At 39.2% G+C, this 288,358-nt stretch overlaps 2 protein-coding genes across 15 annotated transcripts; both read right to left on the bottom strand.

Moving 5' to 3' along the window:
• Positions 1-142,173: 142,173 nt before the first annotated feature.
• IPO8 (importin 8) lies at positions 142,174-229,986 on the bottom strand. The gene is made up of 25 exons (XM_046012904.1): positions 229,624-229,986; positions 223,242-223,323; positions 215,874-216,030; positions 213,117-213,275; positions 211,956-212,112; positions 208,289-208,378; positions 206,799-206,893; positions 206,055-206,139; positions 203,667-203,801; positions 201,953-202,052; positions 198,367-198,443; positions 197,965-198,081; positions 197,257-197,346; positions 195,672-195,837; positions 194,541-194,701; positions 193,574-193,699; positions 178,664-178,730; positions 174,976-175,101; positions 174,216-174,313; positions 170,351-170,446; positions 156,600-156,820; positions 154,930-155,135; positions 152,240-152,443; positions 151,539-151,655; positions 142,174-144,160 (listed from the first exon to the last, which is right to left on the bottom strand). The coding sequence occupies exons 1-25, from the start codon at positions 229,705-229,707 to the stop codon at positions 144,063-144,065; spliced, it is 3,114 nt and encodes a 1,037-aa protein (XP_045868860.1). The 5' UTR covers positions 229,708-229,986; the 3' UTR covers positions 142,174-144,062.
• Positions 229,987-240,100: 10,114 nt separating this feature from the next.
• Positions 240,101-288,099, bottom strand: CAPRIN2 (caprin family member 2). 14 transcript variants are annotated; one of them, XM_046012489.1, is made up of 19 exons: positions 287,915-288,099; positions 286,522-286,787; positions 284,498-284,560; positions 272,792-272,878; positions 266,878-267,116; positions 265,251-265,333; positions 263,354-263,521; positions 262,178-262,221; positions 260,607-261,281; positions 258,047-258,169; positions 256,775-256,856; positions 255,522-255,577; positions 252,860-252,964; positions 250,649-250,795; positions 247,186-247,354; positions 245,631-245,813; positions 244,814-244,914; positions 242,361-242,424; positions 240,101-241,019 (listed from the first exon to the last, which is right to left on the bottom strand). In XM_046012489.1, the coding sequence occupies exons 2-19, from the start codon at positions 286,771-286,773 to the stop codon at positions 240,451-240,453; spliced, it is 3,210 nt and encodes a 1,069-aa protein (XP_045868445.1). In that variant the 5' UTR covers positions 286,774-286,787; positions 287,915-288,099; the 3' UTR covers positions 240,101-240,450. The 14 variants fall into 14 exon arrangements, with proteins under 14 accessions (XP_045868445.1, XP_045868446.1, XP_045868439.1 ...); XM_046012490.1 differs by having other exon boundaries at positions 245,631-245,753; XM_046012483.1 differs by having other exon boundaries at positions 287,843-287,920.
• Positions 288,100-288,358: the final 259 nt, after the last annotated feature.

Here is a 288,358-nt window from a genome sequence, read left to right as displayed (position 1 = left end):
CTCTCTCACTTGCTTTCTCTAATAAATAAATACAATATCTAAGGAAAAAACAGTTACTGAGATAACTTCCAAATGGATCAATTTTTCCTCCAGATTCTTCCAAATACCAAGAAAGACACAAATGAAATGTATTCTTCAAAGTCCAGTTGGTGGACTCTCTGGAACTTGCTTAGGAGTGTCCATGGACCAAAGGTTAGGAATCATGGTATCCATCAGGAGAATGGACCAGGATTAGGGCCAGATGGACGGCCACATAAAACACCCAGTTGTCCACCTGCTCAGAGAAAGTTGATTAGCTCCTGAGGGGGCTTATCTTACCATAATTTAAGGACAAAAATGAACACTTCAGACCAGGGGGAGCAAACTATAGCTTTTGGGTCTAATCCAGTCCTCCACCAGTATTTCTGGGGTTTTATGGGACTTAGCCACATCCACTTGTTTTTGTATTCTCTATGGCTGCTTTCAGGCTACAAGGGCAGAGCTGGAGCCTCAGAGAGCATATGGTCTGCAGAGCCAAAAAATATTCACTCTCTGACCCTTTATAGAAGTTTTCCAACGCCTAGCCAAAACTATCTTCTCCCTCCACTAGAAGCACGTTCCTCTGTGTCATTCAGCTCTGAATTCCTGAGACACAAAAAGCAGAGACCCCTCCTGCAGTGAACATAAACTCTTGAGTGTGAAATCCTAATGCTGCTGGTTTCCCTGTAGTGATTTTCGGTTTCACATTGCACACTGGGTCAACCTCAGGACTGATTTTGATCGTGGACAGGAGATAAATGCAATGGCTAAGAGCCTGAAGCTTTGTTCAAATTCCTACTCAGCCACTTCCTAGCTTTGTGATCTTGGAAAACTAACAACCTCAGGGCGCCTGGGTGGTTTAGTGAGTTAAGCATCCAACTCTTGATTTCACTGAGGTCATGATCTCAGGGTCTTGAGATCAAGCCCCAGGTCGAGCGCCATGCTCAGCGGGTGGTCTGCTTGAGATTCTCTCTCCCTCTGCCCCTCCCCCTGCTCTTGTGCTCTCTCTCTCTCTCCCAAATAAATAAATAAAATCTTTAAAAATAATAACCTCTCTGTGTTTCCAATTCCTCTTAAAATGGAGATGACAATAATACTCCCTGGCTGATACGTGATAGAATGAAATGCATAGTCCACCCAAATATTATACTTAGACTAGAGCTTAATTTATAGTAAGTATCTTATAAGAACTAGCTCTTAGACATGTAGATTTTGTTGAAACTAGGAGTCAGGTCAAAGGAGGGCCCAAAAATTTAAAGAGAAATGAATTGTCCCTTTCTGCTCCTCCTGGCCACTGGCTGAACATTACTTTTTTCTTTCTTAATTTCTGTTTGCTTTCTTGCCTAGATTTGAAGATGTCCTCCTGTTCTGCTGTTCAGTAATGTCAAAAGAATGACTTAGTATTCTTAAAACTTAAAGATACAATTGGCAGAACTTGTTTTTCTGCCACTATTATAGTTCTACAACAAAGTGGTGTAAGACATGGGACTTTAGATTCTAAACTGAAGAGAGGGTTTTAATTGAAATCTTAATTGATAATAACAATTTTGGATCTACTAAAATAATTTCTGACCTTTACATTTGCCTGTGAAGAAAATATGCCAGCAGTGGCATTTTTCAATTAAAACCCTTAGAAGTCCTAACCTAGGGCCCCAAGGAAGCAAACACAGAAGCCTGACTCTGGAGAGTAAAGGAATCTCAGAAGTTACAGATACATAAGATGCTTTCCATTTATCTCATTTTTATTTTCTTTTTGCTCATTGCAAAATGAAAGACGGGAAATATGACAGGGGAGCTTACAGTAGGATACGATCAGAAAGCAGTGTGTTCTTGGAATTTCAGTTACCCCACCCACACCTGCTTTGCTATTATGAATATTATTATTTCCTCTTGCCATCACAGAATAGTGCTCTGGTTTTCTCACACTTCCTCAGGACCATTTGTGTTTTCGTCATCTGAAACATAAATTAGAGTGACTATGTTAACTGAATGTTATGTTAGCGAGAAATAGAGGTTCGATAGAAACAGAAATGCTTAAACGCATTAAGGTGATGATGATCTTCTAGCCTAAGATGTCTTGGCAACCTACATCCTACCAAGCACTCTTACATTTAGATGGAATTTTTTCTAGGTAGAAATCAGAATTTTTTTAAACCATTACTACCACTGTCACGCAGATCCAGCTCCAGCTCCAGTGACTTGATTCCTAATTCGTCCCGGGAACCGTAACTATTTTTAAGTTATATCAGCAATGCTAGCTAATTCGCATATGTCAAACATCAGCGAAGCCACCATTTGTAAGTTCAGCATTGGCTGCTCTCGGGCGCTCTGTTTTCCCCAGCACTGGTCTCTCCCTTCCACGCTTCCACGTTCCCTTTCAGTTCTCACTTCTCTGAGATTTTTCTCAACCTCCCAGTTAGTATATTCTAACTGCAGCAGCGTTGGCTGAGTTCTTAAGTGCAAAGGAGCCCTTATGTGTAAAACTGTCAACCAATTTCCAATAAATGTTTGCATCGTCCAAATACATTTCCCCAGTAAGCTCTACCACTTGGTATGAAATTTCCCTATCTACCTTACCTTTACATTAAGTATTATATTAGTTTCCTAGGGCTGCAGTAAAATTACGCTAAATGTGATAGCTAAAACCCACAAAAATGTTTTCTCTCACAGTTTTGGAGGCCAGCAGTCTGAAATCAAGGCATCAGCAGGGTTGATTCTTTCTGGAGGCTCTGATGGACAATCGATTCCATGCCTTTTCCTAGCTTCTGATGGCCACTCGGATCCTTGGTGTTCATTGGTTTGCGGCTGCATCACTCCATATTCACCTCCAGCTTCACATGGCCCCCTCTGTCTCTTCTCTTACTCTTATAAGGACGCTGTCATTGGATTACGACTTACTCAGATAATCCAAGCCTCATCTCAAGATAACCTAATTACGTCTACAAAGACTCTTTTTTCCAAATAAGGCCACGTTCCCAATGGGCATATCTTTTGGGGGGCCACCAACCAATTCACTACGAATATGAAATTACACGAGGTTATCTTGATGGGGTATGGCTGCCTAGAAATTAGACTATCAGCAGTAACTTCTTCTAGCCACTCCCAGCTTCCCATTTGAATTTTCACCTCCCATCCAATCAGTAAGATGTCCAGGCAATTTTTTCCCAAACAGATAATTGCCACTTCCTAAAGTGAAGGAGAAGCAACTGAACCAAAGTACCAAGTTGAAAACCCAGTTTTGACATTTACCAGCTGTGTTACGCTAGGCAAGTTACTCAACCTCTCTGTTTATCAGCTGCCCATCCATAATTTCTGATGATAAGATTATAAAGACTAAAGGAATTAATAGAAGTAAAGTGCTTAGAACAGTATCTAGCACATAGTAGGCATTCATGAATGCTAGCTGCTATTCTCATTCAGATTACTTTATCACTGACTTTAAAAAAAATTTTAAGGGGGCGCCTGGGTGGCTCAGTGGGTTAAACCTCTGCCTTCAGCTCAGGTCATGATCTCAGGGTCCTGGGATCGAGCCCCGCATCGAGCTCTCTGCTCAGCAGGGAGCCTGCTTCCCTCTCTCTCTCTACTTGCCTCTCTATCTACTTGTGATCTATCTCTATATATCAAATAAATAAAATCTTAAAAAAAATTTTAAGCATTTTATTTATTTATTTGAGAGAGGAGGGGTGGTGCAAAGGAAGAGGGACAAGAAGACTCCCTGCTGAGCAGGGACCCCAGCTTGGGGCTCAGTCCCAAGGCCCTGAGATCTTGACCCAAGCCAAAGTCAGACACTTAACCAAACTAAACTACCCAGGCACCCCACTTTATCACCAACTTTAAAGTCCAAGCTTAAGTTTAATAAGAAATAACAAAACATAAATACTGCTATGACCCCTTTGAGAAAAAAGATCAACAAAATCATTTTCAGAATTCCAAAACGTTCTATAGTGTTAACTGTTGTATTTTATTTGGCTTAAGAACTCTAAAGTAGGGGCACCTGGGTGGTTCAGTGGGTTAAAGCCTCTGCTTCAGTTCAGGTCATGATCCCAGGGTTCTGGGATTGAGCCCCGCATTGGGCTCTCTGCTCAGCAGGAGCCTGCTTCCCCCTCTCTCGCTGCCTGCCTCTCTGCCTACTTGTGATCTCTGTCTGTTAAGTAAATAAATAAAATTCTTTAAAAAAGAACTCTGAAGTAAACTAAGTATAACTATAGTTAGAGCTGTAAAGTGAACGAAATGTAAAGTGAACATTAACAATCAAAACTTTCAAATTGAATGAGGTGCTAAAAAGAAGTTCAGAAGATGAAAAATTCATGTCCTTATTAAAGTATGATATGACTTATTAACAAATACAAACTTTAAAACCAATAGCATTCATTTCTCTATTATGTTTTTCATACATGAAAATTAAAAGAAAGATCAATGTTCTATCAGTGCCATAAAAGGTAGAAGTAAATAAGAATACCAATTAGTTAAGAGTAGTCTTCATGAAAAATGTTTCTTAGGTAATAATCAGGGATTTGGGGAGATGAAGTAATGCTCACGCATTCTCAGGAAGTTGCATTTAAAAAGGGACAGGAAGGGAGCAGGGTGGGGAGAACTAGCCGAGTATACAAGATTGTCCTCTAAGGAATCATCTGTCACCAAGTCTTGTCATTTCTGCTTCCCGAAAGTTTCCTGAATCCTTTGTCTTCTCTCTATACCCAATGTTGTGGTTCTGGCTCTTAGCTCTCTCTCTCTTCCCTGACTGCAACAACTTCCTGAGAAACTGTTCCAAAATGTTACACAGTTGCTCTCACTTCTTAGTTTAGAACATTCTGTTCACTTCCATTGTGCTTCAAATAAAACCCAATGTCTCTGATGTGATCCCTAAGCCTCTCAAGGCCCCCCCACTCCCAGACTCAGCCTTCTGGGATCCAGCTACCCTGAATTTCTTGCAGTCTCTCAAAAGCCCCGTGCCCTCTTCTTTCTAGGTCCTCTGTTTAGGGATTCTGCCCCACCCCAGATCCCCAATCCGGTCTAGAAGTTAACTTCTGTCATTCTCGAAGACTCAGAGGTCACTGACCTCTGGGAGATCTCCTTGACCCCCATGTTTGAGATAAGCCTCCTTTTCTCTGCTCTCATGACACCTGGTCCCCACCGTAACAAACACATTTTGTATTGCCCATATTCCCTGGCCTCCTACAAGCTCCCCAAGGACTGGGAGGTTGACTGTCCCCGGTACCAGGCACAGTGCTTGGCATACAGTGGGCCCCGAGTACATACTGAATTACTCAGATTTTCAAATGTTTGAAAATTAATTTTTCCAGAATCTTCTCACTTCTGGAATGTCCCCCTTCTAAATAATTCCACTCTGGTTTGTACAGATCTTCATCTTTCCTTTCCTTTTATTCACTTGGACTCCACCATTTGCTCTGTTAGCCCAGCCAGGCATGTGATAATTATTTCAAACAAGGCCAACTTTATTACCCACCATTACTGAGTTATTAAGGAACTTTTTGAGTCCCAGTGCACACGCCTAGGTCTGAAAAGCCTTTTCCTTCCAAAACGCACCATCGATCTGTGCACACAAAGGAGCAGTGACTTTGCAGGCTGGGAGAGAGCAGGACAGAGTCTCACACACAGAGCTGCATGGTTTCCTACACGGAAGGAAACCAGAATGGTGGGAATAAAGGGAAAGAAGGTGGAGAATAAAGGGACACCTCACATTACAACTCATTTCAAGCTTTGTTGAGAAGGTTGTGGTTATGGGTTAATCTCTTTTAGGAAAACCATTTAATCTTGTTATTTCTCGTGCTCACAAAGATCGCCTGTGTCTACTTCCTCAACTCTCCATGATTAAAGAGGCTGTCCTTTCAGAAGGGTAGACAAAGGGAAGCAAGGGTCTTCCTAATTCCAGGCTCCTCTCACAGGGGTCAGTGCCTATAGTCACCCTCGCCAGGGTCTAGCCTCACTGGGGTGTAGCTCGGGTCCTCTCCCCATGCACCCACTGCACTCCATGTTGGGAAAGTCAGACCAGCTTGCTAAGTGAGTTACATGCCTCCCTTGGTATGTGCTTGGCCTCCAGTCTGCGACGGGGCCCAGCAGTGCTCGGAGATTCCCCCGGTGAGATGACCCGCCTGGGCTCCAGATGTGTCTCTAGCACGCACAAGCCTTTGTTTCCGTGCAGGGGAGCATTTTGTTCATGTGCAGGTAGCGACCTTGCTCAGATATGCACACCTGCCTCCTTCACCATTTCCATAGAGGCATGTACTAGTAGCTCAGATAACTCACAGATTTTGAAGGCCCTGATTTAAATAGAAAAAAAAATTTCAAATACAGATTCATGAGTAAACGTATAGGAAACCGACAACATTCTTAAGCACTACTCTTTACTGCTTTTTAAAAAATGTTTTAATTGTAGGTCTGGAGTTCAGACTGTGCCCACAATGCCAAGGATCACTATAACTACGCCAGTTTCCTAAGGACCAGGGTCGGAACCAGAAAGCGATCCACCACTGCAAAACCACCCTCAGTAAGCCCCCACACGATTGTCCGCTGCTCTGCTTCTCAAGCCCTTGTTCATTCATTTGACCTCCCAATGTGCGCTGACAGGGTGGGGCTGGACAGTGGACATCCCCTTCGGGGTGGTAAGGATCCCAGACTCTCCATCTTTTGGCTCAGTGTTCAAGTCTGTTGTGAATGTGGTAATTCTGCCTCGCTTCTAATTCTTGGTGTTTTCCTGCAAAAGTTTCCATTGCTACTCACTACTCAATGAAGTGACGCTCGGTTGAACACACACGGAGGCAAACAGCAGTTGGTTGTCAAAAATACACTCCCAGATTCTCTGAGCATGTATTTCAATGAATGATTAATGGAAAATCTAGGTCTTTCACTACTTGAAGATCGTTATGTCATCATTCGAAAGCAATTAAGGTGCCCTACCATGTGACATTGATTAAGAGTAAAATGAGAAGAGATTTTATTACCATGTTTGGAACTTAAGGGTTTTTAGAACATGTATGTATTTATATTTTCCACGGGTACAGAGTTCTGATGCTCTCCTCACACCTTTCATCAGCATGCAGTAAATCAAATATGCTTATAGCTGTGGCTTTACTTCATTCTTAGGAAAAGCCCATTGCTGTGGGGCTCTCAGACACTCTTTCTCAATGATGACTTCTCATGGTGGTCATCTCTCAAGATTTCAGTAAAGAATATATTTGACCTTGAACATATAGAGACTTGACATATAAAATACATGAAGAGTGCAATCAAGCTGAATTCTCTCCTCTATTACATACCAGGAGAATCATAGAAGACTTTTTGGCAGGATTCTGGACCCCACAGATTGGCCACAGTTGATTGAGTTCTCCAGTTCAGTTCCACTCTTAAAGACGCCTGAAGCATATATACTTATAGGTCTATATAATAGAATTATGTATTTAACTTACAATACTGAGGCTCTATTTTCTAAAGTTCCTACCAGGATGTTTTCAAAGATTGGTTTTAAAAATTATCATTCTTACAGTCACTGGAATTTTTTAAAATTATTCTTTGGGACAGTATTCTGCACCAGTGAATTATTCATCAGTTAGTTATTATTCAGCATGACTGACAACTTAAAACAGTACACAGAAAATTCTCCACCATGAGCTTTCCTAAGGATCACAAAAAGCGGAAGTTTCAAAGGGAAAGTCAAAAGAGCTTCATATTTGTATCAAGGAATAAAAGACATGTGGAAAGTCTTATTAAGTAGTCACATTCTTTTGCTGGGAGGCGGTTTAGCAGAAGTTTATAGCTATGTCTTACACTGGTAGAATTATGTTGATTTTTATATTCTTAAAATGCTATGCCTTGGCAATCAAAATATAATTTAAGCTTTAAGGGTATATTCTGGTTGAACAGTGAACTAACATTTAACAATTTTCCACAGCCTTCTTATGGGGAAAAAAATGGGCATGCTAAGTTTACCTGAAAAAATATAGGATGAAAGGAAATGCATTAGGACTTTTATTTTTCTTTCTTAAAACCTATTTCTGCCAGAGTTATTATCAACAGTTATATGCCAATAAGTTAAGCAACCTAGATGAAAAGAAAGCATTCCTGGAAAACTATAAACTCCCAAAATTGAACCAGGAAGAAATTGACAACCTGAATAGACCGATATCTAGTAACGAGATTGAAGCAGTGATCAAAAACCTCCCAAAAAACAAGAGCCCAGGACCTGAAGGATTCCCTGGGGAATTCTACCAAACTTTCAAAGAAGAAATAACACCTATTCTCCTGAAGCTGTTTCAAAAAATTGAAGCAGAAGGGAAACTTCCAGACACTTTTTATGAAGCCTGCATTACCCTGATCCCCAAACCAGGCAAAGACCCCACCAAAAAGGAGAAGTTCAGACCAATATCACTGATGAATAGGGATGCAAAGATTCTCAACAAGATCCTAGCAAACAGGATCCAACAGCACATTAAAAAGATTATCCACCATGACGAGTGGGATTCACCCCTGGGTTGCAAGGTTGGTTCAACATTCGCAAATCAATCAATGTGATAGAACAAATCAATAAGAGAAGAGAGAAGAACAGCATGGTCCTCTCAATTGACGCAGAAAAAGCATTTGACAAAATCCAGCATCCGTTCCTGATTAAAATGCTTCAAAGTATACGGATAGAGGGAACATTACTGAACTTCATAAAATCTATCTATGAAAGACCCACAGCAAATATCATCCTCAATGGGGAAAAGCTCATAGCCTTCCTGTTGAGATCAGGAACATGACAAGGATGCCCACTCTCACCACTCTTGTTCAACATAGTACTAGAATTTCTAGCAACAGCAATGAGACAACAAAGAGAAATAAAATGTATCCAAATTGGCAATAAAGAAGTCAAACTCTCTCTCTTCGCAAATGACATGATACTTTATATGGAAAACCCCAAAGACTCCACCCCCAAACTACCAGAACTCATACAGCAATTCAGTAATATGACAGGATACAAAGTCAATGTACAGAAATCAGTGGCTTTCTTATACACTAACAATGAAAATACAGAAAGGGAAATTAGAGAATTGATTCCATTTACTATGGCACCAAGAACCATAAGATACCTGGGAATAAACCTAACTGAAGAGGTAAAGGATCTGTACTCGAGGAACTACAGAACACTCATGAAAGAAATTGAAGAAGACACAAAAGGATGGAAGACCATTCCATGCTCTTGGATCAGAAGAATAAACATTGTTAAAATGTCCATACTGCCTATAGCAATCTATACCTTTAATGCCATTCAGATCAAAATTCCACCGGTATTTTTCAAAGAGCTGGAGCAAATCCTAAAATGTGTATGGAATCAGAAGGGACCCCGAATTGCTAAGGAAATGTTGAAAAACAAAAACAAAATTGGGGGCATCATGTCACCTGACTTCAAGCTTTACTACAAAGCTGTGATCATCAAGACAGCATGGTACTGGCATAAAAACAGACACATAGACCAGTGGAACAGAGTAGAGAGCCCAGATATGGACCCTCAACTCTATGGTCAAATAATCTTCGACAAAACAGGAAAAAATATACAGTGGAAAAAAGACAGTCTCTTCAATAAGTGGTGCTGGGAAAACTGGACAGCTATATGTGGAAGAATGAAACTTGACCATTCTCTTACACCGTACACAAAGATAAATTGAAATGAATAAAAGACCTCAACGTGAGACAGGAATCCATCAAAATCCTAGAGGAGAACATAGGCAGTAACCTCTTCGATATCAGCCACAGCAACTTCTTTCAAGATAGGTCTCCAGGGGCGCCTGGAGGCTCAGTGGATTAAGCCACTGCCTTTGGCTCAGGTCATGATCTCAGGGTCCTGGGATCAAGCCCCACATCTGCCTCAGCATCCCTGCTGAGCAGAGAGCATGCTTCCCCCCCTCTCTCTGCCTGACCTTCTGCCTACTTGTGATCTCTCTCTCTGTCAAATAAACAAATAAAATCTTAAAAAAAAAAAGATAGGTTTCCAAAGGCAAAGGAAACAAAAGTGAAAATTAACTTTTGGGACTTCATCAAGATCAAAACCTTCTGCACAGCAAAGGAAACAGTCAACAAAACAAAGAGGCAACCCATGGAATGGGAGAAGATATTTGCAAATGACAGTACAGACAAAAGTTTGATATCCAGGATCTATAAAGAACTTCTCAAACTCAACACACACAAAACAGACAATCATGTCAAGAAATGGGCAGAAGACATAAACAGACACTTCTCCAATGAAGACATACAAATGGCTACCAGACACATGAAAAAATGTTCATCATCACTAGCCATCAGGGAAATTCAAATTAAAACCACAATGAGATACCACCTTACACCAGTTAGAATGGTCAAAATTAGCAAGACAGGAAACAACGTGTGTTGGAGAGGATGTGGAGAAAGGGGAACCCTCTTACACTGTTGGTGGGAATGCAAGTTGGTGCAGCCACTTTGGAGAACAGTGTGGAGATTCCTCAAGAAATTAAAAATAGAGCTTCCCTATGACCATACAATTGCACTACTGGATATTCACCCCAAAGATACAGATGTAGTGAAAAGAAGGGCCATCTGTACCCCAATGTTTATAGCAGCAATGGCTACGGTCGCTGTGGAAAGAACCAAGATGCCCTTCAACGGATGAATGGATAAGGAAGATGTGGTCCATATACACGATGGAGTATTATGCCTCCATCAGAAAGGATGAATACCCAACTTTTGTAGCAACATGGACGGGACTGGAAGAGATTATGCTGAGTGAAATAAGTCAAGCAGAGAGAGTCAATTATCATATGGTTTCACTTATTTGTGGAGCATAACAAATAACATGAAGGACATGAGGAGATGGAGAAGAGAAGGGAGATGAGGGAAATTGGAAGGGGAGAGGAACCATGAGAGACTATGGACTCTGAAAAACAATCTGAGGGTTTTGAAGAGGGGAGGGTGGGAGGTTGGGGGAACCAGGTGGTGGGTAATAGGGAGGGCACGTATTGCATGGAGCACTGGGTGTGGTGCATAAACAATGAATACTGTTACGCTGAAAATAAATAAATAAATAAATAAAATTTTTAATAAACCTATTTCTCCCAGGAAAACAAGGCAGATATTAAGTCACTTGGACATAAACTGAGTGTGATTCACTGACGGTTGATTTTAGAGGATTATAGTAGGCATGGGACACCTTGAGCTTATCTCCAGTAAAAATAAAAATAAATATTACTCTATTAGCTGTGCTTCTGTGAGACACATTATCTCTTGAGAGATGAAAAACAAAACAATTAAAGCTACAAACAGACCACACAGTGATTGATGACATATTTGCTCCTCTCAGACCAGGCTCAAAACTCTGACTGGTTCGAAAGTACCCTCCTTGTTATCTGGAAGTTCCTGTTGTGAATTTTCATCAGATGTTGGCGTCTTTTGAAATTATTACAATTTATATAAGTGTTGCTGAGGGAGGAATTCCTTTCCCTTCCAAGTGCCTATCCTAATTCACTACTTCAGTGTATTTAATATTTTCCACATCTGCTCACAGCAAACAAGAGAATAGGGAAATGTAGGGTAAAGTACCCAAAGTCACTTCCAACAGTCATCTACACAGCTATAATGCATATGCAGATTCCAAGAGCAATAACGAACGAAGTTAGTCACCTGAACTGCATTTATTGTGAGCTAATTACTTTTTGGCTAGCTTGAATTTCTCAAACTAGCCTAATATTAAACTGACAATTATATATAACATGACCATTCTGCTTCTTTTACATTTTTATTCTATTTTTGCATTATTAAAGAACTACCTTTTCTCCCTTCCCTCTGGTCATGATCCATTTAAATATATTTGTATAAGATGGGAAAACTTCCCCTGGAAAAATACTACATTTAAAATCATAGTTTCAGGGATGCCTGGGTGGCTCAGTGGGTTAAAGCCTCCGCCTTCAGCTCAGGTCATGATCCCAGGGTCCTGGGATAGAGCCCCACATTGAGACCCACATCGGGCTCTCTGCTCAGCAGGGAGCCTGCTTCCCCCAGGGGGCCTCCCCTCCCCTCCCCATCTGCCTCTCTACCTACTTGTGATCTCTCTCTCTCTGTCAAATAAATAAATAAAATCTTTTAAAAAAATAAAATTATAGTTTCAGTTTAAAACCTAAAAAAAAAAGTCAAAACACTCAGTGCAAACATGAATGTTAGCTTTGCTTTGCTGGGAGGGGCAACTCTCCTGTTATACCTCTTCCAGGTTCCGTAAAGTTTGGGGTTCCAAATGCTGGAGAATCAGAACACCACTGGCAGATCTGCCATGGGCCTCCAAAAGTTTTCTGACCACTGGTCTACCCTGGGGAAGGTTTCTGCCATCCCACCTCACATGGTGGGAGTATAAACTCCAGAGACCACCCCGTATCTCAGTTCTCCCTGAACAAGCACTGACACAAAGTGCCTCACCCAATAAATCCAAAAGGAGACACAGTGACCCAGTCTGGATAAGGTGCAGAAAATGTCCTTCCATGAGCTTCTCACTAGCCAATAGCTGAGTAATTTTAATTGTTAATCTAAAGTGGAGATTCATAAAGCAAATAATATTTAATTTTACCATTTTATTTTAACCTAAAACATGCGTGTGTACCTTTGCTCATATTTTAAAGTCTGGCCCAGGTGTTTTAATAAGAGCTAAATCGGTATCAACACCTAATCACACAGTGGTTCCAGATTTTTTAGGAACTTGACATTTTTAGTCTTCCCAGAGCACATACTTCCTTGGTTTTCATAGAAATGACAGCTTCTTTCACACTCAGATTTTTTCCATTTCTACAATGCTTTACTAAATTATACAATTACAATAAAAAAATGCAACTGAAGAAACTTGGGAATAAACACTAACTCTTAGAGATCAACACCTTGGTCAGTATGAGCAAAGGCTACAGGTACACTAAGAGGGGGGGTGACTGGGGGGGCAGGGCTGACGCTTCTCTGAGCACTTATCAGGGCCTCACTTAGTAAAATCACAAAAGGACTGGAGAAGGGCTGCTGACCTTGTGACTCTGATGTGGAGATTCTTTACAGTGGAATATACCTAAACTGGTAAAAACAACAACAACCATAGTTTCTACTATTGTTCAGACCGCTAGATAACAATTACTGGTTCTTTTCATCTGGCTCTCAAAACCTGGCATCTTGGAATGCAAAATAAGGTATGCTGTTGCCTAGGGAGTCAGGCCGGCTTCACCAATGTCACTCGAATATTGCCTCCGTGCCTCCAGACATTTGTTCTCCTGGCTGTCCTTCCTACCTCTCCGGCCCCTTTGCACACCGCACCCCCCCCCAAAGACTTGCTGACGCGCCCCAGGTGTTTGGATTATCAGTGCAGGATTTAATCCAGATGAGAGAGGGCTGAGATCCTCAGTCCCCAGACATCCACTTTCTTCTTCACATGTACAATTTCAACACAAAATAAACAGAAAATTAAGTCAGATTGGTGTTCTTCTCCAATGTTTTGGTGAGCCAGAAGATACATTACCTGGCTCTGGCAGGGGACTCCAGTGTGGCCTGGAGAATGGCCTTGATGTTCCTAATATGCCTACCATTGATATTTTAAGGAGTACTTCTGAAAGGAAAGAAAACTGTGCAAACGGGAATATAATTCCCCATCATGTTGTTTAACATTCTTATTACTAAAAAGGAAGGACTAGGCTTTTAATAATTCTGTACAAAACAGAACTGAAAACAAAAACTCTGTCCCACTTTTTTTTATTTTATTTTATTTATTTGAGAGAGACAGTGAGAGAGAGCATGAACGACGAGAGGGTCAGAGAGAGAAGCAGACTCCCTGTGGAGCTGGGAGCCCGATGCGGGACTCGATCCCGGCACTCCGGGATCATGACCTGAGCCGAAGGCAGTGGTCCAACCAACTGAGCCACCCAGGCGTCCCCCCCTTTTTTTTTAAAGATTTTATTTATTTATTTGACAGAGAGAGAGGGATCACAAGTAGGCAGAGAGGCAGGCATAGAGAGAAGGAGGGAAGCAGGCTCCCCGCTGAGCAGAGAGACTGACCTGGGGCTCGATCCCAGGACCCTGGGATCATGACGTGAGCCGAATCTGTCCCACTTTTTAACTTGCTTAAATGTTATAAAGGAAAGGACAACTTTTTTTTTGGTTAAAATTCATTTAATCATATTTTCTACAGTACTGTCCCTTAGCATAATACTTAATCATCTTTCCTGTGTAGACAGTTGGAACTCCTCAGGAAAATTACATAAGACTTGAATGTATATTTTTTCAATTAGAAGAAACAATTATTTTTAAAAAAAGAATTAAGTAGGTGAATAGTAAAGAAACATCATTAGAGCTATCCTGAAATATAAGAAAAGCTAATTGCAGGTGCAAATTAACCTAATTTTTAAGGGTATCCTAAGTGTATTCAATAAGATTATTATATTACATGTCTTATAAAAAGTGTGTCCAGGGGTGCCTGGGTGGCTCAGTGGGTTAAAGCCTCTGCCTTCGGTTCAGGTCATGATCCCACGGTCCTGGAATTGAGCCCCACATCGGGCTCTCTGCTCAGCAGGGAGCCTGCTTCTCCTCTCTCTCTGCCTGCCTCTCTGCCTATTTGTGATCTCTGCCTGTCAAATAAATAAATAAATAAAATCTTAAAAAAAAATGTGTCCAAAAAACATGTGAGGTTTGAAAGTTGTAAGATTTAGGACCCATGGAATAGGAAAACATACCACCTTTTTTTACACAGCTAATTTTGAATGAAGTTTAAAATAACACACAACTACAGATGGCCTCAGATGCCAACTGGCATATGTTTCTGGAAGGAATAAAATTCCAGCACTTGTTGCTTGGATTTAACAAATGAAGTTTCCTCCTTTGGAGGGGGGTTATTAATATATTGGTGCTCACATTTACAGACCTGAATTTCCCTTGGGATAGCTCATTTGGAAGCTTAGCATTATTTTTGTATCTGCTGATGAAATTACATTCTCACAATACATGTTGTGTTAAGTTTGGCCATCTTGATCATTAAATTTAAAAAGTATTAGTTTATTTTTAAAAATAAGCTGGAGTAATTTTAGACACATAGTGGTCAAATGCATAGATACATCTTAAATCAAAACACTATTGTCTTCATTTGAAACAGCTCGAAATGTGCCTAGATGTTGATCTACTCATAATTGTATTTATAACAGCTTTGTGTGTGATTTGCCCTTGAGGCTATCATGCTGCTCATATTTCTATTAAACTAAATTTTCTGAATTAGTTTTAAAAGAACAAGGCACAGTTCCAGATAGCTTTTCTAACTGCACAGAGCTCTCTGTGGCTTTTGTGTAGGGTCCTAAGATTTCCTGCCTCCTCTCCCTTGCTCTGGATCTTCTCTTTCCATGGCCTTTTATGTCCCTGTGGTGACAAGCTTTGCCTCTACTTGCAGCATTGTCGCCTCAGGGTGGGGCCCTGTCCTAGGAAAGTTAGTGGTGGGGGCTCCTGGGACATCACTGCTGCAGCCCCTTTTCATTTGTACAGATGGAATTGCATTGGATGTTGAGTCCCACAAAGAGAGATGGAAAAATATTTGGCTTGGTGTCTCTGAGGATCACCTGTTTTGGAGGATGAAGGGTGGATCCCTTCGGAAGGCACTCCCAACTGTGCTGAGCTCATCCTTCACACCCATGAGCAAAAAGGGTGATAGAAACAGATGGATGCTCAAAGATGCAAGTTCTCACTCTGTTAGTGATGAAGAAATAACAGAGGATAGTTTCACCGAAGGGAACAAGTCCAGAGCTATTTGGTGGGGGGCGGGGAGGGGGGGGTGTGGAAGATGAGAATGCCGTGGGAGAAAGGGAGAGCTGGATGTTTCAGCCTACCACAGATTCGTGAGACTTCTGGAGACCACTGAGTCAACTCAGAGGTTCTGCACCATGGACTCCTTCCACCTCTACATGAAAGGTCTAAGAACCCTAGAACAAGCTGGCTATTAAAAGAGCAGGTTCAGAAAAGAAACAAGCACAGTTGTTAGAATGTAGCTGGTGTGGCCATGACAACTTATACACAAATGACTTCAGTGGTTCCTCAATAGCCTAGTGAAATGTGCTCTTGGCTCTTGGCTTTCACAGGGAAAGGAACTGGGGCACAGACACAGACCCAACCCACATAACTGGAAAGTGTCACAGGCATAAAGGAGCTCAGGGCTTCTCATGCCCACACCAGTTCTCTTTCCATTTCACCAAAGCAGCTTCCCATCCATCCTGCTCCCAGAACAAGAAAAGGTTAGATTATATTCACAACATTTTGTTTACAGGAACAGAGAAGTAGGGTAGTGCTTTAAAAAAAAAAATATATATATATATATATATACATATATATGTATATATATATATATATATGTATGTATATTAGCAAAATGTCCTACTTTCTGGCACTTCCAAGATTAAGCCTCAATTATCAGAATAGTCAGCTCTTTAGAGGACTCAGTTTCGGACTCTTCATCCTTGGTTTTACTTTAAATCCTGTTGGTAAATAAGCAGAAGGGAGCTTGTCTCGATCACCCTTGTTACACCAAAAGCTGAGTTTTGGTTAGCTTGACTGATTATTCCTTTCTGGGCATAAACGAGGAACCCAGCACAGAGCAGGGGTAAGACTGACCTGAAACTGAGTTTATGGGGAGTAGTTTTGAGTCCTGAAAAATCCAGAATTCATGGTTGATTTTTTTAAAATATTTCTCTCTTTGATTTATTTTTCTCACCAGAGAATAGAAAATAAATATCTGACCTTATGCATACTTAATCTTCAATACGTAAAATCTGGGAATGGAAATCAAGCAAATGAATCTGGGTGTGTACACACAGAAAGGAAATTACAAACTAGAGCACATGATGCCATTTTACTGGAACTGAGGGATTACTTTCAAGTCACTTGAACAATGAAAAATTGATGGCATCCAGAACTACTTAACAGACTGTGCCAACTATAAAGGCAATTCTTGAAGTAAAAAGTAAATCTCATCTTTTAGTTGTATAAATTTCACCCATTGCTAATGTCTGTATGCCCTGGTGTAGAGTCCTTTCTCTCTTTGTGAGATTCAAGCCTCTAGAACTTTGGTCAAAGATAGAGCTTAAAGGGCACCTGGGTGTCTCAGTAGGTTGGGCATCTGCCTTCAGCTGGGGTCATGTTCCCAGGATCCTGGGATGGAGTCCTGTGCCCCTCCCTGCTGCTGCTTATGCACTCTTTCTCTTTCTCTCTCTCTCTCTCTCTCACACACACACACACACACACACACACACACGTTCTGTCTCATGCTCTCTCTCATTCTTAAAAATAAAAGAGCTTAAAAACAGTTGAGCATATTTTAATTTCTTTAACATTGTACTTTTATAAAATACCAGGTGAACTGAATCTTGTTCATTTATTGCATGTTATTGATTTTGATAGGCCTTCAATTATGCCATAGTTTTTAGAGATGTTCATTTTGTGTGATAGGATGCACATTTTTCCAGTTGAAGAAGTAATCTTAGTGGCCTGGGTGACTTAGAAATATTTCACTTCTGGGCGCCTGGGTGGCTCAGTGGTTTAAGCCACTGCCTTCGGCTCAGGTCATGATCTTAGGGTCCTGGGATCGAGTCCCGCATCGGGCTCTCTGCTCAGCAGGGAGCCTGCTTCCCTCTCACTCTCTGCCTGTCTCTCTGCCTACTTGTGATCTCTCTCTCTGTCAAATAAATAAAAATAAATCTTTAAAAAAAAAGAAATATTTCACTTCTGTTTAAGTACTTCTTGCCAAAATAATATAGTTCAGTGAGCCAGTCGAGGGGGAAAAGCAGCAGTTTTTCACATTGATATCAACTGGCAGCAGCACATTTATATACGGCATATGCTACCTGACTCTTGACCCAAATGACCATCGCTCAAAAGACTCTAGTCACTATTGTACTGAAAACTGAGTCATTGCTCAGGTGATGTCGGAAAACAAATATTTTTATCAAAAATATATGTCTCAAAAAAATAAAAGAAATATATGCCTCTTAACACCTCAAGAACACAAGTGCTTTTTTCTTTTTTTGTTAGCATAGACAATTATTTGTTTCAGGGGTACAGGTCTGTGAATTGTCAGTCTTACATGATTCACAGCACTCACCACAGCACATATCCTCCCCAATGTCCATCACCCAGACACCCCATCCCTCCCCCCTCCTCTCCTCCTAAAACCCTCAGTTAAAAACACAAGTGCTTCGGAGGTACTGATTATTTTGTTTGTATGTTTATTATAATTTTTCAGTTTCTCCTAGAATCGGTTTCTTCAACTATAAAATACCAAAAAATTGTTTTTCCTGAAAAAAATTGCAAAAATTAAATGAGATAATAAATGGGGAAAGTACCCTATAAGCTGCAAAGTACAAGACAAATGTAAAATGTCATTATCACTATTTTAGATCATTTGGATTTTTTCCCTTTTATTCCTGAATTCCATTTTTACCTTAAGCAAATACAATGGCTAGGAGGAAAGGAAATGATTTTCTTGCCTACCTACTTAACTACTTCTGCTTAATGAGATGCTGGTAGATGTAAATTAGATTTTCTTAAATATGTTGTGTTTATTAAACATTTAAGTTTTTCAATACCAGAATAAAATTCTCATAGATTATATTTCATGACAACTAATATCTTCCTATATATCTTCCTTTCCTGTGTATCTAATCAAACTATATGTCTCTGTACCTATATATTGTCTTTTTATCTATCTATTTATTTATTGAGGAGGAGAGAGAGCGAGAGCACACAAGCAGGGGTTGGGGAGGGGTGGAGAGAGAAGGAGAGAGAGAATCTTGAGCAAGCTCACACTCAGCACAGAGCCAACATAGGGCTCCATCTCAGGACTCTGAGATCATGACTTGAGCCCAAATTAAGAGTCAGAAGCCTAACCGACTGAGCCACCCAAGCATCCCTATTTCTATTCATTTCTTTTTTTTTCATTTTCATGAAAAATTTTTTATCATTTTTTTCATTTCATCTATTTTTTCATTTCCTTTGAAATGAAATAATGAAGTTTATTACTTGGGTATATTATATGTGCTTTTCTAACAAAATTTTTAAATTCATCTCATAAGAAAAAATGGTTTTTAAAAGTGGTGAGAGCAGCTAAATGCAGAGTCTGTTCACACCAGGACTAAAATTCACCAGTCTTTTCCAATTCAGTGAAGTATTTATTTTTATACCAAGGGGACTCTGTGAGTTTCTTTTGATGGGGTAAGGAATAACTATCAACAGAACTTGCATAACATACCTACAAAATCAGAGTCTAGATATGTTTAAGTTTATTCTGATGTTTGATGCAGAAAATAGACAACTCCTAAATTATTTATCTTCCAGTGGAAATAATCCCCACTTGATTTTTCCAAAGATCTCAAGCTGCAATATAATTCAAACACATATTTAGTTAAAGAGAAAAATGCAAAGTAGGTTTTATAATTGCATAGGTCTGCAGCAAATAGAAAAACATCTTTCATAAAACTAAATTTAAAAAAATCAAAAGTGATATATTTTATTTGGTTGTTGAAGAATATTTTAAATAAAATTCAGCTTTGTTTCATAAATCATATAGTGCTCACTTGTTGAGTGAAGCCACAGAAATTTGTACCAATCAGATCCCTAGAGAGAGAGAGAAAGAGACTTTTACTTGCAGATCTTTGTTATTACCAGAAACAGAAAATGTCTCCACATTATCCAGATGGAGGACTGCAGTGTGTGGTAATAGAATCAGTAAATTATAATAAATGCCACCAAGCCAATTCTAGTTCAGGGCTATTTGTTAAAACAAAGTCTCTACTCTGAGTGTAAAGGCCTTCTCTGCTTACAGAGTTCATATTCTTTTTGTTTCTCCTTCTTTATATTTGTTTCTGGTTTTGAGAGGCAAACTTATTTCCTATTTCAGATCAAAAAGAAAAAGAGAAAAGCATTTCTGTAGTCAGTGAACATGGCTATTAAATGGCAGTGGGATCCTGAGTGAATACAAGTCCAGAAAGCAGCTGCGTGACTGTGGACAGGTGTCTTGACATGTAGGAGAGCCCATCGTGAAAGCCCTTGTTGAGTTGGGTCTGGCCTTTCCCATAGTTCATGCTCTCACCTCAGAAATTTATTCCAAGATCCCCAACCCCAAGAAATAAGGAAAAGATCAAGTTATAAAAGATCACCTCTTCTGTGATAAAAAGGAGGCAGATGTCCCAGGTATGCTTTCTCTGACAGCTTGTCATCATAGAACCAACCTCCACCATGTTCACTGTACACTCCTAACCTAGTAGAGATCACAGAACTTTACGTGAGCAATGAATCCCAGCTGAGCTACACTTTTTGTAATCACTTCCAGGGAGCAACAAAGAAGTTCTCCCATCCAAGGTAACCAGATCTTTCTTGGACATGGAGCACGGGACTATTTTTCTCCCTGTCATAGTTACAGGATCCTCAAGCTCTTTTCACAGATAGCATTTGGGATTTGCTGTCCCTCAGTTCCTGCTCACAGTGTGCTTGGGTATAGAAGAGGCCCTAGAACTGCCAACCAATTAAAGGTGTGCTATGGAGTGCCTGGGTGGTGCAGTGAGTTAAGCATCCAGCTCTCGGTTTGGGCTGGGGTTGTGATCTCAGGGTCCTGATCTCTGGACAATGACATGGAGCCCAGGATGGAGCTCACACCCAGCGCGGAGTCTGTTTAAGACTCTCTCCCCTCTTCAAATTAAAAAAACTTTGAGATACCACCTGACACCAGTTAGAATGGCCAAAATTAGCAAGACAGGAAACAACGTGTGTTGGAGAGGATGTGGAGAAAGGGGAACCCTCTTACACTGTTGGTGGGAATGCAAGTTAGTGCAGCCACTTTGGAGAACAGTGTGGAGTTTCCTGAAGAAATTAAGAATAGAGCTTCCCTATGACCCTGCAATTGCACTGCTGGGTATTTACCCCAAAGATACAGATGTAGTGAAAAGAAGGGCCATCTGTACCCCAATGTTTATTGCAGCAATGGCTACGGTCGCCAAACTGTGGAAAGAACCAAGATGCCCTTCAACGGACGAATGGATAAGGAAGATGTGGTCCATATACACAATGGAGTATTATGCCTCCATCAGAAAGGATGAATACCCAACTTTTGTAGCAACATGGATGGGACTGGAAGAGATTATGCTGAGCGAAATAAGTCAAGCAGAGAGAGTCAAATATCATATAGTCTCACTTATTTGTGGAGCATAACAAATAACATGGAGGACATGGGGAGACGGAGAGGAGAGGGAGTTGAGGGAAACTGGAAGGGGAGATGAACCATGAAAGACTATGGACTCTGGGAAGCAACCAGAGGGTTTTGAAGGGGCGGGGGGGGGGAGGTTGAGGAACCAGGTGGTGGGTAATAGGGAGGGCACGTACTGCATGGAGCACTGGGTGTGATGCCAAAACAATGAACACTGTTATGCTGTAAATAAACAAATTAAAAAAAATGGGCAAAAAAAAAAAAAGACTCTCTCTCCCTCTGCCCCTCCCCATCCCCTCTGTCTAAAATAAATTTTAAAATCTTTTTTAAAAAAAGAAAGAAAGAAAAGAAAGTGTGCAAAAAGAAGTGGCAGGACACGCTCCAGCTCAGCATGTTTCCTCTGCCCAGCTGCCTCCAATGGCATGTGTCACCAAGCAGCTTCCCAAGCTCTCGTGCGGGCGCTGTAAGCTATCACAACATGTCTTCCTTAGCCAATCAATAGGAACTCCTTCTGCTCTGGAATTAAACTGATCTTCTTAAATAGGGCAGAATAGGGGGCGAGTAGGGCATTTGATTGTCAAAGGATCTGACAAGTGTAGACCCTGTTTCTATTGCTTGGACATTATCTTGGCTTCTCTACATTGAAGCTGGCTCCACAGTTCTGTTCCTTGGGTGACAGAGATGGAGAGAGCCTATTAAATTGACAAATATGTCCACTCTAAATGTAGCAGAAAGGTCTAAATTACATAGCTGTGATCATTTGGCTTCTTTATCATTTAGGAAGTAAGCTATTCCCTTGCTTTCTACGTCAGCCCAAATTTTTTTTATTTGCTTGGAAGGTTAGGAGGACTGACCCTTTTTTTAATATGATTGTGCATTATTTAATATTTTTATTTTTATGGATTTTTGCCAGGATTTTCATGCTGTAAACTAGGCCAGAGAAGATAGAATCTCGTGGCATAAGGAGAGGGAAAGAGACAAATGGTGGATGCAGATGAAGAACCATCTTAGGGCTATGATTTATTTTTATGTGCATAAGTTTTGTGTGTCTATCCTTCTTCATAATGCTCACTTTACTGATGCCCTGATCCAGAGACATTTATGTAACTCCCCTGTGTACAAACCAAAGAATTCCCACCATCTTGTGCAAATAGAGGGCCCTATATGGACAGATGGTCAGCAATCCCAGCAGGCTAGAAACTCAGCACCTTATGAGAACTTTCTACCAAAAGAACTTGCAACTAACTGTTAAGCCATAAAAGGTTGTAACTGTTCAATAATGCTAGCTTTGTATATTTCTAAACTTTGTATTACTTAGAGGTTGTATTTATACTACTGTGTGTCAGATCTACCCTCTGCATACCTCCAACAACAAAATTTTATAAGACTTTAAATTGCCTTTTTGTCTTTTCTCTTTCTTTTTCTTTTTTCCTTCTTTTCTTTCTTTCTTTCTTTTTTTTTTTTTTTACAAAATAGAAGTTGGCCGTAATGAAATAGTTGAGAGACAGCCATACCCTTTCAAAAGAGAAAGTAAAGGAAGATTTCAGTGTTTTATTTTGGTTATGGAATACATGCATTTTAAAAAATAAGGAAATTGTTTCAAATTTGGAGGTGTCTAACAATCAGGTCTTAGCATTCACACTACTTCAATTTGTATCCATACCTGTGAGACGGCCTGAATCTCTCAGCACTGACCAGACGCACTGCAGAGGCAAAGACAAACTATGAGAGGGGCTTGCCAGCCATATCTCAGCACAACCAGGCTCTTTTAAATCTCAGGAATCTCTGAAGCATATGGAGTCTACCATTGACCAGATAGCCTTGTGATTCCTAGGAATCCTTCCCTTCTCAACTCAAGTTGTGGTGCTGTGGCCTCTTCCTAAAGCTTATTAGGGTTCTCAAGCTTTGGGACATTTTAACATTCATCTGAGTGTATTCTTTCCCTTGTCCCTCAAGAAGAGTGATTACCAGAGTGTCTTCCTGGAAACGCACGTTCTGAGGGAAGTTCAAAGCTGCCAATTAAATATGGGTGAGGGAGAGTCCAGTGGTCAAATAAACTTAGCATATGCTTAGTTAAGCAAAGATAAACAGGTTCCCCTGTTAGGAGAGTTAAGAATATATTAACTCATCTTGTGAATTTTCAAGAAGGGAATATGGTATTCAGAACTTCCCAAGAAACTCTTTTTTGGCAGAATTTTCTCAAGATAAAGCATTCCATAGATACTTTTGGGAAAAGATGGGCCTAGAAAAAGTAAAAAAACAAAACAAAACAAAACTTTAGAGAGTTGTAACCAAAATAGCCTGACTACAACAATTTTTATTAGAAATTGGAGACAAAGTGAAATTTACCTGCAGCTAGTAGTGGTAACGTTTGACCTTATGAATACCTCATATACATAATCAGTGATGTTTGCTTTTCATTCATGGCTTTCTTAAGGGGTGACAATACAATCAGGGTCATTAAAGTCTGGGTGGCAGGTGGAGTTCTGCATATTGTATTCCTGTTTGTATTAACACGAATACTGGACATGATGGTAAAGGCGGCAATGATTTGGGATAGGGGGTAGTGATTTTGGACGAGTAGTGGTAGGACTAGGGGTTGAACTTGAACTTAAAAGTCATGTTGGAAACAATATAAAAGACAAAACAAAAGAAATAAATGGTTGTAATGAGAAAGTAGTAATATGTTTGTCTGGGCTGTTAGGACATTAACAATCAACATGCATACTGAAACAGTTTCCATGTTGTAAACTTCTGGAGGACAACATAGATGATTGTCCACTCTTGTACATCTTAAGGCACCCATCATGGATCCATCATGATCAAAATAAGTCATCAGAAGTGTGGTCGTGACACATCATACGATTGTAAGATCCCATTTTATCTACAAAGATGAAAAACTAAAATTACCATTATGCTTTCCTTTTAAAGATAATGCAAAACCCAAGGACCAACCATGAGTGTAACTACCACTCTCTACTTCCTCCCTGTGGCCACCTCAGGGCAGAAATACTGCAGGTGATTCTTTATTAATGACGTGGACATTGACAGAAATGTGAGGCTCTGTCTGGCCTAAAAACTCTAAACAAGACGTCATTCTTCCAAAATACCCCACTCCGTGGAACTATATTATAGCATTGGAATTACATTTTATTTGTATCCTTGGAAACATATGGCAGGTCAGTTTTGGGCCTTTTCACAGTAGTAGACCACACTGAGAATCAGCTAGATACTTCGTTAGGCTTCTTCCATTGCACTACACCTTGAAAGTAACTGTTATGATTCTTGCAGCACAGCTCTGGTGTGAGGGATTGATAAGGAACAGCTCTCCATGATGGCACCCTTAATTTATATGAATTCCTGCTTGTTATGCTTGGAAACTAAAATGTGAAAAAGGTCTGTGTCCTGAAAATTGGCAAGATGAGAACAAACATCTTGCGTCCCTACAGGATCAGAATATTATAATAGGATATTTAAATTTGGGGTGCCTAAGTACCTATAAGTGCCTAGGTAAAATATTTGTTGATAGTTACTACTGAAACTGAAGATAAAAAGAATTTCCTGTACATAATATACCAGCCTTCGTTCCCTAATCCTGCTCTCAGTCACATCCTAAGTGGCTTTTAGAATAAACTTCTTAAGCAATATTCTCTAAACTGTATGAAAGATTATTTTGGTAAGAGCACATATTTAATGGGTAGTGTTTATTCTGACTCTTCATAAAATTGAATTTCAAGAAAATAAAGAGACAAGATTGTTTTAATAACTGTTATCTCTGAAATACATTTACGTATTGGGGATAGACTTTATTCTATCGGCTTTCAACCAGATATGCCACCTTTTATTTCATTCCTGTAGTGTCAAGATAATAATTCAAGCCTTTCCCCCTCTCTACTGAAGAGCCATTGACTTCATAATGCCAGGATCACTTGTCAATGAATAGGAAATACAATATCACCCAAACACATTTGATGGTGTTGAGAAACTGATAATAATTTCATGTTCCACATAGGGTTTTTGGAACAAGAATGACTGGCAAACTGGGTTAAAGGATGACTGATAGTAATCATGCCTTAAAAGTTAGAAATAGTGAATTGCTCCTGATAGATTTACAGATTTCTCTCCCCAGATGCCATTTATTTATATTTCACAAGGTAATAAAGTCCTGATCCATACATTTATATTCCATTAAATTCCATTTTTTAAAAAGTAAGTTCTCCTCCCTCTCCCTGGCGAGGAGAAGGCTCTTGTGCAGCAGTCCCTGTAGAAGCTCCCAGTGTCATCATTTCAGTGGTCCTCAGGGTATGAGGAACCCTAGTACAAGCAGGGGGACATCTGTCCTCATAACACATGGGGAACCAACACTGAGATGTTCAGTAAGTAAATAACATCTCTCTCTGATCTGGAAACCTCATGTTTGCTGTCAGGAGAGAATAAATACATATAGATATTTAAAACATCAAATAAAACATTATAAAGAAATTCATTGAAGGACTTTTTGAAAAGGGAACACTTCTTCATTTAGAATGTGTTTCATTTGCATTTTCATTTATTTATACTCACCTTTTTTCAAAAGATTTTATTTATTTATTTGAGAAAACGTGAGGGAGAGGGAGAGAGAATCTGAAGCAGACTCCGCACTGAGCACAGATCCCGAGGCAGGGCTCGATCCCACGACTGCGAGATCATGACCTGAGCTGAAACCAAGAGTCAGATGCTTGACCAACTGAGCCACCCAGGCACCCTATACTCACCTTTTTATATAAAACCGAGTTATCCAGGTGCCTGGGTGGCTCAGTGGGTTAAGCCTCTGCCTTCGGCTCAGGTCGTGATCTCAGGGTCCTGGGATCAAGCCCCGCATCAGGTTCTCTGCTCAGTGGGAAGCCTGCTTCCCCTCTCTCTCTGCCTGCCTCTCTGTCTACCTGCGATCTCTGTCTGTCAAATAAATAAATAAAATCTTTTTAATATTTTTAAAAAATAAATAAATAAAACCAAGTTATCAGTAAAATGGTGACAAAGATACTTATCTGGTCTCTCAAGATTTTGGAGTTATTGCTACATAAACAGAATTCTAATTGTTAAAATGGTTTTGTGAGTGTTTCTGCAACCCCTCCCCCCACTAAAATCTGTCCATTCAAAGTGTGGTTTCTGCTGAACACACCAGCTAAAGATTGTTAAGAAATCCATAGCAAGGGTGGCTCAGTGGGTTAAGCCGCTGCCTTCGGCTCAGGTCATGATCTCAGGGTCCTGGGATCAAGTCCCGCATCGGGCTCTCTGCTCAGCAGGGAGCCTGCTTCCCTCTCTCTCTCTCTCTGCGTGCCTCTGTATCTACTTGTGATCTCTCTCTGTCAAATAAATAAATAAATAATCTTAAAAAAAAAAACAAAAAAAAAAAGAAATCCATAGCAGGGATTCTCCTGGTTTGCAAGGGACTGTCTTCCTCCCATCCTTTCTTTGTCATGACAACTGCAACAGACACTGTTGGGGCCAGAAGACAAATCTGCTCAGGAAGCACCATGGGCAGGAGCTAGGCTGTGAGGAGCCTCCTGCTTTTGTTTTCATCCTCCTAGAGAAATAAAGATGTCATCGCTCTCTTCCCTTGCAAAAACACTTCTAACAGAGGCTACACTGCTTTGTCAATCATCAGAGCTATCAGTCTTCTCCCCTGTTGGTAAGATATTTTTCCCACTCTTCAGGTTCATAGACTTTCCTGGATGTTTTGAAATCCAGTCTCTATAAGTCTCTATCTTGAGTGATGACTTGTATCAGGATGTGGGTCCAGGAAGAAATGAGTCACATGAAAGAACCAGATAAATGAGGCATATTCACTGGACATCACCTCTCTCCTCGTGCACCCACTATCTCATTCTCAAATACCAGGCATGAAGCCCACGTCTGCTTCAACTGCCTTTGTGTCCTCAGTTACCTATCTTAAACTAGACTGGGTTCCATCTTACCCTGCCCTACAGGTTGAGGTTTTGTATCAAAGACTTTTGAGAAGATCAAAAGACTTCCCGGTCTAAAAGTGTTCCATGTAAGCCAGGAAAGGAAACATAAATAATTTCAGATTAATAGCAATGAGAAACACACACACACATACACACACACACACACACGGAAGGGTGACACTCTAAGTTCCATGTCCCACACCTGCCCTTGTGGGGAGCTGTTTGCCCATATGGTTCCCTCCTTTTGTGATGATGCCTCATGATTTTTTGGTAGCCATCTTGGGCGGGTCCTACCAACCCCCTATTCATCACCTCAACCAGGGCCCATCCTCCCAGCCTGGTGCCTCCTGCTGTACCACCTGTCTGCTGGGCAATGTTGCAGAGCTCTCTGTTCCTCACCCCTCCTGCTCCCTTCCTTCTCCCAGTGAAAAGAGGAACACTGCTGGATACTTGAAAGTCAACTTACAAGACATTTTCCCTTCCCCTGTGAACACTAAGTGTTTGGTAGGACAGGGATCATCACTGTCATTTTTTAGAAAGAAATCGGGCTGAAGAAAGTCATCCATATCCCCCCAGTGCAGTCCATCACCTTGGGGAATTGACAACCTCTTTGACACTCGGTTATCATGTTTGTGAAAGTGTTGACTGGCTGCTCTTATCGATTGCTCTGGTTCTAAGAACCTGTGGTTGTGTCTATTAAGTCCAAGATCCCTGATGCTTAAACCCAAGTATCAACTAAGGAAACCCAAAGAAGAAACGACAGTCTCTTTTTTCTTCAGGGACAATTTCCACTTGAAAAATTTCCATTTTAACAATTCCTTCTGGAAACAATTCCCCCAACCTTTGTAGGAATCCGTTCGTAATATTTTAGGTGGAAATTTTAGGTGAGGTAGGAAGTTGGCTAGTCAGTGGGGATCTAGAGTGATGGTTTTAACATTTATTGAATCTCATCATGGGCAGACCCTCTGCCAAGAACAGTACCCCTGTTAGCTTATTAAACCTTTCAAAATACTGGAGAGGTAGAGGTTAACCTTCACTTTATAGATTAGGACCCTGAGGCTCACAGAGGTAATGCAGGTAACCCAAGTCACAGTGGGTGAGTAGAACAGCCAGGATTGAAGTAGCAGTTGGTCTGTCCCTCTCGCCAATAACACACATTAAATTCCATGGTCAAAACTGCCCCTTATCATTAGGGTTCCAGACTCCCTACTTTGCTTTAGGCAGAACAGCCTGGCTTGTATCTGCTTATCTGTTAGACTTCTGGATATGATTCCCCTGGGATCAAGCCCTGCACCAGGCTCTCTGCTCAGAAGGGAGATTGCTTCCCCCTTTCTCTCTACCTGCCTCTCTGCCTGCTTGTCATTTCTCTGTGTCGAATAAATTAAAAAAAAAATCTGGATATGATTCCTTTGAAAAATGGGTTCCAGAGCTGAAAGGTTTTTAATACCACTGGCCCACACCATTCAAGGACACTCTGCATTTCCAAGCCCTCTGTGGCAGGCTCAGTCTCAGGGGCTGTTCCTTGAGGCCCAATAAACCCTCTCCATCCTGAACCCCTCCCCCAAGGATTTGTCCTCATGGAAATCCCAGAGGATGAGAAAGTGTGGAAAGGAATTCTCTGTCTTCAAAACTTGGATTAATTTCTTCTGGCTCCTCAAAGGTTTTCCATAAATTAAATCTGGGGGAAAAATAATAAAAGGCACCATACCCTTAGCATATGAATATTACTTTTAAAAATAGTTTTTCAATGCCCTAGAAATCAAGGTGTGCCTTGCTTTAAAAAGCCCTAACATACATAATTACAAATGGAGAAAGTGATTAACTGGGGATTGATTTTCCTTTTTAAAAGGAATTCTCTGATGTACTTAAAATGGTTTCAAATGTCCCATTTACGTGCCGCTTTCCAGAAGAATATCTAATAATAAGGGGAGGATTTGTACAATCTCCCTTTTTCTCAAACTCCTAAGGGAAGGCAATCATAGGGTTTTTTGTCTGTGCAAAATTATTCTAACAAGTACTCCGTGCCATTCTGATACACTGACCTCAGTTGGTCCAAGAACAGGATTTAGAACAAGCTTCTTACCTGACCATGCAGAGGAAGAACTCCAGAGAGCAGCTCCCCAATGCAGACCCAAGGGCAAAGAGGCAGAAGGGAGGGCAGGATGCTTCTTCCTTGCAGTGTTACAACGTGAACTGGGCACTGATAACTAGAGTTAGAAATGAGAAAGTGTATCATCAATGAAAAGGAGAGCAACATGTTACATAAAAAGTAGAAAACTAAGGAAGAGAAAAAAGAGAAACTGGACTTCATTAAAATTAAGACCTTGTGGGTGCCTGGGTGGCTCGGTGGGTTAGGCCTCTACCTTTGGCTTGGGTCATGATCTTGGGGTCCTGGGATCGAGTCCCGCATTGGGCTCTCTGCTTGGCAGGGAGCCTGCTTCCTCTTCTCTCTCTGCCTACTTGTGATCTCTGTCTGTCAAATAAATAAATAAAATCTTTTTTAAAATTTTTTTAAAAAATTAAGACCTTGTGTTCTATGAAAAACAGTGTCAAGAGAATGACCAGAGAAGCCACAGACTGGGAGAAAACATTTGCAAAAGGTGCATCCGATAAAGGACTGTTACCTAAAATAGACAGGCAACCCTTAAAACTCAGCAGTAAGAAAACAACCCAATGAAAAGATCAGCCAGAGATTCTGACAGACACCTCGTCAAAGAAAATATACAGATGGCAAATGAGCAAACAAAAAGATGCTCCACATCACGTCATCAGGGCAATGCGACACCAACAATGAGACACCAGCACACACTTCTGAGTGCCCCAGATCTGAACACTGACAACAGCAACTGCTGGCAAAGATGTAGAGCAACAGGAACCTTCCTACCTTTCTGTTGGGATGCAAAATTGTACCGCCACTCTGGAAGACAGTTTGGCAGTTTCTTACAAAACTAAATATACTCTCACAATGTGATCCAGCAATGGCACTCCTTGGTGTTTGCCCAAAGGAGTTGAAAACTGGTGTCCATATAAATACCTGCCCACAGATGTTTATAGCAGCTTTATTCATAACTGCCAAATGTGGAATCTTGATCTTTCTCGGGGGGTAACGGATAAACATATTATGCTACATCAGACAATGGAATAGTATTCAGAGCTAAAAGGAAACAAGCTCTCAGGCCGTGAAAATACATGGAGGAAATTTAAATGCATATTACAAGTGAAAGAATGAATCTGAAAAGGCTATATACTGTATGATTCTGATTATATGACATTCTGGAGAAGGGAAACTATACACAAAGTAAAGATCATTGGGGGGTAGGGGGTTGGGGATAAATAGGCCAAGCACAGAGGATTTTTTAGGGCAGTGAAAGTACTCTGTATGATACTACAGTGAAGAAATTTCTGACAAATTATTCATGTGTCAAAACCCATAGGATATAAACACTGAGAATGAATTGTAAAGTAAACTGGACTTTGGGTGACAATGACAAACTGGGACTTTCGGTCAATGTAAGTTTGTCCCAGGTTTAAAAAAAAAAAAAAGTACCATCCTGGTGAGTGAAATTGATAATGGGGGAGGATGTGCATGTGTGGGGGCGAGTGGTATATGGGACATCGCTATACTTCCCTCCCAATTTGGTTGTAAACCCCACCTGCTCTAAAAAATAAAGTCTTGGGAGGCAGGGGGAAGGCAAAGGAAATTCACAGAAGGGTGTTCTGATTAAAGGACTGACTTAACTTTCATGGTCATTGTGTGGCTTATATGTGCCAAAAATATATGACATTTCTATGCTTTTATTAGGGATATTTATAAATAATTTAAAATATTCTGGTGCCCAGATAGTCAGCAATTCTTACAAATGGAATACAAAGTCAGCTGAAACCAAAATGAAAATCTAATGTCGTAACTGAAATAAACTATCCTTTCTATGGTTAATATTAGCAAAATTAGATTTATTCTGATATCAAGTAAGTTTTGCACAGACACAGAAGAAACATATATCCCAGAATAAATACCCCTGATGTCCCTCCCACAAGAGCTCCAGACATTCTGAGAGCTGCCACAGCAAAACCCCAGCAGTAGGGGCACCTGGGTGGCTCAGTCGGTTAAGCATCTGCCTTGGGATCAGGTCATGATCCCAGGGTCCTGGGATCAAGCCCTGTATCGGGCTCCCTGCTAGGTGGGGAGCCTACTTCTCCCTCTCCCACTCCCCCTGCTTGTGTTCCCTCTCTCGTTGTGTTCTCTCTCTGTCAAATAAATAAATAAAATCTTAAAAAAAAAACCCACAGTATTCACTGCCTCACAAAGGCCATTAGGAGGAGAACTGAAATTATATTATCACTGTACTGATGTACAGCAGAAATTACACCTCGAATATATATAGCAAACATTGCAGGGCCCCGGTAATAATACAACCTGCAGTGGTAAACACTAAATAGAGTGACGGTAAATGGTAAATATCAGAGAGCAAGCATTATGGACCCAGAGCTAAAGCTCTTTTACACAATTACCTTCTGGGCTTGAAAGCAAGCCTCAATTTTTTTACTAGCGAATGATTTTCTACTAGTAAATGATTATATTACAGCCTAATACTGGAAACATTCTAAAGCAGCTTCTAATGTCAAAGAAGTCAATATCTTTATATGTGAAAAGGAAAATAATATGTAGTGTTCATCTATGTCTGAAATAATGCCTATAAAAGCCCGAGCAATATTGATGCATCACATCTTAAACTGAAAAATAACCAACAAATTGATTAATGCATGACTTAATAATACTAAAAGCAGATCAAGGGAGGTTGTTCGCATAGAGATGAGTAACATTGGCGCTTTATGAACAAATGGAGACAGTTTAAAATAATAAACATAAAAACACAGGTGCCTCAGTATACTTGTTTAAATTTTGCATTCAGTAAAAAAATAACTTGTTCTCTTGGTGTGCAGTTCTACAAGTTTTAGATTTGTGAAACTAACACAACAATTCAGATACAGAACAATTCCATCACTACCCAAAAGATCCCTTCATCCTATGTGGTCCATATACACTATGGAGTATTATTCCTCTATCAGAAAAGATGAATACCCAACTTTTGTAGCAACATGGGCGGGACTGGGAGAGATTATGCTGAGTGAAATAAGTCAAGCAGAGAGAGTCAAGTATCATATGGTTTCACTTATTTGTGGAGCATAACAATGAACATGGAGGACATGGGGAGATGGAGAGGAGAAGGGAGTTGAGGGAAATTGGAAGGGGAGGTGAACCATGAGAGACTATGGACTCTGAAAAACAACCTGAGGGTCTACAAGGGGCGGGGGGTGGGAGGTTGGGGGAACAAGGTGGTGGGTATTAGTGAGGGCACGTGTTGCATGGAGCACTGGGTGTGGTGCAAAAACAATGAACACTGTTATGCTGAAAAGAAATTAAAAAAAAAAAAAGATCCCTTCATCCTGACCTTTTGTAGTTAAATTCTGAAGCCCCTCCCCCAACCCTTGCCAACCACTGATATATTCTCTGTCTCTGGAGGGTTTTTTGTTTGTTTGGGTTTTTTGGGGGGGAACGTGGGGGTTCTGTTCCTGCTATATTTTATTTTATCCTCCCCCTCTACCCTAAGAACTCTCCTAATATGTTTAAGTGTGTCTTTAGATATGCAAGTATCCTTGAAAGCTACATGGTGTTTTGTGCGTATGTGATTTTTATTTATGTTTTTAAAGGGTATAATTCAGCGGATTTTAATATATTTATAAAATTGTGCAACTACTGGCAATATCTAATTCTAGAACATTTAATCACCCAACCTCCAAATCCTGTACCCATTAACAGTCACTTCCCATTGTCCCCTCTGCCCAGCCTCTGGCACCTAATAATCCACTTTCTGCCTCCAGTGCTGCTCCAGGCTGAAACTTTCCTGTAAGCAGCATCATACAATATGCCTGGCTTTCTTTCACTCCGCATGATGTGTTCTAAGTCCATCCATGTTGTAGCATGGATTACTGCTTCACTCCTTTTTATGAACAAATACTATTCCACTGTATGGATACACTGTATTTTTTAGCCATTAATCCATTAATGGACACTGGCTTTTTCATGACAGCCATCCTAGGGAATGTGAAGTGGTATATTTTTGTGGTTTATATTGGCATTTCCCTAATAAGTAGTGATGTCGATCATCTTCTCATGTGCTTATTTGCCATCCATACTTCTCTAATGAGGCATCTGTTCACATCTGTTGCCCCTTCTTTAACTGGTTTATTTATCTTTCTATTGTTGTGTTTTCAGAGTTCTTTATGTGTTCTAGATTCGAGGTCCTTGGCAGATACATGATTTGAAAATATTTTCTCCCACAGATTCTGTAGGTCGTTCTTTCACTTTCTTGATGGTGTTCTTTGAAGCAGAAAAGCTTTAAATTTTGATGAAGTCCATTTTTTTTCAAATGTTTCTCTTACAGGTTACACTTTTTGGTGTCACATTTAGAAAATTTTTTGCCTAGTCCCTGATGAGGAAGACTTTTCCATACATTTTCTGCTACATCTTTTCTAGTTTTGCATTTTCTGTGTAGATCTCTGATCCATTTTCAGTTAATTTTAATCTAAGGGGTGAGGTCTAGGTTGACTTATTTAGTCTTTTAAGTATTGATATCTGGTTGTTCCCACACTGTTGAAAAGATTATCCTTAATCTGCTGAGTTGCCTTTGCACTTTTGTCAAAAATCAGTTGCATATATATGTGATTCTGTTTCTGGACTCTATTCTGCTTATTGATCTAGAAGTTTATCTTTATATGATGTCACACAGTCTTGATTACAGGAGCTTTCTATTAAGGCTCAAAATCTAATAGTTAAGTCCTTCAGGATTGTTTTGGCCATTCTACATATTTTGTATTTTTATATGTATTTTATAGTCAATTTGTCAGTTCTACAGAAAACCTCCTAAGATTTTGTTCGGGATTTCATTGAATCTGTAGATCATTTGGGGATAGCAATGTATTAACAATATAAGCTTTCCAACTCATGCATGTGATTAATTTAGCACTTCTTGAAGTTCTCTTGGTAATGTTTTATAGTTTCAACAGAAATGTGTTACATTTTCATTAAAATATCCCCTAAATAGTTTTATGCTTTTGTGATACTACCATAAATGGTATCTTCTAAATGCCATATTCTAATTGCTTGTTGCTAGTAAGTAGGAAGACAACAAATCTTTATATATTGATCTTTTATCTGGCAGGATAGCTAAATTGACTTACTAGTTTTAATAAGCTTTATTACATTTTTGATAGAATACTTGGGGTTTTCTGCATATATAATCATGCCACCTGTGAATAAAGACCATTCATTTCTTCTTGTCCATTCTGTGTACCTTTCTTTTTCTTTATTCTAGTGTCTAGGACCTCCAGTATAATGTTGAGTGAAAGTGACAAGAATAGACATTCTTCCCTTGCTCCTGACTTTAGACTTTGACCATTAAACTTAATTTTAGTTGTAGGTTTTCTGTTGATAAGCATTGTTTTTCATGCTCTCCTTCCAATCATGGAATGGTTTAACATAAATATTGGCATACACTTTGAAGGAGTTTAGATTTGGGACTAACTTCCCATCTTGCCAGGTAAGTCAGTCAGTCAAGTCAAGTCAGTTCCTAAGAGGGAACTGGCTTCGAATACGCAGAAGCAAGACCACACTGTGGCAAGCAACTGCCCACTGGGGTTGAGGAGCAGTGGCCTCAAAGAACTAGTGAATACCCAGGAGTAGTAAAGGAAGAGTTGGAACTAAAATGACTGACTGTCTCCTCTCTGTCAGACCCTGTGTGTTGCCTCTTATGTGACTCATCTCCGTTTCTGCTCTTCTCATCTCCGCAGAGTCAGAATTTCTAAATAATTCTATTCCTCCATCCTCAGCATGGTAAGAGCAAAGTGCTGCAAGGCAACCAAAGCTTTTCTAATCTCACGGTGCAGGATGGGCTCCCAGGCTGCCTTTCACTGTTGCTGCAATGACGGGTATATGATACAGCAAGCTCGTTCTCCACGCCAGAGGAAAACAACTGACTTCCTCTCTTTCTGAGATTTTTGACCTAAAGAAAAGTTTCATTTGTTACCACCACATAATATGAATTTATATTCTCCAGGAAGTATTTCTATATAGCTTGTATATAGTCTACTCCCAAGATTCTCCCTAAACTAGTTGTTAGATTTCCATTGTATTTCCCAGGGATGCACTTAGAAAACTTATAATTTATATACATTTTGGGGTGGGGGGAAGGCCCTAGGCTCTTTCTGCCCAACCTAATCATTTTCAGGTGAGGAGCTGGGGTTCAGGGAGATTAAGTGGCCTTTCCAGGATTGCACAGCTAGTTACTGACAAACCCTATACTAGAATTGTTCTAAAAACTCACATGACTGGCATTTTCACCAGGACTGGCATAAGTACTAAATCCACTCACATCATAATGAACTGGGCTATGATGCTTTTTCTTTTTCTTTTTTCTTTTTAAGATTTTATTTATTTATTTAACAGAGAGAGACACAACAAGAGAGGGAATACAAGCAGTGGGAGTGGGAGAGGGAGAAGCAGGCTTCCCTCGGAGCAGGGAGCCGGATATGGGGCTCAATCCCAGGACGCTGGGATCATGACCTGAGCAGAAGGCAGAGGCCCAACCCACTAAGCCACCCAGGCACCCCAATCATGCTTTTTCATTGGGACTCAATTTCTTAGTTCCAAATACAATGACATCTCATCTAGTTATTCACAATTATTATTAAATTACATTATTATTAGATTACATAATTATTATTAAATTACAGTCCTTTCCCCTTACATGCATAAAAGATGAAGATTCTGTGGCAAATTTTGTGGAGAAAATGGAAAGGCATTCATGCAGAACAAAAGATCTTTTTGAAAGGCATTGTGACATTTTGAACAGATCCGCTACATGGGATGTAATGCAACTTTCTTCTTTCTGTACATAAGCATTCATTCAGACTGGATATTGAAGCCATAGAAAAATGGGTGCTTCACCAAGATTCTCTCCTTTGCGCTTTTAATAATAGGTCTCTCAAATTTCAGTTATTTTAGAGGAGGTCACAGTGTTTAATCTTTACATATAATTCAGTCTGTTAGGGAAAAGAAAAAGAAGAAACCACACCTTTTTCCATTTGAGGGAGACGATGTTTGGAGCTCAAAAATTAATAATAAAGAAAAAAAAAGATGCCCAGCAAGGAATAGAAATTAAGAGTCCATCCAGTGGGTCAGAGTCATACTGTGGGTAACATGGTGTTTACTGCCACCAAGTGGTGGCATAAATCCATTGCTAAATCCATTGAATTCTACAACTGTTGTTCCTTAAATTCTCTCCCGATATCAATATGTTTCAAAGTATATCTGTTTTCATTTCAAATGAAAATATGAAACCTCAGACAGAGACAACTGAAAGCTTTTCCTAATTGGAAACCTAGTAAGTCTTTGATTTCCAAGAGAAACCCCGGTGAATATTTGCATTTGCTAAACTTCTATCATTGAAACAGGCAGAAAACAAGTGATGTAAATGCATGTACTCAACACACGGAAAGGCTGACATGCATTGCTACTCATAACCAAACAGGAAATTCTTTGAAAAAAAAAACAATGCTTAATGAGAAATTTCACATTCTCTGAATGGGGTCTAATTTCTAATAAACATACGATGAAGTTGGTTCTGGTCCCAGGCACACCATCCCCCCTCCACAGCCCTCCACTTTCTGGTGAGTTCTGAGGACTCTTCAGGGACTGAGGCTTGCAAGAAAGAAGGAAATTTTATTCATATCATAGTGCCTATTTGGATACCACAGAAACTTGTTAAAGCGGACATCGAAAACAGAACTCTTATAAAAGAAAGCATCCTCCTTCTGTTGTATTTCCCATCACCATACCCAAATATCAACAGATAGCTGATATCAGGGTCAAGTACAGCACTGGGTGGGCATTTGGTAGAGTAAATACTAAAGGTGAATATTTAAGGAAGAAATAACTCCAGCTTCCTCGCATCACCATGGCAACGAGAAGTATCTTGTTCAAGCAAGTCAGCCAGCCATTGTGATCTTTGGCCTTGGCTCACAATATCCTAGGAAGTCTTCTCTAATCTCTTTTTTTAGCTTTTAGCATCTTGTTCAATGTAGCCTGATATCAAGCACTAATCGTTGGGCAAATGCTGGCTCAGCATCATTGACTAAGGCAGTGCTTCTCAGTGAGACAAAGGACCACCACATCAAAATCAGCAGGGATGCTTATTAATGCCAATTCTAGCCCCCAACCCCACCCCCCAGGCCTACAGAAACTCTTCCAGACTCTGCATTTTAGCAACCACTTAACGTGATTCTTGTGCCCTCAAATTTGGGGATTACTGACCTAGAAGAAAGGTCATAAAGCAGTGGTTCCCAGACTTTGCTACACAATAGGATAATCTGGAGGTCCCTTTAAAAATATCAGTGCTTGGGGCGCCTGGGTGGCTCAGTGGGTTAAGCCTCTGCCTTCAGCTCAGGTCATGATCTCAGGGTCCTGGGATTGAGCCCCGCATCGGGCTCTCTGCTCAGCGGGGAGCCTGCTTCCTCGTCTCTCTATGCCTGCCTCTCTGCCTACTTGTGATCTCTCTCTGTCAAATAAATAAATAAAATCTCTTTTAAAAAAATATCAATGCTTATCTCCTACTCCAGCTCTTCCAGTTAATTGGTAGGGGTGTGGTTTGGGTATTAAGGGCTTTAAAAGCTCTCCAGGTGATTCTAATATATAAGAACACTGGGGAACCTGTTGGAACGAATTCTAGATCATCACCTGATAACTATTTAACAGACACGGTAATAGAAGATGCCAAATGGTACTAATATTGCCTAATCCTGGAGTTGTTTTCTCTCTAAGCTGCTTATGCCATTCCACCAGGAGCCCCTGATAGTTCCATCACCCTTCACAGAAGTTTTGAAACTTTTAGTGTGTTGCCCTTAGTTTGGAACATTCTTCTCTGAGACTCCCGTGGGCCAACATGGGCCCATGGCTAATTGAACCAGGTGTGCGCTGAGGTGGTCTCTGCTGTTCAACTGTTTGATTTTAGCCATTCATTTAACAAATATTGGCTAATTAATTCAGACTTTGCTTATTAATGTGAAAAAAACCACCTGTGGACTTGATAACCTTTATCATGTGATTGTCAGCCCAGAGGATGTTGTTTCACTAATTTTTCTCTTTTCGAATTAATCTGTCAACTCACCCAAAATGTCAAACAGAATAATCCTCTATAGGTGGGACTTAGATTCGTAATTTTCTGGTCTCCCAAGATTACTTATTACATGGTCCAAATAAATGCAGTGGGGTGTCTTAACAGTGCCTCATGCTTTCTCTGGGTGATCTGTACTCTCAGGTGGCTAGACTGTCTGCATTGTTAAGAAACCACAGAGTGCTCTTCTGAACTCTCCTGAACATCTCCCCCCTTTTAACACTTAAATAACTCTGAAAAAACTACTCGCCCAGGAATCTCGTCTCGTCTCCCTAAAATGGATATTTCAAATGGCTCCTATTATTTCTTACCTAAATATTCCCCTTTAGTAATTACTCTTCAAAATGCATACCCAGTCCCATACTTGGCCTTCAGGTCAGCTGAGTGGATTCTGGACTAATATAATAGTCTGCCTTGTAGGCCTCCTCACCTCGACTTTTGTATAAATGAGATTTCTTCCCAGGGTAGTGACACTATTTGTTACTGACTCTATTTAACATTTAGGGCAGCACTATTATGATTCATGCTCAATGGCGATTATTATATTAAAAATCTATTATGGTATCAGATATAAGGGAAAAACATTCTGATGTCTAACCTCAATTCTTTTGGTAGAACAGTTTGAATTGTGAAAGGTTATTACCTATTTGGTTTTCAAAACACAGTATATTCTCATTTTAGAAAATAAAGGGGGGAAAAGGAGACAACATTTAGTTTTAAGTGGTTCTTTAAAAATTAAATGAGATAGTAATAGCCAAACAAAAATTTTGCCTTCTGTGTGCCAGCACTTACAAGATCACCTAAAATTATCTAATTTCACTATTTTGTTATTATAATATTATAGTATTACAAGAGGGTCAAAGTAAGAAGAGCAACATTCTGCCCTCTGTGCAGATTAGCACTGATCATACCTAAGCACATAAAACTGTAAGCAAGACACTGGAGGGAGGAGGAGTCCCTGGCAGTGGGACTGACCGGAGTCATGGTTGCAACTTTTTTTTCTTTATTTATTTTAGAGAGAGTTGGCAGAAGGGTGAAGGAGAAGAAGAGGGAGGGAATCTCCAGCAGACTCCCTGCTGAGCACAGAGCCTGATGCCGATGCCGGGCTCAGTGGGTGGGGTGGGGGTGGACGCTTGATCCCACGACCCTGAGATCATGACCTAAACTGAAACCAAGAGTCAAACGCTCAACTGACTGAGCCACCCAGGCGCTCCTGCAATTTTTAATCCCGGTGTTTGGGTATCTGGGGCATGGGTGCAGGCAGTGGTTAAGAGCGTGGAGTTGAAGCCCAACACACCTAGATCCACACATGGATCTAACCCATGCCCAGTCACCGAGGATCCAGGGGACTGTGGGCAAATCCTATGATACCCTAAGTCTCGTTTTGTTTTGTTTGTAGTTGTTAAAAGGTCAAGCTAACGCTCATGTATTTGTTTCCCGGGGCGCCCATAACAAAATACCGCAGACTGGGTGACCTCCCAGAAATTTATCTTCTCACCATTCTGAAGCCTAGAAGTCCATGATCAAGGTTAGTTTCTCCTGAGACCTCTCTTCTTGGCTTGCAGGGGGCCACTTTCTCACTGTGTCCACACATGGTCTTTCCTGTGCATGGGCATCCCCACTGTCTCTCTGCATGTCCAAATTTCCTCTCCATATAAGGGCTCCTCCAGTCATGTTGGATTAGGGCCCACTTTAACAGCTCATTTCAACTTCACCTCCTCTTAAAGACCCTCTCTCCAAATATGGTAACATTCTGAGGTACTGGGGATAAAGGCTTTAACGTATAAATTTGGGGGAGAAACACTTCAGCCCATAACAACCTGTTCCATAATAGTGAGAATTTAAAGAAATTATGCACACAAATCACTTAGCAAGATACGTAGACATAAATGAGGAAGCATCCTGGGACAATGGAAATGTTTTATGTCTTCACTTGGTGGTATTACATGGGTCAAAACTCACTGAATTGTGCACTTAAAATGTACATTTGAGTGCTTGTATATTATACCCCAATAAAGCTAATTTTAAACTATTAAATTGTGAGGCACCTGGGTGGCTCAGTTAGTTAGGCGGCTGCCTTCAGCTCAGGTCATGATCCCAGGGTCCCAGGATGAAGCCCCACATAGGGCTCTTTGCTTAGTGGAGAGTCTGCTTTTCCCTCTCCCTCTGCCCCTCCCCACCACTTGTTCTTTCTCTCTTTTTCTCTCTCAAATAAATATATAAAAATTTCCAAAAAAATATTAAATTGCTACCTACCAATTTCTCCACCTCACTGACGTCCTTTGAAGACATTTTAAAAACTTAAACATCATTCAAGGTATAACAAACCCATTAGCCTGAACCGTCGGTGACTAATTACCCCCAAAATATCCCCAAGCCAAAATAGAACTATCCTAGAGTCTGGAGCTAAAAAGAAGGTCTGTGCCTGAAGTGTTGGCATCTGTCAATACTCCAATACAAAACTAAATTACCCAACAAGGCATTTTTTCCTGGGAGTATACCCTCCCCTCAAGGGAGTTTTAGAACTATAGTTTTCCATAAGGGAGCCGAGGTCCCAGCATGTGACTGATGTTAATGGCAGACCTCAAGTATTTAAATTCACTCACTGTCTCAAGTGCCAGTTACTCTACCAGAGTTGGTATGAAGAGTCTTCAGAAGCTTCATTCAAAATGAAAGTGAAAAATATTGAAATTTTCCCCTGCAGATTTTGAATAGCATCCAAGTTAAATGATCATGAAGACGACAACAACATGTCCTGAGGGACTTCATTTTCAGCCTTGGCTTCCTAGTGCATTTTTCCTTGGGACGGGGGAGAATTTCAGAGTTGATGTCAGTAAAGACTTATGAAACTTTGGAGGTGGAGTTCTGCTAACCATAAAATCATTTGTCAAATGACCAGGATTTTTAAAAATCTTCCTTTCGAAAGCATGTCCCCAGTGAAGAATTGCTTCAGGATAGAATTTGGTGTGGAAACACAAATATATATTCTTATAAATACCATAGACTTCCACAGTACTTTGCACATCACCAAAAGGTGTTTGTTGTCCAAATGAATGAACACGTTGTTTGCCTACATGAATGAATCTGCAAGAAAGCAGCGTTAAGAGAAGTACAGATGCCATTTTATTATAAACATGCAACTTTAAACCAGGAAATGGCTGATATGCAGGGAGTAACCTCCCATGGGAAACCACGAAGACCTGCACGGCACACAGGGCTTGGCAAATAACACATGGTGGTAAATGTTTGCTAACTGAATGATTTACTGTAAGGTCTGTGTAGGGAAACATACATATTTTTTCAGTGTCTGATAGAAAACTGCCTTCTAGTTGAAATCGCCTTGTGATAAGCTACTTCCGGCACAGAAGAACTAACACTTAGAGTCCAGTTAGAGTTCGCTCTACAGAGCTGCGTCCTGCAAAGACAGGAGCCGGAGGGCTTGTGTAGCAGAGCTCCTTCGGGCGTTCAGCGGGCTGCGCAGCCCAGATCTCCGCCCTGTTAAATACAGGGTCAGGTTCAGTAGGTCTGGGTGGGCCGGAGACTCTGCAGGTCCAGCAAGCTCCCGGGTGATGCCCAGATGGGGTCCATAGAACACACTTGTATTCCCAGATAAACGGAGCAGATGGGTGATGGGAAACACTGGAGAAGACCAGTCATTTAACTTTTCTGACTCCAGATAGTCTCATGGGAAAAATGGGGGTGATGATGATGATGATGATGACGACGACGACGACGATGACGATGACGATGATGATGACGATGATGATAGGAGGATAACAACACGTCATGGGCTCCTTAGAATTAATGCACAACTTAATGTAAAAATCGAGGCGCATGCTCCGCTGTGGCCTTTGCTCCTCAGATGCTCGCTGACCCAACGCTAAGCACAGGTCACGTGCTCCCTGCAGGTCCGAGGAGTCCACTCCTGGTCCCTCTTCGTGCCAAAGACAGCACTTCCCACTGGGCAGGGGTTCAGGCTGCGTTTGCTCAGTGCAGTCAGAGCAGAGCAATCGATGCCTGTAGAGACAGGGACACATGGAGGATGGCTCCAGAGGCCCCAACAGGAGAGAATCGTCTCAAGAAAGCGATAAATCTGAGGCCTTGGGGAGCTTTCAGGTCCCTCTGAGCCAGCAGTGGGAGACAGAACCAGCGCCTCCCAGGAAAGGACGGTGTTGGGATAGCTGATCTATGATTTTCATACATTGTGTCCAAAATCACCTACCTTCGATACAAGGCCAGCCCCGTCCACGTGGGCGGCTCAGCCTTTCAGCCCACGGAGGTGTGATTAGTTCCCAGGAGACCCATAGCATCCTTCCGGTTCTTTGACTCCCGCCCCGGCCACCCGTGCTATCCTGGACAGTGCTCTGCTGAAGGTGAGGTGAGGGTCTCCTGAACAACTTGGAGAGTCCCCAGCAAAACATCCCAAGCAGGAATGCGGGTAGAGGACCCTGGGAATGACGGGCTTCTTCTCTTAAATCAAGGTATCTTTCCAGTGAGCGTGAGACATGGACTCTGGCAGCATCTTGAGAAGGCCTGGTTTCATCAACTTACAGCGAAAATCCAGAATAAGTCTTCACTAAAACAAATTATGTTTTCAAAATCTTCTCAAAGTGTTCAAACAAAGGGTTAATAAATATGTTCCCTCCCGAATACCCACCCTGTTATCTGTGGGTCCCAAGAGAGAAATGAAGAAGCCATCCTCTTACTGAAGGATTCTGTCAACCTAAATGGGCATTGTTTCCATTCAATTCCTCACAATAGTTTATAAATTAATATCGTATGGATTTTCATACTACAGGCTTTAATTCATTGCTGATATTTTGTCAGTTTTCTTCTTGACAAAAATCGCAAGCCTGGATTTCTCACACAATTCAGTATTCCAGTGGGTAGTTTTAGGCCAGGATCATCCGTTATTGGTCATTGATATATTCTCTATCACCTTGGGACAAACTATATCAGGAAAACAAAAGAATTGTAGGTGTTACCACTTTTTACTCTCCAGCCTTTGTTGGGGAATTGGTCGTGATCTGAAATGTCTGAATTTAGTATAAGCTCAATCACTGACAGGCGGACACAACTGTCTCTTAATACCTTTAGAAGACTGTGTAGTGTTGGGCGGATATGATCCTGAGACAGCATTTCTGGGAACATGAAACAGATTATTTTGAACACTTCTTTTTTTTTTTAAGTTGTTTCTAATGATTTAATACTACTTTTACACTGGATCCACGCCCTCCTGCCAAGATTTTGAGACTTTTTTTTCCAAGTAAATTGTTTTCTCAAAGGGTGTGGCTGGCTCAGTCGGAGTATGAGACTCTTTATCTCGAGGTTGTGGATATGAGGCCCATGTTGGGTGCAGAAATCACTTAAAAACAAAATCTTTAAAAAAGAGAGAGAGAGAAGGGGAAAAAAAGCAAGTTTTCTTCCTTAACTTGCTGATAGAGCTCTAGAGAGACACAGAAGTGCCCTTAACACACAAATTTCTTTGTTTTTGCCAGATAGAACGTCTTTAAAATCAGATTCATTGCCTTTGCCAAATGTCCTACAGCTTATATGTAATAGCTTCTGTCTAATTCATCAATTGGCTCATAGCAAGTAAATGATTCTGTGCAGCAAGTCAGCTACCTAGAGGTACAATTTGCATTGATTAATCATGGAGGATTCACCAGGAAATAGATTTTTTCCAACTTTACTGAGATATAGTGGACATATAACATTGTGTAAGTTTAAAGTGTACAATGTATTGATTTGATACACTCATATATTGCAAAATGATTAGCACCATAGAGTTATCTAACACCTCCATCACGTCACATAATTACCATTTCTTTTCTGTAAGAAAACTTAAGATCTAGTCTGTTATAAACTTTCAAGTATCTAATACATTATTGTTAACTATATTCACAATGCTATGCATTAGATCCCCAGAACTTACTCATCTCCTAACTAGAAGACCAACATCTTCCCATTTCTTCCACCACCCCAAGCTCCTGGTATCCACCTTCTACACTCAGTTTCTAGAAGTTCAGCTTTTTAGATTCCACATATAAGTGATATCACACAGTATTTGTCTCTCTCTGTCTTATGTATTTCACTTCTCATAATGCCATTGAGTTCCATCTGTGTTGTCACAAATGGCAGGATGTCCTTCTTTCCCATAGATGAATCATATTCCATATATATATGTACACACATATATATATCACATTATATACATATATACGGTATGTATATCATGTCATCTTTATCCATGATGGACACTTGGGTTCTTTCCATATCTTGGCTGCAATGAACGTGGGGGTACACGTGTCTCCTCAAGAGCCTGGTTCCTTTTCCTTGGATATACACCCAGAAGCAGGATTGCTGGGTCATATGGGTTCTAACAGATAGAATTTTTAGTGAATTTTTCTATTTCTGTGATGAATGAATTTAATCCTTGTTTTAATACTTTAAAATAGTGCCAGCCTGGGGCGCCTGGGTGGCTCAGTGGTTTAAGCCTCTGCCTTCAGCTCAGGTCATGATCTCAGGGTCCTGGGATCGAGACTCACATCGGACTCTCTGCTCAACAGGGAGCCTGCTTCCCCCACCACCCCGCCTGCCTCTCTGCCTGCTTGTGATCTCTGTCAAATAAATAAAATAAAAATCTTTATTTAAAAAAAAAGTGCTAGCCATGCTTTATGATATATACTGTCATTCCTCACAAACCCGTTTGTGTGTTGAAGCAGAAATAGGTTTTCTGAAGAAAATATGGTATCTACTATGCATATCTCTTAGCCCTCCTAGCTTTGGCTCCTTTGTTGTTGCAAGAGGACCCTCCCTCTGCCTTGTCTGGCTGGTCATCAAGCATGTAGAACTCCTGTTCACTTGCAACCAAGCACAGATCCCCATATATCCTCACCAGAGAACTGAACCCGGGAACTCTCTGCTGCCCAATTCTCATACAAGTCCAGTCTTACGAAATAAAGACTATGAAGATGATGCTATCCACTGTTCCTGCATGTATTCTAAATCTTACTCCTTTTTCAAAGCAGATGGCTAGCAAACTGCGCATAGGAACTCTCTGCTTTTGTCCTTTGTAGATCTGCTCTTACTGGACTTCGCCTTGTTTGGACTATGAGGCCCTCAGGCTTGTCTTGTAGCCAAGATGATCAGTTTCTTTGAGAATAGGGCTAGGTCCTCTTTGGATACCAAATCATCCTTCTAGGGCTTAGCACAGCACATTGCATAAACCGAGTGCTCCATGCAGTATCTCAACTTAATTCGTTTTGCATTTCAGTTCTCTGTGGTGTGATATAAAGAGGACTTGACCGTGAACTGAGAGACCTTGGTTTTAGACCTCAGCCTCCAGGATCCAGCAGCATGGGCCTGGGTGAGGACTTGTCTGTCCTTTCCTGGATCTCTTTCCAAATCTGAAAAATGAACATTATACTAAATGATCTTTAATGTCTTTTTTAGTTTAGTATTTTTGAGCATCTCCAATATCAACTAACCACCATTCAGTATTTTAATAATTTAAATATCTGTTGTAATTAGTATTATGATTTCTCTACAAATAAAAATGTTAATATTATTTTTTGGAAAAGCAGTTTGCTTTCTTAATGAAACTGGGTAGTTTCAATTGTATTTGTTTTATAGAGGACAGGGCTGAATTTTAGTCTTGTAATATCAGCAATTCAAAATTAATGAGCTCCAAGTTCATAAGAAGTTATTATTTGAAAATAATTGAGATGTTTAATGACCCTGATATTGACTTTCATCCATTTTTTCTGTGTTTTTACATTCATTCTTCCTCTTGGTAATTTTTTTTTCCATTTTATTTATTTTTTCAGCGTAACAGTATTCATTCTTTTTGCACAACACCCAGTGCTCCATGCAAAACGTGCCCTCCCCATTACCCACCACCTGTTCCCCCAACCTCCCACCCCTGACCCCTCAAAACCCTCAGGTTGTTTTTCAGAGTCCATAGTCTCTTATAGTTCGCCTCCCCTTCCAAATTTTTTTTTTTAATAAACATATAATGTATTTTTATCCCCAGGGGTACAGGTCTGTGAATCGCCAGGTTTACACACTTCACAGCACTCACGATAGCACTTACCCTCCCCAATGTCCATAGCCCCCTCCCCCTCTCCCAATCCCACCTCCCCCCAGCAACCCCCAGTTTGTTTTGTGAGATTAAGAGTCATTTATGGTTTGTCTCCCTCCCAATCCCATCTTGTTTCATTTATTCTTCTCCTATCCCCCTACCCCCCCATGTTGCTTCTCCATGTCCTCATATCAGGGAGATCATATGATAGTTGTCTTTCTCCGATTGACTTATTTCACTAAGCATGATACGCTCTAGTTCCATCCACGTCGTCGCAAATGGCATGATTTCATTTCTTTTGATGGCTGCATAGTATTCCATTGTGTATATATACCACATCTTCTTTATCCATTCATCTGTTGATGGACATCTAGGTTCTTTCCATAGTTTGGCTATTGTAGACATTGCTGCTATAAACATTCGGGTACACGTGCCCCTTCAGATCACTACGTTTGTATCTTTAGGGTAAATACCCAGTAGTGCAATTGCTGGGTCATAGGGTAGTTCTATTTTCAACATTTTGAGGAACCTCCATGCTGTTTTCCAGAGTGGTTGCACCAGCTTGCATTCCCACCAACAGTGTAGGAGGGTTCCCCTTTCTCCACATCCTCTCCAGCATCTGTCATTTCCTGACTTGTTAATTTTAGCCATTCTGACTGGTGTGAGGTGATATCTCATTGTGGTTTTGATTTGTATTTCCCTGATGCCAAGTGATGTGGAGCACTTTTTCATGTGTCTGTTGGCCATCTGGATGTCTTCTTTGCAGAAATGTCTGTTCATGTCCTCTGCCCATTTCTTGATTGGATTGTTTGTTCTTTGGGTGTTGAGTTTGCTAAGTTCCTTATAGATTTTGGATACTAGCCCTTTATCTGATATGTCGTTTGCAAATATCTTCTCCCATTCTGTCAGTTGTCTTTTGGTTTTGTTAACTGTTTCCTTTGCTGTGCAAAAGCTTTTGATCTTGATGAAATCCCAATAGTTCATTTTTGCCCTTGCTTCCCTTGCCTTTGCCGTTGTTCCTAGGAAGATGTTGCTACGGCTGAGGTCGGAGAGGTTGCTGCCTGCATTCTCCTCAAGGATTTGGATGGATTCCTTTCTCACATTGAGGTCCTTCATCCATTTGGAGTCTATTTTCGTGTGTGGTGTAAGGAAGTGGTCCAATTTCATTTTTCTGCATGTGGCTGTCCAATTTTCCCAGCACCATTTATTGAAGAGGCTGTCTTTTTTCCATTGGACATTCTTTCCTGCTTTGTCGAAGATTAGTTGACCATAGAGTTGAGGGTCGATTTCTGGGCTCTCTATTCTGTTCCACTGATCTATGTGTCTGTTTTTGTGCCAGTACCATGCTGTCTTGATGATGACAGCTTTGTAATAGAGCTTGAAGTCCGGAATTGTGATGCCACCAACTGAAGAAAGAGAAATTAAGGAGTCAATCCCATTTACAATTGTACCCAAAACTATAAGATACCTAGGAATAAACCTAACCAAAGAGACTAAGAATCTATACACAGAAAATTATAAAGTACTCATGAAAGAAATTGAGGAAGACACAAAGAAATGGAAAAATGTTCCATGCTCCTGGATTGGAAGAATAAATATTGTGAAAATGTCTATGCTACCTAAAGCAATCTACACATTTAATGCAATCCCTATCAAAATACCATCCATTTTTTTTCAAAGAAATGGAACAAATAATCCTAAAATTTATATGGAACCAGAAAAGACCTCGAATAGCCAAAGGAATATTGAGAAAGAAAGCCAAAGCTCTTGGTAATTTTTTTAAAGATTTTTTTTAAGATTATTTATTTATTTGACAAAGAGAGAGAGATCACAAGTAGGCAGAGAGCCAGGCAGAGAGAGAGGGAGAAGCAGGCTCCCCACTGAGCAGAGAGCCTGATGCGGGGCTCAATCCCAGGACCCTGAGATCATGACCTGAGTGGAAGGCAGACAATTAATGACTGAGCCACCCAGGCTTCCTTCCTCCTTTTGGTAATTTTATATTGGTAATAGAAGTTGAAAATTGGCCAAAAATGCATTTTTTTGCCTCATTTATGTTTAAACAATAGGTGCCTTATTTTTGAATAAATAATAAGGTCGTTTCCATCTGAAAAAACCACAGGGGTAAATCATTGAGTTTTGCATTGAAATGGTTGATATCATAAAGAATTTTCAAGAAAGACAGCATATTTTTTTTATTTTATTTTATTTTAAATATTTTATTTATTTGATAGAGAGAGACATCACAAGTAGGCAGAGAGGCAGGCAGAGAGAGAGAGAAGAAGCAGGCTCCCTGATGAGCAGAGAGCCCAATGCGGGGCTCGATTCCAGGACCCTGAGATCATGACCTGAGCCGAAGGCAGAGGCTTTAACCTACTGAGCCACCCAGGCACCCCTATTTTTTATTTTTTTTATAAACATATAATGAATTTTTATCCCCAGGGGTACAGGTCTGTGAATCGCCAGGTTTACACACTTCACAGCACTCACCATAGCACATACCCTCCCCAGTGTCCATAACCCCACCACCCATTCCCTCCTCCCCTCCCCCCCCCCGCCCCCCTCAGTTTGTTTTGTGACATTAAGGTCTCTTATGGTTTGGAAAGACAGCATATTAATACAACTAAATCTGTTCCTAAATCCAAAGTTCACACCTCCTTTGCCAATCTTTCATATCTTGACTGTGACTCCAGTATGCTATGAGATCTGTGAAGTAGTTGAAAGATTGAAATGTTCTCATTCACCTCCCCAGAAGATTTATTCTGGCATCAACAACACAGAGCAGCCTCCCCCCACCGACTTTCATTATTTTGTATTTATGTGTCAACTTCTGTAGAAGGCTGTAGATACACATGCCAGGCGCAGAGATGCTATTAAAGAAAACCTGACTTGACTCATCCTTTGGTGGAAAAAGAAGCAATTTCATGGTGATACCACTTGTTTAGCACCCCAGCTTTCTAGGCTCCTACAGTACATTACAGACTTCTTTTCCAATGGGGCCCATCTGTGGGCCTCTGCCTCCTTTTGCTTGAGAGCCCATTATGCATATGAGCATAGCTGTCATGGTACTCCTTGTAGGATCTTTTTTTTTTAATGTTATGTTAGTCACCATACAGTACATTTTTGACGTAACGTTCCATGATTCATTGTTTGTGTGTAACTGTAACCCAGTGCTCCATGCAATCTGTGCCCTCCTTACTACCCATCATCCAGATACCCCAACCCCCACACCCCTCCCATCTAAAACCCTCAGTTTGTTTCCCATAGTCTCTCATGGTTCAACTCTCCCTCCAATTTCCCCCCCTTCATTTTCCCCTTCCTTCTCCTAATGTCCTCCATTCTATTTCTTATGCTCTACAAATAAGTAAAACCATATGATGATTGACTGTCTCTGCTTGGCTTATTTCTCTCAGCATAATCTCCTCCAGTTCCATCCATGTCCATGCAAAAGTTAGGTATGCATCCTTTCTGACGGCTAGGTTTTTATTAAGCTAAGCACCCCATTTCTTTTTAACTCTCCCTCACTTACCTGCATTTCCCTACATTTCTCCCTCTACTCACAGTGTTTGTGTTGCTTCTGGATTGTCCAATTTCTCCATTAAAATAAGGCATCTCGAATTAAACTATTTTCTCAAGCTCTGGTTCAGTAATTTCAGGGTGAAGTGAAATATCCACTTCCCTGGCTCTAAACCCTGTATTATTATTCTATCCCAAAATGCCTTTTGGAGGGGCTCATATTGGAGATGCAGTCAACCGCCACCTCTGGTGATTTTTTTCTTTTCATAAGCTTTTGTTAAACCACATCTCACTCCTCTGGCAGTTGTGTAGCCAATTTCTTAAACCTACATTGAGGGATTCCTCTTTATCTGCATTTTATTTCATCTTCTTGACACTAGTCTGAAATTTTAAACTCTGGGGGACTTTTTTTCTGATATTCCTTGTATAAAAACCCTTTCTAGCTATTTTAGTTGGGAAAATTTGATGTCAATAGTTTCTGATTATATAAGTCATTGATAAAAGTGCTGAAGAGATCAATACTAGATAGTTCAGTGCACTGTTACCAAGTTCATCTTGATCTTAATTGAGATTCTTGGTAAAATTTCTCAGCCAGCTATGAATTTGCCCAAGTAATTAACACCCAGCTCACATTTCTTGTCTTGTCTACAAGATTATCAGCAATACTTTGTCAAATACTGTGCCAAAAGCATTCCCCTGATCAAGGCTAATGAACTCTATCAAAATGAGTCTGGAATGCCCTATTCTAATTGTTCATACTGATGGTCATTTCTTGTCCCCATTGACAACAAAATTATGGGTGTCAGAATCCATCCCAGTATTTTGTCTGTGACTGATATTATGTACACTAGTCTGTTATTTCTAGATCCATTTTTTCCAAACTTATTAAAATTAGAAAAAATATTGGCCATTAACAATTCTTTAAGAATTATGCTACTTTGTAACAACATATTATCTAATATCTTTATACCACTTTTTAAATATTTTATCACATTTAAATCTCACTAACATGCTTAGAAAGTTCATGTTAATAAGGTTTGAGGATACATGGATTAAAACATCCCAAAGATGATAGATTATACAGACTGAAAGTGGATTTTGAGGGAAGATGAAAAAGGAAGGACTGATGGGTGCAAAACATGAAAGTGGAACTCAGCAGAGTATTCTGGCCAAATCAGAGAATTTGAGATGAGGTCATTTAAAGATTGATTTATTGGTTAGAGAGAGAAAAGAAGTGTGAGCAGGGGGAGGGACCCTGGGAAAGGGAGAGAACCTCAAGCAGACTCCCCACTGAGCATGGAGCCTGACTGGGAGCTTGATCCCAGGACCCTGAGATCGTGACCTGAGACAAAACCAAGGATCAGACACTCAGGGAAGCCTGGGTGGTTCAGTTGGTTAAGCATCTGCCTTCGGCTCAGGTCCTGATCCCAGCGTAAATCCTAAGATTTAGCCCTGAGTCAGACTCCACACTCAGGAGGAAGCCTGCTTCTTCCTCTCTCCCTGCCACTTCCCCTGCTTATGCTCTCTCTCTCAAAATAAATAAACAAAATCTTTAGGACAACAAGCAAACAAAAAAGAATCCAACACCCAGGTAGCCACCCAGGTAGCCCGAGATGGGATATTTATAAAATAAGGTAAGAAGCTGAATAGAAATTATGCAGAAAAATGGTAGTAAATCACTGGAGTCTAAATTTGACATTGATAGGTAAAAAGGGGCAATGGTAGGTTTTGAGGAGGGGAATTATGTAGGGAATCCAGGACTGTTAAATACATTCTGGGTATAGTAGCTATGTGTTTGAATTTGAGAAGAGGGTGGTAATGAATAAAATCTGTTGTAGACAAAGATTCAACTTCACTTGGGAATGGTTTGAGAATGTGAGGTAGAAGGAAAAGAGAATTCAAAAATTAAGAAGTCTAGGACACAGCACTCAGAGGACTGAGAAGACACAGAGCCAATTAGAGTCATGGGAGAGCCAGGGAAAAGCAAGATTTTAGGAAGAGAGGAAATGAGATTAGCTTTCAACATTGGTTGTTTTTTTCAATTTCACAAGTGGTATAAAAAATCTAATTTCAAGCTTAGAAAAAAAGAAAATAAAATAGGGGTGCCTAGGTGGCTCAGTGGGTTAAGCCCCTGTCTTTGGCTCAGGCCATGATCCCAGGGTCCTAGGATGGAGCCCCTGATTGGGCTCTCTGCTCAGCGGGGAGCCTGCTTCCCCCTCTCTCTGCCTGCATCTCTGCCTACTTATGATCTCTGTCAAATAAGTAAATAAAATCTTTAAAAAAAAAAAAGAAAAACTGACACCTGATCTGCTACCATTTTAAACCATTTTAAAAGATTTTTAGTACTTATCAAATTCATTTATCATAAGTTACTTAATTCCTTTGCTATTGGTCATTTAGATTCCTTTCAATGCGGGAAAAAGGAAGCAATGAACATACTGCCTATGGCTTTTCAAAAATATATCTTGAATTATTCCTTTTTTTAATATGTCTTATTTATTCATTTGAGAGAGAGAGAGGCAGAAGGAGAGGGAGAAGCAGACTCCCCACTGAGCAGGGAACCCGATGCAGGGTTTGATCCCAGGATTCTGAGATGGTGACCTGAGCTGAACAAAGGCAGATGCTTAACCAACTGAGCTACCCAGGCACCCCTTGAATTATTTCTTATGGTGGATTCCTAGAAGTAGAATTCGTGGGTCAACATGTATGAGTATATTTCATGTTTCTTAAGACATTTATTATTTTACTTCAAAAAGAGGGTCCCAATTTCTATTTCTGTCACCTGTGTTCAACATTTAAGTCTTGAATGTGAATGAGATATCTACATCTAATGCCGTATGGGCCATTGATAGTAAAGGAAATTGAGACTAGAAATACAGATTTAGGACTTTTCAAATACAAATAATAAATAAAATCTAACAGGCAACTTTTCCAGGGGATTGAATAAAAATGGAGAGTTTTGGAAGATGAACCTTAGAACAGTTTTTTTTTAACTTCCCATTTTACAGATGAGGTGCTTAGAATGAAATGGCTTATCCAAGGTCGAACATATAACAGGTGATGAAGGGAAAGGAAGGTCATGAAAGAGAACGAAAGTATATTGCAGCTTAAAGACTAAAGTTAGGGATGTCTGAGTAGCTCAGTTGGTTAAGTGTCTGCCTTCGGCTCAGGTTATGATTCCAGGATCCTGGGATCAAGCCTTGCGTCAGGGAGCCTGCTTCTCCCTCTCTTTCTGCTGCTCCCCCTGCTTGTGTGCTCTCTCTCTCTGAAAAATAAATAAGTAAATAAAAATTTTATTTTATTTTAACTAAGTTAAAGACTTTAGTTTTATTATTGTATAACTTTATATAAAAATTTATATATTTATATATATTTATATAAAAATATACATATAGGAATATATAAATTTTATCATTGTTATTATTATATAACTTTATTTTAACTAAGTTAAAGACGAACTTTAACTAAGTTAAAGACCAAAACTTTGTCAAATGGAAGGTGACCACACCAACTGTGTGCAGAAGCAGCAAAAACAACCAAAAAAAAAAAAGAAGAAGAAGAAGAAGCAGCAGAAGAGAGATAAATTCTTGGATTTGGAAAGGGGGTAGTCCCTGACTTTCTGGTTCTCCTCTGATCATCCTCTAACACGGAGAACAGTTGCTACCCAGCTCCACAGACTCTTAAATAAGCATTTACAAGCACACAAACATTACCAATTGCTTAGTTCTGTCTCAGGTAATAGTCACCAGCAGTAAAAGAGAAAAAAACCAACATTTCTTTATGACTCTGGCCACCTATAACTTATTAGTAGCCTCAGATTTGCGAACTATTAGAAAACGAAAAATCAGTCTAGTTAACTACATCCAATCAGATATTTTCCTTTTGTGCATTTTGGTATATGCCTTCACCCAGCAGCATAGCAAAAAGAAAATTGGGCCAATAAAATCTTAGTTTGCAGTATAGACCTAAAGGATCCAGGGTCAATTTCTCTTCTACCAGAGTGATCCTTTAGATATTTTCAGACACTTAGGTCCCTTCAGGAGTAGGCAAGTCAAAGTAAGCTGCACACTGCCTTCAGGACTCCAGGCACAGGAAGAAGGTCAGTGTTGCCGGGAGTGTAGAAAATGAAAGCAAATGCATCTGAGATGATTGGGGTCTAGGGAGCTGTAGTTACCTACCACATGGTTCCCTTTCATGTCTCTTGTCACCCCCAAGCCCCCCAATTTTGTGGGCCCTTGACAGCACTAAACCTCTGTGTTCGTAGCTCAGGGCTCATGTCACACTTCTCATTAACTTTTACAATTCTTGGCATTTCCTCTTTAAAGTGATATTTCTCCCTTGCTTAAATTGTCACTGTGTTGTGTTGATCACACTCTGCTGGGTGCTGAGAAAACCTCAGATTAGAAGAAAAAAAAAAACATTTGCTGGGTGGGTGGGGAGAATGCCAGATTAAATTATTCATTTCAGCTGTATGTGCAAGATACAGGAGTGAGCAAATACTGAAAAATGTTTCTCATGAAATTCTCATATTGATGACAGATGAGGGGGAGGGGCTGTTTTGTAGAGAGCATAAAAGAAAAGGTCTCTCTGCTTTATTTTTTAAATTACTTTTAATTTAATGATTAATTTTAATTTTTTGTGGTTTTAAATTGCATGTTTCTTAGAAAAATAATTAACATTTGGACTTAGCATAACCCCAAATTCCTGTTGGTCTTCAGCTTCGTAGAGATGCAGTAACTTAGAAAGCCAAATTGCTGTTAGGAAGATAACTTGGGATCCTGTGTCCTTACATCAGGGTCTGGAGAGAAAGAATTTCCAGAAGGTGCTTCAGATACATGACAGCAATCTCAGGACACTGGGCAAGTTTCCAGTGGTAGCAGCCAACAAACCTGTCTCCCTTCATCCTTCCTTGGGATACCACACCCTGTCCATCTGTAGAGTGGGTATGCCTTAGTACACACTCTCCATTAAGTCAGTGCCCATTTCTCCAAGCTCTTGCTATCTGAGTCACAAGGAAAGTTTTCCAATTGTATCAGTTGTGGCAAGAGTAAAAATAACTTTTACGAATCCTTTACCTCCTTGGGAACTTTCATGGATCTCTCTTTTCCTGGTGATAGAAAGCACGCCAAGCTGGGTGATTATAACCCACAAGAAGGAAGAGTTTTCTATTCTCTATTTCCTCCCCATGGCTCACTTCAAAGGTTTCTGATCCCCAGCAAGGAGCACCCCCCCCCCCCCCGCAATGCTGCCCCTCCATTTGCAGGGCTGACTCTGTGAGGGCACAACTAGCCAGAGACTCTGGGTTGCAGATAGAATGGCTGGCAGGACTATCCCCCAGGTCACATGCGTTCCTAATTAAAGACGTGCTATATGTGCTTTATCTTCTTTTTGTCCTGAATTCACAATGTCAGTAGAGAACCCTAATGACCAGGCATGGTTCAGAACCCTCTAATTTGATTAATTAAATGGAAGATCACCTGCTTGATATTGACAACTTAAAAATTACTCAACTGTTCAAGTTACTTAAAATCGGACCACTGGGGGCGCCTGGGTGGCTCAGTGGGTTAAAGCCTCTGCCTTCAGCTCAGGTCATGATCCCAGTGATGGAGCCCCGCATCCGGCCCTCTGCTCAGCAGGGAGCCTGCTTTCTCCTCTCTCTCTGCCTGCCTCTCTGCCTAGTTATGATCTCTGTCAAATAAATAAATAAAATATTTTTTTTAAAAATCGGACCACTGTGGGGTGCCTGGGTGGCTCAGTGGGTTAAGCCTCTGCCTTCTGCTCAGGTCATGATCTCAGGGTCCTGGGATCAAGTCCCACATTGGGCTCTCTGCTCATCAGGGAGTCTGCTCCCCTCCCCCCAAATGTCTCTTTGCCTCTCTGCCTACTTGTGATCTCTCTCTGTCAAATAAATAAAAATCGGACTACTGAGACTTTTTTTTTTAAAGACTTTATTTATTTATTTGACAGAGAGAGAGAGAGCACAAGCAGGCAGAGAGGCAGGCAGAGGCAGAGAGAGAAGCAGGCTCCCCACTGAGCAAGGAGCCCGTGGGGCTCAATCCCAGGACCCTGAGATCATGACCTGAGCTGAAGGCAGTGGCTTAACCCACTGAGCCACCCAGGCGCCCCATACTGAGACTTCTTAAAAATCATGCATTGCTTCTCCAGAGAATATAGAAATAAACATTTTAAAAATAAGATACACATAAGGTATTTCCCTCCTACAGTGACTCCTTTTCCTATATTTTGTAAGTAGAGCTTTAATCACTCCTTGAAATTTAGAATCACAAGAGCAAGGAGAGAAAGCTGGCTCCTGAGAATACTTTCATCGAATGAGAGTTTTGAGACTGAAGAGATCATTTGTTCTTACCGCAAATGATCAGTGAGAATTCCTTGTTACCTTTAAGGACTTCAGAATTGAAATCTGGCTCGGAAATAGAGAAACAGGAGCAAAACACTTTAAGTGAAAAAATATGATGTCTTTGACTATTTTATCAGCAAGAAAGTGGAGGAAGGTAAAATTAAAGGCCAGTAATTGGACTTGGAAACTGTTATCTAGTGTTATATTTTGCTTCTGAAAGTTACAATATGAGGAAATTGTTTAGTATATCTTTTCAGGAAGCAGTTTAGTTAAAGTTAAAATAATGCTTTTGAAATCTAAAGGTATCCAGATTTTTTTTTTAAAGCACACGTTATCTGTGTTGAGAGCGCTAGCGATAATAGGTGTAGTAAGATAGGATGACATTTGGATCATGACAGAGCTGAATGCAATTTCTAACACATTTTTATTCACAAGCTAAAGGTGTTATTTCTGAGAAAATGTTAATTTAATTATCACACTACATTCCGTTTTCATTTTTCTGCTTGCATACTCAGTAGTAGCAAGTTGGCATAAAGTTATGAAAAATGTCCATACTCAGAGCATCTTTTAAAAAAAATATATCGCTGTTGGCTTTGTGTTGGATCACTTGCTTTGTTTAACCTTCAAAATCGAGTTAGGAAGTCAACAAAATTATTTGATCATGGTTGAATCTCTGTAGTTTAATTCATCCAGTACTAACAGCTATCACGAAGAAGGGAATAAAATCTGATGGCATGATGTAAGTTGTGGAAAATGTATCACCTGAAATCTAAAAGTTTAAGAAATCAGGGTTGTTATGGCTATTGAACCAGTGGGTATGGGTGGGACACCGCTCAGTGTGAGAAGCGGTACCCCCACAGGGCATAATTATCTTTTGGGGAAAAAATTAAAATAGAACTCTCCAGGACACCTGACTTGGGTTGTAGGAGCATGGTGTAAGTGGTGTCAGTGGTGGTCGCAGGCAGCTCTAGGTCACTGCTTGGGGCTGTGGCTGACTGCCTCCGGTCTGCCGCTGGTGCCTGACTCTGTCTTGCCGCGGGGTAATGGGAGACCCAGTGGGCAGAGCTGTGTGGATGGGATTGCCAGGCGCCTGGTTAAATCAAGGTTATTAAACATGCCTCACTTTAATGGTCTGGCAACTTCCCCTCAAAAGTGAATTAATGAACAGAGAAACCCGAAGGATGTGGTTAAAAACGACTATGAAAGTTAATAGGCTGCTGTTGATCCCAGCAGGACTGGAACCACAAATGAATTAGCAGCAGGGGACCTGTTCCCGGATATGCGAAGGTCTGCACAAAAGAATCAAACGATGAGTGAAAGAGATAAAGCGTTGTCAAGTGCTTACTCGGGCTGTTCAAAAGCCCTAGAGAGTGGTGTAGGTCTTGGAGATAAACGTGGTGAATTGGTAGACGAGAAAATAAGCTTGCTCTGTCGTTTGTGCGGTCCACACAGCGAGCATGGGGCATCTTGTGCCAAAAAAACGCCTAAGCAAGGAGTCACATATCCTAGTGGCTACAAGCAGGTAATTTGAAACAAACGAAGAGCATGCCCTTCATTTAAGTGATTAAGTGATTTTCTACTCGTTGTGGCTATGAAAGGGTGTGAGTCTTGAGAGGTCAGATATTCCAGTTTTTCAAGATAAATCAAAAGGCTGGAATTTTATGTAAAGTGTCTCAATGGTTGCCACTAATGAAAAAAGTTTACTTTGTTTTGGGAGCCAAACTAACCTGCTCTTTTTGGCCGTGTGCACTCTTGGGCTAGGCGGTGTGGGCATGATTCTGTCCTCCGTGGAGAGACAACAGCAGCACTAGAAAGTTGACAGCCTGGAGCGCAGGGACGTGCAGCCGTTCTTCAGGGACGCGGAGCAAGAGTGCAGAGAGAAAGTGGCGTTGATCTGGGGCCTGAAGCACAGGTGGGATTTAGAGGGGGGTCAGTGAGGGGCATGCGTCCTGCCCAGAGAGGGAAAGCACCGGCCGATTTTTAGGAGTAAGCAGTTGGTTCAGTGACCTCCAGCCTTCTGCTCTGGAGATGACCCCAGGAAAGAATCTGTCTGAGCATCCGTCTGCTTGCAAAACCTCCCCAGGTGAATGGTGCAGTGTAGACTAAAAGAAATCATGAAAATTTGCAACTGTGAAAAAGCAGCTTTAAATACTGCTGATCCTATGGACCCTAGTGGAGCTGCCACTGTTACAAAAATCGTCACCCATTCTCATCTGGAGAGTCCCTGGGCTGAAAATAAAAGCCCCTCCAATAATAAAAAGCCCCTCCAAAAATAAAAGCCTTTCCAATACATGGAGCTCTTTCCTACTAAAGGTGTACTTGTTTAGGTCCAAATGCTTCCAGACAGCCAGAGGTCCCGTTTCAGCACACCCAGCTTGTTGGTCCTACCCTCTGAGCACATTACTCTGAGCACTGCCTTAGGACACATGAACCAGGTCCTCTCTAGGACTTCAGATGTGTATTTTCCAAGCCAGGTAAATCTTCATGATACAAAGTATGGACGTGAATTTCTTTCTATAGAGTTCACAAGGAAATATGGCTTCCTATGGGGAGGGAGCTGCTTTCCTGGATGCCTTAGGCCTGATCTGAGCATCACAATCTCTTTCCTTTTTCCTTCCTGAAACCTTAGCGTTGCCTTAGCAGGAAGGTCATGACCTTCAGAGGTTGGACCAAGACCATTGATTTCAACATTAGCTCTTCTTCTAGTTGAACAATAAAAGATACACATGTGGGGGGAGGGGGTGGGTGATAACCAATATGCATTTTCCATGTGCAGTAAGTTATCCATTCTTAAGATATTTGTCTGAAAATAAAACTCCAAGAATTTTAATAACTGAGTTTAAAGTTGGTAAACATGGATAGGAACCATAGGTGTTTTCCACGGTTGATGTTCACATAAATAAAACCAAAGCATGTGAAATGTTTTGCACATTTAGCACAGTGCCTGGTATACAGTAGGTGCTCAGTAAATAGTTCTCCCATTGTCCTCCCTCTCCCATTAGAGTAGATTTTAGTCTTGGGTTTTTTAGGCCCTCGTGCATTTTCTGGTTATTCTCTTCAAAAAGCAATTTGAGGAAGCTGAGGAAATCTATCGGGTAGGAGTAAGGAAGTGTCTAGAAAGCTCAGACTTACACAATAGCTGCAGAGTTTTCTTAGTCAAGCCTGGCAAGTGAGACTAAAAACTGTTTTGTTAAGATTAGATAATGCTGATCAGGTCTTTCAAGAAAATGACAGTAACCCCAATTATGCCCCAGAAACAGACCTCACTGGGCTTGACAGGAAGCTCACAACATTGTTGTTGTTTTATTAATACACTTTTTAAAAATTATTTTTTATTTTGTTTTATTTTAAGTAGGCTTCACACCCAACGTGAGGCTTGAACTCTTGACCCTGAGATTAAGAGTCCCATACCCTACCAACTGAGCCAGCCAGTTACCTGTAGGAAGCTCCCATTGTTGACATCACACTGTATGTTGGGACTGTGACTTCTCTCAATCTTCCAGTCCAGCTCAGTAAAATATGCCCAGGTATTATAATCATATCTCTAAGGAAAACTCTGCAGAAAATGGAGAGTCATCTTGATGGTTTAGGAAGTAGTGGTTTGTTTTAACACCATTTCTCCAAATGTTTAAATCCATGATCTTACAACACACCTCAACAGCACCGCCAAACCTACATTTTTTTTTTTTTATTAACATATAATGTATTATTTGCCCCAGGGATACAGGTCTGTGAATTATCAGGTTTACACATTTCACAGCACTCACAATATCACAATATCAATGTCCATAACCCAACCACCCTATCCCTACCCTCCCCCGCCCCCCAGCAACCCTCAATTTATTTTCTGAGATTAAGAGTCTTTTATGGTTTGTCTCCCTCCCGATCACCTCTTGTTTCATTTTTTTCCCTCCCTATCCGCCACGACCCCTGGCCCTGCCTCTCAAATTCCTCATATCAGAGAGATCATATGATAATTGTCTTTCTCTGATTGACTTATTTCACTAAGCATAATACCCTCTAGTTCCATCCACATCGTTGCAAATGGCAAGATTTGGCGGGGGGGGGGGTTGATGGCTGCGTAGTATTCCATTGTGTATCTATACTACATCTTCTTTATCCATTCATCTGTTGATGGACATCTAGGTTCTTTCCATAGTTTGGCTATTGTGGATATTGCTGCTATAAACATTCAGGTGCATGCACCCTTTTGGAGCACTACATTTGTATCTTTAAGGTATTTATACCCAGTAGTGAGATTGCTGGGTCATAGGGTAGCTCTATTTTCAACTTTCTGAGGAATTTCCATGCTGTTTTCCAGAGTGGCTGCACCACCTTGCATTCTCACCAACATCTGTCATTTCCTGACTTGTTCATTGTAGCCATTCTGAGTGGTGTGGGGTGGTATTTCAGTGCGCAAATCTACATTTAAATCTAGTCACTGTAATTGGCCCTAGGTTTCTACAGAGGATGCAAACCTTCAGCAGTTTTTTTCTCTTTTCTTATTTAATATGCCTTATAGAAGCAATATAATAACAGAGCATTCTTGCATGGCAGGCATTCTATAACAACACTTACTGCATCTCATTTAATGTAGAATATATTCTGCTGGAATTCTACTTTTTTATGATCTGTGCAGAGCTCCATATATTGTTGGCACATAATGAATATTTATTAGTAATGAAAATAAAGATGTTGAATTTAATATCAGAACATTATTTCATTCTCATTAACTAATAGACTGGCTGCCTGCAGTGAAATTGAGCTTTGATTATTTTTTCAACATGACAAGCTCAAAGAAATTTTTTTCTAATACATATGAAGCTTTTCTGTTTTCTCTAACATAAATTATATTACAAATCAATTTTAAAATGACCTGCCCAAGAAATCTGCTTTTAGTACTGCATGTTAAGTTACTAGATATTCTTATTTACTCATCTAAAAACAATGCAATATAGATTAGGAGTTGGGGGTGGAATAATGCGCATCAGAAACTTGAAGACATTTACTGTGGTCGCAAAAATTTATTTTTTGTTGCCCTAGAAAGACTGAGTATCAAATTGAAACTGAATATTAGATGCCGGAGACATAAAAAATTCAGTTTAAAATAGAGAGACTTTCTAATCTTCCTAGACTTTCTGTCACTAGTGATACTGTCTTCCTTACAAAGTACAAGGCATCTTGTCATGGAAATATTTCAGTCGAGGCCAGGTAACTGGATCAGTGGTGTAATAATAGATGTTACTGAATTGGATGTTGAGCTGGTTAGTCAATTATCCCCAAATTCTATGATAATGAAAAGCTTTTCTAGGGCAAAGTTTTCACAACATTGGATTTGGCAGTGATTTCTTGAATATGACTTAGAAGACACAGGCAATAAGGCAAAAACCCCAGACACACTGGAATTCATGAAAATTCAAACACTTTGTGCATCAAAAGGCACTCTTAACAAAGTAAAAGAGCAACCCACAGAATGGAAGAAAATATTTGCAAATCATATAGCTAATGAAGGATTAATACCCAGAATATAGAGAGAGCTCCTAAAACTCAAGAAGAGAAAGAAACAACCTGAGTCAAAGTTGGGCAAAGAACTTGAATAGGCATTTCTCCATAGAAGATACACAAATGGCCAATAAGCACGTGAAAAGATGCTCGGTATCGTTGATCATCAGCGAAACACAAATCAAAACCACAATGAGATACCACCTCACACCCATTATTAGTAAGACTGCTATTAAAAAAACAAAAACAACAGGAAATAACAACTCTTGGTGAGGATGTGGAGAAATTGGAAATTTTATGCACTGTTGGATGGAATGGATATAAAATGGTACAGCTGCTATGGAAAACAGTATGACAGTTCCTCAGAAAAATTGAAAATAAAATTAGCACATGATCAAGCAATTCCACTTCTAGGTATAGACTCAAAAGAACAGAAGGCAGGGTTTCAAAGAGATATTTGTATAACCATGTTCATAGCAGCATTATTCATATGAGCTAGAAGATAGAAGCAACTCAGGGCGCCTGGGTGGCTCAGTGGGTTAAGCCTAAGCCTTAGGCTCGAGGCATGATCTCAGGGTCCTGGGATTGAGCCCGACATCATGCTCTCTGCTCAGCAGGGAGCCTGCTTCACCGTCCCCCCCACCCCCCCACCCACTGCCTGCCTCTCTGCCTACTTGTGATCTCTGTCTTTCAAATAAATAAGTAAAATCTTTTAAAAAAAAGATAGAAGCAACTCAAATGTTAGATGAATGGATAAGCAAAATGTGATATAACCATACAATGAAACATTAGTTCCCCTTAAAAGGTAAGGACAATTCTGACACATGATACAACATGGATGAACCTTGAGGACATTGCATTAAGCGAAATAAACCAGTCACAAGAAGACAAATACAATATGGTTCTATTCAGATGAGGTAACTAACTATGAAAATTAATGAAAGAATCTGGTTTAAAATGGAATTAGGAAGCCAGTGGGGTCGGGATCAGGGGGTTCCTTGTCTCTTAGGCCCTACCACTCCTTGTTAATTGCAGACCCAAAAGGAAAAGACCTACCTTGCAAGTGGATTCTACTTTACCTACTACTTTATTACTCTAGTAAGAAGAAGAAAGGTTTTCCTACTGCCCTGGCGATAGCCCAGGCAATGAAAGACTATCACACCTCAGCCAATGAAAAGACACTATGCTTTTGGGGGGGGGGCAGTTTTATTTTTTTTAAGGTTAACATTGTAGTAGTCAAATTCACAGACACAGGAAGTAAAATGGTGGTTTCAAGGGACTGAAGAGAAGGGGAAAAAGGAGTTATTGTTTAATGAGTATAGAGTTTTAGGGGCACCTGGGTGGCCCTGTCAGTTGAGCATCCAGTTACTGATTCCGGCTCAGGTCGTGATCCCCTGGGTAATGGGATCCCCTAAGTAATCCCCCGCCTCCCACCCAGCCAGGCTTCCAGCTCAGCAGGGAGTCTGCTCGAAGATTCTCTCCTGCTGCCCCTCCCCCCAACTCCAGCACCTCCAGCACACACTCGGGTTATGCCCGCTCTTTCTAAAATAAATAAATAAATCTTTTTAAAAATGGGTACAGAGTTTTAGTTTTGCAATATTAAAAGAATTTTGGAAATGGATGGAGATAATGATTGCATAACCATATGTATGAATGTACTTAATACCAGTGGACTGTACACACACAAAAGTGATTATGGTAGTAAACTTTACACTATGTGTATTTTGCCACAATAAAAAAAACTGGGAGAAAAAAGTTTTTCTTACCAACTCTATTATAAACCATTTTTAGAACAGCTGAAAAGCACAGCTTTCTTGCAGGTCAAGGCCAGCAGGAAATGATGCGCTCTAATAGAAATCACCTGGATTCCCTGCAGGTGTCCTTAGTCCCTTCAAGTGCACATGATTATCTCTGCAGGAAAATTACACATTCCAGATTTCTTCACTTTAGAATCAACAACTTGTGCTGTGCATGGCATTTTGCAAAATAATAGTGACTGGTTTTCTATTATTTGGGAAATAATAGAAAATAATAGTGATAATTATTATATTAACCATTTAAATGTTCCTGTGTGAAGAGTGTGATTTCACAGTCCTGTAGTGTTAAAGATGGATTCTCATTTCCTAACCTGAAAATATTTCTTATTGATTTAAAGCTTTAAAGCAGCCATGGAACTAAATCCAGAGTAAGCACAGGCCTGGGTAAACATGGGTGGAGTCCAAAACATCAGGATATAAGAAATAATCCACTTCCATGCAGACTGCATTTTCCCTTCGTGTTTCCTCTTTCTTTATTTCTTCTCTCTTAAATGATTAAAAACCCATATCCCTATTGAATTACTTGAAGACCCAAAACACAGATGTTTAAAAGTGAAGATAGTAATTTGTGCTCTTATGTTATTGGGATGTTAAGTGTCTGGCATCCCCTGTTCTTCGAAGGAAAAAAAAGTGTATTGATACCACATGATTTTACTGATCACAAAGAGAATATATGGATTAGGAAGTATGACACAGCAATTATAAACTAATTTATGTGGACGAAACTCCTCCTAGAATTCAGTTGGCTTATTTTTCTCACAATTTTACTCAAATGTAAAATAAAGTTTTACTTTAAATACTATTTTGCCCTTAAATACTTTTTCCTATTTCTTATATCTACCTTTTTTTTCTGCTTTCCGTTCTTTCTTTTATTGATAAATAAGCTTGCTTTCCTAGGCCACTCCCCCCCATTTGTTGTTGTTGTTGTTGTTAAGAGGAAAGCTACATTTTTTAAAAATGTTTTCAGAGTTCCAAAATTCATTATTTATGTACCACACCCAGCGCTCCATGCAATATGTGCTCTCCTTAATATCCATCACCAGACTCATCCATCCTCCCAACTCCCTCCCCTCTAAAACCCTCAGTTTGTTTCTCAGAGTCCACAGTCTCTCATGATTCATCTCCCCCTCTGATTTCCCCCAATTCACTTTTCCTTTCCTTCTTCTAATGTCCTCCGTATTATTCCTTATGCTCCACAAGTAAGTCAAACCATATGACAATTGACTCTCTCTGCTTGACTTATTTATTTCACTCATGTAATCTTCTCCAGTTCCATCCATGTTGATATAAAAGTTAGGTATTCATCCTTTCTGATGGCTGAGTAATATTCCATTGTATATATGGACCATATCTTCTTTATACATTCGTCTGTGGAAGGGCATCTTGGCTCTTTCCACGGTTTGGTTCTTGTGGCCATTGCTGCTATGAACATTGGAGTACCTATGGCCCTCCTTTTCACTACATCTGTATCTTTGGGGTAAATACCCAGTAATGCAATTGCAGGGTCATAAGGTCGCTCTATTTTTAATTTTTTGAGGAATCTCCACACTGTTTTTAGAGGGAAACTACCCTTGATGAATCTACCAGCCAAGGAGTGAAAAATATTTTGGATCTATCCAATAAAAGAAAAGATTCACCATCTTCTGTTCACTTTTCTCTCAGTCTCCCACTTGGACAACTGCACTGGCAGACTCTGTCTTGTGGGACAATGCCTGTGCCCTTGAAAGAGCAAAGAGTGCTGGAGGTCTTGCTTTCGCATCAGCAAGGGCATAACCAGTGACATTGTCCTCTCTGAAATCAGGGTGGCACATTTGGAGACATAGGCTAATAACTCTGGTTATTAGGGACTTGCATTTCTGTGGCGAAAATATAAAAGGCAGCTAGGGAGAGGGAGGGGAAGACCTCATATTTTATCCATTTATGCTTGGTTTCACTTCCGCTATCATTTATACCTTTCTCTACACTGGCAACCTGGTGATCTAATTCCATTTCTGAAACTTTAATTCGCAAAATACAAAAGCTTGGCTGCTACTGAGGCAGAGTGTCTACTCTTGAAAGAGTGAGATATTTCAAAGTGGGCCAATCCTCCAGGGGTAAGCCAACTGGGGAATGCTACCAAGAAGAGGCTTACTTGATTCTCAAAAAAGATGCAATATTTGGGGTATACATAGACTAAAAAAAATGATCCTTCTTTATCTGAAATTCAAATTGAATAGTGTGTCCTTGTCATTTGTTCGTTTGTTGTAAATCTCGCAATCCTCTTTCAGCTGGGAACACTCATCCATACATTTGTTATTTTGTCCCATGCCGTTGAATGATTGGACGCTGAATAGTAAGGTCAGAATGTGTTACATGCCTCCTGGGACTCTGACTTGAAGGATGATAGGAAGGAAGGAAGTTACAACACCCCATTCTTAGCAGCTGGTAGCCAGTGCTCTGCACTTGGTGAGTCTTCCAGAAATTTCTGTTGATGCTTGAGGGCGTGAATGATACCAAATGGCTTTCATGGGATTGCGACAACAGAGTATGTAGGAAACAACAGTTACAGATCACAGTGATTTCAGATTGTCTTTGGGGAGCTAGATGACACATAATAAAGTTTTTGGTGGGGAAAAAAGATATCCTACAGAGAGCAAAGAATTCCATTTTGAGGGCAATAAATCTAATTGAACTAAAGAATCTCAACAGTTTGGCATGTGTCCCACCACAATTTAATGAATTGGAAGCTGCGTGGCTGGCCCAGCGTTCTCCCCGCCCACCCACCCCATGTGAATGAAATTTGCCACTTTTTCATAGGTGGTATCCAAATGGAGGGGTTTGTAATTAAGGAGGAAAGTGCTGACCAGCATATTTCATCAGGCAGGAGGCCGACATCAGGTTTCGAGTGGTGACCATCAGGTGGGGATGAGCCTCAGCAACGTTGGTACCATACTGCCCTTCACCAGTCCTCTTGAACATGTGTTCAGCTCCAGTAAATTCAACTATATCGTTAATGGAGATCTCAAGAATGAGAGAGATGGTGGCATGAACAAAGACCCTTTCTACTCTGCCCTTCAGAAGCCCAGGGGGCATTGGGTGCACCCCTGCCTGCTCCAGGAAACCACCCAACAACTCCCCCCTTCATCCCTAACATCATCACCACCGCGTTTTACTCTCTTTGGTGCTGAACCACCAGCTCACATACTCTTGTTTCTCCCATCCTCAAAACAAAACTCTGGGCTCCACTTCCCCTGCCACTGACTGCTTTTTTTTTTTCCTCACTTAACTCCTAAAAAGATTTTTCTAAACTGTCTCCAATTCCTCATAGACCGTTGTCTCTTAAACCTGCTCTAAACAGACTTGCCATCCACCCATCCCTGGTCCCCTGATACTGTTATTATTAAGTTCACCAATAACTCCATGCCTCTAAATTCAATGTCAATTCCCAGTCTACCATGTAACAGATTTAACAGAGGTGTTTGAAGCACTTTCTTGACTTCCAAGACCACACATGCTCTTGGCTTTCTGTGTTATTTGTCAGTTTGGGGCTAAAATAATGCTGTAAACAAACAACCCCAAAATCCCAGTGGCTTGCTAAAACCCCCTTTTCATTCCTCACAGATCTGAAAGTGGGCTGTAGTTCAGCCGATCTAGGTGGAGCACAATTGAGCCAGCTGGGACTCCAGGCTTCTGGTTCTGCTCTATAGGCCTTTTTTTTTTTTAAAGCTTATTTTACTTTGTGATGTTTTTGAATTCATCCATGTGGTTGTTGTTATGAGCAATTCAGTGATTCTGAATTGGTCAGTTTTAATAATATGTAGATTCTACCTCTGTCCACTAAAAAGGTCTATAAAAAAAAAAAATGATACCCTGGTAGCAATGAGTACAAATAGTGCCCAGATCTTGATTTTTTTTTTTAAGTAGGTTCCACACCCAAGGTGAAGCCCAACAAGAAACTTGAACTCATGACCCTGTGATCAAGACCTGAAACAAGTTGGACACCCAACCAACTAAGCCACCCAGGTACCCCCAGATCTTGATTTCTGAATATCATTGCCACTAAAAGGAATCAAATCTCCTCAGACAAATGGCTAATTGCAAGATTGGTCCACAGAAAGTAGAAAGTGAACCTTGCATATTGTATACCAGAAGGCAAGAAAATGCTTAAATATCGATGAAGACATATTGAAAGAGCTTAATAACCACTTTAAAAGGGTTCTCATTTGCCCAATTAGTTCACCAAACTGTAAAAGATAAATAAGTAAATAAAAAGAACCCACGTGTCTACAAAGAGAATGGGTTGGTGTGAAGAGATAGTACTTCTTTACAGAATAACAGCTGCTAAAAAAATGTAAAATGACAGAATTCAAAAATCACCACCTTGCAATCTTCAATGTAATCATAATTTAGGCAAGGACTGTCAATGGATGCTAAAACCATTTTCCAGAATAAGGTATTCATGTGGTCTCCAAGTATCATTTCACAGATGATTATATATAAATTTCTCATTACTATTACTTTCAAGGTAAAAAGAAAAGATCTTTCAGGCACCAGCTTCATCAAGTAATCAAAGGTAGAGTTGCCAATAATGGGAAAAACTGACAGTAGGTGCTTCTTGATGTAACAGCATAGAAAGCACACATCACCTGTATAGTATTCTTATTTAAAAATATTTAATCTGTGGGGCACCTGGATGGCTCAGTCAGTTAAGCATCCAACTCTTGATTTTGGCTCAGGTCATGATCTCAGGGTCAAAAGATCAAACCCCATGTTGGGCTCCATACTAAGCACAGAGTCTGCTTGTCCCTTTCTCTCTGCTCTTCCCCCCTCCCACCACTCCCCTCCACCCCTGCTGGGGCACTCTGTCTCTCTGTCTCTCTCTCTCTAAAATGAATAAATAAATAAAATCTTTAAAATATATGTACATATTTAACCTGAATTCTAAATGGAAGGAAACAACTCCAAAATCCAAACTGTGGGACATTCTACAGGAGAACTGACCTAAATCTACCAAAATGTCTGTGTCATGAAAGATTAAAAAAAAAAAAAAGATTAAGGGAATGTTCTAGATCAGTAATTCTCAGAGTGTGGTCTGTGGATCCCTGGGAGTCCACAATACTAAGGAGTCCACAAAGTCAAAAGTATTTTCATAATAATATTAATCAATTATTTGTGCCCCCCACTCACACTCTCTCTCACTCTCTGTCTCTCAAATAAACAAAATCTATTTTTAAAAATTCCTTTTTTTTTTCTTAAGTAGGCTCCTGGAGCCCAACATGGGGCTTGAACTCACTACCCTGAGATCAAGACCAGAGGTGAGCGCAAGAGTCAGTTGCTCACCTGGGTGAGCAACCCAAGCACCCTTCAAAGTTCTTAATTTTGTGAAATTTCAACCCTGAGTACACATCCCTTTACTATTCTGTGTGACAAATGGGAACTACACTTCCGAACCACTTCTGTGAACCCAAGAGCAATGGCACTCTCGAGGTAAAGCCTTCGTGTACCTGTTTGAACCACAAACTGAACTGGTCACTCTTTTCTCATGGACACAATTTCTATGTGACAGAACTACTGCCAGAGTTCATGGTCTTGAAGACTTGGGTATTTAGCACATAGTTTCTCAGAAATAAACAGAGAGAGCCGATCATCGCTTCAAGAAAATCACTAATGGCATTTGTTGCCAATGATAGAATTCCAGCTTTTAAGTCAAACAAAAATTCTGGAAAAATTGTATTTATCACAGTATTTATTTGTATTCATTATCAGCTTTTCAATGATCACAGACTTTTGTGGTGAGATTGGTGGAGATATCGATGTATGTGATTTTTTTTTAATGATTTTATTTTTAAGTAATCTCCATACCCAGCATGGGGCTCGAACTCACAACCTGGAGATCAATGCCTGCTCCACGGACAGAGCCAGCCAGGTGCCCCAATGTATGTGATTTTTTATAGGGAGTGATGAAATGCATTAACATTAGGAAGATCTGTATAACTCAATAAATTGATATTTTCCAAATATCCAATGCCTGTTACAAAACCATGCATGAATGAAAGCTTCATTCACAATGCAAGATCAACAAATGGATTCTAATGTAGTAGAGTATGAAAAGTTTATTCATATGGTTTCAGATTCCACATTGCAGCTAACTTTTCAGTAGTAGTCCTAGTGCAGTGGTGATGAATTTCCAAAGAAATGAGGAACTAACATTCACTAAGTACTCAGTATGTGCCAGATACTGAGCAAGGTAACTTTACCCGTGCTGTAACAACTTAGGTTGTTAAAAGCCTATGACAGGGTTCCCCCTCAAAAGTAACAGAAAGAAATGTAATGATGGATTTTATTAGGGGAGGTTTTGTTATGACTTGGTAAATGCTGTGGATGCAAAACAAAGAGATGGTAAACGAGTATAATAAGATGTTAAATTAGAAGTTTCAACTGAGACAGGAAGATACAATGAATACCAAATTCTGAGTCAAAGACAGACCATCATAATGTGACAATTTCAAAGAGTTGAGAATGTGTTGATACAAAGGGAACCTACAATACAGCTCTTTGGAGAAAACAGTATGCTGTGACTCTCATCTTATTGGGGAAGGATCAGTGCTCTTCTCACATCTCAACCCTAGGGCTAAAAGCTTCAGCAGGACCACCCAGAGACCCTTCCCTGTGTTTCTTGCACTTACGGGGGCCCAGAGGACTATGCCTGACGCACAGACGGACAGCAAAAGTGGCCTGCAAACAAGAATAGAGGGCTATATCAGAAGAAGCCTGATGTCTCCAAATTTGTCAGGCCAAGGGACACCTGAATGCTTCCTAGGGGCCAGATGTGGACCAGAGATGGGCGAATTGAAGTCATTTCGATTACTGCCCAAGAGGAGGAATCCAGCAGTGGAAATCTGTGCAGAGTAAACTGTCACAGAAATGGGGCTGAGGGGAGAACTGTAGATAAAAAATAGAATGCATCACCCATGTCAAAAGGTTTGTAATCAGAGGGTGTACCAAGCAAAGCACGAGGGTGCCCGCAAGAATCAGTTACAGACACCTTCCAGGGCCAGAGTGCAAAAACCACCTTATCATTCCAGTAAGAACTTCCTCCTCCCTTTCCCCTGCTTCCTCCCATGTTCTAGGGAATTAAATTAACTCTGGGGAATGGGGGCCACTGCCTCACCTTCCCAGGAGCACAGGTTACAGGCTGGAGGGCAGGGGGTGTAGGGAAGAAGTTATCTTTAATTCAAGATTGAAGTTTTACTAGTACACTGAATTCGACATTCTAATTTATGATTCATCAGGATTCATAAATACTTTCAACATAAGAACTTCAGGAAGAAATACACAGTGAAGTCTTGGAAGTTTCCAAATAACACCAAACTTTGCGAAGTTGTGAAGCGCTCCACCAAAGCCTGAGGAGAGACCACGGAACAAGTCTGTGGAAAGGCAGGAAGCTGCAACCAGAGTGGAATGAACTCAGTGATCAATAATTCCCTCTGGGGTTTTTCTTATGAACCCGTCACAATATGTTCACATCCTTTTTCTAGTTTGTATTTTAAACTGTGCAAAGGCTCTGAGAGGCCTGGTGACACACATAACTTTTATAAATATAAAAGAACCAAACAATTTGCACACAACTGCCAACCTGCTGAAGACTCCCAGCCCCTTCAAATTTAACCACTCATTGTTTGAAGACAAGATCAATAGAATAGAATGGAGAATCCAGAAATGGACCCACAACTCTATGATCAACTAATCCTCAACAAAGCAGGAAAGAATTCCAACAGAAAGAATTCTCTTCAACAAATGGTTCTGGGACAACTAAACGGTAACACGCTGAAGAATGAACCTGGACCACTTTCTTACACCACACACAAAAATAAATTCAAAATAGATGAAAGATGTAAATGTGAGACAGGAAACCATCAAAATCTAGAGGGGAACCTAAGCAGCAACCTCTTCAACCTCAACCATACTAGACATGTCTCCGGAGGCAAGGAAACAAAAGCAAGAGTAAACTCTTGGGACTTCAACAAGATAAAAAGCTTCTGCACAGCAAAGAAAATAGTTAACAAAACTAAAAGGCAGCCTATCGAATGGGAGAAGATATTTGTGCTTACAGCGATCAGTCTCAGGGAAAACAGAGTTTATTACAATCACATTACAAAGGAGCATTTTCTCCAACCCTTGTTTCTTCAGCATTAGAGTTGGGAGACCTGTTCATATCATCAAGCATTGGGAGGAAAACAGAAAGCAGGTAAGGTGTAGGCAGAGATTGTGAAACAGAGTAAAGAAAAGAGTGTGGAGTCTGCAGAGAGACCCAGGTTCAAATCCCGTGTTTTCCTTCTACCTGGCATGCCCTTGACCAAATTGCTTAACTCCCATCCTGAGAGGTAGCTTGGTGTGCCAGCTGGAGCTGCCTGGGCTCAAATCCTCTCCTGCCACCTCCTTGCTGGTGACTTCCAGCAGTGGAACAATAACAACACAATACCTACTTCATGGCATTATTATGAGGATTAAATATTAGCTTACATAAAATACCTAAAAGAGGACCCGTTGTGTAGAAAGCATTGTATAAATGCTCGCTACTTTATTATCAGTTTAAAAAAAGCATATAGTCTCTCACAGGGCACTTGTGATGACTCACTGATATGGGAAGGAGGGCAATATACACAGGTTCAAATCCTAAAATCCCAGCTTGACTGCTTACCAGCCATATATACTAAAAGAATTTCCTTTATCTTCCTGTACTTCAATTTTGAGATTGAAAGGGACAGTGCACTTACAGGACCTGGCAGAAGACCGTGCACATAGTGAGTGGACAGTAAGCAGGGGCTGCTATCATGCCATGCCACAACAGGTGTTACTTTCTCCTGTCCTGATCATTCTTATTATAAGATATTTTCCCCTAAGAGGAAAAGACCCTCTACTCTGTTGGAGTCAATCCAGCGTGACCTCCTGATGAGGACTGATATGGGCTGAATTGTGTTCCCCAAAATTCAGGTGTGGAAATCCAAACCCCACTACCTAAGATTGTAACTATTTTGGGAGATAAGGTCTTTAAGAAGGTAATTAAGGAGCTCCTGGGTGGCTCAGTTAGTTAAGTATCTGCCTTCAGCTCAGGTCATGATCCTGGGGTCCTGGGATGAAGCCCCCATGTTAGGTTCCCTCCTCAGTGGGGTGTCTGCTTCTCTCTCTCTCTCTTCACCTCCCCACTGCTCATTCTTTCTCCCTCTCTCTCTTTCTCTCAAATAAGTAAATAAAATCTTCAAAATAGTAAATAAGTAAGTGGTAATTAAATAAAAATGAGGCCATTCATGTGGGCTCCAATCCAATAGGACCAGTATCCTTATAAAAAGAATAGATTTGGACATACAGGGAGACACCAGACCCTTGCACAGGCAGTGAAAAGACCACGTGAGGACACAGCGAGAAGGTGGCTATCTACAAACCAACAAGGGAGCCCCCAGAATAATACTTGCCAACACTTTGCTTCTGTACTTCTGGCCTCCAGAACTGTAAGAAAATTAATTTATGTTGTTGAAGCCACCTGGACTGTGGTGTTTTGTTATGGCAGTCCTAGCAAATTAATGCAAGGGTATAAATCCATTCTGCACATTTTACAGAAAAGGAGACTCCATTTTCCAAAGTCCGAAGTGCTTGTTGATTTATTCAGCAAACATTTGTTGACCACCTGATGTGAACGAAGCCCTGCTTAGCACTGGTAAAGCCCTGTGCGTCCTCGGGGAGCTTACAGTCCGGGGGCGGGGGGGGGGGGGCTGACAGGTAATGAAGGAGTTGGCCACACTCGCTATGCCCAACTGAACATGTGGCCAACCGGTTGTCATGGCAAGAAAAGAGCAAGATGGAGGGCCACGGGCCTCACATCAATTCCATTCCCCTTCTACTGTCAGTGGCCCCAACCTTACTCCCAGAAAGGCTGGACAGGATAAGGGAGTGCAAAAAGTCGATGAGTACCTGCCTCAGGTAGAAACCTTCCTTCTATCTCCCTTCTGTTGGAGAGGTGAAATGTATTAGCCAGGGCCACACCACTGGTAAGCCCAGAGCCAGGAATCTAATTCAACCGTCTGCTTCTAAAGCCCACATCTTAGCCATGACTCTGTACGGTCAGATATCAGGAAGAGCTTTTTATTCTAAAAAGACTGACATTATCTCGTAGACAATGGGGGCTCCTAAAGAGTTTTAAGCAGAAGAATGGCGCATGAGATTTTCCTTTTAGGCAGGTCACGCATGGGCGGTGGTTTGGATAACTTTGAGAAAGCAAAGCTGGAAGCAAAAAGGCCACTCGGGAAGCTATTGCAATTGTTTGGATGAGAGAAGATAAGGGACTCAAGGAGGGCAGTGACAAAAGGAATGGAGAGGAGGGACATATTGGAGAAGTTTGGGGGGCGTGGATCAAATGAGCCCTACTTATTGATTTGGCATAAGGATGAGGAAGAGGAACTATTCAATAAAGATATCCTTGTGTGTGAATGGTGGCCTGGAAAGCTGGTGTCACCAGTGAAAGCTAAATACAGAAGGAGGAGCAGGTTCGTCAGAGAGAATGCTGGCTTCCATTTTGAAAATGATGAGTGTGATAAAGTTGGGAGACAAGTGGCAATGCATAGCCAGCTGCTTATGCGAAGTTCCAAAGCCTGGGGGAAAAGTTGGGGTAGGAAGTCATGGTTATGTTGGTGGTAGTTGAACAAGGGAAGGAGAGTTGGAATCCTGTGGAAAAACAATCATCAAAAGGCCAAGTTCAGAAGTGATGGTAGAGTCAAATGCAGCAGAATCTAGTATAAACAGTATCAGCTGGGTTTTGCCATTAAAAGTCACTGCTGACCTTTGTAGAAAGAGCTTCCCTGCAGCAGGAAAGGGTGGGCCAGAAAGCAGCTAGCCACCTTCCAGAGTGAAAATTGATGTACAATGCTACCACTTTTAATCCTCTCAACAAGGTGGGTATTATCATCCTCCCTTTGTCCTGAAGCTCAGTGTGGTGACTCACCGTATCCGGCAGCGGCTGAGAACTCAAGCTCTAGAATGCGGCTCTCTCAGGGGAGTTCCTTGAATTAGACTCGGGGAGGGATATTTGTATGCAGGTTTGTTGGGGAGCATTTTCAAAACCTGCATCTGTAAGGAAGTGAGGGAAGCAGGATTGGGCAGAGGTGATGAAATAGCTACAAAGGTTTAATCCTCTTGCAAGGGCTCTTGGTTTGGAAAGGAACTTCAAGTTGCCCCTAATGAAGGCAAAGGGTTTTTTTGGTTTGCTTTGCTTTGCTTTGCTTTGGAGATTTTATTTATTTATTTTGAGGGAGAGAGAGTGCGTGCACTTGTGGGAGGGTGGGGAGGGGCAGAGGGAGAGGGGGAGAGAGAGAATCTCAAGGAGACTCCCTGTTGGGTGCAGGACCCTCCACACGGCTTGATCCCAGGACTCTGAGATCATGACCTGTGCTGAAGTCAACAGCCAGACGATCAACCCACTGAGTCACCGAGGCACCCTGGCAAAGGGGTTTTGACCAGGTTTTTGGGCACAGGTTGACCAGACACTGGATATGCTATGCTCAAGAAAGTATGTAATGGTGGGTGAGGTGGCTCCCTTTAGTCAAGGGCAATTTGCAGAGAGAGACTCGGCTGAAAGCCCTCAGGAGCCAAGGCTCCCAACAGTTGTGTAAATGGGTGCCTCAGTTATGAGCAGGGTGTCTGGGTAGCACACAACAGCACCCATTACACAGACTATGTAGGTCCCAATCGTGGTTCAACCGTTGACTAATCGTGAACTCTGCTGAGTTTCTTCATCTCTCTATGCCTCTGTTTCTTCATCTCCAAGGTGAGAATAACACTCAGCTTACCTCATAAAGTTGTTAATAAATAAACAAGTTAATAAAACTTCTAGAAAATATACCTGCTGAAAATATACCTTGTCAGCACTTGACAAGGATACACTGTTATTATTAAAGGTAGGAAAACCAATACAACCCAGGTCTTGTCATTTCCGGTCCTTTGCCATTTCTTCAAAGCACTCTCTTACTCTGCTTCTAATATAGTAGATACATAAGCACGGTCTGCTACCTGTTACCCACAGCTATTGGCTCTCTACCAATTATGTATTAATTTAATTAGCCAAAACAATGATACTTAACAAATAACCTGGAAATTTCAGGGGCTTGCGGCAGTATGTTTCTCCCTCTCGCATCTGTGGGCTCACCTGATGGACTGGGCTTAGCTGGGCCTGACTCCTAACTGCGGGCTGGGTCCAGGCCTGCTCTGTGTCTCTCATCTTTCTTAGATTAGCAGTGTCCATGACATGAGCTTCTCATGGTTAAAGGCAGGAGCTCAGGAGAGCAATTAACTCCCATCTGTTGACATCCGACCAGCTAAATCAGTCCAGGTGGCTAAGTCCAAAGTCCTGCAGGGTGAGGAGAAAATACATGTCACCCAGAGAGCCTGGAGGAACAGAGAGACTGGAAATTGACTGAACAAAAATCTTCTCTACTATCCCATGAACAAAGATTCTGTAATAAAAAAGGTACTTGTGGGGGCGCCTGGGTGGCTCAGTGGGTTAAAACCTCTGCCTTCAGCTCAGGTCATGATCTCAGGGTCCTGGGATCGAGTCCCGCATCAGGCTCTCTGCTCAGCAGGGAGCCTACTTCCCTCTCTCTCTTTGCCTGCCTCTTTGTCTACTTGTGATCTCTCTCTCTGTCAAATAAATAAATAAAATCTTAAAAAAAAAAAAAGATACTTGTGACCAGCATAACACACACACACAAAGCTTTAATTGAAAGCATTGGCTAAATATTGCTAATGCCAATAAATTTTTTATTTAAATTCAATTAGGCAACATATAGTAGTACATCATTAGTTTTTGATGTAGTGTTCCTTGATTCATTAGTCACATATAATACCCAGTGCTCATCACATCACATGCCCTCCTTAATATCCATCACCCAGTTACCCCATCCTCCCACCCACATCCCCTTCTGTAACCCTCAGTTTGTTTCCCAGAGTCAAGAGTCTCTCATGGTTTGTCTCTCTCTCTGATTTCTTTCCTTTCAGTTTTCACTCCCTCCCCTCTCTGTGCTATTTCTTATATTCCATATACGAGTGAAACCATATGATAATTGTCTTTCTCTGCTTGACTTACTTCACTCAGCATAATCCCTCCAGTTCGATCCGTGTGGATGCAAATGGTGGGCATTCATTCATTCACATATTCCATTGTATATATGAACCACATTTTCTTTATCCATTCATCTGTTGAAGAGCATCTCAGCTCCTTCCACAGTTTGGTTATTATAACACCAGTAATATTGATAATCTGGTATGTATTTCTAGCTTCTCTATAATTTAATCGTCATTTGTAAAACATAATTATAACACCCCTTATGTTTAACTCACAGAAATGAAATCGACATTCTCAGCCCTCATCGTGACTTTTTTTTTTTGAATGCTGAAGCCCCACTTTTATGATAAATTGGCATTTTTCTGAATGAGCATGCTTCTAATTCTTCATTGAGAGTCCCAACATGGACAACGATTCCCCTAGACTGCCATAAGAAGCCAGGATAACAGAGGAGTGGTGTCCTTGAGTGGACAGGATGGCCAGAATCAAGCTTTCATAAGCCTTTCATAAGCACTAGGTCTTCATCATATGCCTTCTTCTTATCCTGACAATGCTGAGTGTATGGTGAGCCCTCTGTGGTTTCTAGTTGAATTTCCCGAATTCCCTATCTTTTCAAGAAGATTGATGGAATAAAGGATGATAAGCAAATACTTCTGAGACCTGAGACACAGTTCAGCCAGTGGCCTCTGCTAAAAATGTAATGCAAGCCTCATGGCCTATCTTAGCTACTAAATAGCCCAACACTTTACTCCTTAATTCCAAAATTTCTATTTGAACACTACCTACAAAGAAGAAATGAATTTCCTCACAATGGAACAGAAGAATGAGGGTTCAGAAAACTGCTGCTTCCAGGCCAAAAAAAAAAAAAAATCCCTCTTTCTCTTTTTTAAGATTTTATTTTTAAGTACTCTACACACAGTGTGGGGGGCAAACTCACAACCCCAAGATCAAGGCTTGCACACTTCATTGACTGAGCCAGCCAGGCACCACCCCCCACAAAATTATATTTCTAATTCATTAAATTATAGAAACAGATGCCAAACTTTTATGGTTTCCTAGTTCAATGAAATTAGTTTACACAAAGATGAAATCTCCTTCTCTCTGCTTGTCAGACACAAAGCAGAATTTCTTTATTCCGATAAAAACTTCATTGCTACCAGCATCACCCAGCTCCTTGAACTCATCTTGAAATCATTTCTATCTCATGAATTCTTTTTCAAAGCTCCTCTGAATTGATCTTACAAAGGTGGTACAACTCTTCTAGGGAAAAAAAAATAAGAGAAAGTCTTAGTGATTATATTAGTTGGCTAGGGCTTTTGAAACAAAGGACCACAAACTGAAAAGGTGAAGCAACAGAAGTGTATTATGTCATAGCTCTAAGGGCTGAAAGTCTGAGATCAAGGTGTTAGCAAAGTTAGTGCCTTCTGGGGACTGCGAGAAAGAATCTATCCAATGCATCTTTCTTAGTGCTTTGCCAGCAGTCTTGGCATTCCTTGGTTCGTGGATGCATCATAACCCAGTCTTTGGCTTATGGTCATGGGCATGCTCCCTGTGTGTTTGTCCTTTTTATAAGGACACAAGTCATATTGGATCAGGACCCACCCTAATAACCTCATTTTAACTTCATTACCTCTATAAAAACCTTGTCTCCAAATACAGTTACATTCTTAACATGAAAATGGCCAATAAGCATGTAAAAAGAGACTCAATCATTAGTGAACAGAGAAATGCAAATTAAATCCACAGATACTTTCACATGCAATGACTAAAATCAAAATGATTGACAATATCAAGTGCCAACAAGGATGTGAAGCAGCTGAAACCCTCGTGTAGTCACTTGATCTCCAAGGGTGTCCAGAACACAGAGCTCCAGTCATCGAGTAAACATGGACAAAGAGAGCCAAAGATGGAGTCAGTATTATCAGCACTCCTATATTTACTGATCTTCCCATTTCTGAATCTAGCCAGTGACAGATTTTATGCACTTGAGTCCTTTTTTTCCCACCAAATCTCTCTTCCTATAATTTCCATACCAAAGCACCTCTCTCTCCTAAATCCTGCGGTTCCCTTCCTTTCCCCTTCTGAGTCATTCTCCTCTACTTCATTTTTAAAAGCCTGCTCATTCATCTGGCATTCATTGTATAGAAAATTCTGCATGTTTAATCCAAGGCCCTCTTCTACTCTCTTGGCTTTTGTTACCACCCCCAATGTCTCCTCTGACATTCAGACATATAGAACAAATCGCCTCCTCTTGAGAGAGTACATGGATAAATCCCCCATGTACAAATGGAAATCATAATGTGTGCCTTCCACACCCAGCCTTGCCCACTCCACTGTTTCTTGATTGGTACTACCAGTCAAAAAATACTTTTAGTCTGTCTACTTCTTTCTGAATCACCTGAGTGCAGACCACCACCATCCCTTTGCTAGACAGAATGTTCTAGTATCTTCAAGTCTGAGGACTTAAATCTACTATTGTGCCCAACCTCACTGATTTCGTCTATTCTTCACACAAGAGGCAGAAAGATTTTTCAAAATACAAACCTTGATTGTGTTACTGAGAGACCGAGATCTCTCAGTGGTGTTTAAGATACAAATAAAATCATTAACATGGCCCGAAAGACCCTAAGTGATTTGGCCCTGCTTCAACTATCTCCTCCTGTGCTTCTTCCTTCCTTCACTTCAGCTGCCTGTCCTCACAGCCTCCAATTCACTGTTTTTCTCTCTCTAGGAGGTTCACATAAGCTATTATTTCTTCTTTCCCTTTGCCCTTTACCTGATACATTTCTCTTCATCTTTACTTTGGAACACAAATATTTTCTTAGAGAAGCTATTCTGCTGTTAAGACCCCTATGTCAACTGTGAATCATGTATCTAGCTTATAATCTAATAATTGTGCAGTATAAGTTTCTGGAGCCGAATCTGTGTTCTACTGGCTATGGAAACCCTAACACCTAGCAAAGTGCTTTGCTCACAGTGGGTTTTATCATTGGTAGCTCCCATGTTCCAAGACACCCCCCCCAAAGGAAAACTCTCTGATAACAGTTATATTGGAGAATTCAGTGGGATATAAAATACCCCAATTGAAACTGATTTATTTACTTGCTCTGTTGCGATCAAAAATTTTTAAAAAACCAATAATTTGGTCTCCCCTTTACTTTAGTTATATTTAAATATTTGCTCAATATTTATTTGGTGGGGTTAGAGAGAAACTGATTTTTTAATTAATTTTTATTTCTTATTTTTAAAAGTAAACTTTATATGCATTTATTACACACAGTTTTCCCAACCAGATAACCCAACACTGGTCATTCCCAATAACCAAAACTACAATCCAAGTTCCTAGTTTTTCTCTTCCTGTAGCTGCTGATGTCAAATAACATTCAACTGGGTATATCAGGATTGGTAGCACTTGCACGAAAAGAGAATGCTCAGCATCGGTGGATAACAAGGAATATTTATTTCTTCATGAGAGTGTTGTCTGCTTAGGTAGGAACAGAACAAGCTTATATTTCAAGTTCAATGAGGAGTTGGACTGGGAAACCTCCATTAGCTGGCACCATATTTCCAATGGATTCCAGTGAGGTTTTATATAGCCTTACTGTGGGTGCTCCAGGCCACTCCCCAGCTGACCACCCCCCCCGCTTTTAAGATTTTATTTTATTTATTTGAGAGAGAGTGAATGAGAGAGTGAGTGAATGAGTGAGAGAGAGAGCACAAGCGGAGGGAGTGGCAGGCAGAGGGAGAAGGAGACTCCCTGCAGAGTAGGGAGCCCCATGAGGAGCTTGATTCCAGGGCCCTAGGATAATGACCTGAAGGCAGATGTGTAACCAATTGAGCCACCCAGGTGCCCCTGATCAACCCAGGAGCCACAGCTGATCAGCTATGATTGGGCACTATTGCCAGAGTCCCCAAAGACAGAAACAAGTTAAATAAGAAGGTTGTTTCCTCTTTCAATGTGCCTACATATGACAAGTTTCACTCTTTTAGAGTTTAAAGAATATGGTACAACCTAACCCAGCTACAACTGCCAGGTGATGCCAGTTCCTTTCCTGCTCCTTCATAGTCTACCTCCTCACGTGAATCCTCCCCAGTGCTATCCATCAGTTGGCTGCTGTGTTATAGACAGTGGTAAGCAAAATAATGACCCTCCCAACAAGATATCTAAATCCTAGTCCCCAGAATTTGTGACTAGGTAATGGTACATGGCAAAGAGGAATTAAAGTTTCAGATACAATTAGTTTGATGACCAGTTGACCTCAAAATAGGGAGTGTACCCAGGTTACCCAGGTGTGCCCAATGTAATCACAAGTTTCCTTAAAAGTGGAAGAGAGGGGCGCCTGGGTGGCTCAGTGGGTTAAAGTCTCTGCCTTCAGCTCGGGTCATGATCCCAGGGTCCTAGGATTGAGCCCCACATGGGGCTCTCTGCTCAGCAGGGAGCCTGTTTCTCCCTCTCTCTCTCTGCCTGCCTCTCTGCCTGCTTGTGATCTCTGCCTGTCAAATAAATAAATTTTTTAAAAATCTTAATTTTTTTTTAAAGTGGAAGAGAGCGGCCGAAGAGAGGAAGAGGTCATGAGCCAACGGATAAGGAGAGCCTCTAGGAGCTGGAAAAAGCAAGGAAATGGATTCTTAGAGCTTTCAGAAAGAAATGCTGCTCTGCCACAACCTTGGTGTTAACCCAAGTGAGACTTATCTGAAACTTCAGACCTCTGGAACTGTAAGCTAATAAATCTGTGTGTGTTAAGCTGTTAAATTGGTGGTAACTTGTTACAGCAGCAATGGAAAATGAATTCACAGGCTCTGGTAGAAAGTAGGTACAGGAGAAGTCTGTTTTGATTAATATTTTGGGCTGGACATTTTAATTTCTAAATTAAGATCACATTTTACAGTATAAAATCATTGTGGCGCTTCTTATTACCTACAAGTGATGAGAAAATCATTGGGCCTCCTGGGTGTTTTCATCTAAAAACTTCTTCTAGTGGATAAAACTTAAAGAGCAAGTGGAAGATAAAAATGTGCGTTTAGATTATATCCCATAGGTTGTGATTGTTGGCTGTACCTCTTCTAATAGTATCATATCTAAACTAATGTAAAGTATTATATTTTTACCAGTCAATGGAATTTTAAAATTACTTTTTATTCCAGTATAATTAATGTACAGTGTTATTCTAGTTACAGGTGTGCAATGTAGTAATTCAACAACTTTGTACATTACTCAGTGCTCATCAAGATAAGTGTACTCTTTTTTTTTTTTAAAGATTTTATTTATTTATTTATTTGACAGAGATCACAAGTAGGCAGAGAGAGAGAGAGAGAGAGAAGGAAGCAGGCTCTCTGCTGAGCAGAGAGCCCGATGTGGGGTTCGATCCTAGGACTCTGGGATCATGACCTGAGCTGAAGGCAGAGGCTTTAACCCACTGAGCCACCCAGGCGCCCCAAGATAAGTGTACTCTTAATCCCCTTCTCCTATTTTGCCCATCCCTCTACCCACCTCCCATCTGGTAACCCCTCAGCTTGTTCTCTATAATTAAAGTCTGTTTTTGGTTTTTTTTCTCTCTCTCTTTTAACGTCATTTGTTTCTTACTCTCATGAGTGAAATCACATGGTATTTGTCTCTCTCTGACTTATGTTACTTAGCATTAGGCCCTCTAGATCCATCCATATTGTTATGAATGGCAAGATTTCACTTTTTTGTAGCTGAGTAATATTTGTGTGTGTGTATAAAACACCTCTTGCTTATCCATTCATCTATTGATGGACATTTGGGTTGTTACCATATTTTGGCTATTGTAATAATGCTGCAACAAACAAAGGGGTGCCTAGATCTTTTTGAGTTATATTTTTGTATTTTAGGGATAAATACCCAGTTGTGCCATTATTGGATTGTGGAGTAGTTTTATTTTTAATTTTTTGGGAAGCCTCCATACCATTTTTCACAGTGGCTGCACCAGTTTGCATTCCCACTGACTATGCAAGAGGGTTTGTTTTTCTCCACATCCTGGCCAGCACTTGTCTTGTGTTTTTAATTTTAGCCATTCTGACAGGTGTGAAGTGCTATCTCTTGGCAGTTTTGATCTGCATTGCATTAATGATGGGTGATGCTGAGCATCTTTTCATGTGTCTGTTGGCCATCTAGATTTCTTCTTTGGACAAATGTCTGCTCATGTCTTCTGCCCATTTTTTAATTGGATAGCCTGGTTTATTGGATGTTGAATTGTTTAAGTTCTTTGTATATTTTTGGATACTGACCCCTTGCCAGCTATATCACTTGCAAAAATCTTTTTTCCCACTCAGTAGTTTGTCTTATAGTTTAGTCAGTTGTTTCCTCTGCTCTGCAGAATCTTTTATTTTGATGTAGTCCCAGTAGTTTGCTTCTGTTTTTATTTCTCTTGCCTCATGAGACCTATCTAGAAAAATTTGCTATGGCCCATGTCAGAGACACTACTGCCTATACTCTCTTCAAGGATTTTTATGGCTTCAGGTGTCACATTTAAGTCTTGATCCATTTTGAGTATATTTTTTGGAATGGTAGAGAAAGTGGCCCAGTTTCGTCCTTTTGCACATAACTGACCAGTTTTCCCAACACCATTTGTTGAAGAGATGGTCTTTTCCCATTGGATGTTCTTTCTTGCTTGTTGAACATTGACCATACAATTGTGGGTTATTTTACTTCTGGGTTTCTATTCTGTTCTACTGATCTATGTGTCCATTTTTATGCCAGTCCCATATTGGTTTGGTTACAACAACTTTGTAGCATATTTCAAAATCTGGGATTGAGATGCCTCCCATTTTAGTCTTCATTTTCCAGGTTGCTTTGGCTATTTGGGGTCTTTTGTTGTTCCATACAAATTTTAGGATTGTTTGTTCTAGTTCTATGAAAACTGCTTGTAGTATTTTGATAAGGATTGCACTGAATTTGTAGATTTCTTTGGATAGTAGGGACATTTTAACACTATTTTTTTCTTCTAATCCATGAGCATGGAATGTCTTTCCATCTCTTTTTGTCACCTTCAATTTCTTTCATCAGTGTTTTTTAGTTTTCAGTGTACAGGTCCTTCACGTCTTTGGTTAGGTTTATTCCTACGTATCTTACTGTTTTTGCTGCAGTTGTAAATAGGGTTGTTTTCCTAATTTCTCTTTCTGTTGTTTCATATTTAGTGTATAGAAATGCAACAGATTTCTGTACATTGATTTTGTGTCCTGCAACTTTACTGAACTTGTTTATCAGTTCTAGCGGTTTTTTGGTGGAGTCTTTTGGGTTTTCCATATACGTACCAAGTCATTTACAAATAGTGAAAATTTTACTTCTTCCCTACCAACTTGGATGCCTTTTATTTTTTTTTAATTTTTATTTTTTAAATTTCTTTACAGTGTTCCAGAATTCATTGTTTATGCACCACACCCAGTACTCCATGCAATACATGCCCCCCACAATATCCACCACCAGGCTCACCCAATTTCCCTACCTCCTCCCATCCAAAACCCTCAGTTAGTCCCTCAGAGTCCACAGTCTCTCATAGTTCATCTCCCCCTCCAATTTCCTCCAACTCCCTTCTCCTCTCCGTCTCCCCATGTCCTCCATGTTATTCCTTATGCTCCACAAATAAGCAAAACCATATGATAAATGACTTCTCTCTGCTTGACTTATTTCACTCAACATAATGTCTTCCAGTCCCATCCGTGTTGATACAAAAGTTGGGTATTCATCCTTTCTGATGGCGGTATAGTACTCCATAGTATATATGGACCACATCCTCTTTATCCATTCGTCTGTTGAAGGGCATCTTGATTCCTTCCACAGTTTGGTGACTGTGGCCATTGCTGCTATGAACATTGGGCTACAGATGGCCCTTCTTTTCACTATATCTGTATCTTTGGGGTAAATACCCAGTAGTACAATTGCAGGGTCATAGGGAAGCTCTATTCTTAATTTCTTAAGCAATCTCCACACTGTTTTCCAAAGGGGCTGCACCAACTTGCATTCCCACCAGCAGTGTAAGAGGGTTCCCCTTTCTCCACATCTTCTCCAACACATGTTGTTCACTGTCTTGTTGATTTTGGCCATTCTAACTGGTGTAAGGTGGTATCTCAATGTGGTTTTGATTTGAATCTCCCTGATGGATGGTGATGAACATTTTTTCATGTGTCTGATAGCCATTTTTATGTCTTCATTGGAAAAGTGTCTGTTCATGTCTTCTGCCCATTTTTTGACATGATTATCTGTTTTATGTGTGTTGAGTTTGAGGAGTTCTTCATAGATCCTGGATATTAGCCCTTTGTCTATAGTGTCATTTGCAAATATCTTCTTCTATTCCATGGGTTGCCTCTTTGTTTTGTTGACTATTTCCTTTGTTGTGCATAAGGTTTTGATCTTGATGAAGTCCCAAAAGTTCATTTTCGCTTTTGTTTCCTTTCCCTTTGGAGACCTATCTTGAAAGAAGTTGCTGTGGATGATGTTGAAGAGGTTACTGCCTATTTCTTTTTGTTGTCTGATCATTATGGCTAAGACTTCCAATACAATGTTTGAATAAAACCAATGAGAGTGGACATCCTTCTCTTCTTCCTGACAGCTTTATTTTTTAGGATGTAAAACTTGTATGCAAGTGAAAAGGACAAATTTGTAGACTATATTTATATGGACATAAAACACCATTTGCAACCCTCTCTGAATTCATTTTTCACATATTCGTGCATTTTCTCAAGTTACACTCACTCCATAGGTCAGCTTTTCTAACTCATGCAGCTGAGACTGTTCTTCAATAGATCAGTCTAATAGGCATGACAGACTTGCATTGCTGTGAAGCTATTTCTCAGTCTCTTTCCAAATTATTCATAAGCCTGAATACGCCTCTCTGCCCTTGGGCTCTTTTTTTCCCCATCTTATGTTTATATTCAACTTGAAAATCTGATTTTCATAGATGCCTGAGTTTAGAATTGACTGTGAGATTTTAAACGCCAGAACAGGACTGCTTGTGTAATATAATAGCACATGTGTTTGCCTCCCTAGGTCTTTTGTTGAGCTATCACTTGGCGATGGTTATTTGATGACACTGTTAATTATATTCTGCAATGTAGAGAACCACTAATTTAGAGTAGTGGATTATGCTGTCAATCAGGTTTGACAAAAACTCTAGGAGATTTTGTAATGGAGTGAAATCAGCATAGTCAAGTTGTACTAACTGATTAGTGATATTCTTTAATTATTAAAGAGCTAAATTTTTAAAATGCTGCAAAGTGCATTTCTTCATGATGAATCTTTTTTCCAGAGATTATTTTTATAATATTATAAATGTGCGCTCTCCCTCGCTCTCCCTCGCTCTCCCTCGCTCTCCCTCGCTCTCCCTCGCTCTCCCTCGCTCTCCCTCGCTCTCCCTCGCTCTCCCTCGCTCTCCCTCGCTCGAGTTTAGGGGCGCCTGGGTGGCTCAGTGGGTTAAGCTGCTGCCTTCGGCTCAGATCATGATCTCAGGGTCCTGGGATCGAGTCCCGCATCCGGCTCTCTGCTCAGCAGCGAGTCTGCTTCCCTCTCTCTCTCTCTCTCTCTGCCTGCCTCTCAGCCTACTTGTGATCTCTGTCAAATAAATAAAATCTTTTTTAAAAAAAATAAAAGAATGGAGTTTAGAAAGCATTTGATTATATATATGTATATATAGTTTCCCTTAAACAACATGGGTTTGAACTATATGGATCCAATTATACATGGATTTTTTTTCAATAAATGCAGCGCTACCAATGTATTTTCTATTATGATTTTCTTTAACTCTAGCTTACTTCATTGAAAGCACCAGTATATAATACATACAATATATGTGTTAATCAATTGTTTATGTTATCAGTAAGGTTTCTAGTCAAAATTAGGCTATTAGTAGTTAAGTTTTAGGGAGTTGAAGTTATATATACATTACAAAATGTGTGGAGGCCAACACCCCAACCAATGCATTGTTCAAAGGTCAATGTGTGTATATAAGCAAAGACCTTTTACATGCAGAGAAAGAGACAGAAAAGGAGACAAGAAACCGGGAGGGAACAGGAGAGACTGAATAGGGGAGGGAGTCCTGCCTGTCCTGGGGGTCTTCTACTGACCGTTCTTAAGTAGGGGCTGAAATATTCATTGGAGCAGGGATTTCTTCAAAGCAAGATTTCCTGCCCTTTCTTCCTTATTTGGTCAGGGGCTTCTTATCATGACACTGGCCATCTTGAGCCCATCTGGTTTAGTCCCACATCTTGTGGAGTACTGCCAGAAGAGGTTTCTGACTTCCTGAAGAGCTGGCAATGCTTAACTCCTTGCCTGAGCTCCAGGTATCCTGTTAGAACCTAAATAACTGCCAGCAAAAAAAAAAAAAACTAAATAACTGCCTTCTCTAAGACTGGTCCTGAGTATTTACCCAAAACTCTGAGTTTGTCCCTCTCCTCAGGAGACGCTCAGAACCTCCACCTCCAGCCCATACCAGAAATGGCATAAAATCTCCTGAAAAGGGCAACTGTAGGTTCTCCACTCCTTTATAAAATGTTCTCTGTCCCCTAGTCTCTGGAATTTTACTCCCTTTGGTACTTATTGGTTTTGCAGTTCTGTGATACATTAGGAAATAAGATAAGTTTGTTTGAATTTCTGTAGTTACTCTCAGTGGTAGCATTTTCCTGCCATGAATTCTATCATATCAAGGTACAGAAATAAGTTATTTTTGTTCATTTGATCTGACTTGGACAGAGAGAAATGAAATCTCCCACTGTTTCTCCATCTCTCCCTATGCCTCCTATAGTTACTGTTTTAAGCAACATTTCTGCTACATTATTTGATACAGAAATACTCATAACTGTTGGTTTGTGTGCATGGATATGATAACGTGCCTTTCTTACTGTTTTTTGGCTTGGCTTCTACCTTCTGTAGTATCATTGCAACCACCATTTTCTTTCTGTTTTGCTCTTTTCTGCTGTCTTTGTTCATCTTTTTATTTTGAGCTTTTCTGAAAAGGTTTGTCCTCAGGGTTACTCATTATATATAGCCTAGGAACTGAGCTTGTAGACCAGATTTGTGACTCAGAATTTTTTCTTCTGTTGGGTAAATTTACTTACATTTCTTGCTAGTTAATTTTAGTTTTATAATATCAATTATGTAACATCTTAAAAGTTTCTTCTATGTGATATTTCTTATTTAGTGGCTATATAATTATATCTTTTATTATTTTTTTAGAATCAGATCTATAGTTTTCCTAATATAAGCAGCATTGAAATTAACTTATATTTTCTTCTTCCCCTCATCCCTTCCCCTCTTTCATACAATTTTAGTCAATACTGTCTTTGTTAGTGTTGACTTTTGTATTATTAAGTATGTTAATGTTATGCTTCTAAAATGATTTTTCAACTTTAAATGTCTCTTGGTTTCTAGGCATTATAGATGAAGCAACCAGTGAGCATATCATTTTATTTTCTTTCCCTCTTATTTTTTTTTCATTTTTAAGGTTTTGTTTTGTTTTTAAGTTCTCAGATCACATCACTTATATTCTATTCTGCCATCCTTATTTTTACCTTTTTTTTTTTTCCTGTTATATCTCCAGGTAGAAATATTTGCAATCAATGAGAAGTCTTCTTACTGAGGCTTCCCCAGTCTGGTTACAGTTTTTTCTTTGGTTGGTTTCTATAAGAAGAGTACTCATGAATATCATTCCCTGAATTCTGGAGTGTTCCAAGCAATTTTTTTCCTAAATCAAGAATAATGTTGTTTATTTATTATTCAAATTTAAGTTAATTAACATAATATAGTATCATTTTCAGGAGTAGAATTTAGTGATTTATCATTTACATATAACACCCAGTGCTCATCCCAACATGTGCCCTCCTTGCCCATCACCCACTTAGCCCATTCCCCCACCTACCTCTCTCCCCTCCAGAAACCCTCATTTTGTTCTCCATAGTTAAGAATCTCCTGTGGTTTGCCTCCCTCTGTTTTTATCCTATTTTTCCTTCCCTTCCCCTATGTTCATCTGTTTTGTTTCTTAAATAACACATGTGAGTACAATCATACTGTATTTGTCTTTCTCTAACTTATTTTATTTCACTTAGCATAATACTTGCTAGTTCGATCCATGTTGTTGCAAATGACAAGATTTCATTCCTTTTGATGGCTGAATAATATTCCATTGTGTATATATTGCATCTTCTTTAGCCATTCATCAATTGATGGATATTTGGGCTCTTTCCATAGTTTGGCCATTGTTGATAATGCTGCTATAAACATTAGGGTTCATGTGTCCCTTAACTCTGCATTTCGTATCCTTTGGACAAATACCTAGTAGTGCAATTGCTGGATCATAGGGTAGTTCTATTTTTAACTCTTTGATGGACCACCACATTGTTTTCCAGAGTGGCTGTACCAGTTTGTATTCCTACCAAGAGTGCAAAAGATTTCCTTGTCTTCTGTATCTTCACCAATATTTGTTATTTCTTGTGTTGTTAATTTTAGTCATTCTGGCAGGTGTCAGATGGTATCTGCTTGTGGTTTTGATTTGTATTTCCCTGATGATGAGTGATGTTGAGCATCTTTCTATGTGTCTGTAAACCATCTGGATGTCTTCTGTGGAAAATTGTTTATTCTTCTGCCCACACCTTAACTGGGTGATTGTGGGGTTTTTTGTTTTTTGGGTTGTTTTTTATTCTTGTTGTTGTTGTTGAATTTGGTAAGTTCTTTATGGATTTTGGACACTAACCCCTTATCAGCTATATCATTTGCAAATATCTTCTCCCATTCTGTAGGTTGTCTTATAATTTTGTTGGTTGTTTCTTTCAAAGCTTTTTATCTTGATGAGGTCCAAATGCTCATTTTTGCTTTTTTTCCCTTGCCTCTGGCGATGTGTCTAATAGGAAGTTGCTGTGCCCAAGGTCAAAGAGTTTACTGCTTTCTTTCTCTGAGATTTTGATGGTTTCCTGTCTCATGTCCATTTTGAATTTATTTTCATGTGTGATAGAAGAAAGTGGCCCAGTTTAAATCTTTCACATGATCCTGTTCGGTTTTTTCAACACCATTTGTTGAACAGATGGTCTTTTTTCCATTGGATATTCTTTCCTCCTTTGTCAAAGATTAGTTGGCCATACAGTTGTGAGTACATTTCTGGGTTTTCTGTTCTGCTCCATTGACCTATGTGTTTGTTTTTGTGCCAGCACCATACTGTCTTGATTATTATAGCTTTGTAATATAGCTTGAAGTCCAGAATTATGATGACTCCCACTTTTCTTTTTAGACATTACTTTGGCTATTCAAATTCTTTCCAGTTCCATACAAATTTTAGAATTGTTTGTATTAGCTCTGTGAAAAATGATGGTGGTATTTCATTAAATGTATAAACTGCTTGGTATTATAGACTTTTTAACAATATTTGTTCTTCTAGTCCAAGACCATGGCCCAGTTTAAATCTTTCACATGATCCTGTTCGGTTTTTTCAACACCATTTGTTGAACAGATGGTCTTTTTTCCATTGGATATTCTTTCCTCCTTTGTCAAAGATTAGTTGGCCATACAGTTGTGAGTACATTTCTGGGTTTTCTGTTCTGCTCCATTGACCTATGTGTTTGTTTTTGTGCCAGCACCATACTGTCTTGATTATTATAGCTTTGTAATATAGCTTGAAGTCCAGAATTATGATGACTCCCACTTTTCTTTTTAGACATTACTTTGGCTATTCAAATTCTTTCCAGTTCCATACAAATTTTAGAATTGTTTGTATTAGCTCTGTGAAAAATGATGGTGGTATTTCATGTATAAACTGCTTGGTATTATAGACTTTTTAACAATATTTGTTCTTCTAGTCCAAGACCATGGAATGTTTTTCCATTTCTTTGTCTTCTTCAGTTCCTTTCATAACTGTGGTATAGTTTTCCACATATAGATCATTTACTCCTTTGGTTAAGTTTATTCCTAGGTATCTTATGATTTTTGGTGTTAATTGTAAATGGGATCAATTCTTTGATTGCTCTTTCTGCTGCTTCATTATTGGTATATAGAAATGCAACAGATTTCTGTATGTTGATTTTATATCCTGCCATTTTGCTGAATTCTTGTATGAGTTCTAGCAATTTTTTGGTTGAGTCAGATTTTCTATGTAGAGTATTATGTCATCTGTGAAGAAATTTTGACTTGTCCCTTGCCAGTTAGGATGTTTTTTATTTATTTTTGTTGTCTGATTGCTGAGGTGAGAACTTCCAGTACTATGTTGAACAACAGTGGTGAGAATGGACATCCCTGTTGTGTTCCTGACCTTAAGGGAAAGTTCTCGGGTTTTCCCCACTAAGGATGATATTAGCTGTGGGTCTTTTGTATATGGTGGCCTTTATGATGTTGAGATATATTCTATCCCTACTTTCTTCAAGGTTTTTATCAAGAAAGATGCTGAACTTTGTCAAATACTTTTTCTGCATCTAGTGAGAGGACCATATCATTTTTATCCTTTTATTAATGTGGTATATCACACTGATTTGTGGATATTGAACCACCCCTGCAGCCCAGGAATAAATTTCACTTGATCATGGTGAATAATCCTTTTAATGTTTTGTTGGCTTTGATTAGCTATTATCTTGAGAATTTTTGCATCCATGCTCATCAGAGATAGGTCTGTAATTCTCTTTAATGGGGTGTTTGTCTGGTTTTGGAATCAAGATAATACTGGCTTCATAGAATGAGTTTGGAAGTTCTTCTATTTCTATTTTTTTTTTTTTTGGAACAGCTTTAGAAGAATAGGTATTAATTAAATGTTTGGTAGAGGGGCATCTGGGTGGCTCAGTCAATTAAGCATCCACTTTTGGTTCAGGTCATGATCAAGCCATGTCTGGCCCCTGCTTCTCCCTCTGCCACTCCCCATGTTTGTGTATGCATGCTCTCATGCATGTTCTCTCTCTCCCAAATACTTTAAAAAAAAATAAAATAAAATTTTGGCAGAATTCCCCTGAGAAGACAGCCAGCTCTGAATGCTTGTTTCAGAGATTTTTTTAAATTACTGATTCAATTTCCTTGCTGGTTATGGGTCTGTTTAAATTTTCAATTTCTTCCTGTTTCAGTTTTGGTAGTTTATACATTTCTAGGAATTTGTCCACTTCTTCCAGTTGCCCAGTTTATTGGCATATAATTGCTCATAATATTCTCTTATAATTGTATTTCTGTGTATTGGTTGTGATTGCTCTTCTTTCATTTGTGAGTTATTCATTTGGGTCCTTTCTCTTTTTGATAAGTCTGGCTAGGTGCTTATCAATTTTGTTAATTCTTTCAAAGAACTAGCTCTTAGTTTCATTGATCTGTTATAATGTGTTTTTTTTAATTTCTATGTCCTCTATTTCTTCTATAATCTTAATTATTTCCCTTCAGCTGGTGGCTTTAGGCTTTATTTGCTGTTCTTTTTTCCAGCTCCTTTAAATGTAAGATTAGGTTATGTATTTGAGACTTTTCTTGCTTCTTGAAAAAGGCCTGTGTTGCTATATACTTCCCTCTCAGGAGTGCTTTTGCTGTGTCCCCAAGGTTTTGGACTCTCATGTTTTCATTTTCATTTGCTTCCATGTACTTTTTTATTTCTTCTTTAATTTCCTGGTTAACCCATTCACTCTTTTGTAAGATGTTCTTTAATCTCCACGTATCATGGTCTTTCCAAATTTTTCTTGTGATTGACCTCAAGTTTTATAGTGTTATGGTCTGAAAATATGCATGGTGTGATCTCAATCTTTTTGTATTTGTTGAGGCCTGATTTGTGACACAGTATGTGATCTGTTCTGGGGACTGTCCCATGTGCACTTGAAAAGAATATGTATTCTGCATGAAATGCTCTGAATATGTCTGTTAAGTCTATCTGGTCCACTGCGTCACTCAAAGCCATTGTTTCCTTATTGATCTTCTACTTAGATGATCTGTCCATTGATGTGAGTGAGATGTTAAATTCCCCTACTATTATTGTATTATTATCAATGAGCTTCTTTAAGTTTGTTATTGATTTATATATTTGGGTGCTTCCACATGGGGAGTATAAATGTTTACAATTGTTAGATCTTCTTGTTGGATAGACCCATTTCTTATGATAGAGTGTACTTCAACTCTTTTTGGTTCAAAATCTAGTTTGTTTGATATAAGTATGGTTACTCCAGCTTTCTTTTGATGTCTATTGCTATAATAGATGGTTCTCCACCCCTTCACTTTCAGTCTGGAGGTGTCTTTGGGTCTAAAATGAGTCTCTTTTAAGTAGCATATCAATGGATCTTGTTGTTGTTTTTAAAGATTTTATTTATTTATCTGACAGAGAGAGACACAGTGAGAGAGGAAAAAAGTGAGAGTGGAAGAGGGAGAAGCAGGCTTCCCGCTGAGCAGAAAGCCCAATACAGGGCTTGATCCCAGAACCCTGGGATCATGACCTAAGCCAAAGGCAGACACTTAACAACTGAGCCACCCAGGTGCCCCCTCAATGGATCTTGTTTTTTGTTATCCATTCTGATACCCTATGTCTTTTTTTTTCCCATTTTATTTATTTTTTTCAGCATAACAGTATTCATTGTTTTTGCACAACACCCAGTGCTCCATGCAAAACGTGCCCTCCCTATTACCCACCACCTGTTCCCCCAGCATCCCACCCCTGACCTTTCAAAACCCTCAGGTTGTTTTTCAGAGTCCATAGTCTCTTATGGTTCGCCTCCCCTCCCCAATGTCCATAGCCCCCTCCCCCTCTCCCAATCCCACTTCCCCCCAGCAACCCCCAGTTTGTTTTGTGAGATTAAGAGTCATTTATGGTTTGTCTCCCTCCCAATCCCATCTTGTTTCATTTATTCTTCTCCTATCCCCCTAACCCCCCATGTTGTTTCTCCATGTCCTCATACCCTATGTCTTTTGATTGGAGCACTGAATCCATTTACATTCAGAGTATTCATTGATAGGTATGAATTTAGTGCCATTGCATTACCTGTAAAGTCACTGTTCCTGTTCCTGTCAATTTTCTCTGTTCCTTTCTAATCTTTGTTGCTTTTGGTCTCTTTCCTGCTCGAAGGGATACCTTTGTACTAAATCCCTTTTAGTATTTCTTGCAGGGCTGGTTTAATGTTCATGTACTCCTTTAGTTTATGCTTATCTTGGAAATTCATTATCTCCCCTTCTAGTCTGAATGACAGTCTTGCTGGACTAAGTATTCTTGGCTGCATATTTTTCCCATTTAGCATGTTGAATATATCATTGTTAGGGCCAATTCAATGTTAAAACCTGTTTAACTATTAGGGCCTGCTTAGCCAAAGCGACTCCATATTGCCTAGGTAACCATATTGTTGTTTACATCTACTGACTACATTCCGGGAATAAATGCCCTAACAAGCTGAGACAGGTGGAAACAGCCAATCCGCTAGAAGCTACAAATCTTGAGGTTTGTGGTTATGCCCTATAAAACTAGCCTGTAAGATCGGTGGGGGGGGGGGGGGGGGGGATTGCGGGTTGCCCTCTTCCTAGGCGGCCCTGACTGGTCATTCTGATTTCTGATGCCTGGTGTGAAAATAAAGCTTTGCTTTACCTTCGCTTTGTATCAGTCTCGCTCCTTTGATCACGGACCCCATCTATCATGCCATTCCTTTCTGGCCTGCAAGGTCTCTGTGAACAGGTCTGCTGCTAACCTTACATTCCTGGCTGCTTTCAGAATTCTCTTTATTTTTGTATTTAGCAAGATTCACTCTGATATGTCTTGGTGTTGACAAGTTTTTGGTGATTTTTGAGGAGAGTTCTCTTGCCTCTTAGACTTGAATGCCTGTTCCTTGTCCAGATTAAGGAAGTTCTCAGCTATAATTTGTTCAAATAAACCTTCTGCTCCTTTTTCCTGCTCTTCTGAGACTCCTATGATACAGATATTATTGCCCTTTATGGAATTGTTGAGTTCCCTAAGTCTCTGTATTCATGATCTAATAGTTTTCTTTCCCTCTTCTTTCAGCATTATTATTTTCCGTAATTTTATCTTCTGTATTATCTATTATCTCCTGTTTCTTCAGTCCTCATTATGATTATATCCAGTTAGTTTTGCATCTCACTTATACTATTTTCAATTTTAGCCTGACTAGTTTTTAGGTCCTTTATCTCTACAGCAAGGGTTTCTCTCATGTCTTCTATACTTCTTTCATGCCAAACTCATATTCTTATTACCATTGTTCTGAATTCATTTTCAGATATATTGCTTATATCTGTTTTGAGCAAATCCCTGGCTATAATTTCTTCTTGATCTTTCTTTTGGGGAGAATTCCTCCATCTTGTCATTATCTTGTCATTATCACTAGGTTCTGTCTTTGGTATATTATGTATGTATGCTGTGTACACTTTGTCTTTTAGTTGCTTTTTCCCCATGGTCAGTCCTCTACAAAGTTCCTTCTTGCTTGCTTGGGGGTGTTTGATCCTTTAACTAGGTGTACTTTGATTTGCTTGTTGAAATAAGCCTGGGGGCGCCTGGGTGGCTCAGTGGGTTAAGCCGCTGCCTTCGGCTCAGGTCATGATCTCAGGGTCCTGGGATCGAGTCCCGCATCGGGCTCTCTGCTCCGCAGGGAGCCTGCTTCCCTCTCACTCTCTCTGCCTGCCTCTCTGCCTACTTGTGATCTCTCTCTGTCGAATAAATAAATAAAATCTTTAAAAAAAAAAAAAAAAAAAAGAAATAAGCCTGGAAGAAAGGAAAGAAAAAAAACCAAATCCAAGAAAAGAGAAAAGAAAAAGGAACCAAAAAGCAAACAAACAAAAAACTAACTATCAGCCTGATTGCAAAGAATAAGAAAGAAGGGGGGTGGGGGGCTTGATCCAAAAAAAACAAACAAACAAAAAAAAAAAAACAAACAATGAACAAAAACCATAAGCCTGATATAAAGGAAAGAATAAGAAGAAAAAATAGAATAGAAAATAGAAAGGTGGGCAGGTAGGAGAGCCTGGTCTTACTTCCGCCAGAACTGAAGCTAATGATTTGGAGAACTCTACGATCAGTAGACTTGGTAATGTGGGGGGCCGCCTTCTCCCTCAGAAGAGGCCCACCGCACTGGCTCACAATCAGAAGTGCCCTTATAAAGAAGCCCCTGCCAGGTGCAGGGGCAGGAGGGGTTGGTGTAAGCGACTCCAGCCTCCACTGGAGACACTGCATTTCTTTCTGAATTCTGACCATGCTGGTGGTGGGGGAAGGGGCGTCTGGGAGTGGGGATAAGAAGATGGCATCACCCTGCCTTCTTTTCCCCAGGGAGGGGAACTTGTGGCCAACACTGTTCAGAAGACCCTCACAGAAAAACAGTCTCCTCTCTGTGCCCCAAGCTTTTGTCAGATCCCTTCCCTTAACCTTCCTGTGTCCAGCTATTGGCATACGTGGTGCTACAGTTCTCCTGTGTTTTATCTCTGGCTGGTGGCTCGGATTCAAAACTCCAAATCTTAAAGGGTCTGGCAAGTTGGAGACCCACTCCCCTCCCCTGGAAGAGAGTCCCCCAGCATGCCTGGCACCATTGCATCCCATAAAAATAGTCACACAGTGCATGCATGGTGGCTAGAGTCTATAGTGATGCACAGCAAAAAGCTGCAACCAGGCTATCTGTCCTCTGCATGCATGCCTTATATCTCCTGCTGTTGAATGGGCACTCAGTGACTCCTGGTGGGCCTTTTGTCCTTGAAGAGGCAAAATACCATCTTCCAAATGTACTCTAGGAAGGGCAGCAGTCTCTCCCAGTGCAACCCAAGGGATCCTCTCACCGTAGTGTGTTGTATAAACCCTAAGCACTGTTCTATCTCCTGCTCTCTCCCTCTCCGTGACTTTGTTCTCCCTCCTTTTGGGGACATCACAGCTTCCCCCCCCCCGCCAAGTTCACAGTTCTGAACTCACATCTGCCTGTTCTCTCCCTCCATTTATGCAGATTATTTTCTTAATCCTAGATTGATTTCCTATTTGTTCAAAATGATTTGATGTTGATCCAGCTGTGTTTGAGGGATGAGGCAAGTTCAGAATCCCCTCCTACTCTGCCATCTTATCTCCAAGAATTTGGAATGTTCAAAGCAATTTGATTGTATTTATTGTTAGAAGAAATGTGATCAAGAGCTATATTCCTGGCAAGAGAATAAATTGGTGTAACTACTGGAAAACAGTCTAGCAGTAACTTGCAAAATTAAACATTTATTCCTTTAAAACTGAGAAATTTCACTTCTACTCAAGGGAAACTCTTGCATACTCCAGAAGCCACATATATGTATGTTCATAACAGCACTGTTTATAATAGAAAAAATTGAATGACCCTCAAAAAGCAAATGGATAAATAAATCAGGGTATATTCTTCAAATTGAATTTTTTGTATCAGTCAAAATTCATGATGTTGTTGTCATAATCTATGAAACTTATGATTATGTTAAGTTACATGGCAAAGGGTAATTAAGCTTCCAGAATGACTTAATGCTGCTTATCAGCTGACTTTAAGAAAGGGAAGGTTATCTTGGATTAGTAAGATGGATACGATGCAAGCACAGTGTTTTTAAAAATGAGAGAAGGAGGGGTGCCTGGGTGGCTCAGTGGGTTAAAGCCTCTGCCTTCGGCTCAGGTCATGATCCCAGGGTCCTGGGATTGAGCCCAGCGTCAGGCTGTCTGCTCAGCAGGGAGTCTGCTTCCCTTCCTCTCTCTCTCTCTGCCTGCCTATGCCTACTTGTGATCTCTGTCTGTCAAATAAATAAATTAAAATCTTTTAAAAAAAAATGAGAGAAGGAAGTAGAAGAAGAGGTCAGAGTGACAGGGTTGGAGAAAGTCTCAACCCACCAATTTTGATTTTAAAGATGTAGGAAGGGGTCCATGATTCAAGGAATGCAAGTAGATGTTAGAAAGGGGAATTTGGTGGATTTTCCCCTAGAGATTACTAGAAGAGAATGCAGACCAGCTGACAACTTGATTTTAAGCCAGTGAGACCTGTGTTGGACTTCTAAAGTTGAAAATCATGAAATAATAAATTTGCATTGTTTTAAGCCATTAAGGTTTTGGTAATTTTTTTACAGTAGCCATAGGAAACTAACCCACTATGTAATTACCTTTACTTGTGCTCCTTATTTCTTCATGAGGATGTAAGGTACTGTCCAGTGTCCTTTCTTTTCAGCAGGAAAAACTTCTTTTAGAACTTACTATGGGGCATACCTGCTAACAACAACCCCCCCCTTTTTTTTTAAACCTGTGTATCTATTTCCCTTCATTTTGGATAGTTTTGCTGGATGTATAAATTTTAGTTGACTTTTTTACTTTTAGCTCTTTAAGGGAGGAGGAAGTAAGATGGTGGTGGAATAGGGAGACCTCATCCTTGCCTCATCCCTTGAACATAGCTAGGTAAATATCAAATCGTTTTGAACACCCAAGAAATCAATATGAGGACTGAGAGAGCAAAAATGCATAACTAGGCATAGAGAAACTACCACATCATGGAACGTAGGAGCTGCAAAGAGTAGATTTTGGGGAAAGTAGAGCTGTGGATGCTTCAATGGGGAGGGAGCCCTGATCACAGAGAGGAGAGAGACAGAGACAGATACACACACACAGAGAGAGAGAGAGAGAGAGAGAGAGAGAAACTGCATGCAGGGAACTGCACAAGAAAAACTCTTCCCCAAACCATGGCCCAGGAAAAGTAGTGAGCCTGAATACCACATATTTTTATAAACATTGGAGCACAGAATCTGAAGTTTTGGAAGTCCCGGCCATCACCGTGGTTGTGTCTGGTAGGCCTAGTGGTGCTCCAGTGGGAAAGCAAGGTGGTGACCTAAGAGTGCGTTGTGTGGTCTGAGGATCCCCTGGGTCACACAAGGAGAAGCAGTATCCCTGATTGGACAGCAACATGCAGAAGAATGAAACTGGACCAGTTTCTTATCCCATAGATAAATATAAATTCAAAATGGATGAAAGACCTAAATGTGAGAAAAGAAATCATCAAGATCCTAGGGGGGAACACAGGCAGAAACCTCTTGTACCTTGGCTAGAGCAACTTCACACTAGATACATCTCCAAAGGCAAAGAAAACAAAAACAAAAATGAAAACCAGGACTTCATCAAGATAAAAACTTCTGCACAGCGAAGAAAGCAATCAACAAAACTAAAAGGCAACCTATGGGATGAAAGAAGATATTTGCAAATGACAGGCTGATAAAGGGTTAGTATCCAAAATGTATAAAGAACTTATCAAACTCAACAACCAAAAACAAACAAGAAAAAATAATTATCCATTAAGAAATGGCCAGAGACCTGAATAAACAATTTTCCAAGAAGACCTCCAGATGGCTTACAGACACATGGAAAGATCACTCATCACCAGAGAAATACAAATCAAAACCACAAGGAGATACCACCTGACACCTGTCAGAATGGCTAAAATTAACAGCCCAAGAAACAAATATTGGTGAAGATATGGAAGACAGGGAATCCTTTTGCACTCTAGGTGAGAATGCAAACTGATGCAGCCACTATATGGAGGTTCCTTAAAAAGTGAAAAATAGAACTACCCTATGATCCAGCAATTGCACTACTAGGTGTTTACACAAAGGATACAAAAATACAGATTCAGGGGCGCCTGGGTGGCTCAGTGGGTTAAAGTCTCTGCCTTTCCCTCAGGTCATGATCCCAGGGTCCTGGGATCGAGCCCCGCATCGGGCTCTCTGCTTGGCAGGGAGCCTGCTTCCTCCTCTCTCTCTCTCTGCCTGCCTCTCTCCCTACTTGTGATCTCTGTCAAATAAATAAAATAAAATCTTTAAAAAAATAAAAAAAATAAAAATAAACAGATTCAAAGGGGTACACACACCCTGATGTTTATAACAGCATTATCAACCATAGCCAAACTATGGAAAGTGTCCAAATATCCATCGATTGATGAATGGGTAAAGAAGATGCAGTGTGTATGCAATGGAATATTACTCAGCCATCAAAAGGAATGAAATCTTGCCATTTGCAATAACATGGATAGAACTAGAGTGTATTACGCTAAGCAAAGAAAGTCAGTGAGAGAAAGACAAAGACAGTATGATTGCATTCATGTGTGTTATTTAAGAAACAAAACAGATGAACATAAGGGAAGGGAAGGAAAAATAAGATAAAAACAGAGGGAGGCAAACCATAAGCAACTCTTCATTATGGAGAACAAAATGAGGGTTGCTGGAGGGGAAGTAGTTGGGGGATGGGGTAATTGGGTGACAGACACTAAGGAGGACACTGTTGGGATGAGCCCTGGGTGTTATATGTAAGTGATAAATCACTAAATTTCTACTTCTGAAAATAATATGCCATATGTTAACTAACTAGGATTTAAATTAAAAAATTGAAAGAAAAAAAAAAAACACTTTGAATATGTCATCCCACTGCCTTCTAGCCTTCATTGTTTCTGGTGAAGTCAGGTGTTAATCTTATGGGGATCCTTTGTGGTGAATTGTGGTTTTTCTCTTTCTATGTCCAAAAATATCTTACTGTCTTTTGGCAGTTTGAATATGATATGTGCAGGTGTGGGCCTATTTAAATTTATTCTACCTAGAGTTTGTTGAGTTGCTTGGTTTTGTAAATAAATGTTTTAATCAAATGGAATGTTTTCAGTCATTACTACTTCAAATATTTTTCTGCCTTTTTTTCTTTTTTTTTCCTTAAAAGATGGGGCCTCTGTGTATTCCTCTCTCTACTTCATCTGGTTCATATCCTATCTACAGTCTATCTTACACTCCTTTCATTGCTTCATCCAATGATATGCTTACCTAAGAAAATGATCCATTCATTTTTAGAGATGTATTTTGGTTGCTGCTTTTGATATTTACTACTCTGGATACCCCTGGGTACCACCTTTCTCTGTCTCTTTGCCAGCACTTGAAACCCACTCAGACTGAGTCCGGTCCACACCAGGTCTGAGAAAGATGCTACCGATCTGGAAAATTCCTATTGATGATTTCTGGGGACTGTTGCTGCTACATCCCTCTGTGATCTATTACTCTCATTTCTGCCTTCTACCTAGATTTCTGAATTCTGCTGATCTCCATTGCTTTTAAAAACACTTCCATTCAACTTAGAATTCATGAATTTTCCATTTCCTAGCTTCATGAACATTGAGTTTGTGCCTTTAAAAATGTTTTTTTTTCCTATGGTTTTCAGAAGAAGTCATTGGAAGATTTATAATTAAACTACCACCATATTTATACCAAATGTCCCTAAAATATGTGTAAAAATTTCTAGCATATTTTCAAAATCTGTGTACAATGCTCAGAAGAAAGATAAAAACAAAGAACAAAAACAAAGCTGGCTCTGTGTTTCAGTCAGATATTGTGACTGTTTTGTACATTTCACTGCATGATTTTAAGGTGTTGGGATCAGAGTGATGTTACAGGAGACTGGCCACATGTCTAAGGTGAATTTTGAACAGGATTGGGAAAATGGTTAAGCAGGACCAACATCAAATATGGAGTTCCATAATTTTCAGTGATTATCTTCAATTAATCTTGGGGAAAGGAGTCAATGATGCAAAGAAAGAGAGGCAATGGATTTTGGAGAGGGAATAGAAGATGCAAATGGAGAGGATACTTGGAGCTAATGAGTAGGACCAGAAAATAAAGTGATTTCTTTCTCTGATTAGACAAGTAGTCACACAAAAGTGGACAGATGGCTTTGCAAAATTGCAGTACAATTAATGTACAGTGTTATATTTGTTTCAGGTGTATAAAACAATGATTCAACAACTTTATGTATTACATTTATGTATTACATACATACAGCACTCACCATGAAAAGTGTATGCTTAATCTCATTCACCTATTTACCCATCCCCCCAACCCATCTCCCCTCTGGGAACCACCAGTTTGTTCTCTGATTTTAAGTCTGTTTTGTTTCTTAAATTCCACATTTGAGTGAATCATACGGTATTTGTCTTCATCTGACTTATATTGCTTAGCATTATACTTGTTGCAAATGGCAAGATTTCATTTTTATGGCTGAGTAACATTTTAGTGTGTGGGGCGTGTGTGTGTGTGTGTGTGTATACACCTCTTCATTATCCATTGATGTAGTGATGGACACTGGGTTGTTTCCATATCTTGGATATTCTAAATAAGGTTGCAATAAACTAATCACATTAGTGTTTTTGTATTCTTTGGGTGAATTCCTAGTAGAGAAATGAATGGATCATGTGGTGATTCTTTTTTTAAAATTATTTTTATTAACATATAATGTATTATTTGCCCCAGGGGTACAGGTCTGTGAATCATCAGGCTTACACACTTCACAGCACTCACCATAGCACATAACCTACCTGGTGTCCATAACCAACCACCCTTTCCATACCCTCCTCCCCTGAGCAACCCTCGGTTTGTTTTGTGAGATTAAGAGTCTCTTATGGTTTGTCTCCCTCCCGATTCCATCTTGTTTCATTTTTTTCCTTTCCAACCCCTCAAACCCCCCCACTCTGCCTCTCAAATTCCTCATATCAGGGAGATCATATGATAATTGTCTTTCTCTGCTTGACTTATTTCACTAAGCATAATACCCTCTATTTCCATCCACATCATTGCAAATGGCAAGATTTCATTTCTTTTGATGGCTGCATAGTATTCCATTTTGTGTGTGTGTGTGTGTGTGTGTGTGTGTGTGTGTGTGTGTGTATACACCACATCTTCTTTATCCATTCCTCAGTTGATGGACCCCTACATTCTTTCTATACCTTGACTATTGTTGACATTGCTGCTATAAACATTCAGGTGCACATGCCCCTTCAGATCACTACATTTGTATCTTTAGGGTAAATACCCAGTAGTACGATTGCTGGGTCATAGGGTAGCTCTATTTTCAACTTTTTGAGGAACCTCCATGCTGTCTTCCAGAGTGGCTGCACCAGCTTGCATTCCCACCAACAGTGTAGGAGGGTTCACCTTTCTCCACATCCTTGCCAGCATCTGTCATTTCCTGAATTGTTGATTTTAGCCATTCTGATGCCAAGTGATGTTGAGCATTTTTTCATGTGTCTGTTGGCTATCTGGATATCTTCTTTGCCAAAATGTCTGTTCATGTCTTCTGTCCATTTCTTTTTTTTTTTTTCTTAAGATTTTATTTATTTATTTGACAGAGAGAAATCACGAGAGAGGCAGGCAGAGAGAGAGGAAGGGCTCTTCATTGAGCAGAGAGCCCGATGCGGGACTCGATCCCAGGACCCTGAGATCATGACCTGAGCCAAAGACAGCAGCTTAACCCACTGAGCCGCCCAGGCGCCCTTCTGTCCATTTCTTGATTGGATTATTTGTTCTTTGGATGTTGAGTGTGATGAGTTCTTTATAGATTTTGGATACTAGCCCCTTATCTGATATGTCATTTGTGAATATCTTCTCCCATTCTGCCAGTTGTCTTTTGGTTTTGTTGACTGTTTATTTTGATGCACAAAAGCTTTTGATCTTAAGTCCCAATAGTTCATTTTTGCACTCGCTTCCTTTGCCCTTGGTGATGTTTCTAGGAAGAAATTGCTGCAGCTGAGGTCGAAGAGGTTGCTGCCAGTGTTCTCAAGGATTTTGATGGATTCCTGTCTCACATTGAGGTGTTTCATCCATTTTGAGTCTGTTTATGTGTGTAGTGTAAGAAAATGGTCCAGTTTCATTCTTCTGCATGTAGCTGTCCAATTTTCCCAACACCATTTGTTGAAGAGGCTGTCTTTTTTCCATTGGACATTCTTTCCTGCTTTGTTGAAGATTAGTTGATCATAGAGTTGAGGGTCTATTTCTGGCCTCTCTATTCTGTTCCATTGACCTATGTGTCTGGTTTTTTTTCAGTACCCTACATCTTGATGATTACAGCTTTGTATTAGAACTTGAAGTCTGGAATTGTAATGCCACTAACTTTGGCTTAGTTTTTCAACATTCCTGTGGCTATTTGGCATCTGTTCTGGTTCCATATAAATTTTAGGATTATTTGTTCCATTTCTTTGAAAAAAAATTGATGGTATTTTTATAGAGATTGCATTAAATGCATAGATTGTTTTAGGTAGCATAGACATTTTCACAATATTTGTTCTTCCAAACCATGAGCATTGAATGCTTTTCCATTTCTTTACGTCTTCCTCAATTCCTTTCATGAGTACTTTATAGTTTTCTGAGTACATATTTTTTGCCTTTTTGGCTAGGTTTATTCCTAAGTATCTTGTGGTTTTGGGTGCAACTGTAAATGTTATCAACTCTTAATTTCTCTTTCTTCTGTCTTGTTGTTGGTGTATAGAAATGCAACTGATTTCTGTGCACTGATTTTATATCCTGACATTTTACTGAATTCCTGTACATGTTCTGGCAGTTTTTGGAGTGGAGTCTTTTGGGTTTTCCACATAAAGTATCATATCATCTGCAAAGAGTGAGAGTTTGACTTTTTTGTTGATTTGGATGCCTTTAATTTCTTTTTGTCACCTGATTACTGAGGCTAGGATTTCTAGTACTATGTTGAATAGCAGTAGTGATAGTGGACATTCCTGCCATGTTCCTGGCCATATGGGAAGAGTTCTCAGTTTTTCCCCATTGAAAATGATATTTGCTGTAGGTTTCTCATGGATGAATTTTATGATTTTGAGGTATGTGCCCTCTATCCCTACACTATGAAGAGTTTTGATCAAGAAAGGATGCTGTACTTTGTCAAATGCTTTTTCAGCATCTATTGAGAGTATCATATGGTTCTTGTTCTTTCTTTTATTAATGTATTATATTACATTGATTGATTTGCAGATGTTGAGCCAAACTTGCAGCCTTGGAATAAATCCCAGTTGGTCGTGGTGAATAATCCTTTTAATGTACTGTTGGATCCTATTGGCTAGTATTTTGGTGAGAATTTTCACATCTGTGTTCATCAAGGATATTGGTCTGTAATTCTCTTTTGTGATGGGGTCTTTTCTGGTTTTGGGATCAAGGTGATGCTGGCCTCATAAAATGAGTTTGGAAATTTTCCTTCCATTTCTATTTTTTTGGAACAGTTTCAGGAGAATAGGTATTAATTCTTCTTTAAATGTTTGGGAGAATTCCCCTGGGAAGCCATCTGGCTGGGCTCCTGTTTTTTTGGAAATTTTTGATGACTGCTTTTATCTCCTTACTGGTTATGGGTCTGTTCAGGTTTTCTATTTCATTCTGGTTCAGTTTTGGTAATTTATATGTCTCTAGGAATGCATCCATTTCTTCCAGATAGTCAAATTTGCAGGTGTATAGTTGCTCATAATATGTTCTTACTATTGTTTTATTTCTTTGGTGTTGGTTGTGATCTCTCCTCTTTCATTCATGATTTTATCTATTTGGGTCCTTTCTCTTTTCTTTTTGATAAGTCTGGCCAGGAGTTTATCAATCTTATTGATTCTTTCAAAGAACCAACTCCTAGTTTCATTGATTTTTTTCTTTTCTTTTTTTTTTTTTTTTGGTTTCTATTTCATTGATTTCTGCTCTGATCTTTTTTATTTCTCTTCTCCTGCTGGGTTTAGGCTTTCTTTGTTGTTCTTTCTCCAGCTCCTTTAAGTGTAGGGTTAGATTGTGTACATGAGACCTTTCTTGTTTCCTGAGAAAATCTTGTATTGCTATACACTTTCCTCTCAGGACTGCATTTGCTGTGTCCTAAAGATTTTGGACAGTTGTGTTTTCCTTTTTATTTGTTTCCATGAATTTTTTAAATGCTTCTTTAATTTCCTGGTTGACCCATTCATTCTTTAGTAGGATGCTCCTTAGCCCCTACGTATTTGAGTTCTTTCCAACTTTCCTCTTGTGATTGAGTTCTAGTTTCAGAGCATTGTGGTCTGAAAATATGCAGGGAATGATATCAATCTTAGGGTACTGGTTGAGACCTGATTTGTGACCCAGGATGTGATCTATTCTGGAGAAGTGTTCCATGTGCACTAGAGAAGAATGTGTATTCTGTTGCTTTGGGATGAAATGTTCTGAATATATCTGTGATGTCCATCTGGTCCAGTGTGTCATTTAAGGCCTTTTATTTCCTTGTTGATATTTTGCTTAGATGATCTGTTCATTTCAGTGAGGGGGATGTTAAAGTCCCCTACTATATTATTGTATTATTGTTGATGTGTTTCTTTGATTTGTTATTAATTGGTTTATATAATTGGCTGATCCCCTGTTGGGTTATAGATATTTAAAATTGTTAGATCTTCTTGTTGAACAGACCCTTTAAGTATGATAGTGTCCTTCCTCATCTCTTATTGTAGTCTTTGACTTAAAATCTAATTTGTCTGATATAAGGATTGCCAGCCCTGCTTTCTTTTGATGTCCATTAGCATGGTAAATTGTTTTCCACTCCCTCACTTTAAATCTGGAGGTGTCTTCGGATCTAAAATGAGTTTCTTGTAGACAGCATATCGATGGGTCTTTTTTTTTTTTTTTAATCCATTCTGATACCCTGTGTGTTTTGATTGGGGCATTTAGTGCATTCACATTCAGGGTAACTATTGAAAGATATGAGTTTTGTGCCATTATATTGCCTGTTAGGTGACTGTCACTGTATATTATCTCTGTTCCCTTCTGGTTTGTTACTTTTAGGCTCTCTCTGCTTAGAGGACCCCTTTCAATATTTTCTGTAGGGCTGATTTGGTGTTTGAAAATTCTTTTAAATTTTTTTGTACTGGAAGCTTTTTGTCTCTCCTTCTATTTTCAATGACAGCCTAGCTGGATATAGTATTCTTGGCTTCATATTTTAATCGTTTAGTGCTCTGCACATATCATGCCAGTCCATTCTGGCCTGCCAGGTCTCTGTAGGTAGGTCTGCTGTCAATCTATTATTTCTAATGTTGCATGTTACAGACCTCTTGTCCCAAGCTGCTTTCAGGACTTTCTCTTTGTCACTGAGACTTGGAAGTTTTGTATTAGACAACAGGGTGTGGACCTATTTTTATTGATTTTTGAGGGGGATTCTCTGTGCCTCCTGGATTTTGAGGCTTGTTCCCTTCACCACTTAGGGAAATTCTCTGCAATAATTTGCTCCAATATGCCTTCTGCCTCTGTCTCTCTTTCTTCTTCTTCTGGGATCCCAGTTATTCTAATATTGTTTTGTCTTATGGTATCACCTATCTCTTGAATTATCCTCTCATGGTCCAGTAGTTGTTTCATCTCTCTTTTTCTCAGCTTTCTATTCTCTGTCATTTGGTCTTCTATATTACTAATTCTCTCTTCTGCCTCATTGATCTATCAGTAAGAGCCTCCATATTTTATTGCACTTCATTAATAGCTTTTTTTATTTCAATTTGGTTAGATTTTAGTTCTTTTTATTCTCCAGAAAGGGATTCTCTAGTGTCTTCCACTTGTGGCTTTTTTGAGCCCAGGTAGCACCTTGAAAATCATCTTTCTGAACTCTAGTTCTGACATATTGCTAATGTCCATACTGATTATGTCCCTAGCCATCAGTACTGCCTCTTGTTTTTTTGTTTTGTTTTGTTTTGTTGTGACTTTTTCTGCCTTGTCATTTTATCAAGATAAGAATAGATGACTGAGAGAACAAAATACTAAAACGGTGCAATGACCCCAGAACAAGATAAACTAGCCAAATTGGAGGAGACCCAAAACTGGGGTGAAGAAATGAGGAAAAATTATATCTCTATCTCTATCTCTGTCTCTATCTATATTAGACTGGTGAATAGAATAGAGCACCACACTTGATTTTGGGTGTATTTTGGTCCTTTAGAAGAAACTGTCTCCCAAAATTTTAAAGATATAGATAATCTTCCATCCCTTCATGTTACTATATATGTATTATATATACAGATATAGGGTAAACATGGAGAAGGGATGGAAGATGACTGTGAAGATGAAAATTAAAGAAGATTCCAGAAAAGGAATTAATAAGAAATTGGTTGAAAAAAGAAAAGAAAAAAAAAGAGGAAAGAAGATGGTCAGGCTGGAGACTAGAACAAAGCCATGTGCTAGATTTAGGGTTTATTTTGATCTGTTAGGAGAAACTGTCTACCTAGATCTTCCACTTGTGGGTCCCGTCTCAAGAACAGTGGCCCAGCTGTGCCTAAGATCATGATTTAAGGTAACCCCAAGCTTAGAGCCCCCTCCTTGGCCCCATCTCCGCAGCTGGCTTCCCCAGTCCAATACCTGGGAGCTCTGCCACACGCAGGCACCCCAGGTCTTTCTGTGACCCTGAGGGTCCTGAGACGACACTAACCTAGCAAAGATTCCACCCCTACTTAGCCTCTGAAGCAATGTCCCTCAGTGGAGCAGACTTCTAAAAGCTCTGATTTTGTGCTTCACTGCTCTACTGCTTGCTGGGAGCCGGGACCTCCCCGCTGCAGTCTTTTTTCCTGTATATCACCTCGGATTCACTTCTCTGCATGTCCTACCTTCCAGAAGTCATTTGCTTTTCTGTTCATAGAATGACTGCTTTTCTTCTCTTAGATCTCCTATTGAGTTTGTAGGTGTTCAGGGTGCTTTGATAACTAACTAGCTGAACTCCTGGGACCCAATGATATTTAGGTCTCCTACTCCTCTGCCATCTTGCCTCACTCCTATTTATTTCTATTCTAATCTTTATTATTTATTTCCTTCTGCTTGTTTTAGGTTTTGTTTATTATTCTTTTTCTAGCTCCTTTAGATGCAAGGTAAGGTGCTTATTTGAGATTTTTCTGCTTCTTGAGGTAAGCCTGTATTGCTAGAAATTCCCCCTCTTAGAACAGCTTTTGCTACCTCCCAGAGGTTTGGGACAATTTTCTTTTTCTTTTTTTTTCCCCCAATTAATTCATGATTTATTTCTCTACTGGCATGCTTAGATTCCTTTCCCATTATGTTTTCTGTATATACCATAGAATTTTGCTTTGTGGGTACCATGAGGCTTACATAAAACATCTTTATTAATAAATTGATTTTAAGTTGATGACAACCCTAACTTTGAAAACATTATAAAGGTCTACATTTCTACTCCTCCAAATTTTATGGATTTGTTTTAATTCCAGTGTAATTAGCACACAGTGTCATATTTAGTTTCAGGTGTACAATAGTGCTTCAACAGTTCTATACATTACTCAGTGCTCATCATGATGAATGTACTCTTAATCCCCTTCACCTCTTTCTTATACCCACCTCCCTTCTGGTAATCACCAGTTTGTTCTCTATATTTAAGATCATGTTTCTAAGTTTGTCTCTTTTTTTCCTTATTAATTTGTTTTATTTCTTAAATTCCACATATGAATGAAACCATACAGTACTTCTTTCTCTGACTTATTTTACTTAGTATTATAACTTCTAGAGTGATCAGTGATGTTGTAAATGGCAAGATTTCATTTTCTATGGCTGAGTAATAATCCATAGTATATGTACCACCTCTTTATACACTCATCTCTTGATGAACAGTTGGGTTGCTTCAGTGTCTTGGCTATACTACATAGAGGTGCATATATCTTTCTGCATTAGTGTTTTTGTATTGTTTCAGTAAATATCTAGTAGTGAAATTACTGGCTCATATGGTGATTCTATTTTTAATTTTTTGAGGAACCCCTATACTGTTTTGTACCAGTTTGCCCTCCCACCAACAGTGCATGAGGATTCCTTTTTCCCCACATCCTCACCAACACCTTTTGTTTCTTGTGCTGTAGATTTAGCCATTCTGACAGGTGTGAAGTAATATCTCATTGTGGTTTTAATTTGCATTTCCCTGATGGTAAGTGATAATGAATATCTTTTCATGGGTCTGTTGGCCATCTAGATGTCTTCTTTGGAGATATGTCTGTTCATATCTTCTGCCCATTTTTAAATTGGATAATTTAGTTTATTGGGTGTTGAATTGTTGAAGTTCTTTATATATTTTTGGATACTGACACCTTGTCTGATATATCATTTGCAAATCTCTTCTTCCATTCAGTAGGTTGTCTTTTTTGTTTTCTTGATTTTTTTTTCCTTTTCTGTGCAACAGCTTTCAATTTTTATGTAGGTCCAGTGGTTTATTTTTGCTTTTGTTTTCCTTATCTCAGGAGACATAGAAAAATATTGCTACTTAGGATGTCAGAAATTACTGACTGCTCTCTTCTAGGAATTTGATAATTTTGGTCCCACATTTTGCTCTTAATTCATTTTTACTTTATCTTTGTGTGTGTTGTGAGAAAGTGGTTCAGTTTCATTCTTTTGCATTTAACTGTCCACTTTTCCCAACACCATTTCTTGAAGAGATTGTCTCTTTTCCATTGCCTATTCTTGCCTCCTTTGTAGATCAATTCACCATATAATCACCATATAATTCTGTGCTCTCTATTCTGTCCCAGTGATTTATGTATCTGTTTTTTGTGCTAGGACTGTACTGTTTTGATTACTGTAGCTTTGTAGTACAACCTGAAATCTTGGATTGTGATATCTCCAGTTTTATTCTAAGACTGCTTTGGCTGTTTGGGATCTTTTGTGGTTCCATACAAATTTTAGTATTATGTGTTGTAATTATGTGAAAAAAATGCTATTGGTATTTTGATAGATTGCTTTAAATGTGTTAGAGTGCTTTGGGTAGTATAGATATTTTAACAATATTTGTTCTCCTTCATAAAATCTATCTATGAAAGACCCACAGCAAATATCATCTTCAATGGGAAAAAGCTTGCAGCCTTCCCGTTGAGATCAGGAACACGACAAGGATGCCCACTCTCACCACTCTTGTTCAACATAGTATTAGAAGTTCTAGCAACGGCAATCAGACAACAAAGAGAAAAAAAAAGGTATCCAAATTGGCAAGGAAGAAGTCAAACTCTCTCTCTTCGCAGATGACATGATTCTTTATATGGAAAACCCCAAAGACTCCACCCCCAAACTACTAGAACTCATACAGCAATTCAGTAACGTGGCAGGATACAAAGTCAATGTACAGAAATCAGTGGCTTTCTTACACACTAACAATGAAAATACAGAAAGGGAAATTAGAGAATCAATTCCATTTACTATAGCACCAAGAACCATAAGATACCTGGGAATAAACCTAACCAAAGAGGTAAAGGACCTGTACTCGAGGAACTACAGAACACTCATGAAAGAAATTGAAGAAGACACAAAAAGATGGAAGACTGTTCCATGCTCTTGGATTGGAAGAATAAACATTGTTAAAATGTCTATACTGCCTAGAGCAATCTATACTTTTTTTTTTAAGATTTTTTTTCCATTTTATTTATTTTTTCAGCGTAACAGTATTCATTCTTTTTGCACAACACCCAGTGCTCCATGCAAAACGTGCCCTCCCCATTACCCACCACCTGTTCCCCCAACCTCCCACCCTTGACCCTTCAAAACCCTCAGGTTGCCCCAACCTCCCACCCCTGACCCTTCAAAACCCTCAGGTTGTTTTTCAGAGTCCATAGTCTCTTATGGTTCGCCTCCCCTCCCCAATGTCCATAGCCCGCTCCCCCTCTCCCAATCCCACCTCCCCCCAGGAACCCCCAGTTTGTTTTGTGAGATTAAGAGTCATTTATGGTTTGTCTCCCTCCCAATCCCATCTTGTTTCATTTATTCTTCTCCTATCCCCCTACCCCCCATGTTGCTTCTCCATGTCCTCATATCAGGGAAATCATATGATAGTTGTCTTTCTCTGATTGACTTATTTCACTAAGCATGATACGCTCTAGTTCCATCCACATCGTCGCAAATGGCAAGATTTCATTTCTTTTGATGGCTGCATAGTATTCCATTGTGTATATATACCACATCTTCTTGATCCATTCATCTGTTGATGGACATCTAGGTTCTTTCCATAGTCTGGCTATTGTAGACATTGCTGCTATAAACATTCGGGTACACGTGCCCCTTCGGATCACTATGTTTGTATCTTTAGGGTAAATACCCAGTAGTGCAATTGCTGGGTCATAGGGTAGTTCTATTTTCAACATTTTGAGGAACCTCCATGCTGTTTTCCAGAGTGGTTGCACCAGCTTGCATTCCCACCAACAGTGGAGGAGGGTTCCCCAGCAATCTATACTTTTAATGCCATTCCGATCAAAATTCCACCGATATTTTTCAAAGAGCTGGAGCAAATAATCCTAAAATTTGTATGGAATCAGAAGAGACCCCGAATTGCTAAGGAAATGTTGAAAAACAAAACAAAACTGGCGGCATCACGTTACCCGATTTCAAGCTTTACTACAAAGCTGTGATCACCAAGACAGCGTGGTACTGGCATAAAAACAGACACATAGACCAGTGGAATAGAGTGGAGATCCCAGATATGGACCCTCAACTCTATGGTGAAATAATCTTTGACAAAACAGGAAAAAATATACAATGGAAAAAAGTCTCTTCAATAAATGGTGCTGGGAAAACTGGACAGCGATATGTAGAAGAATGAAACTCGACCATTCTCTTACACCATACACAAAGATAAACTCGAAATGGATAAAAGACCTCAACGTGAGACAGGAATCTATCAGAATCCTAGAGGAGAACATAGGCAGTAACCTCTTCGATATCAGCCACAGCAACTTCTTTCAAGATATGTCTCCAAAGGCCAAGGAAACAAAAGCAAAAATGAACTTTTGGGACTTCATCAAGATCAAAAGCTTCTGCACAGCAAAGGAAACAGTCAACAAAACAAAGAGGTAACCCACGGAATGGGAGAAGATATTTGCAAATGACAGTACAGACAAAAGGTTGATATCCAGGATCTATAAAGAACTTCTCAAACTCAACACACACAAAACAGATAATCATATCAAAAAATGGGCAGAAGATATGAACAGACACTTCTCCAACGAAGACATACAAATGGCTATCAGACACATGAAAAAATGTTCATCATCACTAGCTATCAGGGAGATTCAAATTAAAACCACATTGAGATACCACCTGACACCAGTTAGAATGGCCAAAATTAGCAAGACAGGAAACAACGTGTGTTGGAGAGGATGTGGAGAAAGGGGAACCCTCTTACACTGTTGGTGGGAATGCAAGTTAGTGCAGCCACTTTGGAGAACAGTGTGGAGATTCCTCAAGAAATTAAGAATAGAGCTTCCCTATGACCCTGCAATTGCACTGCTGGGTATTTACCCCAAAGATAGAGATGTAGTGAAAAGAAGGGCCATCTGTACCCCAATGTTTATTGCAGCAATGGCTATGGTCGCCAAACTGTGGAAAGAACCAAGATGCCCTCAATGGATGAATGGATAAGGAAGATGTGGTACATATACACAATGGAGTATTATGCCTCCATCAGAAAGGATGAATACCCAACTTTTGTAGCAACATGGACGGGACTGGAAGAAATTATGCTGAGTGAAATAAGTCAAGCAGAGAGAGTCAAGTATCGTATGGTCTCACTTATTTGTGGAGCATAACAAATAACATGGAGGACATGGGGAGATGGAGAGGAGAGGGAGTTGAGGGAAACTGGAAGGGGAGATGAACCATGAGAGACTATGGACTCTGAAAAACAACCAGAGGGTTTTGAAAGGGTGGGGGGGGGTGGGAGGTTGAGGAACCAGGTGGTGGGTAATAGGGAGGGCACATACTGCATGGAGCACTGGGTGTGATGCCAAAACAATGAACACTGTTATGCTGTAAATAAACAAATAAATAAAAAATAAATTAAAAAATTAAAAAAACAACAATATTTGTTCTCCCAATCCATAATAATTTCTCTTTATGCTACTTCATTATTCGTATATAGAAATGTAATGAATTTCTTTATATTGATTTCGAATCCTGCAAACTTACTGAATTCATTTATCAGTTCTAGTAGCTTTTTGGTGGAGTCTTTAGGGTTGTCTATATAGCGTCATGTCATCTGCAAATAGTGACAATTTTACTTCTTCCTTACCAATTTAGATGTCTTTTATTTCTCTTTCTTGTGTGATTGCCATGGCTAGGACTTCCAGTACTATGCTGACTAAAAGTAGGGAGAATGGACGTTCTTGTCTTATTCCTGACCTTAGGGGAAACTCAATTTTTCACCACTGAGTATGATGTTAGCTGTAGGTTTTTCATTACAGCCTCTATTATGTTAAGGTAAACTCCCACTAAACCTACTTCTTGAGGAGGAACAGACGTACTTTGTCAACTGCTTTTTCTGCATCTATTGAAATGATCATATGGTTTTTATCCTTTCTCTTGTTGATATGATGTATCACATTGATTTGTGAATATTTTTTAAAGATTTTTATTTATATATTTGACACAGAGAGAAAGATTACAAGTGGGCAGAGAGGCAGACAGAGAGAGGGAAAGAGGCTTCCAGCTGAGCAGAAAGCCCAATGTGGGGGCTTGATCCCAGGACCCTGAGATCATGACCTGAGCCAAAGGCAGAGGCTTAGCCCACTGAGCCACCCAGGTGTCCCTGGTTTGTGAATATTAAACCACTTTTGTTTCCCAGGAATAAATTCCACTTGATGCTGGCGAATGATTTTTTAATGTATTATTAGATTCAGTTTGCTGATATTTTGTTGAGGATTTTTGCATCTATGTTCATCACAGATATTGGCCTGTAGTTCTCTTTTTTTGTAGTGTCTTTATCTGGTTTTGGTATCAGGGTAGCACTGGCCTCATAGAATGAATTTGGAAGTTTCCTTTGTCTTCTAATTTTTGAAATAGTTGCAGAAAATAGGTATTAACTCTTTAAATGTTCAGTAGAATTCACCTGTAGAGCCATCTGGTCCTGGACTTTTGTTTGTTGGAAGTTTTATTATTATTATTATTATTATTATTATTACTGACTTATTTTTATTGCCAGTAATCAGTCTGTTCGAATATTCTATTTCTTCCTGGTTCAGTTTTAGAAGGTTTATATGTTTCTAGGAATTTGTCCATTTCTTCTAAATTGTCCAATTTGTTGGTGTATAGTTTTTCACAATATTCTCATAAAATCTTTTGTATTTATTTTTGTAGTGTTGGTTATTTCTCCTTTTATTTATGATTTTATTTATTTGAATCCCCTCTACCTCTCTCTCTATCACCATCTCCCTCTCTCTCCCTTATGAGTCTGGAAAAAGTTTTATTAAGTTTGTTGATCTTTTCACAGAACGAGCTCCTGGTTTCATTGATCTGTTCTATTGTTTTGTGTTGTTTTTTATTTCACTTATTTCTACTCTAATCTTCATTATTTCCTTCCTTCCATTAGAGACGGTTCCTTAGGTTCTAACAGGATTCCTGGTGGCCTGTAGATAGGAAGTCGTGGTTAGCTATTGGGAAAGTCAGAGGCCTGTCCTGGCAGTATTTGAAACCAGATAGACCCAAGATGGCTGACAAAATAGGCCAGAAACCCCAGGCCAAATAAGGAAGAAAAAGCTGAAACCCTGCTTTCAAAAACTCCATCCCCCCTCCCCAAGTAATGAATATTCCCCCACCTTGTCAACAACTGTTAATAAAAGATAGAAACCAGGGAGCACCTTGGTGGTTCTGTCAGTTAAGCATCCAACTCCTGATATCAGCTCAGGTCTTATCTCAGGGTCATTCAGGGGGAAAAAGGGAGAAGGAAGGGACAGAAGAGAGGGGAAGGAGGAAAGGAAAGGAAAAAAGGAAGGAAAGGAGGGAAGGAAGGGAAGGAAAAGGTAGGAAAGGAAGAAGGAAGGGCAGGAGAGAGAGAAGGAGAAAGAAAAAGATAGAAACCTGAACCTCTGAGCTCACATATCTCTCTCTCTCTCTCTCCCTCCCTCCCTCCCTCTCTTTCTCTCTATCCAATTTACCTGCTCTCACATTTCAAGAGTGTACTTTTTCTTTAATAAACTTTTCCACTTGTGTCATTCATCCACTCCGTTGTGTCTGTCTTGAATTCTTTCTTGTAACAAGACGAAGAATAATCAGTGACATCTTTGGGATGAGCTGGGTTGAGGCCTCAGGGTCCTGGAGTCTCCTCAGTTTACCCAGCACCATCTTTTGGCAACCATGTAGGTAACGATGTGTTAAGTGACCTTATTTATCAGTGAGTCTCCAACTTTTGCCTACCTTTTACTGGAGAGTTGCATAGTCACTCCTTTGTCTCTTTCTGATCTACCTGAGAACTCGATGGTCCAATAGCATTTATGATAGACTGATTTTCAGCTCTGAAGAATAAAGGGACACTTGCTCCTCCTAGTTAAAAAGCACTCTTAGGTGACTAAGAGTTTTATGGAAGTGTCAAGATTATTTCTCAGGAGGTACAGAGGTCCCATAGGACTTTCCATCTCACTGGTAATTAAAACCTTAGCTCATCCATGAACCCACATGTAAGAACTGACCCTCCGGTGCTCTGAGACCCCCCTTCCCTGGTTGTCTTAGACTTCCAGTGGGAGAAACTGAGATATATAAGAGAGTGGTTAATGGTCATTCATGGAAGTGACAATCACATGCAGCACACTGAGATTCATTACACTAATCCTTGGTATTAGTGTACTAATCCTTGTATGCCCAAATGATCTCTACCTCTTCAGAAATATTTCTTTTGGTCCTTCTATTATGTGTTAAGCATCCTGTACTTATTTATCTCATCTTTTCTGTCTTTTTTTTTTTTAAGATTTTATGTATTCTTTTAGAGAGAGAATGCACACACATGAGCAGGAAGTGGGACAAAAGGAGAGGGAGAGTATCTCAGGCAGGCTCTATACCTAGCACAGAGCCAGACATGGGGCTCATAACCCTGAGATCATGAACTGAGCAGAAATCATGAATTGGACGCTTAATTGACAGCCACCCAGGCACCCCTCTCTTATTATTATTTTTTTTTTATCAACTACATACTCATTCCTCTCAGCTCATTCACATTTGTTCCCTCAGATAACCACCAGAGATGGACAGCACAAAGCTGACACCAGGAAGAGCAGGTTCACTTTGAAAGATTATCTTGAGAATGGCAGAGACTTGTGTCCTTGTATTGTGGAGTAGCTGCAAGATGTATTTCACATCTCCTGGATCATGGGACACTCTGGTGCCCCATGTTGAGCCTCAGCTGGCCCTTCTCATACCTACTTCAGGACTCTCCCTTGCTGATGGTAGAGCACAGAGAGACCTGTAGGATGTTCTGCTGCCCATCACAGAGATCCTGTAACTCTCACTGTTTTGTTTGCATGGATCACCATAAAATAGGCTATAAGCCATTTATATCCTAGCAAGGGACCCACGCAACAAGATTTTCCCTATAGGTTTGCCTTAGTCACCATTTAACTGAATGCCATTCAACCCAAGCAGTTCAGGGAGTCAGAGGAAAATGAGACATAGAGGATAGTTCTATCTAGATGTGTTACAAAGAGAAGAGATCAAAATGTTCCTATGAGTCAGACAAGAAATACTTATAAAATCTAAGGCAACCCCTATCCTTGGCAACCATTGTTTGCCACCAATTGTCGAGAGACCTGTCAGAGCAAAGGGAATGAGATATTTCAAGATCTTGAAATCATGATGATGTCCACTTCTGAGGAGTCCACCTCAGTACTTCAGGGCTACTTATTGAACATTGCTTTTATCATTCCTATCAGGATCTTCAGGAGGGCCATCACTCCTGTCACTCTAGGTGCCAGGATGAGGCATAGGCCCTAGAACAAAGGCTGGCCAGTTCATCACATAGCATGTTAGCCATGCTGTGATGACAGGGGCCAAATGGACAGCAGGCTGGGGATGCCCACAGTCCACTCACCATCAGAAATCTCTGGAGGAGTTCCTAATTAATGTCCTATTGAGATCCTGGGAGAAAATCAGCTTTCTTCAGGATAATAAGACTCCAGGCTTCTATAAACGTTCTCAGGTGATCAGAGCCCCCTCTTGGGAACAATGGGAGCCCATGTTTTGTTGCTCCTTTTCTCATTAAAGTAGTCATCTCTCCCTGAAGACAATAGAAAAATCTATGTCCATCCCCAAATTCTCTCCTAAGGTGTATCTTGAGACACTGGGACCAGCTCCCACTAGAAAGCTTAAAAAGAAAAATGCTTATCTTCTTTTGTAACACTGCTTGGCCCTGATGTAAACTAGAGGACAGGGAAGCCTGACCAGAGAATGGTAGTCTTAACTATAATACCATATTACAACTTGATCTCTTCTGGGGAAGGAAAAAAAGGGGGACCAATATCCTATATTGTCAGGTCTTTATGGCCTTATATCAAAACTCTGATCTGTCCATACCCCTTCAGGAGGTCCAAGGACACCATTCTCCTTACCCTCTACCCCTCAACCCACTGTCAGCTGATCAACAGCCTCAGGCAGTTCTACTTCTGTTCATCTACCACTTCACCTGTGTTCTATCCTGTTCTCTGTGTGCCCCTCCTCTGCCTCTCTTGTAAACAGGTTACTGCCAAGATTGTACAAGCCTCCCCCTGTTTTTCCTGAGTCTCTTGTTTCTTTGACACACAAAAGAAGACACAAACAAATCTGCAACCTATCTTGAGAGAATTGAATGAATATTGCCCAGTTTTTGGTATGGGAGGGGCGCTTCTCCCTCATTCATATCCCAGGTTAATTGCTATGATAATTGGAGCCAATTTTCTGTGGTTAGTGTACCTATGAATGCAGACTGCTGTCAGTGTATTCTCATCCTGTCAAAACTCCTTTTGTTTTAGGGAGGCTCCCTGTCTTCTCTGACCCAGCATGGACTGCCTATTCTCACTATTTGTTGTGTAAAGAAAACATGCATCTGTTCAGCCGTTCAACCTGACAAGCTTTAGCTAAGTTCACATATGTGCACATTAGGATTCCTCTTTCTCTGCCTTCTAGGTTCTTATCTGCTTCCAGCCTTGCTGGATGCACTTCAGCATTCAGCAACTCAACCCCTGTGCCCTGCCTCCCCTACTCCTGTTTCTACGTTACCATGGACATGGCTTGCATGACCATCTCCTACACCATCCTCTGTACCTCTAGCACCATTGGCTCCTGCTCCCTCTACCCTCACTGTTGAGGAGCAAAGAGCACCCCAAGCTATTGGGCTACCTCCTTATGAAGTTCAAACTGAAGCACTTCCCAAATCAGCATGAAGGCACCCAAGGATTCCCCTGGACTTAAACCATGCACTCTGGATTTCCCCACAGGAGTCCCAAGTAAAATTGACACTGGGAGCAAATTGATTGACTTTTTAGTGTATACAAGCACTACATTCAAGCTTGTTTAATTAATTAAAATAAACATGTTTTTAGAGTTATGAACATTACATATAAAACTTCTATTCTTACAAGGTTTACTAAAGATCAAATAAGCTCATATTATCTCTGTTGCAATTTGTCAACAAAAAGACAACTCAAACTGATGGTTAATTTGTCTGTCTCATAGAAGTTTTCATGGGCAATTGTTAATAACAAGTAGGTTAAACAGACAAAAAGGTTTGTAGCTAAACCTTTTAAATAGCTTTCAAAATATTTGTTAACCTAAAACATTCAAGTTTTGCTAAGTTAAATTATAAATTGGGTTAAATTCATTGGATAGCTAAGACTTTTCCAAATAGAATACTAAAGCATTGATTATTGAATGTAGATTTGTCTGATTTGGGCTTCTTCTTTTTTTTAAGATTTTATTTATTTTATTTGACAGACAGAGATTACAAGTAGGTAGAGAGGCAGGCAGAAAGAAAGGAGGAAGCAGGCTCCCTGCTGAGCAGAGAGTCTGATTCAGGGCTCGATTCCAGGACCCTGGGATCATGACCTGAGCCAAAGGCAGAGGCTTTAACCCACTGAGCCACCCAGGCGCCCGTGATTTGGGCTTCTTATTGCAGAGAAACTGAGGATACTTGGATTTGGTAGAAACATGTTTTAAGCTTTATTAAAGTTGAATTATGTAAAAAAAAATCCAGGTTTCTAGAAATTATGAAATTATGTTCATAAATCTCTGATCTAAAGAATTCTGATATAACAGAGTTCACAGTTACTACTTAGTTTTCACTGGAAGCTAATTTTCTAAAAGTAAAATTCTTCTAAATGTAATTGAAAATAAGGGAAGCAACTCTGCAAGTAGGAAGTAGGAGATGTGTAGGAAAGGGGTGAGAGAAGAGGATACATTTTTGTTAAGGTAAGAGAAAGTAATTTTTTCCTAAAACAAGAGAGAGAAGGCTTAGGACAAAATCTGAGTGAAAAAGAGAGTTGTAAAATGTTTATAAAGGGAAAACTTTGGAAAGAATTTTATAATCAAGACTGAGATTGGAATGGGTAAATTTTTAGAAGGGCACTGGGATAACATTGAAAGTGGTTTATTCTCTGTTAAAAATACAAAGTTTTCTTGCATTGTTGGTCTGTTCTTGATAAGAAATTGTAAATAAATGTGGGTTTTCTTTTCTTTGTTGGCCCAGAAAACCAAAGTTTCTGTGTTTTGTCTATCAGGTCTTTGATTACTTAAGAGAACTAAAACTTCTCAGTATTAAATAGTTAAGTTTTGTTAACAACTGTATAACCTTGTGTAGAATCTCTTATTGCCACCTTGGTTTAATTAGATAATTAAATATTAAGTTTTGTAATGATCTGTCATCCTGTTTAGGCACTCTAAAACTTTCTCAGGTTTTTAACAAATTTCCCAAGATTTGAATTCTAAATGAAGTCTTTGTCTAATTAGGTTTGTATACTTGATATGTTAAATTATACAGGAAGCATTGTCCAAAAAATGATGATAAACCTTTTTAGGTTGTATTTTAAGAGTACATTGTATAACCATTCCAGAAAACATATGAAATTCCTGAAGTTTAATATGTTCTGGCATAAAGTCATCACTTCACATTCTAATTACTAAAATGTTATGTCACAGAAATAACCAGATTTCCTTGTCACCTGTATGATAATGAACTCTTACCAGATCTTTAACCATGTCCACTTTTGAGTCTTTTGTCATTTATGGTTACTGTTCTAAAGCTCCTGCAGAATGTTTCTCATCTTCAAGGATATTCATGAAAAGGACTTTTGACAAATACAGATTTCTAATATCTTTAAGATCATAAAACTAAACTGGGAAGGAATTTCTGGAACTAATGTAAAAGCTGCATTCAAAAAGAACAAGAATTAGTAACATGGGACTGAATGAATTGAGAAAGATGATTATGGTTTTTATGACTCTTGTTTAAAACATTGCTGGTTCTCTTTTTTTTTTTTTAAGATTTTATTTATTTATTAATTTGACAGCCAGAAATCACAAGTAGGCATAGAGGCAGGCAGAGAGAGAGGAGGAAGCAGGCTCCCTGCTGAGCAGAGAGCCTGATGCTGGGCTTGATCCCAGGACCCTGGGATCATGACCTGAGCTGAAGGCAGAGGCTTTAACCCACTGAGCCACCCAGGTGCCCCAAAACATTGCTGGCTCTCTTATGTTGGCTCTTCCAGGTGTAAGGAAACGTCTTCCCTTAAGAAGATAGATGTGATAAAATATGATAAAATATTCTTTTGTAAACAAACTGACACATTTAACTTTTCTCTCTACCAGAACCCTCCAGAGTTCAGAAACTGTTGGTAAATATTCTTTCTTTCATGGCAACTGCAGTTGTTTACATAATTTCAATAAGAATCTGTTCTTATAACTGGAGACCATTGGAAACATTGATTATATTATCAAGACTTTGACTGGAATGTCATATTTGAGAGCAGCATGCATATGCATATTACAGATATGACCACACAGCTTTAAGGAATTAAAGTTTGATGGAGCCAATAAAACCCCTTGGAAATGTTGACCAGATGCCTTACTCAGAGTTCCCAGCAGCCTTACCAGGTTGAGTATAAAATGTTACTTCCTGGCAGGTGCCAAATTCCTTGCCAGGATATTTGGGGGGCCTCGAGAAGAATTCCTCCAAATCTATAGCTATTGCAGTCATGTCTGATGGCAAGTATTTGGCTTGGCTTCTGGCCTTAAATGAGAGGCTGTTAAATGCTCAATCTGAAATTCCCTAGAAAAGAAAATTGTTAAAAAACTTAAATGGTCCATCACCATTCTTGCTAAGCTTATGGAAATAATTGGGCCAGGTTTGTTAAAACTGAACTTGTTTTACAAATAAATCAGTCTTGGGGCGCCTGGGTGGCTCAGTGGGTTAAGCCTCTGCCTTCAGCTCAGGTCATGATCTCAGGGTCCTGGGATCAAGCCCCGCATTGGGCTTTCTGCTCAGCAGGGAGCCTGCTTCCTCCTCTCTCTCTCTCTCTGCCGACTTGTGATTTCATCTGTCAAATAAATAAATAAACTCTTAAAAAAATATTAAAAAAAAAACAAATCAGTCTTGATTTGGCTATCTTTAATGAAAATGATGGTGATTCTAGAGAAATATTGTGTTTGTGGATGTTGGATTCTAGTTCTAATGGTCTTACAGTTTATTGTTTGCCTATAAAACCAGGCTGGGTCCTGAATTGTTCTGGTTTCCTTGACTATCTGGCTAGGACACTCCAAACTAAAGATTTCCAATTTTCTTTTATTATCTTGACTTGGAGTCATTGAGAACAAAAATTTCCCTTTTTCCCAAAGCCCTACAAACTGAAGCTGGACAACTTGAGGTCAACTTGAGAGAAATTGCCTCAAAACTCATGTATAAACAATCTTAGTGCCTATTGCCTCTGGGCCACTCAAAAGGATCGCCAGGGGGATTTGAACCACAAACCAAAAGGATCCATCAGTTTTCTCTCCCCTTGGCCCCCAGTCTGAGGGTGCTTCAAACCTGACATTTAGGAATTATTCTCACTGGCAGCACTTAGGACTCTAGGACACTAGGTTTGCTCCAACCATTAACCTACGTTTTTCTTTTGTTTCCATAGAAATGCCTTATTAACTGATTGCATGCTAAACAAGACAGTCTATATAGTAGCTAATACCACCTGCTGCACCTGTATTACATCCTCCTGAGAAGTAAGAATCCATGTAGATAAAATCAGGCAACAAACAACTTGGCTACAAGAGGCCCTTGACTACATTTTTACAGAAATCAGAAAGACTCCATAAGAGCTAACACATCATGCTGTGTATGGATTAGCTCAGCCACAGTAGTTAAAGAAAGCCTCCAGTCAGGTAAATCTCCAGATGGTGGTCCACAACAACCCCTAAAGAAACTCCAAAACAAATGACTATCAACACCCACTAGATCAAGCCATGACTTCTAATTGCACTGTCCATTCAGGTTTCCTAAAACTTAGATAGCAAGGACTTCTGGAGCCCTCAGGCAGGGTCAACATCACCAGCCAGCATGAAGTAGTTACAGAAGATGGACTGTCACTCATTTTCCCTTAAAAGATTTTAGTGCCCAGAGTCCTAGAGGCGTGAATGTTAGAGGCAATTAGGTTCTAACAATATACCTGGAGGCCACAAAGAGGAAGTCATGGCCAGTTCTTGGGAAAGTCAGAGACTTGTCCTGGCAGCACTCCAAAACAAAGCCACAAGCAGCTGGATCAAACCAGACAGGCCCAAGATAAGGAAGAGAAAGCCTGAAACACTGCTTCCAAGAATTCCATGCAAGTAGTGAATATTCCTCCCCCTTCCTCACAACTGTTGATAAAAGATAGAAATTCAAACCTCAGGGCAGAGCAGCTCACTCACCCACACACACTTTTTCTTCCTCTCATTCTCGCTCTCTGAAAAGTCTGAAAAGTGTACATTTGCTTTAATAAATTTTCCTGCTTGTGTCACTCATCCTTGTTGTCTATCCTTGAATTCTTTCTTGTAACAAAACCAAGAGCCATCAACAAAATCTTTGGATGAGCTAGGTCAAGGTCTGGGGTCTTGCCAGTTCACCTGGCAACATTTCTACTGGTTTTGGGTTTTGTTTGTTCTTTTTCTTGCTCCTTCAGGTTTTAGGTTAGGTTGTATATTTGAGATTTTTCTTGCTTCTTTTCTTTAACTTTTATTTAATTTTGTTTTAAGTGGGCTCCACACCCAATATGAGGCTTGAATTCATAACTCCAAGATTAAGAGTTGCATTGCTTTACCAACTGAACCAGTCAGGCAACTGATTTTTTTTCTTGCTTCCTAGGGTAGGCCTGTATTGTTATAAACTTCATTCTCAGAACAGCTTTTGCTGCATCCCAAAGGTTTTGGACCATTGTTTTTATTTTCATTTGTCCCCATGTATTTAATTTTTCCTTCTTTGATTTGGTTAACCCACTCATTGTTTAGCAATATGTTATTTAACCTCATGTATTTGTGATCTTTCCAGATTTTTTTCTTATGTTTGATTCCTAGTTTCATAGCATTGTGGTTGGAAAGGATGCATAGTATGACTTCAATCTTTTTTGATTTGTTGAGACTTGTTTCATGGCCCAACACATGATCTATTGTGGAGAATGTTCCAAGTGCCCTTGAAGAGAATGTGTATTCTGTTCTTTAGGGTTTAATGTTCTGAATATATCTTTTAGATCCATCTAATCCAGTGTGTCCTTCAAAGCCATTGTTTCCATGTTGATTTCCTTTTAGATCTGTCCATTGATGTTAGTAGGGTGTTGAAGTCCCCTACTATTACTGTATTCCTAATGATTTGTTCCTTTATGTTTGTTAATAGCTATTTATGTATTTGGGTGTTCCCATGTTGAATGTAAATATTTACAATTATTATATCTTGTTGGATTATTCCTTTTATGATTATGTAAGGTCTTGTCCTTCTTTGTCTCTTATAACAGTGTTTCTTTTAATGTCTATTTTGTCCAATGTAAGTATTGTTTTCTTTTCATTTACATTTGCATGATACTTGCTTCTCTATCACTTCACTTTCAATCAGGATGTGTCTTTAGATCTGAAATGAGTCTCTTGTAGGAAGCATATAGATGGGTCTTGCTTTTTTATTGATTCAGTCACCTTCTGTCTTTTGGTTGAAGAATTTAGGCCATTTATATTCAAAGTAATTATTGATAGGTGTGTACTTATTGTCATTTCTCTCTTGATTTCTGGTTGTTTTTGTAGTTCTTCTTTATTCCTTTCTTCTCTTGCTGTCTTCCCTTGTGGTTTGCTAGGTTTCTTTCATGATATACCTAGATTTCTTTGACTTTATTTTTTGTATATCTATTACTGATTTTGATTTGTGGTTACCATTAGGTTTATATATAACATTTATGTATAAAGCAGTCCCCATATTAGGGCAGTTTTCAGCTATTATTTCTTTTTTTTTTTAAGATTTTATTTATTGATTTGACAGAGAGAGATCACAAGTAGGCAGAGAGGTAGGCAGAGAGAGTGAGAGGGAAGCAGGCTCCCTGCAGAGCAGAGAGCCTGATGCGGGACTCGATCCCAGGACCCTGAGATCATGACCTGAGCCGAAGGCAGCAGCTTAAACCACTGAGCCACCCAGGCGCCCTCAGCTATTATTTCTTCAAGAATTTTCTGCCCCCTTTACTCTCTCTTCTCTTTCTGGGATCCCTATAATGCAATCATGTTACCCTTGATGGTGTCACTGATTTCCTATTCTCTTTTCTTATTCTTTTTTTCTTTCTCCTATTTAGCTCGATTGCTTTCCATTACTCTGTCCTTCAACTCACTGATCCATTTTTTTTTTTGCTTTCTCTAGTCTAGTGGTTATTCCCTCTATGTATTTTAATTTCAATTATTAAGTTCTCCATATCTAATAGTTCTTTTTTAAGTTTCCTATATCTTTTTTGAGGGACTGAGGTCCTCTACTCTTTTCTCAAGCCCAGTGAGTATCTTTATGACTATTACTTTTTTTTTTTTTAAAGATTTTATTTATTTATTTGACAGCGAGAGAGAGAGATCACAAATAGGCAGAGAGGCAGGCAGAGAGAAAGAGAGAGGGAAGCAGGCTCCCTGCTGAGCAGAGAGCAGAGAGCCCGATGTGGGACTCGATCCCAGGACCCCGAGATCATGACCTGAGCCGAAGGCAGCGGCTTAACCCACTGAGCCACCCAGGCGCCCCTTTATGACTATTACTTAATTCTTTTAAGGTATATTTATTTGTTATTTGAGAAATGGGGGGCAAAAAAAGGGGAGGTGCAGAGTCACCAGCAAACTCCCTGCTGAGCATGGAGCCTGATGTGGGACTCAATCTCATGACCCTCAGATCATGACCTGAGCCAAAACAAGAATCAGATGCTTAACTGACTAAGCCAACCAGGTGCCCTCATGGCCATTACTTTAAATTCTCTATCAAGCATGTTACTTATCTCCATTTCACTTAGCTCTCTTGTGATTTTTGTCCCAGTCTTTAATTTGGGACATATTCCTCTGTCTCCTTTTTGTCTAACTCTGGTCTGTTTTTGCATGTTAGGAAAACCTGTTATGTCTCCTGCTCTTGAAATTAGTGGTCTTACATAGAGGTCCTGAAGTGCCCCACAGCACAATATCCTCTGTTCAGAACCTAGCACTTCAGGGGTGTCTCTTATGTCTGTTGTAGGCACCCTACTATTGTGACTGAGCCACATTTGCTTTCCATCCAGTCATCTGCAATGGCTCTCTTCACCTGTTGTGGCAAGAGTTTGGTCCCGGGGTTGTCAATGGGCGGATCTAGGGCTGCTTTGGGCTTGAGTTGTGTTGGGTCAGACTGGGCATTCGCCAGAACTGTGGTCACACTGAACTGCAGGGCATTTTCCCTGTGTTGTTCTCTAAGAGACATTCATTGCTGGGCAGGGTCTGCAGTCAGACCAGATGTCTGCCTCCAGCTCATTGCTATGGCTGCAGTGGAAATGGTGTGTGTGGTATCTTCCCCTCTTCTCAGGACAAGAGTCACTTTGGAGTGATGCTGACTCCTGTCAGGGCTGCTTGCACACTTCCAGACTTGTGGCACCACTTTGGATGAACCCCTGCTGAGGACAGGTTGGAAAAGGTGGCTTTGCAGAAGAACATGGGGGTGAGGTTCACAATTTTAGCAAGCTTTGCACCTTCTGCTGGAGGAGACCTGAAGCCACTTTGGAGAACTCCTAAGGAAAGTAATGTTAAAGGTAGCAGGTCCACTGGAAAATATGGGGGTAGGGCACAGGGTTAGCATTGTGTTTGTAGGTATGCTGTGGGAAGTGATCTGTTGCTACTTTGGAGGACAACCAAGGGTGGGTTGTAGGGAGTGGGTCTGGAGAAGAGCATGGGGATGAGCTGCTGTTAGCAAGCTAGGTGTAGAGTGTTGACACTACACTTGTTCCCACAAGTATCTGTGTATCTGTAGTGGGGGGACAGGGAGGGAAGTGATGCCCACCCCCACTTTAGTTCTTAGAGAAGTCCCCTAAAAATTCCTGCTCCTCCAGCACACATTCTGAGATTACTAAAGAGATCTTCCCATATACCTCAGGTGTTTGTCAAACTACTGCTCTATGCTCTATCTCTGCAGTGCTATTTGTTATGCTGTCCCTTTAAGTGCAGAGACTTATTTTTCTATTGCCCTCTCATTCTCCCAGAGCTGAGCCACTGGTTTTTAAAGTTTCTGGTGTTGAGCCCCATTGATTGTAATACCTCACCAATTAAGCCCTTCTGGTTTTTAGCGTCAAATGTTATGGGGATTTGTCTTCCCATTGTGGGTCCCCTGTGCCTCGAGTGCTTGCTGTGGGGTCTTCTCCCCCTCCTTCTCGTGTGTATGGTGTCCCTCCCTCCCATGGCCAGTCTCACAGGTCAGTTTGGTTCCTAATTGCGTCTTCACCCTTCATTTTGATTCCTAATCATGTGTGCACCCTTCCTACCATTTGTCAGTGTGGCCTCTTCCCTATGATTAGCAATGGAGTCTGCTAGTCATTTTCTGAGCTGTTTACACTGATGTGGGTGTTACCTAGGTGCATTCCTTAAGACCAGGTGAACGTAGGATCTTCTTATTTTACAATCTTCCCAAAATGGTTTTTGATGTAAAACAAAGTTTTAAAGCCTTTTGATATTCTTAGAAAATTTTCATTTTAAATTTGTAAACCAAGAGTAGGTCAAGGTACAACTGATAAACTTTAAATTAAAGAAGTATCATGTAATTCCTTTAAACCTTCCTATATATGTTATAGTGCGCATTTAGCTAGTACTCATTTTAACAGAAAAGCCACAAAAGACCAGATTATGAACCTCACTGTGTGTCAGTTATCTATTCCAAATTCATTGCTTTGCTAGTACTGTACGCATCACCACTGACCAGATGACAAGGTTGCTCTGCAAGTCTTGTGCTTTGGAGAAAAAAACAACCAACTTCTTTTTTTTTTTAATTTTTTATTTATTTCTTATTTTTTTATAAACATATAATGTATTTTTGTCCCCAGGGGTATAGGTCTGTGAATCGCCAGGTTTACACACTTCACAGCACTCTCCATAGCACATACCCTCCCCAATGTCCATAACCCCCCTCCCTCTCTCCCAACCCCCCTCCCCCCAGCAACCTCCAGTTTGTTTTGTGAAATTAAGAGTCACTTATGGTTTGTCTCCCCTCCCAATCCCATCTTGTTTCATTTATTCTTCTCCTATCTCCCTGACCCCCCATGTTGCATCTCCACGTCCTCATATCAGGGAGATCATATGATAGTTGTCTTTCTCCAATTGACTTATTTCACTAAGCATGATACCCTCTAGTTCCATCCACATCGTCGCAAATGGCAAGATTTCATTTCTTTTGATGGCTGCATAGTATTCCATTGTGTATATATACCACATCTTCTTTATCCATTCATCTGTTGATGGACATCTAGGTTCTTTCCATAGTTTGGCTATTGTAGACATTGCTGCTATAAACATTCGGGTGCACGTGCCCTTTTGGATCACTACGTTTGTATCTTTAGGGTAAATACCCAGTAGTGCAATTGCTGGGTCATAGGGTAGTTCTATTTTCAACATTTTGAGGAACCTCCATGCTGTTTTCCAGAGTGGTTGCACCAGCTTGCATTCCCACCAACAGTGTAGGAGGGTTCCCCTTTCTCCGCATCCTCACCAGCATCTCTCATTTCCTGACTTGTTAATTTTAGCCATTCTGACTGGTATGAGGTGATATCTCATTGTGGTTTTAATTTGCATTTCCCTGATGCTGAGTGATGTGGAGCACTTTTTCATGTGTCTGTTGGCCATCTGGATGTCTTCTTTGCAGAAATGTCTGTTCATATCCTCTGCCCATTTCTTGATTGGACTGTTTGTTCTTTGGGTGTTGAGTTTGCTAAGTTCCTTATAGATTTTGGACACTAGCCCTTTATCTGATATGTCGTTTGCAAATATCTTCTCCCATTCTGTCAGTTGTCTTTTGGTTTGGTTAACTGTTTCCTTTGCTGTGCAAAAGCTTTTGATCTTGATGAAATCCCAATAGTTCATTTTTGCCCTTGCTTCCCTTGCCTTTGCCGATGTTCCTAGGAAGATGTTGCTGTGGCTGAGGTCGAAGAGGTTGCTGCCTGCGTTCTCCTCAAGGATTTTGATGGATTCCTTTCTCACATTGAGGTCCTTCATCCATTTTGAGTCTATTTTCATGAGTGGTGTAAGGAAGTGGTCCAATTTCATTTTTCTGCATGTGGCTGTCCAATTTTCCCAGCACCATTTATTGAAGAGGCTGTCTTTTTTCCATTGGACATTCTTTCCTGCTTTGTCGAAGATTAGTTGACCATAGAGTTGAGGGTCTATTTCTGGACTCTCTATTCTGTTCCATTGATCTATGTGTCTGTTTTTGTGCCAGTACCATGTTGTCTTGATGATGACAGCTTTGTAATAGAGCTTGAAGTCCGGAATTGTGATGCCACCAACTTTGGCTTTCTTTTTCAATATTCCTTTGGCTATTTGAGGTCTTTTCTGGTTCCATATAAATTTTAGGATTATTTATTCCATTTCTTTGAAAAAAACGGATGGTATTTTGATAGGGATTGCATTAAATGTGTAGATTGCTTTAGGTAGCATAGACATTTTCACAATATTTATTCTTCCAATCCAGAAGCATGGCACATTTTTCCATTTCTTTGTGTCTTCCTCAATTTCTTTCATGAGTACTTTATAGTTTTCTGCATATAGATTCTTAGCCTCTTTGGATAGGTTTATTCCTAGGTATCTTATCCTTTTGGATGCAATTGTAAATAGGATTGATTCCTTAATTTCTCTTTCTTCTGTCTTGTTGTTGGTGTACAGAAATGCAACTGATTTCTGTGCATTGATTTTATATTCCTGTACAAGTTCTAGCAGTTTTGGAGTGGAGTCTTTTGCGTTTTCCACATATAGTATCATATCATCTGTGAAGAGTGATAATTTGACTTCTTCTTTGCTGATTTGGATGCCTTTAATTTCTTTTTGTTGTCTGATTGCTGAGGCTAGGACTTCTAGTACTATGTTGAATAGCAGTGGTGATAATGGACATCCCTGCCATGTTCCTGACCTTAACGGAAAAGCTATCAGTTTTTCTCCATTGAGAATGATATTTGTGGTGGGTTTTTCATAGATGACTTTGATAATATTGAGGTATGTGCCCTCTATCCCTACACTTTGAAGAGTTTTGATCAGGAATGGATGCTGTACTTTGTCAAATGCTTTTTCAGCATCTATTGAGAGTATCATATGGTTCTTGTTCTTTCTTTTATTAATGTGTTGTATCACATTGATTGATTTGGAGATGTTGAACCAACCTTGCAGCCCTGGAAAAAATCCCACTTGATCGTGGTGAATAATCCTTTTAATGTACTGTTGAATCCTATTGGCTAGTATTTTGGTGAGAATTTTTGCATCTGTGTTCATCAAGGATATTGGTCTGTAGTTCTCTTTTTTGGTGGGATCCTTGTCTGGTTGGGATCAAGGTGATGCTGGCCTCATAAAATGAGTTTGGAAGTTTTCCTTCCATTTCTATTTTTTGGAACAGTTTCAGGAGAATAGGAATTATTTCTTCTTTAAATGATTGGTAGAATTTCCCTGGGAAACTGTCTGGCCCTGGGCTTTTGTTTGTTTGGAGATTTTTGATGACTGTTTCAATCTCCTTAGTGGTCATGGGCCTGTTCAGGTTTTCTATTTCTTCCTGGTTCAGTTGTGGTAGTTTATATGTCTCTAGGAATGCATCCATTTCTTCCAGATTGTCAAATTTGTTGGCGTAGAGTTGCTCATAGTATGTTCTTATAATTGTCTGTATTTCTTTGGTGTTAGTTGTGATCTCTCCTCTTTCATTCATGATTTTATTTATTTGGGTCCTTTCTCTTTTCTTTTTGATAAGTCTGGCCAGGGGTTTATCAAACTTATTAATTCTTTCAAAGAACCAGCTCTGTACCTTGTCTCTGTACCTTTCTGATCTACTACTTTTAGGCTCTCTCTTTGCTTAGAGGACCCCTTTTAATATTTCCTGTAGAGCTGGTTTGGTGTTTGCATATTCTTTGTTTTTGTTTGTCCTGGAAGCTTTTTATCTCTCCTTCTATTTTCAATGATAGCCTAGCTGGATAGAGTATTCTTGGCTGCATGTTTTTCTCGTTTAGTGCTCTGAATATATCATGCCAGTTCTTTCTGGCCTGCCAGGTCTCTGTGGATAAGTCTGCTGCCAATCTAATATTTTTACCATTGTATGTTACAGACTTCATTTCCCAGGCTGCTTTCAGGATTTTCTCTTTGTCACTAAGACTTGTAAATTTTACTATTAGGTGATGAGATGTGGACCTATTCTTGTTGATTTTGAGGGGGGTTCTCTGTACCTCCTGGATTTTGATGCTTGTTCCCTTTGCCATATTAGGGAAATTCTCTCCAATAATTCTCTCCAATAGACCTTCTGCTCCCCTCTCTCTTTCTTCTTCTTCTGGAATACCAATTATTCTAATGTTGTTTCATCTTATGGTGTCACTTATCTCTTGAATTCTCCCCTCGTGGTCCAGTAGCTGTTTGTCCCTCTTTTGCACAGCTTCTTTATTCTCTGTCATTTGGTCTTCTATATCACTAATTCTTTCTTCTGCCTCATTTATCCTAGCAATGAGAGCCTCCATTTTTTATTGCACCTCATTAATAGCTTCAGAATTGTCATTCTGAGCTCTAGATCTGACATATTACCAATGTCTGTATTGATTAGGTCCCTAGCCTTTGGTACCGCCTCTTGTTCTTTTTTTTTTGTGGTGAATTTTTCCGCCTTGTCATTTTGTCCAGATAAGAGTATATGAAGGAGCAAGTAAAATACTAAAAGGGTGGCAAAGACCCCAGAAAAATATGCTTTAACCAAATCAGAAGAGACCCCAAATCATGGGGGGGGGGGAAGGGGATAAAAAGAGGTTCAGAAAAAAAATTTTAAAAAGAAAACAAATAAAGAATATATATATATATATTAGATATATATATATATTAGATAAACTAGTTTAAAAACGTTAAAAAAGAAAAGGGTAAAAGTTTAAAAAAATTTAGCAGAAGAAGAAAAAAGAAAAAAATTGAAAAAAAAATTGAATTAACCACAAGACTAAAGAATCATGGGGAGAAAGCCATGAGTTCTGTGCTTTGCTTTCTCCTCCTCTGAATTCCGCTGCTGTCCTAGGTATTGAACCTGCTTTCCTTGGTAGATGAACTTCATCCTGGCTGGATTTTTTGTTGATCTTCTGGGGGAGGGGCCTGTTGTAGTGATTCTTACGTGTCTTTGCTGGAGGCAGAATTGCACCGCCCTTACCGGGCCAGACTAAGTAATCCGCTCAGGTTCGCTTTTGGGAGCTTTTGTTCCCTGAGTACTTTCCGTAGAGTTCCGGAGGACGGGAATGGAAATGGCAGCCTCCCAGTCTCCGGCCTGGAGCAGCCGAGAGCCCCGGGCCCCACTCCTCAGTGCGCCTCCAGAGAACAGTGCCCAATCATTCCCATATCACCAGCCTCCAGCCGCGCTCCGAGCTCACCTAGCCTGCGACCAGTTCAAGGTAACCCCAAGCTGAGACCTCACTCCTCAACTCTGTCTCTGTAGCCAGCTTCCCCGTTCTAATACCTGCGAGCTCTGTGACACTCTGACACCCCTGATCCTTCTGTGACCCTGCGGGACCCAGGGCCACGCTGACCCTGCGTGGGCTTCACCCTGGTTTAGCCTCTGGAGCAATGTCCCCCAGTGGAACAGACTTTTAAAAGTCCCGATTTTGTGCTGCATTGCTCCGCTGCTTGCCGGGAGCCGGCCCCTCCCCCCGCGGTCTATCTTCCCGTGGTTTTGGATTCACTTCTCCACCAGTCCTACCTTTCAGAAAGTGGTTGATTTTCTGTTTCTAGAATTGCTGTTCTTCTTCTCTTCGATCTCCCGTTGGATTTGTAGGTGTTTGCAATGTTTAGATAAGCTATCTAGCTGATCTCCTGCTACCTGATGTAGTCTCAGCCTGCTACTTCTCTGCCATCTTCAACAACCAACTTCTTTAGTAACAAAGATGTCAAGAATCCTGAAAAGCTTTCAACACCCAGATGGTAGCTATCCTAACAGAGGGTAGTGGAAATATATTTGTGGACAGTGGTCATTTTCATGATCCTCCAAATCACAGTGTAGATGGTTACTTAATAGCTCTTGGCCCCTATGTGTGGTGCTAATAGCCCCTGATAAACTCACCAAGACAACATGGGAAGGTCTAACACAGAATGCCAAGATGGGATGAATGGCAACACAAAGGGCTGCTGTGGTAATGTGATCACTCTAGACGGATTCTTTAATCTTAGATGAAAAAGTCAGTCCTATGATCTCATTATTCTTTTGCAAGCATGGCAATGTTTGACTTTATTATAGGGATTAAGATCTATCATTTAAGTGATGTAATGTGAACAATTCTTTCTTAATCCTATATTAATTCCACAGTGCTCCCTATAGGCTTTGATTTAGTTCAGTGTGATGAAGTAGTTCATAGACAGCTGAATTCCAACAACAACCACAATTGCTATACTTACAGTACAGTGCTTGAGCTACTAATTTTTCTTTATAACAGTGTTACAGAATAGAATGATATTAAGTTACTTTGAATAAAACAGGAATGACTTTCCCTTTGTGTGTAGTATATTAAAATATATTTTAAAATAATGTATTTTTTATTTTGAAAACACTCAAACCTTGAGTTACAGACCAGATTCTTTCCAAATTTTTTTCATGAAACTCTAAAATACAGTAATAATATACCCAATGGTAATTTGTATGATTTTCTAAATGATTATTTCAGAGGCTTTTATAATATTATCATTATCACATGATGATAAGTGATAACTACATATGAGTGCTACTTTTGAAATGGGCTTGGAGTCATTTAAAAAATAATAGCATGGACGTTTCTCTTCCTTTATTGGCTAAATTCTGGATCAATACATGATGAGAAGCAAAGCTGAGAATGTAGTAGAGAAACAGGGTATCAAGGGGGAATTAAAAATACGTGTCCAGAAGTCCTGTGATGCTTGAAAGGATTTAAAAAAAAATGTAAGAACATATAAGATAGCAGGGTTACACTGTGCCCCAAAAAACACCACCCATAAAAACAAAAAATAAAACCTGTAAGCCTGCATACTTATTATCAGGGAACACAGCACAAGAGCAGAGTCACTGGTATCATTCCCCTTGAATTAACAGCTGTGCCCCACTCATCACTGCCTACCGCACCCATATCTTGCCTTTGAAGACAATGAGGGTGTCCAGATACCTTTTTGGGGGTTTGAGCAAAACCATGCTCTACAAAGGAATTCCACAGAGGGTAATGACAAACTGATTGGTTTCATTCTTTCTTTATAATAGGCACAGATTCAAGGAGCTACGTAGAAATGGAAATTCTATCCCCACATTTGCTGAGATCTGTGTTGGTGCTCCATGAGGTCTGCTGTGTAGCCATCTCTGGGAGCAAGGATGACTAGTAACTAAGAGGGAAATGATGACCTGTTAGACCTAACATGTGAATCCTGAAGCCTTGTAGCCTTGTCACTGAAGGTACCAAGGAATGTCTTTTGTAATCCTGAAAAAGCACTTTGCACATCAGAAACTGGGCTTCAGCTTCAGAAACGCCCACCAAGGCCAGGATGAAAGGAGGCTTGTTTTGGCCTCCCGTGAATCTGTTAGAGATAACATAGCCTCTCCCTTTCCTGATACACAGGTGGTACCATGAGATCTAATGAAAGGTGAGCTGTCAATTAAGGGCATGTGAACCCTTTGATCTCCTACAGTGCCTTTCTGTGCATCTCCTCACTCTAAAAAGTCTACACATGAAGGTCCAGCCTTTGCAGAGAATAACTGTCCAGAGCCTGGATCGTCTTCCACCTGATCCCCACTGTCAGTAAGTTACCCTGATAAAGCTGTGTAAATTGTATGGCATCGCCTGCTTCATTTCCAGTCCCACAGCACCTTCTCAGTTTGGGGGATTCCTTACTGTCCCTCTCTGACCTTCTTACAGTAGAGACCGGAGTAATCCCCAGTCAGCAGCTTCCCTCTGGAAGCATATTCTCTACTTCATCATCCAGCAGCGGAGGTGGCTGCTGCAGTACACTTGTTTTGTCCTTCGAAAAGCCAGCTGCCTGCTACCTGTCTCTGAGTTCTTATTTAGCCTCCGAGAAACTCTGCATTCTCAGCTCAATAGCAGAACCTCAAGTAGCCATTCATTTGTTCACACTAACCATGCGAGGCCACCAGTTGCGGTATATGTAAAGAAGACAAAATGTGTACCAAAAAACTATGTAAAACACAGTATCTGCCCTCAAACTTGCAAGCAGCGACATAAGCAATTCAAGGCAGAACAGAAAAACATACAAGTGCTGTGAAAAAGAAGAGGGAGGTGCTAGCAGCAAGGCCAGAAGTCATCCACTGTGAAGGAATTCTAATTTACCGACTTGAATGAGGAGAGACCAGTGGAGTTGGATAGTCTAGAAATCAGCAGTGAGAACAGAACCGTGGAAGTTTCCAGAGACATTGACTGGCAAGCAAGAGAAATGAAGGTACTGTCCTCACTCAGTAGGTTGTTGGAATGGGGGTCACTATACACAAGAGAGGTGTGTGGGGGACGCTGGGCCCCATAAAGCCTTGTTGCTTAGTTCCCATCTGTCCCAGTTTATCCCTTCATGCCAAAGGGGGTCCTGTGGGAAAAAGTCACTCTTGCCTGAGTTGCTCTTTGCTTCCTGCACATTCCAAACCCTTTGAGAAGCCTCCAGTTTCTAGCTCTTGAGAGGCACCCATCTACCTGTGACATCTCTTTTCAAGCTGGGTGATCTCCAGGGTGAGCTTCCTCACATGACCTGCAGGGAGCACATGCACTCGTTCACCTGCTCTGTCCAAGGGAGAGCCCTGCACTCTGTCCTCTCCTCAACACAGCCCTCCTCTCCCTCCACCACCACCACTGCCCAGCCCAGACTCTCCCGCTGCCCAGCTACTCCCTCTCTGTTGTGCACGCCTCTCTCTTGGCTCTCAGATCTGCCACAGCTGCCCTGCTGTCTGGGCTGCTTCCAACCCTTTGTTCATTGATTTTTGTGGCCTCACTCTCTAGTAGACTGCCCAAGAAACTTCCAACCCACCCAGAGGCAGCACTTGTACACTGAACCTAATGGAGAGAATGAAACAGAATCAGGAAGGATTACCATTTAAGGCTTATCTGGATTTTTTTAAGATTTTATTTATTTTTTGAGAGAAAAACAGAACAGGAGCCGGAGGGGGAGGAAGGGGCAGTGGAAGAAGAGCAAGCAGACTCCCCACTGAGCAGCAATCCTGATGTGGGGCTCAATCCCAGCCCCCTGAGATCATGTCCTGAGCTGAAGGCAGATGCTTAAGTAACTGAGCCAACCTGGCACTCCTGGAATTTCTCCCCACCCACCACAGGGGACATATCTAGAAAAATGTTATAGCAGATGTTCAAGAAATTACTATTTGTGCTCTTACAGGATTTTTATGGTTTCACATCTCACGTTTAGGTTTTCAGTGCATTTTGAGTTTATGTATGGTATAAGAAAATGGCTCAGTTTCATTCTTTTGCATTTAGCTGTCCAGTTTTCCCAACACCTTCTCCCATGGCATACTCTTGCCTCCTTTGTCGTATATTAATTGCCATATGATCAGGGGTTTATTTCTAGGCTCTCCATTCTTTTGGGGGGGTGGGGAGGGCTCTCTATTCTTTTCTAGTGATCTGTGTGTCTATTTCTGTGCCAGTACCCATACTGTTTTCATTACTACAGCTTTGTAGTGTATCTTGAAATCTAGGGTTGTGATACCTCTAGTTTTGTTTTTCTTTTTCAAGACTGCTTTGACTATTTGGAGGCTTTTGTGGTTCCATACAAATCTTAAGATTGTTTTTCCTAGTTCTGTGAAAAATGCTGATGGTATTTTCATAGGGATTGCATTAAATCTGTAGCTTGCTTTAGGCAGAGTGGACATCTTAACAATAGTAATTCTTCCAACCCGTGAGCATGGAGTATCTTTCCATTTGGTTGTGTCATCTCCAACTTCTTTCATTAATGTTCTGTACTTTCCAAAGTACAGGTCTTTTACCTCCTTGGTTAAGTTTATTCCTAGGTATTTTATTCTTTTTGGTGCAATGGCAAACGGGATTGTTTTCTTAATTTCATTACTTCATTACTAGTGTGTATAAATGTAATGGTTTTCTCTATGTTGCTTTTGTATTCTGTGACCTTACTGAATTCACTTATCAGTTCTAGTAGGTTTTTGATGGAGTCTTGAGTTTGCCATATATATAGTCTCATGTCTTCTGCAAATAGTGAAAGTTTTACTTCCTCCTCACCAATTTGGATGTCTTTTATTCCTTTTTCTTACATGATTGCTGTGGCTAGGACTTCCAGTACTATGCTGAATAGCAGTGATGAGAGTGGACATTCTTGTCTTGTCAGTTTTTCACCATTGAGTATGATGTTAACTGTGGGTTTTTCATATATAGTCTTTGTTATGTTGAGTTCTGTTCCATTTGCAACAACATTGAGGGTAATTATCATGCATGGATGTTGTACTTTGTCAAGTACATGTTTAGCATCTAATGAAATGATCATATGGTTTCTAGCCTACATGTTGTTGATGTAGTGTATCCTGTTGATACATTTGCAAACATTGAATTACACTTGCGTCCCAGGAATAAATCCCAGTTGATCATGGTGAATGATTTTTAAAATATATTGTTGGATTTAGTGTGCTTAAAATAATTTCTTTTTTTTTTTTTTTTTTTCAGGATTTTTACATCTACGTTCATCAGAGATATTGGTCTGCCATTCTCTTTTTTTGGAGTATTTTTTCTCTTTATGTGGTTTTGGTATCATGGTAGTGCTGGCCTCATAGAATGAATTTGAAGTTTTCCTTCCTCTTCTGTATTTTGAATAGTTGGAGAATAGGTATTAACTCTTTATATGTTTGGTAAAATTCACCTGTGAAACCATCTGGTCCTAGACTGTTGTTTGTTGGGAATTTTTTTATTATGGATTTCATTTCATTGCTGGAAATCTGTCTGCTCAAATATTCTTGCTGGTTCTGTTTGGGGTGGTAATATGTTTCTAGTGATTTATCCATTTTTTCTAGGTTATCCAGTTTGTTGGAATACAGTTTTTCATATTCTTCTACAGCTGTTTATATTTCTGTGGTGTTGGTTGATATTTCTCCCCTTTCATTTCTGATTTTAAGTTCCGTTTCTCTCTCTCTTTTTCTGTTGGATGAATCTGGCTGTTGATCCTTTCAAAGAACCAGTTCCTATTTCCCTTGGTCTATTCCGTTGTTTTCTTTTGTCATTTTGTTTTTGTTGTTGTTGTTGTTTTGTTGTTGAAATTTCTATTTCATTTATTTCTACTCTAATCTGTTATTTCCTTCCTTCTGCTGATTTGGGGATTTGTCTTCTTTTTCTTGCTCCCTCAGGTGTAGGATTAAGTTGTTTATTTAAGATTTTTCTTGTTTCTTGGGGTAGACTGGTATTGTTATAATCTTCTCTCTTAGAACACTTTTTGCTGCATCCCAAAGATTTTGGACCGTTGTGTTTCCGTTTTCATTTGTTTACATGTATATTTTTTATTTATTCTTTGATTTCTTGGCTAACCCATACATTGTTTACTAGCATGTTATTTAACCTCCAAGTATTTTTGTTTTCTTCAGATTTTTTTCTTTGGTCAACTTCTAGCTTTATAGCATTGTGTTCAGAAAAGATGCATGGTATGACTTCTATATTTTTTAATTTGTTGAGACTTGATTTGTGACCTAACATGTGATGTATTATAGAGAATGTTCCAAGTGCACTTGAAAAGAATGTGTACTCTGCTGTTTTAGGATGGAATGTCCTGAATATCTGATATCTATTTGATCAAATTTGTCCTTTAAAGCCAATGTTTCCTTCTTGATTTTCTGTTTGGATGATCTATCCATCGATGTAAGTGGGGTGTTAAAGTCCCCTATTACTGTATTCCTACCGATTTGTTAATAGCTGCTTTATATATTTGGGGGCTTCTATATTGGGTGCAAAAATATTTATAATCATTATATCTTCTTGTTGGATTGTTCCCTTTATGATTATGTAGGGTCCTTCTTTATCTCTTTTAATAGTCTGTTTTAAGGTTTATTTTGTCCAATATATGTGTTGCTGCCCTGCCTTCTTTTTTACTTCCATTTTCATAATTGTTTTTCCATCCCTTCACTTTCAGTCTCCATGTTTCTTTAGGTCTCAAATGAGTCTCTTATATGCAGCATATAGATGGGTCTTGCTTTTTTATCCATTCAGTCACCCTGTCTTTTGATGTGAGCATTTAGTCCATTTACATTCAAAGTAATTATTGATAGGTATGTACTTATTGCATTTTGTTACTTTACAGTTGCCTTTGAAGTTCTTCTCTATTCCTTTCTTCTGCAGTCTTTGGCTTTCTTTTGTGTAACACTTAGATTCCTTTCTCTTTATTTTTTGCATATCCATTACTGGTTTTTGATTTGTGGTTTCCATTAGGTTTATATATAACATACGTATAGCTGTCCATGTTAATTTGATGGTCACTAAAGTTCGAACCCATTCTAAGAGCACTAAAATTTTACTCTTCTCTCTCCCACATTTTAGGTATATCATGTCATACTTTATATCTTTTTATTTTGTGAGTCCCTTGGCTGATTTTTATAGATATACTTGATTTATTGCTCTTCTACTTCCCATTTTTCTTATGCCTGCCTGTGATCTTCCTCTCTGAGGAATCCCCTTTAATATTTCTTATAAGGTTGGTTTGTGGTAATGAATTCCTTTAACTTGTGTTATTGTAGGAAACTCTTTATCTCTCCTTCTATTCTGAATGATAGCCATGTTGGATAGAGTATTCTTGGTTGCAGGATTTTTCTTTCGGCACTTTGAATAAATCAGGCCACTCCCATGTGGACTGCAAAGTTTCAGCTGAAAAACCAACTGATAGTCTTATGGGGTTTCCTTATACATAACTCTTTTCTCTTGTTGCTTTTCAAATTCTCTCTTTATCAATACTTTTTGCCATTTTAATTACTGTGTGTCTTGGTGTGGACCTCTTTGGGTTGATTTTGTTAGGAGCTCTCTGTGCCTCCAGGATCTGAATTACTGTTTCCTTCCCCGATTAGGGAAGTTTTTGGCTCTTAGATCTTCAAATGATTTTCTGTCCCCTTTTCTCTCTTCTGGGACCCCTAAAATGTGAATATTATTATGCTTGATGGTATCACTTAGTTCCCTTTATCTAGACTCATTTTTCTTTTTCTTTGTCCTGTTTGTCATGATTGACCTTCATCCATTACTCTGTTCTCCAGGTCACTGATCTGCTCTGCTTTCTGTGGTTTTATTCCCTCTAGTGGATTTTTAATTTCAGTTATGGAGATCCTCATCTCTGATTGGTTCTCTTTTATGTTCTCTATCTCTTTGTTGAGGGTCTCACTGAGATTCTCCACTCTTTTTTTTTTTTTAAAGATTTTTATTTATTTATTTGACAGACAGAAATCACAAGCAGGCAGAGAGAGAGGAAGGGAAGCAGGCTCCCTGCTAAGCAGAGAGCCCGATGCGAGGCTCGATCCCAGGACCCTGAGACCATGACCTGAGCCGAAGGCAGTGGCTTAACCCACTGAGCCACCCAGGCGCCCCAATTCTCCACTCTTTTCTTAAGTTCAATGAGTGTTTTTATGATCATTCTTTAAATTCTCTATCAGGCATATTATTTATTTCCATCTCCTTAGCTCTTTGGCTGTAATTTTGTCCTGTTCTTTTATTTGGGATATATTCTGCTGTGTCCTCATTTTGTCTAACTCTGGGTCTGTTTCTGGGTGTTAGTAAAGTCAATTAAATCTCCTACTCTTGAAAGTAATGTCCTTATGAAGAAAAGGTCCTATGGTGCCCTGCAATGCAGTGTCCCCTGTTTACCAGAACTGGGTGTTTTAGGGATGTCTCTCATGTGTGTTGCATTCCCTATTATTATGGCTGAGCTGCATTTGCTTTCATTCAGCAGCAATGGCTCTCTTAGCCTGTTGTGGGGAGGCTTGGTCCCTGTATTGTTAATGGGCCAGTCTGGGACTACCTTCAGCTTGAGTTGGGTCAGAGGAGGCATTTGCCAGAGCTGTAGTAGCACCTAACTGCAGGGCACTCTCCCTGTTGTCCCCTGAAAGATGTTCCCTGGTGGGCAGGGCCTATAATCAGACGGGATGTCTGCCCACAGCCACTGCTCTCACCACATTCAGACTGGTATGTGTGGTTTTCTTCCCCTCCCCTCAGGGGAGGTGTCATTTGGGGGTCATGCTGGCCCCTGTTGGAGCTACTTTCATACCACCAAGCTTGTGGCACTGCTGCGGAATGGACTTCTGAGTGTAGATTGGAGGAGTGGGTGCACTTGTTAGCCAAGCTAGGTGGAGAGTGTTCACGCTGTGCTGGTCCCTGCAGGCGTAGACTAGGGGCCGGGGGAGAGAAATGGTGCCTGCTAGCACTTCTGTTCTTGTAGAAATCTCCTAAGGATCTCTGCCCTTCCAGCACACATCCTGAGATTAGTAAATCTATCTTCTTCACACCCTGGGTGTTTGTTAAACTGCTGCTTCTATGCCACATCCCAGTGGGGTTGTTTGCTATGCTCTTTACGGTGGGGACTCAGTTTCCTCTTGCCCTCTTGCTCGCCCAGCGGAGCCTACTGATTTTTAAAGTTCCCAATGTTGAGCCCCATTGACTGTAAAAACTTACAAAGTCCCTCTGATTTTCAAAGGCAAATGTTATGTGGATTAGTCTTTCTATTGCAGGTCCCCCATGCCTGGGGTGCCTAGCATGGGGTCTTATAGTCTCCTCTATCCATGCTTGAGGTGTCCCTCCCATCTCAGTTTTGAAGGGCAGTTTGGTTTCCAACTGCATCCTGCCCTTCCTACTCTCTTTGAAGTGGCCTCTTGTCTACATTTAGCAGTGGAGAGTCTGTTCTGCCAGTCTTTGGGTTGTTTTTTCAGTTAATCTTACTGATATAGGTTTCATCTAGGAGTAGCTGGGGACGTAGGTGAGCTAAGGATCTTTCTACTCGGCCAGCTACCTGGAAGTCCCCATTCCACTCAAGTTAGGCTGTCATCATATTAGGAAAAGGCAATCAGAAAAAGGCTCTATTTCCAGCACCTTTTTTATTTTCCTTCAAGGTCCTGATGTGGCTTTAATGACCTTTGCTTTTTCAGAGCACCTATCTTTCTCCTCAGGACACCATGACTTATGAGATAGGGTTTCGCTTCCAACCACTCTCCACTCTAACTTCTCCTGATGAACCCTTCTTACCTTCCCAAGCCAACAGCTACCTTGTTCCACCTCCTCCCAAAATCAAGAAAACATACTGATGGATTTTTATCATCTGCTTGAAGTACCTCCACGCTCCAGAAAACATTTCACACAGAGGGGTTCAGAATCCTGGGAATCAGTCCATGTTTTATTTTACAGTACATTCATATAAGTTCCTGCATTTCCAAGTTAACCAGATCACATTCAGGTTAGCACTGCTGGTAACAAAATTATACAACTACCCTGGCTTCAAAAACAAGATAGGATGATACACATTAACACCTCTTTCCCTTTAATACTGCAGAAGACAATACCTCACAAAAATAAAATCACATGCCTTTTACAATCCAGTGTGAAGGCATATTATTTACGTTAAAATAAATCATTTTGGATATGGGGAGAATAAGAAGAGTTTCAAAGCGTAAGATATCTAAAATGTCCCCAAGTGCCACCTTTCTCTTCTGCCAGCTGGCACATTCAGTATCCATGCCTTGGGAAAAGGGACAGAGGAAAGCAAGGGATATTGAACTCTGAAACTCATGGCTTCCTAGGCTACTTATGTAAAAACTACTTAAATAACCTAAACTTCTAAAGAGAGTTAATATTAACAAGGGATGGTAATATAGGAAGCACCTGGAGAAAATTCCTCCAGTCACTGAGGGGAAATATATGCTGCAGACATTTCACAAAAATGGAAAACTGTTATCACATCCAGTAATACATTAGGTTTTGGAAATACACTTTCACTTTACTGTATGAAAACACTGTGATCCATGTTTTAGTGTTGAATTTGTTCAGAAAAACAGCCGAAACCTCCATCTGCAATATTTCTTATAGGCATCAATCATTACCATCTAAGAGGGCAGCTGAACAACACCCCAACCCATAAAAAACATAACAAGCTGAACTTAGCTATAACAAAGGCTAGAATGAATAACGTAGGAAAAAATTCAGATGTGTGAAAAGTAGAAGTTAAATTCATTTGGGTCTTTATCACAGATAAAAAATTTTATTAGAAAATGTTTTGGACCCAGGTCCAACATAGCTGGAATGATACGTTGTTGAAAATGCAAGCCCCCATCCAGAAAGACCACTTATGGTGCTTATGCACCACCCTTCTTATAAGAGTTCAATGTGCTTTAGTAAAATAATCAATTCATTACATAATTAAGTACATGATTCAGAATATACTCAGACTTACTGTTAGTTCCAGTGACTAAAGAGTTCCCGTCACTTGCTGCCAAGAAAGTTTTGAGTCCTGAACTCACCATGTTATAAATGAAATTTATATCCATATTTGCTGACTCCAAAAGAAATACCACCTCTTTCAGGGCTCAAGAATAGGATGGAAGAGGGAATAAGACACTTATTAGGAAAGCCACAAAACATGTGATGAAAAACCAGAGCCAGTGCATATTTTACAACCCCTGAAGAGAGCCCCCAGCAGCAGGGTGAGCAAGGGGAACAGTGATGTTTTTGAAACCAGAGTGACTTGTAGCTAACTGCCTAACAGTAAATTCACATAGTAAAATGCAGAGTAAGTCAACATATAGCCAAGGTTTACATTATATCTAGAAATATGTTTTATGCTTTAAAAAAAATTGCAATGCACTCCAAAAAAATTTTTCAGATAATTCATGTACAACAGAAGGCACTGTTATCCGCATAAGTCCTTTGATTCTGCATGGCAAAAACCTGAGACGTGCAATTCAATTCAGTCCTCTAAAACCACCTTGGTCGTTCATCCTTTGGAGAATATGATTTGTCCTTTTCAGTCCACTGATTTTGTTTTCCTTGAATTTCATTCATTACAGTAGCTGCTTAGAATATGTATTTCGGGGTGGGGAGAAAGGTCAAAGGGGAAGAGGGAGAGGATGAAACGGCGCCTGATGCCAGAGTTAACTGGCACAGCAGCAGGGTGCTGCTGAGCAGCCCACTCTTTTCCTCCCCTGACCTTCACGTTCCCCTGGTGAAGTAAAATGTAGTGACGCCATCTGGTAGGCTGCTGTTCCTTCTCTCAGTTGTTGCTGGGCACAGTCCCAAAGTTAAATGCCGAGAGGACTCCTTTGTTTTCAAAGGTGAAGCCTCCTTGTTGTTCAATCTTCTTCTTTGCCTCTAGTGTTTGCCAAGAAAAAGAGGGGGAAAAAGAACAAGAGTATTTAAGGTGACAAAGTTGGAAATAACCTCAAAGGAGCTAGATTTCTTTATACTTAGCATTGTGAAGGAATGTGACTCATATTAGCTGTTCTGCCCAACTGAGCAACAACCTTTTTTTGTTTTCATTCTAGTGTAGTTCACAACATACAGTGTTAATTTCAGGTGTACAATATAGTGATGCAACATTTCCACGTATTCCTCTGTGCTCACCAAGATGAGTGACTCTTAAACCCTTTCACCTATTTCCCCGGAGCCCCTACCCACCTCCCCTCTAGTAACTAACCATCTGTTTGTTCTCTCCAGTTAAGAGTCACTTTTTTGGTTTGTCTCTCTTGTTTTCCCTTTGTTCATTTGTTTTGTTTCTTAAATTCCACACAGGAGTGAAATCATATGATATTTGTCTTTATCTGACTGGGTTATTTTGCTTAGCATTATACTCCCTAGATCCATCCCTACTGTTGTAAAGGACAAGATTTCATTCTTATTTGTAGCTGAATAATATTCCAGTGTGTGTGTGTGTGTGTGTGTGTGTGTGTGTGTGTGTGTGTGTGTGTGATGATGCACACACACATCATCTTCTTTATACATTCCTCTATCAATAGACACCTGGGCTGGTATGCCGCAATCAACTTGGGGGTACATATAGCTTCCAATTAGTGGTTTTGTATTCTTTGGGTAAATGCCCAGTAGTGCCACTACTGGATCACATGGTAGTTCTATTTTTGACTTTTCAAGGAACCTCTATACTGTTTCACACAGTTGCTGCACCAAACTGCATTTCCATCAATAGCATACGAGGGTTCCTTTTTCTCCACATCCTCACCAACACTTGTTTTTTGTGTTTTCACCAGGCTGACAAGTGTGAGGTGATATTTCATTGTGGTTTTTTATTTGCATTTCTCTGGTGATGAATGATGCTGAGCATATTTTCACGTGTCTGTTGGCCATCTGTATGTCTTTGGACAAATATCTATTCATGTCTTCTGCCCATTTTTTAATTGGATTGTTTTTTGGGTGTTGAGTTGTGTAAGTTCTTTATATATTTTTTGGATACTAACCTCTTATCGGACTGTCATTTGCAAATCTCTTCTCCCATTCCATAGGTTGTCTTTTAGTTTTGTTGGTTGTTTCCTTTACTGTGCAGAAGCTTTTCACTCCGATGTAATCCCAACAGTTTATTTTGTTTTTGTTTCCCTTACCTCAGGAGACCTGTCTAGAAGATGTTATGGCCGATGTCAGAGAATTACTGCCTATGCTCTCTTCTAGCAGTTTATGGTTCCAGATCTCACATTTATGTTCTTAATCCATTTTGAGTTTATTTTTGTGTATGATGTAAGAAAGTGGTCTTATTTTCCCAAACCATTATTGAAGAGACTCTTTTCCATTGCATACTCTTGCCTCCTTTGTCGTATATTAATTGCCATATGATCAGGGGTTTATTTCTGGGCTCTCTATTCTATTCCAGTGATCTGTGTGTCTATTTCTGTGCCAGTACCCATACTGTTTTCATTACTACAGCTTTGTAGTGTATCTTGAAATCTAGGGTTGTGATACCTCTAGTTTTGTTTTTCTTTTTCAAGACGGCTTTGACTATTTGGAGGCTTTTGTGGTTCCATACAAATCTTAAGATTGTCCTAGTTCTGTGAAAAATGCTGATGGTATTTTCATAGGGATTGCATTAAATCTGTAGCTTGCTTTAGGCAGAGTGGACATCTTAACAATAGTAATTCTTCCAACCCGTGAGCATGGAGTATCTTTCCATTTGGTTGTGTCATCTCCAACTTCTTTCATTAATGTTCTGTACTTTCCAAAGTACAGGTCTTTTACCTCCTTGGTTAAGTTTATTCCTAGGTATTTTATTCTTTTTGGTGCAATGGCAAACGGGATTGTTTTCTTAATTTCATTACTTCATTACTAGTGTGTATAAATGTAATGGTTTTCTCTATGTTGCTTTTGTATTCTGTGACCTTACTGAATTCACTTATCAGTTCTAGTAGGTTTTTGATGGAGTCTTGAGTTTGCCATATATACAGTCTCCTGTCATCTGCAAATAGTGGAAGTTTTACTTCCTCCTCACCAATTTTTATTCCTTTTTCTTTTATTCCTTTTTCTTACATGATTGCTGTGGCTAGGACTTCCAGTACTATGCTGAATAACTGGTGAGACTGGACATTCTTGCCTTGTTTCTGACCTTATGAGAAAAGCTCCCAGTTTTTCACCACTGAGTATGATGTTAACTGTGGGTTTTTCATATATAGTCTTTATTATGTTGAGCTCTGTTCCATCTGCAACAACTTTGTTGTCGGTTATTATCATGAATGGATGTTGTACTTTGTCAAATGCTTTTTCTGCATCTAGTAAAATGATCATATGGTTTTTATCTTTTCTCTTACTGATGTAATGCAAGACATTGATTTGTGAATACTGAACCACTCTTGCAACCTGGGAATAAATCCCACTTGATTGTGGTAAATGATTTTTTTTTAACATATTGTTGGATTTACTGTGCTAATAATACTTTGTTGATTTCTGCATCTATATTCATCACAGATGGCTCAGAAGTTCTTTTTTGTGGCGTCTTTCTTTCATTTTGGTATCAGAGTAATGTTGGCCTCACAGAATGAATTTGGAAGTTTTCTTTCCTCTTTAATTTTTTGGAAAAGTTTAAGAACAGATATTAACTCTTTAAATGTTGGTTAAAATTCACCTGTGAAGCCATCTGGTCCTGAACTGTTATTTGTTGGGAGTCTTGATTACTGATTCAATTTCATTGTTGATAATTAGTTTGCTCAAACATTCTATTTCTTGCTGGTTCAGTTTTGGGAGATTATGTTTCTAGAAATTTATCCATTTCTTCTAGGTTATCCAATTTGTTGGAATATAATTTTTTGTACCATTCTCTTACAATCCTTTGTGTTTCTGTGGTTTAGGTTGTTGCCTAAACCTCCATTTATGATTTTGAGTCCCCTTTCTCTCTCTTACTCTGAATCTGGCTAAGGGTTTATCAATTTTGTTGATCTTTTCACAGAACCAGCTCCTGACCTCATTGATCTGTTCTAATTTTTAGTTTCTATAAGATTCATTTCTGCTCTAATTATTTCCTTCATTCTGCTGGTGTGGGGATTTGTTTGTTCTTCTTTTTCTTGCTCCCTCAGGTATACATTAAGTTTTTTAAGATTTTTCTTGATTCTTGAGGTAGGCCTCTATGAATTTCCTTTGTAGAATGGCTTTTATTGCTCCCAACACTCTTGGACCATTTTGTTTCCATTTTCATTTGTTTACATGTATCATTTTATTTCTTCTTTGGGTCAACCAAGAAATCATTCATTGTTTACTAGCATGTTATTTAATCTCCATGTATATGTGTCCTTTCCAGGTTTTTTTCTTGTGGTTGGTTTCTACTTTCATAGTGTTGTGTTCAGAAAAGATGCATGGTATGACTTCTTTTTGAATTTGTTGAGACTTGCGTTGTGACCTAACATGGGATGTATTATGGAGAATGTTCCATGTGTACACTGCTGTTTTAGGACGGAACGTTCTGAATATATCTGTTAGATCCATCTGACCCAATGTGTCCTTTAAATTAGCCACTGTTTCTTCTTGATTTTCTTTTGATCTATCCATTGATGTAAGTGGAGTATTAAAGTCCCCTATCCAAGTATTCCTATCAATTACTTTATTTATTCGTTAATAGCGTCTTTATATATTTGGGAGCTCCCATGGTGGGTACATAAATATTTAAAATTGTTCTATCATCTGGTTGGACTGTTCTCTTTATGATTATGTAGCGTCCTTCTTTGTCTATTTTAACAGTGTTTAATGTCTAAGTATTACTACCCTGGCTTTCTTTTCACTTCCATTTTCATGATAATTATTTTTCCATTCCTTCACTTTCAGTCTCCATATGTTGTGAAATGAGTCTCTTCTACACTGCATATATATGGGTCTTTTTTTTTTTTTTTTTTAATCCATTCCATCACCCTCTGTCTTTTGATTAGAGAATTTGGTCCATGTGCATTCATAGCACTTACTTATAGGTATGTTACTTGGTTTTGGTTGTTTGTGAAGTTCTTCTCCATTCCTTTCTTCCCTTGCTCTCCTGTCCCCATAAGTTGGCTTTCTTCAGTGATAGATTCCTTTGTCTTTATTTTTTGTGTATCTGTTACTGGTTTTTGATTTGGTTACCAATAGGTTTGTATACCACATCTGTGTATAGTAGTCTTTTTTAAGTTGATGGTCACCTAAGTATGAACTTTCTTTACACCTGTCACTCCCCCCACTCCCATATTTTAGGTATATGGTGTCATACTTCATTTCTTTTTACTTTGTGAAACCCTTGACTGGTTTTTATAGATAATACTTATTTTCACTTCCTTTGTGCTTCCTACTTTTCTTATTCATGGTTTTTGTTTTCCACTAACATTTCTTATAGTGCTGGTTTAGTGGTCATGAATTCTTTTAACTTTTGTTTGTCTGGAAAACACTATATCTCTCCTTCTATTCAGAGTAATAGCCTTACCAGATAGAGTATTTTTGGTTACAGATACTTTCCTTCAGGCATTTTGAATAAATCTTACCATTCCCATCTGGCCTGCAAAGTTTCTGCTGAAAAATCCACTGACAGCCTTGTACATAACTTTCTTTTCTCTTTCTCCTTTTAAAATTCTTTATCACCACTTTGTGTCATTTAAATTATTGTCTTGGAAGGGACCTTCTTTGGTTGATTTTTTGGTGTTGGGGGAATGTCTCTACGTCCTGGATCTGGACTTCTATTTCCTTTTCCAGATTAAGGTACTTTTCAGCTATTATTTCTTCAAATAAATTTTCTGCCCCCTTTCTCTCTCCTTTTCCCGGGATCCCTGTAAGCAAATGTTGTTATACCTGATGGGGACACTGAGTTCCCTAAGTCTATTTTCATTCTGCATAATTTGTTTTCCCCTCACCTGCTCAGCTTGATTACTTTCCATTACTCTGTCCTCCAAGTTGCTAATCCATTTTGCTTCCCCTTGTCTGCCATTTATTCCATTTAGTGTATTTTTAATTTCAACTATTGTTCTTTTCTCTTTGGTAAAGAGCTCACTGAAATCCTCCATTGTTTTCTCAAGTCCAGTAAGTATCTTTATCTTTATGATAAAGTATCTTTATCACTATCAGGCATATTACTTATCTCTGTTTTGCTTAGGTGTCTTGCTATTGTTTTGTCCTGTTCTTTTATTTGGGACATTTCTTCTTCCTCCTCATTTTGTCTGACTTTCTGTGTTTGTTTCTGTTAGGAAATTCAGCTACATATCTTGTCTTGAAAGTAATGGGTGGAGCAAGTAGTTTTAACAAGGTGGCGCTGGCCCTCTGCCACAAGAGATGTATCTCCGTCTCTGAGACCGGGCCAATCTGCAAGGCATGCACAGGCAGGGTGCACAGTTTTTGTTTGTTTTTTTTGTTGTTGTTGTTGTTTTTTAATTTTTTTTTTATTTATTCGACAGAGAGAAATCACAACTAGGCAGAGAGGCAGGCAGAGAGAGAGGAGGAAGCAGGCGCTCCACAGAGCAGAGAGCCCGACGTGGGGCTCGATCCCAGGACCCTGGGATCATGACCCGAGCCGAAAGCAGAGGCTTTAACCCACTGAGCCACCCAGGTGCCCCAGGGTGCACAGTTTTAACAAGACTGGCCACTGCTGCTGGGATTGAGACCCCACAATGTGCATAGTGGAAACACAGTGGTGGCAAAGTTTGTGTTAGTCTTTGGGGGACTAAAGACAGCACCAGGACTGAGGCAGGCCCAGCTGAAAAGTCTGGTGCATAGTGTAAGCAAGCTAGGTAGTGAGGGCCAGTTCCAGGCTGGCTCCAGCAGGTATCTTGGTGTTTATGCTGGGGCAGGGGGTTGAGAGAGTAAGGAAGGGAAATGGCACCTACCAGCAACTTTGTTCCTGGTGGAGTCTTTCAGTAATCTCTGTCCCTCAGGGACACACTCTGAGATTAGTAAATAATTCTCCCTCCTGTATACCCCAGGCATTTTTCAAGGTGCTGCCTCTATGCTGTATCTCTGTAGGTTGGTTGTTGTGCTATGGGGGGTGGGCATCCAGTTTTCTATAGCCCTCAAGGCTCTCCTGGAACTAAACTTGCTTTTTAAAGTTCCAGGCTATAAATCACCCTGGTGGTAAGAATTAATGAAATTCAGCCCTTCTGGTTTTCAAAGCCAGATGTTATGGGGATTCATCTTTCCATGCAGGCTTACAGTATGATAATCTGTTTTTCTCCTCTCTCCATGCTCGCAATTCCCTTCCACCAGTGGACAGACTCATCCATCTTGCTCCCCACTACATCTCCGCCCTTCCTAGCCTCTTTGAGGTGGACTCTTCTCTATCTTTTGTTGTGAAGTTTGTTCTGCCAGTCTTTCAGTCATTCCCTGGGTTATTTACCCTAATGTGAGTGTTACCTAGGTGTATCTGTGAGATGAGGCGAGCTTACGGTCCTCCTACTCTGCCATCTTCCCCTGACGTCCCTGAGCATTAACCTTTAACAGGGCTATGTGAGTAAGAAGTTATGTTTACTATCACAGAAAAACTGCTAAAAAAAACTTTACCCCCCCATCTCAACTTCTAGTAAAAATAAGCAAAATGAAAACAAGTCTCAGAGCTGTGTTTTAACAGTTCCAGAGTCTACTGCTAGAAGTGTGCCCAGAATTCTCCTATTAGGGGGACTGACATAGACTATGCAGGGCTGAAAATTCAAATCCATGCCGAAGAACTTAGGCATGTTCCATGCCTAAATCCCAGGTACCTGGTCCATGATGTTTTCGACTAAAATATTTTTGTAATTACAAAATCTTTTCCATTGGTTTTCTAGGAGTAACCACAATAATGTCTGCATAGAATAATTTCTCCAGGTCAAAAAACTGAAAGTCAACAAGAATCACGTAAAGCCCAGCAAAAAGAAATGAAGAGTGTTTTGTTTCCAGGAAGACAAGCCCTTTGCAAGAACTCATGAAGTACCTTCAGTCTATCTGGGGTTATGATGGGTCATCCAACTGATTAACTCTCCCTCGGCAAGACTCATCCCTACCTTTAAATCTTGGGCTCTACAATACAGTGTAAGTACTCCTGAATAACCATCACTGAAAGACACATATTAATGCACAGGATTTTGCAGATCTAAGATATTATAAGTGATTAAAAAGAAACATTTTTTAAAAAATCATACAATAATAATTCATTATTATCCCTAAAGATTGGCCTCTAACAATTTTTAAAACAGTCTTCAGGTGCCATAAGATTCATTAATGAGGCTGACTCCTGGCACGCTCACACATGCACTCCAATCTGGAAGTCTGGAGAGCTGACCTGCTACTGTCTTCCGGTGCTCTGCCAGGGTGTACACTTCCTGCAGCGCCCTCCTCTGGTCCTCACTGAGTGGTGCCATGAGCAGCTGGTACCAGGCAGCATCCCGATTCTGCACAGCTGTTGCATTGTAGAAGAAGAAAAAGAGTCTAGTGACAATGATCATTTCAGAGAAAAGTGACATGATAATAAAAGTACAATGAGATGACTACAGATAGTAAGAGACAGAGTTCAACACCATAACAAACCCAAGGTGGTAAAACTTATTCCACCAAAGGATTATTCCTGAGTACCCACTCTGTTTTCAACCATGTGGGACTATCAGAGGATGGTTAAGACTTGCCAATCTCTGCTTTGCCCGGTTCTCTGCTGCCTTCGCCCTCTCTTCCTCTTGAGGTTTTACTAACTATGATCCCTGAATTCCAGATCTTGGCATACACCTCTACTCAGGTGCTGCCATTTTCCTCCAAATTCTCACAGTACCTGCAGCTTCAATGTTGGTCCCACACCAAGAACTCGAATTGGTGCTTTAGGCAAAACCATCCCCTAAGTCTCCCAGGTTTTTCCATGTGGACAACACACCACAAACTCAACACAACTGAAACCAAATTTAATATCTAAACCAATTCTAACAACTTCTAACCGAAGGAAATGAAGATCGACTTCAGAGAAAATATCTGAAGATTTAGCAAGTAAAGACCTACTGAGCAGAGCTTGTGTAAAAAATTGATATTCATCCACACTGTTGTCAAGGTCAAGTGGCGTGCTGAATCCTTCAAGGGCAGTTTCTTCCAATACTTCTTCATCCCAGTCATCATCATCCTCCTCCTCTTCTTCACCTCTTCCATTATTTGATTGCATTGCTTGAGCAGTTTCGTTTGTCTCCTCTTCATCACTTGAAATCTCCTCTGTGAATTCATTAATTATTGAAGAATTGAAAACACAAAAGGAAAAAACATTCTGGAAATGGAAAACTACCACCTCTTTATATATGAAATTCTAAAAATAAATCTTTATTGTAATTTGCTAAATTGAAAATGACTTTATCCTCCTTAAAAACAAGTGTCCCTAAATCTAAAGTCTTCTGGACATTACTACTGTTTTGCTATGGCTGCCTCATACTTTTTTTTTTTTTTTTTTTTAAAGATTTATTTATTTGACAGATAGAGATCACAAGTAGGCAGAGAGGCAGGCAGAGAGAGAGAGAGGAGGAAGCAGGCTCCCAGCCAAGCAGAGAGCCCGACGCGGGGCTCGATCCCAGGACCCTGGGATCATGACCTGAGCCGAAGGCAGAGGCTTTAACCCTCTGAGCCACCCAGGCGCCCCTGCCTCATACTCTTTACTACAAAAATGCTATTAATCAGAGTCCCAAATTTTTTTGTCCAAAAAAAAAAGACAATTGTACAGTCAGTGCACATGCTACATGTTTTAAATAATAATGACCTCCCATTGAGAATTTGGTCTCTTAACAGTTACCTAAGTTGATTATGAACTGCTTAGAAGTACTCAAATGAGGAGATTGTTTCTGCTAATAGAAACAGGAAAATATAGAAATAGAGAAAAATTACTACATGTAAGTTGAAAAATTGAAATCTGAATTGTGTATCATCATCATCATGGATTCTGCTTTATTTTCAGTGCCAATCTGTTTTAAGCAGTTAGCCCAGTACTGTAAATAACCAAAAGATAGTAAATGCAGAACAAAATCAACCTAAGAGGGAAAAACCTAGAGTAAACCCAAACTAGACAACATTATTCCAAAAGTAGTTCTATAAAACATACCACACTGAATTAAACTGTGAAGTAGTTTTGGGGTTAAGACAAGAAACCCTGGTTTTGATCATATATACATACATTTTTGATCATATATCTATATACATATGTGTGTGTGTGTATATATATATATATGACAAAGGTATAAATACAAAGATAACAAGAAACACCTTTCCTAGTTAATCATTCTACACTTCAGTAGAAATACAACAGGAAAATCTGGGAAAGTACTACAGAATTTTTTCTCAAGCCATATTAGTTATAAACCAACAATTTACAAAATAAAGACTTGGAGAATATTGTAACATTCTGAAAAAAGTAATTCCATAACTGTTGGCCTATACTTAGCAAAAACACAAAACCCTTCTACTAAAGAAGCATAACTGTAAAAGTTGTACATGATATTCAGAAAAAGAAATTAGAGGTACCTAGGAGGCTCAGTTGGTTTTAGTTCAAGAGATTGAGCCCCACATGCTGCGCATGGAGCCTGCTTAGGATTTTCTCTCTGCCTCTGCCCTTCCTCCCACAGCATGCATGTGTGCATACTCTCTCTCTCTTAAATTTTATTTTGAGAGGAAGAAAAACATTAAATTCAATGGGAAGAAGTGTACTGTGTTAGGGGTTAGGGAAGGGTACCATTTCTTGTACATGAACAAACCAGAATGATGCCAATTAAATGTAAAATGTTTTAAATACACTTGCTGAAATCAGAATTTAGCATCAAAAAGAGATGTAGGTTTTCCATGAAAGTTCTGATTTTTCTCATTTAAAGATATGTCTGTTTTTAACTAGAAGAGGAAAAACTCCACTTGGAGTTGGATAATGTTACTTCCTGGGCCCAAGTAAATAGTTTTTTGCAGTATCATTAAATAAAGATCTAATATGCTTGACCCTAACAATCTTATTCTGAATCTCAATTAAGCGAATAACCTTCACTTGTGTATTTTACTTCAAATTTATTAATACATTAACTGTAAGTCTCTCCTAAATAGTTTCTGATTAAGAACCTTAAAAAAGGGGCATCTGGGTGGCTCAGTGGGTTAAGCCTCTGCCTTCGGCTCAGGTCATGATCCCAGGGTCCTAGGATCGAGCCCTGCATGGGGCTCACTGTTTGGCAGGGAGCCTGCTTCCCCCCCTCTCTCTGCCTGCCACTCTGCCTACTTGTGATCTCTCTGTCAAATAAATAAAATCTTTAAAAAAAAAGAACCTTAAAAAAAAATGTACCAGGCACTCTATTAATCTGCTATACTGACACTTCTGCTTTTAACTAAGTGGTTCATTTAATAATTCATGCTGTCGACTTCACTGACATTGTTATTAGCACAAATAAGAAAAAGAAATAACTGGTTGCTAACTTATCAAAACCATTTGATTCTATTACAAATGTATTTGTATTTCCCAAGGTGTAACATTAAGTTCAATAATTACTTAAAAGTCAAAAAATGGAACATATCTAAAGTTACATGTCAGGATATGTAAGTCCACCCCAAAATATTTTTAAAATGTGCAACAAGCCAAAGAATGTAACTCTGTTTAATGACTCCAAATAGACTAAAATTTAAAAAAATGCATGCTCAAATCAATATCAGTTCTAGCACTCATTGCAATTAGAAGACTTTACCGTTTTCTTCCATATCAGCCTTTTCCGCTTTAGAGCGATCTTCGCGGTTTACCAGTTGTCTGGTAGCACAGACCTGCTTCAGGCCAAGGAAAAGGAAAAGAATTGAGGGCACAATCTGTCCCACTACAGCATCTACTGCAGGAGGTCGATTTTGCAGTTCCAAAAGGATACTCAGTCCTATTATACACATCTTCCGGTCATGATGCCTACAAATTACAAAGAAAAAAAATGTGCTCATGAGAAATGAGGACAGTTGAAAAACTACAAGAAAAAAATGGCCAATGTAGTATTTTAGGGTTCATTCGATAGAATTATACAGAGGTATCCCCCATTTTGTACCATATGAAATCCTACATAAATCATGTTTTGTAAACCAATTATTATCATCAAAGAGCTAGAGAAGTCTGCAATTAATATGGTCAATCTTGCTATAATATCAATTTATGACTGATATGAATACTATATCTGGGCCTCGGCACACAAGTTCTATTAAAGCAAGAATACCTACATTTGACAGCAGGAAATTCCTAACCAACAGGGAAAAAGGAAAAATTTAGACTGGATACAAGGTATCTTAGCACATATACTGTACATTAACCCCGGGTGACAAAAGCTATTCAGAAACTCAGCATATAATAAGGGAAACTCGACAGCTCTAATTAAATCCGTTAAGTGTTCTCTGCTTTGGGGCACCTGGGTGGCTCAGTGGGTTAAAGCCTTGCCTTTGGCTCAGGTCATTATCCCAGGGTCCTGGAATTGAGCCCCACATCAGGCTCTCTGCTCAGCAGGGAGCCTGCTTCTGCCTCTCTCTCTCTGCTTGCCTCTCTGCCTACTTGTGATCTCTGTCAAATAAATAAATAAAATCTTAATAAAAAAAAAGTTATCTGCTTTAACATATAATAAGGAAATTTTGATTTTGATTTTGAAGGAAAAAAGTTTGACCAGTACACAGTATATACATTTTTCTGTTTCTTCTACAATATGCAGAAATATTCTTCTAAAATATTTTAAAATATTGTTTAAAAATATTAAGAATGTAAAGACTGCTATATTTGGTATAACACTGCCAGTAAGCCATTGTCAGAGCTGAAATTCTAGCATAACACAGTCACGAATAGCTGTTCAGTCATTTGAGGAGGGCATGTACATACTACAAGACATCTCATTTTTTCTAAGTTCGGACACTAGGAAAGTACTTCACATAGACACACTCTCCCACAGGAGCAGCACTTGGGCTACAATGAACAATCCTCCTTTCTGACCTCACGTTTGAGAATAAGCTCCCCTGAGATCTGCAGGGTTCAATGTCTTGTCACCAAACTGGCATTTCCCCTAGAAACCTGACCCCATTTAGAATGTTTTTGCCTATCGACACTTAATAGTCAGGGAACCAAATGTACACTTAATTTTTGTTGCCTCGAGATACAATGATAGCACAAAAGTCAAAAACCAGTAGGGACAAGCTATACCTAATTTTCAGAGACTGGATTCTTTCCACTAGATTATACTACTGAAACACGTTCTTAATTCTCTAAAAATTAAATATTAGGTTAATACACTAAATATTAATCCTTAAAAAATGAAAATTATCTTTCTATATGTTATTATATACTTTTAAAAGTCAACTTTCCAGAAACAGAAATGTATAATAAAATCCAAAAGACACATACCCAAGAAAACAATCTGTATCATTCATCCACTGATTTATAAACTGTACAGTTATAGGTCCAGGGTTGTGAGGCAATTGAATTTGTTCTAAAGTATGTAGCAGCAAATCAGGGTTGTAGTACAAGGCAGCAATTGCAACCTGAAGACACATGGTACGGAGCTCACTAGTTTTGACTCCTCGGGTTAATCTCTCCAAAACGAGTTGAACAAAGAGTGGAATGCACTAGAGGAAAAAATGAAAAAGAGAATCAACCATACACCTAGAAACTAGGTAGAGCGTGTCATCAATAAATAAGATACTCTTGATGATACTTAATGATATCTTTGCTTAAATTGTTTTTAGAGTTATTCAACAAAATCATATTCTCATAAAACCCAGAGATTAAACGGCCAAGAGATCTGAGGGCAGCAGTGTGAGGAAGTCTCTTCCCTTTCTGAGTGCAGATTACAGTTAGTTGAAGATTGTCCCTCAAGAGTCCGCAATCAAATGATGCCAATAATCCAAATGTAGACTCCACCATTTCCACATTTAAGGTAAAATGACTGGGTTAGAATTTTTCTTTGTTAAATCAAATTGAATGGGATTGAAAATAATCATGATGTGACTGGAATTTCTCCTGAGAAAGAAAATTCCTAAGTCAGTCAGAGGATGTAATGAAAAGCATGGTGACCACAGTTAATAATGCTGTATTGCATATCTGGCAGTTGCTAAGTGGATATTAAAAGTTATCACAAGTAAAAGAACTTGTAACTATGTATGGTGCTGTATGTTAACAGACTTACTGTGATCATTTCACAACATAAATATCAAATCATTGTTATACACCTGAAACTAACATGCTACTCATCAACATCTCAATAAAAATAAAATTCCTTTGAGTATAAGACTAAAGCAAAAATGGTGGACTTCACACATGAAAATGAAGGCATCTGACTCCAATTCTACCATGTTGATAAACTACTTTTATTAGAAGTATTTCCTAATAGTTATTTTCACTGAAAGGGATGGGCTGAAATGATTTGTGTAAAACAAAATTCTGAGGTCTTAATACAAGCTCATTTTAAAATTAAATGTTAAAAATCAAGGCTTCAGAGGAGAATTGAAGGACTAGGAAGAACACAGAGGAGTCTGAGGGCAGTGAAGACCAACGTATGTTACTGAAATGGTAGACATATGTCATTACACATCTGTCCAAACTCATAAAATGCACAACACCATGAATGAGCCCTAGAGTAAACTGCAGGCTCCAGGTGAAATATGCATTCTCAGTGTAGGCACCTCAGCTGTGACCACTGTACTATCCCAGTGCACATGTTGATAACTAGTGGCCACTGTGCATGTGGAGCAGGGGGATATGGGAAGTCTCTGTATGCTCAAGTCTGTGAACCTATAACTGCTCTAAAAAATAGTCTATCAAAATAGAAAGTTTCGTCTGAGGGCTGCTGGAAGGAAGGTGGGTGAGGGGAGGGGGTCAGTGGGTGATGGATATTAAGGAGGGCACACAATGTAATGAGCACAGGGTATTACATGCAACTGATGAATCACTAAGTTCTATCTCTGAAACTAGTAATATACTATATGGGAACTAACTTGAATTTAAACATTTTTGAAAGAAAAACTAAAGTTCTATGTAGAATTTTGAGTTAAATTTGATATGTTTTTGAAGTCAAAACTATATAATAGGATCAGCAGAATACTAGCCTTCTTTAGAAGGATATATAAAATTAAAACACACAACTACACATGGTAGTTTTTGAGTTTTGTTTTTCAAGATTTTATTTGTCAGAGGAAAGAGGGCACAAGCAGGGGGAACGGCAGCCAGAGGGAGAAGCAGCCTCCCCACTGAGCCAGGAGTCCAACACAGGACTTGATCCCAGGATCCTGGGATCATGACCTGAGCCAAGGCAGGCACTTAACTGACTGAGCCACCCAGGTGCCTCTACACATGGTACTTTTGAGATTAAGATTTTGTCTCAAGGTCCTGGGATGGAGCCCCGCATCGGGCTCTCAGCTCAGCAGGGAGCCTGCGTTCCCCACCCCGCCCCACCTCATCTCTGCCTACCTCTCTGCCTACTTGTGATCTCTCTGTCAAATAAATAAATAAAATCTTTTTTAAAAAAGATTTTATAAAGAGATGACTAGTTTGATGTTTGATTAACCATACTGATGAGGCGCCTGGGTGGCTTAATCAGTTAAGTGTCTGCCTTTGGCTCAGGTCATGATCCCGGCTCCTGTCTGCTTCTCCCTCTCTCTCTGCCCCTCCCTCCGCTTGTGCCCACTCTCTCTCACATAAATAAAATCTTTTTTTTTTTTAAGATTTTATTTATTTATTTGACAGAGAGAGATCACAAGTAGGCAGAGAGGCAGGCAGAGAGAGTGAGAGGGAAGCAGGCTCCCCGACGAGCAGAGAGCCCGATGCGGGACTCGATCCCAGAACCCTGAGATCATGACCTGAGCCGAAGGCAGCGGCTTAAACCACTGAGCCACCCAGGCGCCCTCACATAAATAAAATCTTAAAAAAAAAAAATTCCTGGGGCGCCTGGGTGGCTCAGTGGGTTGGGCCTCTGCCTTCCGCTCAGGTCATGATCTCAGGGTCCTGGGATCGAGCCCTGCATCAGGCTCTCTGCTCAGCGGGGAGCCTGCTTCCCCCTTTCTCTCTCTGCCTGTCTCTCTGCCTACTTGTGATTTCTCTCTGTCAAATAAATAAATAAAATCTTTAAAAAAAAAAATTCCTACTGAATTCTTCTCTAATTCTGATGCAGAGCCATTCAGGTAGCACAACACATATAGGATAAGACTATATTAAAAAATATTACTATGGAAGAAAGGGGAACCCTCTTGCACTGTTAGTGGGAATGCAAATTGGTGCAGCCACTCTGGAAAACAGTGTGGAGGGTCCTCAAAAAGTTAAAAATAGAACTACCCTATGATCCAGTATTCTGGGTATTTACCCCAAAAGTCCAAAAACACACTAACTCAAAGAAATACATGCACCCCTATGTTTATAGTTGCATTATATATGTTAGCCAAATTAAAGAAAAAGTCCAAGCATCCATCAATAGATGAATGGATAGAGAAGATATGGTGTATGCAATAGAATATTATTCAGCTATAAAAAGAATGAAATCTTGCCATTTGCAATGTGTATGGAGGTATATTATGCTAAGTGAAAAAAAGTCAGAGAATGACATACCATATGATTTCACTCCTATGTGGAATTTAAGAAACAAAATAAGCAAAGGAGAAAAAGAGAAGCAAACCAAGTGATGGGGCTGAAGGAGGGCACCTGCTGTGATGAACACAAGGTGATGTGTGGAAATGCTGAGTCACAAGATTGTACACCTGAAACTAATATTACACTGTATGTTAACCACACTGGAATTAAAACTAAAACTTACTTTAAAAAAATTTTTAATTATTACTACAAGTTCATTATTGTGAATCAACAAAGCCACAAGAAAATGTAAACTAATCTTGAAAAGCTCTTCTTGAGATGTTTTAATAATAAAGTTTCATTTTAACAAATATTTTCTATTACATACAAGCCATTAAGAATACAAAAAAACTGGGTGTTAGGGCCAATTTAATGTTAAAACCTGTTTAACTATTAGGGCCTGCTTAGCCAGAGCAACTCCATATTGCCTAGGTAACCATATTGTTGTTTACATCCACGGACTTCATTCCGGGAATAAACGCCCCCATAGTTCCTGGTATGGTTCCAGGTATGGATTCCGGGAGTAAATACCTTAACAACAGAAGCCACATACCTTGGGTCTGTGGTTATGTCCTATAAAACCAGCCTGTGAGATTGGGAGGGGGTCGCTCTCTTCGGAGGCAGCCCTGGCCGGGCAGTCTGACTTCTAATGCTTGGCATAGAATAAAGCTCTATGTAACTTTCACTTTGTCTCAGTCTCGTTCCCCTGGCCTGTCAGTCTAACTTCTAATGCTTGGCATAGAATAAGGCTTTGCATAACTTTCACTTTGTCTCAGTCTCGTTCCTTTGATAACGGATCCCAACACTGAGGACGCCTGGGTGGCTCAGGTCATGATCCCAGGGTCCTGGGCATCGGCATCTCTGCTCAGCGGGGAGCCTGCTTCTCTCCCTCTGCTGCTCTCCCTGCTTATGCTCTCTCTCACTTTCTCTCTCAAATAAATACATGAAATTAAAAAAAAAAAAAAATACAGCGGCGCCTGGGTGGCTCAGTTGGTTAAGCAACTGCCTTCAGTTCAGGTCATGATCCCAGAGTCCCGGGATCGCGTACTGCATCGTGCTCCCAGCTCCATGGGGAGTCTGCTTCTTCCTCTGACCTTGACCTTCTCCCCTTTCATGCTCTCTCTCACTGTCTCTCTCTCAAATAAATAAATAAAATCTTAAAAAAAAAAAAGAATACAAAGAAACTGTGAGGTTTTAAAATGAATAAAACTAAAATTATCCTTTTATATTAAAACAATCAATTCTGGGGCACCTGGGTGGCTCAGTTGGTTAAGCAACTGCCTTCGGCTCGGGCCATGATCCTGGAGTCCTAGGATCGAGTCCTACATCGGGCTCCCTGCTCAGCAGGAGGTCTGCTTCTCCTGATGACCTCTCTCCTCTCACGCTGTTTCTCTTTCATTGTCTCTCTCTACCTCTCAAATAAATAAATAAATATCTTTTTAAAAAATCAATTCTGGAGACTACTTATGCAGAATACTTCTCTATACTACTATGGAGTGGTCTACAGGATGGATACAGATTTATGTGAAGAAGGCAAGATGGGAAAAAAATACATGTACAGTATGCCACTATTTAAGAAGGTGAGGAAAGAAAAAAGTGAGGAAAGAATGAATACACCTATTTGCTTACTTTTTAAAATGAAAGGATGAACTAAAAACTAAAGGGAGTGGAGGAGAAGGGGAAAAAAAATAAGGGCAGAAGGGACAGGGATGGAAGCTAGACCTCCCTGAATACACCTTGTTTTGTAAATTAGACTTTAGAATTACATATATGTTATATATTTAGAAAAAATTTTAAAGCATTTCTAAAAGTTAAAATAAATGAATCAAATAGGGATTATTTTAAAGGACTTTAAAATTTATGATCTGACTATATTCTGGCTGTATATATCCCTAGCATATGTATATACCCTGAAAATAAAAAGAGCTACTAAAAAATCTTAAACAGTTAACAGTAACCATGTGTTGGTGATAATATTGGTATAATTATTCTGACATTCTATATACATGTTAGTGTGATACAGCAAGTGAGTAATTATAAGGAGAACCAGAATTTTGGTACAGCCGATATAGATTCAGGTAATTAGGCTAACGAAAAATAATGTAGTCCTGAATATGAATTGGAAATATCTGTGTGTACTAATGATGGGCAAATCTTAAAATGATACAATATGCATTTCTTGGCTCTCCTGTGGAAATAATGACCAACTCAATAGCAATGAATATCCTTTGTGCTCGTAGTCTTAAAATACCATTTCCCAGCATAGGGCAGGAAATGTACAAGATGAACCTGAAACATCTTCTCATATCGGACAGCAAGGAAACTACCAAACACTACAAGGGTCAGGTCAAAAGCACTCATATGATAAATTCAAGAAGTTCCCACCGGCCAAAGCTGAAATATACTGAAACACATTAAACAAATTTGAATCTGTAAGTTCATAATAATATTTTAAAAAAACAAAAAAAGCAAAACACCTCATCAGTCATCTTTTTTTTTAAACATTATTTTTTTTTAAAGGTTTTACTTATTTATTTGACAGACAGAGATCACAAGCAGGCAGAGAGGCAGGCAGAGAAAGAGAAGGAAGCAAGCTCCCTGATGAGCAGAGAGCCTGATGCGGGGCTCGATCCCAGGATCCTGGGATCATGACCTGAGCCGAAGGCAGAGGCTTTAACCCACTGAGCCACCCAGGTGCCCCTCATCAGTCATCTTTGAAGAATGTTAGGAAACAAACTTTTTATCTTGAATCATAGTAAATAAACAGACATTCTCAAACTGTTCCTCAGAGTAACCTGGTAATAGATAAAAAACCATTCTCTTCGTAGAAATATTTCAGCTAATACATGAAAAAGTAATGATAGAATAATCACCACCAACACAACTAACATCCTAACATGAGAGACAACCAGATATTCTGTGCCTCCTGGTAGAAATACAAACCACCATCTATGAAGTATTCTTGCCAAAAGAATCACAAATGAATCTAACCAAATCCCTAGACCTAACTCCCAAGTGACCGGAAGTACAGAGGACTGTAATTCCAGGTGATATACTCCTTTAGCTCTACTGAGTGCACCACAACTGTAACCTCCCTAACATTGAAGGTTCCCCAGGAACGCTAAATATCTGACAAAAATTCTTGAATACCAATTTTCCAATCCTTCAGCAACCTAGTTTTAGGGGTAGAAGCCCACTGTATTACACTAGAACTTTTTACTTACTACCTTCAAATGGGTCCATCCAACTAAAAGCTATCCTTTTTCTTCAGTTTCAGGTATAGAATTTAGTGATTCAAGACTTACATACAACACCCAGTGCTCATGACAAGTGCATTCCTTAATCCCTATGACCTATTTAATCTATCCCCCCACCTACCGCCCTCTTGTAACCATTAGTTTGTTCTCTATAGTTAAAAGTCTATTTCTTGGTTTGCCTCTCTCTTTTTCTCCCTATGTTTTTTGTTTCTTAAATTCTACATATGTGTGAAACCATATGGTATTTGTCTTTCTAACTTATTTTGCTTAGCATCATACTCTCTAGCTTCATCCATGTCATTGTAAATGGCAACACTTTGTTCTTTTTTATGGCTGAGTAATATTCCACTGTATATATACCATATCTTCTTTATCCATTCACCAGTTGATGGACTTTTGGGCTTTTTCCATAATTTGACTACTGTTGATAATGCTGCTATAAACATTGGGATGAATGTATCCCTTCAAACTAGTATTTTTGTATTCTTTGTGTAAATACCTACTAGTGCAATTGCTGGATTGTAGGGTAGTTCTGTCTTTAATAAAAGCAATTCTTTTATCCAACTCTTTATTACATATTAGACCCTCAAAACTGAAATGTCAACTTTTTCCACTTTCTACAACCTTTCCTCTTTTACTGAGAATATAAGGCTACTGAATTTAAGCTTCCACACCCCTTCTTTCTATCTCAAGACATCTGTACATCAGCATTATCCAAGCAGCACTTTTACAACAGTTAATAGATGTTCCTTGGACTTGGAAAACAAAAACATCCCAGAGTTAAATTAATTTGAAACACACAGATACCAACACCCATTTAGACCATTTTCAGATAAAGGCACTAGAAGTCAAACAATAATGAAATCTGTTGAAGTTTGTTTTATCCGGTATTCCTAAGGCTTATCTGACCACAAATACTTTCTGCCATGAACACCTACTAACACCATTAGATGGTCACAGTTTGAGTAATATCACTCTAATCCTATCTATTAGTATCCATACTTTCTGTATTTGTGGGAAAAGTCATCTTTATAACTTTCCAGGGTAAACCTGTGCTCTTGGGCTTTCCCTGCCCTCCTCATCTCACAACTTGTTTTTTTCCGGTCTTTTCTGTGCAATGTTTGCAATGGTCCCCACTGTAAATCTTGTTCTAGTCTTCTATTCCCAATGATTTTAGCCTAGAGCAGAACCAGTACCCTCAGACTTTAATTCACTAACAGCTTCCTTGCTCATCTTCATAGCCCAGTGTATGCAGAAGACCTGTTTAGATTAAGGATACTTCTAGGAGATTCATCATTCTAAGTGCCTATCTTTGATCATATCATTTCTCTGTTTAGTGGATTCTTAGTTCAATTGCTTATGGCATAGGTTGATAAACTTTTAGTCAATATTTATTAATACTTTCAACCTCGGGGTGCCTGGGTAGCTCAGTCAAGCAACCAACTCTTGATTTTGGTTCAGGTCATGATCTCAGGGTAATGAGATGGAGCTCCATGTCGGGCTACATGCTGGGTGTGGAACCTGCTTGGCATTCTCTCTCTCTCTCTCCCTCTGCCCCTCCTCCTGCTCATGGCTTCTCTTACTCTCAAAAACAAATACATACATACATATGTAAAAATTTAAAATTTTTTTTAATTCTCAGTAATACTTTCAACTTTGTAGGCTACATACGGTCTCTGTTGCATACCTTTTTTTTTTTTTTTTTAACATCCCTTCAAAAAGGTAAAAACCATGCCTTATGCCTAGGCCATATATACGGGTCACAGGCTGGATTTGGCCCACAGGTCATAGCTTGCCTACTTCTGGCTTACAGGAGAGATTCTAAACTCTGGCTGAATTTATTCTCCACCTTTCTGGCTTTTGACCTTCTGCTCAAAACTCTCCAGAAGCCAGTCAACAGAACTAAACCCTTTGCTACTCTCACTCAAGTCCTGTGCTTTACTACCTCCTTATTTTGTTTTCACCTAAAACACTACTCACTGAAGCCTTCTTTGGGGTTCTAACAGCAAACCTGGCTTCTGTCAAATCAGAGCCTTTGAACATACATGTAAAACTTTATCAGTACAAAAAAGGAGCTTGAAGGGTCACTCTAAAAAATGGAGAATTTGGTGGTAAGCAAAAATTGCTTTTTTTTTTTTTTTTTTGGTGGCTCTCCGAATTAAAATAAGAAGATAAACCCTAAGCTAGCAGTTCACATGAGAAAAGCAAGAAAAGAGATGGTCATGAAGAACCCTCCTGGGGTCAGAAACTCAAACATGGACTTTTGAAAACTTCAAAATGGCCATTATAAAATATGTTTACAGAATAAAGGAAGCCATATTTTTTTTTTTAAAGGACAGTTTTCTTTTTTTTTTAAGATTTTATTTACCTATTTGGCAGAGAGAGGGAACACAAGTAGGAGGAATAGGAGAGGGAGAAGCAGGCTTCCCACTGAGCAGGGAGCCCAATTCAGGACCTGATCCCAGGATCCTGTGATCATGACCTGAACCGAAGGCAGACACCAAAGACTGAGCCACCCAGGCGCCCCAAAGGAAACCATTTTTAAAGTCACAGGTAGCCATGACGACCATGTCTCATCAAATATAAAACATCTATTAGGACATACAAATTATAAAAAAGAATCAAATGGAAATTCTAGAGTTAAAAATTACTATAGGGGTGCCTGGCTGGCTTAGCCAGTAGGGCATGCAACTCTTGATTCTGGAGTCTTGAGTTCAAGTCCCATGTTGGACACAGAACCTAGCTTAAAAAAAAAAAAAAAAGTACTATAAACAAAATGAAAAATTCACTACAGGGACCCCACAATAGATCTGAACTGGCAGGAGAGAGAATCAGCAAACCTAAAGATAGACTGGAAAAGAGTATACAATCCAAAGACCAGAGAAAAGAAAGAATAAAGAAAAATGATCAGAGTCTCAAAGAAATATGTAACACCATTAAATACACCAACATATGTTTAACAGGAGCATCAGAAGGAGAGAAAAAAGAGAAAGAAAAAAATATTTGAAGAAATGGCTAGAAACTTGCCAAATGTGACAAAAAACAATCTATACATCCAAGAAAGTCAACAACTTCCAAGTAAGAGAAACACAAAGACATTCCATAGTAAAAATGGTAAAAGACAAAGAGAAAATGTTGATAGCAGCATAGGAAAAAACATACACCACTGCCAAGTACAAGGGAATGTTAATAGGATTAACATTCTGTTAAACAAGAGACCAGAAGGATGGTATGTTCAAATTGCTGAAAGAAAAACCTGTCAACCAAGAATTCAGTAGAAACTGTCTTTTAAAACTGAAAATAAAATAAAAACATTCTCAGAAAACAAAAACAGAGATTTCATTGCTAGCAGACCTACCTTATAAGAAATACTATAGGAAGTTCAAGCTGCAAGTAAGTGACCCAGAAGGGAATTCGAAAACAAATACACACACACACACACACACACACACACACACACACGGTAATTATGTAATTTTCAAAAACAGAAAAACACTATTCCTTTGACTTTCTTCCCTTAAGTGTTTTAATTTAAAAAAAGAAAAAGCAACTGCATAAAATAACATCTTAAAATTATATCACTGAAACTATAAAATACAGAAATATAGTATTTTCAGCATTAACAATAAAAAGGAGATAGGTGGAAGATTGTACTGGAGCAAGCAAATAACACCAGATGGTAACTCCAATCTGAAGGAACAAATGGAAGGAATTGAGAAATGGTAAATAAGAAGGTTAATATGACAAACTCTATATATACTTGCTTGCTTGCTTTTCTTAGCTTAACACATAAAATTACAAAAAAATAGTAATTATAAACGGTGTATTACTAGGCTTATAACATATATAAAGTGTAACATATAGAACAGTAATAGTACAAAAAGGAGGAAGAGGAGATAGAGCTACATAGGAATAATGCATCTATATCTCACTAAAATGAAGTTAATCTAAATCTGAAATAGATTCTGATTAGATATATTACAGTAAGCCCTAGAACAACCACTAAGCAAATTTTTTAAATAGTGGGGACAAAAATTAAAAAGCAATTAAAATGTGACATTAGAAAATATTTACTTATTTCAAAGTATTTACTTATTTCAAAAGAAAGCAGTAAAAAAATATAGGGGAACAAAACTAATAAGACGAAAAATAAAATAGCAGACTAAATCCATGCATCATAACAATATTAAATATCAATAGATAAACAATTAAAAGGAGAGAATTTCTCATTGGATTAAAAAAAAAAAAAGCAAGATAACAAGATTCAACCAAATGCTATCTACAGGAAACACACTTTAGATTAAAAAATACAAACACCTTGGGGCACCTGGGTGGCTCAGTCAGTTGGGCGTCTGATTCTTGATTCTGCTCAGGTGGTAATCTCATGGACATGGGATAGAGCCCTGGCAACACTTCCCAGGGTGATCTACAGATTCAACACAATGCCAGCTGACTTCCTTGCTCGATCTGACAAGCTGATCCTAAATTACATATGGAAACTCAAGGGACCCAGAATAGCCAAAACAATCTTACAAAAGAACAAAACTAGAAGACTCAAACTTCCTAATTTCAAATCTTACTACCAAAGTTATAATAAAGACGGTATAGTCCCAGATTAAGGATTAAGAAATTAATCAGATGAGGGGCACCTGGGTGGCTCAGTGGGTTAAAGCCTCTGACTTCAGCTCAGGTCATGATCCCAGGGTCCTGGGATCGAGCCCCACGTCGGGCTCTCTGCTTAGTGGGGAGCCTGCTTCCCCTCCTTCTCTCTCTGCCTGCCTCTCTGCCTACTTGTAACCTCTGTCTGTCAAATAAATAAAAATAAAAAAAATAAAAAAGAAATTAATCAGATGAGAGTCCAGAAATAAATCCTCACATTTATAGTCAATTCATTTGACAAGGGTGCCAAGACAATTCAATAGGGAAAGAATAGCTTTTTCAATAAATGGTACTGAGACAACTTTCTATCCACGTGCAGAATAATGAATTTAAACCCCTTCCTCATTCAACACTGAAAAATTAACAAAATGAATTAAGGACCTAAATGTTACAGCTAATACTATAAGCTCAGAATACTAGAATACTATAATACTCAGAAGATGAAAGAAGGAAATCTTCGTGGACTCAGATTTAGCAATGGGTTCTTAAATATATCAAAATTAAAAACTGTTTCGGGGCGCCTGGGTGGCTCAGTGGGTTAAAGCCTCTGCCTTCGGCTCAGGTCATGATCCCAGGGTCCTGGGATCGAGCCCCGCATCGGGTTCTCTGCTCAGGAGGGAGCCTGCTTCCTCCTCTCTCTGCCTGCCTCTCTGCCTACTTGAAATCTCTGTCAAATAAATAAATAAAATCTTTAAAAAAAAAATTAAAAACTGCTTCAAAGGACACTATTAAGAAAGTGATAAGACAATTCACAAATTGGGAGAAAATTTTTACTGAGCCACCCAGGTGCCCCATGGGAGAAAATTTTTGCAAACTGTATATCTGATAATGGACTTGAATTCAGAATCTATAAATAACCTCTATAACTCAATAGTAATAGTAAACTCAATAGTAAACAAATAGTAAAACAATAGTAAATAAATAGTAACCTCTATAACCCAATTAAAATGAGCAAAGAATCTGAATAGACATTTCTCAAAAAAAAGCTAAACAAATGGCCCTATGAAAGATGTTCAACATCACTAGCCATCAAGCAAACGCTAATCAAAACAACAAGATACTACTTCACACCTATAAGGATAGCTTAACAAAAAGACAAAGCAAGAGCTGATGAGGATACAGACAAATTGGAACTCCCATTCACTGCTAGTAGGACTGGGAAATGGTGCAGCTGCTCTGGAGAAACAGTGTGGCAGGTCCTCAAATGGTTAAACATAGAATTACCACTCATAGATATATACCAAGAGAAATGAAAACATGTCCACAGAAAGATCTGCATACAAATGTTCATAACATTATTCATAATAGTCAAAAAAGGAAATAATTGGGGGAACCTGGCTGGTTTAGTTGGTAGAGCTCTCCTAATTACAGAGTTGTGAGTTCAAGCCCCATACTGGGCATGGAACTTATTTTTAAAAAAATAATTAAAAAAAGTGGAAATAATCCAAATGTCCATCAACTGATGAATAAGCTAAAATAAATGTGACATATCCACCCAATGGAATATTTAGCAATAAAAAGAAATGAAGTACTAGTATACATACTCACACACGGATAAACCCTTAAAATATTATGCTAGGTGAGAAAAGTCATTCACAAATGACCACATGATCCCATTTATATGAAATGTCTAGAATAGAGGCACCTGGGTGGCTCAGTCCTTAAGCATCTGCCTTTGGGTCAGGTCATGTTCCTGGATCCAGCAGGGAGCCTGCTTCTCCCTCTCTCACTCCCCCTGCTTGTGTTCCCTCTCTAGCTGTGTCTCTCTCTGTCAAATGAATAAATAAAATCTTTAAAAAAAGAGAAATGTCTAGAATAGGCAAATCTCTAAATAAGAAAGTAGAGTAATGGTTGCCTAGGCTGGGGGGTGAGTGTTAAGGGGAAATGAGAAGTAATTACTTCTGGCTATAGAGTTCTTTGGGGGGTAGTGAGGGAATGCTCTAAAACCGTCATAATAGTTGCACGATTCTGTGACTATACTAAAATCCATGTAAGTATGTACACTGTAAAGGAGTGAAATATATGGTATGTGAATTATAGCTCAATAAAGCTATTTTAAAAAGTACATGGAGCAAAAGTTACAGAATGAAAGAAAAAAGATAACTCCACAATTTTACTTTAACACTTCAACACTTTTCTCACTATCATATCATGATTATATCAAATGTCAAATTAATCCTTGTTGAAAATGTATAGTGCTTTTTTTTTAATCAGTAAAAGAAACTTTTTCTTTTTTGTACAATATCTTCAATTCTGGTTAAAAGAAGATATCTGAGAATATCTCAAGAGAATCCACAAAAGCAAAGGGAGAATGAAGATCTCTGGAAAACCTGTTGAGTAGAATTTACACATTTATCTTCATGATTTGCTTGATAGCCTCTTAAATTATTACATTTCTTGTTTCTTTCTTTCTCAACTAGAATGCAAGGTGCAATTTTCAAACCGCATGAGTATTTTTGTCATTTAAATAGGATTTGTACCAGCAAGCACAAACCACAAGCTTTTTAATCACATCTTTAATCACATCTTTTTAATTTTCCACCATAATTTAAACAAAATGTCATTCGAGCATGTAAATTTTCAATATAAACATCCAGTACAACCTTTCCATACATGTATTACCTGATCAATTCCCTTTCCTTTGCACTGAAGAATGATGACTTCAAGAAGTTTGGCTGCATGACATTCTGCATCTTCTCCTGCATCTCCACATAGAACCTACAGTAATTACAATTCAGCTCAGCAGTGAACACCATTGTATAGAATTTAACTTGAGTCTACAGGAAGCAAATATCCCATAAAGATTCAGGAATCATAGCTTGGGGGCATCTGGGTGGCTCAGTCAGTTAAGTGTCTGCCTTCAGCTCGGGTCATGATCCCAGGGTCCTAGGATCAAGCCCAGCATTGCAATCATCACAATTACAATAAAGTAAGCTATATGAGTTAAGTGTCCAGATAAGAAAAGATTCCCTTTAAAAGCAACAAAACAACAAAATGAAATCAAAAGAAAATTTTAAAAACCTTTCATTTAAACAATGAAACAAACCCTGTAGTTTTGAGTTCATTTTTGTCATAATTTACTATCACATACCTTTTAATTTCTCCATATGGATTTTTATAACTACAAACATTTTCCATGAATGTTATAATCACTTAGGACTGTAAGTATTACAGTACATAAGTATAATAGTTTACCAGACCATTCCTCTCTTGTCAATTCTGTATTTCTACTATTATAAATAATTCTACAATGCACATGTTCATACATAAAATTTGGAATATAAGTGCCTTACAACAAGGTTCTCAGAAAGGAGATTTATACAGTAGAGCCATGCTTATATTGGAAATAAAAAAATATGGAAAAATTAATGAGTCCAAACATAAGCTACAAGAAAAAGAACAGACTTAACCTAAAGAGGAGACAAATTAAAAATACAAACAAAAAGAGGTAACAGAGAGAAACAAAAGACAGACTCATTAAATAAAGACAACGAAATGGACTTTTGTCAAAATTATTTTTAAAGAGCAGAGAGCAAAATTACAAAAATATTAGAATTGAGAAAGACATAAATACAAGTAAAGGAGAGATTAAAATAAGCAAATACTATGGAGAACATTATATCCCTTACATATTTGAAAGCTCAGATGAATTGGATAACTTCCTAGACAAATACAATTTAAGAAAACTGAATTAAAAAGAAATTCTTGATAAAGAAGACAGATTGAACATTCCCATTTAATTTTATTACTTCCCAAAAGACCATTAAAATGATAATAAAGAGGTTTTAGAGGCATAAATCCACAAAGACAGAGAAAAGGAAAAAAGTAGACAGCTGTAAAATTTTGGAAACAAAAACAGATGGATCAGTGAACTGAATCACAAGCAGGTAGCTGGCAAAGCCAAAAATCAACCCTATTTACATAAAATTTAAAATTCTACCTCTTAGGGTAATATATCTACATCTAGATTCTAAATGTGAATGAGCTATGGAACCAGAATGTCTTTGTTCAAATTCCTGCTCTGACATGTATCTGTGCTTTTAAAAAAGGTAATTAACCTCTGTGTCTTACTGTCCCCATCTGCAAAAGGAGGATAATAATATACTTACATGGTAGGGTTGTAGAATACAGAAAGAAAAAAAAATCACTCCCTTTGCCCCAAATTGCATTTACTTGGGTTTTTTCTTGGTTGGTTGGTTGATTTTAGTCCCTACCTCCAGAAGGAGAATAAACAAAATATATTTTGGTAATTTTAAAAATGGACTCTAGAGCCAGATTACCTGGCTTCAAATATGGCTCCAATATAGACTAGTTCTGTGACTTAGGACAATTTGCCTGAGGCATGATGCAAAAAATTGTGCCTCAGTCTCCCCTTTGACCAAAATGTGATACTTTCCTCATAATGTTGTAAAGATAAAATAAGTTAGTATGTATAAAGTACTTGGGAAATACCTCATATATAGTAAGAGTTCGGTAAGTATTAGCTATTAATAAAAACCAAGATTATGACATATATTTTCACCACTTAATAAGTCTAAGGACATGACCATGAACATCGCTTTTACCCCAGCTACTATAATACAGAGCAGCTGTACTAATGGGTGTAGGATTGTTACGTTTTCTGCTTGCTGCTTTCTCTTCCCTTTTCCCTCACTAGCAATGGTCTCCACTTAGGAGAGGATACTAAAGACTGTCAAGTGATTATGATTTAATAAGCTAGGTTATTTATTACAGCTCTAAACGGGTCTTCAAAAATCATGATTCTAGGGCGCCTGGGTGGCTCAATGGGTTAAGCCTCTGCCTTTGGCTCAGGTCATGATCTCAGGGTCCTGGGATCGAGCTTGCTGCTCAGCGGGGAGCCTGCTTCCCCCTCTCTCTCTCTGCCTGCCTCTCTGCTTGCTTGTGATCTCTGTCTGTCAAATAAATAAATAAAATCTTTTGAAAAAAAATCATGATTCTACCCCTTCAGATTTTATATGTGATGAAACTTAGTAACCTCCCCAAATCTCCCAGGCTCTTTACAACTGAACTGAGACCTGAATCAGATGCACTGATTTATCAGTTCAGAACTCTTTTAATATCTCAGTGCACATCTCTAGTGAGGAAGATGGGCTGTGCACTAGATATTTTACGCTCAAGGCCAAACTTAAGTATCTGGCACCTCTATGCAATGCAGTTTTATATTTATGTACATATAAATATTCACCTAAAGGAGAAGGAAAACATTATTTATATTCAACAATGATTCTAAGATATTACCAACAGAGGGCGAAATCTAACCTGTGACAAAGACAGAATAGTAGACAATCCTGTTTTTATGTAAATATAACAGTAGCCAATATATGGCTAATAAATCATCTTGGACTGAGCTAAACGATGCTGTTTTCCCAACTATTCCAATTTTTCTATCTTATATTATTTATATTCAAAACATATATATCTAGTGTTTCCCAATATACATATTCAATTAAAAAATCAGTGATTGATAAACTGTGGTTATTTTCTTAGCATTTTGCTTTTCTGTTATTGGTTTTTTAGCACTTGTCTTGAATCAAGTAGCAAGTTTGCATTTTAAAAGAAAAAACATAAACAAAATTATTTACCCTAAACATTATAAAGTGCACAGCTATAAAAGTGGCAAATGTCAGGAGTGCCTGGGTGGCTCAGATGGTTGAGCATTTGACTCTGTTTCAGTTCAGGTCATTATCTTGGGGTCATGAGATCGAGCCCCATATTAGGCTGTATGCTTGGCATGAAGTCAGCTTGGGATCCTCTCTCTCCCTCTGTCCCTACCACCCTGCATTCTCTCTCTCTCTCTCTAAAATAAAATAAATCTTAAAAAAAAAATAAATAAGGGCGCCTGGGTGGCTCAGTGGGTTAAAGCCTCTGCCTTCGGCTCAGGACATGATCCCAGGGTCCTGGGATCAAGCCCCGCATCGGGCTCTCTGCTCAGCAGGGAGCCTGCCTCCCCCTCTGTCTCTGCCTGCCTCTCTGCCTACTTGTGATCTCTGCCAAATAAATGGGTAAAATCTTTTAAAAATAAATAAATAAATAAATAAGGGGCACCTGGGTGGCTCAGTCAGTTAAGCCTCAGACTCTTGATTTCAGGTCAGGTCATGATCTCGGGATCATGGTACCAAGCCCACACACTGGCAAGGAATCTGCTGGCGATGTGCTCTGTCCCTCTCCCTCTGCCCCACCCCCCTGCTCTCTCTCCAATAGATGAATAGATTTTTTAAAAGTAAAATAAAAAATTTTAAATTAATAAATAAAAATGGCAAATAGTCTTAAGCACAACACACAATAAAAAACTATCAAATGACAATTCCAAGGTCTATTAGAAAATAAAAAATAGCAAATATTGAAATAGCAAATGTTGAAGTCTATACAGAACTAAAGTATAAGAAACAAACTGAAAGAGTGTCCTGAAGTAAAATACTTAAACATTAGTAAGAACCATTATAACAACTGGTTAGGACACACTTACCTTTCTACACATTGTAAAAAGTATTTCTAAATGCTTTGGATTAGATAATAAAGTATCTGTATCTATTGTCACATAATTATGCAGGAGAGGCATCATATCTGGAAAAAAATTCAAAAGCCCAATGAGACTTGAGGGACAAGAATAGAAATAAATTATTTCCACTGAAACCACATCCTGTAGCACCACACATTACTATCCGCACTCACAACCACAAAATGCTAGTAACAAAAGTGACAGATCTGCTCTTCCTAGATGAGGAAGATGTGGATCAAAAAGATTAAAATGCTCATCTTTTATTATAGTGATTGTTCTCAATTTTTGTCTTTTTCTCCATTGGAGTCATCACCATTTGACAAACTGTGTATTTTCTTGACTGTGTGCTCCCCACCTTCCCCATTCCCCCCACCCAACTAGAAGGGAAGTGTCAAAAGAGCACGCACTATTTTGCTCACTGCTACACTGCTATGCTTAGAACAGTTCTGGGAATATAGACAGCATTCAGAAAATAGTAATTCAATTAACGTATGGGTATATGTGCTGACTGCAAACTGATTTGATACAACAGGAAAGAGTCCCCTTTCTACTGCCTGTATTCCTGGAGCTGCAAGACACTGCTCCAATAGTACCACCCTTTACGCAACAGGGAAAGAACAAGGATTTTCTGATTAGTAGTGGAATCATGTAAGTCTTTATGTCAACTGCCAAAGGAAATAATGTCCAGACACAGAAAAGCAAAAATGTTAGATGGTCAAAGCCATACCTGTAAAGTATTCAAAACAATCCTGCTGGAAAACCTCATATAATATACCTAGCAGTTGCCACATTTGAGGGGAAATACCATGGCAGGTTAAACTATATGCCAGTGAAAGAATTTCTTCATAGAATTCTAGAAGGAAGAAAATCTCTCGTTAGAATGCTAGAAAACAACAAAAATTAACCACAGAGACCACAGATAGGAAGATTTAGGTTATCCACTTACATACATTCCTCTCACACATAACATACATGGAGCACCCCCTCATTGGCATTCCTATCTTCAGCTACCTGTATTTGCCACCTTCCCTTTCTTACCAAGATCTGCCCCCTACCCAGTCAGATGGCACAAAAATTTGTTTTTACTAAACTCACCCATAATACTGGAAGTATGTATGTGTGTGTGTGTGTGTGTGTGTGTGTGTGTGTGTGTATTTTTAAGACTTTATTTATTTTTCAGAGAGAGAGAGAGAGCACAAGCAGGCAGAGTGGCAGGCAGAGGCAGAGGGAGAAGCAGCCTCCCTGCTGAGCAAGAAGCCCCATGAAGGACTCGATCCCAGCACCCTGGGATCATGACCTGAGACGAAGACAGATGCTTAACTGACTAAGCCACACAGGCTTCCCAGGAATATGTATATTTTTGATACTGTGTAATAAATAAAATATAGTTTATACTTCTAAAGCTATGTCAGAAATGGATACAAGAAGGAAGAGATTGTTTTCTATCTCTCATGCACAGAATTTTTAGCCTACAAATAATTAATATTCTTTGGGAAGCTTAATTATGCTAAGCTAAAATATCTTCCTGCCTCACATATGTTTACAAACTATATTCTGGACCGTATTTTGTCAATTTACAAGACAATTATACCCACTATAAAAAAATCCAAAGGAATGATCTTATATCTGCAGGTATGTCTTTTTATTACCCTCTGTCAAAAGGAAATCATATCTAAACATACAATGAGAAAACACAATTCTTAATACAAAATTTTCAAATAACTCCTACCACATCACTAAACAAAAGTCTTTTAACTTCAAAGGTGTTTTCCCTCTTTTTTAGAAGGTACTTTTAAAAGCCACCTGGGTGGCTCAGTGGGTTAAACATCAGACTCTTGATTGCCTTTTGGCTCAGGTCATGATCTCAGGGTCGTAAGAGTAAGTCCTACGTCAGATTCTGTGCTGAGCGTGGTGCCTGCTTAAAATTCTCTCTCTCCCTCTCCCTCTGCACTGCCCTGCAACTTGTGTGCTCTCTCTCTCAAAAAATTTTTAAAATCTTTAAAAAAAAATAAAAGAAACTAATATTCACCCTGGGAGCATTTGGAGGTTTTTTTGTAACATTATTTAAAACAACATATTCAAAAGCTAGTAGACAGAAACTTGCCTTACCAAGAGCAATCTGGAAATCACAGATATTGGGAAATAATTTGTCACATAAGACAATCACTTGAAAAGCAGCATTATCTGAATATGAAATATATGAAAGTTCTGTTCATCACCACCCCACACCTTGTATATGATGAAAGGAGAGAAAATGCCTCTTCCTAACATGAAGCCTAAAGACAGAAATGTGGCCGAGATTTCCTTGCACACCCTTGACAGCTTCAGCATGTGTGCAAGACCCAGCCACCCTGATGCTGAAGACCGGGCCTTTGAAACTTGACAGAGAAATGAGAAAGCGCAAAGCTGTTGCAGATTACTTTTCATGGCTGTACTGGAGTCTGGACTGCGGTGGGCAGCAGTACAGGACCCCAAGAGGTCTCCTCAGCAGACCACTACCAGAGCACAGTCCTGCTGGCTCCCGCCAACTCCAGCCTCCCCATGGGTTCAGTGAGCTAAATTTCATTTACACCTGAATGCACCAAAAGTTATTTCAACTATTCTCAACCAAGAAGACTAACTGTTAGGGAGGGATGGCTGTACTGACTTTGACTCCCTGCGTAAGATAAAACAGTTGAAGCAGTAATAGTCAATCCTGGCTTCTAATAATAAATGAAATTTTAGGAGTAAATTAGCAATGAAAACAGGCCAGGGAAAAAAGGGAAGTGGGACAATGGAAAGAGAGTAGACCATGGACACAAATAAAGTCAGGCTGCTGGGGTGAAGGTCCTGGAATAACAGAGTCATCCCATGACATCTTACAGAACAAATATACATAACATTTTTTTTTTTTAAATCTAAGATCCTGTATGGCCAAATATCGGTTCAAAATGGGCCACTAATGGGATGCCTGGGTGGCTAAGTCATTAAACGTCTGCCTTCAGCTCAGGTCATGATCCCAGGGTCCTGGGATTGAGTCCCACATCAGGCTCCCTATTCAGCGGGAAGCCTACTTCTCCCTCTCCCACTCCCCTGCTTGTATTCCCTGTCTCACTGTCTTTCTCTGTCAAATAAATAAATAAAATCTTTAAAAAACAAATGAAAAAAAAATGGGCCATTAACATTACATTACAACTAAAAACGTAAAAAAGACCATCCATCACCTTAGGGCTAGGGATGGGATATCAGACAGGAATTGGGGCCATGCTTTCTCTTCTACCCACTGCACCCAAAACTCAGCCTGTTTCCTTAACATGCTGATGTTGCAATTGCTCAAATCAAACAGCTGGTATAGGCAAATTAGAAGGCTGGTATAAACTATTTCTCTTTGTCTTACTGCATGATTTCACTCCTCAGGGTTACTTTACTTTAAATTTAAATGGAGAATCTTCAGTTACAATCTCTTCCATAAATAAGGGGATCAGTGAATACATTTTTTGCTTATCAGAATCTCTAGGGTTATGGTCCAGATATGTCATTTTAACTGGTTCCAGGGAATTCTTTATGCACCCCAAAGTTTAAGAACTACTGCTTTATAGCAATGATTTCAAAAGGAAGGAGGAGGTACCCTCAGCAGTGTACAAGATAATCCACTCAGTAGGGAAAATAATGTATTACAATACTTTACGAATATAGATGTTTAATCCCATCCTTCTACATTTCATTTTTTATGGATGTAAATGTAATTTGCTAACATATGTATAATGCCTACAATATTCATTCAAATATTATCCACCTATATTAGAAATGCATGCTCAATTTGTTACTAATTGTATGAATGACAAAAAGGTGGGAGACAACTGCTCTTAAACAGTCACCTGCTTTTCTTCCACCTCTGTTTGCACACTATAGAGGCTGCCTCTGTAGTGTACACATGCCCACATGACTTGGGGCTGCCATCTTCAAAATGCTTGGATATATGGAAAAACAAGCCTCTTCCAAATTTCCCATCAGTCTGTAACATCCTGATTCTATTAGTTACTCATTCTATTCAGAAGTCAGCCACTATAATATAACAGAACAATCATTTCATAGTTCTGATAGGACACAGGTCTGTCATTTCACATTTTTCAATTCCAGATTAAAGTAACCTCACCTAAACCTCATTCCAGTTCTTCCTTTCTAAAAATGTAAAAACTTAAAGTTCTCTGTTCTTTAAAAATTCCAAGACAAAAATTCTTTATTGGATGTATTAAATTTTTCCCTAAATGAAAACACAGATATCTAATACTAGAAAGTATATCCAGAAACAAGAGAATGCAAGCTTTTTTTCCTCAAAATTATCCATATCGTTGAATTTGAAGGGCTAAAAGTGTACTTTAAGTTCACCAAATTAAAGAATATTAGTTTACCTTTTCACTCTATCTTTGACTTACCAATTACATGTTTCTGTAAAACAAGATCAATGATCCGTAGACAGATATTCTCTAACTGCTGAGTAACCTAAAGATAAATTTAAACGTTTAGTTTAAAATTCACCATGACAACCCTTAATCTATTAATATTAGCCCAATAAAAATACCAAAGGGATTTTTTTTAAAAGATTTATTTATTTATTTATTTGACAGACAGAGATCACAAGTAGGCAGAGAGGCAGGCAGAGAGAGAGAGGAGGAAGCAGGCTCCCCACTGAGCAGAGAGCCCAATGCGGGGCTCGATCCCAGGGCCCCGAGATCATGACCTGAGCCGAAGGCAGAGGCTTAACCCACTGAGTCACCCAGGTGCCCCCAAAGGAATTTTTTGAGAAGTTGACAATTCTAAATTTCAAGAGAAAAATATAACCAAGAAATTCTGAAAAGTAAACTAATGATAAAAGTGGGAGTTAAGTCCATAATAAAATTACAAATTAAGTTAGTTCCTTACCTCCTATTTTATACCAAAATAAGTTTCTAATGAATGAAAGATTTCAGTGTGAAAACATGGGCCATAAGAATACTAGAAGAGGGGCACCTGGGTGGCTCAGTGGGTTAAAGCCTCTGCCTTCGGCTCAGGTCATGGTCCCAGGGTCCTGGGATCAAGCCCCGCATCAAGCTCTCTGCTCAGCAGGGAGCCTGCTTCCCCCTCTCTCTTTGCCCGCCTCTCTGCCTACTTGAGATCTCTGACTGTGAAATAAATAAATAAAATCTTAAAAAAAAGAAGAAGAATACTAGAAGAGGAGTGGGAGGAGCAAGATGGTGGAGGAGTAGGAGACTGAAATGTCATCAAGTCTCAGGAATTCAGCTACATAGGCTACATAGTCATCAAACCATTCTGAACACCTACAAACTCAATAGGAGATAAAACAAAAGAGCAACAATTCTAAGAACAGAAAATCAACCACTTTCCGGAAGGCAGGACATACAGAGAAGTGAATCTGAAGCTCCAGGAAGATAGACCCTTGGGGGAAGGGCCAGCTCCCAGCAAGTGAGAAAGCAGAGGAGCCCAAAATCAGAACTTTTGGAAGTCTGCTCCACTGAGGGACACTGCTCTAAAGGCTAAGCGGGGATGGAGCCCTTGCGGGGACAGTGCGGTCTCAGGACTCTGGTGGGTCACAAGAAGACCAGAGTGTGAGTGTGGCAGACCTGCCAGGTATCCAAGCAGGGAAGCTGGCTCCAGAGACGGAGCCGGAGCCAAGGAGTGAGCTCTCATCTCTGGGTTACCTTAAACCGTGATCCAAGGCACAGTCATGCCACTGCTCTTCGATCAGGAACCCCAGAAGTGGCAGATCTAGAGAGACCTCCTCCTTCTTCCCCAGGGAGGAGTGGCACGGGAGCGTGTGACAGGAATCGGCCGTGTTTGGAGACTCCAAACGGGGTTATGCGCCAGAGATAGAAATGCTCCGTCACAGCCTGTGAGCTTGGAGTGGGGCTAGAGACCAGGGAAACAGGAGGGATTGACTGCTTTTCTCCGAGGGCGCACTGAGGAGTGGGGCCCCAAGCTCTCTGCTCCTACGGGGCTGGAGATTGGGAGGCCGCCATTTTCATTCCCATCCTCCAAATCTGTACGGAAAGCGTTCAGGGAACAAAAGCTGCCAAGAGTGAACCAGAGCTGGCAAGGAGGTGCAATTCCGCCTCGGGCAAAGACTTTTGAGAATCACTAAAACAGGCCCCTCCCCCAGAGGATGAGCAAAAACATCCAGCTGAGACCAAGTTCACCAGGGCTAGGGAAACTGTGAACTCCAGAACTAAGGGAAAGCAACTATAGAATTAATGGCTTTCTTTCCCCCATGATCCCTTAGTCTTTCGAAGTTAAATTTTTTTTATTTAATTTTTTCTAGGGGGCACCTCGGTGGCTTAGTGGTTGGGTGTCTGCCTTTGGCTCAGCTCATGATGCAGGGTCTTGGGATTGAGCCCTACATCAGGCTCTGCTTGGCAGAAAGCCTGCTTCTCCCTCTCCCACCCTCCTGCTTGTGTTCCCTCTCTCCCTGTGTCTCTCCCTGTCAAATAAATAAATAAAATCTTTAAAAATAATAATTTTATTTTTTTTAATTTATCCTCTTTCTTATTTTAATTAGTTTATCTTATCAAAACCTTTTTAAAAATCTTTTTTGTAATCTTCATGGTTATAGTCATATTTTATCCCTTCATTATATGTAACCTTATTTTTTGTACATATATAAGTTCTTTTTTTCTTTAAAATTTTAGGATACAATTTCTTCTAACAGATCAAAATATACCCTACATCTAGTACATGGCTTTGTTCTAGTCCCCAGCCTAATCACATTCTTTCCTCTTCTTTTTTTTTTTCTTTTTCAACCAACTTCTTAGCAATTCCTTTTTTAGAAATTTTTTTTAAAAAGATTTTATTTATTTGACAAAGAGACACAGAGAGAGAGGAAACACAAGCAGTGGGAGTGGGAGAGGGAGAAGCAGGCCTCCCGTCAAGCAGGGAGCTCAATGCGGGCCTCGATCCCAGGACCCTGGGATTATGACCTGAGCCGAAGGCAGACACTTAATGACTGAGCCACCAGCTGCCCTTTTTTAAATTTTCATCTTTACACTTATATTCCATCGCTTCATCATGTGTACCCTTATTTTTGTATATAAGTTTTTCTTTCTTTAAAATTTTGGAGGTAGTTTCTTCTAACAGACCAAAATGCACCCAAAATCAAGTATGTGGCTCTGTTCTATTCACCAGTCTAATATATATATATATATATTTTTTTTCTTTTTTCCCCCCTTTCTTCTCCCCTCAGATTCAGCTCTCTTCTGATTTGGATAGTGTATATTTTTCTGGGGTTGTTGCTACCCTTTTAGTATTTTGTTCACTCATTCATCTATTCTTATCTGGATAAAATAAAAAAGGCAGAAAAACTCACCACAAAAAAGAACAAAAGGCAGTATCGATAGCTATGGACCTAATCAATACAGACAGCAGTATGTCAGAAGTAGGGTTCAGAATGGTGATTATCAAGGTGCTAGCTGGGCTCAAAAAAGCATGGAAGACACTAGTGAATCCCTTTCTGGAGAAATAAAAGAACTAAATTCTAATGAAGCTGAAATAGAAAAAAAAGCTATTAATGAGGGGCAATAAAAAATGGAGGCTCTTACTGCTAGGATAAATGAGGCAGAAGAGAGAATAAGTGATACAGAAGACCAAATGATGGAGAATAAAGAAGCTGAGAAACAGAGAGACAAACAACTACTAGACCACGGGGCTAGAATTCGAGAGATAAGTGATACCATAAGACAAAACAGTATTAGAACAATTGGGATCCCAGAAGAAGAAGAAAGAGAGAGAGGAGGAAGGTATATTGGAGAAAATTATAAAATAGAGAATCTCCATAATATGGCAAAGGGAACAAGCATCAAAATCCAGGAGGCACAGAGAACTCCCATCAAAATCAATAAAAATAGGTCCACACCCCATCATCTAATAATAAAACTTACAAGTCTCAGTGACAAAGAGAAAATCCTGAAAACAGCTCAGGATGAGAGGTCTCTAACATACAATGATAGAAATAATAGATTGACAGCAGACCTATCCACACAGACCTGGCAGGCCAGAAAGGACTGGCATGATGTATTCAGAGCATTAAACAAGAAAAATATGCAGATAAGGACACTATATCCAGCTACGCTGTCATTGAAAATAGAAGGAAAGAGAAAAAGCTTCTAGGACAAAAAAATTTAAAAGAATTTGCAAACACCAAACCAGCCCTACAGGAAATATTGAAAGAGGCCCTCTAAGCAAAGAGAGGGCCTAAAAGTTACTGGCCAGAAAGGAACAGAAACAATATACGTAACTGTCACTTTATAGATAATACAGTGTCACTAAATTCATATCTTTCGATAGTTACCCTGAATATAAATTTGCTAAATGCCCCAATCAAAAGACACAGGGTGTTAGAATGGATAAAATACAAGACCCACTGATATGCTGTCTACAAGAAAGTCATTTTAGACCCAAAGACATCTCTAGATTTAAAGTGAGGGGGTGGAAAACAATTTAGTATGCTAATGGACATCAAAAGAAGCTAGGGTGGGAATCCTTATATCAGATAAATTAGATTTTAAGCCAAAGAATATAACAAGAGATAAGGAAGGCGGGGGCGCCTGGGTGGCTCAGTGGATTAAGCCGCTGCCTTTGGCTCAGGTCGTGATCTCATGGTCCTGGGATCGAGCCCGCATAGGGCTCTCTGCTCCGCAGGGAGCCTGCTTCCTCCTCTCTCTCTGCCTGCCTCTCTGCCTACTTGTGATCTCTCTCTCTCTGTCAAATAAATAAATAAAATCTTAAAAAAAAAAAAAGATTATTTTCGGGGCGCCTGGGTGGCTCAGTGGGTTAAGCCGCTGCCTTCGGCTCAGGTCATGATCTCAGGGTCCTGGGATCGAGCCCCGTGTCGGGCTCTCTGCTCAGCAGGGAGCCTGCTTCCTCCTCTCTCTTTAAAAAAAAAAAAAAAAGATAAGGAAGGACACTATATCATACTTAAAGGGTCTGTTCAACAAGAAGATCTAACAATTTTAAATATCTATGCCCCTAACATAGGAGCAGTCGATTATATAAAACAATTAATAACAAAAATCAAAGAAACACATCAACAATAATACAATAATAGTAGGGACTTTAACACCCCCCTCACTGAAATGGACAGAACATCTAAGCAAAATATCAACAAGGAAACAAAGGCCTTATTTTTTTTTTAAAGATTTTGTTTATTTATTTGACAGAAAGAGAGATCATAAGTAGCAGAGAGGCAGGCGGGGGAGGGGGGGAGCAGGCTCTCTGCTCAGCAGGGCTCGATCTGGGGACCCTGAGATCATGACCTGAGCCAAAGGCAGAGATTTAACCCACTGAGCCACCCAGGCGCCCCAGGAAATAAAGGCTTTAATTGATACACTGGACCATATGGACATCACATATATTCAGAACATTCCATCCCAGAGCAACAGAATACACATTCTTCTCTAGTGCACATAGAACATTCTCCAGAATAGATCCCATTCTGGGTCACAAATCAGGTCTCAACCGGTACCAAAAGACTGGGATCATTCCTGGCATATTTTCAGACCACAGTGCTCTAAAACTAAAACTTAATGACAAGAGGAAATTTGGAAAGAACCCAAATACATGGAGGCTAAAGAGCATCCTACTAAGAATGAATGGGTCAACCAGGAAATTAAAGATGAATTTTAAGAATTCATGGAAACAAATGAAAATGAAAACACAATTGTCCAAAATCTTTGGGACACAGGAAAGGCAGTCCTGGGAGGAAAGTACATAGTAATGCAAGGCTTTCTCAGGAAACAAGAAAGGTCTCAAGTACACAACCTAACCCTACTCCTGAAGGAGCTGGAAAGAAAACAGCAAAGAAAGCCTAAACCCAGCATTAGAAGAGAAATCATAAAGTTCAGAGCAGAAATCAATGAAATAGAAACCAAAAGAACAGTAGAACAGATCAACAAAACTAGGAGCTGGTTCTTTGAAAGAATTAATAAGATTGATAAACCCTGGCCAGATTTACCAAAAAGAAAAAATAAAGGGCCCAAATTAATAAAATCATGAATGAAAGAGGAGCGATCACAACCAACACCAAAGAAATACAAACAATTGTAAGAACATACTATGAACAACTATACACCAGCAAACTGGACAATCTGGAAGAAATGGATGCATTCCCAGAGACATATAAACTACCAAAACTGAGCCAAGAGAAATAGAAAACCTGAACAGACCCATAATCAGTAAGGAGATTGAAGTAGTCATCAAAAGTCTCCAAAAAACAAGAGCCTAGGGCCAGGTGGCTTCCCAGGGGAATTCTACCAAACATATAAGAAGAATTAATACCTATTCTCCTGAAACTCTTCTAAAAAATAGTAATGGAAGGAAACTTCCTAACTCATTTTATGAGGCCAGCATTACCTTGATCCCAAAACCAGATAAAAAGCCCACCAAAAAGAATTACAGACCAATATCCCTGATGAACACGGTCGCAAAAATTCTCACCAAAATACTAGCCAATGGGATCCAACAGTACATTAAAAGGATTATTTACCATAACCAAGTGGGATTTATTCCTGGCCTGCAAGGTTGGTTCAACATCCGCAAATCAATGTGACACAAGACATTAATAAAAGAAAAAACAAGAATCATAGAATCTTCTCAATAGATGCTAAAAAAGCATTTGACAATATACAGCATCCTTTCTTGATCAAAACTCGTCATAGAGTGTAGGCATAGAGGGTACATACCTCAATATCATCAAAGCCATCTATGAAAAACCCACAGTGAATATCATTCTCAATCAGGAACACGGCAGGACTGTCCACTATCACCACTGCTATTCGACATAGTATTAGAATCCTAGCCTCAGCAGTCAGCCAACAAAAAGAAATAAAAGGCATCCAAATTGGCAAAGAAGAAGTCAAACTCTCACTCTTTGCACATGTTAAGATACTTTATGTGGAAAATTCAAAGACTCCACTCCAAAACTGCTAGAACTCATACAGGAATTCAATAAAGTTGCAGGACATAAAATCAATGAACAGAAGCAGCTGTATTTCTATACACCAACAGCAAGACAAAAGAAAGAGAACTTAAGGACTCGATCCCATTTACAACTGCACCCAAAACCATAAGCTACCTAGGAATAAACCTAACCGAAGAGGCGAAGAAAGTACTCATGAAAGAAAGTGAGGAAGACACAAAGAAATGGAAAAAATTTCCATTTTCCATGTTCATGGATAGGAAGAACAAATATTGTGAAAATGTCTATGCTACCTAAAGCAATCTACATATTTAACACGATCCCTATCAAAATATCATCAACTTTTTTCACAGAGATGAAACAAAAAATCTTAAAATTTATATGAAACAAGAAAAGACCCTGAATAGCAAGAGGAATGTTGAAAAAGAAAACCAAAGTTGGTGGCATCACAATTCCAGACTTCAAGCTCTAATACAAAGCTGTCATCATCAAGACAGTATGGTACTGGCACAAAAACAGACACATAGATCAATGGAACAGAACAGAAAGCCCAGAAACAGACCCTCAACTCTATGGTCAACTAATCTTCAACAAAGCAGGAAAGAATGTCCAATGGAAAAAAGATAGTCTCTTCAACAAATGGTGTTGGGAAAGTGGGACAGCCATATGCAGAAAAATGAAACTGGACCATTTCCTTACACCACACATGCAAATAGGCTCAAAATGGATGAAAGGCCTCAATGTGAGACAGGAATTCATCAAAATCCTTGAGAAGAACACAGGCAGCAACTTCTTCGACCTCAGCCACAGCAATTTCTTCCTAGAAACATCTCCAAAGGCAAGGGAAACAAGGGCAAAAATGAACAATTGGGACTTCATCAAGATCAAAAGCTTTTGCACAGCAAAGGAAATAGTCAACAACACCAAAAGACAAGCGACAGGATGGGAGAAAATATTTGCAAATGACATGTAAGATAAAGGGCTAGTATCCAAAATGTATAAAGAACTTAGCAAACTCAACACCCAAAGAACAAATAATCCAATCAAGAAATGGGCAGAAGACATGAACAGACATTTCTGCAAAGAAGACATCCAAATGGCCAACAGACACATGAAAAAGTGCTCAACATCACTCGGCACCAGGGAAATACAAATCAAAAACCACAGTGAGATACCATCTCACACGTCAGAATGGCTAAAATTAACAAGTCAGGAAATGACAGAGGTTGGCTAGGATGCGGAGAAAGGGGAACCCTCCTACACTGTTGGTAGGAATGCAACTGGTGCAGCCACTCTGGAAAACAGCATGGAGGTTCCTCAAAATGTTGAAAATAGAGTTACCCTATGACCCAGCAATCGCACTACTGGATATTTACCCTAAAGATACAAATGTAGATCCAAATGTTGATCCAAAGGGGCACGTGCACCTGAATGTTTATAGCAGCAATGTCCACAATAGCCAAACTATGGCAAGAACCTAGATGTCCATCAAGAGATGAATGGATAAAGAAGATGTGGTATATATATACAATGGAATACTAAGCAGCCATCAAAAAACCCCAAAATTTTGCCATTTGCAATGACATGGATGGAACTAGAGGGTATTATGCTTAGCAAAATAAGTCAATTAGAGATAAACAATTATTATATGAGATCTCTGATATGAGGAATTTGAGAGGCAGGTTGGGGAGGTTGTGGGGGGGTAGGGAGGGAAAAAAGGAAACAAGATGGGATTCAGGAGACAAATCATAAGAGACTCTTAATCTCACAAAACAAACTGAGGGTTGCAGGGGGGAGGGGAGGAGGGAGAGGGTGGCTGGGTTATGGACATTGGGGAGGGTATGTGCTACGGTGAGTGCTGCGAAATGTGTAAGCCTGATAATTCACAGACAAGTACCCCTGGGGCAAATAACACATTACACAGTTGTTAAAAAATAAATAAATATATATATATATATATATATATATATATATATATATATATGAAGAAAGGATAAGAGGTTGTGTATAATCCTGAAGATGGAAAATGGCTCAATGCACAGAAATCAGAAATAAATATATCGAAGCACTTCATTTCAAAAATGAGTATCTGCATGGAGTAGGGGGAAATCAAACATAAATGAAAAATGGAGGGAATTCCCTTCCATGAAATCAAATCAACAGAAAAAAAGGCAAAGGTTATAAAAAAGAAATATAAACAGACCTTAAGCTTTTAACAAGATGTTCCTCAAATACATGGGAAGAGTACAAATTCTCAGCCCCAGATTACCACTTTTGACCTATCAGACGGGTAATGATCAAAAAGTACATGGCTGGGAAGAGAGACACTGCTGTCCATTGATTTGGGAAGTGTAAGTTGGCCAAGTCAGCAGTATCTCTCAAACTTATACATATATCCTCTGACCCAACAATTCCACTTCAAGGACTTTGCTCTCCAGATATATTATTACCTGTGCAAATGACATGTAAAAGGCCACTAACTACAGTAACGTTTGTGATCAGTATCCACCAAGGCTCCATTTATGGACAGTTAAAGGGACAGTTAATTTATATTCATATACTAAAAATATTTAACTTTAGTGAATATGGAAGGATCACCAAGATACAATTCAAAAATGGCAGATAAAAACTGTATGTTATTGGGAATGCATTGAAAGTACAGATTGCTCTAGCAGTATAGACATTTTAACAATGTTTATTCTTCCAATCCATGAGCATGGAAAGCTCTTTCATCTTTTTGTGTCTTCTTTAATTTCTTTCATGAGTGTTCTGTAGCTCCTCTACAGATCCTTTACCTCTTCAGTTAGGTTTATTCCCAGGTGTCTTATGGTTCTTGGTTCTATAGTAAATGGAATCGATTCTCTCATTTCCCTTTCTGTATTTTCATTGTTAGTGTATAAGAAAGCAACTGATTTCTATACATTGACTTTGTATCCTGCCACATTACTGAATTGCTGTATGAATTCTAGTAGTTCAGGGGTGGAGTCTTTTGGGTTTTCCATATAAAGTATCATGTCATCTGAGAAGAGAGAGAGTTTGACTTCTTCACTGCTAATTTGAATACCTCTTATTTCTTTTTGTTGTCTGATTGCTGTTGCTAGGACTTGTACTATGCTGAACAACAGTGGTGAGAGTGGGCATCCTTGTCGTGTTCCTGATCTCAAAGGAAGGCTGTCAACTTTTCCCCATTGAGGATGATATTCGCTGTGGGTTTTTCATAGATAGATTTTATGAAGTTGAGGAATGTTCCCTCTATCCCTATACTTTGAAGCGTTTTAATCAGGAATGGATGCTGTATCTTGTCAAATACTTTTTCTGCATCAATTGAGAGAACCATGTGGTTTTTCTCTCTTCTCTTATTGATTTATTCTATCACTTTGATTGATTTGTGATTGTTGAACCACCCTTGCGTCCCAGGGATAAATCCCACCTGGTCACGGTAGATAATCTTTTTAATGTACTGTTGGATCCTATTAGCTGGGATCTTGTTGAGAATCTTAGCATCCATATTCATCAGGGATATTGGTCTGAAATTCCCCTTCTAAGACTCCTTGGTGGGGTCTTTGCCTGGTTTGGGGATCAGGATAATGCCGGCTTCATAAAGAGTCTGGAAGTTTTCCTTCTGCTTCAGTTTTTTGAAACAGCTTCAGGAGAATAGGTTTTATTTCTTCTTTGAATGTTTGGTAGAATTCTCCAGGGAATCTGTCAGGTCCTGGGCTCTTGTTTTTTGGGAGGTTTTTGATCACTGCTTTAATCTTGTTACTACTTATTGGTCTATTCAGGTTGTCAATTTCTTCCTGATTCAGCTTTGGAAGTTTATAGGTTTCCAGGAAGGCATCCATTTTATCTAGGCTGCTTAACTTATTGGCATATAACTGTTGATAATAATTTCTGATGTTTGCTGTGATCTCTCCCTTTTCATTCATAATTTCACTGGCATTTTTCAAAGAGCTGGAACAATTCTAAATTCGTATGGAACCAGAAGAGATTCCAAATTGCTAAGGAAATATTGAAAAAGAAAAACAAAACTGGGGGCCTCACACTGCCTGATTTCAAGCTTTACTACAAAGCTGTGATCACCAAAATAGCATGGTACTGGCACAAAAACAGACACATAGACCAGTGGAACAAAGTAGAGAGCCCAGATAAGGACCCTCAACTCTATGGTCAAATAATCTTCGACAAAGCAGGAAAAAACATACAGTGGAAAAAAAGACAGTCTCTTCAATAAATGTGCTGGGAAAATTGGACAGCTATGTGTAGAAGAATGAAACTCAACCATTTGCTTACACCATACACAATGATAAACTCGAAATGGATAAAAGACCTCAACGTGAGACAGGAATCCATCAGTATCCTAGAGGAGAACATAGGTAGTAACCTCTTCGACATCGGCCACAGCAACTTTTTTCAAGATATGTTTCCAAAGGCAAAGGAAAACAAAAGCAAAAATGAACTTTTGGGACTTCATCAAGATCAAAAGCTTCTGCACAGCAAAGGAAACAGTCAACAAAACAAAGAGGCAACACATGGAATGGAAGAAGATATTCGCAAATGACAATACAGACAAAGGGCTGATATCCAAGGTCTATAAAGAACTTCTTAAACTCTGCACACACAAAACAGATAATCATGTCAAAAAGTGGGCAGAAGACAGGAACAGACACTTCTCCAAGGAAGACATACAAATGGCTAACAGGCACATGAAAAAATGTTCATCATCATTAGCCATCAGGGAGATTCAAATCAAAACCACATTGAGGTACCACCTTACACCAGTTAGAATGGCCAAAATGAACAAGACAGTAAACCGCAAGTGTTGGAGAGGATGTGGAGAAAGAGGAACCCTCTTACACTGTTGGTGGGAATGCAAGTTGGTGTAGCTACTTTGGAAAACAGTGTGGAGATCTCAAAAAATTAAAAATAGAGCTACCCTATGACCCTGCAATTGCACTACTGGGTATTTACCCCAAAGATACAGATGTAGTGAAAAGAAGGGTCATCTGTATGAATGGCCACAGTCACCAAACTGTGGAAAGAACCAAGATGCCCTTCAACAGACAAATGGATAAAGAAGATATGGCTCATATATACAATGGAATATTATGCCTTCATCAGAAAGGATGAATATCCAACTTTTGTATCAACATGGATGGGACTGGAGGAGATTATGCTGAGTGATGTAAGTCAAGCAGAGAGTCAAGTACGGTATGGTTTCACTTACTTGTGGAGCATAGGGAGTAACACAGAGGACATGGGGAGATGGAGAGGAGGAGTGAGTTGGGGGAAATTGGAGGAGGAGAAGAACCATGACAGCCTGTGGACTCTGAGAAAAAAACTCGGGGTTTTGGAGGAGAGGGGGATGGCGGGTAGGGTGAGCCTGGTGGTGGGTATTGCGGAGGGCACAGATAACATGGAGCACTGGGTGTGGTGCATAAACATTAAATTTTGGAACACTGAAAAGAAATAAAATAAAATTTTAAAAAACCAAAACTGTATGCTATTTTATTTTCATAAAAGAAAAATACACACATTCTTTTGCTTAGCTATTACAATAGAAAAAAATCTTTGGAAGGATTCAAAAACCTCATTAGGGAGCTACCTCCAGAGAGAACTAGATCTGGGGAGCTGAGGGAGAAGGTGAATTTGCACTGTCTTTTCACACCTTTTGGATTTTTCAACATACATTGTACTAAATATTTTTTAAGTAAATAAAAATTAAACTCCATCATGGGTTACATTTTTCATCTGAGTCTCCTATTTCAAGTTTGGGGCATATTCTCTGAATATTCAGTTTTAAAGTACTATATTAAATAATCAACATATGTTGCCATCATGGACACGAAGCCACCAGAACGGCTGTCAGTTGTAAATAATTGATACGCTTATTTATCACTGCATACCCCTGAAAACCAGCCCTGGAAAGAGATATATGTGCAGTAACATTATCTGGAAGAATACACATAAATGCTAACAACAACTGTTAAAAAAAATAAATAGAAAAAAAAAAGTACAGTCTTAAAGTTCAAATGCTCCAAAATTCTCCCAGTTTACAAACTTGTCAATATATTTAAAATGATTAAAGCAAAACTTACATATGCATAAGCATCTGGTTTAAATTTCTAATTCAGTTCTGCATACATTAAGTGTTTGTACATGTATTCATACACAAGTGATTTTTCCTTTTAAGGAAGGATTCTTCTCAACGTTTGCTTTTAATAAGTCAAAGTTCAAGATCAGAACAGGCAGTCAGGAGACCAAGATTCCAGCCCTTGTTTTGCCTCTAATTATCTATGATCTTGGTAAAACCACTTACCGAAGGCTTTCAGTTTTTGGTTTTTTTTTTTTTCATCTGTAGGTAAGGAAGCTGGATTTGATTAGTGCTTCTCAATTTTAAACCATGCCTCCTTTGATAATCACAGTAAGTTCACATCTCCTTTACTTGAAATGCAAAATAAATTTAACATCAAAAGTAAAAAAATTAAAAGGAAAGGTAAGATATGATTTTATTTTCAAACTGATCCTGCTGCTCATTTTTTTTTCCTGCTGCTCATTTTACTACTGCCTATCCTCCACACACATACTTTGTAAATTGGACTGGGGAATTTCTCAGGTCTCGCCAAATTTAAAATACAAGTTCTGCATATAAGGCGAAAGAATTATCCTCAAGTATACTTGTTCTAATTTAATTTGGAGCATTTCACTGTTCTGAATGGCCCATACTTTTTTTTTTTTTTTTTAGATTTTATTTATTTTATTTATTTGACAGAGAGAAATCACAAGAGAGGCAGGCAGAGAGAGAGGAAGGGAAGCAGACTCTCCGCTGAGCAGAGAGCCCAATGTGGGACTCGACCCCAGGACCCTGAGATCATGACCTGAGCTGAAGGCAGCAGCTTAACCCACTGAGCCACCCAGGCGCCCAGGCCCATACAATTTTAACAAAGATACAAAAATAAAACAAAATAACGAATATGGAAGTAAAAATTCACATTTAGCTTTTTAGGTGAAGGAGGTCTGCCCAAGAGAAGACTATCAAAGCTGTTTTTAAGAATCTGGTAATCAGGGGGGCGCCTGGGTGGCTCAGTGGGTTAAGCCTCTGCCTTCGGCTCAGGTCATGATCTCAGGGTCCTGGGATCAAATCCCACATCGGGCTCTCTGCATAGCGGGGAGCCTGCTTCCCCCTCTCTCTCTGCCTCTCTGCCTACTTGTGATCTCTGTCTATTGAATAAAGAAAAATCTTTAAAAAAACAAACAAACAAACAAAAAAGGAATCTGGTAATCAGGGCACCTGGATGGCTCAGTCATTAAGTGTCTGCTTCAGCTTAGGTCATGATCCCAGGGTTCTTGGGATCAAGCCCCTCATTGGGCTCCTTGCTCAGTCGGAAGCCTGCTTCTCTCCCTCTCCCACTCCCCCTACTTGTGTTCCCTCTCTCACTCTCTGTCAAATAAACAAATAAAATCTTTAAAAATAAAAAAAAAAATTAAAAAAAAAGAATCTGGCAATCTTCCATTGGTACATGATAAACAGGATAAATCAACAGCCACAGGGTTTAACAATGCTATTTAAAGAACCAGCACCTGCTTCCTAAGTCATACTGTACGAAACAGGAGCTTCCGCCATTGCTGAGCAAGTCAGTTTAAGCTCACAGAAGTAACAAACTCAAATCTGATTTAAGGAGAAACTATGTAATGCCTGGGGAGGACAGCAGAAGGTCTCGGGTGGAGATAAATGGATATATTACCAGAATAATCTGACTATAAACCCAAAAGTCTGTAGCAGTGAGCAGATTCCTCAATACTACCTGAACTTGTTTTCCACTTCTGCACAAGGACATCATCAATTTACCTGCTCTAGTGATCTCAAAGTAACGTTAGTAAAATTCTATCCGCTAATACAGGGGAAAGCTCTTAACTGTCTACACAAATTCTTTTCCCAATATTCTTCTGGAATTTAGTTTAGGAAAGATGATGTTTTAAGCTCTTCTTCCCTTCCATTCTCATGATGGTTGTTACATTTGAATTTCATTCCATTATTTAATAACTGCCACTGTGATTGAATGGCTATCTCTCTACCAAGAAGACTAGACTATGGGTTCCACAAGGCAGAGCTCATTTCTTACTCAATTTGATATTCCCCAACAACCTAGTTTAGAACATAGATGTGATAAACTAAACTCAGTTTAGTACAAAGGAATATACTACATATCTTACAACAACATGTTATTATTCCCCCCTTCAATTATTTTAGAATGTTCCTTTGATATTTAAAGGTAATTTTTAAAATATAGCAACATAACAAAATAGTTTAAAGTCATGCCCACTGAACATGTAAATTTCAGTTAATGTTACTAAAATGACATAATAAAACACAAAGAAATCGCACCTCTTTATGATCTTCTACAACTGTCAAGATAGTATCAATAGTATGCAAAATTCCCATAGCCATTACTGTTTTGTCTTCAATTTCTTCATATTCATCACTTTGAAGAACTTTGCCAAATATCTCAGCCTATGAACGTAACACAGACACATTCAAAAATCAGTACTGTGATAAACTACCCCTTGCTGTTGTTATAAGTTAATAAAAGGGCAGTGACACTCATCTAGGTATCAGCCTTGCTCACACTTAAGTTACACACATTGTTGAGTATAATGATAGAAATGGCCATGTTTTAAATATGGACATTTTTTTTCCTTAACTAATCACTAGAGTGGAATATACTTTAGTTACAACAATTAGATAGCTATAATTTAACTTCTGGTTATCATTAAACAAATAAACCCAAAGTCTGCGAAAAGTGAAATCTAGCAATACTCAAATGAAAAATTTAATAGAAGGTAAAAGACAAAATCAAGAGATCACCAGGAAAATGAAACAAAAAAGACAGACAGACATGGAAGACATGAGAAAAAAGGTAGGAAAATTAAAGACTCAGTCCTGACCCAATATTCCATATCGGACTTACAGACAGGGGGAAAAAAAAATGCTAGGGAGAAATTAACCAAATAAGTAATTCAAGAAATTGCCCAAAACTGAAAGAAATGAGTTTCCAGATTCAAGCTCAGAAAGTGAATATTTAGAAGGCTCATATCAAAGCACATCATTATAAAATCTCAGAATATACAGATGAAATCATCTCAATGTTATTAGATTTAAGTCTAATTAACTACAGAAACTAACAACTGCCAGAATTATTAGAGCAAACACTTTTATATTAATATTTCAAATGCTTATAAAACTAAATTCCAAATTTTAGAATTTAATTTATTCACGTAAGTCAAAGCTTTAATTTTTATTATTCAAGGCTGAATTTACATTCAAACTAACATAAACCTCTGCCCATTCTTACCAAATGCTGGGTCATATCAACAGCAATCGAGGCTACTTCTTGACTATATTCACATATCATCTTCTGGATGACATTAGTAACATCATCATTTTCGGTCTCTCTAACAATGTGCAACAGCTCCTGCATGATAGGCCTTATGTGTGGCTTCATATATTCCTTAGCTAATGCAATAAAACAAACAAAACTCAGTAAACACTTAGGCATTCACAAGTGGTTAAAGGAATTAACGTGGTCACAAGGTAAAGTGACATAGACTAATAGATTCTTGGCAGATACTTGCTCTATGGTAAATAAGACACAAAGTTATACCAAAATGATCTTCACCAATATATCCATCTCCCTGTAAGTAATTAGGAGTAATCAATCCTACACATGGGAAAGAACAGTCCTACCCAAAATGCCAAGAACCTTCACTGAGAAATGCTAATTATACAAATGCTCTATCACCAGCATGACTTACAGGACATATATATGACATCAAGATACAAGCATTAAAAAAATAATGTAGATAAAAACTACGCCCAATATTGATGGCGCCCATTCCCCACCACATATCCTGTACAGTGTTCACTGAAACACTGCTGAATTAAAGTAAACTAGGCTCATGTTCTTCATAAAACTGAATTTACTTCCAAAGGTAAACCTTAACTTAAATGATAGTCTTCTAAAAAACAAATGATTTATCTGTGTTATCACTCACTAAAAATACCACTTGCTACTTTCAGAACTAGTAGAATCACAGAATCCTAGAGTGGAAAGGACTCCTGAGGCCATCTAGTCCAAACCCCTGAATTTAAATATATGGCTATCTAACCCTTGACACAGCAACCTAGTAGCGCAATCAAAACTAGACACCAGGTCTCTTGATTCCCAGTCTACCCCAGGGCCCAACGGTTACCAACTTATTTCCTAATCTAAAACTTTTCTGGAAACCAGTTAATAGAAACCCCTAAAAAGAGGAAGAATAAACACCTATGAAATTTTAAGGGGGCAAAGGTTCAGAAATCTAAACCCTGAACCTTAAGACACAGAAAATCATCCTCATTAGGGAAGTAAGTAAAGCAACTATTTGAGAAGACGATGTAAAAATAAAAATAGAATAAACTTTCTAAAAGGTATTTTTCGCTTTACCTTGTGTCTGGTTAGAAATTAATGACTGGAGAGCAAGGGCAGCTTCAACTTTGACAGGCATCTCCTTATCTTCAATCAGGCTCTTCTTTGCCAGTTCAACTGCACTTCTTAGATTAAGCTCATTATGAAACTTCAGAGAACTGAATGCATGAAGTACCCAGCAGGACTATGTTAGAAGAATTAAGTAGGGAACTATTAGGATTATGGCATTCTATAATAAAATCATGCATAAAGGAACTTCTTACTAAGTAAAATATTGTTAACTCTACCAAGTACTATTTGTTTTGGGTGGGTAGCATATTAGCCTCAGTTGCTAATCTGGATCTCCCATTTTTTTATTTAAAAAGGCAGTTTTGTAACTTCTAAATTATCTGTATGCATTTTTCACAAGGAAAAGAAAATGGAATCAAATTGAAGTGTCTCTGAAAAAAGAAATCCTATTCAAGGTTAATAAATACTATGATTCATAATTAATTTGTTATTTAGTTACATGTAAGAGCTACTACAAACCAGTGTTTGACTTTCATTTGCTGGCCTTCACAGCAAACAAATGAAACATTATTTTCCCTTACTAGCATCAGGACTTAGCAAGCTTCTTTTTTTTTTTTTTTGCTCATATAAGGTATGAAAAATTTTAAACCTTCTAGAGGTTACCAAATTTTTAACCATTAGACCACAGAATCCTATTATTACTTTAATTCTCTTTATACATAAAACATACAAGTAATGGTAATTTGAATCACCAAAGACTTTTTAGCAAGAGTTACAATTCACACAACTGTTCAAAACAACAGTTACCTATAAAAACACTTGTATGCCCTCTGCACCTCTAATCTACATATGCCCAAATACTTCTCCAGTGAACATTACCTTCTGTTTATAAAATGCTTTAGTGTGTAAGACATTGTTAACATATGTTCTTTATAATAAGACATTTTTTGTGTTGATGTACTTATAAAGATAAATACTAGGCTCTTGAATTAATGTTCTATTTTTATTTCTCCATAAAAGATATTGATTTTAGAAGTAATATACACTTAGAACATGAATAAGTTTACATGGATTATTATTTTCTCCATTTTCCAAAGGCATATATATTGACCTAATATATGATTTATAGTAATCAAGTTTTTAACCAAACTAGAATGTCATGCTGTTTTAGGTACTAAAAATTAATCAGTTTACAAATTTACATTGTATTACTGCTATAATATCATCCCTCTCTCTGCATGTGTTACAAATGCAGCAAGTAGGGCTAGGGTGAAAATTTAAAGCAGCTGGGATTAAAATCCATAAATCCATTATTTACTAGCTTGTTTTTTATTCAGCTTAAGTGACCATAAGGGACATTCTGATTGACTTCATTATATTATATTCATTACCAATATATGGTAAAAGGTCATTTTATCCAAAAACATTTTTAAAGTTTATTTATTTTTTTTATAATCTCTACACCTAGTGTGGGGCTCGGACTCGCGATCCCTATGTGATTCTAAGACCAAGTCACATACTCTTCCGACTGAGCTAACCAGGCACCCCTCAAATGAACACTTTAAGATACATAATGGAAATACGGAAAACTTACTCTAGCTCGAAGGTATCCCAGGTTAGACAACAGTAATGGAAATACATGATTCTGCAGCAACAATTCCATTTGGTCCTTGAATAAACTCTTCTGTAAGGAAATAGAAATGAAGTTTAAACTTAGTGATGCATTTTCATATAAAAATCACAACTGAATAAAGTATGATTATGACTTATGCTTAATATACTTCTATGTACCATTTTATAAAATTACTTGACCTACATATTATGTGTTTTAAAACAAGACAGAAACAGTACCTTACATATAATTTGATACCAACTGATTTTTTTTTTAAGATTTTATTTATTTGAGGGAGAGCATGAGAGGGGCAAGGGGCAGAGGGAGAAGCCGACTTCCTGCTGAGCAGAGGGCCTGATGTGGGACTTGATCCTGGGACTCCAGGATCATGACCTGAGCTGAAGGCAGTTGCTTAACCAAATGAGCCACCCAGGTGCCTCCGGCTGAATTTCGTAGCAACAAATAACACTAGTCATTTTGTATCCTTTTCTCATATGGCAACAGTTTCATATAGAAAAACTGACCAAACTGAGATTTTCTTTTTAAATAAAGAAACGGGTGACAGAAAAAAGGATGTTTACAGTCAACTCAATTATGCAGAAGCAGTCACAAGTTTTAAATTATTCACTACTTTCATATTCTCTCATTTGACTGTGCTTAAATTAAGTAAATTATATTGAGTAGCTTGACCTTCAATAAAATATCAGCCAGGGAACCAATCACATGCAGGGCTCCATCTTTCTTCCTTGGATCAAAGTTCGGATCTGTTAGGATTTGATAACAAAATGCCATCATTTTTGGCAACACCTAGAAAAAAAGAGGAATCCATTTTAGTCTATGTGAGCTTTCATTGCCTTACTACTACAGCGTTAAGTGTGATACACAAATTTTTAAAACTGAAGCCATTTTATTGTGTCTTATCAAGCAACTATAATTAAGAAAGCAACCCTTTTCCCTAACTAGGACAGGAAAATATTCAAGTGTTAGATTAAAACAAATAATATAATTTTTTTCAAATAGTAGGGGTATAACTAGTGTCAAAGCAACATAGTCGATCTTTCAACTTTGGATTTAAAAAGAGTAACTATATACCTCTTTTCTTTTCTTTGCAGCAGTATACAAGAGAGTCTGGGCTGCTGTGGTGGGAGAAGCATAATCTTCAAAAATATCTAAGATTTGAAAAGGTTAAACCACATTAGCAAAAATACAATTTCTTATTAAAGATTTTAAACCCAATAGAGCACTACTCCAAAACAAAAAAATAAAAAGTGCCCACATACGACCCTGGCTTACAGCATAAAAAAGCTAAGGATATATCATCAGTGCTCCCATGCACAATAATTATTTATCAATCTCTATATGTTGTCCTTTTAAACAATCATATTAAAGAGAAAAACATATATAGGCATATCTATTTCACTAAAATAAAATTTTATTTAGTGCTTGTTATGTGCCAGACACTGCTCTAGACTCTGGGGATATAAAGATCAAACAAAAAGGGTTCTCACAGAACTCACAAAGTCAGAGAAAGAAACAGATTATACACATACACACATACACACACAACAGGTACAACAGGGTAAGGAAGAAGAGAGTGAGGTTATAGAAGAGAACAAGGTTATATGGAGTGCTAGTTTAAACATGGTGTCAGGGAAAGCCTCTTTAATTCTCTGCTGGGTTAACACTTACGCAGAAACTGAATGAAGGAGGGAGAAAACTCTACGTGGAGATCTAAAGATAAAGCTTTCCAAACAAAGGAAACTGCAAGTGTAAAAGCCTTGGGGGACTACTAGGTCAGTGCTTGGCTCTATCAACAGGCAGATTCAGCAGTATTCAATGGGTATTTCTGAATATATAACCCACCACTTTTAAAACACACCACTGAACATCACGAAAATTTCCACAAATTTCAGAACAGGCAGGTATTTGAAAAGTATCTCATATCATATGTCCATATTTAAGTATAAAAATAAGACCAAATATAAGTCTTTGCCAATATATAAAACACCAATGTAATAATACTAATAACTAACAGGTACTGCGGGCCAGACGCTATACTCTTGAGACTACCTACTGCGCCCAGCACTTACTCTTTGGCAGGCACTCGGCTAAGATTTTACAAGCATCGAATATTCTACTCTAAGTAGTGAAAGAAGTTAGTGTACATGTATTATCCCACTTAATCCTCCCAAGACTATTAATATTGCTGATTTTATAGCTGAAAATAGTGCATCTTAGAGAGGCTAAGTAACTTGCCCACAGACAAACAGTGAGTAAGTGACCAAGACAGAATTGCACCCACACTGTCTTAACATCAAGAGCCTGTGCTCTCATAGATTTTACCAAATCTAAAAACATTAACATCAACGCATTTAGATAATACCTTGTTCAATAAATAACTGTAAGTGACAAAAAATATAAAAAGAAAACTACATAACTGTGTAACTGTTCTTCCCTACAGTTATCCAAAAGGAAAATATACATATCGAATAGTAGGTACTATATCCTAGTCCACAAAAGAAAATGATTTTTTCAAAAAAGCATTTGAGTTAATCTTGAATTATCCATATTCTCTTTAATCAATAAAATGTAAATTCTGTCAATCAACACTCACAGCTCTTTATTATTATATTTTTGAAAACTGAGATACAGGGTTTTGGAGGGGAGGGGGTTGGGGGGTAGGTGAGCCTGGTAGTGGGAATTGTGGAGGGCATGGATTGCATGGAGCACTGGGTGTGGTACATAAACAATGAATTCTGGAACAGTGAAAAGAAATTTTTAAATTTCTTTAAAAAAATTAATTTTTTTTTTAAAAACTGAGATACTGGGGCGCCTGGGTGGCTCAGTGGGTTAAAGCCTCTGCCTTCGGCTCGGGTCGTGATCCCAGGGTCCTGAGATCGAGCCCCGCATCGGGCTCTCTGCTCGGCAGGGAGCCTGCCTCCCCCTCTCTCTGTGCCTGCCTCTCTGCCTACTTCTGATTTCTGTCTGTCAAATAAATAAAATCTTAAAAAAAAAAAAAAAAACTGAGATACTATCCTATTTTACATAAAGAGTAAGTCCAATAATGGTAGCTTTCTGAACACTAAACAAATACTCTGGCTGTTACAAAAACACACAGGTATTATAGAAAAACTAAACACTGAAAGAATGCCTTGAGAACAGACGAAAGACTGGCTAATCAAAACAAAAGACATGGGGCGCCTTGGTGGCTCAGTGGGTTAAAGCCTCTGCCTTCGGCTCAGGTCATGATCCCAGGGTCCTGGGATCGAGCCCCGCATCGGGCTCTCTGCTCGGCAGAGAGCCTGCTTCCTCCTCTCTCTCTACCTGCTTCTCTGCCTACTTGTGATCTCTGTCTGTCAAATAAATCTTTAAAAAAAAAAAAAAAAAAGGCATTAGGAAGGGGAAATAATCAATCATGCATATGTGAAATGATTTTCAAAAGGAAACAGTAGAATGTAGGTATAAGGCAGATGGTAAATACTGTTTCTCCTTCATTTGCCTCTCTGGTACTTGTCCCCAAGAGAAGAAGCACTCCCTTGGTTACTGAACCAACTGACACTAAATGCAAAGCACTATAAAAACAACATAACCCGGGACGCCTGGGTGGCTCAGTTGGTTAAGCGGCTGCCTTCGGCTCAGGTCATGATCCCAGCGTCCTGGGATCGAGTCCCGCATCGGGCTCCTTGCTCAGCAGGGAGCCTGCTTCGCCCTCTGCCTCTGCCTTCCACTCTGTCTGCCTGTGCGCTCGCGCTCTCTCTCTCTCTCTAATAAATAAATAAAATCTTAAAAAAAAAAAAAAAAAACATAACCCAATCATCTAGCACCTCTACCAGCAGGCCTAACTCAAGTAGCCACAGACACCTGGCCCAACAAGGGAAAAGCACTGTGTTGTCACTATCTTCTATGTGCCTGGAGCTGTGCTAGTTTTATCAATTCTTTACTCCAACATTGATGGAATGGTACTAGAGCCAAGCACTGGTAGAGGAATGGAGAGGTGGAGAAGGGATGGAGAATGCAAAATAAAGCAAATAAACAAGATAAAGCCCCTCCCCTTAAAAAGCACGAAGTTGCAGAAGAAAGAGGTATACAAGTAACATTCTGCTGTGTGAAATGCCTGAGTGTTCCATGAAGCAATTAGTTTAGAATGGGGATAAAAGGGAATGAACTCAACCAACCTACACGGTTCACTAACTAAAGATCCAAATTAAAAGTTTCCTCCAGAGAACAGAGTCATGCAACAATATTCTCACTCTCTGTTGTGGAATACTTAGCCACTAAAATTAAGAGGCATACTAAATTGGGGTTCTCCTGAAATATGCAGAAATCCAAATAATCTCCCAGATTAAGAACAACCCAATCTAGAAATGCTTATCCCAAAAGTACCAAAAGGGATGGTCTCTCCAGTTCAGCATCATAACAGGAAAAGTTGAAGATGGCTCCCTGACTGCTTCGGCACCCCCAAGAGGGATGAACAAGACAAGCTTTCCATCATCTACATGCTAAGGCCTCAAGTCCACTGGCTCAACAGAACATCAAACTCTCATGAGTTTCAGAGTTTATCAGGCAATGCAGAAATTTCAGAATTTAACAAAGTAATAAAATCTGCTTAAAAATACTAATTTAGTTACAGTACTCTGTAAGATGAGGAAGTGGTGAGGAATAAAGTCATCTCAATTACCAAATTTCATCCTTATGTACTCATATGGGTCTTCTTGCCACAGCTCTTCATCCTCATCTTTGTAACACATCACAGAAAAAATCACATCTTCGGAGATATTCTGAGAAGAAACAAAACAAAACAACAAATGGGCTTTGGGCTATTCAAATTTGGAGAATATTAATAACATAGTTACTGACAGCCTTTATGATGTTAGTTTTCCAGTATGTTACATTAATCTTGTGGTAAGCTTGCACTGCTGAGGGGAAAGCAGGAAAGCAAGAGCTGGGGGGAGCAGAGGAGAAAGAGTTAAACTTAAGATTGTTTTTAAACAATAAATGATTAAAAGTACAGGGAAAGAGATGAATGGAAATGCTGTTCTTTGAAGCAACAGCAGCGATAATAAAGTTTTACTAACAAATCAATATTAAACACAACTTAATTCTTTAAGGAAGTTAAATATCAAGCCAAGGTTATATTGTAAACATTTTTACATTTCCATTTTTGGCCATAAATGTCAATGAAACAGCAATATTAAAATTTCTTTTCCTCTTCCATTTTCAAAAAAATTTCCTACTCTAGAAATGTAGATTTCAGTGGGGGAAAAAAATGGTATCTAATAGCCTCTGTGTACACTGCTGCTAAAGCTCTACTAAGCCTGTTTGTGCTTTAACAACTACAAATGTAAAAATAGAATCATCTCTTCTCACTTCTTCCAAATTAAATTCTAGGAGAAAAAATTCAACCAAGGGATTGGACTTTTCTTATTCCTACATTTCAGCAATGTAAAATATAAGGCCATAGGCATTAAGAAAAAAAAATCCACTCTTAATTTGTAACAACATAGTATACAAAATGAAATTGGTATCTTTATTAATGGCAAAGAAACTACCACTATTTGATCCAGGGGATTAGACAAATATTATTAAGATGTCTAAAGAAAATAATACAAAAATATTATATTTATAAGACCAGCAATAAGGTAACACTAAATTGTTTTTGTCTATTGTTTGGTGTCTGTCCTGGACACCAAAGGCAAAGTAAAAGAATTTATTTTCCTTCTTAGATACTATCATAGAGATTATAGAATTTAAGAAATCTTAGTTTGAGAGGGAAAAAAAATTCAGTTCTTAACCTCTTTGAATTACCCAAAATTATCTATATACAAATAAGAATTTATTTATTAATGGGCAATAATTTTCATCCTCATCTGTTCTTCAATTAAACAATGATGCTGAATTCTATCTTTAAGTAAACAACTGATACAAAAACAGAAAACTTCGAACTTAATCCCCAAAGAGAGATAAAAATTTTGTTATACAAAAGAAAGTGATCTTGTTTCATTTCCTGCAAAATAATAATAACTTAGTAGAGCCTTGGTGACTCTTTTCAAAATGTTATCACATAAAATGCCACATGTGAGCCTAGCAACCTTTAGATAATAAGGATAGAAAAATATTACCTGACTAAACAGAAAGGAAACTGAGGCTGAATGAGACTCCAAGCAAGACCAACCGAATCCAGGTCTTACAACTCCTTAAACTTGTAGGTCTCACTCTTCTCAAATACGTAAATTTCGAAGCCCATCATATCAGATATAAAACTGCATACATTTGAAATTAGTCATGGAAATAAAAATATATTAAATATATAATACAGGATTAGTAGCTTACCTTGTCTGGAGAACCTAACTTAACCACAGGAAAATCTTGGAGAGCAATTTCCTGACACTAACCTGTATGTGTGGCTTCATCTGCTTCCAGGTGACAGAATGAACAATCCCTTGATTAAGATAGTTGAATGCTTGTTGAAGAACACGGGGGGCTACATACTCTTTCTGTCTATATTGGTCTAAAATTTTTAGTAGTACCTACAGGAAAAGAGGGGGAAAAAGTTCAGGAGAACATAAATAATTTAAAGGTTAAGGGGAGGGGCATTTTAGGTATGACATAAAACCCAGAATCCATAGAGATTAAAAAACAAAAACAAAAACAGATTTTTGGGGGAAATCAACATCTTGCGAGAAAACTCACAGTTTTAATTATTAGATAGGTACACGTTATACTGAACTGAAGGGTGTCTTACTGTAATTCCCAGCCACTTGTCCCGCTTCTAGTCAACTTTATCAAAGTTGTCAGAAGTCCTGCCATCACCTCAATGCCCTGTCTGCGATGCGAGCTACAACTGGATGCTACTGCAAGTGGTCGTAAGACCACTGTGGCCTCTATGGGGTGGAGGTGGTGGGAGAGGAGAAACAGCTAAGAGGAGAATAGTTTTTCGTAAAAGAACAATTTTTAAATACTAGGAACAAATGGCTTAAACATGGATGAAAGGCCATGAAATCTGGAAGTGTACGTATGTACAACATACACACGTTTAGGTGGCACCGGAAAAACTGGGCTGAGCACACTTCAAGAGGGCATCAACTTTAGGATGCTTAATGAGTTTAACAGCCGTGGAAACAGCAGAAGACAGAGCTGACCCACTTCCCGATTATCCTAGTTTCCACAGAGAATGGCTGAACAGATCATTTTATTCACTAATTTTCACTAGTTCATTAACAGATCATTATTCACTAATTTTCCCCACTGACTGCCTTGTAGGCCAACAAAGTAATTTGTGAGAAAATTACAGCCATAGCTTTCCTGAATCGTTGCAAGGTACAAACGATCATCCATAAAAGGAAGTATTCCATCTATGATGGCAGCGCTGAAGTATTTAACTTGGTATCACCGATAATAAAGAAGACTAATATGCACAGATTTATACAAATCTAGAAACACCCTCTATACCGTTAATGGCCTTTACTATGTTTAATTAATCCTTGCTTCCTTGTTGCAGTCTTGATACAGCCAGTGCTGGAATAGTTATTAAACTTCATTTGTTGAAATATGAACAAAAATGGGACTTAAATGGCAATATAGGTCAACCAATCTTCACACCCAAATGTCCTTTGTAGGCTTTTTTTTTTTTTTTTAAGATTTTTTATTTAGACAGAGACACAGCGAGAGAGGGAACACAGCCAGGGGAGTGGGAGAGGGAGAAGCAGGCCTCCTGCTGAGCAGGGAGCCCGATGCGGGGCTGGATCCCAGAATCCTGGGACCATGACCCAAGCTGAAGGCAGACGCTTAATGACTGAGCCAACCCAGCGCCCATGTAGGTTTTAAATATTAATACCAACTTGGATTATTTCTCAAGAACTATTTTCACTGTACAAAATGGTTCCCAAACTTCCACAAAAATGTGTAAGTTCTCAGCTGAAGGTCTTAACTTCTGAGCTCCATCCCTCTTGAAACAGATCAATTCATCACATAAATCTTCTGATATAAAAGCTTAGTACAGGGGCACCTGGGTGGCTCAGTGGGTTAAGCCGCTGCCTTCGGCTCAGGTTATGATCTCAGGGTCCTGGGATCCAGTCCCGCATCGGACTCTCTGCTCAGCAGGGAGCCTGCTTCCCCCTCCTCTCTGCCTGCCTCTCTGCCTACTTGTGATCTCTCTCTCTCTCTGTCAAAAAATAAATAAAATCTTTAAAAAAAAAAAAAAAAAAGCTAAGTACAAAGAGGAGAGGATCAGAGAAGTAGAGAGTAAGAAACCCATAAGAGGTCAGAAGGTTAACAGACAAACCCAATCTAAGCACTGGGCACTGTGACATCAGAATCAACAAATGTAAAAGGTTTGAGTCTAGCATCTAGGAGTTTGGAAGCTGCTTCTTGTGGAAGCTGCCCTGGATATCTGGTTCTAAAAGTGACTGCACTGTATTAGATTCCCAGAGCTGCCACTTCATCCCCTATTAATATATAATGTATTAATATGTTCACAGTCTACTTTTAAATGTATAGAAATGACTTAACTTCTTTCTTTTTTGTTTAAAGATTTTATTTATTTATTTGAGAGAGAGAGTGTGTGTGTGCAAGAGAGAGCACGAGTTGGGGGAGAGGGACAGAGAGAAAAGAAGAAGTAGACTCTCCACTGAGCAGGGAACCCGATGCAGGGCTCAATCCGGGGACTCCAGAATCATGACCTTAGCTCAAGGTAACCGTAATTGACTGTGCCACCCCCGTGCCCCAACTTAACTACTTTCAATAATAACTGTCCTTCCATTTAAGAAGCATATTTTTATTACCTGCTGAATTCCCACTGCATAGGTTTTCAAAAAGAATTCAGAAAATTCAAAGTATTCTTTTGTGACATTTCCTGGGCTTCCATATCTTTAAATACAAAGAGAAAATGTTTAAATATTACAAATTTTTTTTAAAAAGCATGCTCACTAGTTTAAATACAGTCCCTTGCTAAAAGATCTATTTGGGCAGAAAACTTAACACTTTCCCCTTTTCCACAATCCCCAGGATGAAATCATGATGACCTTGCATTTAGATTCTGGGCCATAATTAAAATTCCAAACTGAGGCTTCCACCTACTTAACCAAGAGCTTCTAAAGGGCACATTTTACAAATAAAAATGTTGTATCTGACTTTTTTTTTTCTTTTCAGCATAACAGTATTCATTGTTTTTGCACCACACCCACTGCTCCATGAAATACGTGCCCTCCCTAATACCCACCACCTGGTTCCCCCAACCTACCACCGCCTGCCCCTTCAAAACCCTCAGGTTGTTTTGCAGAGTTCTTTTTCATAGAAGAACAGAAAGATCCAGAGAAGACTGTCCACATCATTATGATCTCAAAGCCAACTATCACAGTTAAGCCTACCTTAAAACAGAGGGTGACTTTTTTTTTTTTTTTTGGTCGACTATGGCTTTTAAAGAAAAATAATGATTTACTGTGGAGTATCAAGGGACCCATCCAGTTTTATTACATCCAATACTGAAATATTGATCATAAGATCATAGATCTGATGAACAGAATTACCGCTCAAAGAGACGAGCTACAATGTGCAGTGCCCATTTCTTACACTTCCACCAGACTAGTTCCGGTCTATCATCCTCATCGATCTGCAGAGTCTCCTAAGAGGACAGAAACACCCAGATTAAATTTCTGAATAAAAGGGTTTATTCAAACAACAAAGGCAGAATGAATTTTTTTATACATTAATATTACACATGAGTTAGATTGCAAATGCATATTCTTACTTATAGATTGCTACACAGGAATTAAACAAGCAAAGCAGGGGCGTCTGGGTGGCTCAGTGGGTTAAGCCTCCGCCTTCGGCTCAGGTCATGATCTCAGGATCCTGGGATCAAGCCCCACATCGCCCTCTCTGCTCAGCAGGGAGCCTGCTTCCCCCTCTCTCTCTGCCTGCCTCTCTGCCTACTTGTGATCTCTCTCTCTCTGTGTCAAATAAATAAATAAAATCTTTTAAAAATTTGGAATAAAAAAGACAAAAGCAAAGCAAATTTCAGCTAACTAATGCTGTTGTTCACATTTATCTCCTATCTTCAAAAGGCCCAAATAAGTGGGAAACAAAATACAAAACACCACATCCCTTGAGGAAACTCTGGGACAAGAAAAAGGTTTTAGATCTTGAACTGGGTAATAGTAACAGGTGTGTATTTGTCAAAATTCACTTATCTGTTCCCTAAGTTCTGTACATTTTGTATATAAAGTAAACCTCAACATAATTTGTCCCAAGATACGGATAAAAGAAAGAATGTGAAGACTGCACATTTGAAGACAAACTTAAATTTTAAAATACGTAATTTAATTTAGTTATTTTGACTAGTTATTGAGTTAATTTGGTAAGTGACATATAGCATCGTTGTTATTACAGATAAAAATGAGACACCATCTTTAACCTATTAAACCAGTAAACTTAGAATTTAATGTGACAGACTTTCTCAGTCCGTACTTACTAAAGTATAAGCCAGAGCAATGTTTCTCGAGAGCACTTTACAAGATCTGTCAAAGCCCTAAACACTTCTAGGAGTTTATCCAAAGAAAATAATCATGTATGTACATAAAAATTTAACTACATCCTTATAGTTACACTAACACGCTAAAGCTACCTAATGTCCAGCAAATGAAACACTCCATAAAAGTGACAGTACAAAAACATTCATAATCATAAAAAATATTTATAAGAGATTTTAAGTGAAAATTTCAAAACAGGACCTACAGATGCCATTTTTATAAATAAAATGTGGCTGTATAGAGACCCAGAGGGAAAAAAAGGCCAAAAGAATAAATACCAAGTTTTAAAAATGGTTTTTATTATCTTTAGTGGGATTAAATATAGTTAATTAATTTTGCTTATCGAACTTTATAAAAATGAACATGTATTACTATTTTTATTACAGTAGTAATTTTTTTCCAAACAGCAAGCCAGGATAATAAATCGGTCTACCACAAATATCCCAAACCCAGGTTTTCCCAATTTTTCTCAACAAGAAGCCCTTTCTTACAGGAGGAACCGTTCTGTCAATAATAGTTCGAAAGATCTCCATCCATGCGGTCATGGTTTGGTTATTCACTAGTTGCAGAGGCAATGCATACTGAAAACAGAAGAATATCATCATCAAACAATAATTCTTCCCCTCCAAAAGGGCCAGTAATTTCATCTATATTCAAAAGTTGAAATATATGAAATGGCTAACATTTGACCATGAAAATAGTAGTTTCATATGGTTTAACATAAAACTTAACTTAAAATAGCTCTATAAACATATGCAAATAAATTAAAATCTTGAAAATCTAGAAATATGTGAAATATGCATGCCATGAATTGTTTCTCTGGGCTACTTGTTTAAATAAAAAAAAAAAAACTTTAATACAGTAAAATTTCATTTATTCACATGAGATCACATAGAAAAGTGATTTTTTTCCATTCCCATTTTCCCTCTTTGTGTGTCAAACTTTTCATTGTAACCACTTTTTTCCCAGGTTTATTGAGATCCCATTGACATATAACATTGTGTGAGCGTAAGATATGCAATGTGAAAATCACACACACACACACACACACACACACACACACACACAGTGAAATGATCACTAAAATAAGGGCAACACCTCCCATCATTACATTTTTGTAGTGAGAACTCATTTAACCACTTTAATGAAAATCTTTACCTCATAAACATTTTCTTCAGTTTCTTTTTCTACACTGCAGCATCACACACAACTACGTATTATTGTGGATCTCCCGGCTACACTGTGAGTTACACTCCTGAAAGACACAGTGCTTCTGCGTCCACGCTTTTCAAAACGTGCTACATGCTACATGCTAAGGACATAATGACAAGTACGAGGCATAGTCTCTGTCTTCACAAAGCTTACACACTAGTTGGGGAAAACACACACATGAACAAGGAATTACAATATGGTATGATACATGACACAGACAAAAACAGTATAATATTGTTAAAGGCACACACAAGAAGATCGCCTCATCCAGGCTGGGAGTATCAGGGACATCTTTCTAGAAGCGACACACAAGCTAAGACCTGGAGAAAGAGCAAGAATTGGTCAGCTATAAAGGACAAGAGTGTTCCAGACAGAATTGCAGAGGCTCAGAATGACAGAGGGCATGACCTCTTCATGCAGCTGAAAGAATTTCAGCATGGCCGGAGTGTAAAGTACAAAGGTAAGAATGGTGAAAGATAAGGTGGAGATATGATGGGTTTATAGTCTATGTTAAGAAGTTCCCAGTTTAAGTGCAATGGGGAGTTGTTGGGGCTTAAGATAGGGAGCACAGGAGGAACAGATTCTGGATTAGTGAGTGAGTGACGAGGAGTTCACTTCTGGACAAACTGAATTCTGAAGTATGTATGGACTATCCACGTACCATGGACACAATAAACATTTAATAAATGCTACTTAGACAAAATCAATCAATTGTATCACACTTTTTAAAACAAACTTGTCTGCCTCTTCCTGAATTACCAAACATTAACTTTTTACTTACATTATTATTGTATCGTGCCCTTAAAGCTGCCTCAAGTTTTGCTTCCAGGATTCCCAGAGGGAGCATATTACTTTGGTAGCATATAATAGATCACCAAAATGATTTAAAATGTTGAGGTTCTGCACTGGTTTTTTAGATTCCGCCCTCTTAGGAAATCAAACAAAAGAGGAGGCTTTAGGAAAATTATTTCATGAGCCTCTGTCTTACTTCCGGAATCCTACCAATGCTTCTCCTGATGGGAAAGGAAAGTCTAGACTCTGTATAAATGCACGATTACTGTATCTAACAGCAAAACATCTCACAGAATAAAAAATGTTTGCCTCTGAGTAAAGTGACTGTCCTGAGGAAAACTTCTGAACAGTGCTTTAATAAAAAGCCAAAGGCACCATATAGCTTCCTTCCCTGTTACTTTTTAAAAAGGGGGGGGGGGGGGTAGATGGAATATAGTTTCCTTGTATCCTAGCTTCTTCTCTCCTCAGATTTATTTCCTCCCCCCTCCCCTCTCCCGGCTAAGCTGGAAAAAAAAAATTACCTCAAACCATCCTCTATTAAAAGTTTAAAAGATGCGGGCGCCTGGGTGGCTCAGCTGGTTAAGCGACTGCCTTCGGCTCCAGTCATGATCCCAGAGTTCTGGGATCGAGTCCCACATCGGGCTCCCAGATCCATGGGGTGTCTGCTTCTCCCTCTGACCTCCCCTCTCATGCTCTCTCACTCTGTCTCTCTCTCTCTCTCAAATAAATAAATAAAATCTTTAAAAAAAAAAAAGTTTAAAAGATGAAGGGCACCTGGATGGTGCAGTCAGTTGAGTGTCCTACTCCTGCTTTCAAATCAGGTCTTGATCTCAGGGTGGTAAGATCAAGCCTCGCATCAGACTCCATGCTGAATGCGGAACCTGCTTGAGATCCTCTCTCTCCCTCCGCCTCTTACTCCTCCCCCTGCTCCCCTTCACTCTCTTTCCCTCTCTCTCTAAAATAAATAAACTTTTTTTTTTTAAGTTCAAAAGAGGAGTCTAAAAGTATAAATCTTTATGGAAGTGAAATATTCTTGGTAGGAAGGTACTTGAGCCTGCTTGAGATCCTCTCTCTCCCTCCCCCTCTTACTCCTCCCCCTGCTCCCCTTCACTCTCTTTCCCTCTCTCTCTAAAATAAATAAACTTTTTTTTTTTAAGTTCAAAAGAGGAGTCTAAAAGTATAAATCTTTATGGAAGTGAAATATTCTTGGTAGGAAGGTACTTGAGCCTGCTTGAGATCCTCTCTCTCCCTCCCCCTCTTACTCCTCCCCCTGCTCCCCTTCACTCTCTTTCCCTCTCTCTCTAAAATAAATAAAATTTTTTTTTTAAGTTCAAAAGAGGAGTCTAAAAGTATAAACCTTTATGGAAGTGAAATATTCTTGGTAGGAAGACATCTTGAAATGTCTTGAGTGACATTAAGCCAAGAACAAAACCAATGTCCTGGCTCTCTAGCTTGACAACACTACCCTCTTGCATGACTGATCAAGTAAAAAAGCATGTAATAGAGGTTTGACTCATTCGTCATCAAACACTTTATAGACTGACAAGTTATTCCTCCTCCACCCAGATCTAAATAATTTATCCAAATCTTTCAAGGATTAAATTTTAAATATTTTTATATGTAAAACATTCCATTTCTGTCCTCTCCTTATTTTTTAGACTCTTATATTAATCTTCTTTGTAGCTTTCAGATAAGAAAAGGAAGTATTTTAAACGAAGGAAAGTGAAGCACTAAACCTTAACTGTTAGCCTTACATTGGGTCAAATTATAAAGAAACTGTCATCAGTATGATTTCCCGCTAAAAAAAGGACCCTCTTCTTTTCCTTCCCCTTCTCCTATAATCCTAACTTATCAACCGGCAGGATGCTACTGACAGATGAGTCAAGTCATCTCAGTCAGTTAACTACTCTGGTTCTTCTTCAGCCAGCACTTCAGACACTGGAGTGAAAGGCACAGTCAGTGAATCTCAGCTCTGCCACTAAGATAAATTTGGACAATTAAGTTACTTTCTGTGAGCCTGTTCTCCCATAGGATTTTTTAAAAGAAACATGTGGAATAGATAATTTTTAATAATAACTTAAACTTATTAAGCACTTTCCATAGATCAGGCAGAAATACAAGGCCCCATATTTATCTTCTGCAACAAAGACTTACCTGAACAAGTGCATAAAAGATTTTCAGAATCTGCTTTTGTAGTAAAACAGAATAATGTGAGGAATCGGGAAGGAGCTGCATGATTTGTTGCTGAATACGAGGCAGAAATATTTGCATTGCTGCTATAAGAGGCTCTCTTTCTTCTGCTTTCTTATATCTACATGAGCAAAGACAAAAAAGAGAAAAAAAAATAATTTCTCCCCCTACAAAAGAGCTATAAATAAAGAATTAAAAAAAAATTTTTTAAACTAGATACAGCTAACAAAACAAAACCATTCCAAACAGTGGCTTATATTTTTTGTTTGGATTTTAAGAATAAACTTGGAAGAAAATCCCTCTTTTAGGCAGAGAAACCTAAAATCTTTCTAAAAGGGGTTAAACTGATTTCAAAGAATTCTATTTTGCAAATTTCCTAAGTGATTTTTTTCTATGATGTAATTTTCATCATACCACAATTCTTCCTATTAAACATAAGTTGACAGACATTCCCATCATATAATAAATAATGTAGGAAAAAATTTCTTCTTAGAATACACTAAATTGAAATGTTAAAAATGGTTTGCAAACTTAGGTGCTCTCAAATTATTTCAATTGCTCCAAATCTCAAATATCTTCTAAAAACTCTACAGAGTCAGAACTAACCAGTTTTTTAAAAGGAAAACTACAGGACTCTGCATGCATAAGGCACAACCCTCCCAGAAACCAGAAAGCAATGCTATTAAACATGACGCTCACTGGTCTCCCAACTCCTGAGCAACTTCTATGGAAAAGAACGTCACTAGCAAGGAATCCTGAACATTTTCTATCCTGCATCCAAAAAGTTAAATGTTTGGTTTACTTAATGTGCTCACTTGAAGAACTTAAATATTAAGGTACCTCTATATGAGTTTCCAAGGAAAACTTAATAAATGGGCCACTGAAACTGGCAAATAAATTCAAGAAACCTGCATATCTTATCACTGCCTTAGAGATTAGCGATGTACTTTAGCAGATTTAAGGTTCTCTGAATAACTATAGTAAATAAACATGTTTGTGCTTAACCCACCATTTCCCAAACCAACCTGATTCTGTAGAACACCCATATAGCAGACCTCTCTATGCAACTTAATTCCTTCTAAGTAACACAAGGCTGGTATCTTCAGCCAATAGAAATCAACTTACTCATATGTCTTCACCAGTTGATACAGACATAATAAACTGCCAAGCCAGCTTCCACTGCTCTGTGATTGCAAGTAATAGTCTATCTTGTCGACTACCGCTGGCCAGTGACCAGGGAAATCATATTTAATGATGGCACGGAGACACATTGTTAACTGGACTCTATAAGGTGGGGGGAAAAAAGTCCACAATCTAAGTAGTTATAAATATCAGGTTTCAAACACCTCTAATATTTTATACAAAAGCACTCTAACCCCTATTTATCTATATTATATAGTTACATAACTTGGGCAGGGGGAAAAAAGAACAGTACTATGAAGAAAAATCTCTTCAGTATCTCCACTTACTGAAAATAAACAAAATGGGTAATTTCCTACAATGAATGAAAACTTTCAAATGGGATTATCCTAAATACAGCCTTGGGGGGAAAAAAGGAATTTAAAAAGAAAAATTCATTTAAAAATTCTCAAAAAAAAAAAAAATGGAAGAAAGAAAGAATGAATCCACCACAGCTCTGCAAAATTTCCCACTTTGTCATCTTTTGCAGTTTAGTTATCATATCCTAAGGGGGAAACAAAACAAACATTTTGTCATTTCAACTGGAAAAACAACCTAAAAATAGTCGAAGTAGGTAAAACAAAGGCTGACATAACAGTGGGAAGCATCTCAGTGAGCCTGAGCCATCCATTATCAGTAAACAGCCAACACAGTATGTTGCTCCTATCAAAGCTTCCTAAGACAGTAATTTTTGTCTTTTAGAGTAAGAAGCAAGTATTAACTGGCAATTCTTGAAGAGGAAAGCTAAGTTATTTGCAGAGAAATTAAGAAAAAGGCAATAAGAAAGACCTAAAACCAACTTCTCTTTAATAAAACAACAAAGTTAATAAAAAACGTGACTCATAACATTTATGTCAGTATCCATTTCCTCAATGGGAGCCCTACTATAATTGGGATCGGGGAAAAACAAAATTGAGAAAAAAAATTTCTCCTCCACAGACTATCAATATGTCCTTTTATGGTCATTTGCAAATAGTTAGAAAGTGAACCTGGCTAAATTAGGATTCCATAATGCCTCCTCTCCCCTAAAAATGTGTGTTCCATTGGTTAGAAATGAAACACACAAAATAATGCCTTTTATGTTATCAAATCCATCTGAAAATTTTTCTTTGCCATACTTTTTTTTTTAAGATTTTATTTATTTATTTGACAGAGAGAGATCACAAGTAGGCAGAGAGAGAGAGAGGAGGAAGCAGGCTCCCTGCTGAGCAGAGAATCCGATGCAGGGCTCAATCCCAGAACCCTGGGATCATGACCTGAGCCGAAGGCAGAGGTTTTAACCCACTGAGCCACCTAGGCGCCCCTCTTTGCCATATTCTTAAATGAACTCTGAGAATAGTTCTTTAAGAGTGATTACAATTAAGCCTTCAAGACACACAAGCAACTGTCTCACGATAAAGATATAAGTCTCCTCTTGTGCCACTAGCAGTTGTTCCTAAACAATAAATATGTCACATCTGTGTGCAATAACACTAAAATTTCTCATTTTTTCAAATTTCATCTTTAGGAGACCTCCCAACGCCTTCTTTTTCCCAGCAAGCAAGGAGGGATGGCTATGAGCAGCCGTCCCTTCCTATGTTACTGTGCAGAAGCATCACAAGACTCAGAGAGAACTGAAAGCGTAGAGACTTTGACAAGACACGGACACACGATGGTTGCCAGAGGGGAGTCCCTGCCTGGCTGGATGTGGGCAACCGCTGAAAATACTGGGGATTTTCTTTAATCAGTACCGGTCCTTTCTCCTCTTAACTAACAAAGGAACTGCACGAAGAGTTGTTCAATGTTTGTTCTCCTTCCCCACTATCCCCCTCACACTTCCTTCCCTATTCGTGCAGCTCATGACATAATGTACATGAGACACTCGGGGCTAAAGTTATAGCTCACCTATTAATGTTAAACAATTTCGCTCCCCATCTCAGTTTCACCTCTCTCCCTCCTCCGTTTTCCACAGAAATCTAACTACAAACTCACGTGGAAAAGAATCTGTGTTTCCTATTTTGAAAGTGCAAACTGTTTGTGAGTTTGCAGCTCTGCGGTGCGAGAAGGGAAGCCACTAGCATTATGTGCACACTCCTACCAAAATCCGGGTCATCGGTTGCAGCAGCCACATTTCAGGCACTCAACAGCCACGTATGTCACGTGGCTAAGTACTGGACAGGGTGGTCCAGTACTGGTACAGGAGAGCTCCGTCATCACATAAAGGCCTACTGGCCAGTGTTGCTTATAGCATCTAACCTGAATTTTAAAAACTGGAGCCAGTATCCTGTCTTCTCCAAAGAAAAAGATACTCAGTTCATTTAAAAAAATGAATGAAAACATAGGTAAAGTAGGAAGAAAAGTGGTTAAAACTCCCAGGCCTCAATTTCCCTGTATTATGGGGTGTTGGGGGAAGCAGCTGGTAAAAAGTAGAGATCATAACTAAGAACATAGGTTATTTAAATAGCAGGGATTTATACAATTTTAGTTAAGTTTGATTTTTGCCTTAACTCTTTTTTGGGCAACTTATGGCAACTAAATCTTTTCCAAAATACTCTGAGGCAAAGAATTAAAAACACAAAGACAAATAAGTAAAACAGTATTTTTGAGTGCCCACCTTTATAACTTTACCTCTTCAGATATACAAACTTGAGGCTGATGATTAAATCCAACCTCTCCCACCCAAACATTTCATGCTCCCTCCTAATCATATAGAATATAATGTACCTCACTAAATCCGGAGACCGAATTATTCCTTCCACAATGTTATCGCGTATTTGCTGGCGATCATTTTCATGAATGTTGAATGGAAATACTGCTTCTCCCGGTGGAGGTTCTCGGTCAGGCCAGTACTGTGTCACCATGTTCTTCAAGTAAATGGCAGCTAAGGTGGAGAAAAAAATGCTAACATAGCAGTACTGAAAAGATGGCTTTAACTTAGCTTTACAGAGCATGAAAGGCTAAGTTCTTCATGTTATATCTTCACCGCTAAACATGATACTCAGCAAAAATGGAAAAATCTTACAATTATAAATAGCCAACTGGTGAAGGAAAATGTAGAAGAATTTAAACTTTTTCTTTAGCTAGTAAACCAAATCTAAGCAGAAAATATTTTATTAAATCAAGCTTCAGAATCTAGAGGACAGAAACATGATCTAGGAATCAAGTATATATCCTTAAACTAAATATAAGGTAGTCTAAATGAAACTCTACTAACTGTATTTTGATAGCATAAAGATAACACTGCTCCTAATGCCTAAAGCTGAGTCCACAACAGGTGAAATTCTACCATCCTTCATGTACCCTGCTTTTCTTGTTTATCTTTTCTCACTGGCCACTATCCAGCACCACCATATTTGAAATATCGCTAATTTCTGTCTTACCCTTCTGAAATATTTACTACTTGTAAATAGAAGAATAGGGGGAAAGATATTAACCTTCAAATACCTTTGTACAATCTCAGGAAATTTCTTATCTATTTATTTCTATCAAAATACATAATAATTTTATTCCTATTCTGTTTAACCATCTTCAATAGTTAGCAAAAGGCTTCTGAAAGAAACAAGCTAAAATACTTCAGATAGGGTTTTTTTTTTAATTTTTTTAGATTTTATTTATTTATTTGACACAGAGAGAGAGAGAGATCACAAGTAGGCAGAGAGGCAGGCGGGGGGGGGGGGGGGGAGCAGGCTCCCTGCTGAGCAGAGAGCCGGATGTGGGGCTCAATCCCAGGACCCTGAGATCATGACTTGAGCCGAAGGCAGAGGCTTTAACCCACTGAGCCACCAGGCGCCCCTCAGATAGGGTTTTGATAGGCAATGTGAAGGTTTCAAACTATCCCAAATGAACATTAATGGAAATAAATACTTATTACATCATACACTTATATATACATTATATATAAAAATAAAGAGACGCGATCTGCAAAGCATTTTAACTTTCTTCCCTTGAGTTTCTCCTCTCCATTCTTCCCCCACCCCACCTTTATCCCAATTTTACATAAAACTCAACTAGTTCACAGAAGCATTATGACACAGAGAATAAACCAACATGTTCTATGTTGGCTATAGTACAACTGAAATGTAATGAAATTATGAACTTGACAAACAGCAACTTGCAGATAGCAAAGGTACAGACATGGTAAAATCATGGTCTTATTTATAATACAGTCATTAAATACCATTAATTTTACCACTAAAAAATATTTTTATTATTGGGCACCATACAAGATAGCCTACATAAAAGGCACACGAATTTGTATATGCTAAAATAAATCCTCGGGGCGCCTGCATGGCTCAGTCAGTTGAGCGCCTGCCTTCGGCTCTGCCCACACTCTCAGGGTCCTGGGATCAAGCCTGTGTGGGGCTCCCTGCCGAGCAGGGAGCTCAGCAGGGAGCCTGCTTCTGCTTCTCTATCTGCCCAACCCCCACTTGTGCACACTCTTCCTCTCTCTCCCTCTCTCTCAAATAAATATATTTTTTAAAGTTCTTAAAAACAAAATAAAATAATAAAATAATAAATCCTCAATTAGAGGCACTTGGGTGGCTCAGTCAGTTAAGCATCTGACTCTTGATTTCAGCTCAGGTCATGATCTCAGGGTCCAGAGACTGAGCCCTTCATCGGGCTCTGCACTCAGTGAGGAGTCTGCTTGTCCCTCGCCCTTCCTATTCTGCACTCAGACACATGTGCACTCTAATAAAAAAAAAAACAAAATGTTTTTAAAAAATTAAATCCTCAATTAGTTAAAATAAAATTGAACCTGTTATAAGTTAATAAGAGAGTATTAATTTCTCAGACAGATAATCATGGATTGCCAAGAATAATGAAGAAAAAGTATCAAAGATAATTCAACCTATCAATAATCTAAAAACCTTCCTTTCATCATTTAATTAAAGTTATCTATCTAACCATTTGCCAGAGCTAACAAAACACAAATATCATCTTAATCCAGTCATATGGAAATTATTAAACTTTGTTTTTCTGCAAAATCCACCATTCCAAGCATCTTAAGTCTAAAATTAACTTTCTAACGCATATACACAGTTCTCTCCCTCTCAAGCACAACAGATCATCACTTAAGCCCTATGCTCAGGAATCCAGACTCACAACTACACAGGTCAGTCAGTCCCACAACCTCAAAGGGGAAAGGATGCCAGTATGAACTCACTGAAGCACAACGCTGGACTTTTTGAGTCGTTTCTAGGTTTTTCCATTTTTCACTGTAATTTGGTAGTCCCTCTCTCTCTTATTCGTTAATCTGTTACAGGCTAGGAAATTGAATAGGGTATGTAAATTACAACCAAAACAAGATTAAGTAGATTTTGAGTAAAAGCCAAGAGCTTCCTACATACAAGACACATGGGTTTTAACGAAAGAGTTTCTTGTCCTGCGTCTGAACTGATCAGAGGCATCTTTCCAATTTTTTCTAGGTTCTATATTCTAGAACACTAAGGTTAACCTTTAAGAATAACTTGTGAACAACTTAGCTACAGGCTGAGCTATAGGCTCAAATCAGCTATAGGCTGATACCTCCCTATCCATCTTTTTTTTTTTTTTTTAAGATTTTATTTATTTATTTGACAGACAGAGATCACAAGTAGGCAGAGAGGCAGGCAGGGGGTGGGGTGGGGCGGGAAGCAGGTTCCCTGTCGAGCAGAGAGCCCAATGTGTGGCTCCATCCCAGGACCCCAGGATCATGACCAGAGCCAAAGGCAGAGGCTTTAACCCACTGAGCCACCCAGGCGCCCCCATCCATGTTTTTTTTTAAGATTTTATTCATTTATTTGACAGACAGAGATCACAAATAGGCAGAGAGAGAGAGATGAGGAAGCAGGCTCCCTGCTGAGCAGAGAGCCTGATGCGGGGCTGGATCCCAGGACCCTGAGATCATGACCTGAGCCAAAGGCAGAGGCTTAACCCACTGAGCCACCCAGGCGCCCCCCTATCCATCTTTTAAAAATATATACAAAGCGTCAGAAGAACAAAAAAGCAAGCAACTTACAGAAAACAGATCCATGCTATTTTTCAAATGAGGGTCCCCACATCAGTCACCAACAATGACTTCATCAGGTCTAATGTAACATCCAACCCTAAACTATGACTTTCATTTATTTACTTTTTAATCTTTTTTTTAAAAGATTTTATTTTTAAGTAATCTCCACACTCAACATGGGGTTCAAATGTATAACCCCGAGATCAAGAGTCACACACTCTAGTGACCGGGCCAGCCACGTGCCCCTCAACTACCACTTTCAAATCCAAACGACTTTTCTGCTCATAGCAACTCCAAAATATACTAAAGAAACCACATTTCTGAAACTAGGTTTCGGTATATTAGAGGGTCTCCTCACAAGCAAGGAGTAAAAAACTGAAAGCAAAGCCACCTGAGAGATTCTTAATCATAACTATACTAAATTTAAGATGGGCTCCTTTCTCTGTACATTGGATAATAACATTAAGAATGCTATTATGCCTCTTAATACTGGAAAATAACAGAACATTCAGATTTATTTTGTTTTGCTTATCAATATCAAAATATTACATTTTCCCTATTTCTCCACAGTAAAGTAATAAGGGACATTCACTAATGAGCTTGATTGATGGTAACAAAAATATTATAGGATCGCCCACAAGCCAGAAAATCAAGAAGGACTATTCTGCAGAACTATGTCTTTCCACTTAATATTAGCATTTTTTTTATAGTTTTATGCAGGCTGACTTCTTTTTAAATCAAAAATCACATCATTCTTTTTTAAATGTCATGATAAAATGAAAGATTACCTGTCTGGGTGTCACCATAAGGTTCTTGGGGTATCTCTGCATTTTAACAACAGATTAAATAGGACAGAAAATTTATAAGTTTAGCGGAGATATAATATAGAATTTTATACTGTATATTTTACATTCAATGATAAAATAGATGTTCTAAGAGAGAAAACTGTCCTAATAAAAAATTAACCACCTAGATAAACTCTGTCTTGTGACTGACAGATTTGAAATCTACATAAATTATGGGAAAAAAACTGCCTATAAATACTATTTACATTTCATATCAAAACTCAGTTATAGGGGCGCCTGAGTGGCTCAGTGGGTTAAACCTCTGCCTTCAGCTCAGGTCATAATCCCGGGGTCCTGGGATCGAGCCCCACATTGGGCTCTCTGCTCAGTGGGGAGCGTACTTCCCCCCACTCTCTCTCTGCCTGCCTGTCTGCCTACTTGTGATCTCTCTGTCAAATAAATAAATAAAATCTTAAAAAAAAAAACTCAGTTATATACATTATTAAGATTCAAAGTTATATAGAGGGTATGAGGAACCTAGCATTATTGCAGTTATGATACAAAAAGTAAGCAAAAGCAACTTGGTGAGAAGATTCAAAATTCAAAACTTTAATATCATTAATATCCACCCAGCATCTCCATTTCTTATTATTTATTCTTTGAAAATATTTCCACAAGTATCCAGAGATAACGTCCACGGATTCTGATTATAGCTTTGCCTCTATCAACAATAACAACAAAAAGGGACAATAAAGGAAATATCCATCAATATCAAATTGTTTAAATAAACTAAAGTAGTTCTGTACAAAGAAATAATGAACAATTGTTACAAAGAATAAAGTACATGTATATGCATATACACTGGTATGGAACGACCCCCCAAGGATATACGGTTCAATGGGGAAAAGAAAGTTATAAAACACCATGTGGAATAAAAACATATTTTTGTTACATTTTAAAACTATCAAGTCTATAGGAAAAAAGGGAATTGGAGAATCTTGCACCAAAGTTGATGGCAGGTATCTTTGGGGGTGTAATTGGGGCAATCCAATGAGTTTTTGCCGTGTTTATATGTCATGTAAAGAAGACATATTAAATCAATAAACTGTTAAAATCTTTAAAAATACTATTTCTACAAAGCTTCACAGGAACTCTGCGATGGCCCTATAAACACTTAGATTATTAAAATAGTTTCCATTTAGCAAAATGTGATTTCAGAACAGCCCTATTTCATAAAACAAAGATTATACAACAGAGTTACAGTTTCAAAAAATCTACACATAAGTCTTATACACCTTGTTAAAGTTACAAATAATTACAACATGTAGGTTTTTCCATAACCTTTTCTCTTTTATTTATTTTTTTTAATTTTTAAATTTTTTTACAAACATATAATGTATTACTAGCCCCAGGGGTACAGGTCTGTGAATCGCCAGGTTTACACACTTCACAGTACTCACCATAGCACATACCCTCCCCAATGTCCATAACCCCACCACCCTCTCCCGACCCCCCGACCCCCACCAACCCTCAGTTTGTTTTGTGAGATCAAGAGTCTCTCCATAAGCTTTTCTTAATAACAAAGGGATCTTTTAGGAAATCATACATATGCTACAAGTATTTCCCCAAAGCTAATGATTCCTTACCTCTTTTTTTGTTACGTTCAAGGAAAATTAAATATTTTTAATTTTTAAATTAAAATGTGTAGAGTATAATCTTACCTGTATAAAATTGTTGATCTCTCCCTACCTGAACCTGCAAAGACTAATGTTTGCCTAATGTTAATGATGGCCATTTCTGAGCAATGAATATTGAGAAAATTTTTTTACTTTCATCTTCATATTTTTCTGTGTTGCCCAAATTATTCATAATGAATATACATCGGGGTGCCCTGGGCAGCTCAGTCGTTAAGCATCTGCCTTCAGCTCAGATCATGATCCAGGGGTCCTGGGTTCCAGCCCTGCATCAGGCTCCCTGCTAGGCAGGAAGCCTACTTCTCCCTCTCCCTCTCCCACTCCTTTTGTGCCCTCTCTCGCTGTCTCTCTCTGTCAAATAGATGATTAAAATCTTTAAAAAAAATATATACATCAAGTGGCCTGGCTTTAAAAAAAAAGTTTTTAAATATCTACTTTTTATTTTTTATTTTTATTTTTTTTTTTTTTTTTTTTTTTTATTTTTTTTATTTTTTTTTTTATTTATGACAGAGAGAGATCACAGGCAGAGAGGCAGGCAGAGAGAGTGAGAGGGAAGCAGGCTCCCCGCCAAGCAGAGAGCCCGATGTGGGACTCGATCCCAGGACCCTGAGATCATGACCCGAGCCGAAGGCAGCAGCTTAAACCACTGAGCCACCCAGGCGCCCCTTAGATTTTTATTTTTTATTTTTTATTTTTTTTTTTATTTATGACAGAGAGAGATCACAGGCAGAGAGGCAGGCAGAGAGAGTGAGAGGGAAGCAGGCTCCCCGCCAAGCAGAGAGCCAAATATCTACTTTTTAAATTAGGGTTTATCATTTTATTCCCTTTATCTTGATATTACTATCTTTTCAGGACTCATGACACTCCAAGACGTTCTCCATTTTTTACATTCTGGCCTGTAATGACCAGCTCATTAAAAAGGCAAAAAGAGGAAGGCACAACAACATCATGGAACTACCATAAGGTCCCACAGTACTTGAAAGTAAGTCTCATGTTTAAAACAAAAGTCCTGGGGTGCCTGGGTGGCTCAGGCGGTAAAGCCTCTGCCTTCGGCTCACGTCATGATCTCAGGGTCCTGGGATCCAGCCCCACATCAGGCTCCCTGCTCAGTGGGGAGTCTGCTTCTCCCCCTCTCTCTGCCCCTCCCACTGCTGCTGCTCTCTCTGTCAAATAAATAAATAAAAATCTTAAAAAAAAAAGAAAGAAAGAAAGAAAGAAAGGAAGTCCTGTTCCCCAAACATGCATTTAGGAACATCTGTGCACATATATTACATCCACAATCTGACTTATGAATGGAGCTCAAATCCACATACATAAATTCACAGTCTTCATCTATGGACCCAAAGGGTAGGCCACCAGAAATCAAAAAGAATTAGGGCGATTAAGCCACTGGAATTGTGAAAACTAAGGGGGGAAATGGCAAAGTTACAGAGGCAAGGAATCAGTAGGTGAAAAGGAGAGGAGGAGAGGAAAAACTAGAGAAGATGTAAAAGCTCAGTATCTACCTCTAAATTTCCAGGGAAAAATAGTTTTTAAGCCATTAGAAATACTTTATGTGTGCCTCCTATTTTTTAAAGAAATCACAGATATAAATAATTTTATAAAGAATGAAAAAACTACTCACCTGCCTGGCGTACTGGGAATTCCACATGGTCAGAGACTATAATCCGAAGTAAACTGGGGGCAAAATTGATAATCTTGTAGGACTGAAATTACAAAGAAATATTTATAAAATAGGCCAATATAAATGAATAACTGTTAGCACTGTTACTGAATACATTACTGTCCAAATAAAAGGAAAACTTTTAAAGTGAGAGAAATTTTCCAAGGCAAAAATAAGATTACTGAAATACTTCAAATCAAAATTGGAATAAATTGATGAATAAAGGGGTATAAATATTTTTGTTTTTTAACATATATTGTCAAAATGCTCTCCAGAAAGTGTGTAGCAATCTACACTCCCAAAATTAGTATATAACCATCTATCCAATACAATGTTTAGCATTATCATTCCTTTTCAAAATTGACTCATATTTTAAATTACATTTCTGCTAAGTTAAAATTTATCCTTTCTGTTGGCTATTTGTTTTCTTCTACAAATTATTCCCTTTATCCTTTTTTGAAGAGTATTTGTTTCATTCTTAATAAATCCTAAGAGCTATTTATAAATTTAAAATCCTAACTTTTTTTGGACCTACACATTGCAAGTGTTTCTTCCCAGCTTATTTGTGCTTTAATTTTGCTGACAGTATTTTTGACAAACAGAAACACAGAAAACATGGATCCAGCATAGGAAAACAGACAAGATAATGTTAATTATCTGTGCATGAGCTATGGAGAAGAACCAGTCCAGGCTGGAACAATGTGCCTCATAAAACAGTGTTGAGAGTTGTCACCACCAGCTGCCCTGTTGGTGGAGCATCCTTTATTTTATTTTATTTTATTTTTAAGATGTTATTTATCTATTTGTCAGAGAGAGAGAACACAAGCAGTGGGAGCAGCATGCAGAAGAAGAAGCAAGCTCCCCATGAGCAAGAAGCCCAACAGAGCCAAAGGCAGATGCTTAACCAACTGAGCCACCCAGGCACCTGGTGGAGCTTCTTTTAAACCTGACACCCAAGTAAGTCTGTGCTGACGTGTTGTGTGTGCAGCCTGGGTCAGTTCCCCGCCACACCCAACCAGTTCTACTTTGACCTACCCCTGAGTTTTGACAGGTTGACTGTAGAAGTAAAAAAAAAAAAAAAAAAAAAAAAAATACAGAGCAGCGGGTTCCTTTTGATAATACTCCCTCCAAATGTCAAGTACCTGGACCAGGTTACCATTCTGCCACATTCCCAGAGCTTACACTTGGCCTTGCCCGCTGACACTCCCAGAAAAGACTCATAAGTTCTCAGTAAGGCTAAAGCCAACGGTGATGAAGAGAATCTGTTCAGCTTCCCTTCTCCCAGGAGCCTGGACCTATAGTGGCATCTTTTTCAACATACCACTAGGTTTACATATACCACTCAACTTTTTTTTTTTTTAAGATTTTCTTTATTTATTTGAGAGAGAGAATGAGAGAGAGCATGAGAGAGGAGAAGTTCAGAGGGAGAAGCGGACTCCCCATAGAGCTGGGAGCCCGATGTGGGACTCAATCCCCGGACTCTGGGATCATGACCTGAGCTGAAGGCAGTTGCTTAACCAGCTGAGCCACCCAGGCGCCCATCACTCAATTTTTTAATTTAACCATCTTTCCTACACATTTATTCATAACAGCATTAATAAGATAAAGGACTAAAAAATTCGGGGAAAATTCGTATTGAGATTTTAATATCGATCTCTTCCATCCAAGAACATTTTGCTTTCCAATTTTTTCTATAAAATTTTGAATTATCCAGGTGCCTGGGAGGCTCAGTCGTTGAGCATCTGCCTTCAGCTAGGGTCATAGTCCCGGGTTCCTGGGACTGAGACCCACATGGGGCTCCCTGCTTGGCAGGAAGCCTGCTTCTCTCCCTCTCCCCATTTGTGTTTCTTCTCTCACTGTCTCTCTCCCTGTCAAATAAATAAACAAAACTTTTTAAAAATTTTTTAAATTATCTTATAATTGTTCTTCCTTTCATCCTATCTAAACCTCAGAATCTTAAATCTGTTGTACATAAAGTTTTTTTTATTTATAATTGAAACCACCATTTTAAAGTAATTTTTAAGAAAACAGATTTCTCCTAACAGCAGTTTACAAGAGTCAAAATTAACACAGATTTAGCCCAATCTTCTAACCTTCTCCATGTACATTATGATAAAATAACTCATGTTTATAACATTTCAAATACAGAAACATCCCATAGTGAACCCAAGACTAAAACATCCATAGCTTAGTTCTAATCTCTCCAGTGTAGATACTTATTACACGTAAGTACAAAATAACCTGTACACTTAGACTAATAGTATCTATTTTCGAGTAGTTATTGTGGAGACTGCTTTCACTTCAACACTGTTGCCTTTGTACACATTCTGGAACTCCATTTTTGCAACTGCCTCTCATTTTAATGACCTTGTGCAACTTTTTGTCTTCTCCTTTCAGCCTTGATTCAAACTATGCTAATTTGGCCAGCTAAAACATCCAAAGGTAAATTAGATAAAGTCTCATACAATTTTTCCTCACAAATATTTATCCAATTTCTTTTTCCACCTCAGGGTTCAGGTTTCTAAGAAAAAAATAAAAGACATTTCTCGATATTTACTTTGTATCTGTGAAGTTTTCTGAAAATAGTCTATTTACTTAGCATAATTCTGCATCTGACAAGAACTCATTTTTTTTTTTTAAGATTTTATTGATTTATTTGACAGAGATCACAAGTAGGCAGAGAGGCAGGCAAAGAGAGAGAGGGGAAAGCAGGCTCCCTGAGGAGCAGAGAGCCCGATGCGGGCTCGATCCCAGAACCCTGGGATCATGACCTGAGCCGAAGGCAGGGGCTTTAACCCACTGAGCCACCCAGGCGCCCCAAGAACTCATTTTAAAGCAAAGACCTGCTGCCTCCCGTTCTCTGCCTCATGGCTCCCACTACATTACCTTTTCAAGTGCTCCAACATGCCAAGCTGAAGGCCTTTATTGGACTTGCTCTTCCCTCTGTTTCTCTCCCAGTTCTTCACCTGCTTCACTCCTTCACAACATCTAGGTCTCGGCTCAGTGTCACTCTTCAGAGAATGACCACATTACTTATACACTCCAACACTGTCTCTCCAGGACTTTACTATCTATAGCACTATAGCACTTATGACATGATACTATTTACTTATCTCTATCCCCCACCAGAATGCAAGCTCTATGAAAGCAGAGCCTTATATTACTGTCTGCATAAGAACTCGATAAATATGTTATTCATGGGGCACCTGGGTGGCTCAGGTCAGGATCCCAGGGTCCTGGGTTCAAGCCGCCCATCAGGCTCCCCACTCAGCAGGAAGCCTGCTTCTCCCTCTCAATCTCACCCCCCTTGTGTTCCTTCTCTCCCTGCCTCTCTGTCAAATAAATAAATAAATGAAATCTTTAAAAATAAATAAACAAATAAATAAATGTTATTCATATAAGCAAACACTCTTAAAGGGCAATAAAAATGATACAGACAGATGCATGGAAAAGCAGGGATTCCAAAGCTCAGCAAAGAAAGTAATTATTTTTATTTCACTGCTGAGGCCATGTGGAGAATGTTTTATTAAAAGAAGACAACTTTGTGGATGAGTTACTGGAGCAAGATATCTACCCATTCTTACTTCCCTTTGCTGCTGCTAAGGGGACTTCTGGGCCTAAAGACAAGGAGGAATGCGCAAAGGATGCATTCTTAATATCCTGAGATAAAACTGAAAATGTGTTTTCTGGGGACCCCTGAGTGGCTCCATTGGTTAAACATCCAACTCTTGGTTTTGGCTCAGGTCATGATCTCAGGGTCATGATACTGAGCCCTGTTTCAGGCTCCATGTTCAGTAGAGTCTGCTTAAGTTCCTCTCTCTCTCCCTCTGTCCCTCCCCAAGCTCACAAGCTCTCCTCTCTCAAATAAATAAATCTTTTTTCAAAAAAAGAAAAAGAAAAAATGAAAATGCTTTTTCCCACAGAAACAATATCACACACAGCAATCAAGGAACCAATAACTAGTAACAGAAATATGTTGACTACAGAAAAATATAACTCCAAACAGGAATTTATCCCTCAGAACACAGGCTGTTATGTTTTGAAACTGCCTACTCTTCTACAAGGCAATTAACAGATCATCAGTACACTGCAGAAGCTGCCCCCCAGTTCCTAGGCAGAGCGTAGTTGCTGAGGGGGACCTAGACTAAAATAAGCGAGCTGGACCCTAATCACTTATGATAGATTCTCCACCCATTTGTCCAACAAAGCAAGACATTACGATGGTGATAAAGAATAAGCATACAGGGGCGCCTGGGTGGCTCAGTGGGTTGGGCCTCTGCCTTCGGCTCAGGTCATGGTCTCAGGGTCCTGGGATCGAGCCCCACATCGGGCTCTCTGCTCAGCGGGGAGCCTGCTTCCTCCTCTCTCTCTGCCTGCCTCTCTGCTTACTCGTGATCTCTCTCTGTCAAATAGATAAATCTTTAAAAAAAAAAAAAGAATAAGCATACAAAACCCAACATTATAGCCGTATTTTACTATAAGGTTATGCGACATTACACTTGTCTTCTACTTACAGACAATTAAAAAAAAAAGTACTTAGTAAAAGCGTAAATGTAATGCCAAAGAGTGGCATAGCAATAAGCTACGTATAGCAGTTGCAAAGGAAATTATGGTCTGTGATGAAATGGGTGGATATGCGGCAGGGCAGAGTGAGGATGAAATGGGTTTGAACTGAAATCCCATGAAGAAAAATGTAGACTTGGGTCCCAAGGGTCTCTTCTAGTTCTGCAGGCTTTCCCACCAACCTTTCCCCTTCTGTCTGGGGACAGACACTTATACATTGATGAATCACTTACACATTGATGAATCAGAAACAAAGCAAGGATAGGCAAACGGATGCAGGAAGGTACAACATGATACTGAAGATATGATCCCTACTGACACTATCAAAATAACATCTGGCCTCACTGTGAAGAGAAGGGGGTCACAAACAGGCCAACGCCCCTGGTCATACTAATAGATTGCAAGTTCAGCTCTTGCTTTGTTCCTTCTAAGCAACCCCTGGATTACTATTCTTCTAGCCAATCAACATATAGTGCCCTGCTTCGCAAAGCCTGAGACAGGTACTGACTTTAACGTTTCCCTATTTCGAGTGAGAGTCCTTTTCTTTTCCAGGTAACAACACATGCTCTTTAGGCTTCTGTTTAACTCCACCTTCCCTCCAGTGGTTTCACTCTCCCTTTTATCTCTTGGGAATCCTGAATTCACACTTACTCCAAATGCAGTCCAGATTTCCCACTGGATTTCAAAGATTTAAATGCACAGTTGCACTTTAAAGTCAACTCCAACCAGGAAAACCTTAGTGAACTCCCACAGAAACTTACTTAAGACAGCTGCTCTCACACTTCAGGAAGCACAGAATCACCTAGCTTGCTAATTAAAACATAATTGGGACCCACCCCCAGAGTTTCTGATTCTCTAAATGTGAAGCCCAGTAATTTCCAATTCCAGCAAGTTCCCAGATGATGTAGATTCTGCTCATCCTGGGCAGCACCTTGAAAACCACTAATTTAGGTATATTCCTTTACATTTTAAGGATTACCCCAACCCCAACCAGCTGTCACTCTACCCTAGGGAGTAGACCTTAATTCGTACTTTTTAGTGAGAAGTCTATCATTCATTCTTACAGGTGAGGAGGAAAACATGAGCTAAATTTTGGTATCACTGCAATTTCGAAATGTCGGTGGTAACGCTGGAACAAGGTTAGGGCCAGTAAGAACAGAGGATGGAAGATGAAAGAAAGTCTTGGACATTTTAGCGCTTATAAGAAATCCCTCCAAACGCACATTACTCGACGTGTCTTTTGTAAAATATACCACGATGAAAACTGCCTGTCCTCTCCCCTGCACTCTCCAGGCAGCCTTTCCCAGAGCTCCAACAAAACTCTGCCAATCAGTGTCAAACCAGTCCTACCAACCGCACAGAAGCAGGCGATGGGAGGGCTTCCCACCGCAACACCTAAAAAAGGCTGGATCTGGAGAAAAGCTGAACTCGGATCTGAATTTTAAGTGAAATTTCCCACCCTCTTCCCTAAATCAGCGTACTTCGGAAAATCACACACCCCGCGAATACTGGCAAAGCCTCTTTCAGCGATCCAGGGACTGAACTAACTGCACGGCGGAAGGAAAACGGCAGGAAAAGATGCAAAGGTGGCCAACAGGTGCGCGAGTTGTTCAGGGAAGATCCGGGGAGTGCCGCTAAATTGGCCCCCGGGGCTGGGGGGGGAGGGGGGCGGGCCGGGACGAGCGTCCGGGTCCGAAGCCCGGGTTGGGGTGGAGATCAGGGGCGCCGAGGAAGGGGAGCCCCGTGAGCCCGCGGGGGGCGCCGCAGGCCCGCTCCTCACCTGATTGAGCTCATTCTCAGCTGCAATCCGCAGCTTCGGGTCGATGGTGCCCTTCAGCGCCTGGATGATCCGGTTGAGGTCCATCTCCCCGGGTGGGGGCTCCGCGGCCCCCGGACCAGTAGGCCAGACTGCAGCTTTAGTTTTTCTTCTGATCCTCTCAGCCTCCTCTTCCGCGACCCCTAGACTACCTCACTCCCCACCCCCCGCCACTGTCGCCACCTGCAGCCACTTGCTGCGCCACTCTGACTCCGCGCCCCCTGTCCTCCCTTTCTACCCCCCACAACTCGCTCTCCATTCACCCTTTTACGACAGCCGGTGGGAGGCGGGAGAAGTGAGAAGAGGAAGCGGCGCTTCCTTTACGGCGGCCTCTTCCCCCAGGGCGTGATGCTATGGCAGCTCCCGCGGGCGGCCCCCATGCTGCTGTACGGAAAATAGTAATGGCTTCTTCCTGGGCGGGAAACCACGCTCACTAGCTGCGGCAAGCGTCCGCCATGCTGCCGTACGGAAAACAGCCTCACCTGCTTCCCAGACGAGGAAACAACCGGGCTCGAGATCTCTTTACATGGAATGGCACTTTTTGTTAGTACGAAACTGTTTGGGCATCACAACTGAACCTGTTCCAGGGCAGACTTGTTGGGACCTTAAGATCATCTAGGTCATAGGAGGACAGGGTTCCCTTGGTCTGTGGGAGCCATCTTCATTCATTCATTCATTCAGTCGGTCAGTCAGTCATTCGCCGAACATCTGTTAAACATGTTTCTGGGCCAGAGTACTGAGATATTTAGGTTCCACATTATAACAAGATGACTGAGATGCAGGTTATTATGAAGGAACGTAAAATCGGGCAGAAGATACAAATGTACAAGTATATACAGAGTAATTGTGAAAATAAAGAGATCAGAGAAACTATTGCGCCTGAGAGTTTCTGAAAGATGTCTATCTTCTCAGAAGAGTAGTGAAAGGCAAGAAGAATTATACAATTATCACCCACTGTGGCATTATCTGGCCCAAAAAATTCAATGGACTAGTGGTTGGCAATGTCTCTTACTGCTTCCAGTTTTCCCCCTCGTTAGTCCATTCTCCACACTGCCATCAGAGTAATTCAGAGTAATGTTTCTTTTTTTTTTTTTAACAGATTTTTATTTATTTGACAGAGAGATCACAAGTAGGCAGAGAGGCAGGCAGAGAGAGAGAAGGAAGCAGGCTCCCTGCAGAGCAGAGAGCCCGACGCGGGACTCAATCCCAGGACCCTGAGATCATGACCTGAACCGAAGGCAGAGGCTCAACCCACTGAGCCACCCAGGCGCCCCAGAGTAATGTTTCTTAAAGGTTAATACTGTCATGTCCCTTCCTTGGTGATTTCCCATCAATTTTAAGATAATATTCAAACTCCTTAGCTTAGTACTCCAGGGTCGTGGGAAATGTAGTGCTTTCATCTCCACATTATTTCATTAACCTACTTTCTTGGAACTAATGATAATCTAAAGCTCCTTGACCTCTGAAATCTTAACTCCAGTATCCCCTTTTCAGTGAGGACCTATTCTTCCATCTCTCTCTCCCCCAGTAATTCTTCACCTGTTTTCCAACTCCATTACTTTTTTAGTTTCCTTAGTCTCCCCATTCCTGACTACACATCCTTCTCTGCTTTGAAACTCCCAAGTCAACTTCTTAGGTCCACCCTTGACCCACTATGCAAACCAATACTGCTACAAATGTGTGTTCTTTTCTCTTTTCTTTTCTCTTTTGTCAGAGAGAGAGAGCATAGCAGGGGAGAAGTAGGCAGAGGGAGAAGCAGACTCCCTGCTTAGCAAGGAGCCAGATGTGTGACTAGATCCCAGGAAAACCCAGGACTACAACCCATGCCAAAGGCAGATGCCCAGCTGTCTGAGCCACCAGGTGCCCCCACGTGTACTCTTTTCTTAGGTTCAACAATCCTATTCCTTCATTTATCAGAACCATCTTCCATTTCCCAGCAATGGTTCCCAACCTCAAGACTCTTCTCAAACTCATACCTGTCTCATGGAGCCCTGCAAAGATGAGCAAAGCCAACAGGCTCAACTCACTCAAACACAAACTAATCTCTGCTTATCCCTATTCACCTCCTTATCCCCAATCTGAACCTAATTCTCTCCATCTCTTCTGGCACCTTGCTCAATAAATCTCACTTTTTGGGTGCCTGGGTGGCTTAGTGGGTTAAGCCTCTGCCTTTGGCTCAGGTCATGATCTCAGGGTCCTCAGATTGAAGCCCACATTGGGCTCTCTGCTCCGCAGAGAGCCTGCTCCCCGCCCCCCCACCCCACACCCCACCTGCCTCTCTACTTGTGATCTCTGTCAAATAAACAAATAAAATCTTGTATAAATAAATAAATAAATCTCACTTTTCTATATACTTTTCATTAAAATAAATTTTGAGGGGCACCTGGGTGGCTCAATTGGTTAGGCGTCTGCCTTCAGCTCAGGTCATGATCGCTGGGGTGTGGGATTGAGCCCCTCCAGTGGAAAGGGGCTCAGTGAGGAGTCTGCTTCTTGCTTTTCCTCTCCCTCTGCCACTCCCCTGCTCATGCTCTCTCTCTCTCAAATAAATAAACTCTATTAAAAAATAATTTAAAAATAAATTTTGAGGGGCGCCTGGGTGGCTCAGTGGGTTAAGCCTCTGCCTTCGGCTCAGGTCAAGATCCCAGGGTCCTGGGGTCGAGCCCCGCATCGGGCTCTCTGCTCACAGGGAGCCTGCTTCCTCCTCTCTCTCTCTGCCTGCTTCTCTTCCTACTTGTGATCTCTGTCTGTCAAATAAGTAAATAAAAAAAATCTAAAAAAAAAATAAATAAATAAATTTTGAGTAATTATATGCTCACAGCCGACAATTTTGTAAAACTTTTTTATATTTTCAATCCCTTTCTCTCCACCGATTCAGCCTCAGCCTAAAAACATTTCCCCCAGTTAAAAGACAATCTTTCTCCAATAATGCTAATTATTGTTCATTCTTTTTCACTTTTTATTCCAAAGAATGGTCTTCATTCCTTCTCTGTACTTTAGTTCTACTCGTGCTTCAGTCAGCTGTCCCCAGGGTTCTGCCCTCATTTCCCCCACTGAAACTGCCAAGCAAAAACCAACACTGATCCTTTAGTACAGAATGCAAGAGACATTTTCAGTTCTCACCTGAAAATGTCTCTGTCTGGTACCTGACACTGTATTATATGCTCTTCTTTTTCTTTAAATGTTTCCTTGTTTTAAAGAATAGACTTGTAATATTTTTTAAAGATTTATTTATTTGAGAGAGAGCACACACACAGAAGGAGAGGGAGAAGCTGACTCCCTGCTGAGCAGGAAGCCTGATGCAGGGCTCATCGAAGGACCCTGGGATCATGACCTGAGCGAAGGCAGATGCTTTGACTGAGCCACCTAGTCGCCCTATATTCATAATATCTTGATTGCTCACTTGATCGAGTTTTTTTTTAAGATTTTTAATTTATTTATATGACAGACAGAGATCACAAGTAGGCAGAAAAGCAGGCAGAGAGAGAGGAGGAAGAGGCTCCCCGCTGAGCAGAGCCTGATGTAGGGCTCAATCCCAGGACACTGGGATCATGACCTGAGCCAAAGGCAGAGGCTTCAACCCACTGAGCCACCCAGGTGCCCCTGCTTTTGTCATTTCATCCACTTATATAACTTTAACTATCAACTCAACAGGGACAACTCACAAAACTGCTTCTAACCAAGATCTCTTTCCCAGAACTAGATGTATCCAAATGCCTTCAATGTTTCTACCTGTTTCTAAACCAAATCCTTTAAAGCACATATCTAAAACTGAGCTGTGATAACACTGAAGATGGTTTGGAGTAGGGAGAGGCTTGGTACAGTTATTTCAATAACATAAAGAGAAAAGACAAAAAAAAAAGTGACACCAGAGAAACTGGATCACTCGTATATTTTGGTGAGGTTTAAAATACCACCTCTCTGGAAAACAGTGGTTAAGCAAACTGGCACATCTATACCATGGAATACTACCGAGTAATAAAAAGGAGTGAAATATTCAACAACCAGGATAAATCTTCAGAGAATTAAGCTAAGTGAAAAAAGCCAATCCCAAAAGCTGACATAATACCTGATTCCATTTATGTAAGTTTTACTAATATAACATTCTTTTTTTTTAAATATTTTATTAATTTCACAGAGAGAAATCACAAGTAGGCAGAGAGGCAGGCAGAGAGAGAGGAGGGAACAGGCCCCCTGCAGAGCAGAGAGCCCGATGTGGGGCTTGATCCCAGGACCCTGAGATCATGACCTGAGCCGAAGGCAGAGGCTTTAACCCACTGAGCCACCCAGGCGCCCCTAATATAACATTCTTAAATGGGGCGCCACTGTGGCTCAGTCAAGTGTCTGACTTGATCTCAGCTCAGATCTTGATCTCAGTCTTTATATCAAGGTTGTGAGTTCAAGCCCTGCTGTGGGCTCATATGCTGGGCATGGAGCCCACTTTAAAAAAATAAATAACATTCTTAAAATAACAAGTCACAGAAAGAACAGATCAGTGATTGTGAGGGCTTAAATGGGGATGGGGACAAGGAAATGGGAATTACTATACTATAAAAGGACAACATGAGGAATCCTTCTGGTGATGGATATGTTCTCTATCTTGACTGTACCAATCTCAACATCCTAGTTGTAGTATGTATCTTGTTTTACAAAATGTTGTCACTGAAGGAAATGAAAAGGTACACAGGATCCACCTGTATTATTTCTTATAATTACATGAAAATCTACAATTATCTTAGATAAATATTTTAACACAATGTCTGATTAAAGACAGTTGATGCTCCCATTAAAACTTTGTGGGCTTTGGAAAGACTCTGAAGATAAATTAGTAAAAAAACAATGCTGTCAAGGTAGCAGTGTCTAAGGCAACAGGGGAAAAAAAAAACAAACCCATAAGCATCTATGATTCTGCCCTCAGATTTCTTTGCAAGTGTTTTAAAATAGCTGTCCCTAAACTATAACTTAGGTTTAACTTATATATGGCTCATTGAGTCCCGTTTTTTAATTACTTTACATGAGAGGATATCTATTTTTTTTTCTTTAAGATTTTATTTACTTGTTAGCAAGAGAGCACAAGCAGGGAAGTGGCAGGCAGAGGTAGGGGAAGAGGCAGGCTCCCTGCTGAGGAAGGAGCCCGATGTGGGACTCATCCAAGGATCCTGGGATCATGATCTGAGCCAAAGGCAGCCACTCAACAGACTAAGCCACCCAGGTGTCCTGAGGATGTCTATTTCTTAATGCACTTACATTATTTATGGTAGAATGTAAGACAGCTACATTGTCTTATTGTACTATCACGGTATGCATATGCCTCACCTCTTTGTACCTCTGTCTCATCTGCTTCCAAAAGCTCTTGTGAGGACTAAATGAGGTAAGCACATTGTTCAGGGTACATGCTCAGCATTAACTATCTTTGTATTCTATTTAAGAGAGAGGACATACCTTGTTCAACCTTTACTGAATGAGATCTAGTGAGATCTAGTCTCACACTATGCCTAGTACATAAAAGGCAACCAATAAATACTCGCTGAATGAATACATGAATGCATGTGAGAGAAATAAGGGGTCTGAAACAGAGTATCCACAATAGAAATTAAGAAGGTAAGACAAATGTGAGACATTTCACAGGTTGAATCAACAGGAACTTGTGACTTATACAATATATAAAGTAGCAAAGGAAAGTCAACGATTCTGAAGGTCCAAGCTTTGATGACCTATGGAAGTCATTAAACAGGGCAACGTGAAGGAGTATTAAAGTTTGGAGAGAAGATCAGTTTGCCTTTGAACATACTGAACTACAAGTTCTTAAGTGTTAGATTGCTAAAGGTTTCCAGTGACAATTGGAAATTCACATCTGGCACTCCCAAAAGAGCTATGGCAGGGGTTACAGGAAGGAACACAGGGATGCTGTTAGAGAACTATGAGTCATCTATATATAGGTTAGCTGGCACACAGACATGGACATTACCCAAGAAATACAGCACAGAGTGAGAATACCTGGCATGATTACAACTCCAATTACAGGAAGTAGTTTTTCCTCCAAGCACTGCCACTGTGGCCTTTGAGATTTAACATTTTAGTCGTCTAAATGGAGTATCACACAGCTGTCCTCCCCACCTGTTGGCAGCAGCTCACCTGCTGGCCTGTGTTAGTAAGCTTGAATCTAGTCCACACAGTATAGAGAAAATGGGAGTTAAAATCCAAGGTTAATAATACACTTTTTAAACCATGATCAAAAATCTGCAAGTGAATCTCTACCCCAAAAGTGTCATATGGCCAAGGCTCTACATCATAACATCTGAAATACATGCAAGAGTATATACACACATCTTATAAATGTAAGATCTTAAGTATTTTGTTAATGTAAGTCCATGATAGTCTCCTTTAAAATGCCACATGTAGGGGTCACACATGGGTGGGTCAGTGGGTTAAGTCTTGCCTTCCACTCAGGTCATGATCTCAGGGTCCTGGGATCAAGCCCAGCATCAGGCTTTCTGCTCAGCAGGGAGCCTGCTTCCACCTCTCTCTCTGCCTGCCTGCCTACTTGTGCTGTCTCTGTCAAATAAGTAAATAAAATCTTTTTAAAAAATTAAAATTAAAATTAAAAACCAGTGATCAATAAGCTAAAGTAATAGGGGATTAGGAAGTTTCTGACTACAGTCTCTTCTCCAAGAGACTAAAATAGTAGTGGTGGTGGGAAGGGATAGAACCTAAAGAGAGTAGTAGGAACATGGACTAAAGAAGAAATACTTTTCAGATCCCTTTTTTTTCCATCCTCAAAATGTTCTGTTTGTTTCCTCAGGCTTTCCACATCTTACACTGGAGGAGTCCTCCAACTCAACTTCAGGCTCTACTGCAACTACACCTTATGACAACAGCTCCGAGTGCAATTTATCCAGTTCACAAAGTGTTTAGTTAACCAGAGCAAAACTGAGTAGTGAACCGAAAACACCTGTGTGGGCAAAACAATGGGAAATATGGTAAAAGCAATAGTACCTGAGAACTAAAGAAGAGGAAAAACTACTGTAGAAAATGGTAGGCTGTATTTGAGCTTGAGAGAGTGAAGTTTGGCCCAGGCACTTCTGCTAGTGGCCTCAGAAAGTCAGTCTCCAAAAGTCTCCATCTTATGTCAAACAGTATCTACCTCACTAGGGCCACGGTGAGGATCCAGTAAGATCACAAAGGTTAAGGGTGTTCTGTAAATGAGGTGGAAATGCAAATATTAGTGAAGGCAGAAGGCAGTTAGGTTTTGTTTTGTTCTTTAAAGATTTTATTTGAGAGAGAAAAACAGCAAGAATGAGAAAACAAGGAGCAGCAGCAGAGAGGGAGAAGCAAACTCCCTGCTGAGAGGGGAGCCCCATGCAGGACTGGATCCCAGGACCCTGGGAATCATGACCTGAGCCAAAAGCAGACACTTGACTGACTGAACCACCTAGGTGTGTCACAAATTAGGTTTTTATGGTAAAACTCTTCCATGTGTTACCCCAGGCTTAATGATAATGAAAACAAATCCTCAAACTCCATCCAAGGGAATATAAGGTGGTGTGAATCATAAAACCTACCATTCTTAGCTAAAATTTTTAACAAAAAAGTGGTAATGTCCATTTCAAGTTCTACAGTAAGATTTAGAATAAAAAGCCTTCCTCCTCCTTCCTACAACCCCCTTTCCCTAGAGCCAACATTATCAAATTTGTTACAAACTACCAGAAAAAAATGATCCAAGTAATCATATGCACATACATTTGGAAATGTTTCTACAAACAATATTGCCTACTCTGCTCTATTCTGTATCTTCCCTTCTGACTTAACCGGTTCCCTGCTGGCGGGCATCTATGCTGCTTCTCCAGATTTTACTATTATACTATACTGATAAAACTAAGGGAACCTCTCAAAAAGTGAAACGTAGAGACAAAAGATTAAAGAACTGGCCCAAGGAGCTCTGGCTTCTGAACAGTAGGAGTTCCAGATATAGAATTGCAGGGGGTGGATATCAAAGAAATAATTCAAGAAGAGATTGTCCTTCAGCATTAGTTACAATAGCCACGCATGGAAGCAACCCAAGATAGAGGAGTGTACAAAGATATGGCGCATATATACAGGGGACTATTATTCAGCCATAAAAAAGGAATTCGATCTTACAATTTTCAAAATCATGGATGAACCAAGAAGACATTATGCTAAATGGAGTTAAGTCACAGAAAGACAAATGCCATATCACTGCACTTATATGTGCAACCAAAAACAGAAACGTACCCACCTATAGAGAGAACTAACTAGTGGTGGCCTGAAGGGAAGGGGTGGAAGGATGAAAGTAGTGAAAGAGTGGGAGGTACAGGCTTCCAGTTCTGAGGTAAGTCATGAGAAAAGTCATGAGAAAGGTTCATTGAATATAGTCAATGCTATTTTGACAGCACTATATGGTGACAGATGGCAGCTACACCTGTGGTGAGCACAGCAAAATGGAAAAGTGATTTGCTCTCAACAAATGAAATGGATGAAACGGACATAGCTGATGTGCCTGAACATCTGAACCTCATGTTATCTTTACAGTCCCAGAGCCAGGTACAAACTAGATAAGCCACATATTTAAGAATAAATTAATCATTTATTTGAAGGAATGAAGCCCTTGAAATTAAATGAATAAAGAAAATAATGCTTGTAAAATCTTAGGATTAGAGAGCCTCAGGTGTCCTGGTATTGATAATGGGTATAACAGTATTTTATACTCTGGCATTCCCCGTCTTACACCAATAACAAGTGTGCTGTATTTATCAGTTATAAACAGTTGCCAAAAAGCTAAAGTCATTAAAGGGGTGATTAAGAATACCCCTGAGATAAATTAGCAAGTCGAGGACCAAGTGTGACAAATCTAAATTTTTCATCAAAATAAAGTGTGTGGCAGGGAAGCAGAGTGGAATTCATAGGGAGAAACTTTAATGTCTCTATGCCAACAATTACTCCACCTTATACAATACGTAAACTATCATCCTAGTTATCACAAGAATCACAATAGAATATCAGCCATTAAAGCTAAAGAATTAAAATTTGCAAATAGGAAAGATCATAGTGTAAAAAACAGTGATGTGAAAGCAGTGTGAAAATATAGCTCTTATGGAGTTGAGAAAGTTAAAACCATGAGGTGGTTGACAAATCATTGCTACAGGAGTGAGCAAATCTCTCAAAAACATGTCCTGCTTTAAGTATCTGCATTTATGCACTAAATCATTATACAGGCAAAAACTGAAGCTCACGATTGTTGGAGAGACTAAAAAATTGAAAGTGAAAGAAGAAAACTTCAGGGGGAATTTGGTATATGAAGCATTTTATAAATTAGTTTTTTAAAGTAGACATTTTGATTGCAGTATTCTGAATATAGGGAAGGGTTGGAGAAGGGCTCTGTTTACTGCAACCAACTTGCTAAGGCAGAAAGTTGTTTTGATCTTGTTTTTAAAGTTATTAACACCTCTTACCCTGTGGTTTTAAATACTCTCAGGGAGTCAGCGTTAAATTATTATAGTTAATATTTCTTGAGCTGGGCATGGGCTCATCAGTTAAACTCTTAAGCCACATTTAACTCTCATGGTGTTAAATGTTAGTATAGTGTTTTCCAGTTTAGTCAGTTATGTAAGTTCTTATTCATGAGATACATAAGCAAACTGTGAAGTGTGACAATGTGTGTCTAGAACGAATACTAAACTCTGGCAGTGCCTGCTACACTAATACTACATAAGACAGTATAAACATGCATTTATAAAAATAAAAATTCTGGAAATTTTTGGAATAAAAAAAAAAACTACATCACCTAACACTTATTAAATGCTTGTGTGCCAGACACACGTGTTAAGTTTTTCAGGTATATTCTTAGATGAACTTCATTTTTGCCCTATAAAGTTGCGGAAATGGTCTATTACCCCCCCCCCAAAAAAAGAGAGAGAGAGAGAGAGAGAGAGAAAGAAAGAAAATAAAAATAGAGACCTTAAAGGTAAAATAACTTGCCCAAGATCAATAACCAAGTGGCAAAATCAGGACACAAACACCGCATTACCTGACCAGAGATTTATGCTTTCTGACAACTGAACGTTCTGCCTCCTCAAATTGAGACTCCACAGAAAGTGAAAGTCTTACTGATGGCAGACCAGTAGTATTACCTGTGTATCTCCTATTGTATCTTGTATTATTATACATTTAGTAGGTACTTAAAGATAGCTAACAAGTAACATGTTCAGCTTCAAGGAGAAATATGTTACTTAATAGCCAATGGGAAACAGGAAATCTTTTGATAAATGACATGTATAATATCAAAGTAAAAAGAACTGTTATAGTCTTATTTTAAAATAGAATGAACCCATGAATAAATACCCATTCAAAAGTTATCAGTGATGAATAGTAAAAATGAAATATTTTACCTCTCACTAAATGTTCAATCAAATAAGAACACTGAAGGTGCATGTAACTTTTTTATTGAGGCACAACAAGGCATTATAACTTGCCTGGACTTGAGGCAGTCAGTTTAGTAAGCTGAACGTTAATACAGTTAAGGATTAAGTGCAAACAATATACATTCACAGCTTGACTAGCGAGGCTACATCACAATTTATAAAGTGCCAGATTAGTGCTAATTGTCATTCAGCTTGAAATTTTTCACCTTGGGGAGGAAAACAAAAAAGTAAGGACCTCCTCCTTCCTCTAGAAATGAAACCATCTTCCTAAACCAATCAGTCACAAGGGCAAAGACTACTTCTCCTTTAACCCCACTAATTAGAACACCATCCTTTTACTATCAATTCTGCACTTTCAATCTTGATAAAGAAGGTAGCCTGAAAATGTAGAGTATTTCCAACTACTTCCATAAATTGCTCCCCTGTGCAAACGTAACCATATCTGGTCTCCCTGGAAGAGCTGCAGAATTGCATGATTGCTAGCAGTTTCATGGTCTGGAGCACCATCATTGGCATAGGCAGATACCAAGACCTCTTCATTCTTCATAAGGTTGACATACAGTGGCACATTCACTGCCAGCTTTAGCATGTGAAAAATGAAAACATAAGTGCCATTCACCGGGCAATTAAATCTACCAAGCTGAAGATCAAAAGTTTCTCCCAAGTTGTTCAGAAGAAGATCAAACACAATAGGTTGGTCTAGAGTTCCAGGGGCGAGATTAGAGGTTCTGGCTGCTGAGAAGGCAACTCGCATCTGCTGAGGCAGGGGATAGACGTGTACTGGCAGTATGGTGGCTGCTGGATTTGTCACGGGCACATCCACAGGGGTCATGCTACGGGAGTCTCCTTGTCCAGAGTCACCACTGTTAAAGGTTTCGTTGTCTCTTTCTGGGCTGCTCACCTGAGAAGAATCACTCCACCCTGCTGTTTTATTAGCAACAGTGAGTTTCTCATAATGAAGCAGTTAGCTTTGAACACAATATTTAACATTAGTCGGCTACTGAAACACAGATAAAAATACATTTTATATAGTAAATTCTAAAACAAAAGCAACAAAGTATAGCTACAGTATACTTCTCTACATTTTTCTAGCAATACGCTTGTATACTATTCTAAAGCCAAAAAGGACATAAGATGATCTTATCTAGTAGCCTCATTTTTTTCAAGTCTTTTTTTTTTTAAAGAAAATGAGCCTCCTGAAAATGTTAGCTACCTTACTAGTTAAGATTAGCAAAGTCTAAAACCCAAATTTGAGCATTCTTTTTACTTTTTTATGGAATTCTCACTCCATTCTTCTTTCCTCAAACCCACTCTCAAATACCTAATGTATGAGGACACAAGAAAACTGAGATTACATAAAAGAACCAACTTTTAGAACTGCTAGCCAGTCAAAGATATTTTGTTATCGTACTAAGACCCACAATGAATATTCGTTCCACATTTCCAAGTTAATGTGATATCATGAAATTTTAATGCTTTAAGTGCCATACAGAAACACAGCTCAGATATTAAGGCCAAGGCAGTGTGAGTATCGACTACTTTCTTAAAAGGATAAGATTCTGTTTTCTTGTGATAGTTAATCTTCAGTAGTTCTTAATTTTCTCAGTTATACTGAATCTTTTAATAGTACCGTTACATTTTAAGAAATATTATAATATCCTGCTGTTGAAATTTCAAGTCATGGTATCTTTTTTTTTCCTTAAGATTTTATTTATTTATTTGACAGAGAGCACACGCACACAAGCTGAGGAGAGTGGCAGGCAGAGGGAGAAGCAGACTTCTCACTGAGTAGGGAGCCTGATGCAAGACTCAATCCCAAGACCCCAGAATTTGACCTGAGCCGAAGGCAGACGTTTAACTGAGCCATTCAGGTGCCCAAGTCATGATGTCTTAATTTTGTTTATTCCTATCCTTCAATGTAGTGACATTAGAGTATCTAGAAGTTCCCATTATTATAAGAACCATTATCCTGAATCATCCCATGAAATTATCAGAAGTATGCATAGTGAATATGTACCAAAGGCTGAAATACACTACAGTGTCACGCAAACTGAAAGGAGCACACACACAGACTTTTAATTAAATGAACAACTGATTGCCACAGCCATTCCAGTAGTCTAGAATATCCCTCAGGTCTTTAGTACTGCACTTACACAAAATGAAAACTTTAAAAGATAAATGGTGAAACAATGCACTCTCGGGAGAAATTCACAGAAGATAAAGATCTAGAGGTATGTTTCAGGTAACCCAGTTAATTATCCTTACCTCTTGAATTTGTCCGAGGACCGCCAGATGTCCCTCCTCGCTTGTAACACTGTTGGAAATTATCCTGAAATGAACACATAATATTTAACCTTGGCACCTAAAATGCAAGATGATAATTAGTTATTTCCCAGTGTTACTGGCTGGTAAAACTGTAAGATCAAAAGTCCTCTTAGCCTTTTATCTGGCCTTCCCCAGCAACCACAGTGGCTCAGATGTTTTCAAACACCAAGAAAAACAAACAAAAGCAAGGGCCACAATGGCAATACTTGCTTCATCTGTTAATTCACCTGATCAACCAGGTATGTTAAATGCTAATATTTGCAAAAATGATAAGGCATCTCGGAAACACTATGTAAAAGGTACAATGCTAAGTAATGAGGGAAATTCTGAAATATGGCATGGTCTTCTATCCCTTATCTCAAGATAAAAGAAAATAAGGCAAGAACAGACTATTTCAATCTTGCCCTATTTATAAATCAAACTGTGAAGACAATTATGAACTACATTAGGGTTTTGTTCAGTTTCAATACAGGAGTCAATAAGAATTATATTGTATGAATGTATTATTGCCTGAAAAATAATTTAATATCCTCACACACACACACAAAAAAATGTTCAGGAGGCAACATTTCAAACAGCCTCCCAAATATGGTGAAAGTCAGCCTCCATACTATTCATGAAAATATTTAATGGTATGACTAGATTAATACATGCAATAAAGAAAATCAAACAAGAAGGTACACAGTAAATAATTAAGTCTCCTACTCCAAACTCCTCATCTTCCCCATAGCAACCACTATTACTGTCTTAAGTTTCCTCAGGAAGAAACTTATGTATAGATTTATTTATTTTTAATGTAAAGCTCTACACCTAACATGGGGCTTGAACTCACGATTCTGAGACAAAAAGTCATGCACACTCTACTGAGCCAGCCAGGTGCTCCAGGAAAGTCTACATTCAATTCAATATTCTACAATATTGGTGTTAAGAACAGCTCCAATGGGATTCCTGGGTGGCTCAGTCAGTTAAGCGTCTGCCTTCAGCTCAGGTCATGGTCCCAGAGTTCTAGGCTTGAGTCCCACACCAGGCTCCTTCCTTAGCAGGGAGACTGCTGTTCCCTCTGTCTGTCGCTCCCCCATTTGTGTGCGCGTGTGCTGACAAATAAATAAAATCTTTAAAAAAGAAAAAAAAATCCTTTAGTCTCATTTGAAATAAAAAAAAAAGAAAAGGGGCCCCTGGGTGGCTCAGTGGGTTAAAGCCTCTGCCTTCAGCTCAGGTCATGATCCCAGGGTCCTGGGATCAAGCCCCATATCGGGCTCTCTGCTCAGCAGGGAGCCTGCTTCCTTCCTCTCTCTCTCTGCCTGCCTCCCTACCTATTTGTGATCTCTCTCTGTCAAATAAATAAATAAATAAAATCTTAAAAAAAAAAAAAGAAAAGCTCCATTACTAAGTCTGTATTCATTAACACATTCCCTTCACATACATGTTATTAGGAACTAATATTTGCATGCTTGATATACATCTGGCATTGTGGTGCTAAGCATTTATATGTATTAATTCACTTAATCCTCACAACAGCTTAGAGTAAGATGAGTCTTCATCTAACAGGTGAAAACTAGAGAGCTCAGAAAGTTCATGCACCGTACCCAAGGTCACACAACGAAGGAAGTAATGAAATCAGGGATCATACCCAAGTCATTTAGGTGATTTTTTTGTGTTCTTTGAAGTGTGTTCTTAACCCCCTTTCAATACTGCCTCCGTATAAACATCTACTTACCTATAAATGTAAGCTCTTCAAATACTTTATATATTACAACAGAACTCAGTTTGGTATCAAATACATACTTAAAGGTTTGTAAAACTTCAAAACTGAAAATCCTGATGGAAACAGTCATATCAATATATGACCAATAACAAGGAGAGCCCAAGATCTCCCTTTATTATCAGTCTTTTATTATAGTTGTAAAGAAGATCTGCTGAGTTACTCCAACAAAAATAAGCCAAAAAAATTAAACATATCAGAAAGGCCTTTCCTACACCTGGTACCTAGAAAAGTTAAATTGAAAGCAATACAATGAAGTAAAGCTCACAGGATCTGGAGTTAGGAAACTTGGATTCTCATCTCCTTTCTACCACCAGCTTGTTGAGTGACCTTAGACAAGTTACTTGTTTCTGAACCCCCGTCTCTCTTGTAAGATGGAGGAGTAAATGAGTTAATACAAACAATGTGATAAAGTCCTTAAGACCTTCCAAGTTCTGTGTAACAGGCAATTGTCATTCATCCTCTATGGGTTACTGGAAAAGCTTCCAACTCAACTACTCTCCACAGTCCTGAAAAGTAGTTTTAAAACAAAGAGTACCTTATACAAAATAAACTGTGACTCTGCTCTAGTTTAATCACCTGTTAAACATCAACAGCTGTACAACTATTCAACTACAACAACTATTCTTACCCTTTGGGAATAAGGTGTTCCAGGATATTCTCTAGCTTGGAACTGTAGCTGGCTATAATTTCCATTGGTAATTGAAGGTGGTCCTCTATAAGTATCAAAACCTAATAAATAAACAACTTAAATAAAATTATGGGCAAAATTATAATGAAGTTTAAAATAGTCTAATTCTATACCGCTTTAGAAGTTAAACTGATCCTATAATACCACAGATTTATTCCTTAAGCAAACTCTGACATTGCTTCCACAATAAAACACATATTTATAAAATATCGCTGACTTCAAATAAGCCAACTGTAGAAATTTACTACTGCTTGAATACACGTGGGGTTCAGAAAGTGGGGTAGCTAAGGCCTGTCTAGAGCACTTCTGCTAATACCAAGCAGTGACAGAACACATAGAACCACCTCTAAGACTTAGGAGAATATCACTATTATAGTCTCAAAGTTTATGTCTTTATCTACAGTATCCTCTGTTAGACAAACAACTAGAAAGTGGGCATTGCCTAGTTACGACATATTTTGAACACTCAAGTCAATTAACAAAGGAAAATACTTAAATATGAAAACCAAAATTCATCACTGGAAAAACAAGATGCTCAACTTTTCACTTCAGTAAGTCACAAGATCAATCTGCTTTTCATACAAAAAGTTCCTCTGTTGTACAGACAACAGGTATATTAGAAATACTGCATTTTGCAGAAATAGGGAATTCTCTACCACAATATGGAGGGCAACTAAAAAAGGAATAAGATAAAGTAAAAATAGTTAAATATATAAACAAAATAATTCAGTATAATGAAATTTTGTTCAGAGCATACCTTTATAACCACCAGGGGACCGATACGAATTGGTTAGTAATCTCCCACCACGAGTACATCCTCTAACAGATCCCCGGCTATTGACAAATGGTTGAGAGGGTCTGGGAAATACATTCGTCTGTGCTGGGTAAAAGGCAAGGCTACCATTGCTTACTTGAATAGTTCCATCAGGGTAACTTGCTGCTTAAAGAAACAGTTTTAGAGTCCAAGAGTTAAATGGTAACAAAGATTTAATATTCTTTATATGTAAAAGTCATTGTATATCAAAACCTTCAACACAATTTTCTCCTTTAAAAAACTACAGTTACTATATATGTGTATGTTTACAGAGATCCTGGAAGCTATACATATATATACTTAGGTAAAAGAGTATTATTCAGCCTTACAAGGGAAGGAAATTCTGACACATGCTACAACATGGATGAACTTTAAGACACTATGCTGAGTCAAACAGGCCAGTCACAAAAGGACTAATACTGTATAAACTGCACTTACTCTAGGTTAAACACCTAGACCAATTCATAGAGTAGAATGGAGGTTTCCAGGGGACTACAGGGAGAGGAGATGGAGAGCTGGTGTTAAATGGATAGAGTTTCAGTTGGAGAAGATGACAAAGCCTAGAGAAATGTTGGTGTACAACACCAGCTGTACAACAATCTGGCTGTCACAGCGCTATGCACTTAAAGGGTTAAAACAGTAAATTTTGTTATGTATATTCTATTACAATTCAAGAGAAAAAAAGGCTAAATATTCCAGACCAAGGAGTAAAAGACAATGAATTTTAATTAATACTGTGACTGAGAAAGCATGTGACAAGTATGCCTTATGTAAATCATCTGCCCTATGTTTTCACCGAAGTACAGATGAGAAGAGAACAAAGTCATGGGTGTCTAGGTCCAAGGATTTACATTTAGTACCTCTTGTTAGATTAATCAAGTACCCAGAATGCCCAATTCATTTGCTCAGGCTTAAGTTTTAGAAAACTCAAAAGGGGTCTGAAATACCAACACTAAAAATCTACAGGTGTTTATTAAATTAGGAAATAACTACAGAGTTGCCTATCCTTTCATGTATTAGACTAGCATGAAAGAGTAAAACAGTTTTTCATCTCCAAGCAAACAGTGGAATAAGTATACTAAATTGTATCTTCACCTTGATCAATGCTTTGAGAGGGGCAAAGGGAGGAAAGACCAAACAGCTGTCTGCAATAAAAGATTTACCAGGATGGTTTCAAAACCTTCCTAAGAGCAGCTATACAGTGCCCTATGTACCTCTCTATCACTGTCCATGACAATCAAAGCAATCATATTTAAAAATGTGAGCATACTTCAAGGTTAAATCAACCAACTAGGTGCTACCTCTACAAAAGTAAAAATTAAGAGGTGAACTTAACTAAACAGAAGAAAAAGCATTTAAGTGTTTCTCAACACTTGAACATGTGAAGAAATAATGCTTAACTAGTCAAGAAAGAACCCCTCAACTATCACTACTGCACTGCCTTCCATTCAATTAGCCGTCATCTAAGTCTTCAAAATATCCTATGCAAAGATCTTACCAGTCTCTTGAGAAAGGACAGTTTGTTCTACATGTATAGCTGGCAGTTGGCACTGGGGTGGTGTTTGTGTACTTGCTGTAGTAAAACTTTGATTGTAGCCAGATGAATAAGGGGATTCTTTTATTTCTTGTTCTTTCCGTGGAGGCAGAGGTGCATTAACATTAAATACCTTAAAAGACAAGGGTATGCCGAGTCATTTGCGAAGTTTCATAGAAAATTATTAAGGTTGACAGCTAACAAAACTGCAACCTTCAAAAACTTCTATTTGATAGGCAAAGGACTTGAACTGACATTTCTCCAAAGAGAAATGGTCCATAAGAACATGAAAAGATGCTTAACATCATTAGTCATTACGGAAATACAAATCAAAACCACAATGAGATACCATGTCATACCCATGAAAATGGGTGTTACCATAAACAAAACAAACAGAAAACCTAAGCGTTGGCAAAGATGTGGTGTAAATAGAACTTCTTGCGTTACTGGTGGAAATGTAAAATGATGAAACCAACTGAGAAAAGAGTATCATGATTCCTCAAAAAGTTAAGCATAGCAATACTGTATGATCCAAAGATCGCACTTCTGGCATATACGCAAAAGAATTAAAAGCAGAGACTCAGGTTTTGTATGCTACGATTAAAACATCTATAGTTTGGTTCTAATCTATATAGTTTAGATATTTATTACACATAAGCACAAAATATTATTCATAACAGGCAAAAGATGGAAGTAATCCAAGTGTCCATCAATGGCTAAATGGATAATCAAAATGCAGTACAGGGGTGCTTGGGTGGCTCAGTCGGTTAAGCATCCAACTCTATCTCAGCTCAGGTCTTAATCTCAGGGTTATAAGTTCAAGCCTCATACTGGGCTCTAGTGTGTGGAGCTTACTTTTAAAAAAAAAAAAAAAAAAAGGCACTATAGCCATGAAAAAAGAATGAAATTCTGATCCATGATACAACACGGAAAATCTTGAGAACCTTATGTTAGGTGAAACAAGTTAGACACAAAAAGGGCAAATACTGGGATTCCACTTATATGAGTACTTAGAATAGGTGAAAGTCATAGAGGCAAAAAGTAGAAGAGGTTACCAGGAGCTGGAGAGAGGGGGGAATGAAGAGTTACAGCTTAATGAGTACAGTTTCTGTTTTGGATGATGGAAACATTTTGGAAATAGTGGAAGTGGCGGTATAACCCTGTGGCTGTACTGAATGCCACTGTATTATACACTTAAAAATGGTAAAAGACTGAATTTTATGCCATGCATATTTTACTATGGCAAAGAAAACACTTCTATTTGGTTTCTAACAGATATAAACTCAATATAAAAAATTAATCTTCCTTAGGGCACCTGGGTGGCCCAGTGGGTTAAAGCCTCTGCCTTCAGCTCAGGTCATGATCCCAGGGTTCTGGGATCGAGCCCCACATCAGGCTCTCTGCTCAGTGGGGAGCCTGCTTCCTCCTCTCTCTCTCTCTGCCTGCCTCTCTGCCTACTTGTGATCTTTGTCTGTCAAATAAATTTTAAAAAAAAAAATCCAAAAATTAATCTTCCAAATAAAAAATTGATCTTCCACTGCTAGAATATCTTATAATGCATACTGAGAATCAAAGCTACACAGGGCAAGATTATTTTCTCAAAAATTAAAAATGAATGAAAAAAATCTCCCATCTACTAAATTTCTACTATATGGCAGGCAATAACCTGTCTAGACTCTGGCCATTGTCTATAAAATAGCACTTCCATTACTCTCTAGTCCCCTTACCCTGCTCTATGTTTTCCTATAACACACAGCACTTGATAGTATTATATGTATGAATATTTTTCTCTCAAGCTCTCTACTATGAAATATAAGGTTTTGTTTTTTTTTTTTTAAAGATTTTATTTATTTATTTGACAGAGAGATCACAAGTAGGCAGAGAGGCAGGCAGAGAGAGAGGGGGAAGCAGGCTCCTTGCTGAGCAGAGAGCCTGATGCGGGGCTCAATCCCAGGACCCTGAGACCATGACCTGAGCGGAAGGCAGAGGCTTGACCCACTGAGCCACCCAGGCGCCCTGAAATATAAGGTTTTTGAGCACAAAGATCTGTCTTGTTTTCATTGCTAAAACCCAATCCCAGTGATTAAGAACTGTGTCTGATTTCATTACTACCTGTTTGTTGAATGAATGAACAAATAAAGGAACAAATGAGAACCAATTCATACTGGATAGGATTCAAACAGGTGCAGAAGACAGACTGGCATGAGCAAAAAAGGTACTGCAACAAGAACACACAAGGCAAGTACATGAAACTTGCCTGGAAGGTCATACCAGACTTCAAAAGTTACTAAGTGTCAAGCAAAGGACTTTTCAATTGCATTCTGTAATACATCACTGTTTGCTTTTAATTGGGAATGAGGAAAAAGTTAGTAAAACAAATGTGACAATACTGTACAGGGTGGACTGACAGGGTAAAAGGGAAAACAAAAACTGAGAGATCCAAGTGCCCATGCAGGAAGTGATAAGATCAGTGAATTCAGGTGTCCAAATTTATCAATCTATCTCCCCACATTGTACCTGCTTTCCATGGCCACTCCACTGGCTCCACCCCTCCACCACTCAAAAGTACCCTAAGTGGGGCATTAAAGCATCATCAGATACTTATTGGCTAAGATTTTTTCCCCCTAAAGAGCTGTTTTATATTATTCTGTTTCAAAGAATAAACATATAAACACAGTTGTATTATTACCTTTAAAAAAGGTTTAAACAATTTGTAGAGGAATATGTAATTCAGAATACCAAATTGGAACAATTCTCTAAAAACCAGCAGAAGACCAAGATGAAATGAAAATAAGTTTCAGGAATGACAGAACACCCAAGTATGTGTCCTATATTTCAGGTTTGATGCTATGGAACACCACTAGCGTAATATTAGCATTGGTTAGTATTATTAAGCTGTTCACAGAAAATTATGTTTCTCGGGGCGCCTGGATGGCACAGTCAGTTAAAGCATCCAACTCTTGGTTTTCACTCAGGTCTGATCTCAGGCTCATGAGATCAAGCCCTGTGTCAGACTCCATGCTCAGTCTGCTTAGGTTTCTCACCCTCCCCTCCACTTGTGCTCTCTCTCAAATAAATCTTAAGAAAGAAAGGAAGAGAGGGAGGGAGGGTGGGAGGGGAAAAAATTATGTTTGTCACCACAGAATTAATTTAATTAATATGGATCCTCAGCTTTGCCTGTGACTCATTTTCTGAGGGGAAAATGTTCTGATAAAATACCCATTAAAAATTCTCAAAGCTTTGGATTTAATACTCTTCCACTACAAATAATATTTGCATTGGACAAAAGTAAATTAACAACCCAAATAACAGTAATACAAAGGCCAAGTTCTTCACACACTGAGTACCCAGTAATGGATGTAAGAGAAACAATGCTTTTTTTAACAGGAATAATGAACTGCAGTCAACATTCACTTTTCATACTCACTGTCTGCATGGCTTGAAAGGGTGCTGTGTTAATGGTTACTGAACTACTACTTGCTGGAGGTGACTGGAAGCCCTGTTCAGAGCCCTTTGACATGGGAGGATTTGGAGAAGCTAGTGAAGACGGTTGCTTGCTTGGGGGCACTGCTGCCTAGGGAGAAGAAATGCAGCATCAGCCAATTACCTGCCACATAACAAGCAGTTAACTTACACTAAACCCCAGACTGGCATAAGTCAGCAAGTTCTATAGGATGACATTTGGACACAGGAATGCAGAAGAATAGCTTTGCTTACAATTTCAAATCCCAACTGCTGAGGATGCACACTAGCATTTGCTTTCCACAGCTTGCTGACTAGGTGAACGAGTCTTACTTTTAATCAGTCTAACAAATGAGGTGCCCAACTTTTTATGACTACTTAGTCCTTTCCAAACCCTGAAATGGTATTTCCTAGTTAAGAATCGAATATTATTTCAAATCTATAGAAGAATTAAGAAAAATCTTAGGTTAATTGCTTAGTCAGTGTTAATTTTTCTTGATTTTCAAGTCTTGTTCCTGGATCTCTAAGTCAGCTGCCTAAAAAAGAAAACCAAACCTGATCTAACTTAAATAAATAATCCTTGCCTATAGTAATAAGCAAGTCCAAAACAGATTACAAATCCAAAGACTTAAAAAGATTACCAAAAACCAATCCCAATCAGATTATGAGGCAGAGAGCTGTGACTCACTTGGTCACACTTTCCTCTCAACAGGAGGAACCAAGTAATTTTAATTTAGACCAAGTCTGCACCATAAAACTTAATGTGTATCTGTATTTTCTTATATTCTATAATGAGCACATTCTCTTGGGTAATGGTTAACCAAAAATAATCAAACCTAAAAGTTGCTAAATTAACCCAAAAAATCATGGTAACTTGCTGTATCTACTTCAAGGTTTTGTTCAAACTTAGTAAAAACTATCACTTTAGAATTGAAAGCACAAACTTGATATAGTTGACCCCTGCAAAACACAGGTGTTAGGAGTGTTTACCACCCCCCACCACCACAGTCAAACCTGCATAGAACTTCTGACTCCCCCAAAACTTAACTATTAATAGCCCAGTGACAGGCAGCCTTACCAGTAACATAAAAAGTCTATTAATACGTATTTTGTAAGTTGTATGTATTATATACTGTGTTCTTACAATAAGGTAACCTAGAGAAAAATGTCAAGAAAATCTAAGGCCCATCAATTGATGAATGGGTAAAGAAAATGTGTTATGTAGTTATATGTGCATACACAAACAATGAAATACTATTCAGCCATAAAAAATGAATGAAACCTTGCTATTTCCAACAACAAGGATGTAGCTAGAGAGTGTAATGCCAAGCAAAATAAGTTGACCAGAGAAGACAAATGCCATATGATTTCATTCATATGTGGAATTTAAGAAACAAAACAAATGGGCAAGGGTGGAGGAAAAAAAGAGCAATAAACCATAAACAGACTCTTAATCCTAGAGAACAAACTGATGGTTACCAGAGGGGAGGGAGTGGGGAGATGGGTTGAGTGAGTGATGGGTATTAAGGAGGACACTTACTGTGATAAGTACCAGGTGATTTAAGGAAGTGCTGAATCACTAAACTGTACACTGTATGTTAACTAATTGGAATTAAAAACTTTTAAAAAAGAAAATCATAAGGAAAATACATTTACAATACTATACTGTATTCATTAAAAAAAAAAATGTTATAAGTGGACTTGCGCAGTCCAAACCCATGTTGTTGAAGGGTCAACTGTACTGTCAAAATGCTCTTGAGAAAATTACCCAAAAAGAGAATATAAATCTTTCCAACTGAGGCAGTGCTAATACTAACACTAGAAACTTACTGAGCCTTCAGTTACAGTAGATTTTTCCACTAAGGATTCCTTCGATATAAATACAGTGAGAAACTTGAACTAATCCTACCTAGAACTTTTCACCTTTTTTGACATCAGCAATTCAGACATATTTATTTTATCTGGTAAGGCAACCACTATTAAGTCTATTTATATGGCAAAGTCACAACAAAGTTACCTGTATAAGCTCCAAAACCACAACATCTACAGAAAGCAATACATGAGTAAAGTATAAATGTTGTATCATTCAACTGACTGTGCTTGCAATGCATAAGGTAAGCTGGTTCTGCTATTCTTTAAGACAGAAAAAGAAAGTAAACAATTGGTCTTTTATTACCTCAGGAGTCTCTGAGGTCATAAATTCTGTTTCAGATCCTGAAGAAGCCTGATCAGTAGCAACCAAGCACACATTTGAGCTACAGGTAACTGAAGAAGCAGCAGCCTAGACACAGGAAAATATAGTAAGACATTATAAAACACATGTTTTGTTCACTTTTTACTTCTTGGGCCTTAGGCTTCCTGTTACTCCTACCAAGCACTCACTAGTGCCAAATACTATACCAAACACTTTATACATACTAACATACTGAATCCTAACAATAACCCTGTGAGGTAGATACAACTATCCCTATTTTATTGACAAAAAGGAAGAGGCAAAGAAAGGTTAGGTAATTTACCCAGGATCACACGAAAATTAACTGTTAGAGCTAAGAGTTAAACCCCAGAAGTTAGCTAAATTGCCCTTCCAGGGCTGGTCACCAAAGCTACACATCTAATCCCATCCTCACTGGTCAAGATTCTTGGCCCTGGAAACCTGGGCCAGATTTTCCATCTGACATCAACAGCAGTTCACCAGAAGCAGCTCAGCGTACATGCAACACTCCAGGCACAGTTCTGCCAGGGATCTTACTAACTATGCTTTCACTCAGTGCTCCCAATGTCTTAAAGAGATAGGTAGAAGTACAAATAGAAAGGATACATAAATCACAGTAGCATCAAAATTCTAACAAAAAATTAAAGCTAATAATATTTGTGAAACAAAAAGTAAAGCTAATATTTATAAAACAAAAATCGAGAGCACAGCAGAACTAAGGTTTTGACAACTATCACCAATAAAAACCTGAAGTGAGGGGCACCTGGGTGGCTCAGTGGGTTAAAGCCTCTGCCTTCGGCTCAGGTCATGATCCCAGGGTTCTGGGATGGAGCCCCACATCAGGCTCTCTGCTCAGTGGGGAGCCTGCTTCCTCCTCTCTCTCTCTGCCTGCCTCTCTGCCTACTTGTGATCTCTGTCTGTCAAATAAATTAATAAAAATCTTAAAAAAAAAACCAAAACAAAACCTGAAGTGGCTAGAATTCTATAGCACAAAGATATTAGAACATAACACAGAGAGATCTACAAAAATTTAGCAATTGCACAGTCTGAACTATCAATGAATCTACGCCTTTTATCTAAATGCTTTGAGATGTGACTCTCAGAAGCCCAAGTAACATAATGGGTACACTGGAAACTAATGAATGGCTATCAAATATCTGTAGCAGTTATGTATCAGTGACCCTCTAGAGGTGGTCACCAGAAAAGTCACTTCCTGGGAAGGAAACAGAGACCAACTTTAAAAAGGTCTTAAGAAAAATCATTTTTAAATCCTTTGGAACACTTTATACACCTAAATAAATAGGAATAATTTAGATCTGACCAAAATATCAGAACTATTATGAGGCTATAGTGTTTCTAAAATTAGGTCTTTCTTCTGGTCCTCTCATTAAAGTAGCAAGAATTGGGCCTGGCTGTTGTGGGGACATAACTCTCTCTTACCCAAGAGTTAAGGCAACTCAAGGCACTTGATACTTAAGCTGTTCAATTTTAGTTAAAAGATTCATTTAACAACAAATATTCAGAAGTTATGGTAGTTCTTGCTTACAAATTATTGTTAAGCAGACCAGCTGAAGGTAGTTTTAGTATTAGTGCATAAACGTGAGCTGGAGACCAGTGGTTCCCAAAAAAATGGATGTGCAGATTCACCCAGGAAGCTTATTACTAATACAGATGACTAGATAACACCCCTGGAAATTCTGATCTGACAGGTCTAAGGTGATATCTAGAAACAGAAGTGATCAAGGGCTTCTGATGCAGCCACCCACAGACCTGCCAAATGAGACCAGTGGCTTTTCAAAAAACTTAAACTTGTCAAATGAAAGCCTCATGTAGAACCTAACAGCTAAAACAAGATAAAATGGAACCCTTAAAGCAATCGGTGAGGTGAGGGACTCAACTCAACAAACGCATTTTGAAAGCTGAGCCACACCTTATCAAACTAAATATAAACCACTGTAAACAAATGGTATTTACTCAGAAGTTTTTAGACAGGAAAGCAACAACTGTTGAGCCATCTGGTCAAAATATTTAACCTGTCAGAGCTGTTACTGTTAAGAAAATTGCCATAAGGTTTTCAGACGGATCATGAGAAGTTTGTTTGGTTTTCTGTTTTTCTTTTTCTTTTTTTTTTTTTTTTTTAAGTAATAAGCAGAAAAGCAGCAAACCTGAAACTTACTAATGATGGAAATGCAATGTGGCATCAGGGATCTCAAAGATCTGGTCCCTCAGGTTAACTCTTCCGTATGGAGGGAGGTGGGAGATCATCTAACCATGGGTAATCAAAATGAGTAACTTTCTTTAGACCCTTTACATGCTGCTATACCAAGTGACTTAGAGAGCTCAATGGCAAAGAAAGATTCCCAAAGAATCTCTGTATTTTTCAGACTTGCTTTTTCCTTACTAGAGTCAGCTAGCCTTCTCTTTTCTAACAGTTATCTCCTTTCCCATGGTCATTAGGTAACCTTTCGAAGACTAGTTGTTCTTAATCTAAAAAATCAGATATCCCTAAAACATTATTTTCAATAATTTAGTAATGTATATTAGGAAATCAGCAAGCCTAAGCATTCTTACCCACCCAAGAGTTCCTTCCCTGAATAGCCAAAAAAGATTACTTTAGAGAAGTTACCTGTAATGGCTCTTGAAGAAAATCACTTTGACTGGATAGATTTTGTTCTGTAGATGCTGTGAAGAGTGAAATCAACAGTGAACTACAGAGGAGAAAAGCTTATGCATATCAACTGAGAGGAAACTAAAGTTATCACTTTACCCAAAAAAAGCAGTGCTGGAAGAACTAGATCCCAAATTCACCATGAATTTTCTATTAGAGCTTTAAAAAGTCAGAGGATCAGTGATGAACAGAATACTAGTCCCTTCTATAATATATAATATATAATGATGCTTTACGGTTAGAGGGGCAAAAGCAGCATTCCAAGTCTCCCAAAAGAATTATTACTCTAAAAAATAACCAGTAATAGTACCCTGGAAGATAAAATCTGAGCTATCATGAATAGTAATCAACTACTTACAGTCAAGTTCCAAGTTTCAAAATAAGTCTTAGCTGAGTCATAGGTCTTTCCAGATTTCTCTTTGATCATGTATATTAATATAATTTTCAATTATACAGTTTTGGTTTAGTTTCTTCTTGTTAATGTCCATCACTTTTGTTAATTACTCTCTACTCTCCTTACTTCACCCATGAATTACTATACCAATCTAGGTGGTGTCTGCTCCTCACTACAAACTGGACTATGGCTTTAATTACCTCATTCCTCCCCTGAGATAAATGAGTGTAGAGCAAGAAGTCTAAAGTTTGAACAACAGATCAGATTCAATTCTAAGCTGCATCATCAGTTATTGTGTTAATCAGTGTACTAAATATGAGGTAATTTCACTCATAATGAGGACTGAAAAATTTCCGCACTAGATTTATGGAGTGGAAAGGACTCCAGTCACTTCAAAAAAACATATACTGCAAAAACAGCCACTGCACATCTCCATTCAAACATCTGGAGACTTTCCCTAAAATGCAAACAGAGGGACACCTGGGTTCCAGAGTCCTGGAATCAAGTCCCGCATCAGGCTCCTTGATCAGCAGGGAGCCTGCTTCCCCCTCTCCCCCCGTTCATGTTCTCTCTCTCTTACAAATAAATAAATCTTGAAAAAAAAAAAAGTATTCTAAAAAATAAATAAAATGAAATGTAAACAGATCAGATGAGTATACTAATGTCTTAATGGTAATTTACCCTTACATAACTGATGACATATAGATACATTTAGAATAAATTAGCACACAGTCTAATGCTTACAAAATTATTTGTAAAAGAAAACAACTATTAAACCTATGCGCGTTTATTCTGAGTATTAAGGATGAGTACATACCGACGGGGCTACCTGGAGTAGTTGAAGGCGGCTGTGACGATGGAATTGCACTTGAAGGTTTGTCAAAATCCAGAATAGATTCCTAAAGACAAGATTTTAAATCATAACTAAAAACAATTATTCATTTAAAAGCTAATACCAAAAAAAGCTAATACCATTAAATTATTCATGATGTCATCCATAGCTATTAGCTATAAAGAATCTAGCTAGTAAGTATCACAAAATGTTAATAACTTAGTCTTCATTAAGAGGAAAAAAAGAGTTAAAAATAAAATCTAAAGTAACTGTCAAACCTTAAAATTATGTCAAGTAATTCCAAGGCTTACCTTGGGGGGGAAAAAAAAACAAAAAAACAACAAAAAAAAAACCCCACTTGACCTGAGCTCTTAAACATAAGCATTAATCCTATAATCTCACTTTTATTATGCCCTACCAATGAGGGTTTAATTATCTTATCTCAACCACTAAACTAGCTCATGCTGTTATTAAACCTCTCCTAATGAGAAACCACTCTCTTCTCCCATCTGCCTATCCTGGTTCTCCCAGAAATGTTTCCAACATTTTGAATACTTAAGCTACACTTGTAGAACCACTTTAGTTTTTTCCTTTATCTTCACATAACCTAAGTAAGTAAGGAATTCCTTCATTTTACAAGTAGAGGGTTACAGGCTAAATACCTTGCTACAGATTTTACAACTAGTAAATAGCAGAACTGAGATTAAACACAGGTCTACTTCCAGAATTCAGGATCTTTTTACTACACAAAAATATCTTATTTGTCTACTTCTTCCCTCAGTAATTACCATACTATTCTGAAATTCTGTAAGACTCAGTACAACACAATTTAGCACCTAACTACTGCCATAACACTACAATCTTCTACAACTGGAATAACAACTTCTTGAAGGCAATAAATGTCTTAGGATTTTCTACACACAACAGCACCTACCAAATTCCAAGCCGAGCAGGTCCTCACAGTCTGAGTGGAAATTACCAATGATCTACAGCAGAAATTATTTAAGCACTTATACTTTTTAAATGTTTAGTTCATTACTCACAACAAACTTAGGAATAAGAACTCATTTTTCAAAAGACACTGAAACAGTGAAGTAGCCTTCCTGAACTGTGTGAGCTAAGAAATGGCAGAGCCAGGATTCACCCACATTCTGAACACCAAAATCTATGCTCTTAACAATTTCATTGTAATGCTTGAGATCAGAAACTAGTAGCCCCAGGAATATCATTCAAGATTCATTTAAGAATGACTCATACTTGCATAAAGTTACAAGTTCCTTGAATCTGGGTCATCAGATCCTGCAGTTTTTCTTTCCTCAATATTGGATCCTTTGGAAGGGTCGAGGAAGAACCTACAGGCTGATGCATAGGCTTAGGCACCTACAAAATAAATCCATAATGTGTAAGACTGAAATTCACATCCAACATCCTAATTCAGTAAACTCAGCTAGCTATCGCTACATCTTAACGAAATCAAGACACATAGCAAAATCCATTTATCAGATTTATCTTAGATGAATTTCCACATAAATGCATTTTCTAAATAATTTAAGTCAACTTTAAACACTTTTCCTCTTCAGAACACCTTTCTTTAATGGCAGAATTTCTAAAACACCCCTTTTTTTAAAGGGAAGACCAAAAATAACAGAACGTCCTTGCCAAAATTTTTTCATTGTAGATAATCAGCTTATGTCCTTTTAAGATGCCACTAACTGTAAGACATATAAATGATTCTTTCCTAGAGGAAAAAATTACTACCACGTTAAATATACACCCCACTGTTAAACATCTGATTTCAGAAACTTTAAGGTGTAAAAATATATACATCCTAAAATTGAGGAAATATGCTATTACATTTTGTTACCAAGTAAGTATACTTTGGGGGGCTACTTATGTTTATAAAGAGGCTAGCCTTTACACTAAATCACTTACAATGCTGTATACCCTGAATTAGACCTAATGCTTGTATAGTTAACTACTTACAGCTGCCAGTGTGCCTCCCCCTACCAGACCAGCTCTTCACCTTCTAATTCACCAGTAAGTCACACAGCTAAGCATGTCCAAATTGTCATAAGAGTTAAGAGACCCTAAGTGAAGGTATGAAAGACTCTTAGGGGGAAAGTACAAGCTTTAGTGATTCATTTCACATTATCTATCAAGTCTCTTAATTTGGAACTCTATTTTGCCCTTGACTGTACTTATTCATATTCTAGACAGCGGAGATTGCAAGACAGAGAGACAGTATACTGTACAGAAAAGTGTCCTCTCAGTCACTGAAAGGCCCTGCAACTTCAATATAATGTTGCCTGTATCATTAAAAGCAAATTAAATGAGTTTCGGCCTTTCCAACAAAGCACTGATTTTAAACATTATTCAACAAATAGCATAATATTCTGGTATGGTAAAGGCTCAGTACTGCAATACCTAATGGAATTTTAAATTGGGTTTTATTTTAATTTTTTTAATATTTTATTTATTTATTTGATAGACAAAGATCACAAGTAGGCAGAGAGGCAGGCAGAGAGAGAGGAGGAAGCAGGCATCCTGCTGAGCAAGCCCGATGCGGGGCTCGATCCCAGGACCCTGAGATCATGACCTGAGCCGAAGGCTGAGGCTTAACCCTCTGAGCTACCCAGGCACCCCTAAATTGGGTTTTTTTATAACAGCTTTACTAAAATACTAAATTGGTTTCTAAAATAAGTTTCTCAAAATCATATCACAATTACTGTTGTGTGATATCTGGTTAATGAAACAAGACTATCAATCTTCTACAGGGTCAGAAAGATTGATACTAGCATTTGAAGAAAAGAGGAAGAAAGGCAAGCAAAAGAAAGACAACACTAAAATTCTCTTGCCATAAGGTAGGGACAATTTATTTATAAAATGCAATGCTTTGATTTCTCCACATAAATGTTTTTCCTACTGTTAGAGGACCAAAGACTTATCAGAAAGCCTCTGGGGTAAAACGACATGCAAGTGCAGGAAACATTACAGGAAAACACTGGAAAGATGAGAAGTTCATATTTCTTAGCAAGCAAGCTTGAAACAACTTTACATTACAATAGGAGTAAATACCTTGTAATTTAATAAACTAAATAGCACTGCATCCAAAGATTATTCATTGTAAGTCTTATCTTCCTGAAATGGGTTATCATTAACAGAGTAAGGTCTTATATTTGAACTAAATCTCATACTCCAAAATCTAGTTACAGAATACTAAAAATCTATAGTTTCCATCTCCAGAAAATTCTCATTTCAAAACAGAAACAAAACTAATTCAGATCCTACCCCACCTTCTGGAATATCTGCAACCACAAAACCACCAAAGAATACAGACTAATCCGAACGATTACAAATGAGTGAGTGAAAGAGAAACAAGAAAATACAGAAAAGTGTAACTTCTGTCAGAAGAAGTCATCTGTGTGCCAGGTGGAAGATAATAAGTGAAATATAGTGTTAAAAGAAAAAAAAAAAAAGCCCCTCATCCTATGACATGCTTTTATTTTTCTGACTTGTTCGTATTATCTTGTTCAAACCATCCACTATTTTTATGTCATACCATGTCATTAAAATTATGGCATTCAAACAGTATATTCTAACTGTGGAAATTTCATCTCAGGTTAGGCTCAAAACACAGACTAGGTCTACTTCCAATTTTCTAGGGAAAACAATAAACTACGCATTAAAGAATTAAGTGAAATATTTTATATATTTAACATGGGTCTCATAGATTTTTTTTTTAAGAGGACTAAAAAATTATTACAAGTTTTTATTTATGCCTACATTGACCAAAGCAGACTGATAAAAACAAACTCACATCTTTGGGTTCTGTATTAAACTTCCTGGGCAGGAGCTGGTCATTTGGTATGAGGCTTGCTGGAGCTACCCCCCAGGACTTTGGAGAAATCTGTGATTGCGGTGTTAAGGGGTGTTTTTGACTCTCAACATTGTTTTCCCAGGATTTGGGAGTCTCTGGCTGCCTTGAATCCTGGTCTTCACACACGGTAGTGGTCCATGACTTGGTGATGTCCTGGTCATTCTGCACAGAAGGTGTCCAAGACTTTGGAGATTGCTTCTTTGGATCCTGTTCTTTCTGCAGCTGAACCGGCCAAGGCTTTGGTGTCTCCTGCTTCTTCTGTTCTTCTTGAATATATCCTGTTTTGGATTTAGGAGCTTCTTGCTTCCACTGGCTAGGAGCTGGCTTGGGTTTGGAGACATCCTGCTTCTTCTGCTCTTCCTGCAGAGTGGACCTGAGTTTTGGATCTTGTTTCCTCTGTTCTAAGGAAACTGCAGGCTTTGATACCTCCTGGTGCTTAACAGAAGGCTCCCAGGATTTGAAGGATTCCTGTTTCTTTTCCTGACCATCTGGTTCAGTAAGCATATCCCAACATTTGGGGAGATTTGGTTTTCTAGCATAATCTGCTTCCCAGGATTGCTCTTCATCTTGTTTGCTTGAATAATCTACTTCGGTCATGTAGCGTCTGTTAAGAAACTAGCAGAGGAAAAAAACGTGCCTGAGTCACAAAATTTGTAAAAGACCTTGAGGGGAACACTCAATTCTGTTAGTATTCCTATGTCCCTTGGTCTGAGTCACTATGCTAATGGGAAATTTCCATCCCTATCATACTTGAGAAGACCATCCTACTTTTTTGTCCATTCCTTTTCTCTCAATGAACAAAAATACCACCTTCAATACTTCAAAAGTAGCAATCTATACCTGACTCATCTAAAACTAGTAAGAACTATACATCACAGTGCCGAGTTTGCTTGATTCAGGCTCTTTTACCAAGGTTGTTCTGTCTCTGCCAACCTTAGACCACTCTACCCACCTGACTCCCTAAAATGTTAAGGCAGAAGATGGTTCAATTATACACATTTACACTATTTAACCTTAAGTGTTAGGCTTCCTGAATTACCAGCCTTTTATTTCTATTACGTATCAATTGTACTTTGACTCTGACCCTTCCATTCTTTTCAGCTTCCAAAAATTTTAATGTCACTTCAGAAAGAGAACAAATATTCAATTACCAATATGAGTAAATTCTGACAAATGCAAAATCCTACCCATCTTTAAATTCTAACACAAGGGCCAAACACAGCAGCTAACACTTGAGCAGTTATTGTGTGCCAGGCCAAATTCTAAGCAATTTAGAACTGAACTCCTTTAATCCTCACAGTAACATGAGGCAGGCATTATTAGTATCCCCATTTTACATAGAAGGACAACAGACACAGCTGGGCTTAACATCTTACCCAAAGTCACTAAGCTAAGTAAGCAGCAAGCTGGTATTCAAGCTTAAGAAATCTAATGTCAGAGCCTCAGCTCCTAAACAAACTATAAAAAAGTCTCAAAAACCAAAATCATCAAATTACCTTTCAGAAACTTACCTCCTGGGGTTGTATCTCTGGCTGTGCAAGTTCCATAAGAGACTCTGGAAAGATAATACTCCCTTGAGTACTAAATAAACCAAATATTTTGAGGCTGATTACAACTATAGTCATTCTAGTGACATATTTCAGAAGAGTAAGAGGAAAAGGATAGTACAATGAAATATATTCACAGCAGGAGTAATAATCCCCACTATTGCTTGTTGGTCAAAAGCATGTGGTCTGAAGCTAGCTGAAGCTAGTAACTCTCCTTAAATGCCACTTTTCTAAAGTCAAGTTCCAGCTATAAACTGATTTTTGATTGAAAGTAAGACTACCAAAAAAAAAAGGAAAGAAAGAAAGAAAATAAGGCTATCACTTCTTATGCACAAATACAACTCTTTTCAAGTTGAAACTATAGCTCCAAGCCATGGGGTAAAAATTAGTCATCTCAGCTTGAAATACAGGCCTTAAAAGGCCTCCTATAGGCCCTTAAAGGCCTCCTAAAAGCCAGCTTAAGGATAGAAGGTGGTAAGGGAATGGAGACACTAAAGCATCAGACCTAGTGTTAAGAACAAAGAGAAAATAAACATGAGAAATAACGTGAACCATGCTAGTAGAGGCTACCGGAACCCTGTCCTGGACTACCTACACAGAAGTGGAATTTTCTAAATCAAATGAGTCCCAACAAACAAGAACAAAAGTGACACTGATTCAAAGTATCTCTTCCCCCCAGAAAAGCGGAATTTTGAAAAGTTTATTCCCTTCACTGACTTTGGCACATTTTTTCCAAATATGTTAACTTTATTTCTGTTCTCATTCTACTACCATTCTGGATTCTACTATGAGCATTTTACACAATTTTAAACTGAATTACTTTAAACTGAAATTTAAACTGAATTACTAACAGTTTATAAAAGAAATCCATTCAAATTCCATAAAGGCCTCATTTGAACAGTATATTCTCTTATAACAAAGAATAACCTTACGTTTCTGCTAAGGTTCAATCTGTAAATATGGTAATAAAGCCTACAGACATATTCTAAACCTAAGTTTATCCTGCTATAAGTAGGTATTTCCATGCATATAGAAATTGACAAATCAAAATAAGGCAATCTTTTTACAATGACTTGACTCATTTTGTGTTAAGTATTAAAAATGCAACCACTTTAAAGAATTTCTGAGATCACAACAAACCTGACTCTTTGACAGATTCAGTTTTCAATAACTGTTTTTTCTTCTCTGATTTTAATAGCATTTCTTCCTCCAATGATACTTCTTTTTCCTTAGCATTTTTTGGGACTGGGATACTCTCAAAATAGCCTGAGTTCAGCAATTTAGACAGCAGATCTTTCATGTGTTTGTCTAAGAAAGAGTGATTAAGACTTAGTTATCACATAACCTAACAGTTCATGAAAATTATTTGGACAGAAATCCTAAGATAATTTTATCCTAGTTACAGTATGCCATAATATCCTACATTGGGGGAATTCGAAGAACTGGTCAGTACCATGAAGAGTAAATATGCAGTACATCTTTGTTTTATGCTGAACCAAAATAAATTTTAAAGATCAGAATTTCAAAGTTTAGCAAGTCATTTAAGTTTCTCTGGGCCTCCATTTCCACCATTTGAAATGGGTTCAGTCATTTTAAGTGTATAGTTTTAACAGATACAACACAGGACGTTACTCCCACCAGAACCAGGATATAAAACATTTTCATCAATTCAAAAGTTCCCTCATGCCCCTTTTATATCAATCCCCTCCACCCACACCCTGGGGACCACGGACCTACTATCATTCTAGTTATATCCTTTCTAGAATTCCATATAAATGGAATCATACACTATGTACTTATTTTTTGGTCTGGCTTCTTTCACTCAGCATAATTACTGAGATTCACATCCATGTTGTCGCATGTATCAACATTTCATTCCTTTATTACTGAGCACATTCTACAGTATGGACATACCACATTTTGTTTATCAATTATCAACTGATGTACATCTAGGCTGTATCCAGTCTGGCGCTATCATTAATAAAGACGATACAAACATTCATGTACAGTACTTATGTGAATGTACGTTTACAATTCTCTTGGGTACTATGAGTGTAATTATTTGGTCACATAGTAAGCATTTTATAAGAAACGCCAAACTATGTCCCCCAAAGTTATTCATATCATTTTGCATTGTAACCAAGAAAAAAATTTCTATGATTTAAACTTGGAAGGACTTAGGAATTTTGAATAGTTATACTGCATACTTAGATATTTTTTAAAAGGAAGCAATCACTACTAACAAAAATGTTTACTCACTTCTAGCATTTTCATTATCCTAAGCTAGTACACAAAACTATGTACTTCAGGGTGCCAGGTGGCTCAGACATTAAGCTTCTGCCCTCAGCTCAGGTCATGATCCCAGGATCCTGGGATGGAGCCCAGCATCAGGCTCTCTGCTCAGCAGGAAGCCAGTTTCTCCCTCCCCACTCTCCCTGCTTGTGTTCCCCCTCTCTCTGTCTCTCTCTCTCTGTCAAATAAAATCTTAAAACAAAACAAACAAACAAACAAAAAAACCTATGTACTTCATGTCTATATGTACTTGGTCATTTGACCAAAGTCTATTTGGAAGCCAAAAGGACTCTTTCTCTCTAGATCATTTCCAGATCGATAGACAACAATGTTTCAATAAACCATGTACCCATACCATTCATATTTTCTCAGATCTGGTAGATAAGCCTTACTATTAACAATGTGTGGATTTAAGATTCCTAAATAGAAAAGGTACTACCATGCAGAAAACTGAACCCCAAATGGTTAAGCCAGTATGAGTCTTTAGCTCTTGTTCCCAAATCATAGTGACTTGCCACTTCAAAACTCTACTTAGGTTCCATTCTATGAGTGTAATCAGACAATAGCTGCTTTTAAAAGAACTAAACAGAGATCATTCTCCAAATGAAGGTAGTATTGCCTGACAGGTAAATTCTAATGGACTGACAGTTTCAGCCCTCAATATCAAAACAAACAACAGAACAGCCCTAAACTTCGAAACAAAGTCTAGTATTTACTGCATAAGTCCAGAGAAGAGAAAACTCACATGTCGTTCCTACCACTGCTTTCTCACTACCTTCCAAAAGGTCCCAAAAGTACAAGGATGACTGCTCCATCTGGTCTTCAACACTGACAAGGAAAAGCAGCAGAAGCACAAAGTAGTTTTAAAGATACATGCATATATATATATATACATATATATGGAGCAATACAATTTATACAGTATTGTTCATCAACAGTCAAGATATTCAATGCTAATTTTGTCTTTTTACTCTCTCAAAATGAAAAAGTTCAAATTTTATAGAAGATGACTAAATACCCAGTGAGGGATTTCAGATGTAAACATTTTCCCTTAAAACAAAAATATTTTAGCAAATATAACTATTAAGGAATAGACAAAGCAGAGTTTAAGGCTGTCAGTGCAGTGTCATTAATTATCAACCATATGTCCTAGATGAAAGAACAGTGAAATGGCAATATTAAGAGACAGCATTTGACTTTAAAGACAGCAGTTTAGGGGCGCCTTGGTGGCTCAGTGGGTTAAGCCTCTGTTTTGGGCTCAGGTCATGAACTTGGGGTCCTGGGATCGAGCCCTGCATCAGGCTCTCTGCTCAGCAGGGAGCCTGCTTCCCCCTCTCTCTCTGCCTGCCTCTCTGCCTACTTGTGATCTCTATCAAATAAGTAAATGAAATCTCTAAAAAAATAAAGACAGCAGTTTATTTTCCAAACTATATTTCACTTACACATATTAAAGTAAGCCACACACCCTAAATCCATTAAAGTGAAGAGAAGGAAACAACCAAATAGATAAAGATGATGGACTAGACGATCAGAATGGAAATAAAAAATATATATATATGGCTATATATAGGTTAAAATTAAGTTTTATTAGGTTTTTTCCCCCCGATACAGGACTGATTTCCAATAACAACTGAAATCTGACTGTGCTTTAGCATGGCCAACAGACACAACACAGGAAGGACCTGTATCTAACAAAGCAGAAGCACAGAGATCTATTCATTAGCTGATTTCCTCCATCAAACCAGAATAACTATAGGGGGAAAAATTGGGTAGCCTCAATTTGCTGACTTTGTCTCTTAAATTACCAGATTTGTTTCTCAGTACTTATTCACAGCATAAGACAACCACCAAATGATTCTCACTTTGAAAGTTTAATGATACTGGCCAAGTTAAATTCCATTTACCTCCACTTCAATACAGCAGTAGTAAGAAGGCAGACTCTCAGGTAATGTTAAGAGCCCAAGATAATTAAAAAAAAAAAAAAAAAAAAAAAAACAACCAAAAAACAAAACTTTAAGTATAACACATAATCAGTCTTATAATTAATACTTGGACAGAGGCAAACTTGTATCATTTTTTAAATCAAAGTTACAATTAAAAAAGCACGTTAGTGAGATCATTCAAATTGACTTTCCTTCTAGCCTATCAATATCAATCCTGTCACAGTCTGGTCTGGCCAATGTTTCCCAGGGTAAATGAAATGAGTATTTTCTTAATTTCTCTCTCTCGATCTCTCTATACATATATACTATAATACAAACATGTTATTATCTGTATGTGTATATATATATAAATACTATGAACATAAAAAATTTAAAAGTAGGCTAAAATATCATATGTTTCCTTTTAGGAAAATATTTTCATTAGCTTACCTCAGACTTTCATTTCTTTCAGGGCAGGTCAGTTTTGAAAATTTAATGAGGTAGTCAAGTTCTTTTAAAGGCAAATACACTGCACCATTCAAGCCCCCTTTGAAATCCTTCTGTACATGTTCCTGTGTCAGGTTCTGTAATACATACTGAACTTGAAGTATAGTACGAAGTTTTTTCTTCTCAGCCTCAAGTTTTAGCATGTGCTCCCTTCTCTGGGCCTTCTTCTGAGCTTTAAGTAGCTGTTAAAACAAATGCTCATTAAAGTTGACAACTCTCTACCACCCCATATTAGCAGTTCACAGTCCACAAAGTCTAATTCCAAAGGGCTGAGATCAGATGATAAATGTCATACACACACACACAGTGAAACTGACAGGTTCATTTAACCCCCTTCCTTTTCAGTTGAGGAAGGGACAGAGTATTAAGGTGGTATGCCTCAGGTAACCAGAGCTGAGAAAGTCCAAACATCTCCACATCTCCAAACTCCACGTTGTATTTAGTACCTCTGATACCACCATGATAAGAAACAAAGTACCTAAATAAGTCAGTCGGAGAAAGACAACTATCATATGATCTCCCTGATATGACGACGTGGAGATGCAACATGGGGGGTTAGGGGGTTAGGAGGAGAATCAATGAAACAAGATGGGATTGGGAGGGAGACAAACCATAAATGACTCTTAATCTCACAAAACAAACTGGGGGTTGCTGGGGGGAGGTGGGGTATCTAGAGGAGGAGGGGGTTATGGACATTGGGGAGGGTATGTGCTATGGTGAGTGCCTTGAAGTGTGTAAACCTGGTGATTCACAGACCTGTATCCCTGGGGATAAAAATACATTATATGTTTATAAAAAAAAAAAAAAGAAAAGAAAAGAAAGGATGAATACCCAACTTTTGTTGCAACATGGACGGGACTGGAAGTAATTATGCTGAGTGAAATAAGTCAAGCAGAGAGAGTCAAGTATCATATGGTTTCACTTATTTGTGGAGCATCACAAATGACATGGAGGACATTGGGAGACGGAGAGGAGAACGAAGTTGAGGGAAATTGGAAGGTGAGGCGAACCATAAGAGACTATGGACTCTGAAAAACAACCTGAAGGTTTTGAAGGGGCGGGGGTGGGAGATTGGGGGAACCAGGTGGTGGGTAATAGGGAAGGCATGTATTGCATAGAGCACTGGGTGTTGTGCAAAAACAATGAATATTGTTATGCTGAAAAAAATGAATATTAAAATTAAAAAAAAAAAAGAAACAAAGTACTTATCACTGATACACACAATAATCCCAAAATTTAACTTTTCCCTATTTATGTATATCAAACCCTTTTTAGGCCAAGGATTTTAAGAAAATGCTTTGGTTTTCAAATTTTGGGTTTTGTTAAATTTCTCATTCTAGGAAAATATTTCAAGTGAAATGGTCAATTTTCAACAATCCAAAGGTGACTAGCCAAAGCATAAGGAATTGAAAACCAAACAAAAATAAAATGTCTTACAAGCATAATGCTAAAACATCCACACTAAATAGTTTTTAGGTTAAACTGCAGTATTTTTGTAACAGTTCATCAGTCTGGATGGAGCTGTATTTTTCATTACTTAGCTAACCAAACATATATGGTCAGTTAGCAGAACATAAATTTTCCATCAAACAAATATGTATGCAGACTGAGCAGCACTGAGTCTACTCTAAAGCTCAGAACCATAATCCCTTAAAGTCTGACATAACACATGGGCCCCAGAAGTCACTTCCCATTTATAAACTACCAATTACTAAAAAGTATCAGCTATTTCCAGTAAGAAACCTAGAAGGTCTTTTCTCCCCAGTTGTTCCTCTAATTGTAGTATTTCCAACATACTGGATATTTTCCAAGTTATGAAGATTAAGAGAACAAAACAAAAATCTAAAAGAACATTTTGGGGGCACCTCGGTGGCTCAGTGGGTTAAAGCCTCTGCTTCAGCTCAGGGCACGATCCCAGGGTCCTGGGATCGAGCCCCACATCGGGTTCTCTGCTCAGCAAGGAGCCTGCTTACCCCTCCCCTCTCTCTCTGCCTGCCTCTCTGCCTACTTGTGATCTCTGTCTATCAAATAAATAAATAAATAAAATCTTTTAAAAAATAAATAAAAGAACATTTTGCCTATATGCAGGTTAAAGTACTTTGACATATCATATTTAAAACTCTACAAAAGACATGTTCATAAATCCAAACAGATTAAGATGGGAGGAAACCTTGGGGAAAGATTCATTATGGCATTATTAATTCCTTTCTAGGGGGTATGAAAATCACTTAATAAATTTAACTTGTGCTACTACCAAGGACAAGAGACAGTAAGTGAAGGTAAAATTCTGAGAATGCGAAACGGACTGGTTGGGGTTATGTGGGCTAGGATATTTTCAGGATGGCAAAGGCTCAGAAATACTTTTTCCAAGACCTCAATATGGACTTACACCAATAACATTTACCACAACTACAGGATTCCCAATTTCTGCTTGAGAGGAGGAAAGAGAATAGAGGTGGCAATTCTAGTTCTTCAAGACAGTGGGATTCTTCTGGGACAATTTCATGATGGTACAAGGAAAAGCAACTGACACAGAGGGCATCTTCACGTTTATATCCTATGATTACCTCAGAACTCTTCTTAGCCATTCCCAAGGCTGGAGTAAATGTTCTTACAGGCTCAGGATACCCTGAATTTCCCCTATCAAAGTACCTATTACATTAAATGGTTACCTTTTTATTTAGATGCATCTCCATTAGGTTTCAGATCTGCGATGACAGGGATTCTATCTTTGTTGTTTACCAATATGTATCAATAGTGCCCAGCAGAGAGCCTGACAGATGATAGGACCTCAAATATTTATTGAATCAATCAAGTGCCAAGAAAGTATGTTGTTTCCTACATCATAATCAGGAAACTATGGACAACAGTATATTTCTCCTTATTTCTATAGAAACTAAGAAATCAGGTTACATTTTCTTCTCTTCTTTCATCTGAGGACTGATTTGTAAAGAAGGAAGATGACATGAAGTAAACACTATCAACAAATCATATGGAATCATAAAATTTATCTTCTGATTCCTCTTAGAATAATAAATCTCCACCAAGGGACAGAGCTCATGTCATGAAGACAGATACAGCTGGGAAGAAAAGAAAGGCTTTCAAATTTAGTTTGAAGGGATAGAAAATGTTATACACTGCAAAACTGACTCCCATAAAAAGAGATATGACAAAAGAAAAACTCTAGTAAAAGGAAAGTCCAAAAATTACTGTGCTGGAAGGTAACTGGCAAGCAGCTTTAAGGCATGTTCCAATGTACTTTAACACCTCACCTAAAGTGAAAGGAAACCCACAGTATAAATGAGAAAAAAAAATAACCTAATGGTTATCAATAAAATTTGGTGAACTGCTAACTACCTCTAGATAAGAGCAGTGGAAGAACATGTATATAGAAAGATACTATATCCTAGTATAAAGAACACGGTACTTAGGAGCAAAAAATAGGGCAATATATTCACTCTACCATTAGCTGGCAATATGATTTTTTTCCTTTTGTTCTGGGCATCACATTTCTTATCTATAAAATGGCACTATATATGTATCTATTTCCTAGGTTGCTGTAAAAATCAAGTGAACTTACATTAAGTACCCGGTACATGGGAAGTGTTTTTAAAAAAATTTAAATCTAAAAACTTAAAAGACCACCATACTTTGAAAAAATAAACACCTGAGTAAAAAACTAAAATTATCAAATAACTTCAAGTAAAGAGAGGTAATAGAAAATTTTAAGTATTACAAAAGTAAATTTCCAAACATCCAACCAGAGGAAAGAGATGAAATATTTACTTATAGTGAAGTGGGTCAAAACTAAATAAACCTAACATGGGAGGGGTAATCATACATGTATAAGAAAAAACTTAATTTAAAAGTAGTATCTAAAATAGCCTACAAATATTAAATAACTGTGGAATTCACAGAAAGTATTAAAATTAAATGATAAATGAGTAGACTTGAGTTAAAATACACTATAGCTGGCAAAAAGAACTAGTATCGCCTTAAACTTTTTTTAATTTATTTTTTATTTTTTAATCTTTTTTTTTAAGATTTTATTTGAGAGAGCGAGAATGAGATCGAGAGAGAGAGCACGAGAATGGGAGGGTCAAAGGGAGAAGCAGACTCCCTGCCGAACAGACAGCCTGATGCGGGACTGGATCCCAGGACTCCAGGATCATGACCTAGCTGAAGGCAGTCACTTAACCAAATGAGCCATGTAGGCGCCCATTAGACTTTTTTTTAAAGTAGGGTCCTCCCTCAATGTGGGGCTTGAACTCACCACCCTGTGATCAAGTCAGAGGCTCTTAACTAAGCCACCAATCTTTAACCTGCATTAACAGAATTATCCAGAAAACAGAAGGTAATGGCTCTGTATCTGGCTACTTTACATTTACACACTACCTTCTGAAAGTTAAGCCAAACATCCAGAGAAAGCAAGGATATTACAAAGATTGAGATGGTAGATGTCTTCAGCCTAGAAATTATTGTTAGCTTTTTTTGGTTTTGGAGGTTTTTCGATGCCAGAGGATAAAAAAGAGAATTTTAGTTCACCACGCAAGAAGAAAATATCCAAGGGCACCCAGGTGGCTCCATCAGTTAAGCATCTGACTTCCGCTCAGGTCATGACCTCAGGGTCCTGGAATCCAGCCCTGCATTAAGCTCTGCACTCTTCCAGGAATCGCTTATTTCTCTCCCTGCTCGTATTGTCTCTGTCTCTCTCTCAAAATAAATAAAATCCGGGGGGAGGGGGAAGGGGAGAAAAAGAAAAAAATATCCAAAAAGTGAGACACTATCTTAGGAAGTATGCTCCCCACCCCAGAAATGCATTTACAAAAAAAAATTTCCTTAATTGTTAAAACATGATCTCTAAAGGGCCTTTTAATACAATTCTAAAGCAGCTAAGAATACTTCATTAATGAATGCTTAAGTCTTCATGTTAATTACTAACTAAATCTGTCAGAGATAAAAATTTCAACTGCCAACACAAAGAATGTAACAAGCTGTGAAACGAGACTCAACTCTAACAACAATCACAAATCTTCCTGGCAATAACTATCATGGTCTCAAGAAAGAGTTTACCAATTGTGTTTCCTAATACGTTAAATAATGCTAAACTTATAAGCCTATGCTACATAAATTTATAAACCTATATTCTAAAATCTCTTCCATAGAACTGACTGGGTGGCTCAGTTGGCTAAGTGTTTAACTCCTGACTTCAGCTCAGGTCATGATCTCAAGCCTGTTTATATTATCTCTCTTCCTCTGCCCCTCCCTCTCCCTCTTACCTTTCTAAAAAAATAAATGAATAAAAATAAAAAAGGACTGGGCACCTGGGTGGCTCAGTTGGTTAAGCGACTGCCTTCAGCTCAGGTCATGATCCCGGAGTCCTGGGATCGAGTCCCACATCAGGCTCCCAGCTCCATGGGGAGGCTGCTTCTCCCTCTGACCTCTCCTCTCATGCTCTCTCACTCTGTCTCTCTCTCAAATAAATAAATAAAATTTAAAATAATAAATAAATATAAAAAAGGACTGCCTAAAAAAAATAAATTTAATTAAATCTAGTTTATATATGTATTCATTAAATAGCTTTTATGACCTTCCCAATGGTTACCATTAACACTGCACAGTGAATACACATTTAGAGAACTAATACTTTATTCACGGTATCTCATATTCAGATACCATTTGTGTTTTCTTGAGATTCCAGAAATCTGGAAACAGTAATTCTTCATTAGCTATTGTCAATCCCAATAAAATATCAGCAGGAATTAGATGGATGATAACTGAACATCATTACTGGACACTAATATTTTCCTCAAGATCAATAACGTAGTTTCTGAAAAAGCAAAGAAAACATACTCACATCTTGGCTCAGTCCAGAAAAGGTTTTCTGAAGTTCCTTGGCAAATTCTAAGTTATGTAGTACTTCTTCATATTTTTCTACCGCTTCCTACCAAATAGGATAAGAAAACATCAATTCTGTTAACTTCTAAGTACCAATATGTCAGAATCTAAGTGTTCCTATAAAAATAATAGAGAAGACTTAAAACTTTATGAACCAGCCATTTACTATACATACTCAAAAAAGCAGGAAGGAGATAGAGCACTTAATAGAAGTTATATTAAGTTAAATTTAAAAATTCAGTTTTTAGGGGTGCCTTTGTGGCTCCATCAGTTAAGTGTCTAACTCTTGGTTTTGGCTCAGGTCATAGCCTCAGGGTTGTCAGACTGAGCCCCTGCTTGAGATTCTCTCTCCCTCTCTGCCCCTCACCTCCTCCAAATAAAGAATCTAAAAATTAAATATAAAAATTCAATTTTTAAAAAGATTTTATCCATTTATTTGACACAGAGAGAGAAAGCACAAGCAGGTAGAACATGCAGAGGGACAGGGAGAAGCAGGTTCCCTGCTGAGCAGAGAGCCTGACATGGGGCTTGACCCTAGGACCCTGGGATCACAACCTGAACCAAAGGCAGAGGCTTAACTGACTGAGCTACCCAGGTGCCCTAAAAATTCAATTTTTATACTAGAAATCTGAGCTATAATAACAGAGCTGATGCTGAGTTCCTATCTATAAGATATAAAGTCACAGAGACCTGTTGTTCTTAGGAGCAATTAAGCCAACAGAATTCCTGTCAATATTGATTCACTATTCAAATACAGTACACAAGAAGCATATCGAGGATCACACAGATGAATAAGCAACTTCAAAAAATGTGAGGCGCCTGGGTGGCTCAGTCAGTTGATCATCCAACTCTCAGTTTTGGCTCAGGTCATGATCTCATGGGTCATGGGATTAAGCCCCATGTTGGACTCCGTGCTCAGCAGGGAATCTGCTTGATGATTCTCTTCCTCTACCCATTGCCAAATGCAGGCACTCTCCCTCTCTCTCCAAGTTTCCCAAGGGAAAAAAAAAGAAATTTACACTATGGTAGAAAAGATTTGTAAACAATTACCTGTAACAGACAAAACTAAGTACTGTAACAGAAATATTGTAAATTTAAGGGTTTTTTTAAGACTTCATAGATGAACAAAAAAAGATTTCACTGGTGAACAAAGTTGGTAATTAGAAAAAGTGTAGATTTTTTAATAGAACTTTAACTGAAATCTATATGGAAGAACAGTAATATGAAACAGAAGAAGACAGGGAAATTGTCTAGCCACATAAAAGATATATTTTAAGGGCGCCTGGGTGGCCTTAAGTGTCTGCCTTCGGCTCAGGTCATGGTCCCAGGGTCCTGGGACTGAATTCCACATCCGGCTCCCTGCTCAGCAGGAAGCCTGCTTCTCCCCCTCCCCTCCCCGACTTGTGTTCTCTCTCTCTCTCGCAGTGTCTCTGTCAAATAAATAAATAAAATCTTTAAAAAAATTTTTTTAAGTCTTCATAAATACAGTATTCCACTTATAGCTATCTACCCAAAAGAAATGAAAACATTTGGGGCGCCTGGGTGACTCAGTGGGTTAAAGCCTCTGCCTTCGGCTCAGGTCATGATCTCAGGGTCCTGGGATCGAGCCCCGCATCGGGCTCTCTGCTCAGTGGGGAGCCTGCTTCCCTCTCACTCTCTCTGCCTGCCTCTCTGCCTACTTGTGATCTCTCTCTGTCAAATAAATAAATAAAATATTAAAAAAAAAAAAGAAAAATAAATAACTTAATCAATGTATTAAAAAAAAAAAAAAAAGATACAAGAGGGTGCCTGGGTGGCTCAGTCATTAGGTGTCTGCCTTCCGCTCAGGTCATGTCCTGAAGTCCTGGGATCGAGTCCCACATCAGGCTCCTTACTCAGCAGGAAGCCCACTTCTCCCTCTCCCATTCCCCCTGCTCGTGTCCCCTCTCTCACGGTCTCTCTGTCAAATAAATCAACTCTTTAAAAAATAAATAAGTAAATAAAAGATAGAAAAGAGCAATTCTGACAGAATTCAGGGTAACAAACAAGTGCTATTAAAATAAACCAAGGAGGGGCACCTGGGTGGCTCAGTGGGTGAAGCCTCTGCCTTTGGCTCAGGTCATGATCTCAGAGTCCTGGGATCTAGCCACAAATCTGGCTCTTTGCTCAGCGGGGAGCCTGCTTCTCTCTCTCTCTCTGCCTACTTGTGATCTTTCTCTGTCAAATAAATAAATAAAATCTTTAAAAATAAATAAATAAATAAACCAAGGAAGTGGTGGTGGGGAGTTAAGAGTCAGGCTACAGCAAAGATAAAGGACTGGAAGGAGCGTCAGTGGTGCTGGTAACATACTGCTGGAGTGGTGGATTCTGATGATTGCTTTATGGTGCAATATAACCTATATGCAGCACTTTGTTGGAACCATGTTTCATAATAAAAACAATGAAGAAGCATTCCAACTACTGAGCCAAGAATGCACAGACAACACAATCAGTATACATCCCTCAGAGGTATGTTAAAACCAGAATGGAATACACTCCCCGCCCCCCCGCAATATTTATCCCAAATGGTATTAACGTTGATTCAAGAAAAGCAGCATCAGGGGCGCCTGGGTGGCTCAGTGGGTTAAAGCTTCTGCCTTCAGCTCAGGTCATGATCTCAGGGTCCTAGGATCGAGCCCCGCATCGGGCTCTCTGCTCAGCAGGGAGCCTGCTTCCTCCTCTCTCTCTGCCTGCTTCTCTGCCTACTTGTGATCTCTGTCTGTCAAATAAATAAATAAAATCTTCTAAAAAAAAAAAAAAAGAAAGAAAAGCAGCATCAGATAGAACTACCTCAACTTTCCATTATCCAATGTGGATCCATCCCTTCTTCCTCCCTTTCTTTGTTTACTGGAGGAGATATCCTTCTACCTGTGTCCTGGATCCTTTCAATTATGCTTTCATAAGAAATCTTACTCTGTGATTCCCGTTTAAAAATCTTTGAGTTTTTCCCTCTCAGCTGATGCTTAAACCAGCATTTTAAAAAGTTCAAGTCTCCCCCAGCTTAAATTAGAAAAATAAAAAGTGCCCCTTAGAAAAATAAAAAGTGCCCCTTTGGCAACAACCAACTCCTTCCAGTCTCAGAAAAATTTCAAAAATGTCTACACAGTCCATTTCCTCATCAGCCCTAATCAACCTGGACTCTGTTTCCACCATTCTACCAGAATTGTCTTGGCCTAAATCAGCAATGTCAATACCACCTTTCAAACCCACAGATCTTCTATAGCTCTTGTTTTGGTTTACTTCTCAGAAGACTTCAAGATGAAGGTATCCTCTAGCTTTACAAACATCTGTTTTTAATAACACTACACTTCCATTCTTCTCCCATTTCTCCAACTATTTACCAGTAATTTTTCCATTACTTTCTCTCACCTCAGTTTTTAGCATTTATGAAATAAACTGGACCTACATCAGAGAGATGCTGGGCAACACAAATGATTTCATAATTTATAAATCACTCAAAATGATGCCTTCTAGTAAGTTCACTAGAAGTATTTTTAGCCTTTATTATTCAAACATCAAGTATCAATAATCCTAGGCTCTTTTTCTTTCTATATTCTCACCCAAGACAGTCTCATCTTTTCTCGTGGTTTTAATTAGCAGCCATACAAATGACAAATCTGCAGACTAAACTCTGTACTCCAGGGCACCTTGGTGGCTCAGTTGTTAAGCGCCTGCCTTCAGCTCAGGTCATGAGCCCAGGGTCCTGGGGATCCAGCCCTGCTCACGGGGAAGCCTGCTTTTCCCTCTCCCACTCCCCCTGCTTGAGTTCCCTCTCTCACTGTGTCTGTCATAAATAAATAGTATCCTAAAAAAAAAAAAAAATTCCTCTGTGCTTCAGACCTGTATCTTAAATACTACACATCAACCCTTAATGTTTCACAGGCACATTAAAATCAACCATCCAAAATTGAGCTCTTTATCCTAGCCTCCCAGTGTTTCCAGGCCCAACAAGTGGTTTTTGCCATCCATCCAAGTGTTCGAGCCAGAAACCTGGAAACCATTCTTGGCTCTTTCCTCTACTCCCACATCCTGTCACCAAGTTATGTTAATTCTACCTCTCAAATCCAACTACTTTACTCAAACTCCTCTGCTGCTGCCTTGGTACCAGCAAGATACCTATAGCCTCAGACCCAGACTATAGTCAACCTTTATCTGGTCTCCTTATACCCACACTTACCATCTCTAAACCATTACTCATGCTACAAAGTTATTTTCTTTATTTAATTATAAATCTGTAGTCATGTCCTGCTTAAAACCTATCCCTATCATTTCTGATAACCTTAAGAAAAAGCACAAAGTCTTTAAATGGCAAACAAAGATGTGCATGTGATTTCCCCCCTCTAACTACATTACTCTATCCATACTGCCTTTCTTTCCAGGTTCCTAGAAAGGCTCTTTGTAAAAACATTCTTTTCCTACTCAGGCCCTCAACACATGCTGGCATCTGCCTAGCCTGCTCTTCCTCCTTTCCCATTTTAATTTGCTAAGTCCTATTCATTTTTTAGGTCTTAACTAAAGCACTTCTTTCTCAAGGAAGCTGTCCTCAATTCTCCAAACTAGGTTAGATTCCTCATTATAATCCATTATCACTCTGTACTTCACCCTAACATCCATCACATTTGTATTTACTTATTCCCCTCCTCTCTTTTCCAGCACACTATATCCATGAAGACAAGGATCACATTTGCCCCTTAGGTTATAACCCTAACATTAAGCAGAGAACCTCCCAGCATAAATACTTAATGTATTATTGTTGAAATAATAAAATGAAGTTCAGAACATGATTATAGCCTCAAATATGCTGAAGATTCTAAACAGAATTTTAAAAATTTTGAACAGAATTATATTCTGAGACTTTGGTTTCAAAACCAAAAAAAGAAAAGGACACTAGTGGGAATAGGACTGGTGAACTGAAAAGGAAGGTCTCAAGACAAGAATATTAATTAGGAAGGCTACATAACATTTGGGTGGTGTGCCTGGACTAGGCCAGTTGCTGTGGGACTACAAAGCAGAAGAGATTCCATATTATTTAATGAGTTTTGCATTATGCAGTAAATAGAACACAGGGTCAGAATTTAGCAACTAGAGGTGAGTACCAAATCCTAATTCTTTAAAAATAAAAACTTCGGGGCGCCTGGGTGGCTCAGTAGTTTAAAGCCTCTGCTGCCTTCAGCTCAGGTCATGATCCCAGGGTCCTGGGATCGAGCCCCACATCAGGCTCTCTGCTCAGCAGGGAGTCTGCTTCCCTTCCTCTCTCTCTGCCTGCCTCTCTGCCTACTTGTGATCTCTGTCTGTCAAATAAATAAAATCCTTAAAAAAAATAAAAATAAAAAATAAAAACTTCAATGAAGCTGAAAGTGCCCCTTGCTATTTGCTCACTCACTCACTTGAATCTCAGTTCTCCATTTCAAACCCAGGCTGAATCAAAACAGACATTAAAGTTGTTAAGTGGGACTCTAAAAAACCTCATTAAGATGATCTTCTCAGGGCACCTGGGTGGCTCAGTGGGTTAAAGCCTCTGCCTTCGGGTCAGGTCATGATCCCAGGACCCTGGGATCGAGCCCCGCATTGGGCTCTCTGCTCCGCAGTGAGCCTGCTTCCTCCTCTCTCTCTGCCTGCCTCTCTGCCTACTTGTGATCTCTCTCTGTCAAATAAATAAAATATTAAGAAAAAAAAAGACGATCTTCTAGGGGCACCTGGGTGGCTCAGTGGGTTAAGCCTCTGCCTTTGGCTCAGGTCATGGTCTCAGGGTCCTGGGGCTCTCTGCTCCGTGGGGAGCCTGCTCCCCACCCCTCAACCCCCACCTCTCTGTCTACTTGTGATCTCTGTCAAATGAATAAATAAAATCCTAAAAAAAAAAAAAAAAAAAAAGACGATCTTCTTACTAGGTGCCTGGGTGGCTCAGTTAAACCCTGACCTTCAGCTCAGGTTTTTTGTTTTTTTTTTGTTTTTTTTTTTAATATTTTATTTATTTGACAGAGAGAAATCACAACTAGGCAGAGAGGCAGGCAGAGAGAGAGGAGGAAGCAGGCTCCCCGCAGAGCAGAGAGCCGGAGCCGGACGCGACGCGGAGCTCGATCCCAGAACGCTGGGATCATGACCCGAGCCAAAGGCAGAGGCTTTAACCCACTGAGCCACCCAGGCACCCCGGTTTTGGGTTTTGATCCCATGGTCGGGGATTGAAACCCACAGGCTGCTCCTTGCTCAGCAGGAGGTCAGCTTCCGCCCCCTCCCCCCTGCTCAAGCGCTGCTGCCCAAGCCAGCTCCCTCTCCTGGTCTTTAAATAAATAAAATCTTAAAAACACAATCTTCTCACTGTTTCAAAGGAAAAAATCTAGGTTTATGCTAAAAATCTGAATGAAATTTTTTAGTCTTTAGCTTTAGTCTTGACAGGTTACTTCTAAGTTACTATCAAAAAACATTATAATAGCCATGCAGATCATAGACAGCTTTATTTACAATAATAAAAATATACATTGGGTTAAAGAAATACAAATTGAAATTACAAATTTCTAGCCTATAATACTGAAAATACAGTATCCAACTTATAGCTGAAGCAATGCTTGAAGGAAAATTCCCAGCCTTAAATGCAGGCCAATGGGGGAAAAAAGGAAACAAAGGAATTAAGCACTCAATTCAAAGTTAGAAAATGAAGCAAATAAACCAAAGAAAAGCAGAAAGATAAAAGGAGTAGAAGAGGAAAAACTAAACCCAGACTCTATTTTTATTTATTTATTTATTTATTTGACAGACAGAGATCACAAGTAGGCAGAGAGGCAGGCAGAGAGAGAGGAGGAAGCAGGCTCCCTGAAGAGCAGAGAGCCCCATGCGGGGCTCAATCCCAGGACCCTGAGACCATGACCTGAGCCGAAGGCAGAGGCTTTAACCCACTGAGCCACCCAGGCGCCCCTAAACCCAGACTCTAGCTTAAAAAAAACAAAAAAAACAAAAAACTAGGTAACTTAAAACAGAACCACACAAAACTAGAAATAAACAGAAAGTAACATATAGACTTATACCAAAAATTACTTTGCCCCAAACTGTTCAAAAAAATTTTTTAAACTGGATGAAATAAGTGATTTCCAAAGTTAAGTTTTGAGAAGTTGACTCCAAAAAAAAAAAGAAAAAAAGCTTATCAATTTCAAAAAAGAGAAAAAGAGAAATAGATAATATTTTCAAAAATCTCCCACCCAGAAAAAGATCCAGGCTCAGAGAGTTTCAAAGAACAATTCAATCCTTAAAGACAACATATCATGGAAACACTGACATGGTATTAAAAAAGGAAACAGTGGATGAACAGCCAGAGCAGGGCAGACTTTTAGAGCAGTGAAACTATTTTACATAATATTGTAATGGTGGATACATGCCATTATACATTTGTCAAAAAACCACAGAATGTACAAAACTATGAGCTAAACCCTAACGTAAACTATGGACTTGAGATGTGTCAATGTACGTTCAATTACAACATACGTTACTACTCTCGTAAGGAATGCTGATGGCAGAGGAGACAGTGCACATATGGGATCAGCGGCTATAACTCTAACTTTCTGTTCAGGGTTGCTATAAACCCACAACCACTCAAAAAATAGTCTTAAAAAAAAAAGGAAAGGGCAAGAATAAAGTCCCCAAAAGCATCTATCGCTAAGCTAAATTGTACAGAAAATGTAGGAAGAGAAGGAGGCAAGGAAAAGAACATCTGCCTGCTTATAGAGACAAAGTCTGGACAGATACATAATCTACTAGGAATCATTACAACAGTTCCCCCTTATCCACTGGGGATGTGTTCCAAGACCCCAACAGATGCCTGAAAGCAGACAGTATTGAACCTTATATACATTTTTTATTTTATTTATTTATTTGACAGAGAGATCAGAAGTAGGCAGAGAGGCAGGCGGGGGATGGGGGGGTGGGCAGCAGGCTCCCCGCTGAGCAGAGAGCCCAATGAGCCACCCAGGCCCTCCAGTATTGAACCTCACATATACTTTTTCTTTCCCTATACATACATTCCTACAATGAAGTTTATTTATAAATCAGGCACAGTAAAAATTAACAATAAAATAGGACAATTATAACAATACACAGTAACAAGGGATGCCTGGGTGGCTCAGTCAGTTAAGTAACCGCCTTCAGCTCAGATCATGATCCTGGAGGCCCAGGATCAAGTCCCACATCTGGCTCTGTGCTCAGTGGTGAATCTGCTTCTCCCTCAGCCCTTCCCCCCTACTCATGCTTGCACATACACTCACAAGTAAATAGAATCTTCAAAAAAAAAGATAAAAAATATTTCCTAATTTCTGAACTATGTGAATTATTACCAACTTTAAAACTTAGTTAATAAAGGAATTTGTGATTAATTAAATAAGATCAAGATATTCACTGATCTATTTGATGGAATTGGGAATCTTATCTAAGGGATGTGATCGTAACTCTGAGCCCACTACTTTATGTTCATCCTTTTGCACGTGCTGATGCATATACCGTTTGCTGCCCCTTGTGAAACCCTGGAGCCAAACCACAAGCTCCTGGACCGGCCCCTAGATATGTTCTAACTGCCACACAGCTCACTGTCCCATTTCAGTGGGAAGCAGCCAGAGGGGTCATGGTCCCATTCCCTAACACACAGTGAAGTTTACTATTTAGGGAGAGGATCAGCGAGGGACAGGTGAGGCTACGTAGGGAGAGATACAGAGGGGGCTATGTGATCAGGCTCACTGAAACCCCAAAATATGGAGGTGTGGAGAAACCAGATGTAAAGGGACAAATCTGATCACCCTACCCTAGGCGTGTGGGTGGGTGTCTTTATGATAATCACCTGTCACCAACAAAGAACAATCAACCCCTAAAAAGGAAGTAAGCCATTCAAGGTGTTACCAATAGAGATGTTAAAAGGCTTTAAGTTCCTAGGTTAGCTTCCCATATACAAGACCAACCCTAAAGGCACACATTTGGCAACCCTGTTGGGACACCTCTCACTTAGAGCTTTTTCTCTATCTTCACTTAATAAACTTCTATCACTTTACTCACACACAAAAAAAAACCAAAATGAAACAAAAACTTAGAACTTTTTAATTAAATACTACACTACTAATGGTAGTTTTCTGAGGAGTCAGATTACAAATTTGTCTTCTTCCCATTTATCCACATTTTCTAAATTTCTACCTCAAATATACATTACTTGTATGAGATATTAGTTCTCAAAAGTACTGTAAACTATATGCTTAATTATATCTAAAAACCTAACATTCAATCATTTTATATTTAGTAAATCTAGACGTAATAAGTATTTTACATGTCTACTTCACGCTCTAAACTATCCTAAGTACTAGGAAAACAACAACAGACAGAATCTCTACGTTAAATGACCTATATTTTCAGAGAAAGAGAAACAAAATAAACTTCACAGTTGGTCAGAGAAGCAAGGCAGAGCGCCTGGGTGGCTCAGTCAGGTAAGCATCTGACTCCTGATTTTGAGTCAGGTCATGATCTCAAGGTCATGGGATGGAGCCCCGAATAGGCTCTACACTCAGTGCAGGGTCTGCTTGAGTCTCTCTTCCCCCTTTCCCTCCGTCCCTCCCCCCACTCTAACGCTCATTTTCTCTCTCTCAAATAAATAATCTTAGAAAAACAAAGCGCTAATGACTATGAATAGGGGAATGGAGGTATTGTGTTGTCAGGGCAAGCCTTACTGAGATGACCTTCAAATAAAAAGGTGAAGGAGGTGAAAACTGAGCCATTTAGACATCTGGGGGAAAAGCACCCCAGGCACTAGGAACAGCATGTGCAAAAGCCCTGAAGCAAAAGCGTGCCTGGATGTTTGAGGAACAGTAAGAAGGCCAGTGTAGCTGGAATGAAGTTAATAAGGGATGGAAGCACAAGAAAGACAATAAAGACGTGAAAGGAAATAGGGAGCATCTTTCATAGGACTTTGTTGGCCACAGTAAGGACATTTTGCCACCATGATGGGAACCAATGGCGACCTGAACAGAGGAATGTCCAACTGACTTGCATCTGAATAGGATTACTGAAGTTACCATGTTGAAAACAGACTTGGAGAAAGAGCAGAGATAGAAAAACCTGTGAGGGGGGCGCCTGGGTGGCTCAGTGGTTTAAGCCGCTGCTTTCGGCTCAGGTCATGATCTCAGGGTCCTGGGATCGAGTCCCACATCGGGCTCTCTGCTCGGCAGAGAGCCTGCTTCCCTCTCACTCTCTCTGCCTGCCTCTCTGCCTACTTGTGATCTCTGTCAAATAAATAAATAATCTTTAAAAAAAAAAGTACTATAAAAAAACCAAAGTGACTACTAGAGAAGCAACATGTAGCTATGAAGACAGTAATAAAAGACTGAGATCAGAGTTTGCCTGGCTGTACATCAGAAATATAGCTTATTCTTGACATAAAGAGCTACCAAGAGAACCACCTACTTCCCTAACCCTCTATTTCCCAAAAATCACATACTATCTAACACAAAGAAGAGTATTATCACTTTAAAAATTATTGAACACACCATGACTACTTAAAAACAAAGCTATGTGAGGGCGCCTGGGTGGCTCAGTGGGTTAAGCCACTGCCTTCGGCTCAGGTCATGATCTCAGGGTCCTGGGATCGAGTCCCGCATCGGGCTCTCTGCTCACAGGGAGCCTGCTTCCCTCTCTCTCTCTCTGTCTACTTGTGATCTCTGTCAAATAAATAAATAAAATATTTAAAAAAAAAAAAAAAAAAGCTATGTGAAATGTTGGATGTCCAGCTAAGTCCTCTCACCAGCTATGTGAGCACATCATTCTCGGAGCTCACACAATTCAAATCTGTGCCTCAGCGAAATTATAATTTACTACATTACAAAAATTCTAGGCCAGTGAAGAGGAGTCAAGCTGGCAAGGGAAAAGACCTTCAATGCCAGTATCCGTGATACACAACCAACAATTTTAATTAAAAAAGATAAAGACAACAGATCTACAGACTAGATCAAGTAACTTAATTTTGTCCCTTCTTAGCCAAGAGATATGACCAGGCAAACCTCAGTTAAACACTTTTTTAAAATTCCATATTGCACAAACTTTCATAACATTAGATAAACTTGCAGTTACCAGGTATACCATAAACAATATTTTTAAAAGCTGCAAATATTTTATAGTAAAGTTTAAAAAAGAAAAAGTCCAGGTATCAGGATAAATATGCCTCCTGAAGGTGGCATGGCAATCTATAAAAGTAGGGAGAAAACACAAAAGGGCTTAACGGGAAGCAAAAGGAGAAAACCTATGCAAGCTAGAATAAATATTCTTTGACATTTTACAGCAGAAAGATGACCACTTTAGAATAAATCAGTAAACAGTGGAAAATTAGTCTTCCCACCAACTTCTCCTTCAGTCCACACCAGCAAAAGTTTAAATCCATAGGCTAATTCTTAGTGATGGTCTACATTTTCACTCTTAAATTAACAACCCACACCCCCATTCATACAATCTGCTAGTGCAAAAGAAGTCTGTAAGATCTCATAAAGACAGTCTTTTTGAAAAATCCAGTTTATTTTCTTCACTGGTCTTATCAAATATTTGGTCTCACCAAACCCATTTAAAGTTTTACTAAGAAAAAAAACAAAAACAAAAAACAAAACCAGCAAGTGTGACTGAAGGATCATAAACCACTTACCAACTGGTCTGGATTAAGTTGCTCCCCATTTTTCAGGCGATCCTTATAGTCTTCCAGTTTGAGCTACAAAAGAGAAACTTGTTATCTATTATAGTCTGATATAAAACTCTGAAGAATGAAATAACAGTCTGCTTCTTATGAAAACAAAGTTCTTGAAGTAAGCTATTAATCTGTAAGAATATAGTTTACTGTATGTAAGGCAAGGGATCTACAGAAATTTCTAGACATTATTTTTGGTCCTGACTACTTGTAGGATGGAAAGGAGGTGGAGAGTGCTACTGGCATCTTGTGGGCAGAAGCCAGGAATGCTGCTAATCATCCTACAATCCAGAGGATAGCCCCTCCCCCAACCAACAAAATTATCTGGCACAAAATGTCGATGGCATTTAGGCTGAGAAATTCTGTTCCAACCTCATGCTTGAAGTTTTAGTTACTTGTTGAATTATGTGGCATTTGTCTAATAGCAAACTTTTTTTTTTTTTAAGATTTTATTTACTTACTTGACAGAGATCACAAGGAGGCAGAGAGGGGGGTAGGGAAGCAGGCTCCCCGCTGAGCAGAGAGCCCAATGCAAGCAAGGCTCAATCCCAGGACTCTGGGATCATGACCTGAGCCCAAGGCAGAGGCTTTAACCCACTGCACCACCACCCAGACGCCCCTCCAATAGCAAACTTCTTAATGGAGTATAGAAATGTAAAAGATATTTTCTCTAGCATTATAATAGCCTTAACTCAAAGCTCTTTTTCGTATTAAATTTATTTCAGTACACGACAAATGGCATTTATTGTCCCATAATAATGACAGGACCCACTTATGGTATTTTAAAAGCAATATTTAGGCTCTTCCCATACTGGCTTTACAGCTTTAAAGTACTTTCCCAGAAGCTTGAAATGAAAGCATTAGTACTGACCAGATAAGTATTCAAACTTAATAAGAAGTACTATAGTTAAGCTAGAGAGTAGGAATTAGTATTCATGTAGTTTCTCTGCCTGGGGAGGAAGGTATTAATGAGTCTCCATCAACACATCCTGCTTTGAATAGATCCTGTTTTGACTAGTTTCCCATAGTGGCAGGGAATTTGTGCTGACCCATACAAGCTCACCTTATCACACTTGCAATCAACTGCGTAACTGCATGAATTCAAAAGACAACTGGTGAGAGCAAGGGCTACAGAGAAACTATTAGTAATTGGCCTTCTTCACTATCTTCACTACTTTGGGGTGGGGGAAGGAAAACAAACAGTCAACTAGACTTAATCTCTTCACATTCCATTAAAGCAACTTTCCTAAGGTTGAACTGGGTCATAGAATAAAAATATGTAAGAGTTCCCAGGTCCAGATAGTCACTCACTCACCTAACTACCATAAGCAAAAGAGAATCATGACACAACAAAGTAACGTGCAGTACTGTTTCACAGGCTACATGACTCAGGAAACAAGCGATGAGTTGGATTCTTTACATCAGCATTTGCTGTAACGTTAGACTGATTACAAGGAGTCTCTTTATAAGGCTTTCTACAATGTTTCACCTACCAATCTTGAAGGATCACCTAGCAACACAAAAACTAGCGCTAAAACATTTTCTGGCGCTACCATCGCTGAAGCTTCCAAAGACTGCAGCAGCTATACTGCAATATCAACTGCTGCAGAAAGTCACAGGGAAAACAAGCTTTAAAAAAAAAAAAAAAAATCAGGCTATTACTTATCTATGAAAAAAAACATTAATACTACACTCAAAGAATTAATCTGATATCAAGTTGCTAGCTCTTCAAATATTTCAACAGCAGCATACATCATAATTTTGCTATGAATATCTGTATTTAGTTATGTTGAAAAATCAAACAGAAAATGTTTAATATACCTAATATTTAACCTGCTTTTATGTTTTCAGCCAGCTAAACCCCAAGGTTAGTTACATCTTTTATGAAAGAATATCTCTGAGCTCTGACAGAAAGCAAAAACGTCAGCTCCCTGACCCTTATTAAAGATGGTACATATACGGGGATGGGAGGTGGAGAAAGTTACCTTCTTTTTCTCGATGTTTCTAATTTTGTGTTTAAGGCATATGAGTCCATTATCAATATATGTCTCATATGCTTGGGAAGGAGAGGCAGCAGAACTGAGAGCAGACTGCAAGGGGCTCATGGCCCGCTGGTTTTCCCCATGCTGACTGTGGTTTACTTGAGGCTTGGCTGACTTCATATTCCCCTCTCTTCCCTCCTCTGAACGTCCTGAAGGTGACTGATAACCAAAAGGAGATGAAGAGAGTTGCACCATTGAAACAGATGAAGCTGAAGAAAGGAGGGAAAAAGTCAGATATAAAAGTAAATTCAGAGTAGAGGAATACACAGAAGCTTTAACTTCCCTGTGAAGTCTAGACCCAATCCCTCAAAATTCTTTTCTATAGAAGTGAGCTCAAAACCCAGTTACACGTTAGGTACTGGCCTCCATTTCACTACTTTTCAGGCGATTAGGCCAAGCACTAGCACCTTTACGTAGGCAAAATCTACAATACAGAGGATGTTTCCAGAAATTCAACATTCCACAGAGGGAGAACTGCTAATCAAGCAATGGCTTCAGAGCTCCTCTTTTCTCGTAAGGGCAATCCACATTCTGAATAATCTCTATGGTCAAATGATGACACACAAAAAATAAGTTTTCCCCATTAGAACCCTAAGGCAGCCTTTCAAATCTCTTTACATTATCCCTCACCACTAGCCCTAAACCCAATCAGAACGCCATTTAAGAGAAACTCCCGAACACACAATTCTTTTAAAGTCTCATTCACTAACTCATGAGTGGCTTCTTGAACAAGACCCCTAACTTCCCTTCACTTGCTCTGGGGCCTACAAGGCAAATCCGTCACCACTGGACATTTGTAGCGAGGTACTTGCAAGGGCCCCGGGTTGGTTTTCTGTTCCGTTTGGACTAAACCATAACCATTCACACCATACCAGTTTAAAGGCTCCTCCTCGCGAGCCTTACACCGCCCTGGTCAGTGGTCCTCACACTCCCCCCACCCTCGCGCATCCCCTTCCGGAGCACCCTCAAAGCAAGGGCATAATAGGCCCCCATGCAGGCCAGCGCTGGTCCTCAGTCCCCGCAGGGGCCGGCATGACAGTCGCCTCTACGGGGCGACACTTCAGCGCCCCGAGGGCACCGACCCCCGCCCTTCCCTCAGCCTTCCGGACGCCGAGGCACCAGGCTGGGGCCCCTTCTGCAGGTGCCTCTGGGAAGGTCGACCTGGAAGAAAACGCACTGGCCACCTGCCCTCGACGGCCCCGCCCCGAGGATGCCGAGCCGCCCTTCCACCTCACCGCCGGCGCGGCCACCCAGCTCTGCCCACCCTGGCCGGGGAGGGGGCGGGGTGCCGCCTCCCCACGCCGAGTCGACCCAGGCAACCGCAGCTCGGCTTCACCTCCGCAGGCCGCCGAGGCCGCTGCCGCTGCCGCAGCCCGGGCCCGCCTTCGAAAGCCGGCGGGAGCCAGGAGAGCTGCGGAGGTGGACCGGCGCCACCCCGCACTTGCGTCTCCTCCTCCCGCCTCCTCCCTCTCCCCTCCCTGTCCTCGCAGGCGGCGTCTGCGGCGCCAAGCGCTCCGCCGACTCAGCCGCTCTCGCCCAGGCCCGCCCTTTCCGCCGCACGGGGCTTATATAGGCGCGCCCCGCCCCCATCCGCCCGCACGCACATCCTCGGGCCGCCCCGGCACCGCCTCCTTCCGGTGCCCCAGTCCCCGCCGCCGCCGCGGGTTTCGCTCAGCCGGGGAGGGCGTTTGTTCTAGCCCCGGCTGCGGCGGGAACTCGGTCGCGAGAGGGCGCGTTCTCCCCGCGATTGCGCAGATTGCGGGGGGCCCCCGGTGGGCCC

This window comes from Meles meles, chromosome 7 (genome assembly GCF_922984935.1).
Source record: "Meles meles chromosome 7, mMelMel3.1 paternal haplotype, whole genome shotgun sequence".
NCBI classification, from domain to species: domain Eukaryota; kingdom Metazoa; phylum Chordata; class Mammalia; order Carnivora; family Mustelidae; genus Meles; species Meles meles.
This window is presented reverse-complemented; position numbering and strand designations above follow the sequence as displayed.

Coding starts and splice junctions, on each gene's coding strand:
- IPO8 (XM_046012904.1), bottom strand. CDS start 229,707: ATGGACCTCAACCGGATCATCCAGGCGCTGAAGGGCACCATCGACCCG. Junction 197,347..197,964: donor TGGCTGATATTTTATTGAAG/GTCAAGCTACTC, acceptor ATTTCCTTACAG/AAGAGTTTATTCAAGGACCA. Junction 156,821..170,350: donor AAGGAAAGGGAATTGATCAG/GTAATACATGTA, acceptor TTTTTCCTCTAG/TGCATTCCACTCTTTGTTCA.
- CAPRIN2 (XM_046012489.1), bottom strand. CDS start 286,773: ATGGTGCAACTCTCTTCATCTCCTTTTGGTTATCAGTCACCTTCAGGA. Junction 262,222..263,353: donor TGAATCTGTCAAAGAGTCAG/GTTTGTTGTGAT, acceptor TTATCTTTCCAG/AGTCTCTTATGGAACTTGCA. Junction 247,355..250,648: donor CCTTTCAAGCCATGCAGACA/GTGAGTATGAAA, acceptor TTGTCTTTTAAG/GTATTTAATGTTAATGCACC.